Raw genomic sequence first — 243,793 nt, forward strand, 5'->3', positions numbered from 1 at the left:
GAGTAAGATTTACAATAAACTTTTTACTCAACTTTTCTCGCACAGTTAGCTCCAGTTCTTCATGTCAAGGAGACTGATTCTGAAATTCTCATGTTTTAGGTTCTCATGGTGCAACTGATCTAAATAATTTTGAAGAATGTCTTTGCAGAATTTTTGTTTTCACAATAATTTATTATCTCACTTTTTACTTTATCACACTTTCTATGGACAATGTCTTCTTGAAAGGAGGATATAAGATGAACATCAACAAAAGCAAAACGAGGATAATGGAATGCAGTCAAATTAAATCGGGTGATGCTGAGGGAATTAGATTAGGAAATTAGACACTTAAAGTAGTAAAGGAGATTTGCTATTTAGGAAGTAAAATAACTGATGATGGTCGAAGTAGAGAGGATATAAAATGTAGACTGGCAATGGCAAGGAAATCGTTTCTGAAGAAGAGAAATTTGTTAACATCGAGTATAGATTTAAGTGTCAGGAAGTCGTTTCTGAAAGTATTTGTATGGAGTGTAGCCTTGTATGGAAGTGAAACATGGACGGTAACTAGTTTGGACAAGAAGAGAATAAAAGCTTTCGAAATGTGATGCTACAGAAGAATGCTGAAGATTAGATGGGTAGATCACATAACTAATGAGGAGATATTGAATAGGATTGGGGAGAAGAGAAGTTTGTGGCACAACGTGACTAGAAGAAGGGATCGGTTGGTAGGACATGTTCTGAGGCATAAACGGATCACCAATTTAGCATTGGAGGGCAGCGTGGAGAGTAAAAATCGTAGAGGGAGACCAAGTGATGAATACACTAAGCAGATTTAGAAGGATGTAGGCTGCAGTACGTACTGGGAGATGATGCAGCTTGCACAGGATAGAGTAGCATGGAGAGCTGCATCAAACCAGTCTCAGGACTGAAGACCACAACAACAACACTTTCTATTGCATTTTTACGTTAAGAAAGCCGAAGTTGCATTGTTAGCCCAAAATACAAAAATACGTCCGATCACATCAGACGGATGCTTACTACTGCTTCACTCTACGTTAATAACATTATTCCAAATGATTTACAATTTTTCTTGACAAATGAATTTCTATTAGTTTAGATTAGTATTTCATAAATGAATCCAAAAATAAACATAATACACAGTACTAAATTGCGTAATTAATAATAGAAATTTTAAGTGTTGCAAATATTTGGTAATTTCAAATGTTTCTATACATTCAGAGCTAGTACATATCGATTGTAACAACGAAAATAAAGTAATTCCCTTTCATAAATTATATCTTGAAATATAACATATTGTGAATAAATTATATGAAGCTTTTCAGGGAAATAAAATACTGACCATTAAAATTGCTACACCAAGAAGAAATGCAGATGATAAACGGGTATTCATTGGACAAATATGTTATTGATATATACTATCTGATTACATTTTCACGCAATTTGGATGCATAGATCCTGAGAAATCAGTACCCAGGACAACCAGCTCTGACCATAATACGCCTGGGCATTGAGTGAAACAGCTCTTGGATGGTGTGTACAGATACAGCTTCCCATTCAGCTTCAACACGATACCACAGCTCATCAAGAGTAGTGACTGTCGTATTGTGATGAGCCAGTTGCTCGGCCACCACTGACCAGACGTTTTCAATTGGTGAGAGATCTGGAGAATGTGCTGACCAGGGCAGCAGTCGAACATTTTCTGTATCCAGAAAGGCCCGTACAGGACCTGCAACATGTGGTCGTGCATTGTCCTGCTGAAATGAAGGATAGATCCATCTGAAACGTAACGTCCACTGTTCAAAGTGCCGTCAATGCGAACAAGATGTGACCGAGACGTGTAACCAATGACACCCTATACCATCACGCTTGTTGATACGCCAGTATGGCGATGACGAACGCACGCTTCCAATGTGCGTTCACCGCGATGCCTCCAAACACGGATGCGATCATCATGATGCTGTAAACAGAACCTGGATTCATCCGAAAAAATGACGTTTTGCTATTCGTGCACCCAGGTTCGTCGTTGAGTACACCATCACAGGCGCTCCTGTCTGTGATGCAGCGTCAATGGTAACCGCAGCCATGGTCTCCGAGCAGATAGTCCATGCTGCTGCAAACGTCGTCGAACTGTTCGTGCAGATGGTTGTCGTCTTGCAAACGGTCCCCATCTGTTGACTCAGGGATCGAGACGTAGCTGTACGACCTGTTACAGCCACACGGATAAGATGCCTGTCATCTCGACTGCTAGTGATACGAGGCCTTTGGGATCCAGTATGGCGTTCCGTATTACCCTCCTGAACATACTGATTCCATATTCTGCTAACAGTCATTGGATCTCGACCAACGCGAGCAGCAATGTCTCGATACGATAAACCGCAACCGCGATAGGCAACAATCCGACCTTTATCAAAGTCGGAAACTTGATGGTACGTATTTCTCCTCCTGACAGGAGGCATCACAACAACGTTTCACCAGGCAACGCCGTTCAACTGCTGTTTGTGTATGAGAAATCGGTTGGAAACTTTCCCCATGTTAGGACGTTGTAGGTGTCGCCACCGACGCCAGCCTTGTGTGAATGCTCTGAAAATCTAATCGTTTGCATATCACAGCATCTGCTACGTGTCGGCTAATTTCGCGTCTGTAGCAAGTCAGCTTCGTGGTGTAGCAATTTTAATGGCCAGTAATGTAGATAAAATTGACCTGCCCAAAGCTCGAAAAATATTTCTGGTATAGACTACAACTATTGAGGAAAAGTAATGCTAGATGAGGATGTCCCTTTACAGACTGCAGGGCAGGAAGGGAAGATTGGAAGCCTTGTAGAGAATGGCAGAGATTGTACTCGTATATCCAATAAGTAATTGATGACGTTGGGTGTCATTGCAACTCTGAGATAAAGAGAATGACACAGGTGAGAAAACTGTGTAGAACCCCATCGAACATGGGAAACCTAAGAAGACTGAGGAACTGCACAAAGAAATTAATCCTTGCGATACCTGAACAGTAATTCGTTGGCCGAGACACGTGTCGAAGTCATGTTCTTTGTGTGGTTGCATCCACTGTAGCTGAGATGTTTGCAGACAGTAGTTAGACAGTCGCGCAGGTAGAAAAGCAGTGAGACATCGATGGGCTGCGGAATTCAGTGCGTACGACGTGCGCAGCAGCCATAGGGCCATACCGGAGCCAGCCGGCGGAGATTGGGCGTTCTGGGAAAGAGCGTGGCGACTGCCCACGAACAATGGCGCGGGCGTTGTGGGGGTGTGGGGGCCTACGCTCGCTCTATCTGATGCCCGGCTGGTCACGCGGGCACATCGTCCATCCACGCAGTTCTGTCCGCCCACGTTACGTAACTGCTCTAAGGAGAGCGAATGCAGAACACAGCAGTCCGTCTGAGACTAAACTCAGATGTCGCTTTCTTCGGAATTCTCAGCGTCCCTCTTCTTGAGGTAGCCTGTTATACAGGGACTAGGCAAAATAATGTGAACTTGGGAATGGTTTATTAATAAGGGGTCGGACACCCATCTCCCGTAATACAGTTGGGATTCTTTTTGGAATACTGGCAGATAATGGTTGTATACTTATAGTCTCCAGTGGAATGTTATGCCACTCTTCGATCAGAACCACTTCTAACTCCTGTAGTGACGAGGGAGGCGGAAATCTGCTCCGGAGTCTGCGTACCAACACCGCCCACAAGGGTTCGATAATGTTCAAGTCCGGGGACTGTGTTGGCCAGGGAAGACGCTGCAGTTCAGCTGCATGCTCCTTATTTCACGACTGTGTGAATGGATGCATTATCTTCCTGAAATATGGTGTCATTGCTGGGGAACAACATTTGAATCATAGGATGCACCTGATCACCTAAAATGTTCACATAATGATTGACTGTAACATGGCCTCTGACAGTAATGATGGGACCAGCAGAATACCGTAATATGGATGCCCACACCATCATACTTCCACCTCCATGCTTAACCGTTGGACTCAAGCAGTCTGGATTGTATGCTTTTTTTGGCGTTCTCCGGACGTAAACCAGGCCTGATGTTGGTAATAACGAAAACGTTGACTCGTCGGTCCATATGACGTGCTTCCACTGATCAGCCGTCCAGGATAAATGCTCCTGACACCACGTTTTACGCTTCTTTGCGTTTGTTGCCGCCACTAATGGTTTTGGTACAGCTGCTCGTCCATGAATATTCGCTTTATGGAATTCTCGGCGGTCAGTGTCGATAGATTTAGGATCTCAAAGATGGCTGTTGAGCTCCGCAATTACATTTGCCGCCGTAGTTTTGATAAAATTCGTATTAGCGTACGACGATCACTGTCATTTAGTTTTGATGATGTCTTTCCATGTTTTTTTTGTAGGCTGTCATGACTGTCGAAACAGTTGCTCTTGACACATTCAGCAAGTTGGCTGTCTTGGTTACTGACGCTACAGCTATCGTGCCGCCGTAGTTTTGATACAATTCGTATTAGCGTACGACGACCACTGTCATTTAGTTTTAATGATGTCTTTCCATGTTTTTTTGTAGGCTGTCATGACTGTTGAGACAGTTGTTCTTGACACATTCAGTAAGTTGGCTGTCTTGGTTACTGACGCTACAGCTATCGTGCCCTCACAACCCGCCGTCTTTGGAACTTTGTTACGTCTTCCATTGCACGTCGATCTCGGCCACTGAATGCAGATACAGCCGGCCGCTGTGACCAAGCGGTTCTAGGCGCTTCAGTCCGGAACCGCGCGACTGGTACGGTCGCAGGTTCGAATCCTGCCTCGAGCATGGATGTGTGTGCTGTCCTTAGGTTAGTTAGGTTTAAGTAGTTCTAAGTTCTAGGGGACTGACGACCTGATATGTTAAGTACCATAGTGCTCAGAGCCATTTTTTGAATGTAAATACGAAGTGTGCACTACTCGTAAACAACCTGCACTGATGCCTAGTCCGTACTGGACATTCACAGTCCATCGCTACATGTGCCTTACCTACGTTGTTGACCGTCAAACACAACCATCCCATTACTGCCACTATTCCCATTTTTTTGCCTATCCTCTGTAGGTGGACTTCTCTGTTAGTGGCAATTGCCAGGTGTGCAGCTGGTGCTTTAGACCACAGGTACATATGCAAGGGGTTGGACAAAAATACGGAAACACCGAGAGAAATTTATGCTCGAACATAAGTTCAGATGCCAGCCAGCGGGTTGTGCTGTTATACTTCACCACGAACGGCCCCTGTGCAGTGCCCTCAATACCCTGCAAGTGTCAGTTTTGGTCGTAACTGTGTTCTACGAGGGTCGTTCCGATAGTAATGCCTCCTATTTTTATTCATGGAAGCTACAGGAGATACATAAACCACAACAGGGCGGCTAAATAGAGCAATATTTCAGCTACGAACTTTCATTTTTCCACATAGTCACCACCATTAGATACACACTTTTGCCAACGATGAACCAGAGCCTGCATACCTCACTCGTACAAATCGGAACCAGCGGAGAATAACAACTTTCTTACAGCTCTGACAACAGCTTTCGAGTCTTGGAAATGTTCGCCACATAGTCCATCTTACAGAGGCCCAAAGAGATGTAAGTCTGAAGGCGCTAAATCGGGACTGTACGGTGGATGTGGTAAGGCAGTCCAGTGGAATTTTGCAATGAGTTGTGTGGTCGCAAAACTGGTGTAGAGCCTGGAGTTATCATGTTGGAGGTGAAAGTTGGACTTCTTCTCTGGCCTTACCATGGAAATGATAACAGATAACTGATAAATATTAAGACTTGTTACGAATTCTGACAACGCATTTCTAACAAATAGAATAATGGGAACCAATAAATTAATAATCCTCAGTTAAATCCTTGTCAGAAACTACAAATTGTTTGACTACATACTGCAATCGGTACAGTACCTCAGATACTCTTCTGCACATTATTTTTTTAAGTATATATTTTTCTCGTGTACATACCGTGTCTAATTACAAGAGAGTGGAGTGTAATTATTGTTCGACAATACCGTAATTAACATCAAAGTATGATACAACATTAAATCTTATTAAACGAAAAGGCGGACACAGTAAGTAGGTGTTCTGGACCGTTTTGTTAATGCGAGTTGCCTACATCAGGGCAGGTATGCACTCAGGGACAAACAATTGTTCTCCTTTGATTGACAGGTACTTAACCTATTGTTCTCGTTTGATTGGCAGGTCCTTAACCTATTGTTGTGTTAAGTGGTTTGCTGGCCAGAGTGGCCGAGCGGTTCTACGCCCTTCAGTCTGGAACTGCGTGACTGCCATGGGCACAGGTTCGAATGCTGTCTTGGGCATGGATGTGTGTGATGTCCTTGGGTTAGTTAGGTTTAAGTAGTTCTAGGGGACTGATGACTCAGAACTATTTTTAAGTGGTTTTCCAAGTAAATGCACTTAATCCATCGTTCTCGACCCCACCCACTCCCCTGTCCCCTCAAGAAGGGGGTGCTGGGCCATTTTGTTAGTGTGGGTTGCCTAGAAGCAGGGGCAGATATGCACTCAGGGGCGAACATATTGTTCTCCTTTGATTGATAGGTACTTAACCTATTGTCCTGTTAAGTGGTTTTTCCATCTCTCCACCCTTAACCTATTGTTTCCCCACCCCTACCCCTCCCCCTCAAACGCCCCTCTCCCCTCGCTACTAGAGGCACACTGTCATGTCTGAGTTATTGGAATAGGCCCTGTCACTACTATCAATTTGATTGACTACTTAATTAAGTTGATCAATTAATTAACCTCTGCTCGTCTGGTAAATCCCCCTCCCCTCCCTCCCTCTCCCCCCCCCCACCAGGAAAATGGCGGGAAAAAGACTCAGTTGAATGGTCATTTGGAGGGAAATCGGTTGCTGTGTATGGAATATTGTTTTAGAGGATTAAAGGCAGCATGTGGAAAGGGTATACTGTTTATTTACAAATAATTCATTTTTGGTATGTTGGATTTCTATTGCTCATGATTGTAGGCTGTCTGGAAACATGTACATCTTGCAACAAGCAATTACATGGGGGCAAAGACGTTGCATAACCTAATGTTCAGCACTGTACTCTGGGTGTCTAAACCTTTTGTCGGCACTTAACCTATTGTTCTGTTAAGAGTTTATCAGTGTCACCATACTTAAACTGTTGTACCGTCTCTGATATGACATTAAGCAATAAATTATATCCTCCCATCATTTTCTGGTACAGTTTTCGAATTTCACATGCTTTTGAACACTATTTCTGGCACATTCTTCTTTTTCACCCATCCCTTAAACTATTGTACTGTGTTTTACATAAAAATTATTCAAATTAACTTAATGCTCTGCACTTAACCTGCTCTTCTGCTCCACGTCACCCACTCACACACACCATCCCCTTAACTATTGTACTGCTAACACCATGTCGATATTAAAAAAGTTATGCAAATTAATTAAATCGATATTCTTCACATGTATTGGATAGTTTTTTCTTTAATTTGCGGCATCCTATTTGTCTTAGAATATCATTGGTCTGCATGAGGCCCTTACAAGTTGGGTCTGCTTCAAGAGATTGAGAAGGTCCAAAGAAGAATGGCAACATTCATGAATGGTTCATTTAACCATCATGAGAGCATTACAAATCTAATTGAAAGTTTGAAGTGGGGGCACACTTGCAGATAGACAACGCGCTAAACGAAAGGGGCTGCTCACTAAATTCCAAAATCCTATATTTGCCGAGGATGTAGAGCATATATTATTACCACCAACTTCCATAACGCACAATGACCACCAGTCAAAGATAACCTAAGTTCATACTGAAGCTCATACTGAAACGTTCAGACAGTCGTTTTTCCCTCGAATGAACCGCGAGTGGAACAGCAGGAGAGAAATATGACTTTGGCGCAAATTGTGGCCTTCACCACACACCGCTTGGTGTCTAGCAGAGTATATATGTAGATGTAGATGGAGCATAGTTAAAACAAAAGATCGCTAATGATAAAAAACACATCCCACCACTCAATGCCCGATGCTGACGCAGGAGTCTGGGTGCACTGACGCTCCCAGCGAAGCTACGACGCGACAGTTCGGGCCCCCTCTTTCATACTTTACACTTGAGAAATTCTTACCAAAATATGTGTTCACCTGGGTACCATTGCTGGTGCGATGACGCATAGCTACGGTTTGGTTCACAGCCTAGAGATTTCACAATGCTTCCCAGAATAGTTAAGGGCACATTCCTCACGGGACAACCTGCCTGTCAGTGAATTTACCCGTCGAACTACCGGTCTGGGAGCACCATCCACCATTGTTTTCTGCAGACAAGACTTTCAGAGGCAAAATTATTTTGCACAGATCACTACATTGCACTGACAGTTAAACACTGCAAAAGTTGTCTACAGATCATCAAATACATACAAAACTCACAAAAATATTCACCAGTGTAACTACAATTAAATATTACGATTGCTACTACAGTCTGACAGCGATCGATGTACAGGTGATGTATCCTCTTAACGGCTCTGCTTCTGGAACGAATCTCAGTATCTATAGCACCCATAATTTTCCACCTAGAAAATCTCATACCCTCGCGGTTATCGATGTGCTGAATCTAAACGTCCCTCACAACAGGAATCACAGTCATTTTCTTTAGTCATTCCACAACATAAACCACAGTAACTTAACAATGCAATATATACACATATTATGGTCTGCCTACACTCACACTGGCTTTACATCACTATGCTCCTCAGTCCTAGGGAAGCACCGTCAACCTTTTCATTCTTTCTACAGACGTGACATTCAGCGGCAATAAATTATTTCACACTGATAGCCATATTGCACCGACTACTAAACCTCGCAAAGTCCCATACATATCGTCAAATACGGAAAGACTCTCACTCAGCTATACTGCTCTCCCACTGAGGACAGGAGCTTGAACATTATAACATGAAACTGATCTGCAACTCAGCAATATATCACAGGGTGCCGTGTCGCTGTAGTAAACATACAATTCATATCCTTCGCCATACAAAATCACCCCATTTATATCAGAAATCCGTCAGAGGATCGAAGTAACTCTCATCAGAATTTATGTGCTAAGAGTGGCTCGTCCGCCCCCTCTCCCCCCCCCCCCCCCCCCCCCAAATCGGTATAACAAACGCTTTATTGTTTCTGGTCCGGACCTGCCTACTTGTTTGCGATTCTACACCCATCTCCAGACTCTGGGATTACAAGAGCATATCTAATTTCGCATGTTTTCCCACACAGCAGTATCCTATCGATCGCTTAAGCAACATAATTGCGAAGATATAATTGGGAATTATTTCCATACAAACCTGAAACTTTAGCTACGTGGAGCGTGCTCTACACCACAGAGTAACTAGAAACAAACAGACGAAAAATGATATTTCCACCCTCAAATACCGATCTCAGTGATGTAAAAGATTCGAAATTATGCCTATATTTTACAAGGTCAACTAAGGTGTTTCTCATGTCTAGAGAACCGGCAAACGTGTCTTCGACATGCTAGATGCACACCCCACAATCGATCTTGTCTCAATTGAATAAAGGCGCTAAATGTGCAGAAGCAGTCAGCCAAACAGTTTACATGGGAGGGAATAATGATCCATCGCAAATGGACCTCTATATTCGTTCTCAAATTTCCACGCAATCACGAAAGCTATCCAACACATACACGTATGAGTTGGCTATTCGGTAGTCTAGAGGACAACACTTAAATTCATCTACATTCTTACAGTCCAATAGACCACTTCATTCTGACAGCTCCTACGGTTAAAGGGAAACGTGAATCACCCACGCACAGGTCACCGGCGCTGCAGGCCAAGCACGCAGAAGTAGAATCAATCATCCTAAGAAATCGGTCACATATATATTTCATCCTTGTATTTACAACTAAATGTTACGATCGCCATCTCAGTTGAACGACATTCGACAATGAGCGAGGTATCGGAAATTCGCCCTGTTGACGGCAATGACTCTGCAAATAGAAATGTCAATACCATTCTTCTGACTTGCCATCCTCTTCCCTTTGCTATCACAGTACTAGTCTTCAAATCCATACCTTCCTTATGAATGGACATAGTCATTTCATTTGCATATGTCGGAACACAAATACATACCTTGTAACACTGATGCTCAAGGCGAACGTATCACGCACCCCCCACTACTAAGTATAATACCTCATCAATAACTGATTACCTACATACAAAATAATACTGAGAGAAAATCAGCGATGGGTGGTCATGTTTCATAAGTTTTAATTGTGAGTGATACCACTGTGTCTTGCAAAGAGAGCTGTAATTGGCCAGATGTTAAAAAAACGCGATCGCAAAAGCTACTGTACGTTACTGTATTAGTTCTACAGTTACACACAAGTATCCATGTTAAAAGCTTTGCTGGCTTTATGAATCGAGGTACACATTACCTCTGAATGAGGCGGTTTTTTGCCCAGACGTACACTGTGGAGGCGATCGGAGGAGCATATAGTATCAGACCAACACGTCGCTGACAGTGTCGTCTCGTAATAAATAAAATTACTCAATTTAGAAAGTTAGTCGGCCAAGGAACGTGGTATTAAACGAGTATTTGCGAATCCCTCACGCCACTGCAGTAAGATATTTCAACAGTACTTGTAATGTAATCTGTATCGATCCCATGTCAGAGGTTCGGTGACATATCCACTGAGCTATAGGCGATGGTTGATTGAGAAGGATCACAAACAGTAGTAGATGGTGTGCTGATTGAGACTGTAAGAAAATGTACACTAACTTTCCAGATGTCTAGTGTTGCCATATCCGGTAGAAATGATGTCCATTATTTGGAATCAAGTCTTTCCATTCAAGCAGATACGTGCCCTGCATCACAACAACTAATGTATCATATTTCTGGCACTCTCATATCTCGAAACGAGACACCTTTCACATGTAGAAACAGAATGACCTCAGTTAGTGCAACAGGATCGTGTTTTAACCATCTGGTGGAAATGCATGCATTGTGGTGTGCCTCCAAACCAGATACAGATAGTACTGTCTGAAGCAGATCCGCATCCATTCACATCTATCAGTCCAAGATGCTATCATCGTTATTCTGTACCATCCAACAGAGAAAAATTACGAACTATAAAAGCTCCACATACTTCATCCAATGTAGAACTCATCTAGATGCCATTGCAGATGCAATGACGCATAACTGCGATATGGATCCAGCGCAGAGAGAGGTGCGATGCCTCCCCAAATAACATTCCTAACGGAACACCTTGTCCATCACTGAATTTACCTCAAACTGCAGCTGCTGCCGCCTGTGTGGGACGATCCTATTAAATACACTCGTATTGATCCACTGCAGAGGCCACTCTAAAGTTTCATCACCTGTACTCTAGGCGAATGATCGTATACCACAGACTATACTGCAACTCTCAAGAGATGCTCCCTGTGATCCTGTGTCGTCGTCTGAAACATTGTTTGCTAACACGCTTTTGTACTCTGCCAAACGTTTTCTTTTTCTGCCACAACTTCGAGAGCTGTGTCAGGTTCTAAACTGACATTAAGACATTCTGATCCTTTAAACAGTGACGGAATAGAGGATGGCTCTGCGTTCACTTTCGTCTGATTCCTCAAATTGCACCCATGTACACGATCACTGTTTCAGTGCTAGCAACCCCCTGAAGGTGTCACCCATCCACAAAACTCATTCCCCGACTCAAACAAGCGCTGTCAGTCAATCATTATGTGATAACCAACACAATGCCAATGCACAGATGGGATGGAAAAGACATTGCCGATAATAATAAGCATCACAGTTGATATTGCGAACAATTTTAGCAATTTTACAGTAATTTCAACACCAACCAATGGTGTAACAGCATGTTTCCCCAATTTCAGTATTATAGCTAAACCGCCCCTTCTTTACATGACATAGCCTGCGTTCTACTCATATACATCTATGTGTTCTGTACGTCGTTTAAAGCACTGTCTACTTGCGATCGCTAACGGTAAACCTGTCGGTTATCAAAGGATTCCATGTCGTGTGTGAGGAAACGTGACACATTCCCCTAAACGAACTTAGATTTATGCGATGTACTCCAACCCCCCTGTCGCATCTTGGATGTAAAATCGAGACTTCAGCGTCATAACTAAGTAAGCGATAGGTGCTTGTGAGGCAGTGCAATCCCCATGTACACATTTGATTGACATTTGTGCTGTGTACAGAGTTAGTGGCGGAAGGACTTGAAATTTTCACATGTCGGACGCTGCTGCCATGCGTTTATTTGTTTCCATGTAAGAGATATTCGCCGTTACTAACGATCATTTAATATATGGCTGATACTGGTATAGTATAATTTCGGTACCGTGATCGGATGTGAACAGTGTGCGCTATACATCTCCGGATAGCTGTAGTGTACTCGTATCACACATAGCCAATGTTTCAAGGAAGTACTTTTTTTCGTTTTACACTTCGATAATATAGTTCATCATAGAGCAACCGTACAGAAGGATGTATGTCTTGTGCTTAAAATATATTTCTTACATTTGAATGTTAACAACGCTACATTCCATACCACTGATAGGTTGGAAATGCAAGGAATCTAACTTATAGCCTGTTTTAAGAGCAGAACATTGCAGCTTTAGGAGTGCATGTGTTTATGTTTTCTCTTACCAATACCTTCCAAGTACCGATCCTAGACTCTAGAACAATAGCTTGGTTGATTTACATAAAAATGAGTCGAACTCCATCTGTATGGAGCCCCATCATGCATAAAAGTCATTCGTTTCTAAGTCTTCTTAACTGTCTGCTATTGCATCACGACGCCTTGAAATCTGTTACTATACATCGATAAGGAGTGCTAAGCTCCTCAACATGGGCGCATCTCGATAAATCTCGTGCACTTGGATGGGTGATGACTCGGAAAGCTCTATTCATTCACGAGATGTGGAGTGTAGCGGTATAGTTCTGATCGGTTGCAGATTAATTCGGTAACGGTACTGCAGGGCAGGTTGGTCAACGACAGTGTCATGAGGGTCTTTCACTCTCTAATTTTACCCTAAGTCAACCAGAATGCTCTGTGACTCTAATACGCAGAGAGATAGATCGTAAATTACGAGGTGCATTTAAGTTCTAAATCCTCCGATTTTTTTTCCTCCGGACTGGAAAGAGATAGAAACATGCGCATTGTTTTAAAATAAGGCCGCATTCATTGTCAATACGTCCCAGAGATGGCAGCACCGTACGGCAGATGGAATTTTACCGCCAGCGGCGAGAATGAGAACTGTTTTAAATACTTAAAATGGCGACGTTTTCCTTACTTGAACAGCGTGCAATCATTCGTTTTCTGAATTTGCGTGGTGTGAAACCAATTGAAATTCATCGACAGTTGAAGGAGACATGTGGTGATGGAGTTATGGATGTGTCGAAAGTGCGTTCGTGGGTGCGTCAGTTAAATGAAGGTAGAACATCGTGTGACAACAAACCAAAACATCCTCGGGCTCGCACAAGCCAGTCTGACGACATGATCGAGAAAGTGGAGAGAATTGTTTTGGGGGATCGCCGAATGACTGTTGAACAGATCGCCTCCAGAGTTGGCATTTCTGTGGGTTCTGTGCACACAATCCTGCATGACGACCTGAAAGTGCGAAAAGTGTCATCCAGTTGGGTGCCACGAACGCTGACGGACGACCACATGGCTGCCCGTGTGGCATGTTGCCAAGCAATGTTGACGCACAACGACAGCATGAATAGGACTTTCTTTTCGTCGGTTGTGACAATGGATGCGACGTGGATGCCATTTTTCAATCCAGAAACAAAGCGCCAGTCAGCTCAATGGAAGCACACAGATTCACCACCACCAAAAAAAATTCGGTTAACCGCCAGTGCCGAAGAAATGATGGTGTCCATGTTCTGGGACAGCGAGGGCGTAATCCTTACCCATTGCGTTCCAAAGGGCACTACGGAAACAGGTGCATCCTACGAAAATGTTTTGAAGAACAAATTCCTTCCTGCACTGCAACAAAAACAGCGTGTGCTGTTTCACCAAGAGAACGCACCCGCACATCGAGCTAACGTTACGCAACAGTTTCTTCGTGATAACAACTTTGAAGTGATTCCCGATGCTCCCTACTCACCTAACCTGGCTCCTAGTGACTTTTGGCTTTTTCCAACAATGACAGACACTCTCCGTGGCCGCACAGTCACCAGCCGTGCTGCTATTGCCTCAGCGATTTTCCAGTGGTGAAAAGAGACTCCTAAAGAAGCCTTCGCCGCTGCCATTGAATCACGGCGTCAGCGTTCTGAAAAATGTGTACGTGTGCAGGGGGCTTACGTCGAGAAGTAACGCCAGTTTCATCGATTTCGGGTGAGTAGTTAATTATAAAAAAAAAATCGGAGGCCTTAGAACTTGAATGCACCTCGTAAGAACTGTGCTCGAGGTGCTAGAAATATGTATAGCGCTGTCTGGTATACTTTGATGATTTATATGCTCGAGAATTAACACTAAGTGGACGTACTGGACAGTCTTCTATCTCCACTCGCAATGATGCTCGCAAAGTAGAGAAGGGGCGGTTTAGCTATGATACTGAAAATAGGGAGACATGCTGTCACATCATTGGCTGGTGTTGAAATTACTGTAAAATTGCTAAAATTGTTCGCACTATCAACTGTGATGCTTCTTATTACAGTTTTGTGGATGGGAGACACCTTCTGGGGATTGCTAGCACTGAAACAGTGATTGTGTACATGGGTGCAATATAAGGAATCAGACGAAAGGGAACGCAGAACCATCCTCTATTCCGTCACTGATAAATGTAGAGGTTGTCAATCACTTTCGGACATCAGTTTGGAAACTCTCCACAATGCAGTCAAACTCTTCTAGTTTCCTTATGCAGTAACTGTCATTTAACATCGTCCAGTGTGTGGCGTGTTATGGTAGCCGCCGTAACATCATGATTTACACTGTGCGATGACCAGTTTCCTACGAGAGGCTGTGGATCAGACTGTCTTAATGTCAGTTTAGAACCTGACACAGGTCGCGAAGTTGAGGCAGAAAAAGAAAACGTTTGGCAGAGTACAAAAGCGTGTTAGCAAACAATGTTTCAGACAACGACACAGGATCACAGGGAGCATCTCTTGAGAGTTACAGTATAGTCTGTGGTATACGATCATTCGTCTAGAGTACAGGTGATGAAACTTTAGAGTGGCCTCTGCAGTGGATCAATACGAGTGTATTTAATAGGATCGTCCCACACAGGCGGCAGCAGCTGCAGTTTGAGGTAAATTCAGTGATGGACAAGGTGTTCCGTTAGGAATGTTATTTGGGGAGGCATCGCACCTCTCTCTGCGCTGGATCCATATCGCAGTTATGCGTCATTGCATCTGCAATGGCATCTAGATGAGTTCTACATTGGATGAAGTATGTGGAGCTTTTATAGTTCGTAATTTTTCTCTGTTGGATGGTACAGAATAACGATGATAGCATCTTGGACTGATAGATGTGAATGGATGCGGATCTGCTTCAGACAGTACTATCTGTATCTGGTTTGGAGGCACACCACAATGCATGCATTTCCACCAGATGGTTAAAACACGATCCTGTTGCACTAACTGAGGTCATTCTGTTTCTACATGTGAAAGGTGTCTCGTTTCGAGATATGAGAGTGCCAGAAATATGATACATTAGTTGTTGTGATGCAGGGCACGTATCTGCTTGAATGGAAAGACTTGATTCCAAATAATGGACATCATTTCTACCGGATATGGCAACACTAGCCATCTGGAAAGCTAGTGTACATTTTCTTAAAATCTCAATCTCACACCATCTACTACTGTTTGTGATCCTTCTCAATCAACCATCGCCTATAGCTCAGTGGATATGTCACCGAACCTTTGACATGGGATTGATACAGATTACATTACAAGTACTGTAGAAATATCTTACTGCAGTGGCGTGAGGGATTCGCAAATACTCTTTTAATACCGCGTTTCTTGGCTGAATAACTTTCTAAATTGAGTAATTTTATTTATTACGAGGCGACACTGTCAGCGACGTGTTGGTCTGATACTATATACTCCTGCGATCGCCGCCACAGTATATGTCTGCGCAAAAAGCCACCTCATTCACAGATAATGTGAACCTCGATTTATTAAGTAGTACTATCACTCACAAGAAAAACTTTTGAGACGTGACCAACCATCGCTGATTTTCTCTCAGTATTATTTTGTATTGTATGTATTCAGTTATTGATGAAGTGTTATACGTGGTAATTGGTGTAAATTACAGGGGTTATTTCGAATCTGTTACATCACCGAGATCGGTATTCGCAGGTGTATATATCATTTTTTTTTTTTTTTTTTGTCTCGAGAATGAGATTTTCACTCTGCAGCGGAGTGTACTGGCAGAAGTAAAGCCGTGAGGACGGGACGTGAGTCGTGCTTTGGTAGCTCAGCTGCTGGATCACTTGCCCGCGAAAGGCAAAGTCTCAGTCTGGCACACAGTTTTAATCTGTCAGGAAGTTTCATTTTTCGTCTGTTTGTTTCTAGTTACTCTGTGGTCTAGAGTACCCACCACCTAGATAAAGTTTTGGGTTTGTTTAGAAATAATTCCCAGTCTCTATCTTTGAAATTATGTTGTGTGAGCGATCGGAGGATACTGCTGTGTGTGATCCATGTGAAATTAGATGTGTTCTTGTAATCACAGAGTCTCGAGAGGGGTGTAGAAACGTGAGCAAGCAGACAGGTCCAGACCAGAAAAAGTAATACGTTTGTACCGAGTGGAGGAAACTAGCCTACCTCTGCACGTCAGTTCTGAGAGTGATTTCGATCCACTGACGGCTTTCTAATGGTCAAATGGCTCTAAGCCATGCGACTTAACATCTGAGATCATCAGTCTCCTAGAACTTAGAACTACTTAAACCTAACTAACCTAAGGATATCACTCACATCCATCCCCAAGGCAGGATTTGAACCTGCGACCATAGTGATGCGGTTCCATACTGAAGCGCCTAGAACCGCTCGGCCACACCAGTTGGCCCTTTCTGATGAAAAAGGGGTGATTTTGTATGGTGGAGAATATCATTGACACGGTACATGGTGTTGGAGATCGGTTCCATGCTCCAGTATCAAGCTCTTGTCCTCAGTAGGAGAGCTGTGTAATTGAGTAAGAGTCTTTCCGTATTTGACGATATATATGGCACTTTACGAGGTTTAGCTGTCAGTGAAATATGCGTTCGGTGTAAAATAGTTTACTGCCGCTGAATGTCACATTTGTAGAAAGAAAGAAGATGTGGACGATGCTTCCCTAGGACTGAGGAGCATAGTGATGTAAAGCCGGTGTGAGTGTAGGCAGACCATAATATGTGTATATATTGCATTGTTAAGTCACTGTGGTTTATGTTGTGGAATGACTAAAGAAAATGACTGTGATTCCTATTGTGAGGGACGTTTAGATTCAGCACATCGATAACCGCGAGGGTATGAGATTTTTAGGTGAAAATTGTGAGCGCTATAGATACTGAGATTCATTCCAGAAGCACAGCTGTTAAGAGGATACATTACCTGTACATCAAACGGTGTCAGACTGTAACAGCAACCGTAATATTTAATTTTAGTTACAATGGCAAACATTCTTGTGAGTCTTGTATGTATTTGATGATCTGTAGACAACTTTTGCTGTGTTTAACTGTCAGTGCAATGTAGTGATCTGTGCAAAATAATTTTGCCTCTGAAAGTCTTGTCTGCAGAAAACAATGGTGGATGGTGCTCCCAGACCGGTAGTTCGACGGGTAAATTCACTGACAGGCAGGTTGTCCCGTGAGGAATGTGCCCTTAACTATTCTGGGAAGCATTGTGAAATCTCTAGGCTGTGAACCAAACCGTAGCTATGCGTCATCGCACCAGCAATGGTACCCAGGTGAACACATATTTTGGTAAGAATTTCTCAAGTGTAAAGTATGAAAGAGGGGGCCCGAACTGTCGCGTCGTAGCTTCGCTGGGAGCGTCAGTGCACCCAGACTCCTGCGTCAGCATCGGGCATTGAGTGGTGGGATGTGTTTTTTATCATTAGCGATCTTTTGTTTTAACTATGCTCCATCTACATCTACATATATACTCTGCTAGACACCAAGCGGTGTGTGGTGAAGGCCACAATTTGCGCCAAAGTCATATTTCTCTCCTGCTGTTCCACTCGCGGTTCATTCGAGGGAAAAACGACTGTCTGAACGTTTCAGTATGAGCTTCAGTATGAACTTAGGTTATCTTTGACTGGTGGTCATTGTGCGTTATGGAAGTTGGTGGTAATAATATATGCTCTACATCCTCGGCAAATATAGGATTTTGGAATTTAGTGAGCAGCCCCTTTCGTTTAGCGCGTTGTCTATCTGCAAGTGTGCCCCCACTTCAAACTTTCAATTAGATTTGTAATGCTCTCATGATGGTTAAATGAACCATTCATGAATGTTGCCATTCTTCTTTGGACCTTCTCAATCTCTTGAAGCAGACCCAACTTGTAAGGGCCTCATGCAGACCAATGATATTCTAAGACAAATAGGATGCCGCAAATTAAAGAAAAAACTATCCAATACATGTGAAGAATATCGATTTAAGTAATATGCATAATTTTTTTTAATATCGACATGGTGTTAGCAGTACAATTGTTAAGGGGATGGTGTGTGTGAGTGGGTGATGTGGAGCAGAAGAGCAGGTTAAGTACAGACCATTAAGTTAATTTGAATAATTTTTATGTAAAACACAGTACAATAGTTTAAGGGATGGGTGACAAAGAAGAATGTGCCATAAATGGTGTTCAAAAGCATGTGAAATTCGAAAAATGTACCAGAAAATGGTGGGAGGATATAACTTATTGATTAATGTCATATCAGTGACGGTACAACACTTTACGTATGGTGACACTGATAACCTCTTAACAGAACAATAGGTTAAGTGCCGACAAAAGCCCAAGCATTAGGTTTAGACACCCAGAGTACAGTGCTGAACATTAGGTTATGCAACGTGTTTGTCCCCATGTAAGTGCTTGTTGCAAAATGTACATGTTTCCCGACTGCCTACAATCATGAGCAAGAGAAATCCAACCTACTAAAAATGAATTTTTTGTAAATAAACAGTATACCCTTTCCATATGCTGCCTTTAATCCTCTAAAACAATATTCCATACACAGCAACCGATTTCCCTCCAAATGACCAATCAACTGAGTCTTTTTCCCGCCATTTTCCTGGTGGGGGGAGAGGGAGGGAGGGGAGGGCGATTTACCAGTTGAGCAGAGGTTAATTAATTGATCAACTTAATTAAGTAGTCCCATAAATTGATAGTAGTGATTGTGCTCCCTGCCGCCGTTGGGTAAGCAGCTGCAGCAGCATGTCGTATAACCCTAGCTTACTTATTTGTTAGATAGTTTAATTAATTTCTTTGCGTGTTTTTGGGTACTTGCATTGTTTAATTTATATATTTTGGGCGTATTATAGTATTTGACAGTTGTATCATCGCGCTTTAGTGTTTACTTCGTAGATTCTTATTTAAATTGCGTGTTCGTTTCGTATAGGAGGTGCAATTTCGAGTTTTAGTTACTGTAATCGTAAATTCAGCAGATTGTAGCGCAGTCGTTAGGCATTTGTACAGGTTAGTTGATACATTCTTTGCGTGTTTCGCTTGTGTTATCTAGGCACGGACTCGTGTTTCAGTAACTGTTGTTCAACATCGATTAGAAAGGACAGGGACTGCGATTGCTGTGTTCGGATGAGGGCTGACTTGGCATCCCTTCGCTCACAGCTGCAATCGGCGCTGACTTCGGTCGCGCAGCTTGAGGCTGTTGCCAATGGGCACCACTGTGGGGAGCCGGACTTGGGTATCACGGGGATGTCAACCTCGTCCTGTCTGTCCCCAGATCGGTCTGCCGCTGTGGTTGCCCCAGTAGCTGCCCGCAGTGGGGCTGAGCCCTCGCCTGTGGTTGATTGGGAGGTCTTTCCAAGGCGTGGCAGGCAGCGAAAGGCGTCCCCGGAGGCTGATCAGAAAGCCTCCCCGGTGCGTCTGACATACTGGTTTCAGGCACTGTCTCTGGCTGAGCCAGATGCAGCTCCCTGCCCTGTTTCAGAGGATCATTCTCAGCCTTCAAGGTCCGGGCAATCGCAGAGGGTGGGCTTACTGGTAGTTGGGAGCTCCAATGTTAGGCGCGTAATGGGGCCCCTTAGGGATACGGCGGCTAAGGAGGGGAAGAAATCCAGTGTGCACTCCGTGTGCATTCCTGATGTGGAAAGGGTCCTTCCGGATGCCATGAAGACCACAGGGTGCAGCCAGCTGCAGGTGGTGGAACATGTCGGCACTAATTACGTGTGTCGCTTTGGATCTGAGGAAATTCTCTCTGGATTCCAGCGGCTATCTGATTTGGTGAAGGCTGCCGGTCTTGCTTACGAGATGAAGGCAGAGCTCACCATCTGCAGCATCGTTGACAGAACCGACTGCTGACCTTTGGTGCAGAGCCGGGTGGAGGGTCTGAATCAGAGGCTCAGACGGTTTTGCGACCGTATTGGCTGCAGATTCCTTGACTTGCGCCATAGGGTGGTGGGGTTTCGGGTTCCGCTGAATAGGTCAGGAGTTCACTACACTCAGCTGGCGGCTACACGAGTAGCGGAGGCTGTGTGGCGTGGACTGGGCGGTTTTTTAGGTTAGAAGGCCTCGGGAAAGTGCGGGATGGGCTGCAATGTCAAAGGGTGCTTGGCAATTACAGGACTTGCTTGGATCAAGGAACAGTCGGAATTATAGTTGTAAATTGTTGTAGTTGCGCTGGAAAAGTCCCTGAGCTTCAAGCGCTAATAGGAAGCACAGAAGCTGATATCGTTATAGGTACAGAAAGCTGGGTAAAGCCTGAAATAAATTCTGCAGAAATTTTTACGAAGTCTCAGACGGTGTTCAAGAAAGATAGATTAGGCAGAATTGGTGGTGGAGTGTTTGTGTCTGTCAGTAGTGGTTTATCTTGTAGTGAAGTCGAAGTAGATACTCCGTGCGAATTGGTATGGGTGGAGGTTATACTTAACAGCCGAATTAAGTTAATAATTGGCTCCTTCTACCGACCCCCAGACTCCCATGATACAGTTGCGGAACAGTTCAGAGAAAGTTTGAGTCTCGTAACAAATAAATACCCCATTCATACGGTTATAGTTGGTGGGGACTTCAACCTACCCTCGGTATTTTGGCAAAAATACTTGTTCAAAACCGGTGGTAGGCAGAAAACGTCATCCGAGATTGTCCTAAATGCTTTCTCCGAAAATTATTTCGAGCAGTTAGTCCACGAACCCACGCGAATTGTAAATGGTTGCGAAAACACACTTGACCTCTTAGCCACAAACAATCCAGAGCATCATGACTGATACAGGGATTAGTGATCACAAGGTCGTTGTAGCTAGGCTCAATACCATTTCTTCCAAATCCATCAGAAACAAACGCAAAATAATTTTATTTAAAAAAGCGAATAAAGTGCCACTAGAAGCCTTCCTAAAAGATAATTTCCATTCCTTCCGAACTGACTATGCGAATGTAGACGAGATGTGGCTCAAATTCAAAGATATAGTAGCAACAGCAATTGAGATATTCATACCTCATAAATTGGTAAGAGATGGAACGGATCCCCCGTGGTACACAAAGAAGGTCCGAACGCCGTTGCAGAGGCAACGGAAAAAGCATGCGAAGTTCAGAAGAACGCAAAATCCCGAAGATGGGATAAAATTTACAGACGCGCGAAATTTGGCACGTACTTCGATGCGAGATGCCTTTAATAGGTTCCACAACGAAACATTGTCTCGAAATTTGGTAGAAAATCCGAAGAAATTCTGGTCGTATGTAAAGTACACAAGCGGCAAGACGCAGTCAATACCTTCGCTGCGCAGTGCCGATGGTACTGTTATCGACGACTGTTCCGCTAAAGCGGAGTTATTGAACGCAGTTTTCCGAAATTCCTTCACCAGGGAAGACGAATGGAATATTCCAGAATTTGAAACACGAACATCTGCTAGCATGAGTTTCTTAGAAGTAGATACCTTACGGGTTGCAAAGCAACTCAAATCGCTTGATACGGGCAAGTCTTCAGGTCCAGATTGTATACCGATTAGGTTCCTTTCAGATTACGCTGATACTATAGCTCCCTACTTAGCACTCATATACAACCGAACGCTCACCGATAGATCTGTACCTACGGACTGGAAAATTGCGCAGGTCGCACCAGTGTTCAAGAAGGGTAGTAGGAGTAATCCATTTAACTATAGACCTATATCATTGACGTCGGTTTGCAGTAGTGTTTTGGAGCATATACTGTATTCAAACATTATGAATCACCTCGAAGGGAACGATCTATTGACACGTAATCAGCATGGCTTCAGAAAACATCGCTCTTGTGCAACGCAGCTAGCTCTTTATTCGCACGAAGTAATGGCCGCTATCGACAGAGGATCTCAAGTTGATTCTGTATTTCTAGATTTCCGCAAAGCTTTTGACACCGTTCCTCACAAGCGACTTCTAATCAAGCTGCGGAGCTATGGGGTATCGTCTCAGTTGTGCGACTGGATTCGTGATTTCCTGTCAGGAAGGTCGCAGTTCATAGTAATAGACGGCAAATCATCGAGTAAAACTGAAGTGATATCAGGTTTTACCCAGGGAAGCGTCCTGATACCTCTGCTGTTCCTGATCTTTATAAATGACATGGGTGACAATCTGAGCAGTTCTCTTAGATTGTTCGCAGATGATGCTGTAATTTACCGTCTAGTAAGGTCATCCGAAGACCAGTATCAGTTACAAAGCGATTTAGAAAAGATTGCTGTATGGTGTGTCAGGTGGCAGTTGGCGCTAAATAACGAAAAGAGTGAGATGATCCACGTGAGTTCCAAAAGAAATCCGTTGGAATTCTATTACTCGATAAATAGTACAATTCTCAAGGCTGTCAATTCAACTAAGTACCTGGGTGTTAAAATTACGAACAACTTCAGTTGGAAGGACCACATAGATAATATTGTCGGGAAGGCGAGCCAAAGGTTGCGTTTCATTGGCAGGACACTTAGAAGATGCAACAAGTCCACTAAAGAGACAGCTTACACTACACTCGTTCGTCCTCTGTTAGAATATTGCTGCGCGGTGTGGGATCCTTACAAGGTGGGATTGATGGAGGACATCGAAAGGGTGCAAAAAAGGGCAGCTCGTTTTGTATTATCACATTATAGGGGAGAGAGTGTGGCAGATATGATACACGAGTTGGGATGGAAGTCATTACAGCATAGACGTTTTTCGTCGCGGCGAGACCTTTTTACGAAATTTCAGTCACCAACTTTCTCTTCTGAATGCGAAAATATTTTGTTGAGCCCAACCTACATAGGTAGGAATGATCATCAAAATAAAATAAGAGAAATCAGAGTTCGAACAGAAAGGTTTAGGTGTTCGTTTTTCCCGCTCGCTGTTCAGGAGTGGAATAGTAGAGAGATAGTATGATTGTGGTTCGATGAACCCTCTGCCAAGCACTTAAATGTGAATTGCAGAGTAGTCATGTAGATGTAGATGTAGTGACAGGGCCTATTCCAATAACTCAGACATGACAGTGTGCCTCTGGTAACGAGGGGGGTTGGGGCTTTGGGGGGGAGGGGAAGGATGCGGGGGAACAATAGGTTAAGGGTGGAGACATGGAAAACCACTTAACAGGACAATAGGTGAAGCACCTGTCACTCGAAGGAGAACAATATGTTCGCCCCTGAGTGCATACCTGCCCCTGCTTGTAGGCAACCCACACTAACAAAATGGCCCAGCACCCGCTGCCTGAGGGGGGAGGGGAGTGGGAGGGGTGGGGGAAGAACAGTGTAGTCACATGGAAAACCACTTAACAGAACAATAGGTTAAGGACCTGCCAATCAAAGGAGAACAATAGGTTAAGTAGCTGTCAATCAAAGGAGAACAATATTTTTCCCCTGAGTCATACTTACCCCTGATGTAGACAACCCGCACTAACAAATGGCCCAGGACATAGCTTTTCCCTCTGCTACAGTACAAACTTACAATCTTTGCAAGGACAGTAGTGGCACACGTACGACACTACCAGAGGTATCAGAAAGATTTTCACTTATAACTTAATGTCTCAGTCGTGTTCGGACCAGGGTTCCGTACCTCAAAATGATTATTTACCTATCTCTATCATCCCTGCAAGTTTGTAATATCATCATGGAATCACCCTATGTATATTAGTGTTATCAGAAGTAATGTAGGCTATGGAGATGATGTTATGCTTTATTTGTTACTCAAACAGTTACAAAAAACAAACACTCTTCTCAGTTTACGTCTGTTCAACTCCACAGCTACCAGACAATGGTAACCTTCTTTTCTAATTTGTGAAACTTGAGAACGAGTCCACAGTAGAGATACACACTGCGTAGTAAGGAGAGTGAAGCACCCAGGAAGGGAAGAGGAAAGGAAATGAAACTTGTTGAATTGAGAGAGTAAGTGATGTTATTTCTTTGGTTACGAAATCTAGTGAAATTTATAAAGAACTTGGCAGTAGAGTCCACTTATCGATATGACATTGTACCCCATATGGCCTGGATGTATGCAGTGATTCGATTGAGAAAGATACCGTAAACATGTTCCGTCCTCTCGTGATGCAAGATAAGCCACAACTGTTGTAACTTGGAGGCCAACTTGATGTCCTGTACATCGGCACTGCGATGGAATTGACATCCAAGCTGGTACCAAACATGTTCTACCAAGAATAGATCTGAGAATTCTATTGGCCATAGGAGTAACTCAGCATCACATAGACATTGCATAGGTACACGTGCTCTGTCTGAACAAGATACCCTGTTGAAAAATTGCACCAAGACTATCCCATGAGAGGTAACACATGAGGATGCAGACTGCGCGTGAATTACTACTGAGCCATTAGAGATCCCTCAACCCCTACCAGCCATTACCTAAAGTCATATCCGATGGCCCCCCCACATCTCCAAGCAAGGAGTAGCATTACTGTGTCTCTCCAAAATGTTTGAAGAACGTAAGCACCTTCTCTCCTCTCCACCTCCCCCACCCCCCACCAAGTCACCATCATCGTCATATTCGCCCACAATGGTCATCCATGGTAGTGCATAACAGTAATTCATCACTGAACAATGTAACGCCATTCATTAGCAGTCTATGCTTCCCAGTCATTGCACCAGTACAGACACAGCCATTTCTCTTGTGGTGTTCATGGCAGCCTACACATGGGACGATAATTCTCTAGTCCAGCTCCTGCCAGGCTCCAACCAATGAGGCATGGAGTCCATTACTGTGGTATCGTCCAAAGATCATAGTGTCACACCACAATAGGCAACGCAATCTGCAACTATGACTTGGAGAGGCTGAGGAAGACACGCTCTCTCCCTCAGCAACCTCACATGGAAGTCAAAAAAGAGTCGAGCATGGAAGCACATAGCCCCAGTTCGTGAACTCAGGTGATGCAATCAACATCAACTGTGTACACCTAAAGAGTTATTCAAGTTTCAGATGGTAATGTAATTTTGTAAATCTTGAACATTGTTCTTCAAGAGAAGAGTTTGTCAACTGGTGCATCAAGTGATACTTTAATAGCCAGGTCTGTTGTACGAGGGTTGTCCAGAAAGTAACGCACCACATCTTTTTTCTTCAACAATTCTTTATTGAACATAATGGGAATTACACACTCACCAAATAATGATGTTTTATCTCTACATCCTATATTTCCACTTAATCTCCATCCCACTGTATGGCCTTCCTCCAGTGCAAAACAAGGTCGTGTATGCCCTGTCGTTACCAATCCTTGTCCTGGTGTCAGAGCCAGTGCTTCACTGTGTGAATCACCTCCTCATCGTCCACAAAATGTCTTCCACGAATGGCATTCTTTAATGGCCTAAACAAGTGGAAGTATGAGGGGGCAATATCAGGTGTGTCAGGTGTGACAGCCGTAGATGGTCTCCCTAACCACTTCAAATCATGGAGCTTCGCTGAACCTCTTTCTGACGATGTCACCCTCTGCTCCCAGCGATTAATTGTACTTCTGTCGACAGACGATGCTCCACAGACTTTGCACAAGCGTTTGTGAATATTCCCCACAGTTTCTTTCTCTGCAGTGAGACATTCAATGACGGCATACTGCTTGTAACGGACATCATCTACAGACGCCATTTTGAAACTGTCCTGCAGCTACACTATCTGTGAGGAACGACTGAAATTTGGCGCGCTCCCTCAGGAGACTTCAGATAATACATACGTAACGTTTCGCATTCGTAGCTTTGTTCTCGGCTGAGAAAAAGAATGCGCTGCATTACTTTCTGGGCCACCCTCGTAAATTATCGACAACTCCTGTGGCAAAGGATTGTATCAAGTTAAGGAAATCTCTTTATTGATTGGTGTAATAAAGTGAACTAGTATTTCAAATGTTATAATTCCAATAAGGCATCTCCCAGAACAAAGAACCCAAAATTTTGGCTGGACGATTTTAGCTTCGTCTGGTCATTACTTGATCTCACATGGCAGGCACGGATGCAAAGGAGTTGCAGTGTGCTTCATCCGCAATACGGTAATCCTCCCTTGTGGTGGTCGGACGTGGTCGAGTGGAAGAGGAAGGGGGCTGGTTCGGAATGGCGGAACCACCACCACTAACCAATGATGACTGTGCTCATACGTACTAGTCTTTCATACATACGTAAGTGACAAAATTATTTGTGATTGCACACAGTAGTTATATGACATCTATTTTTTTATTTCCGCACTATTTTTGAATGATATCAGTCTGATGAATGTACAACGTGTGTGAGAAACATAATGAGACTGACTGGTAGTGCTGCGTTGTTCAGCTTGAGCAGACCAGTGTGTTCATCCTTTCCAGGTGCTCAGTCCGAGTTTCAGCTCCATACAGCCATCACGTGATTTTTTAGAGTGCCATCAGTGAAGCTGTATTTTTGTTGTTTGTTTCGAAAATGGAACGGCGGACTTTAGAGCAACTTTATGTCATCCAGTTTTGTGTTAAACTTGGCGAATCCGCTAGTGGACCTTTGAAAACGTTGAAAGAGGCTTATGGGAAACCTTCCTTATCAATATCGCAACTTTTTCGCTGAACCAAATCATTCTTGTAAGGCCGAGAACATGTTGAAGATGAATCTCGCACAGGAAACCTTCATTTACTAAAACTAACGAAAATGTCGAACGAGTTCGTGCTCTTGTAAGAGCAGGCCAACTTTTAACAGTAAGGATAATGGGTGATCTGTTAAAGACTTTCACTGTATATCAGATTTTGACCAAAGCTTTGCACATGCAAAAGGTTTGTGCCAAAATGGTGCCGAAAATCCTCAAAACTGAGCAGAATGACAATCGAAAGAACATGTGTGTTGACCTTCTTGAAAGGATTGCCAATGACCATGAATGGTTCACTCAAATGATCGCAGGTGACGAATACTGGGCTATTGAGTAAGATCCTGAGACAAAGTGGCAAAGTGAGGAGTGGCACACTACATCTCTCTGATTGAAAAAAGCTCGAATGAGCAAATGAAAGCTCAAAACCATGCTGGTTTGTATTTTTGACAGTTGGAGATATAGCGCATAAACAATTTGTTCCTTCAGAATGAACTGTCAACCTACTGTGTTTCAAAGATGTCCTTGAAAGGCTCAGAAAAAGGATGAATCGAGTGAGACCGGTCATTGCAGACAAGTGGATGCTGCATCACGAAAACGCCCCATGTCAAACACCAACTTCCATCACGGAATTTTTGATCTCAAAAGGCTTTCCTGTTGTTCCACAGTCCTCTTATTCACCTGATCTGAGTTCCTGTGATTTATTTTTTCTCCCAGAATTAAGAAATATCTTAAAAGTACGTCATTTTGGGACTCTGGAGAACGACTCCACCGGTGTATAGCTGCCTAAGGAAACTACTTTGGAGGAGACAGTATTGTTGTTTGAAAAAAACAATTGGTTGCTAAAAAATCAATCTCATTCATATTCTCTCTCTCTCTCTCTCTCTCTCTCTCTCTCTCTCTCTCTCTCTCTCTCTCTCACACACACACACACACACACGCACGCACCTCGTATATGAAAACTCAATGCCTAAGCCAAATGAGGTCAGTCCACTGAGTGCACATTTTTTTGCAGGCCCCCAAAGACGACAATGAGACATCCAGCCCTTATCTAGGCGAGAATTTGGCGACGATATGTATGACACCACTCCCCACAATTTGTTGCAGAGCTGGCCTCTGACTGTGAACAAACTAGTACACTATTGACCATTACAATTGCTACACCAAGAAGAAATGCAGATGATAAATGGGTATTCATTCGACAAATATATTATACTGGAACTGACATGTGACTATATTTTCAAGCGATTTGGGTGCATAGATCCTGAGAAATCAGTTCCCAAAACAACCATCTCTGGCCGTAATAACGACCTTGATACACCTTCGCATTGAGTCAAACAGGGTTTGGATGGCATGTACAGGTACAGCTGCCCATGCAGCTACAACACGATACCACAGTTCATCAAGAGTAGTGACACATATTGTGATGAGCCAGTTATTCGGCCACCATTGACCAGACGTTTTCAATTGATGAGAGATCTGGAGAATGTGCTGGCCAGGGCAGCAATCGAACATTTTCTGTATCCAGAAAGGCCAGAACAGGACCTGAAACGTGCGGTCATGCATTATCCTGCTGAAGTGTAGGGTTTCACAGGGATCGAATGAAGGGTAGAGCCACAGGTGGTAACACATCTGAAACGTAACGTCCACTGTTCAAAGCGCCGTCAATGCGAGCAAGAGGTGACCGAGACATGTAACCAGTGGCACCCCATACCATCACGCTGGGTGAACGCCAGTATGGCGATGGCGAATACACGCTTCCAATATGCGTTCACCGCGATGTCGCCGAGCACAGATGCAACCATCATGATGCCATAACCAGAGCCTGGATTCATCGGAAAAAATGACGTTTTGCCAGTCATGCACCCAGGTTCGTTGTTGAGTACACCATTGCAGGTGCTCCTGTCTGTGATTCAGCATCAAGGTTTGTGGGTTTTAAGGGAGAGGGTAAGGAGTCATTCCAATCCCGGGAGCGGAAAGACTTACCTTAGGGGGAAAAAAGGACAGGTATACACTCGAGCACACACATCCACACACACACATATCCATCCGCACATACACAGACACAACCAGACATTTGTAAACGCAAAGAGTTTGGGCAGAGATGTCAGTCAAGCCGGAAGTACAGAGGCAAAGATGTTGTTGAAAGACAGGTGAGGTATAAGCGGCTGCAACTTGAAATTAGAGGAGGTTGAGGCCTGTTGGATATTGAGAAGAGAGGATATACTGAAGGGCAAGTTCCCATCTCCGGAGTTCTGACAGGTTGGTGTTAGTGGGAAGTATCCAGATAACCCAGACAGTGTAACACTGTGCCAAGATGTGCTGCCTGTGCACCAAGCCACAGGGTGATCCTCATTACCAACAAACACTGTCTGCCTGTGTCCATTCACGTGAATGGACAGTTTGTTGCTGGTCATTCCCACATAGAAAGCTTCACAGTGTAGGCATGTCAGTTGGTAAATCACATGGGTGCTTTCACACGTGGCTCTGCCTTTGATCGTGTACACCTTCCGGGTTACAGGACTGGAGTAGGTGGTGGTGGTTGGGTGCATGGGACAGGTTTTACACTGGGGGCGGTTACAATGGTAGGAGCCAGAGGGTAGGGAAGGTGGTTTGGGTATTTCATAGGCATGAACTAAGAGGTTACGAAGGTTAGGTAGATAGCGGAAAGACACTCTTGGTGGAGTGGGGAGGATTTCATGAAGGATGGATCTCATCTCAGGGAAGAATTTGAGGAAGTCGTATCCCTGCTGGAGAGCCACATTCAGAGTCTGATCCCGTCCCGGAAAGTATCCTGTCACAAGTGGGGCACTTTTGTGGTTCTTCTGTGAGAGGTTCTGGGTTTGAGGGGATGAGGAAGTGGCTCTGGTTACTTGCTTCTGTACCAGGTCGGGAGGGTAGTTGCGGGATGAAAAAGCTGTTTTCAGGTTGTTGATGTAATGGTTCAGGGATTCCGGACTGGACCAGATTCGTTTGACATGAAGACCTAGGCTGTAGGGAAGGGACCATTTGATGTGAAATGGGTGGCAGCTGTCATAATGGAGGTACTGTTGCTTGTTGGTGGGTTTGATGTGGACAGACGTGTGAAGCTGACCATTGGACAGATGGTCAACGTCAAGGAAAGTGGCATGGGATTTGGAGTAGGACCAGGTGAGTCTGATGGAACCAAAGGAGTTGAGGTTGGAGAGGAAATTTTGGAGTTCTTCTTCACTGTGAGTTCAGATCATGAAGATGTCATCAATAAATCTGTACCAAACTTTGGGTTGGCAGGCCTGGGTAACCAAGAAGGCTTCCTCTAAGCAACCCATGATTAGGTTCTGGGGGTAACAGATTGGGTAAGGATTCCAGGCATTCGAGAAAGTGGTTGGTGTCTTTGATGAAGGATGGGAGACTGCATGTAATGGGTTGAAGGTGTTGATCTACGTAGGCTCCTCTGCCCAATCGTCCAACAGCTGAAAGTCCCATCAGTGCAATAATTAGGAAACCAGCCCTCTTTTTCTTCATACTCTTTTCTGCTTTAGGATACTTCTAACTGCCAACACCAATGATTGGGTGCAATGTTTTAAAACCCTTCCATTCTCTCATTGTGATGAGTGGTTCTTGTGATTCATCAGAAATTAACCCCAACACACAAAATACAAAATTTTGAAAAAATCCTTGCCAGTCTTAAAATTCTCAAACCATGGGCTTTTTGCAACTCTGGACATTACCACAGACAGCTCTAAAAAGGGAGGACTGTCTGGGCTTATCCCACATGCATGGTGAGCCTAGTTGTAATACACAGGTGCAGAAATGTTCTGCACAGAAGTTTGTGGAGTTCTTGAACTACTGTCTCCATAATTACTCAAAAAAGTACATTTTTTGAAGCTCAGATTGATATTACTTCATTTTTATATGAGCCAAACTCCCAGTAGCAGCCAATGCCATATGCAGTCATAATCATTCTGTTGTTTTGCTAGGACTACCATGGTATAAACAGAGTGTAACTAAATTCCCCTTACAGGCTTTGAAAACAGGTTCCTTGCACCAAAGCAATAAAATAATGTCAAGTAAACATGGCCTCTAAAATGCATATCATGTTGTATCCTGGGAGACATGGGCACTTGTTCAACTTTGATACTGTGAAACACATCTCTTCTACTACAAGCTCTTTGCTTTCCATGTTTTGGGAGGAGGTAGTATGGACCAAAACTAGAAAAAAGTGTCCAGTAAACATGGGTTCCAAAATGCATACCTTAAGTGCTATGACCACTTGTTTAGTAGAAGAGACATATTTCATAATAGCAAAGATGAGCAAATCCTCATTAATGAATCTTTTTTCCCTTGTTTTGGTCCATACAACCTCCCGCCAAAATACATAAAGCAAAGAGGCTGCTGCGAAAGAGATGTGATTCACAGTATGCATCAAAGATAAACAAGTGCTTGTAGCTGTCAAGATATGTATTTTAGAGCCCATTTACTAGACTTTTTTCCTGTTTTGGTGTAAGAAATCTGTCCTCAAAGTCTGTCAAGGGAATTTAGTTACAAAATTGTGCATTTCAGAGCCTGATTCTTCAATTTTGGTACCTTTGCTTGGGCTATGTGTACCGAATAACACGTTTAATAATATTTTTTGTATTTGCTGCTGTTTGTATTTTTTATTCATGCATCTGTGGTGTTGTTTCTTCCTATGTACATGAGTCATACACAGTATTTCAGCACACATTTGTACCTTTTAAGTTTTTAAGAATAACCTGTATTGTGTACCTGGTTAAATTTATAAGCAAATGTGGTTGTTCTCTGCTGATCTCACATTTCCTCTATCTCAATATCTCCATGATTGTTAATGAAATCAGCAATAGTATGTCATTGTCATTGTTATTATTATTATTATTATTCTTTTCTTTTGCCTCCATCCATATTATCGAGTGTATGTGAAAGCCATTTGAAACTTTCAGTTACAAGTTTAAATGTTTCTGATGAGAATGATCTCATCCCAGTTGTCCTAATTTTAGCATTCACAATTTCTGCGGAATAACTTTTGATGCCTAGACAACTTTTTTGTTTTATTGACATGTTTTTGCATACTAAATAGGTTTTGAGAAGGTATACAATTTATATATGCTCTGATTAGTAGTGGTGATGAGTTTTACTTTTTATTTAACTGTTCTAACTAAGAACTAAGTCAATTGACCATACGGGCTTTGTACAACTCATCTTTGATAGGTCTTGCCTTAATAAACCTGTCTAATTTTATTAATATTTTGTTAAGACAGTAGGATTTTGTGAGTGATGCACTGATCCAGAATGACAAGACACTGCTCGTTAATAAACACTTCTGATACATTCAAAGTGTACACTATGCAGTGTCACTAGGTAACAAAAGAACATGCCAAACAGGATATATAGAGCTTATAAAAGACAAAATATATCTTGCTGTAACAATCAATTGCTGCTTGTTATTTCCCAATCAAATTTCAGATCACTTCCCCCTCCCCCATTCCCCATCCCTCCCTTTTCTTTTGAAACAGCTCTAAAGAAGCCCCAGGAATGTAGTAGTAGTAGTAGTAGTAGTAGTAGTAGCTTTATTCATCCACATATCTCTTTTTACAAGGATATTGGACATGTCAGAGTGTTTACAAGTTTAGAGCAACTTTTAAAAAGGTAATTTATATACACATACATTAACAGACTTATAGTTAGAGAGAATCATTAGATTTACTCCTGGTATACAATATTTTTTTTTTACAAATAACTAATGCAATACCACACTGTCCACTCATATCTCACTATCAGTCACTGCACACACTGTTTGTTACTATCCTTGAAAACTGAGTCATCATCTCTCTATAATGAGTGAGATGTTGAGTGCAGAAAGAGGATGAGGTGTTAGTATTGTGCTATGCATAGCTTGAGGGTAAGTGCGGAACTGCTTCAAGGGGTGAAGGATCATGCATTTATATAAGAAAAAAAACACAGTTTGAATCAAGACATGACCTCAGTACAGTACGTGAAGACAAACACTTTGAAAATCAGCTACTGAATTAAGAGGGCTTGACACCACCAAGAAAATAATCATTTTCTGTGTGTATAGATCTCTCAGTGGTATTGTGAACACTTTTTTCAATAAATTAACAGAAGTTCTGGGTAAAGTCACAAGTACAAAGGTCAACATAATTCTGTGTGGGGACATTAACATCAATACTAACACTAAAAATGAATCCAGCAGCACCCTCATAAATATCGTTCAAAGTTTTAACATGTCACTACTGGTCAATAGTGCAACAAGCGTTAATACAATGACTACATCAATAATTGACCATGTGGCCACAAATATGGGCAGGGAAATTGTGATGTAGCTGTAAAAGATCTCAGACTATCAGACCATCTCTGTCAAATAACAACAGTAAAATAAGGCATCAAATCATTCCCTAAATTCTCTAAATTCCCTACATTATTTAAATTGAGCTCTGTTCAGACATATCCAAAAGTATAGATGTCTGTATCAACATCTCACAAAAATAGATGGATAACAGCAGGTATAAACAAGTCCTCCCAAACACTTAACTACCTCAGTTACATGAAAAAGAGTTGCAAAGATCCAGAATTCTTAAATTTCTATCATAGATACAAAAATATCTATAGGAAGGTGCTGATTGTTGCAAAAAACCCATTTAATGACAAAATAATATATAAAGTAGAGAATAAAAGCAAAGCAGTCTGGGATGTTATGAAAAAGGAAACGGGGAAAGGCAAACAAACAGAATAACACACTGCTAAGAGAGGGGATAAGGTAATAAACAGTCCACAACACTTAGCAAACTATGTAAAAAGCAGTTTTCAAGTATTTCAGAGAAGTTACAGCAAAAATTCCCCAAAACAAATATAACACCTGTAAATAATGTTGCAGTAAATACAATGATGCTACTTCCAACCACAGAGATTGAAGTCAATAAAACTGTTTAAAAACTAAAAATAAAAAGTCAGTAGGCTTAGATGAAGTACCAATGTATGTACTGAAACAATGCATAGAGATTATACAAGGCCCCTTAACAAACATAATAAATGAATCCTTCACATCAGGGACATTTCCAGAGCAGTTAAAACAGGCAAGAGTTGTTTCATTGCTTAAGAAAGGTAATGCAGAAGACATAAAGAATTACTGGCCCACTTCCCTGTTGTCACCATTCTCAAAAATAATAGTAGCAATTATGAAAGACAGATTAGTGAATTACCTGAATAAATACAATCTTTTAAGCAAATCACAGTTTGGTTTCCGAAGTGGCTAAAATACAGTCAGCCATAGTAGACTTTACAAAAGTTATACTTGATGTTCTTGACAAAGATGAGTGTGCCACAGGTTGGATCTTTCTATGGCCTTTGATACAGTCAACTACAAGATTCTATTGAATAAGTTAGAAGCATTAGGAATAAGAGGGGTAGCTAATTACTGGTTTCTATCATACCTAGCAGATAGGGTAGAGAGAGAGAAGAGATAACACATACCAGTACATCAAATAGATCCAAACATTTAGTAAAACACTTATCAGAACCAATATACATTAATACAGGAGTTTTGCAACGTAGCATATTAGCACCAATACTATTCCTGATATACATCAATGACTTTCCCAATAGTATTACTCATGGTGAAAAATTCTCTTTGCTGATGACAGCAATATGAGAAAACAAGAGGACTCCTTGCAGAGAAAGCTAATGAAACTCTCAAGGAACTTTACTACTGGTCAATAAGCAATAAAGTGACATTGAACATAAAGGAAACTAATACCATGAATTTCAGTTTGAAGAGAGAAAATGACCATGTTAAATTAAATGTAGATGGCACGTCCACAGAATGTGTAACAAATATAAAATTTCTAGGAATGAATATTGATTCTCAGTTGAAGTGGTGTGAACACACAAAGGTACTTGCAAATAGAATGTCATCAGCATGTTATGCCCTCAGAATCCTAACATCAGTGTGTAACATGCAGTGTCTTCAGTTTCATACTATTCATATGTACACTCAATTCTTAGCCATGGCATTCTTTTTTGGGGAACAAATGTAGAAAATATGAATGCTATTTTCAAATTCCAGAAAAGAGTCATAAAAATAGTAATCAAGCTCACTGTAAAGATCTGTTCGAAACACTGGGGATTTTAACTGCTCCATGTGAATACATTTACCAGTGAGTTGTACACATCAAAAATAACATTGGTGATTACTGCACAAACATATCTGTCTGTGGCTGTGGAACAAGAGCTAGACTCCACTTACACTTACCATGAAAAAATAAACATAAAACTCAAAACAGCATTTTCTACCAAGGAATAAAACTGTATAATTAATTACCAAAAGAGAGTAAAGAAATTGAAAAAATACACTTATTTAAAAAGGCATCTAATAAGTACCTGTAATACAATACATTTTATATAATGAAGGATTACTTAGGTAAAACAGAGTAGGATTTTGATAAAAAATGTTATACAAATAAATAATAATAATGATTATAAAACATCTAACATTCCACATAACACCTTCACACTATGATTTTTCCTTCTTTTTTTCCTTTTCTAGAAAAACTTGGGGAACTGGTGCTTGAGCTTCCATCCATGAGCGAGCGTTCACTGCCCATTCAAAAAATTTTTTAATGTATGCAATGCTCTTTGTATTATGGCATAAGATCCAGTGTATGGTTGTGTATGGTGGACAGAATAATCTCGCAGTCAAACATGAGTAAAATTGAACGGATCCCTCAGGATGAACACCAATTTGTCATCACGAAGCTCTGGCACATTCAGGGACAGCAGACACAGAGTCTCGCACAATAGTTTCCCAAACTCAGAAATTCAGAAATACTTGTTGCTGGTGTAATCTGTGTGGTACTGTCTTTAATAAGTTCAGTATGCAGTCTCAAATGTTCCCCACAGACCAACTAGGCCACTGTGTGTCCTACGTCTTCTTTCAGAACCATGCTTAAACCCATCAGGATGAAAAGCAAGGCATCCATCCACTTTTCACATCTGCACATCAACAGTGCCTTCATGCCTTGGTGCAGTCATTCCACCATTCCGGTACTTGCATAGTGTAAACTGCTCATGCAAATGTGTGAGCAACCACCTAATCTGAGCAACTCACCAAACAATGATGCTTCAAATAGCCTGCCTCAATTGGTGGTAATCATTTGTGGAGACCCAAATCATGAAATCCTGTCATTAAGCATCGTTTTTGCCACTGCAACTGTGATAATGTCTCCAGTGAGGTACACATCAGGCTACCTTGTGAGAAGATCTACAACTGTGAGCAAGTAACAATAATTGTCTGAATATGGCAATAGCCCTACCAACTCCACATGAATATGCAAGAACTGTGCTGCAGATGTAACAATGATGCCTCTAGGCACTGACACATACCTGCCTACTTTGCATCATTGACACTGTTGAGCCCAACTTCTGCAATCCTTCTTTACCTTGTGCTAAATCACTTGCATTGCCAATAACCACATTGTGGCATGTACTCCCAGATGAGAAAAGTTATGAAATGCATCAAAGACTAAATGCCAAAAATGTTTGGGGACGAACACTCGAACCATATTACGAGATTTGTCACACCACAAATATATACCCAATTCTGGGGCATACACCTATGCTACCTCCAGGATGGATTATTCTTGTTGCTGCAGGAAATAAAACTCAGGGTCCAGCTCTTGGGGCTTAGCAATACTATCCCACTGCATAGATTTTATGTTTGCACAGCATCTGGACAGAAAGTCTGTGATCGTGATCCTGCTTATGCTAACGTGAAGTGTCCATTGTAAACTGTGACGTAAACTCTGCATGTCTCCATTGTCTAAGAAAGCTGTTCGAGATTCCTTTTGTGAAGCATGTCATTTGAGAAGCATGGTCATTGCAGACGGAGATCCGCACCGGAAATGACTGTGGAGAAGCCCTCGGATGCTGGCTTGCCAGGTACATTTAGTCTGCGGCCTCGAGCACGACTCCAGTTCACAACTGGCAGTGGAGGGTGAAGCTTTGACAATGCCAGTCACTAGTGCTGGCGAAACATCAGTAAAATCGTCAGATGAAAGTCGGCTGAAGACAGAAGCCAATAGGCAGTTTGTCAACAAGTGGCCATGAACACCTTAACAATTTTGTGATTTCACACAGTTAGCTGGAAACGACTCCAAAAGACTGTTTGTCATGGACAGGTTAACTGAAACCAAATTCTTGGTGGACACAGGGTATGATCTCTGCGTGCTCCTGCATCACAGTTTCAACACAGATGATTCTGCTAGAGCACAACTTTTGACAACAGCTAATGACTCTTTTATTCAAACATAAGAAGGAGACAGTAGAATTCAGACCTCAGTTTGGACAGGAAGTTCCGGTGGATCTTTACAGTCATGAATGTTATTGAACCTTTAATAGGGGCAGTTTTCCTTCACGGCTTTCTGCTAGCAGCAGATTTCCACAGTGGGAAATACTATCAATAGCAACAGCAGAACCAACATGGTGTAACCAGAACATTAACAGTGTCATATAAGAATTTCCAGAAACTGAGTCAGCAGGAAAGGCAAGCTCCTTGGGCAAACACAATACTATGCTTTTCATTTGAACATTGCCTGAACTACTGTTAGTGGTGTAATGCCCAAGAAATATGCTGCTGCACAAGAATACATTAACATGAAGATCCATAAGGTTGTGATTTAATTGGAAATACTAACATTATTAGAAAAAATTGTGACTTACATGATCACAACACTAGATTAAAAAGTAACTTCCATTTACTACCAACCAATACTAGTTTGTATCAGAAAGTTACAAGTTACATGGCAATTAAATTATGTAATAAGTTGCCAAATGTAAATATACACTGAAGAGCCAAAGAAACAGATACATCTACCTAAAATCGTGTCGAGCCCCCGCAAGCATGCAGAAGTGCAGCAACATGACATGACATGGACTCAACTAATATCTGAAGTAGTGCTGGAGGGAACTGATACCATGATGAATCCTGCAGGGCTGTCCATAAATCTGTAAGAGTACGAGGGGGTGGAGGTCTCTTCTGAACAGCATGTTGCGTGGCATCCTAGATATTCTCAATAATGTTCATGTCTATGGAGTTTGGTGGCCAGTGGAAGTGTTTAAACTCAGAAGAGTGTTCCTTGAGACACTCTGTAGCAACTCTGAATGTGTGGGGGTATCGAATTGTCCTGCTGGAATTGCCCAAGTCCGTCGGAATGCACAGTGGACATGAGCGGATGCAGGTGATCAGACAAAATGCTTACTTATGTGTCACCCGTCAGAGTCATATCTAGACATATCAGGGGTCCCATATCATTCCAACTGCACATACCCCACACAGCCTCCACCAGCTTGAATAGTCCCCTGCTGACATGCAGGGTCCATGGATTCATAAGGTTGTCTCCATCTCCATACACATCCATCTGCTCGATCCAATTTGAAATGAGACTCATCTGATCAGGCAACATGTTTCCAGTCATCAACAGTCCAATGTCAATATTGATGTTTCCAGGTGAGGCATAAAGCTCTGTGTCATTCAGTCATCAAGGGTACACAAGCGGGCCTTCAGCTCTGAAAGCACATACTGATTATGTTTTGTTGAATGGTTCACATGCTGACACTTGTTGATGACCCAGCATTGAAGTCTGTAGCAATCTGTGGAGGGGTCTTCTGTCACATTGAATAAGTCTCTTCAGTTGTTGTTGGTCCTGTTCTTGCAGGATCCCGTTTCAGCTACAGCGATGTCAGAGATTTGACAGTTTAAAGGATTTCTGATGTTCATGGTACACTCATGAAATGGTCATACGGGAAACTCTCCACTTCATCACTTCCTCGGAGATACTGTGCCCCGTCACTCGTGTGCTGTCTATAACATCATGTTCAAACTCACTTAAATCTTGAAAACCTGCCATTTTAGCAGCAGTAACCAATCTAACAACTGCACCAGACACTTGTGTTATAAATGTGTTGCCGACCACAGCACCATATTCTGCCTGTTTACATATCTCTGTGTTTGAATATGCATGCCTATACCAGTTTTTTGGCACTTTAGTGTATGTACTAAATATTATTGCTGTTGAAAGTTCTGTTAGAGAACATCTTTATTGCCACTGCTTTTATCCAGCAAGTGAATACCTGGACTGCAATAAATGTATATAAGTGTAACTTTTATATTAAAAACAAAGATTCCAAGACTTACCAACCGGGAAAGCGCCGGTATACAGGCACAGTAAAATAACACACAAACACACATACAAAATTTTTAGCTTTCGCAACCGACGGTTGCTTCTTTAGGAAAGAGGGAAGGAGAGGGAAAGACGAAAGGATGTGGGTTTTAAGGGAGTGGGTAAGGAGTCATTCCAATCCCGGGAGTGGAAAGACTTACCCTAGGGGGAAAAAAAGGACAGGTGTACACTCACACACACACACATATCCATTCGCACATACACAGACACAAGCAGACAGCATAATGTCTGCTTACATACACAGACACAAGCAGACAGCATAATGTCTGCTTGTGTCTGTGTATGTGCGGATGGATATGTGTGTGTGTGCGAGTGTACACCTGTCCTTTTTTTCCCCACATCCTTTCGTCTTTCCCTCTCCTTCCCTCTTTCCTGAAGAAGCAACCGTCAGTTGCGAAAGCTAAAAATTTTGTGTGTGTGTTTGTGTGTTATTTTATTGTGCCTGTCTACCAGCGCTTTCCCGCTTGGTAAGTCTTGCAATCTTTGTTTTTAATATATTTTTCCCATGTGGAAGTTTCTTTCTATTTTATTTAACTGTAACTTTTGTAACATATAACATGTAGTACTAACCCCGAATACTGTCCACTGTGATAAACAAAGTTAAGCCAAATATCATCTTGTATATCACACTACTCATGATCAAAAGACTAAATAAATAAATGGCACCTTCAGACAGTCAGTGAGCCTTTCCATTATGCATGCTGCCAAAGTGGAACAATAAATGGTGTTTGTGCAGCAACTACAGAGTTCAGATTCCAGAACTCTGTCAGATGTAACGGATTTCAACAATACTGCTGCAAAAATCTGAAGATTCAGCATCATCACTTGTGAAAAGTCCTATTCATAAATACTGGTTGTGCCTGCAGATATTAAAAAGACAGCCATCACTTCCGTGTTTAGCTCGTTCGAGTACCAGTTCATGCAGTACAGTTTGAAAAATATGGCACAAACATGGCAGCGTTTTATTCACCAGGTCCTAAAAGGCATTGATTTTGTGTTTTGTTACATGGAAAATATTCTAGGTTTTCAGTCACTAGAGCAGCAAGTGAACCATCTCATACAGCGTTTCTGATTGCTGTGCCAATAAGGGGCTGTCATCAACAAAGAAAAACGCATCTTGGGGAAAAAGCAATGTGATCTTTCTCAGTACTGACATGTCAGCAGGGACCATAGCTCCAGTGTGTGAGAAGGTGGAAAACATTTGCAAAGTAATGATATATCATAGGCATCTGCAGCAAGCATTTCCTCAATTATTACAGAAGGTACCTGCCAAAAATACTCAAACTTCATGCACCCCTCACAGACCTGTTGAAAGGAAAATGTAAGGCTAGCAGGAGAAAAGTGGAGTCAAGAACCACTCATGGCGTTCAACTCAATTAAGGAATATGCAGCTCAGGCAGTGGTACTCACACATTCATGGCATTACACATCATTGGCATTAATGGTGGACAGTTGGAACTGCCTTGTAGCAACTTGTGCATGGAGCCTCGCAGCTCTTAGCATTTTTCTCATAAATGCTTACAACAGCACAATGAAAATGAGGCACAATATAGAGGGAGTTGTACAGTAAATTCCCTGCAATACAAAATTTCTGAAACTCAGTGGAAGGAAAGCATCTCAATATCTACACAGACAATGTTCCACTTACAGCCTTCTTTTCTAAATTCTCTGCACATGGCTCACAAGGCACTGTAGACAAGTTAATGCCTTTCTCAAATCTACATAGACCACATCAGCAGCTGCAGAAACATAGTTGCTGATTTTTTTCTCACGTTTTTGTTCAAGCATGAGGGCCATTCCATGGTATAACATTCTGGAACAACCATAGAATGACAATGACCTACATTTTATGCTTGAGCAGCAGCAGTCCAGTCTCAGCTTGTCACAGGTACATGTGCAAACTGCAAGTTTCATTGTGGAGTGATACATCACACAACCTACTGCTCGTTTCTTCTTTTTCTTCTGTAGTGGTCAATCGAAGGATTGGTTTGCAACAGCTACAATGGCAGCTTGTCTCCATTCTGTGCGTCTTTCAGCTGTTCTTTTCATTTCTTTATAGGTGTTAGATTCCACATCTTTCACGATTTGATCCATGTACCTCAGTCGTGGTCTTCCTCTTGGTCTTTTTCCCTCGACACATTCCTCTATGATTGTGTTCAGGAGTCCTTTATGTCTTAATAGATGGTCTGTAAATTACACTCTTCTTTTAACAACGAAACTCCAGAAGCTTCTCTTCTCATCTGCTCCTTCCAGAAACACTTTGTTTGTGCCCTTGTCAATACATTTTATTTTGAACATGCGTCTGTAGCACCACATTTCAAAAGAATTTAGCTTCTGGTCTTCCTCTGTCCCGAGAGTCCATGTTTCACACCCATAGCATGCCACACTCCACACATATGATTTCAAAAATCTTTTCCTGATTTCAAGGCTGATGCTCTTAGATGTTAAGATGTTTTTCTTCTTGTTAAAAGCAGCCTTTGCTTGAGCAATTCTACTTCTCACTTCTGCCTTGCTCCTTCCATCCCTGGTAATATTACTGCCCAGATAAGTAAATTTATCAACTTGTTCAAGCAGTTCATTGCCTACATGAACTTGGACTTTTACTTGATCTTTTTTGTCGCATGCCATTACTTTTGTTTTTGCTTTATTAATTCTCATATTATATTCTTCCCCCATAACTTTATCCATTCCATTCAGTAGGACTACAAGATCTCCTTCACTTTCAGCCAGGGCAGCTATATCATCGGCATATCTTATCATATCTATTTGTTGGCCATGAATTACTACACATGTCTGTGAATTTTCCCTTACTTTTTCAGTGCCTCTTCAATGTATACAGGGGATAGTGCGCAACCTTGCCGGACACCTTTCCGTATCTGCACCTCTTCTTGTTTTATCCGTCCATGGATAACTGCTGTCTCGTTTTTGTACAGGTTCCATATCATTTTTCTATCTTTATAGTCTATTCTTACTTTTTTGAGTACCTCAAACATCTTATCCCATTTAGCATTATCAAAGGCTTTCTCTACATCTACGAAAGCTATGTAAGTTGTCAGGTTCTTATCTAGTCAGTTCTCTATTATTAGTTTTAGAGCAAATATTGCTTCTCTGGTTCCTCTACCTTTCCGGAATCCAAACTGGTCTTCAGAGAGTGTAACTTCGACTTTTTGTTCTATGTATTTTAGGATAATTGAGGTTACTATTTTAGAGGCGCGAGTAACTAGGCTGAGCGTCCTATAATTTTCAGATGTTGTAGCATTTGTCTTCTTTGGAATGGGGATTATAATGTTTTTCTCAAAGTCTGTAGGAATTTTACCCTGCTTGTACATGTTGAAAACAAAATTACACAATTCCTGATTCAGTTTTGCTCCTCCAGATTTCAGAAGTTCGGCTGGGATATTGTCTATACCAGGTGACTTGTTGTTTTTCAATTTTTTCAGAGCTAGTTAGAACTCTTCCTTTAATATAGGTTCACCTATGTGGTGTGCATCTACTTCTGTTTCTTCTTCCATGATGTTTTCAGACAGTTCTGGTCCACTGTATGTACAGTTTTCCTATACATTGTTTCCATCTTCTTGCAACTTCATCATCGCCATCCAACATATTGCCATCTTCATCCATCACTGCCCTACATTTGTTTCTTCTGTCTCCAAAGCAATGTTTCACACATTTATATGCCTTGTCAATATTTCCCTTTCTCATGTTGTCCTCAACTGAAATACAGAGATCATCAAGGTACTTTTCCCTTGCTTGTTTTGCCTCTCTGTTGATTCTGTTCTTCAGACTCTTCTATTTCTCTTGGCCTTCGTCCTTCGCAGAACTTTTTAATTTCCTTATTTCTTCCATCATATTTAGTAAGTCATTAGTGATCCATTCCTTCCTTTTCTCTGTCCTTTCTTTTCCTATTATTTCTTCTGCTGCTTCTAAAATACCAGTTTTTATTTTTTCCCAGCTGCTTTGGATGTCATTGCAGCCCTCTGTATTTGTTTTCTTGTCTGTTTCTAGTTGATATTGCTTCAGTGTATTTTCATTTTTCAGGTTTGTCAAATCCCATTTACATGTACTTCTTTTTTTTAATGTTCTTGAATTTTAGTTCAGTCGTCATCATAACGATCATAATGAGTATGTGGTCACTTTCCACATCACAGCCTGGATATGATCTACTGTTCTTAACTTGGTTTTTAAATCTTTGCTTCACTAATATAAAGTCAATTTGATATCTGTTAATGTCACCAGGCATTTTCCAAGTATATTTTCTTCTTGGATGATAATTAAAGAAGGTATCTGTAATGCAAAGTTTATTTGTTTGGCAGAATTCTACAAGTTTATCCCTTCTTTCATTTCTTAATCCTAATCCAAACTTCTCTGCCACATCCTCTTCTTTACCTTCCCCAACAATGGCATTCATATCTCCCATGATGACAAGGTTTTCCGCTCCTTTAATTCTGCCAATTACTTCTTCAAGGTGGTCATACATCATGTCGATTTCATCATCCTTCTGCCTTGTAGTTGGCATGTATACTTGGATTATGATTGTGTCTCTTGGTTTGGTTTCCAGTCTGACATAAATTATCCTCTCACTATGTTGAACAAATCTTTTTACTCTTAACCCCATCCATTTATTGAGGATAATTCCCACTCCTGCAATCCCAGGATTGTCTTGTGCTGTTCCAGTGGGTGTGATTCTGTAATCCCCTGACCAAAAGTCGCCAGCATTTGGCCATCTCATTTCCAAGAATTCCAGTACATCAATATCCATTCGTTTCATTTCCATTTTCAAGTTTTCCAGTTCACCACATTTAAGAAGTGAGTTGACGTTCCATGTTGCTATCCTACTTACATTAATGCTTTTGGATTTCGGTATCTCTTTAGTTGTCCCCGCCCGCAGATCCGAATGGGGGACTATTTCACCTCCGGAGAATTTAACCAAAGAGCTTTCCATCATAAGCTGTTGATACTTGGGATACCCGCCCGGGTCTTTAATGGAGTGGTTTCCCGTTGCCTTCTCCATTCTATGCCATTGGCCACCTTGTGGCTCCTCCGCCTTTAGGAGGAGCTTCCCACCCAAAGGGCAAGAGATTGCCCTTCCTTCTAGTAGCTCATCCACCCTCCTAGAAGGCTGTTGGCACTTGATAAAAGGTAATCTCCTTATCTTGGGAGATATTCGGCTCAGTAGAAGTATAGGTTGGAAATGAAACACCCCTAGCTGGCCGAGGGTGGCCAAATAGGAAAGATAAAAGCGAGGAGCCTGGCATAAGTAAGTGGAAGCAATGCCAGGACTCAGCTCGGGACCCCGTGGTCGCCAGCCACATACTCACTGGGTGTGAGTCTCTGGGGAGTGATTCCAATACTGAGGTTTTGAGACCTTCCACAATTTAGAACACCCAGAGCTGAGGGATACTGTCAAATTGATAACAAAAAGTAGTTTGACTGGGCATTAAGAAAGACTGCCAAAAATTGGCTCAAGCTTGCACCAGATGCCAACAGTACAGGATTGGCTGGCCCTTACTGGTGCCCCTTAGCACCAAAAGCATGCCTACAGTGCAATTTAAGCATGTTCGTGTTGACATGGTGAGACCTTAGTAATGTACCAGATCAGTGTAGTTATTTTGTAACAGTGGTTGATAGATTTTCATGCTGGTCCAAGGCCTCTCCGATCACTGATATGGCTGAAGAAACAGTGGCCAGAACTTTTGTAAATCACTTGATCACAAGATTCTGGGTACCTCAGATGATAATAACAGTTCAGATCCTCACTGTTCTGCCAGTTGCTATGATTACGTGGCTACTCACGTATCAGAGCAACAAGCTGCCATCCCACTAGCCATGGGATAGTGGAGAGTCTCCACAGGACCTTGAAGGTGACCATTATGTGCAGAGGACAGCAGTGGACCAAAGATTTACCCCCAGTGCTACAGACACAGCAGTGCAATTAGTGTTTGGAGAGCACCAGAAATTTCTGGCTGAAATCATGTCTGACAGACGAAGACTTCTGCCTACTGAGGAAACCACAAGAGAATGTGAACAGCTTCTCCAATGATGCATGAACCAAATTCAACCTTCAGCTCCAAAAACCACTATTTTTAGGGCCACCTTACACAGGACTGTATAAACGTGGAGCAAACACATTTAAGATAGCAAGCAATGATCGGGGAAAAATGGCCTGCATTGAAAGACTGAAGCTGTCGCACGTAGAGGGGAACTTGATGGATCGGAGGCACGGATCACACCACCTACTCCATCAGGCTCTAACTTCAGCCCATCTCCTCCAATTGTACATGAGGAGGCCTCAGAGTATGTGATGCAAGACTCACTAGTGCATAAGAAACACCATCTACAAACACCTCAACCACCACAATCAGTGGTCACAAGAGCAGGAATAGGAATAAAACATCAGTCCCCTAAAATCCTCACTGCTCACAGGGTTACAAACAAGAAGGAGATGAGTGTTGATGTAGCAACCTCAGAATCAACCAATCAGTCCCAAAGAAACAAAAGACAAATTGTTAGTGATATTTTTCTATGTTGTGCTCTTTGTACTTTCTGGGTTGTAATGTGCTTTTCCTTGTTGTAAGAAGCTTCATGTAGTGTAACGTAAAGTACAATAAATGTATATCTAAAAATAAAGATGCTGTAACTTACCAAATGAAAGCATTGGTATGTTGATAGGAGACAATAAAAAAATACACAAATACACACACAAATTTCAAGCTTTCGCAACCCACGGTTGCTTAATCAGGAAAGAGGCAAGGAGAGGGAAAGACGAAAGGATGTGGGTTTTAAGGGACAAGGTAAGGAGTCATTCCAATCCCAGGAGTGGAAAGACTTACCTTAGGGGAAAAAAAGGGACAGGTATACACTAGCACACACACACACACATATCCCACATATTGGATATGTGTATGCCTGCGAGTGTATACCTGTCCCTTTTTCCCCCTTGAATGAATACAAATATGAGATTTGAAGACAAGGAGAGTAAGGTAGACTGGAATAGCCAGCATATAAACAAAGCTTTGAACTTTTATGTTGTTGTTGTTGTCTTCAGTCCTGACACTGGTTTGATGCAGCTCTCCATGCTACTCTATCCTGTGCAAGCTGCTTCATCTCCCAGTACCTACTGCAACCTACATCCTTCTGAATCTGCTTAGTGTACTCATCTCTCGGTCTCCCTCTACGATTTTTACCCTCCACGCTGCCCTCCAATGCTAAATTTGTGATCCCTTGATGCCTCAAAACATGTCCTACCAACCGATCCCTTCTTCTAGTCAAGTTGTGCCACAAACTTCTCTTCTCCCCAATCCTATTCAATACCTCCTCATTAGTTACGTGATCTATCCACCTTATCTTCAGTATTCTTCTGTAGCACCACATTTCGAAAGCTTCTATTCTCTTCTTGTCCAAACTAGTTATCGTCCATGTTTCACTTCCATACATGGCTACACTCCAAACAAATACTTTCAGAAACGACTTCCTGATACATAAATCTATATTCGATGTTAACAAATTTCTCTTCTTCAGAAACGCTTTCCTTGCCATTGCCAGTCTACATTTTATATCCTCTCTACTTCGACCATCATCAGTTATTTTACTTCCTAAATAGCAAAACTCCTTTACTACTTTAAGTGTCTCATTTCCTAATCTAATTCCCTCAGCATCACCCGATTTAATTTGACTACATTCCATTATCCTCGTTTTGCTTTTGTTAATGTTCATCTTATATCCTCCTTTCAAGACACTGTCCATTCCGTTCAACTGCTCTTCCAAGTCCTTTGCCGTCTCTGACAGAATTACAATGTCATCGGCGAACCTCAAAGTTTTTACTTCGACTCCATGAATTTTAATACCTACTCCAAATTTTTCTTTTGTTTCCTTTACTGCTTGCTCAATATACAGATTGAATAACATCGGGGAGAGGCTACAACCCTGTCTCACTCCTTTCCCAACCACTGCTTCCCTTTCATGCCCCTCGACTCTTATTACTGCCATCTGGTTTCTGTACAAATTATAAATAGCCTTTCGCTCCCTGTATTTTACCCCTGCCACCTTTAGAATTTGAAAAAGAGTATTCCAGTCTACATTGTCAAAAGCTTTCTCTAAGTCTACAAATGCTAGAAAGGTAGGTTTGCCTTTTCTTAATCTTTCTTCTAAGATAAGTCGTAAGGTCAGTATTGCCTCACGTGTTCCAACATTTCGACGGAATCCAAACTGATCCTCCCCGAGGTCTGCATCTACCAGTTTTTCCATTCGTCTGTAAAGAATTCGCGTTAGTATTTTGCAGCCGTGGCTTATTAAACTGATAGTTCGGTAATTTTCACATCTGTCAGCACCTGCTTTCTTTGGGATTGGAATTATTATATTCTTCTTGAAGTCTGAGGGTATTTCGCCTGTCTCATACATCTTGCTCACCAGCTGGTAGAGTTTTGTCATGACTGGCTCTCCCAAGGCCGTCAGTAGTTCTAATGGAATGTTGTCTACTCCGGGGGCCTTGTTTCCACTCAGGTCTTTCAGTGCTCTGTCAAACTCTTCACGCAGTATCGTATCTCCCATTTCGTCTTCATCTACATCCTCTTCTATTTCCATAATATTGTCCTCAAGTACATCGCCCTTGTATAAACCTTCTATATACTCCTTCCACCTTTCTGCCTTCCCTTCTTTGCTTAGAACTGGGCTGCCATCTGAGCTCTTGATATTCATACACGTGGTTCTCTTCTCTCCAAAGGTCTCTTTAATTTTCCTGTAGGCAGTATCTATCTTACCCCTAGTGAGATAAGCTTCTACATCCTTACATTTGTCCTCTAGCCATCCCTGTTTAGCCATTTTGCATTTCCTATCGATCTCATTTTTGAGACGTTTGTATTCCTTTCTGCCTGCTTCATTTACTGCATTTTTATATTTTCTCCTTTCATCAATTAAATTCAATATTTCTTCTGTTACCCAAGGATTTCTAGCAGCCCTCGTCTTTGTACCTACTTTATCCTCTGCTGCCTTCACTACTACATCCCTCAGAGCTACCCATTCTCCTTCTACTGTATTTCTTTCCCCTATTCCTGTCAATTGTTCCCTTATGCTCTCTCTGAAACTCTGTACAACCTCTGGTTCTTTCAGTTTATCCAGGTCCCATCTCCTTAATTTCTCACATTTTTGCAGTTTCTTCAGTTTTAATCTACAGGTCATAACCAATAGATTGTGGTCAGAGTCCACATCTGCCCCTGGAAATGTCTTACAACTTAAAACCTGGTTCCTAAATCTCTGTCTTACCATTATATAATCTATCTGATACCTTTTAGTATCTCCAGGGTTCTTCCATGTATACAACCTTCTTTCATGATTCTTAAACCAAGTGTTAGCTATGATTAAGTTGTGCTCTGTGCAAAATTCTACTAGGCGGCTTCCTCTTTCATTTCTTAGCCCCAATCCATATTCACCTACTATGTTTCCTTCTCTCCCTTTTCCTACACTCGAATTCCAGTCACCCATTACTATTAAATTTTCGTCTCTCTTCACTATCTGAATAATTTCTTTTATTTCATCGTACATTTCTTCAATTTCTTCATCATCTGCAGAGCTAGTTGGCATATAAACTTGTACTACTGTAGTAGGTGTGGGCTTCGTATCTATCTTGGCCACAATAATGCGTTCACTATGCTGTTTGTAGTAGCTTACTCGCATTCCTATTTTCCTATTCATTATTAAACCTACTCCTGCATTACCCCTATTTGATTTTGTGTTTATAACCCTGTAGTCACCTGACCAGAAGTCTTGTTCCTCCTGCCACCGAACTTCACTAATTCCCACTATATCTAACTTTAACCTATCCATTTCCCTTTTTAAATTTTCTAACCTACCTGCCCGATTAAGGGATCTGACATTCCACGCTCCGATCCGTAGAACGCCAGTTTTCTTTCTCCTGATAACGACATCCTCCTGAGTAGTCCCCTCCCGGAGATCCGAATGGGGGACTATTTTACCTCCGGAATATTTTGCCCAAGAGGATGCCATCATCATTTAATCATACAGTAAAGCTGCATGTCCTCGGGAAAAATTACGGCTGTAGTTTCCCCTTGCTTTCAGCCGTTCGCAGTACCAGCACAGCAAGGCCGTTTTGGTTAATGTTGCAAGGCCAGATCAGTCAATCATCCAGACTGTTGCCCCTGCAACTACTGAAAAGGCTGCTGCCCCTCTTCCGGAACCACACGTTTGTCTGGCCTCTCAACAGATACCCCTCCGTTGTGGTTGCACCTACGGTACGGCCATCTGTATCGCTGAGGCACGCAAGCCTCCCCACCAACGGCAAGGTCCAACTTTTATATCTTAAGGAAATTGAGAAAACTGTGTTGTTACAAACTAATCACATAGGATTGCCCCGATTAAGAGTGATGTAGTCAGGATAGAGCCTGAGCAACTATGATGAAGGATTTGTGTAGTTTGTATGACCATGCTCTGATTTCTGAGTGAAATAACTGACTGTTAGAAGTAATTCAAAGTCATTTACTAGTTTATGACAGTCACATGTTTCAATGAGGATATGAAAGGAGGGCATTCCTTGTGATCAATGAAACTTAATGTTGTAATAAAATTACCCTTAGTGGAAATATAAACATTCACACTTACTCTTGGTGAACAAAGTGATTACCAATTTAAAAAGTGATTGGTTTAAGGTATCAGAATATAATTATTTTGTTGGGGACAGAAGGGAAATGAAATTTGGCCTCAAGAGACCTTAATGTAGAAATAGTAACAATTTATCAAATGGTCATAGTTTTCAGATACTCTAACTGGTCATATAAGCTGTTTTACACAACATCTTTCATCTTAGTGGAGGGAGGGTGGTTCGAGGTATGTAGTGGTAAATATTGTTATTTAATATAGCAACATGTCGCCCTTCTTCCTACTGTATCATTGAAAGATGTTTGTGGAGAATTATGATTTTTAATTAATAGTGTAAAAAGGGCAGCCCACTGTGCCTGCATTTTTTGGATTTATGTGTGGACATGGAGGAAGAAATGTGAGCACAGTGCATCAATAACATACAAAAAAGTGTGAATGCTTTTATTTGCAACGATGAAGTAATTTATACACTGCATTCGTGCTCTGGGGATGTTATGGACTACAGTGGAGAAGTGGTGTGATGACAACTGTCTAGTCTCAGAACAATCTCTTACTAACTATCTATTGTTTGATTAATTATCATGTCCAGACCCACTACAAGCGTGTTGTAAATGAATGATCTGTTCACTCAATGCTTTATTAGTTTATGAGAAAACTGAAATACAGAAGAGACCTTTGAAGAATGGATACGTGATTTTGTAGCTAGTTCCTAGAGAACACAAGTTCTCTTACAGCTCTTAACCCTATGCATATGGAGACAAAGTTCCATGGTACAATTAGTGGCACTGCATAGAAGGGCCATAGCCTCAAGAGTCGACTACATGATCACTGTAAGAAGATTTTCAGTGTAACTGGTATTACAAACAGAATCAGGGTGACAGATCACTTCATAAAGTAGGTGCACTCACCAATGCAAATACAAAACTGAGCCACCATACTATTGCAAAGTCGCATCACCTACAATGATAGTTGCCAGAAAATAATTGTCCACATTTTAAATTTCAATCAAGTAGCATTATTTTTGTTCGAGAGTCATGGTGCACAGGACAAATGTTGTACACTCTTCTCTCTTCTTCAAAACATTTTGGAGAATGTCTTCAACTGTTTGAAATGTTGCTCCATTTTGGTTTGTGACAACAACATTGACGTGTTATGGTGTAACATCCATGAGTTAACAATGCATGCTCATGACTGACTGTTCGAATATGTGTCTGTTGTCTACAGCTGATAGTTCAAGCTGTTGCCACAGTTACTGCCCTGACTTCACTTATACACCAGGAGTAAAATCAATCTCAGAATATTTTGGACAGACAGTGTAGTTCAGCATGTCACATGACTAAAATGTCTTCAGACCATCTACTATCCATCAGCATGACAGTATAGAGTTAGATGAGCTTTTCAGGGCATATGGTAAACAGGTTGTGACAACATGAAGTAATTGTGTCACACTGGGATTCCAACTTCCATGATCACTGACATTTCCACTTATTATTTTTGAAAAATTTTAATCAAGCCTAGAGGCAGGCTAAGATGGCCTAAGGTGAGCAAGAAATCCAGGTGCAAGTTAAAGTCCAGTGTAAATCTGGATATACTGCAACATATTTCTTTTATGAAACAAAGGATGATTCTACAGGGTATTAATTTGTGACTGAGTTGAGGAATTCTTTGTGGGGAGAGAACAGCATGTTATCTTGGATGGAGAGTCATCACTAGAAGTGGATATGTGTTAGGACCCTTGTTGTTCATGTTGAATATTAATGACCTGTTATACAATGTTAATGGTATCTGCAGACATTTTGCAGATGGTACAGTCACCTGTAATAAAGTAATGGTACTGGCTGAAACTAAGATGCAGAAATATTCAGTCAGATCTTGATAATGTTCCAAAGAGATGCAAAGGTTGGCAACTCGTTTTAAATGTTCAAAAATTTAGAACTGAGTACTTCACTAAAACTAGAATTCTATGACTATAGCATAAACACATACAACTAGAGTCAGCTGACTCATACAGATTCCTATGGGTAACTATTTGCAGAGATATGAAAGGGAATGATCACTTAGGTTCAATCGTAGGTAAGGCAGGATACTATGAAAATGCATTAAATCAAAAAGGGCCTGCTTTCAAATCATTTGTGTGTCCCATCTTAGAATACTGCTTTAGCGTGTGGGACACATACCATATTGGACTGACAGAAGATCTTGAACCCTTACAAAGAAGGCCAGCACAAATGCTCACAGGTTCATTTGATTTAAGGGATAGCATCACAGAAGTGTTGAAAAATTTGAATTTGCAAACACTTGAATATAGACACAAATTATCCCATGAATGTCTGTTTACAAAATTTCAACAATCAATATTAATTGAAAAATAAATAGGTGTTCTTCAGCCCTCTTCATATCACTCCAGCAAGCATCTTAAAGACCAGAGACTAATAACAGTACGCACACAGGCATATAAGTAGTCATTCTTCTCACACTACATGCAGATGGAATGAGAAGAAGTCCTAACATGTGCTATCATTCTAAGTATCCACTGCCTTGGAATTCATAGTGGTTTGCAGAGCCTATATGTGGATGCTAATATAGATACAGTGGTCATCACACCAAATGTAGGCCTCTGCTCACCATACATTGAAATGACAAAAGTCACAAGATACCTCATGATATCATGTCAGACCTCCTTTTGCCCAGCATAGTGCAGCAGCTTGACATGGTATGAAGTCAACAAGTTGTTGGAAGTCACCAGAATACAAATACAACCAGTGGCAGTAGGTGTTGCTGAGGCATAACTTGCCTCTTTGGTCACTACATGCCTTCCCCAACTCCAGAAAGCATCATCTTCCAGTGGAACTGCATCAGTTTTTCCTCACAACTGGCTGAGTTACATCAACTCTTCAGCATTACACCTGCCTTTTGCATTGCCCTTCAGGAAACCTGGGGCTGCTATAAAAAAATGTACTGACTGTGAAAGACTGTCCACTGGAGTTCGTATCTATGTCCTTACCTTTGTAGGTAGCGAGCCTGTGCCCCTTCAAACACCTTTCAGAACTGTGGCTGTCAGGGTGCAGACAATGCAGGAAATTACCAGATGTAACATCTACCTCCCCCAGATGGTGAAGCGCCACCCGATGTATTGGCTGCATTAATTTCCCAACTCCCTCCACCTTTTCTGTTTCTGGATGATTTAAATGCCCATAACCCTTTGTGGAATAGAAACAAGGTTACGGGCCATGGCAGAGATGTTGAGGACCTACTAACTTAACTTGACTGCTGCCTCCTAAATACAGGTGCCCCCAAAAAATTTCAGTGTAGCACATGGCACGTAGTTGGCCATTGATCTCTCGGTCTGCAGTCCTGACCTTCTCCCGTCTATCCACTGGAGAGCTCACAATGAGTTGTGTGGTAGTGACCACTTTCCACTCTTCCTGTCCCCTCTGCCTGTGTCCCTCATCTGAACGCTTGCCCAGATGGACTCTTTCCAAAGCTGACTGGGATGCTTTCACTTCCGCTACCACCATTGCATGGCAACATAGATGATGTGATCCACACCATCACTACTACCATTGTTGCTGCAGCTGAGTTGGCAGTCCCTTGTTCCTCAGGTTGCCCTCATCAGAAGTCAGTGCTTTGGTGGTTGCCGGAAATTGCTGCGGCCATTAGAGACCATAAGCAGGCCCTCCAACATCATAAATGCCACCTCATTGCCTTCAAACGGCTCCATGCCCAGGTCCACATACTCATCGAATCACAGAAGCAGGAGTGCTGGGAATGCTATGTCTTCACCCTTGGAATACGAACCTCTCCTTCCTTGGTTTGGACTAAGCTCCAATGCCTTTACAGCTATCAGACCCCTGCAAGTGTACCTCAAATTTCTACACGTGGACCTGTATCTGCCAACCCAGAAGTAATCACAAAGCGTCTTGCTGAGCATGATGCTTGCACCTCTGCATCTGAGAATTACTGCCCAGCCTTTCATCTCCTCAAACAGTGGATGGAATGACCACACCTATCTTTTGCTCCACGCCACCCTGAGGCATATAGTTCTCCCTTCACTGAGTGGGAATTTTTCAGTGCCCTTGTTGACTGTCCTGATATATCACCTGGCCCAGACCACATCCATTCCCAAATGCTTAAACATCTGTCAGCAGATTACCAGTGCCACCTCCATGCCATCTTCAACCACATCTGCAGCGATGGCAAATGCCCATCGCAAATGGTGGGAAAGTATCCAGTTCCAGTGCTAAAGCCCAATGAAAACCTGCTGGATGTGGATAGCTATCATCCTCTCAGCCTCATCAATGTTCTGTGTAAGCTGCTTGAAAGTATGGTGAGCCGGCAGTTGTGTTGGCTCATTGAGTGTTGCCCCCCCCCCCCCCCCCCCCTGCAGGCCTCTGTCCTAAGTGTCCCACTCTTGCCATCAGTGGTCTCGTACAAGCAGTAGGGTCCTCAGTATCTCCCCTCCTCTATGCTCCTCACCTATTGGTATGGCTGAATGCTGGCTGCAGGGAGCCACACAGAAGCCACAGTCATGGGCCCTCACTCACGGCTTTCAATTTTCAACCACCAAGACTTGCGTCATGCACTTCTGTCATCGTTGTACTGTCCACCTCCATCTAGAACTTTACCTCAATGACCAACTGCTTGATATAGGGAAGACTTAATGCTTTTTGGGCTTGATCTTCAATGCCCGCTTAACTTGGCTTGCCCCACCTTCATCAGCTTAAGGACAAGTGCTAGTGGCATCTTAATATTATTCGAAGCCTGAGCCACTCCAACTGGGGTGCTTATTGACCTACACTGATGAAGCTGTACAAAGCCCTCGTATAGTCTCATATTGACTATGGGAGCCTGATGTATAGTTCAATATCATCTTCCGCGCTGCATCCACTGGACCCTATCCACCACCATTGAGTTCGACTTGCGATGGGAGCTTTCTGATTGAGCCCAGTGAATAGCCTCCTCATGGAAGTTGACATTCCTCCATTGCTGCTCTGGCAACAACTAATGCTTGCAAATTATACTGCCTATGTCATAGTTCACATTGCCATCCAAATTACTTTCTCCTTTTTCCTAACACGGTGGTCCATTTCCTGCAATGGCGGCCCATAACTGGGAATCCCCTTGCTGTCCAAGTCCACTTTCCCTCTACCATCTTTACTACAGGTCCACTTATACTCCTCCATGGTCCGCACCTTGGCCACAGCTTTGTCTGGATCTATCGCAAGGTCCTAAAAGCTCAGTTCCACCTGAGGCTCTCTGCCAGCATTTTTTGCCTCTTCTCAGCTAGTTCCAGGCCTCAGAAATACTCTACACCCATGGATAAATGGTTGACGGTCTTGTTGGGGACATACTAAACAGCGCTCCTTGCTGGATGGCAGCAGTGTTTTCACTGCAGTGTTGGAAGCCAACTATCGTGTTCTTGATCATATCCACTCCTGTGCTGACGAGCCCTTCGTCATCTGTAGTGACTCCTTAAGCAGACTAAGAGCTCTTGGCCAGTACTGCCCTTGCCATCCTTTGGTAATTACTATCCAGGAGTCTGTTTACACCCTCGGCAACAGTGGACATTCAGTGATCTTCGTTTGGACCCCAGACATGTTGGGATAGTGGGCAATGAACTTGCTGACAGCGTGGCCAAACAAGCTACTGGTAAACCAACTCTGGAGATCAGCCTGCCAGAGACTGATCTCTGTTCAGTCTACTGCCACAAAATTTTCGTGATCTGGGATACTGAATGGTGCACCCCAGTACACTGAATAAAGTCCATGTTATCAAGAAAATGAATGTGTGGTGGTCATCCATGCGAGCCACTTGCAGGGACTCTGTTGTCCTTTGCCGGCTCTACATCAGCCGTACTTGGATAACACATGGTCACCTCAGGTTACCTCCCGTTCAGAAGTAGTATTCAATGAACTGTGAATGTAGCCCGACCAACAGGCATTACATGCATTGATCAAAAATGATAGTGCATTGAGAATGGTTAGTTTCTAGCTGAAATCTAGATCTGCCGATAAAATTTCAAAAGGACGACTGATAGCCAAAATCTATTATTGACATGGTCACCTTCTCCATCACGAGGACCCACCTCAGTGTCACTGTGGCTCCCATATGACAGTCATCCACATCTTGTTGGACTGCCCAATTTTAGCCACTCTGCAGTGGACTTTTAACTTTTCCAGCACCCTACCTACGGTGTTCAGCGACAATGCCTCAAAGGCTGATATAGTTCTACATTTTATTCGTGAGGGTGTTTTTTATCGTACAATCTAAGGGTAGGTACATGGCCTTCTCTACCACGCCTCCGCCCTCTCTCCATTTTATTGCTTCCTCCTTCTTTCTTTGCCTTGGCATTCGTATTTTCCCTATGTGTGTTCATCTAATCTTCTCTTTTAGGTTGGAGATTTAAGTGTGTGGCTGGCTCATCCTTTTTTATTCTTGTGATCAGCCAGCCCAGGGCATCTGCTAAATGATTTTAATACATTCCTCTACTTTTCCTTTTAGTGTACATTTTCTCCTTTAGGTTCACTTCTTTCGTTTTCTCTTTTGGTGTGGTTCTCTGTTAGTTTCACGTCCTTTTACCTTCCCCAACTCCTTTAGGAAAATTGTTTCACCTTGAGACTTGTTTGCATGAGGAAAATGGGACTGATGCTCCTGTAATTTGGTAGTTTTATACCCCAAACCACCAAACCAGAAATATTGAGCCATGCTGCTTCTATCCATAATTGCAAAAGTGTTGCCAGTGCAGGATTTAGTGCAAGAAACCACCTCTCGATTATGTGCATTAACTGTTCAATGGGATTCATGTCACGTGATCTGGGTGGTCAAATTGTCCAGAACAATTGTGGCTCAGTGGCAATTCCATCATTATTTGGGAACATCAAGCCCATGGAGGGTTGCAAATGGTATCCAAGTAGATGAACATGACCATTTCTAATTAATTATCAGTTCTGTTAGACCAAAGGACACAATCCACACCATTGCGGAGATTCCACCAGCTTGTACAGTGCCTCGTTGACAACTTGGGCCATGGCTTTGTGGTGTCTGCACACTCTGGAACCCTGCACTCAGCTCTTCTAAACTAAAATCAAAACTCACTTGACCAGGCCATGATTTTTCATTCATCTAGAATCCAACCAATATGGTCACAAACTCAGGAGAGCTGCTGCAGGTGATATGCTATTAGCAAAGGCACTCACATCAGTCGTCTGCTACCATATCCCATTAATGCCAAATGTCACTGCACTCTCCTAATGGATACACTGATTTTATGTCCTACATTAATTACTACAGTTATTTCACGGAGTGTTGCTTGTCTGTTAGACTGACAACTCTACGGGAATGCTGCTGTTCTCGGTCATTAAGTGAAAGCTGTTGATCAGCGTTGTCAGTGGTGAGAGGTAATGTCTGAAATCTGGTATTCTTGGTGCACTCTTGACACTTTAAATCCCAGAATATTGAATTTGCTAACGATTTCCAAAATGGAATGTCCCATGCATCCAGCTCCAGCAACTGCTGTTCCAAGTTCAAAGTCTATTGATTACCATTGTGTGGCCATAATCATGTTGGAAACAGTTTCACATGAATCACATGAGTACAAATGACAGCCAATGCACTGACTTTTTTTTACCTGGTTTATGAGATACTACCACTACCTGTATATACACATATCACTATTCAGTGACTTTTACGAGGTGCTATCCAAAATTTTCAGGACTGGTGCTGCCATCTGTTGAAAACCTTACCTTTGCACTAATGGTCACCATCACCCTCAAAGTAGTTCCCATCCACACATCCACACTAGTCCCAGCACTTCTGACACTAGTCAAACGTTTTCTGGCAGACCTGTTCTTTGAGGGTGTTTATGACTGCCAGCAATGCTTCTTGAATCCTCTCTAGAATGTCGAACCGACGGCCTTTCAACTTTAGTTTCAGTTTTGGGAATAGAGTGAAGTCGCAAGGTGCCAAATCTGGCAAGTACAGTGGATAGGATACAACCGTAAGGACGTGTGACACAGCACGTTGTTGTGATGCAGCAGCCAGTTCCCTTGATGCCAAAGTTCGGGCCATCGTCATCACATGTTTTCGTGGAGCCGTCGCAAAATGTCACTGTAGTATGCTGAATTCACTGTTTGTTTGGGTGGGACGAATTCTTTGTGCACAATTCCCTTGGTATCAAAGAAAACTATGATCATGCTCTTCACCTGTCTTGTGTTTTTGGGTCTTGGAGAGCTTGGGCTCTTCCACTGGGACGATTGTTGCTTTGTCTCTCGGTCATAACCGTAAATCCAGCTCTCGTCGACAGTGATAACCCATGATAAGAAGGGTGGATCATCAGATGCGGTCTGATGAAGGTTCATGCACACTTCGCAGACCCTTCGTAAAATCACCACACACCAAACACAGAGTATTACAGAAATCCCTGTGGACATGCAACATGTCCTTCCAACTGAATGACACTCTGCACACTGACTCATCAGATAAGCATCTCTCGCCACCTAGCAGTGCAAAGATCTATTACTCCTACTTTCCAGATGGCAACACCAGTCTCAAAAATTTTGGATTCCACCTCATATTACCTTAGTGTTTGTCACAGGGCATAAGAAAAAGATGGTCATTAGAAAACCACCGTGGAATGCTAGAACCTTGGAGAAAGGTCACCTGGTCAGCTGAGTCACAGTACATGTTAGTTTGGGCTAATGGTGGTGTGTGAGCACATTGAATGCTGCAAAATACTGCAAGGCATTCCACTTGTCAGTCTAGAGGAATTTTTGTGTGTGGACGCTGACACAGTTGCTGTTGTCTCTCACTAGCAAATGATACAGGAACTTACTGTCCAGTCACAGTTTGCCTACACCTCCACCTTCTACTCCTCCTCCTCTCCCCTCCACCACAGGCCACCTGAGTTTTTAGCAAGGCAATACACACACCAGCTTATCATTCCCAGATTATGTCGGAAACACTTAACATACTTTAGGGTGCACTTGTTACCTCCAAGCTTACCTGTGTTCAATCCAATTGAGCACATCTGGGAGGGCATCCATTGATGTGAGGGCCTTGGACTAAACTCCAACCAATTATCATTAGATGGGTTTAGTATTTGGTTATGATTCTACCACCTCAGCAAACGGTGATATGATTAAAGATTACATCCTACTTCAGTATTGCCATACATTCCAGCAACTACCTACTTTGTGCTGTATGTACTCCAGTATTTATAGTTGGATTTCATTTCTTAGCTAATGGCATGATGCTTGTTAATAGTTATGATCTGTTATGCATTTGATTAATGGTGTCACGCTGTAAGTATACAATAGGTCATGGATAATGATTAGTTTATTATATTTATTTTTGTAATTACTCGCCGTGCCTAATTTTTTTTCCCTTCCTTCTGGTATGCTGATACTGAGAATAGTCTGTTTCTGACTGAAATTGGTCGTTTAATAAAATGGCAATACAGCTGCATGCAACCCATGATTTTCAAAAAAATTCTAGAATCTGTAAATCATTGAATACTCAAAATAATGTAAAAAAGGATAATTTTAGGTAGTCACTTCGGTACAGATGTGTGATGGACAATACATAGGAACACTTAGAAACATAATAAAATCAGCTCTTGCACTTTTTTTGAGTGATATTGGTTCAAATCCCCTCTGTCTGGGGCAGCTGGATGGGGAGCAGTGAAGTTCTGGGAGATCTCTCTCTCTTTGCATTGTTAAGTAGTGCAATATTTTTGTAAGAGGGTAGATTACTTTCATAAATTTGTTAAATTCACGAAGAGCCTAACAGGATGGAAAGTATTTATCTATAGGAGACAATTTTCTGTAAAGAGGACGCAGACAAATCAAGCAATATTCTTATCTCTTGGAGCAACAAGGCCATTTTTAAGGGGACAAACGATGAAATCATTGTGTAGGAAAGAGAGGGGAGTAATGTCACATAATCCGCATTAAAAGGAACTGGTGATATATCAGGAACAGAGGCCGTTTATCTATGTGGCATGTGTTATGGGATTCATGGCGTCAGGTGCCTAGCAGCTATACTGCACAGTTTCTTGGGGAGAAAATAAGCCATTACCACAAATAAACTAAAAACAATAATAGTATTATGAGACTGTGGGCTACAGCAAATAATAGATCACTGTCAAAATTTTGTGTGTTTCTGAATGCTTCAAGAATACATTTGTTGTACAACGGTACATCATAAATTATCCAGACTTTTCATAAAACTCTTAATTTACTCTGATTTACACATTACTTTTCAAAGTAGTCTCCCTTCTTTGAAATGCCCTCAGTCCAGTGATCCACAAGCCAAAAAGGTTTCTGGTTGGTTGCAAAGCCACTGATGCACCACCTCTATGTCTGAGAAAATAGATGTCCTTGCAAAGTGCCTTTCATTGATGCAACAAATAAAGGTCTGATGGACCAAGATCTGAACTTCCAGGAAGATGTTCCGACAGCTCAAAACCCAATTTCTGGAGGGTTTCAGTATGAGCGTTACTGTGTGACAAAGAAACTCTCCATGACAAAAGATCTCTGTTTGCTGCGAATTGCTGCTTCATGTTCCTTAGGCAACAATGCACAGTAATAGTCTTTGTTGAGGGTTTTCCCCTTCTCCATGTAATCTTCCAGTATAGGCCCTTTCGTGTCCCAAAACACAATTAGCATAACCAAACACGCTTATGCCGCACACTTGAATTTGTTCTTCACTCCATACTCTGGAGTTTTGATTCTGTCTCATAGTGATGAGCCATTTCATCACACGTCACTAATCCTTGAAAAAATGACTCACCACCTCTTTCGTAGTGGTTGTGTAAGCGATGACAGCTCTCGGGATGTTTGAGTTTGTGTTCTTCAGTGAGTTGTCAATGGCACCCATCACGAGCAAAGTTTACGGAAGCTATGTTTATAATGGGTGACGGTATCTGCAGAACCATAACTGATGTTCAGTGCAGATGCTACACAATCAATAGCAACCTACCTATTTGTCAAAACCATCAATTGAGCTTGCTCCATTATGTCTGCCATTGTGGGCATTGACAGGCACCCTGTTGTGCATCAAAATTGTCCAGGCAGTTTTGAACTTCTCAATTCACTTGACCACAGCAATGTACTGTCCCAATACTACACTAACAGTCTACAATGAATTTCAGCCAGTTTCACTGCTTCTGGCCCAAGAAATAGTATCACTGTCCTTTTTTCTTCCTTTGTGCAAACCACTAGTGGAGTGGGCATGTTTACACTGCCACTGCTGGCTCACTACTATTCTGATGAAGGTCAAGAAAGGCACACATCACCACATTAGTACCAACTGTAAACACACATTCGCAGAACACAGCATAACTACTGCCAAAGCATTTCTTTAAGGAAGCCAAGATAATTTTTGACCTACCCTAGTAGTTCAACTTTATTAAACCATAAAGGTTACTAGTTTAGACACACTGAGTCATCATTTTCAAATGCAATGACAAACCTGGAAAAATGCATTAATAATTTATTGTTTTAGTGACTGTGACTTGACAACCATTTGTGAAGTCAAATAAATATTTTAAATTTTATTCGGTCACACTCCTCATTGACAATTATGTCTAAATACAAAATTTATTAAACCACATTTTACATACTAAAATCGGTACAGCCTCTGGTCTCCATCAAATTACTATGTACTTGTGCCACCATATTGTTGGGAAAAAATGTTTGCTTTACATTATTGCTAAAAATCATTTGTTGGCATACTCTCACACCAAACATGGCAGACCCCTAGCCAAAACAGATAGACAAGAACTTCAGATTAAGATTAATTATAATTTATCTAACATAGTTTTGTTTTTTCGTTGCTGTTTTTCATTCCTTTCACTAATTTTGTGTTTATTCAGTGTGCCTGAGCTTCTCCTATGTTTCAATGCATTTTTGTACAGTTTTAATACATGCTTTAGTGTTTAACTTACTCATATGCACTCGCCCACCCATTCTCTCCTGACATATGTTCTCGCACTCCCTCTGCTAAGCAAGATATAGATCAGACTTTCACAAGCAATTTGCCATGGCATTTTACTGTGTGGCATAGTACTATTAATTATGATGCAGAACTTTGTAATTTTCACATGTATAAACTTTATAACATGTATCATTACTTTTCAACATGAACTGCAATCCAGTTCAAGACAATCTACACAAAATAGTGCATGCAATGGTGGACAACTGCCTGTTCTGCTTGTTGCTAGTTTGAGTGATGGTAAATGCTTGTAATGTGGTTATCTTTGTCTTCCCACTTTGTGAAAACAAGTAAGAACCCCTGGTGATTTGTCAGTTTTAGAGTATCCACAGCTAGACATTACCTTCACATTTTACTGTATAGGAAACCTACAATTCATTAGTGCTAGCCACTGCGTCTCCTCCCACAACACACACACACACACACACACACACACACACACACGTACACACACACACACACACGTACACACACACACACACACGTACACACACACACACACACACACACACACACACACACACACACACACACACACACACTTGAAAAGAATTCGAACATGTCCCATGATACAAACCTGTGAAAATGTATGGTACAGAGCAAACACGAATTTGTCAACATTTACCTTTCATGCAAGTAAGAACAAGTCCATTACAACCAATAGGAGGTACTGATTCGAGACGTGTTTTCCACTCCCGTCATGGTCAGAAGTATCCGTGCAGAGCACCAGTTTGTGCTTCTGTGCCCCATCATAATAATATATTATTATTATTATTATTATTATTATTATTACGTCAATGTGGTAGCAAGGCAGTAAAATAGATGAAGAACGAATTTTTAAGAAAATTGCAAACAAAGGGTAGCAGAAGGAAGAAGAATGATGCAGAACATTAACATGGCCGCATGTAGACGCACGTAATTCAAAGCTATGAAAAGTTACAGTTGTGTGGTCAAGAAGGGCGACTGTGACAGTTGAAAAAACAACACTAAACAAATGAATTTCAAGCCTACAACTCTCAATCAAGTCTTTACGAATAGCATCGATGCACTGAAGAAAGAAAACCAGGGCCTACGATTCAAACAAAAACCAAGTGAAGAGGGCAAGACAAATGTGATAAACCATCCGAGTGGATAATAGTGTCGCATAAAGGTAGTTCTTTATCCACGAACATGTCAAAAAAATCTGCAAAAACAGCTACATTCTTTTTTTTTCTGGAAAAAAAACGAAATATTATGTTCTGCAAAGAGTGTTACTTAACATTAATATCTACATCTACAATCCACAAGCCACCCGACGGTGTGTGGTGGAGGGTATCCTGAGTACCTTTACCGGTTCTCCCTTCTATTCCAGTCTCGTATTGTTCTAATCTCTCTGATTTTATCCTCATGGTCTCTTCGCGAGATATATGTAGGAGGGAGCAATATACTGCTTGACTCTTCGGGAGCGTCTCTTCCACTGGAGTTTATCTATTATCGCCGTAACGCTTTCGCAATTACTAAATGATCCTGTAACGAAGCGCGCTGCTCTCCGTTGGATCTTTTCTATCTCTTCTATCAACTCTATCTGGTATGGATCCCACACTGCTGAGCAGTGTTCAAGCAGTGGGCGAACAAGCGTACTGTAACCTACTCCCTTTATTTTCGGATTGCGTTTCCTTAGGATTGTTCCAATGAATCTCAGTTTGGCATCTGCTTTACCGACGATCAACTTTATATGATCATTCTATTTTAAATCACTCCTAATGCGTACTCCCAGATAATTTATGGAATTAACTGCTTCCAGTTGCTGACCTATTTTGTAGCTACATAATAAGGGATCTATCTTTCTATGTATTCGCAGCACATTGCACTTGTCTACATTGAGATTCAATTGCCATTCCCTGCACCATGCGTCAATTCGCTGCAGATCCCCCTGCATTTCAGCACAATTTTACATTGTTACAACCTCTCGATACGCCACAGCATCATCTGCAGAAAGCCTCAGTGAACTTCCGATGTCATCCACAAGGTCATTAATGTATATTGTGAATAGCAACAGTCCTACGAGACTCCCCTGCGGCACACCTGAAATCACTCTTACTTTGGAAGTCTTCTCTCCACTGAGAATGACATGCTGCATTCTGTTATCTAGGAACTCTTCAATCGAATCACACAAATGGTCTGATAGCTCACATGCTGTTACTTTGTTCATGAAACGACTGTGGGGAACTGTATCGAACGCCTTGCGGAAGTCAAGAAACACATCTACCTGTGAACCCGTGTCTATGGCCCTCTGAGTCTTGTGGACGAATAGCGCGAGCAGGGTTTCACACGACCGTCTTTTTCAAAACCCATGCTGAGTCCTACAGAGTAGATTTCTCGTCTCCAGAAAAGTCATTATACTTAAACATAATATGTGTTCCAAAATTCTACAACTGATCGACATTAGAGAAATAGGTCTATAGTTCTGCACATCTGTTCGACATCCCTTCTTGAAGACGGGGAATGACCTGTGCCCTTTTCCAATCCTTTGGAACGCTACGCTCTTCTAGAGACCAACGGTACACCGCTGCAAGAAGGGGGGAAAGTTCCTTCGCGTACTCTGTGTAAAATCGAGCTGGTATCCCATCAGGTCAAGCGGCCTTTCCTGTTTTGAGTGATTTTAATGTTTCTCTATCCCTCTGTCGTCTATTTCAATATCTACCATTTTGTCATCTGTGCAACAATCTAGAGAAGAAACTACAGTGCAGTCTACCTCTGCGAAACAGCTTTGCAAAAAGACATTTGATATTTCGGCCTTTAGTCTGTCATCCTCTGTTTCGGTACCATTTTGGTCACAGAGTGTCTGGACATTTTGTTTTGATCCACCTACCGCTTTGACATCTGCCGATATTATTGGTTGTGTTTATAGGAACTATTGATTTATTACCAATTCTTCTGGGCAAGTATTTCAAATGAAAAAACTTTATATGAATTTATTGTTTAAAATACAACATTACAAGATATGCAAAATTCATTTTATAAAGGTAAACCCCTTTTACTTTAGTCTGTTGCGTTTTTCATTGATTATTTCTGTTGCCTTGGAGAAAACCCACTCCTCAGGAAATGAAGTCTCTCTACAGCACAAATATTTAGGTCATTACACACAATATACTATTAGATTTTTTCCACTATTGTAACACACAAGCATGCTTGTCTGTTACACTTTTCAAAACATTGACGTAAGGCAATTACAGAATCATAGGCTGATTTAACAACGCCAATGTTGATTGAGCAAAAAAGTTGACCATCCAATTTCAAACTAGTAGCACTGCTCCTGGATTCTTTTGTTCCAGTTATTATTCTTGGTGTAGATGCAACAATAGCAGCATACTCTTTCCGAAGTAATGGCGCAGCATCTGTCTGTCTCTTGATATGTCCTGAAATCAAGTTTCTTAAATCTAGGATCTACTAATGTCGCAAGTATATTAACAGTCCTGTATTAAATGGTCTCAGTCTTTCTTTGATTTAATCAAGGAATCCAGAACTCTTTTCGCTTCATTTGTTACTAAGGTGCTTTCCCAGAGCTGGGTGAAATAATGGGACGTTTGGGTGTGCCAATAAAAGGATGATATACATCAAAAATATGTGTGAAGACATAATGGATTATTACTGGGCAGTTACCTTACTGCAATGAGAGGTATATAGTTCCTACAGTTGAAGGATCCCATTGAATTTGAGGCTTACTCCAAACTCGTTAGAATAAACTTAACAGATTAACAGTTCTAATAATTAACAATTTTAGAGATTGAATGACAAGTATCTGAGAGTTTTAAGTAAACCATGGTGCAAGGGACTTACGTGACTAATAAAGTCGCACAGTAAAAAGAAGGTGCAAGCTGTTCTAAGCATGTGACTCTTAGTTGATGGTTAAATCTTAATATTATAAAGAAACAGCAAACTTACCTTCATGTGCTGTCGTGTATCCTGGAAATTACATGAAAAATTTTGTTTTGACAACAAAGGAGTAACCACATCTTTAAGCATAGCTGGGGAAGCTTCCTTTGCAATTTTGTACACTATTCACACAATGAATAAGAGGAGTGTTTGTTAAGTGATACAAGGACGCTTATACCTTTTATGGATATGTCAAATATATGTGCGGATGGGTGGGTGTGTGTGTGTGTGTGTTAATTAGAATCAGCTAACCTTGAGTACTGGCACTTGTAATCTGAGATATAATGAAAAAGATGGTTAAAATGAACTTACCTGAAGGGATACAAATGAATTGTGTTCAGGATTCATAGCTTTATTTATTTGAAGTTGAAAGAAATAAATATCCAATAGACATAACAGAGTAATGTTTAACGTGTAATTCTATGAAGAGTTTGCAGGAATTTTATTTTCAGTATGTTACTTATGTTACACGGTTAGGGCATAGTGAAGTGATGTGTTGCACAAAGTTTGTACTACCAACAAATGATGGTTGCCAAACACACAAATTAATTCTTATTAGCAGCTTTAGTGAGTTTGGATAAGCATATTGGGCAGGAAATATGTATTGTTTACAAGTGTGATGGACGCAGAATTTCTGCAAGAAGTGACAGTGCTGCAGTTTGTTCCTGCTTTGTAGCACCAGCTCGTTTGCGATTAATCCACGCAGCTGGGCCCCTGCCTCAGACACATTGCAGTCCATGGAGTAGTGCACTTCATGACAATGGACCATGTTATGATATGATGAAAGAGTCAGTTCAGCTCTAGAGAGAGTAGACACTGAACCATCTACAAATTTGTAATACTCTACGTAACTGACAAAATCTGAACTGCAGGCAGTTGTATATGGGAGGTTCAAGAATTTGTGTGTGTTAGAAGAACAGATTTACATCTTCAAAACTGATGTCTTTAATTTGGTAGCCTGTGAACATAGATAAGCACGACTTCCCTCTCCAACACAGGTCAACCTACAGGGAGACTAAGTCCATGAAAGGAAAAAGAAAAGAATACATTGAGAGGGAGATCATGTTGTGGTCCTCAGTCCTGAGACTGGTTTGATCCAGCTCTCCATGCTACTCTATCCTGTGCAAGCTGCTTCATCTCCCAGTACCTACTGCAACATACATCCTTCTGAATCTGCTTAGTGTATTCATCTCTTGGTCTCCCTCTACGATTTTTACCCTCCACGCTGCCCTCCAATACTAAATTGGTGATCCCTTGATGACTCAGAATATGTCCTACCAACCGATCCCTTCTTCTGGTCAAGTTATGCCACAAACTTCTCTTCTCCCCAATCCTAGTCAATACTTCCTCATTAGTTATGTGATCTACCCATCTAATCTTCAGCATTCTTCTGTAGCACCACATTTTGAAAGCTTCTATTCTCTTCTTGTCCAAACTATTTATCGTCCATGTTTCACTTCCACATGTGGCTACACTCCATACAAATACTTTAAGAAATGACTTCCTGACACGTAAATCTATACTCGATGTTAACGAATTTCTCTTCTTCAGCAACGCTTTCCTTGCCACTGCCAGTCTACATTTTATATCCTCTCTACTTCGACCATCATCAGTTATTTTGCTCCCCAAATAGCAAAACTCCTTTAATACTTTAAGTGTCTCATTTCCTAATCTAATTCCCTCAGCATCACTCGACTTAATTCGACTACATTCCATTATCCTCGTTTTGCTTTTCTTGATGTTCATCTTATATCCTTCTTTCGAGACACTATCCATCCCGTTCAACTGCTCTTCCAAGTCCTTTACTGTCTCTGACAGAATTACGATGTCATCAGCGAACCTCAAAGTTTTTATTTCTTCTCCATGGATTTTAGTACCTACTCCGAATATTTCTTCTGTTTCCTTCACTGCTTGCTCAATATACAGACTGAATAACATCAGGGAGAGACTACAAACCTGTCTCACTCCCTTCCCAACCACTACTTCCCTTTCATGCCCCTCGACTTTTATGACTGCCATCTGGTTTCTGTACAAATTGTAAATAGCCTTTCGCTCCCTGTATTTTACCCCTGCCTCCTTCAGAATTTGAAAGAGAGTATTCCAGTGAACATTGTCAAAAGCTTTCTCTAAGTCTACAATTGCTAGAAACGTAGGTTTGCCTTTCCTTAATCTAGCTTCTAAGATAAGTCGTAGGGTCAGTATTGCCTCACATGTTCCAACATTTCTACGGAATCCAAACTGATCTTCCCCGAGGCTGGCTTCTACTAGTTTTTCCATTCGTCGGTAAAGAATTAGCGTTAGTATTTTGTAGCTGTGACTTATTAAACTGATAGTTCGGTAATTTTCACATCTGTCAATACCTGCTTTCTTTGGGATTGGTATTATTATATTCTTCTTGAAGTCTGAGGGAATTTCGCCTGTCTCATACATCTTGTTCACCAGATGGTAGAGTTTTGTCAGGACTGGCTCTCCCAAGGCCGTCAGTAGTTCCAATGGAATGTTGTCTACTCCGGGGGCCTTGTTTCGACTCAGGTCTTTCAGTGCTCTGTCAAACTCTACACACAGTATCGTATCTCCCATTTCATCTTCATCTACATCCTCTTCCATTTCCATAATATTGTCCTCAAGTACATCGCCCTTGTATAGACCCTCTATATACTCCTTCCACCTTTCTGCTTTCCCTTCTTTGCTTAGAACTGGGTTTCCACCTGAGCTCTTTATGTTCATACAAGTGGTTCTCTTAGCTCCAAAGGTCTCTTTAATTTTCCTGTAGGCAGTATCTATCTTACCCCTAGTGAGATAAGCTTCTACATCTCATTTTTGAGACATCTGTATTCCTTTTTGCCTACTTCATTTACTGCATTTTTATATTTTCTCCTTTCATCAATTAAATTCATTATTTCTTCTGTTACCCAAGAATTTCTATTAGCCCTCGTCTTTTTACCTACTTGATCCTCTGCTGCCTTCACTACTACATCCCTCAAAGCTACCCATTCTTCTTCTACTGTATTTCTTTCCCCCATTCCTGTCAATTGCTCCCTTATGCTCTCCCTGAAACTCTGTACAACCTCTGGTTCTTTTAGTTTATCCAGGTCCCACCACCTTACATTCCCACCTTTTTTGCAGTTTTAATCTACAGGTCATAACCAATAGGTTGTGGTCAGAGTCCACATCTGCTCCTGGAAATATCTTGCAATTTAAAACCTAGTTCCTAAATCTCTGTCTTACCATTATATAATCTACCTGAAACCTGTCAGTATCTCGAGGCTTCTTCCACGTATACAGCCTTCTTTTATGATTCTTGAACCAAGTGTTAGAGGGAGATATAAAGATCAGTAATTACCAATCCATACACATCAGTGTCGGCTCTATTACACGAAGCCCCCTCTGAATGTTTAGCACATACAGCAGGAATTATCATACAGGATAATGAGAAAACAGTCTACAAAGAAGGCTGCTTACAAAACACCTGCATGTCCCATCTCAGAATGTTGCTGAAGTGTGTGGTATTCACACCACATTCAACTTCCAGGAATACTGAATGTGGACGAAGAAGGGCAGTGCAAATGGTCACGGGTGTAACACAAAGTAGTCACAGAAATGCTGAAAAACATTGTCACACATCTGAAGATAAACTCCAATCATCTCACAAACACCTAATTAATTAATAATTTCTAGAGCCAGGCTTAAGTTTGGAATCTAATAATTATATTTCAGCTCCATACATATCAGTCTCATAAGGACCACAAAAACACGTGGTACAATGCTAAGTAACCTCTGCCATGCACCTCACAGTGGTCTGCTAAGTATGAGTTTGTATGTAGATGAAGACAGACCTGGTTAAATGTAGCTGGGCAAAGGCACTGGACTGTTAGAAGAAGAGGAGCCCAGACCACCAAGACAACGAAGCTCTATCAAGCCAAGAGTTGCAGTTTCTGTGAATTAAGGAATGCCTTCTCTTTCTCATAGCCTAACAAAAGTGGCGCAAGGGATGAGGACATCCTAGTTTCAATAGCTGTACCTCTGTTTGTCTGTTGACCATCAAAGGTTAAGAAGTTATGAGTGATGAAGTTCGCTAGTGTGAAAAGGAAGACGACTGCGGAAGTGTTTTCAGTGCATACTGGGAGAGGATTTTGAAGGTTCAAAGCCACCTGAATGTGAGATAGTAGTTACATCTATAGTAAGAATGCAAGATTTGAGATAAAAAAGCAGTCAGAAAGGAACAGAGATTCTCCAGCAATTGGCTGGGATCATTGCTATATGAATGAAGGTTTGGGCTGATAGATGCTGGGCTACAACCAAAGCTTAAATTGGTTGGAACCTGTATGCCCAAAATCACTATTCAGAGTGGTTGGGGGCTTGAATCTGTAGGACAGTACGGATTGTTACCATTGGCTATTTTTTGTTGAAAAACAGTAGAAATGCAATGATCATGTAGGATGCAAAAGTCTTTTAAGGTTGTCACAAGGGAATGTGATGGACCTAGTATTTACTGCAGTTCATTAAGGGTAATCAGAATGGTGTCAGGAAAGACATACACAACCTCTGTGCATCATCAGTCATATACCAGTTGTAGAACTACTGTCCACTGGGCGAGTGAGGATAAAATTTTATAGGTAAATTTTGTTTTATGGGCCATGGTCCAAGACATAATTCCCTACCTGTTTCATCTTCCAATGCTAGAGATAGCATCAGAGGCTTTAATGAGTCAGAAAGCAGTTAGAGTCTCAAACGAACTCAGTGAGACAAACTGTTTACATACATAACTATGCCACAGTCGGTTTGCGGCATAATCAGACCACTACCTAAGATCGTAGCATTGTGCTGACGTATATTATGGACGTTATGGTAGGTACAAAGACCCATAACTTGTCTAATTTCAATCCTTTATTGATGTTAGAGTAGATTTTCTGCTTCTGAATTCCTTTGGCCTCTCTGTACATCTTAACACAGAAATGATTAGATCTTAATAAAACCACATCAGAGTAAGTAATTTACTGGTTCCCTAGTCCAGTGCATCATCTGCTGCTGACTAAACCATATTCCTCCTATCTCAGTTGCTTGTGTTTCTTCCACTTACAAAAATTGTCACTGGCAGAGCACTCAGAAAACAAGGTATTGAGACAGTGTTTAAACCAATATTAAACCAGTATTAATATTTGAATACTGCGAAGGACCTAAGCCTGCCACTTGCCTTAGCAGGAGTATATATAGAACTCCTTTGCAGTTGTAATCAGGCGTCATAGGAATTGCAAAATGAAGAATTAACATTTACCTTAAGGAATGCATGAGTAACTGTTGTCTAGACAATATAGATAAATCAGTACTTACAGATCATGCACTGGAACCATACATTCAGACAAGAGCTCAGAAATGTGAACAATTATTGCATTTTGGTTATGCACTTCTTCAATCGAAGAGGTCCTTAACCCATTTGCTCCTACAACTTTACCACTAGATAAATTTCTATGCCACAACAGAAGCTAAAATGTGCCTGAGAATTGATTCCATTTATTGAATACTGTCATCAGTTAATGGGAGTTTTAGGGAGCATTAAAATTAGAAAATATGGAAGAAATTTATTTGTAAACAATCCTTTTACTTATGATATAGCAGACAATGTACATATCCTTCACATACAAATGTAGTGCATAAACATAGTGACCTCAGTAGAAATCATTTTTAACACTCAAATGTTAACAGATGTCCAGCAACAGTAACAATGGTGCATGTAAAATTCCTACTTTAATATCTATACCATCAAGATAACAGTGCACACAGCAGGAAGAAACTCTTAAGTTAACACTTCTCAATTATAAAAATATAAAAAATATCCATCTCACTTCAAAGAGTGCTCAGATCCTCTCAGTACGTATTTTGTACACCTCATCACTGACTAAAATGACAGATCAGCAATAAATTACTCCTAAGCCAAACATAAAATGCCACCACCTTCATGAATCACTAAAGTACTTATAAATATTCGATTAGTACCACTTCCATTCTATTTCCTTTAATTAGGAACAGATTGTTGTGATAGCATTCCGACCTGGAAGTGAAAATAAGCTGAGAAACGGCAGTACAAGCAAAGAAACAATTTCAACAGCTGTCAGCCCAGTGCATAATACGAGTTATCTATATAATGAACCACAATTTTTTTTTTCACAAAATGAATGTGAGTTATTAATATACAGTAATAAGGCATTGTGTGTGTGTGAAACCCATTTTATGTTCAGATGTATGCACATACACAAATATTACGTTTCTCAATAAGGGCACTATCATTTTTTCTATTGCATAATCTGATTTTGGTAAAGTCAGTGCTGTAAGATACTAAGATACCCTTTTACTTTTACAAATGAGACTCCTCTTTTAATAATAAACATCAACATCATTCACCCACAGCATTAAATTCTCTAAAACTTTGAAAATCTGATTACCACCCTTCTTCGTTTAATACCAATTTCATTTCTAAATATAATGCACACAACAAAATCTAAATATACATAAAAGAAACTGAGATTTCATGTAAAACTGAGGTTTCATTTAAAACTGAGGTTTCATTTAAAACTGAGGTTTCATTTAAAACTGAGGTTTCATTTAAAACTGAGGTTTCATTTAAAACTGAGGTTTCATTTAAAACTGAGGTTTCATTTAAAACTGAGATTTCATTTAAAACTGAGATTTCATTTAAAACTGAGATTTCATTTAAAACAGATTTCATTTAAAATGTAAAAGCAATTGCTTTCTATTAAACCAGTTAAGTACAAGGTAACCAAAAACTTAAATACAGAAATAAACTGTAAACAGACAGATTTACAGGGAACTGCTGCACTTCTTCCCTACTCCAAACAATATATTGAACTTTCATGCTACCAGTCATTTGTCTGATTAACTGAAATTACAGAATCCTTTTGGGGGGGGGGGGGGGGGGGAGAACTGGTAAGGATAGACATGTTACACTATGGATTGCACTGTACATGAAAAAGATGATCTGATAGTTTCAGTTATCTGCAACATCAAATATTGCACACTTCAAAATCAAACCCGAAGTATTCGTGTTTGTAACAGAACCTTAAGATGTGTTCATGTGATGTATTACATTTCTTGAAAAATATCTGACATAACTGTTTTCCTGGCATATTTCATTTAACCATAGTTAGCCACAAGGATGGAATCCTGTTTCAGATGCACTACAAGAAAAATATAAAATGAAGGACTAAAATGCCTCCCACAAAACATACATGTCCATAAAAAAGAAAAGCTTCAGATTTATCAAAAATATATAATAGTTAATGGATGTAAGCAGCATTCAAAAAGATATACAGGATGTAATAAACATCTATGTGACTAGTTCTGATTAAACAAAACAGCACAAAAATATGTTTCTCCTTAGCCAATATGGCTCAGAACAATTGCAATGTTGTATGTTATACACATTGATACACTTTTAAGCATTGTATGTAAATACTCTATGAACCACACATTAAACATTCATCCTTGTTGGCTAATGAACAAACCATTGCACTCATATTGTACGCTTCATCGCTGTTGTTCTGCACCTTTGGGGTGGAATGGCCATTTGTTGAGGTGCTAACATTGCGTGATAATTTACTCTTATCGACTGTGAACTGGATTGCTTGAGCCGCAGGCTTAGTACGAAGATAGTACATTCCCGTCTTCAGCCCCTAAGGAACAGACACAAAAAGAAGAAATTTAACCATTATAAGAACAATAAAAACAAATGTAAGAATTACTGTAATGTTTTGCTTTCCTTAACTGTAATGGGACACAAGCAATAGCTCCCACATGTATCTACATGTACGGTTACTTCTTGTAACTTTTCTTTCTTCGTAAGACAAGTAAGTTATCTTGTTTCACTGTAGGCCAATGAATCTACTGTCCCTATACATCAAAGGTGTCTACTTCCATTAATACTCTTATTCTTTGTTATATCATTAAATCAAAATAAATGCAATGCTTCGAACTGCTGTAAAATATTCTGTTTGTGGGCCAGGGAGTAGAGTTATTACTACATTTCAGAGAACAATGTTAATTAACTGAATACCATCAGTTTAATATAACTTACATAATGTAAGCAGAGCATAGAAGATGAGTGGATGATACTGCTACTTTAAAGTAGGACTAACAAGGTGTGTTTTGAGTGTCTGTGGAGTGTGTAGTAAGACAAAAATTAGTTGATGAAGGTATACAATTCAAATGGAGGAGCCATACCTGGAGAAAAGTTTCAAACAGCGGTCCACACTTCACACGAAAAATAAAATTTCATGCAATGTAAACCAATGTAAACAAAATGGTTGCATTCTTGTTTATTCCACCTCAATCATGAGAAAACACATCTGCTGCATCAAACAAAAACTGGACACCTAGCAATGTCACTGTTATATCACTGTGACAATAAAGTGCACTAATAATACTGTACTCAATTTGGTCATGGTAACTTGCGTTTGTAGACTAAAACAAGGTGTCTGGCTTATCATTCATTTCCGTAATTTATTTCATATTTTCTCGTTCTGACATTACAGACTCTAACACCAAAAGTGTGTATGTATCAATGTAATCCTTAGATATTCTCTAATTAGATATTCTCTAATTAGATATTAAATATTAAAATAACTTTATAGCAGTATTCAAAAACTTTTTATGTATGAACAGAATATTATTTACTGCTAACCAATCAGTCATTACGTCCATTATGTCAGTATATAAGTTGCTTCTGTCATTTAGGCCGGTCGGATATTTTGTGACATTTCAGCTTGCATTTGAGAATGGCTATACAGCCGAAAACATGACTGCGTGAAATAAATTAATAGTTATTTACAGTTTCATGGTGGGAATTTCTTTCAAAACTGTTGTGTATGTAGCAGGAATGCTGCAAGTCTGCAAACTCGTGTACCTGCTCTAATTTCCACTTTCACCTGACAACAGACAGGCGACGAGTGGCCTGCAGCGGAGACTCATGAGTCAAGTCTTATGTGCACATGGAGATGGCATGTTCAGAGATGTCATAAGACTGGCTGACTAGGTTAAAGCGAGTACACAGAGCTCATTTCTGATCCTTACATTATGTCCCTGTTGGTGGGATGTAAGTACAGTTACTCCAACAACATAAGTTTTTCACTTTCAAAACACATACACATGTCAGTAGTGTTTCACATCTAAGAATTATATCTTTTCTGGAGTTTTTATAAATAAGTTAGAAGCTTTTCATGAAAGTGAAGTTTCACTTTGGATTCATCTCAGTAACTGAAGTGTTCTTCCATAGTTACTCTCCATAAACCTCCTATCTTACATATATTCATAGCTGTAACAATCAGTATCGCTGTAATACTCAGCTTTTGTTGGGAACCACAGTAATAACTTTTTTGCTCCACATTTGTTGATATTGTCCACGAACTGTCAGTGATGTGACTGAGTGGACATCCTAATGAAATACTTATCACTTGATTTTAAGATAACTATCTGGTGGGAAATTTTTTTCTTTCACACCTTACAGTATGATTTCTTTGCTCAATAGAAGGCTGAGTTTCCTTTCATTATTCATCTTAGTTACTGTGCTGCATCCAGTTAAGAAAATATTGAATGAAATTTTACTTGTTTTGCAGAGGTGGTTCGTTTTAGGGCACTGACTGCTGCATATGAAACGTAGATAAAATTTTGTAGCACTTCATAAACGATTTAAGATATTTGAACAAGTTTTTGGCAAATGACAGCACACAAAGAAATGCGTATATTATATTGCCGTCTAATACTTTAAACTTTTTCATTGATTGAGATGTGGATGCAACTATAATTTTTTTCAATGGAAAGTTTTATTTGTCTGAACAGCATTTAATATCTCGTCAAAAAGGAATACTCTGGGATTACACACATTAATGTTTATGATCATCTATGTAGGACACTCAGCTACAATCGGAACCTGTTTGTCGTTGCGTTACAATGTGTAGTTGCTAAGTAACTTAATCACTTAAACCCTCTATGCTATTAGGCCATACTAGATGCATAGACATTTCTCATAACATTTCCTCTCTGACAGAGAGACTTCTTCAAGGGCAAAATGGCGAACTACAATCAGAACTCGAGGGAGTGCGGAATATATAAGTAGTGTTGATTATTGCTCGTAATGCCAACATTCTTATGCTGCAATGTCGACATCCAAATTTTATCTTATTTAATACCTTTCTCCTTTCTGTTAAATTTATTATGGCGTTTATAAGTCTCAATAGCCTCTTTATACATATGAGCATGATAATGCGATGTTTCGATATGACACTTGTCTTGGTGAATTTTATTTCAATATCACCCTCCTAATAAACATGTTCCAGTACGGCCAATTAATGCACATGTCCCAGGCAGCAATTCCTCTTGTGTTCAACGTGACGGGTGCTAGCGCTACTTTCTGTGGTACCAATATAAACCAGTCCACAACTACAAAGAATGTTATGTCAACCAAGTGCAATCGAAGGGTGTCATATGTCTTTTGCTGATCTTTTATGTTTCTGGTGGGTTTGAAGATAGTTTCCACACCATACTTGCTGAACACAACAATTCTTCTATGGAGGTGTCAGATTGCTTTTTTTTTTTTTTTTTTTTTTAAAATTCTGATTCCTCTGCACCACCACGACAATGTGCCATTTTCTCAATCAAAAACCAATAAGATGAAAACACCAACACAAGTAAGATCACACGAGCAAATGCACACAGGACAAACAATGGAAAGTAGCCGAGTACTCAGGGCAGAAATGCAACTACGAGAACACTATCTGGTCGCTAAGTGCCTCGTGCATTAATGCGCCTGGAACGTACAGACTCGAGCGGCTGACCACATTAATCTACCGGGAGCATAAAGGTGGCAGCAAGGAAGTGGATGTACACATGTCTAGGGCACCTGACGAAAGAATCAAAGGTGTGAGCATACATATTCAGGGCACCCGGGGATAACAGCAACCACACATTAACAAAGTCAGTCAAAAGGTTAAATGGTAGAGTTAAAACAAGTGACCACGTCAGGATTCGGTCCCACACCCTTTCAGATACCAGCCACACACCCTATCACTAGATCACCACACCAGATGCAAATCAGATTGCACTTCCTGTGTCTTCTGCTCTAAGTTATAGCAACTGTTCGTTAAGTGGCAATAGCATTGTTTTCACAACTTGAGTTGAAATCACCATAATTCAGAAAATTTGTACGAAATATTTATAAATTATACACAAAAGCCTTCCTTGGAAGTGAGTGTGCCTATTTAACTAAATTAGATCAAAATCCCTCAGCAGTTCCTGAGATTAGCCTGCACATACCATCTGAAGCAAACAACTTATTTCAGTGTGTGTGTGTGTGTGTGTGTGTGTGTGTGTGTGTGTGTGTTATATTAGTTAATACCTCTTTGTCACACACATTTTCCAAGCTATTGGCAGGCTGTATTTTATGTCCTATCCAGCCGCTGTCAACCATTTTGCTTTCCAAATAGCAAAACCCATCTACTACTATGAGTGCCTAATATCCTAATCTAATCCCCTCAGTTGAGTTAACGACTACATTCCATTACTTTTACTTTTATTGCTGATCTTATTACCAATTTTCAACTCATTCCATTCTGTTCAACATCCAAATCCTTTGCTGTCCGACAGAATTACAATGTTGTCAGCAAACCACACTGTTTATTTCCTATCCCTGAACTTTAATTTCCTTTGCAAATTTCTCTTTGATTTCCTTTGCTGCTTCCTAAATGTACAGTTTGAATACCACCAGGTGTAGGCCAAAAACCTGTTTCATTCCCCTTTCAACTACTGCTTCCCTTTAATGTCCAGGCTCTGGTTCATGTTCTGGTTCTGTACAACTTGCAGGTAACAGTTCCCTCACTTTACACCCACTACCTTCAGAATTTCGAAGAAGGTCTACCAACAAACTTTGGCAAAAGCTGTCTCTCAATCTGCATATGCCACAAATATAGAGTCAATATTGCCTCACATGTTACTTTATTTCCTTGAAGCCCTACTGATCTGTGAGGTCTGCTTCTAGAGGTCTTTCTATTCTTCGGTCAATAAACTGTGAAAGTATTTTGCACCCATGATTTATTAGGCTAATGGTTTGGTAATATTCACACCTATCAGCACCTGCCTTCTTTGGATTGGGAATTATTACGAGTCTTCTTGACATCTAAGGGTTTTTCATCTCACATCTTGCACCCTGTGGAATGGCTTGGTCAGGGTTGGCTCTCCCAAGACTTAATGATTCTGAGGATGTGTTGTAGGCAACATGGGTCTTGTTTAGATTTAGGCCTCGCAGTGCTCAATGAAATTCTTGTAACAGTTTTAACGTGACCCTCTATTTTCATATACTACTACTTCCCTTCCTATAAATTTGTCTTCAAATTCATTTCTCTTTTATAGCCCTAAAATAAATTCCCCCCATCTTTCTGCTTTCCCTTCTTTGCCTAGTACTAGCTTGCTATCTGAACTCTTGATATTCATTCAGAGATTTCTCTTTCCTCAAAAGGTTTATTTTTTTCCTGTCGGCAGCTTCCATGTTTACTCTAGTAACGCATGCTTCCACAATGTCACATCTGTCCTCTAGCCATTCCTGCTTAACCAATTTTTCACCTATCATTCCTTAGATGTCTTTATTCCCTTTTGCACTATTTTCTTACCTTCTATTTTTATCAATTAATTTTACTATCTCCAGTGCAATCCAAGGCTGCTTCTAGGCCTCATCTTTTTACCAATTTTATCATCTGCTGCCTTAACCATTTAATATGTCAAAGCTGCCCAATAGTCTTCTATTGTATTCCTTTTCTGTGTCCACCTACTCTTCCCTCCAAATACGTGAAAAACTACATCGTAATTTCCTACTTTTTTTTTTTTTTTTTTTTTTTTTGCAGTTTATTCAGTTTTAAATATCAGTTCATAACCAGTCAATCAGGGTCAGAATATATACTTGCAACTGGAAATGTATTACAGTTTTAAGTTTGATTTTGAAATCGTTACATAAACTTCGTGTCTTCACATCTCTCTCAATTCCAGGTCTCTTCCCACTACACAACCCTTTTTCATGATTCTCATACTAAAGGTTACTGTCAATTTGCTACAGTAATGCATTCACTTTAGTGTTCATATTAATTTATCTGCATTCCTATTTTCTTATTCATTATCAGACCTACACCTCCATTACCCCTATTTGATTTTGTATTTATAATCCTGTACTCATCTGACTAGAGGGCTTTTCTTCCTGTCACTACACTACACTAATTTCCATTGAACTTGAACCTACCCATTCCTTTTTTAAATAATTTAATCTTTCTTCCCGATTAAAAGGGTGCAACTTTCCTCACTCTGGCACGTACAAAGCCTTGTGGGTTGCACCTTAGGTACAGGTCAGCAAGGCAAATCGTCTAAGCATAAAATACTTTTACAGCTTGTTGATATACTTTACACTAACCATAGTAACAGATCTATGATAATAGAGCTGAATGCGTTTACTTGACAAATCATAATTCTTGTAACATCAAGTACACTTTCTTATTTTGTAAAAACAAAAATTCTACACCAATTAACAGTAAACTGATTTTCAACATTAGCTTTTCCTTGCCCTCTTTCTTTTACAGTTGGTTGCAGAAACTATTTAAAAAAAAGTGTCAAAATATTCTGGAAAGAAACTAGTGCATTATTGTGCTGACAAAGCAAGTAATGCTATGGAGGAACTATAATGTAATTACCATTCTCCATGCGTAGAAATGCATTGATGTGAGCTTTCCATAATTTGGTTCAGCAATATGTATGTTGAGAGACTGGCTCTGATCAATGAAAGCTCCTCTATCAGCTGCCATCTTGATAATAGTTTTTTGAGGTATCTCCCACACAGTTTTGTACAGTGCCTTCAGGTCATCAGGAATGCCAGCAATGTTCTGCAAACAAACCACATTTAATTAAGAAAGTCCAAATTTTGGTTTACTGTAGAGTGCAATCTTAGATACTTGCCTGTATTGATCCACCACTTGCTATTATTTCATTCTTCATATCATCATTCCACAGACCACAGTCAGTCAAGTCCCTCAAGAGGTGTTGATTTACAACCTGCAACATACAATAATTGAAATGAAATTAAAATGGATTAAGGAAAGTTGCATAACTTTACAAGATCAGTTGTGCAAGAAATAGATTTTAGAAGTGTAACATGATTTCTGTTATCACTGTGTAATTGTCATAAAATCTTGGTAATTCACCTTTTACATATCAACATGAAAAGTTGACAGTGTATTACTTCAACAACTTAAACATTACAAGTATTAGTAACTGAACCGACATGTATCTAGCCGTCAATTATTTTTAACAGCAGTTGATATTTAGTCCACAACAGTCTGCTTGTGCAATTTTTTGAAATTGAGTAAGTTTTTCTGTTAAGATTTACAGTGTGAAAATAAGCCCTGAAGCTTTCACAGCGTCAATGGAAAATGTCTTCTTAATTCATAAGATGCAGGGTTCATTCATTACATAACTACTATACTTTTGCATTTTGGTACAAATCTACACTATGTTTTTCCAGAGAGCATGCCTGACTATAAGATTACGTAAACAGATTGCACACTTTTTAAATATAGAATTATGTGGCAATCACATTGTCACCTGTTAATGATTGAACTTTGGCTGTTACTGATGTACCAATAATGACTGGTTAGTTAATAGCCTGAAGGTGTAAGAAATTATCACTGTGGCCTTGCAGAACAAAACTTTATTCGCATATGCTGAAAGAATGAGGAGGTGCACTGGAATTAGCAAATACAGATAAGATAAATACTCAATCTCACGTTGATAAATGTACTAAAAAAAAATTTTTTTTTTTAGTTGATGTAACTACAAGAGAATAATAGGAGTAGAAAATAACAACACAACTATTGTTTCTCAAAACAATATCTACACTCCGTGGTGGCTGTGAAATATTCAATGCTGGTTGCAGTGCCCCTGGTGGTTAGCATGGAAAGACAACTGACAAGCAGAGCACCATCCAGGTAATGCGCAGGGAAGCACACACGCCGTCCCGATCTCGTTGTGCGAGGTGATGGTGGTAGGAGGTGGTTCTGTGAGCATCGGGAAGGGGCTCTGCAGCAGTTGGAGGCAGTTCTGCGACAGAGGTAGGTGACACCAGTGCTTGAGCAGGAAGTTGTGGCTGTGGACAGTTTTAAGCAGGATCCTCATGCGGAACGTTAGATGGTTTCGCGGAACGTAAGCTGGTTTCGCGGGCATTCTCCCCAGCATCTGCCTGTATGAGAAACAGAGCACTCAGCTACGAAACCTAGAAATCGACAGCCCGTTGATGCCATCAACCAACAGTGCATTCCTGACGTCGGGCAGCATGTTCTTGTGCGCCAACAGATCGACATCGTTGACAAGCTTGGTGACGCCTGTGATGGAGTCCCACATGAATGCTTTGTGTTGTCCCAGGTCCAATTTCATGTGCTGGGTGCCATAGATTTTGATGGACAAATTATTGGCAGCAGACAGGTAGAATAATGCTGTGGTTCTACAACAATGTACTAGTCTCCAGGAAGAATACACAAATCCGAGCCAGTATCCACTAGATATTTGTAGCCTACTAGATATTTGTAGCCTATCTTCATGTCATTGACAGAGGCATTGGAATGATGATTTCAAACCGGAGACAGCATCTGACATGTAATGACCATTGGTGTTGAAGTACGTGCAAGAAGATGTACACTTATATGGCCAGTTTCCAAATTTATGATGGTACCAACAGGAGGGGGGTTGTTTTTGTCCTGTAGAGGAAGAGGTAGTTGAGGAACAGCTTCCGAACCTCCTGCGGCACCAGTGCAGGTCGGAACTGTTGTCTTGTCAAGAGATTAACTCCTCAACTCATTTGGTGAGACGGTCGAATTTCACTGCCAGATTATCATGATAAACATATGTGACTCTTGCCGGCAGTAGGCCCAAATGTGTTGCTGCCAGTGTACTAGTCAAAGCTGCAGACAGCATGGATTGTGTTAGGTTGTTTAACACTGCCGGCGCACCACTGCATGCTGTTACTCACATACTAATGGCAACCTGGCCTGCAGCACCCAATATATGGGCAGCCAAGTTGGCCAGTGCTTCCAAGGGCCTGTCAGTCTGCAATGCTATATTGGCTTGTATGTGTGGCAGCAGACAATGACTCCACAATGTACGCAGCAGGCTACCAGGCGCAGTACCAATGTCGACCTTGCCATGCATGCGCTACAAAAACTGCAAAGTTATGCGGTCTCCCATGACTTCTTGAGGTAACACCTGTCATATACATTCATCTTCCGTTGTGGAAACTCATCATATCAGCTATGTATTCAATCTCTATAAGTTGACTGCTGATGGTGCAGTGATAACATCTTGTACTTCTGCAGTGTAAAGATGGTATAAATGACTGACAACCAGTACAAATTTTGAGGAGTCCAAAGTAACACCATCACAGAGGAATCTGGCTTCAACCTGCACAAACCAAAGAGCCAGATTGTGCGGCCATAAATGGGGTCAGCAGAGCGAGAGTCTCGTGACTTGGAATTATTTCTCTTGACAATTCTGGAAAGTACAGGGTGTAAACGCGGACAAGGAAAAAAATTCCTTGTATATCCTGTTTAAAAAATATACTTTTTCCTGGGAGAAAATACACTTTTTCGTGCTAAGTGATAGTAGGTTTTCTGTAGATTTTTCCTTTGGAGCTATAAGACTTATCAATCCTTTGAATGGTTATCATTTTATACACTGGCATAGAGCTACGTGGAAAGGGAGGAAAAGAAGCAGGAGGAGGAGAGAAGTTTTGGAAAGACCTTTGATGTGCACCAACATAAATGCTGTATATTTTTGTATTACGAAAGTATAAATTCAAATTTCACCAAACACAGCGCGTTAATTTCTGCAGCATTGAAATCGAGATTGCAATGTCCTCTTGTAAGCCAGTCATATCTCATACCACGTAATATTGCCAATCGATGACAGCAGATATTCAGAGCATATGACATGTGTTAATAGTCATCCAATAGCAAGATCATTGTTACGTAGCACGAACACACAGAGGAAAAGTTAATGGTTTACATTAATATACAGAGTATAGCTACGAGAAAAGCTGAGCTTTCACATATAATATTGGTGTCTAAGATTAATAAGCTACAAGAGAAGCTAAGCTTTTGATCTTTTTTTTGTGTGTTATACTTTAAGATACATGGAAGTATTACACAGTCTTCATCCTAAGGCCTTTGACATATTTTTGCTGTTTGCAGACTCTTGTGCATGGATGGTATTTTGTTGTTGTAAATGGAGTATTTCCTTTGCTACTCAAGTTTTATTTTTTTGCCCTCGCGTTTATATTTTATTGCTGCACTATCATACTCCACTAGCAGGATACAGTAACATTCTTTGCTAGAGAATACATTCTTACCAATCAAAATTACAAAACGTTAACTGAAAGCTAAAACAATGAAAAATTCTTGGAATTACAAAAAATTCCCCGGTTTTTCCCGGATAAAAAAACTCCCCTGGATTTTCCCGGTTGTCCCAGGTCAGTGGCACACAAGAGTTAAATACAAATCAGCTAAACACACAATCTTACATAGATAAATCTATCTACGATACAACGAGAGAAGTAAATAGTGTGTTCATGAAATAGAGTGCTGTGAAATGCTGGAATGGGAACAGGGAAGGGGCTGATTGGTGAGGACAATAACCAACGAAGGTTGAGGCCAGGGTGATTATGGAACGTAGAATGTATTGCTGGGAGAGTTAGTTCCTGTGCAATTCAGAAAAGCTGGTGTTGGTGTCTTTCCCACATATAATGCAGAAACCACTGTGCTGCATTCTATGTGGGCATGACAACCAACAAGCTATCTGTCCACATGAATGGCCACGTACAAACTGTGACCAAGAAACAACTGAACCACCCTGTTGCTGAGCACGCTGCCCAACACATTCTTCTTTTCAGTGACTGCTTCACAGCCCGTGCCACATGGATCCTTCCCACCAACACCAGCTTTTCTGAACTGCCCATGTGGGAACTCTCCCTGCAATATGTCCTATGTTCCTATAATCCTTCTGGCCTCAACCTTCCTTAGTCATTGACCTTACTTATCAGCCCATTCCCTGTCCCCTTTCTAGCACTACACAGCACACTGTTCCACAACCACTTTTTACTTCTCTCCTTTTCCAATATTACCCCCCCCCCCCCCCCCACCCACCCATCTCTTGCCCACTCACCATCTAACCACCTGGCTGCCCTCCCCTCTCTCCATCTCGTTCCTGCATGCTCCCCAGCAGCACTTTACCACTCCCAGCACCACTTTACCACTCCCACTGCAACTCTGCTATCTCTCCCCCCCCCCCCTTCTCAGCCCCAGCCTCCTCCTATCATGCATTGCTACTCAGTGTGGCTTCAGCTGGCAGAGACTGTGGCCATGTGTGTGTGTGTATTTTATTTTTGACGGAGGTTTTGCTGCCTATCTGTGACTCAGCATCTCCGCTGTATGGTGAGTAGCAACTATCCTTTTCATAATATTCTTACATTTCTTCCTGGATTTTCCATTGTTTAGTTATGAACAGCTGTTGAAGGAGGTGGAATTTAGAAAGAAGTACGCCTCATCAATGGTAAAGGACAACATCAATACATGGCAGTTGGAATGGAATACAAGGCTCATTACACAGAAAATGCATGTTAGTACTTAGCAATCAGTTCCAGAAGTGCATGCAGCTACAAAAAAAGGAGTTTGTGTGGAACCAACAGATTGTAGCAACCATCAAATACTGCATCAATCAATATCAGCACAGCAGGAGATGACCACCACCTTCTCTCCACAGCAGTAACTGATTGCACGACTTAGAGATAACACTGTTTACAAAGCTTTGTGAACATTCAGGGTTGCCACCAGTTTCACCAAGTGGAATTCCCTGGTATTTCCCTGATTTTCAGAGGAGTTTCAGCACTGACACTTCCTTGTAGATTAAAACTTTGTGCCAGGCTGAGACTCGAGGTACAGGTGGAATTAAAGCTGTGAGGATGGGGTATGAATCATGCTTGGGTAGCCCAGTTGGTAGAGCACTTGCCCATGAAAGGCAAATGTCCTGAGTTCAAGTCTCGGCCTAGCAAACAGTTTTAATCTGCCAGTAAGTTTCATATCAGTACACACTCCGTTGCACAGTGAAAATTTCATTCAAGTTTTAGCGTTTTTCCCATACAAATTTTGAGATCTTAAGGTTAAGTAAAGACATAAGGTGTCAAAAAATGTAAGGCCTTCTGTAAGTACTACCATCAACATCTTTTGTACTGAACTTTTTAGAGATAGAAAGCAAGCCAAATCATACGTATGTTTCATTAAAACCACTGAAGTTATTTTATTTCAATAAAGTGCAACATATTTGGCGACAAAAATATGTATTTCCTTGGAGTCGCAAGACAGTTTTAAAATCCCGTCACTGATTTCGTGAATAACATCAGTGAAAAGTATGCCTGCCGCACTGTACAATGTACTTGCAGTGAGACAGTTGCAATTCTTGAAATCCATCACCCATGGCCTCTGACCTGCCGAGGTGCACTGCAGTCCGGAGTCCACTGATAAACCATGAATATCTGCAACATTACACCACACACCAACAGACCTGGCCTGCAGGCAGATCGGTAAGACTAAATCCGATGGGCAGGGCCTGCACATTAGTGGGAAATTATGGTCTTCAGATTGGCAGGCCTGATCCGTTAAGACATACCCACAAAAATGGCCTGCAGTTTTGGCCCGTAAGTCCACTCATGTGGCCAGCTATTCACAGGTCACACACACCACACTGATGAAATGAGACTGCAGTGATCAATCCATGCAATAGATAACTTGCACCAATACTCTGAGAATCAATACTAATCAGGACAGGTAGTAACTCACCGTATGATTGCTGAGCTGCAGTCAGGCACACAGGAAAGACAATCACACTCTCATAACTAAATTTTTGGCCATAGCCTTTGTCAGAAAACGAGAGGACATACACATTCATACAATCACTCAGACAACTCGTGCACACACGACCACTGTCTCTGGCCGCTGTGTCAACAGTCTCTGAGAATCAGATCCAAACAAACCACTCTTCACACTTTCCTAGTGGCAAGAAGCGATGACAATGCTAACTGCAAGGTGAGGTGAGTGGTACAAAGGGAAGCAGCAGTAAGAATGAGGGAGCAGGGAAACTGCACACCTACCAGTGACGATGCGCGACATCTCACTAAACAAACCATTTCGTCTACTGAGACAAAAATGAGATTTTTCCAGTTTTTTTTCTTTCAAATTTCCCTGATGGTTTCCCAATTTTCTAGACACATTTGAAATTCCCTGACTTTCAGAACTTGTGGCAACCCTGACATCATTACCTTGACACAAACAATCCAACTGGCTCAGACCTATTTAGCTACTAAAAGCCAACACTGCAGACAGAAACTGTGGCATGTATGTCACTGTTTACATTTAATGTGTCAGGTATATATTTAGTCAGCAGATGTTCATCATAATCCTGCACTCATCTGAGGTTTTGACATAAATTGTGTCAAGGGGAATTTATCAGTTACATACTCTGTCCTCCTCTGATTCTATGCCAGCACATTCAGAGGATTTGGTTGCAGCACATGAGAGCTTCACAGAATACAGACTTAAGCCCAGGATCATGTAGTTTTGTAATCCTGATCATTAAAGTATGGCAGTGTGGTTTCAGTTGCCTGAGACTGCAGTTTTGTGTGTGTGTGTGTGTGTGTGTGTGTGTGTGTGTGTGTGTGTGTGTGTGTGTGTGTGTGTGTGTGTGTTTGTTTTATTGACGAAAGCCTTAATGTCCGAAAGCTCTAATTGTGAGTCTTTTTGGTGTGCCTATCTGCAACTCAGCATCTCTGCTATATGGCGAGTAGCAACTGTCCTCCTCATAATATCGATCATTAAGCCCACACACAGGACGGAACTGATCTGTGACAACAATTTCAGAGGTTGTTCACAGGTATTTTGGATGGATGGATGGAGAGAGAGATGTATGGAAGGATGGATTGATGAGGTAAAGGGGGACCAAACCACGAGGTCATTGGTCTGTTAATCCCTTGTATGTTAATCCGGGAATGGTCTCCAGAGAGACAAAAGACAAATCCTAATGGATTCTACTATGTCCGAGAATCAATAAAGCCAAAATACCAAAGCATGCAGAAGTGAGAGAGGGGTAAAAGAATGAAGGTGGTAGAGTTCTCCCACCCATAGAGCACCTCGAGGTCCCTGGGACATGTTATGTGACTGGAGAAGCACCCTCTGCATCTGACTGGAGCTTCCACACACTCCATTACCACAAGAAAGCTAACTAAGTGGACAAGGTAAAATCTCAAGAAGAGAACAATGGTGAGTCTCAACCAATGACAGATGTAAATTAAAAAGAAAAATTAAAAAGCTGGGAAGGGCAGAAGCCAGTTGCGCCACTGAACAAGAGCAGCCGTGAGCCACTTGGGTCGGAGCAGGTGACAAGACACCTTTCCAATCCCTCGAGCTGCTGATGAGGTCACAAAGAAGGTACTGGTTAGTCGCAACCAATGGGTGTCGATGGTAGCATTGGTCAACAGCCTGAAGACTACTCAGGGAGTCACTGCTGATTAAGAACATCTCATCAATGCAAGAATGGACGTGGCTGACGGTTTGAACTATGCTCACCAATTCTAGAGTGAATACACTGCATTCATTTGGCAAGGAATGTAGTTCACTGTGCCCTGCATGTGTGGAGGCAAAATCAGCTTGTCTGTCAACCGTGGAGCCATCAGAGTAAACTACGTCCAAACTAAGAAATGCATCAAGCACAGCCAGGGAAAGTTGGTAAAAGACAATGGGATCAAGTCATTCAGTTTGAAGGATACGTCATTGCAGATCTGAGAACAGAGTACACACCATGGGATGTACATGACTGTTTCTTAATAAGATGCAACAATGATGGCAGCTTGAAATCAGAGCAAGGAGCCTGTATGTAAACTGTGAGCGTGATTCCAGACCTTGGCCTCTGTTATGGGAGGTGGATCTCACCATTATGAAAAAGGTTACAGCAGTTCAGATGCTCATTGGAGCAGGGAGAAAGTATCACACAGATGAACAGCAGTGTTGGCATCTGATCTGTAGGATGGGACCCCAGCCTCTGCAAGTAGGATGTTCACAGAGCTGTTCTAACAGACACCTGTTGCAAGTCTGATCCCACAATGGTGTATTTGGTTCAGCATCTGACAAACTAAATGTGACGTCAACCCATGTGTCAGACTCCAGTAATCAAGATGGAACAGGATCAGAGTTTGCGGAGCAGAAAGATTGTAGAGCAATCTGCACCCCAGATGATGTTACTGAGGCACAAGGGTATTAAGGGTATTAAGTTGTAACTAGCACATTTGATAAAGTTGGTAAAGATGAGGAAGGCAGATCAAAAGAGCACTGAAGACCAGTCCGAAAGAGTGGTAAGGCCCCACTGCACTGAGCAATTGGTAGTCAAGGTAGTGTTCTGGTTGGGGATGGAGTAAGATGGCGATGGAAACGCATGACGCATGTCTTGGCGACAGAAAACCAGAGCCCATGGGCACCCTGCAGTAAGCATTCAGCAACACCCACAATTCAGGAGCAATAGTAAATGCAAAAATCATCAGCATACAGGAAGGGTAGTGCTGTAGAGCCCACAGCTGGGCTAGACTGTTGAAAGCCACTAGTAAAAGGGACACCCTCAATACTGAGTCATGCGGTACCCCATTCTCTTTTATATGTGGGGTACTGTGGGAAACACCATCTTGAATGTACAGTGTAACAAGAAGTTCTCGACAAAAAACAGCGACAAGGTTTTCATAAAGGGCAAAGCTGACCACATAGACTCCAGGCAGATCAAATTTTCAGCAGTGGATCAACCTCAGTGAAAACTGCCAGATACACCTGTGGGGAACGGGTGTCCTCAGAGGTGTCTAATCTTTGCCCAAACCTTAGCGATTGGTACTATTTCCAATGGTAACAACATACCATTCCCAGTACTCTTGTTTGTTTTATGAAGTGAAGGACGACCTGAGCACAAGGCCATTTAAAGGCAATGAGGTGCTCCATCAACAGATGTCGTTTATGGCACTGAAGAGTCCCTCTGAGATCTCTAATAGCCACAGCAATTTTAAAGGTCCAACAAGTCTTCTGACAGATGTCCTGAGGAGCAGGGGACCTCTAAGTAAGCTGCTGATGGAGTGGCTGCAGTTGCACTCTGGACAGCCTCACAGATACCTCCCCACCTTGTGGGATGCTAATAGCAATGCTAGAGGCAAAGGCATCTCAATCAGCTTTGTTGAGAGCCTTCTGGGGTGGACACCCAGGCAAGTGACATCAAGGGAGGGCCAAAACAATCTGGCAATGATCACTTGGGTTAATATAACAATGAAAACAACTTTTGACAAAATAATTTGATTTGGTACATAAAAAATCAACTCGCCAAGTGCAGCAGAACACACACCTGAAACAGGGTTGTAATTAGGCAAGCTTTCGGAGCCACATGAATATCCACAGCCTCCAGTGTCATATTGAGTGGCACATGTTCACTGTAGACAGAGTCCAGAACATACACGCAAACAACACCCAACATAGTCAGCACCGTTTTTAAAATAGCCCTGATAGCCATGATGGGTAGGTCCGCATTGGTGGGAACAGCGTTTCCTGGAGGGCGATGCAACTCGGGAAACACATAAGTGACAACGTATCTCAGCCAGTTGGTGGGGGTGTGGGGGAGCGGTGAGGTTGGAATGCACGAAAGGACCCAGGAGGCAGGTCACGCCTCATGGCCACCTGCTGCCACTGGAATCAAGAAATGGCACTAATACACAATGGCTCTGAACCACAGATCACCAGATTCCTGGAAAGGGAGCGTCCCAAGGGACCCATTCCTGGGAAGGGTGCATCCCAAGGGACCCATTCCTGGGAAGGGTGCATCCCAAGGGATCCCTTCCTGGTAAGATATGCTGGAGAGAGCATTGCTGTTTTGGTCGGGGGATGGGGAAAGCAGTAGGATGAGGGTCCCCAACCACCAGAGGACCAGGTGTGGGAGAAGCAAGAGAGGCGGGCCCCCAACAACCAGGAGAGTGGATCTAGTCAAGTGGCCTCAAGGACCTGGTGTACAGGACACAGACGGCAAGGCTAGAGTCGTTAAGAGGATGATGTCATAGCTGCAGCATATCATCATACATGTAGGATGTAGAGAAATCAATATCTTACTTGGCAGAGTCAGGAGTCTTGTATTCTTGGACTTACTTTCCTCTTCTCTTTGGAAGACACTGCAGTCCAGTGAACCGGGGAGTAGCGCTCCTTGCAGCTGATACAGATAGGGGTCAAGGCCCAAGGAGCATTCGAGTGCAACAGATGTCCACGATCCCTACATTGCCATGGGTGGAGCTTGTGTAGTAGGCATTTTTGCTACTAGCCGTGTATAGCACAAGTCACTGTCAGTTCAGTGCCACCTATGATGTCTATCTGGCTTGTTCCGTTCATATGCAGTGATTGTTTTTGCTAGCACTGTTTGGTTCTTGTTTCGTTTATGATGGCAAGTTTAAGTCAACAAAATGCAGCTGTGAAATTTTGTTTTCTACTTGGTAAAAATATTGCTGAAATTGCTTTAATGTTGAAGACAGCTTACTAAGATGACACTACAGGGAAAACTCAAGTTTACGAGTGGTTTGATCAATTTAAAAATGGTGACATTTCAACTGATGACAAATCTCGTTCTGGACATCTACCAACTACCCAAATCGATGAAAATATTGAAAAAATTGCATAGCTTGCACTCACAGTTCCGACAGACAACTGATGAACTGTTACAGATTAGTGGATTATCTCGGGAGCTCGGTTCAACAAATTTTAACGGAATATTTGTTCATTGGGTTCTGACTAATAACCGAAAGGCACATCAAGTTGAAACATGTCATACTTTGAAGCAACAGCTTGAAACTGATCCAGATTTTTTTGTCATAGGTCATTACTGGTAATGAGTCATGGTGCTGTGGTTGGGACCCAGAAACAAAGCAACAGTCAATGCAATGGAAAATGTCATCATCCTGTACCAAAAACAATGCTGATTTGCTTTCCTGATGCCAAGGGCATAGTTTATTCAAAGTTTGTTCCTCCAGGTCAGACCGCCAATTAAATCTTTTATTTGGCAGTTTGAAGCAGATTGCGTGACAGTGGGAAAAAAAGAAAAAGAAGGAAGAAAGAGAGAAACAGTGGGGCATACTGGAGATTGGCTCTTCCACTACGACAGCGCACCTGCACATGCATCCATCCCTGTTAAGATAGCTTTTGGCTGAAAATGGCATGGTTCCACTGCTCCACGCACTTACTTGCCTGACCTGGCTCCATGCAACTTTATCTTACTTCTACACATGGAAAGTGTCATGAAAGGACACTAATCTTACAGTGAAGAAGTACGGTGGGGGTGGGGGGGGGGGGGGGGGGGGGGGGGGGGGGGGGGAGAGAACATGTATTACAAACAGATCTTTAAAAATTGTACACGCTAAACACGTCTGTCATACCTGAAATTCTCCAGACAAAACACGACGTGTATAGATATTGCTGGTATATGGCTCAAACGACTCATTGTTTCCAAGAATTTGGGCAGTTGATGCAGTTGGCATAGGTGCCAACAAGAGAGAGTTGCGGACACCATGGGCTGCAATTTTTTCCTTGAGAGCAGCCCAATTCCAAAGTGATGTAGGTTTAACGTCCCACATATCATACTGCAAAATCTGTAAAGAACAATAACCAAAACTTTAGTATTCACAGTTGCAAACACAAGCTCTAATACTCTGATGGACAAAATACATACTTTTAATATGACTTCTGAGTATGTGATGTTACAAGTAACATTTCCGATGTTGTTACAAGTAACATTCCACATTCTCAGCGACTTTGCAATGGAGGGTACTAATTTTACCGAACTGAAAATTCCATTGATAAAACTAAAATTATAAGACAGAATCAATGGTCCGTTCTTACCTACAGGAGGCAAACAGAGACATAAAATTAAAAGTGATGACACGTCCTAGCTTTCAGAGATATTATTTCCTTCCATGACAGAAGTAATAGGGACAGGTTGAGGCAGAATACAAAGGAAGTGTGGGTCACTTTGACACACGATTGGAGGGTGGGGGTTAACAATAAATGGGACTAGAAGAAGAAATAGTTTGAAATATTTCTTCTACAATTTTACCTATTTATCCCTTCAGATGCACTCTGGACTTCAAACCTTCACTATCACTGTAAGTTACACAGTGAAGCTTAAAAAACTAGTATCTAAAAAATGTAGAAACTAGGAAGATAACTGTACAATAATTTAACACCAACACAGCTCAGGTAAGGCAAGTGTCATTTGTGGAGTCAACCACAGCTATTTCAAATAACTCATGCCAGTGTTCATCTAAAATAATGAAGGAAAACATAAATCTGGCTGCTTCTCCTGAAAGTTCAGTGACCTAGTTTCATTATGAAATAGCCCTATTCATTGTCAAAAGAGAGTACATGCAACTAACACATACTGATTTAATTTCAATGTCTTTAAAATACACTCTACAGTCACTATGTGTGACCTAAGCAGTGAGAACATGCTGAAATTAGAAAGAATGTTAATCACAAAGAGCTCTCACGCAATTCTATTGTCATCCCCCCCCCCCCCCCCCCCGACCCCAATTTTTATTTGGTTGACAAACAGCTATTTAAAGTCCAACTTTTTAGTGGGCACCACAATTTAAATAGAAAAAAAAAAAATAACTGGCTGTTTTATCGTGATCTCACACTTACCCCTTTGCTGACAGGACTTCCTTCGTAAGTCTCATAAGCACCCAAGGTCTCTGCCAGTTCACAGCTTGCTTCTAGAGCTCCATAGTAGATAGTTTCAAATATCTGGATATTTAACTTCTGAGCCTCTTCACTCTCAAAAGGATATCTCATTAGAATAAATGCATCTGCAAGGCCCTGAACACCAATACCAATAGGACGATGCCGCATGTTTGACGTCCTTGCCTGAAATGAAAGTATCAAGAATTATCCGATGCACCATTATCTTAACTCACTGTCTCATCGTATTTAATACATACATGCCTCAAATTCAAAATCTGTTTCCTTTCTTCACAGAACTGTGTGAAGTACACCCTTCACAACTACATGCTTACTTGATAGAATATTAGCAACAGGACTTGAAATTCAGATTAATCAACTTACCTCTGGTACAGGATAAAAATTGACTTCAATTATTTTATTTAAATTTTTGGTCACAATTTTTGAGACTTCTTTCAGCTTGTCAAAATCATACGTCTTATCAGGTTTCACGAACATATTGACAGCTATGGATGCAAGGTTACATACAGCAATCTGAAAATACGTGGTGCATATAGTTAATTTCCAGCATCAGCCTACGATGAGACCTATGAAATAATTATGAAACCACAATATTTACCTCTGTTGGTGATGTGTACTCAATAATCTCCGTACACAGGTTGCTGGATTTAATTGTACCCAGATTTTGTTGATTAGACTTTCGGTTGCAGGCATCCTTGTACAACATGTAAGGTGTCCCCGTTTCCACTTGTGACTCTATAATAGCATACCACAATTGCTGAGCCCTCACTTTGCGTACATATCTTCCTTCAGCCTCATATCTGTAAGTTATATTAGATGGTATGTTAAAAATGTCACGAAGAAATAGCAACACTTTGCTAAATTTAACAGTTGGGGGGGGGGGGGCACACTTTGTAAATGTGTAATTCCATGAGTCCATTTCCTTTGAGAAGAATACAAATTTACATAGTAAAACTACGAATTAATGAATCTGCTTTTAACAAATATTTCCAACCATCCCAGCGAAACTCTCATAAGAACAATGTTACTTCTCCGCGCTCTTGATGAACCCCACTTTGAGAAAAAAATCCACTTTTAAGGAACAATCCTGAAACATTTTGCAAACTGACATACAGTTTTCATTTAAATCCTAACGTGTTCAAATGAGTTTCTAATTTCTTTCCATTTCACACAGGTTATGTGATGCAAAAATGATAATAGAGCAAATCAGTCGACGTACCTACATCGTAGTCAATAACTCAACTTCCCTTGTAGCAATATCAGCACAGGCATTAAAATGAAATCAATTTCTATGTGGCTCAAGTCTCGTGATCTTATGTTGCCTTACTTTGTCTATGAAGCGAGAAACGTGTAATTGTATGTTCATTGAAGTGGTGAGTTATCAGTTTTACTTTTGTGAAGTTCTGGGCTGCAAACACAGGAAACTTACAATTCAGTAAACGCTGGCAATTGTCTGCGATATTGATCACAATCTCTGGCGATTCCGAAACATGAAGATGCTATTAACACAATACACTGAGTTAAATTGTTCCACAAAGGCAGGCTGTGGTATATCATCACCTAAATGTGGATTAATTACAATGCTGAGTCACTCCTCCTGTGTATTCTGATAATACCCCCTTTTATGGACAACCCCTATTTAACGAAAAAATATTTGGTTAACCAGAGTCATTAAACCACGGTTTTATTGTATTTGTTGAAATATTATGATAAAGGGTTAGTAAATCTTTTCAACTCTGCAACTGGTTGGCCACTATTTACAATTCTATAAAGTTTTTACATGCTGCGTTACTGAAGGCAGCCCTGTATAAAATTCTAAAATTTGGAGGCTAATAGCAAGATTAAAGGAGATATGGTTAAATGTTGCACTGATGTGGTCACTGGAGATGAAACAAAAGCTTGAATTCCATAAGGACAGATACGGAAATCAGCCACATCTGTTTCAAAAGAATCGTCCAGATACGCAGCTTAATTCAATACCCCATAGACAACCTAAACTTTGATGGCTAGGGAATGCCCTAAGCACCACTCCACTGGAATGTAAAGCCTGTATCTTAATCATTTCATCACCATATTTGGTAAAATGTTAGTGAGAAGTTAGTTACTCAGGATGGAATAACAAATGTTAAATTAAGAACTGCATTATTTAACACACAGCTGTATATGTAGGTGTTATTACGTACTATAGATTTCGGTCTAGGATCACACAATCATTGGGGAACCAAAGATCGTCTGATCCTAGACCGAAATCGATGGTCTCTAATAAAATATACTGATACAGCTGTGTATTGCAAAAAGCAGTTCGTAACATTCATTAATGCTGTACATCAACATCTCCATAAAATACTTCTGCAATAAATGTTAATATACGTCAGTACTCTGTGAACCACTGAATACAGGGCAAAGATATTTCCAACTGTATCAGATACAAATACTTCTTCCAGTTCCATCAGTGTAACTTCAAGCCATCTGCCGGTTCAGCTTTTTCAATGTCCCTATGATGCTCTTCCACTGGCCATTCAATCCGCTCTGCTTTGTGATCACAGAACTATTGCCTTTTCAAAATAACTGCTTCAGCACTTCTGCTTTATCTGATAACGAAGTTGACACCAACCCATGGCTGGTTTCATTGCTTTACTGGGCATGGTCCAATTGGGTGTGGAATGACCCTACTTTTCTCAGACATTTGAACTGACTTATTCAGCAAAGTACAGGGGAGGGAAACTCGGTTTAACATGGTTTATGAACCATGGTGCCACTGGTATTTTTCACATTAACAAACACAGCCACAAGCAAAACAAGAGTTAACTGAGCAGTGAACCTCTTCCAATGACTACTAGCTGCGTACCAATATTCCCAAGCATGCAATATCAATAGCACATAAACGGCAGTGCATAATCTGTAAATAAAGAAGTAGGCAAGAAATGCTAATTTATAGACGTGGCACACAGTATGGATAGTAACAAAAAAGAATGTGTTAGAGGTTAAACATACACTGATGTACATAGATATACAACTCCACAAAGACCTAAACAAAGTTCACCACAAATAAAATTCACCTTACCATCAGAACATGACAAAAAGCTAAGTTTCAAAGACATCATAATACACAGACACATAAGCAACAGCAATTTTCAATATTCAGAAAACACACACACACACACACACACACACACACACACACACACACACACACAAAAAGGAACCATCTCCTTACCCACAACAAAGCTAGTTTCAGACAGGTGCTACACAGACTGAATGAAGTACCCCCTCAATGGCAACAACTACGAAAATGAGCTACAAATAAGCAAACAGTTGTTGAAAATCAATACAAAAACAAACATTACAGACCAAAAAAGTAAAACAAAAATGATGCACCCAACACAGTGCTGTAAACAGATGAGCACCTAAGCACAACCACTAGCACACAGGAGAAAAATACACAGGAAAAAAAAAGATCTAAAAAAGAAGCATCCACAACTAATGGCACCTACAAAAACAGCTCACAGAATAAGTAACATATTCCAAAAACAAGGTTTGAAAATCATCTACAGAACAGACAACTCTATCCAAAAGAAACTGAGGGCAACTAATACAAAGAAACAACATAACTGGAATCTACCACTAACATATAAAAACACCAACTCAATTTACATTGGACAAAAAGTAGAAATTCTGTCGTCATATACACTGAACACAGAGGGGCACTTGAAAGTAATGGCAGTCATTCCGCATTTGTTGATCACCAAACAGACCAACAGAGATAAACACAGACTTAAAAATTCTTAAACACAGCAATATCGCTCCACAAAAACTTACAAGAGAAGAAATTTACCATATACAAAAAGCCAAAGTAAGAAGTAATGAGTGAATACACAGCACTATGCAACAGAACTGTAAGTTGCAGACAGGATCAATTAAAAGAAACTTACACAAAGTTTTCACCCAACTCTGGAAGATCAAGCCATAAAGCACATTCTGGCCCGAGCTGCCATAGTTGGTGGTCATGTGTGCTTGTCTGTGTGTACAAACTGTGCGTTATTTCTCTGTTTCTTTTTTGCAGATGAAGGCTGTTGCCAAAAGCTTTGTGTAAGTGTCTTAACTGTGCCTGTCTGCAACTTAAGGGGCCTTCTTTAAGGTAAGTAGCAATCCATCTCTTCCTACATTGTTTATATATTATTTGACAACCACCAGCTACACGAAACAGTTATTCCAAATTATTCACTGAATACGGGTTTTTGGGACATCAGCTGCAACAGATATAGATGTATTAACCAATAGCGACATATTAAAATTTGTGCTGGATCGTGACTTGAACCTGAACGTTCCAATTATTGCAAGCAGTCAACTTAACGACTTTGGCTATCTGTGCACACTTCACAGCCCACCCCAAACCTCCATATGTCTCAGTCCACATCCTTATATCTCAGTCATATGCACGCCTCCCTTTAAGCTCGCAACATTTCTTGCCTTCCACTTAGCGAGATGAACATAAAGAACGTAAGAACATGGGCTGTGACATAGGCACCTTTGGATCAGGTTATGAAGCAGGCAGAGAATAGCCTAACTGTTTAAGACGTCCACTCACAATAAACAGGAAACTCAGATTCAAGTTCCAGCCGCCACAAGTTTTCATATGTCAAAATTGAACAACACATCTGCACCCACGGTAAGTGCAGTCATGAAATTCACATTCATAAGTAATTTGGAAAAATATTTTAACAGCTACTGATTGTCAAATTATAAGTTTCATGAGCCGAGACTAGGCATAGAATGAGAAATAGGGTGTTGTGGTTGGCAGGAGAGCCAACACCGTGTTACTAGAGGAGGTCGAAAGGCACACGATTTAGCTCACGCAGGCTGGCGTGAGGTCTGGAACAGGACAAGTAAATCAGAATTTAGAAACAACGGACGTAGCTGGTGGAATACTTAACTTTAATCCATTAATGGTGAACGTCGCTCTTGACATTACATGATTCACAGTATCAATAGTAACAGATAATGGCGCCTTGCTAGGTCGTAGCAAATAACGTAGCTGAAGGCTATGCTAACTATCGTCTCGGCAAATGAGAGCGTATTTTGTTGGTGAACCATCGCTAGCAAAGTTGGTTGTACAACTGGGGCGAGTGCTAGGAAGTCTCTCTAGACCTGCCGTGTGACGGCACTCGGTCTGCAATCACTGATAGTGGCGACACGCGGGTCCGACGTATACTAACGGATCGGGGCCGATTTAAAGGCTACCACCTAGCAAGTGTGGTGTCTGGCGGTGACACCACAGAGTACTGATGCCTTGCGGTGGTCTCATTCTCCCAAAGCAGGAATGAATCAATTAACCTTGCCAACTTAAGGCCGCGTCCTAGGTTAGCAACAGAAGTGATCGACAATGCGCGATATGTAGGTATGTGACACTCTCCAGCTACAGGTGGCAGCATCAGGTGGTATGTCCTAGTGTCCTGCGTGCGGGCAATAAACTCCTGCTACAGTGTAGTTGCTAGAGCCAACCATTTGTGTCTATCAAATGGTGCCCATAAATTGCAGAATATTGTAGCTCAAAAGTAAGGCAATAAAATTAGCTTTCGTCTACATCTACATGATTACTCTGCTATTCACAATAAAGTGCCTAGCAGAGGCTTCAACGAACCACCTTCAAGCTGTCTCTCTAACGTTCCACTCTTGAACGGCACGCGGGAAAAACGAGCAATTAAATTTTTTTGTGCAAGCCCCGATTACTCTTATTTTTTTCGTAATGTCATTTCTCCCTATGTAGGTGGGTGCCTACAGAATGTTTTCGCAATCTGAGGAGAAAACTGGTGATTGAAATTTCATAAGATCCCGTTGCAACGAAAAACACCTTTGTTTTAATGATTGCCACTCCAATTCACGTATCATGTCTGTGACACTATCTCCCCTATTTTGCGATAATACAAAACCAGCTGCCCTTCTTTGCACGTTTTCAATGTCATCCGCCAGTTCCACCTCATGCGGATCCCACACTGCACACCAATACTCCAGAATAGGGTGGACAATCGTGGTGTAAGCAGTCTCTTTAGTAGACCTGTTGCACCTTCTAAGTGTTCTGCCAATGAATCGCCGTCTTTGGTTTGCTCTACCCACAATATTATTTATGTGATCATTCCAATTTAGGTTATTTGTAATTGTAATCCGTAAGTATTTAGTTGAATTTACAGCCTTATCACATAATCGAAATTTAGCCAATTTATTTTACTAGCTCACATGTGGATAACTTCACATTTTTCCTTATTCAGGGTCGATTGCCACTTTTCGCACCATACAGATACCTTATCTAAACCATTTTGCAAGTCGTTTTGACCACCTGATGACTTAACAAGACGTTAAATGACAGTATCATCTGCAGGCAATCTAAGACAGCTACTCAGATTGTCATTAATATAGATCAGGAACAATAGAGGGCATATAAAACTTCCTTGGGGAACGCCGGATATTGCTTGTTTTACTCAATGACTTTCCGTCTGTTACTACGAACTGTGACCGTTCTGACAGGAAATCACAAATCCAGTCGCACAACTGAGGTGATACTCTGCAGGCACACAGTTTGGTTAGAAGACTGCTTGTGAGAAACGGTGTCGAAAGCCTTCTCGAAATCTAAAAATATGGAATCAATTTGACATCCCCTGTCGACAGCTTTACTTAGGAAAATATGGCAATAAGGAGTGCTTTCCATGAAATTTATGGAGGGAAAGATCTTCATGGAGAATTTCATAATTATATCATCTATGAAGATCCCTACACAAATTCTTTAGTTATACACAATGAGCAGGGATACATTCGACTATTTCATTAATGAATTGAATTCTTGTATGACCAAAAACTTTCACCAGCCAATATGTGCAGGAGAATGATTGACCAATGTAACTACAGAAAAATGAATGACTTTCCCACAAGGTGTCTGCTGTGCAACAGTAGCATCTTTGTCCAGTAATGTGAATCATCATGGGTCCGGGATCAGCACAGGCTACACTATAACCGACTCAACTACAGTCCTATCAACTGTTCTGTGTACTAAGTTTTATTACACTCTTTATACTGCATCTCAAAGTATATCTTATGGTCTTGCTAAAGTACTCGATCTGAAACAGTGTATACACATCTATCCCAGTATATCTCTTATTCCTAATTAAACACATTGAACAACCATGAAATTTTACTGATATCTGATTGCTGGAAATTTAATTTATTGGTAATCGAAGTTAATGTCAAGTGTTTTGATTAATCTAAATAGTCTGCGTAAATAAAGCATACAAAATTTTTGGAAAAAAAGTCAAACACTTAGTGAAATGCTTTGTCTAAAAGTATGATATGAAATTGAGAAAAAAGTCCTGATGCCCTCATTTGCTGTGTACGATTTCAAGCATAATTCAAAGCCACATAAAACATTTCTCTATTCTGTTTCTTTCCTTTAGACATAGCATTTCATAAAATATTTGGTTGATTTCTTTCATTCTTTTATTGAAGTTTTATTCAGAAAGTAAGATCTGACTGAAACCTCATTCACCTTCCTAGCGTCTTCTATTCTCGAAATGTCCTCAATTTAGTACGAGATTCGAATGAAGCCTTTTTGACAATTAAATATCACACCAGTGCACAACTATGATGGAAAAAAAAAATTTAAAAATTAGTTCTTTATTGAGCAAAGATACCAAAAATTAAATTTTCTCATTGTACTGCTTCTAAAAACCTGATAAGTATTTCATAGCATTCGGCATGACAACTCCAATGTTTTGGCAAGAAAACTCATTGCTGTCACTCTTACTGTCACTGTCATGCATGCAGCAGCGACAATATTCAAATGTCCCAAGTTATTGCCGAGGACAGGCAGCCCCACCGGTGTCATTCACCTAGGATATTTCCATAACTAACTGATTGTTCTGTTGCCTGAAGTTGTCGCATGCTGTTGACCGCTGCTATCGCTTACGTAGGATACCGCCTAAAGGAAGGCACACGTAAGACTACAATATAAGGACGTGGACTGTGACATTAGGATGTTGAGTCGTGAAGCATTCAAAGATAGCCACCTATCACAATAAGTGGCAAATCCATGACTCCCGGCCCACACAATTGGATCTTGCAGCTGGTCTCCTGAAATTCACATTCAGCAAATAATTTGGTCTAAAATAACCATCAGAAGATCAAAACACACACACACACACACACACACACACACACACACACACACACACACACACCGCAGAACAGGTGAACATCACACAAACAATGAAACGGTGCATGTTCAGAAGTTCTAGTCAACCACACTGTAGACATGTGAAAAAATGCCATCTTCAAAAAGTAGCTACACACATTAACATGCACTCACCCTTCCCTACCTATTCCACAAAGCCTATTAACAATCAGCATGTACTTTAACAGATTTCTCTAAAACTAGGAGTTACAAAAAACCACTAGTCAAAGGATAAAACAGCAAATTAGTATCTACAACAAAAAACAATGACTGGTCACTAATTTAAAAAATCAACAGTTTCGAATTAGACCTAAAATTTGGCTAATTATATATCAAAGCAATGGAGAACACTTATTAACTGCAGATGATATACTAGAAGGCAATAATTATTTCTACAAATAACAGAGTGCCACGTGAACATCAATATGTAATACTATTGTATATATTTATCCTGTAAATATTTCTGTCAGTACTTTTATTAAGACATTAAGTATTATAATGCATACATTCTTTATATGTTATTTAACAGAGAATAAATGGACAAACTGATGGCAGAGAAACTTGTCAGAAACCTGTTTCAGTACTTAAACAAGAAAAATTGTGTTTGATTAAGGCACAACATTTCCTTTTATATATTTATGTAATTGTTTCTCAGAGTAGCATGTGCAATCTACATCCTCAATTATTTTCTAGATGTTTATCCAATCTATCTTCCTCTACAGTTTTCACCTTCCAAAACTCCCTCTAGTACCATAGAAGTTATTCCATGAAGTTGTAGCAGATTTACTACCATCCTGTGCATTCTTCTGATCAGTGTTTTCCATGTAATGCTTTCCTCACTGATTCTCTGGAAGAACACCTCATTCCTTACCATATCAAGTCCACCTAGTTTTCAATGTTCTTTTGCAGCACCAAATCTCAAATGCTTCAATTTTCTTCTTTCCCAGTTTTCTCACTGTCCATGTTTCACTAACTTACAATTTTGTCCTCCTTCCTTCTCATCCCATACAGTAAATGTGCCCTGACCCGCGATTCAGGGAGACTTTCCCAAAATCTACTCCTTTTTCTAGACCTCTCCAGTTCTTTTCTTCACCCCTCTTGCTGACAGGAGCTACTGGCTCCTAAAACTTGCCTATCATAACAGTATTATGTGTGTGTTCTGTCGCCACTTGGTGAGTAGACTTTTATCTATGTTTGGTAATGATTTGCCAGCAATGCCCTTTTTGCCAGTGCTAGTCTGCTTTTTAGCTCATCCTCGCTCTGTCCATCACGCGTTATTTTGTTGTCTATGTAGCAGGATTCCTTAACTTCATCTACTTCATGATCAACTATTATGATACGTTTTTCGTTGTTCACATTTCATATTCTGTACTTGTCCATTCCATTTATCAGATCTTGTAATACTCCTCCACTTTCTCCGGTGTATTTACCTTTCCTCATATAGGCATTCTATTTACAATGTTGAGCACATTCAAATTACTTGAACATTTGAAATACACTAACAACAAATGATGTTATCTTACTATTCCAATTACTTTATCATCTTTTGGGAAAGGTTTTCATTAACCAGTACATCACTGACAGATTAAAATGTATGAGGGTAATCCAAAAAGTAAGGTTTCCTATTTTTTTTATAAGTGCATAGACCTGTTTATTTCTACAATGGTTTACATCAGTTTACAGCTTGAACATTTACCTATTTTTTGACATAATCACCATTTCTGTCTATGTATTTTTGTAGACGCTGTGGCAGTTTTGGTATGCCCATGTCATACCAGCTCGCTGTCATGCTGTTCAGAAAGTTATGAATCTCTTCTTTCACCTTGTCACCGGAGCTGAATCGCTTTCAGGCCAAATGTTCTTTTAACCTAGGGAACAGGGTGGGTGGGTGGGTGATTATGTTCCACTGCAACTCTTGCAGGAGAGCAACAGTTTGCTGAGCCATCTGCGGGCGAGCGTTGTCATGGAGAATGTGTACGCCCTTGCTCAAAATTCCTTTTCTCTGATTCTCAATTGCTCATTTGAGTTTTTCCAGTCTCACAGTACCTTTCAGTATTAATTGTGGTCCCAGTGGGCATAAAGTCTATCAACAATACCCCTTTCCGATCCCAAAAAACGGTTGTCATAACTTTACCAGGAGATTGTGTTCGTTTGAATTTCCGCGGCTTTGGCGAAGAAGGATGCCGCCACTGGCACGATTGTTGCTCGCTCTCAGGTGTAACGTGATATGCCCAGGTTTCGTCACCCATGACAATTGAGTCCAGAAAGTTGTCCTGTTCGTCTGCAAGGCAGTGAAGAAATGCGCAGAAAGCATCAACTCATTGCTGCATGTGGCCCTCAGTCAGCATGCGTGGCACCTATCTTGCGCACACCTTGTGGTAGTTCAAAGTTTCCGTTAAAATTCTGTGAGCAGTGCTTCAGGAACCAACATGCAGAGATCATCCTGGGTGATCCGCCAATCTCCACACATGCTTTGCTCAACCTTCAACACTGTCTCCTCAGAAATTGACAGACTCCTGCTCCGTTGCTCGGCGTGAATTTCGGTCCGACCAGCTGAAAACTCTCTACACCACTTACGAACATTTTTGACATCCATGCATGACTCACCATACACTTTCGTAAATTGGTGATAGATTTCAATCAGTGCAGTGCCCTTTGCGTTCAAAAACCAAATAACTGCGTGCAATTCGCACTTGGTGGTAACATCCAACGGGAGCTCCATTCTCAACGGCTGCTAAGCCAAGACTGAGCACCTCAGTGTGGCGTGTGCATGTTTACACACAGTGCACGAAGCACTCTTCATAACAGTGTGACCAACTGCCACACAGAGTTTTGTACTTGTAAAAAAAAAAAAAAAAAAAAAAAAAGGAGACCTTACTTTTGGGACTACCCATGTAGAAAGCAAGCTCATAAACCAATACTGAGTTACTCTGGAACAAGACTCAAAGCAATGCAACACTGAATTTTAGTGTATTACGTGCTGAGCCTAAGATTTCATAAGCAGAGAAATACTGCTGTAATCCATGAACCACTACAGTGAAATTCCATAACATTCTTTATCACAATGTGTGTTCTTCCAGACAAGTTAACAGTCTTGTTCCATCTCAGAAAGAGTGTCTCGTGATGACAAAGATGATAAAATGAGATCATATTTTTAGTTTGCCACACATGTTAATTCCAGATCAATGTAATTTATGCATTAAGAGTTAGATTTCCCTTTTAGAGTTTTTCATCCAGTGAAAGTTGGAACCAATGGAAACATACTGGTGTTCCATTCGCAGACACCTAGGAATTTTTCTTTTTAGACAAGGCTCTACCATTTTTGTAAAGCCACATATTAAATTTCTTAAATAAATATGTACTTTGAATGGCTGACAAGCATCTAAAATAAAATAAAAAAGACTTGCATTATGGTAGAAGCAACATGATATTTATTTTATCTTTCAGTTGTGTGCAACAGAAAAAAATCTTTACTATAATAATTGGAATTTTAGAATGGAAACAGTACAGAAAACTGAGGGAGAGCAACCAACTCGCCTGTAGTTAAACTGATACATACAGACTTTTCTCTCACGTATACTCTTAACAGCACAACCACTTTTGAAACTATTACTAATTTTACACTGTAAGTACGCCATATGTTATTCTGCATGTGTGTGCCTCAAAAGCTAGCCGAAATTCCTCTGCTTTTAAGCCCTCTTTACACTGAAGCAAACCCAAGCCAACATGCAACAGTGAATGAGAAGTCTCTTGGTGTAACAACTATTTGTGTGTGCACAGACAGCATTCAGTCATACACTAGGAGGGGCTTTTGAAAATTCTGTGCAAAAATAAAAACTACTTACGTGTTTGGGGTAAACCTTTTTTATTTTTCGACACAGTTGATGCCTTCCGAAAAATAGGAATTGGCCAAATCTGCAAAATATCTATTAGATGCTGAAATCACCTCCTCATTTGAATAAAATCTTTGTCCCACCAGCCATTTCTTCAAATTGAGGAACAAATAGTAGTCCGAGGGACCCAAGTCCGAAGAATAGGGGGGGATGTGAAATGAGTTGGAATCCTATTTCCATTAACTTTGCGACCACAACTGATGAGGTGTGTGCTGGTGCATTGTCGTGATGGAAAAGGACTTTTTTGTGGTCCAATCGCCGGCGTCTTTCTTGCAGCTCGGTTTTCGAACGGTCCAATAACGATGAATAATATGCACCTGTAATAGTTTTACCCTTTTCCAGATAGTCAATGAGGATTATCCCTTGTTGTTGTTGTTGTTGTTGTTGTTGTCGTGGTGGTGGTGGTCTTCAGTCCTGAGACTGGTTTGATGCAACTCTCCATGCTACTCTATCCTGTGCAAGCTTCTTCATCCCCAGTACTTACTGCAACCTACATCCTTCTGAATCTGCTTACTGTATTCATCTCTTTGTCTCACTCAATGATTTTTACCCTCCACGCTGCCCTCCAATGCTAAATTTGTGATCCCTTGATGCCCCAGAACATGTCCTACCAACCGATCCCTTCTTCTAGTCAAGTTGTGCCACAAACTTCTCTTCTCCCTAATCCAATTCAATACCTCCTCATTAGTTGTGTGATCTACCCATCTAATCTTCAGCATTCTTCTGTAGCACCACATTTCGAAAGCTTCTATTCTCTTCTTGGCCAAACTATTTATCATCCAATCTTACAGTAAAGCTGCATGCCCTCGGGAAAAATTACGGCTGTAGTTTCCCCTTGCTTTCAGCCATTCGCAGTACCAGCACAGCAAGGCCGTTTTTGTTAGTGTTACAAGGCCAGATCAGTCAATCATCCAGACTGTTGCCCCTGCAACTACTGAAAAAGCTGCTGCCCCTCTTCAGGAACCACACGTTTGTCTGGCCTCTCAACAGATACTCCTCCATTGTGGTTGTACGTACGGTATCCTAAAAGTTTATCGCCATAACCTTTCCGGCCGAAGGAATGGTCTTCGCCTTTTTTGGTGCAGATTCTCACTTGGTAACCCATTGTTTAAATTGCTGTTTGGTCTCAGGAGTATAGTAATGTATTCATATTTCATTCACAATGACGAAATGACGCTTAAAGCCCTGTGGATTCTTCCTGAACAGCTGCAAACAATCCTTGCAACACTTCACACGATTCCATTTTTGGTCAAGCACGCGCAATCGCGGAACCAATCTTGCGCGTAGTTTTCTCAGGTCCAAATGTTTATGCAAAATATTATGTACCCATTCATTTGAAATACCCACAGCACTAGTAATCTCACACACCTTATCTCTTCTGTCATCCATCTCCATATCGTGGATTTTATCAATGATGTCTGAAGTCTTAACCTCCACAAGGCGTCCAGATGGTTCGGCATCACTTGTGCCCATACGGCCACTCCAAAAATTTTGAAAACACTTATAAACTGTTCTAATTGGAGGTGCAGAGTCACTGTAATGTTTATCAAGCTTCTCTTTAGTCTCCTGAGGTGTTTTGCTTATATGAAGTAATGTTTAATCACCACACAAAATTCTTTTTCATCCATTTTTTTACGATCACTACTTCCTAGACACACACAAATGCTAGTGGGTTTTCTGGCAAACCATCAAAGGAAGTTTGAATCCTCTCCACTTCACTGTAGCAATGCAGAAAGCTTTTCTCTACTTCGGTTGTTGACAGGATTTCCATGAGCAATGGGATGGTCTGAAGAGAGTGCAATGTTGCTGATAGAAAAGTATACATGTATGTGTTTCTAGGTTCCAAGAGATCTACAGCGGAAGTGCTGAAGCAAAACAAAAATATGATTGGTCAAAATCTGCAAAACACTTAGAAATGCCCTACTGGAGATGTGAGAAAGATGATGATATTATTAGATGCTTGCATCAGGCATGAATGGAGTGAATAAGTTGAATTTTTTTTATTGAAAAGGAGAAAAACAATAAATTTCCTTGAAAGCAAAGAAGTGAAAATATATATCTAGTATGAAAAAAAAGAAAAAAATAAAGGAGAGAGAGAGAAGAGAGAGAGACTTATCATTCTGAATCACCTGAATCACACTATCTGTCCCCTAACAAACTACAGTTAAAGCTGATTTTATCAAGTAACCTATGTGACTGGTTGCATATATATTTCACATTTTCATTAACTATATTTTATTTACACTATCTTTCTTAGATCACTGCAGACATCAGAAACTATCTGGTATAAATCAGTTACTGAAATGCGTATATGTTCGCAGTTGCTAATAACCTGAGTGTAAGTGCTAGCCTCTGTTTATATTATGTCAGTTGTCAGTAATTAGTATTCTGCTTTCAAATTTCCACATCCATTGTAAAGTGAAGACAGCAAAAAGCACCACATGAAATATGTACATTGTTTTGGGCTAATGTTAGGGACAGCTGGAGTTGCAATTCAGAGTGAAGTACACTGCCTCCATTTATTACATGTGTACGTACAGACTGTACAATTACAGTCTTCCTTTCCTACACCAATAGGTACATTTCTGTTTGCCATCAGAACTGTAATACAGTGTATAAAGTATAATTTAAGCAACTTTATTGCAATAATGTTAGCACTAATAAACAATACAGTCTCTCACTTTCTTTTCCGTTAGCTCCAGTGTAAATTCTTATGGGCAGGTACAAGTCAATGACACTGCACACTACCAAATACTCTGTACATTGTTAGCAGATGCAGATTTGTTTCTGCATATGCAAATTTGCTTCTGTCTGTTCTGGTGTAAAGGGAGCTTTAGAAGCACATGCACCAATGCACCCTGTCTACTACAGGTAATTAATAAGCTTTGCTCTTTCTTTATTGGAGGAGAGTGGACCAAAATAGTGGTGGCACCGAAAACTGGCTTTGAAGAGAAACAGAAGCACATATGTTCAAATCTAAAAGAAGTCTATAATTTTCAACATGCTTGGTATACTCACTTTGTATAGAGTTTTTCAAATTCTTCACCCCAACAATCTTCGAGACCAGGACAGTTGTGGGGACACATTAAACTCCATTCTTCATTGGCCTCCACACGACGCATAAATATATCTGGGATCCACAAAGCATAAAACAAGTCACGAGCACGAACTTCCTCTTTACCAGTGTTCTTTTTCAGGTCCAGGAATTCAAAGACGTCTGCATGCCATGGCTCCAGGTAGATTGCAAATGCTCCAGGTCTCTGTAAGTAGTGAACCAAAGGATGTACAGTCATATTATTTGCCATGACTGGTTATTTATTCACGTAGAAACAGATCAGGACAGACATTATAATTTTTTGTAATCTCAGTTACAGTAAATGGCATTTCAGGGGCATATTTCTTCTTAACTATCTCATTTGCAGCAATCTGCACATTTAAGAAATTTGTAAATATATGATCAAAAATTATGTGTCCTTTTATAGCAGTTCACCCCAATTCACGTTAACTTCCAGAAAGAGTTAAATCAATAATGGACTGTGTAAATTAACAAATCAAATTTCCTCAAAGTTCCAATGCCAAAATGGGGTGCACCATTACTTGCAGACATTAGTGACAGTCAATACTAGAGCTTAATTCTGAACCCTTATCCATTTTATAAGGAACAAATGTGGATAAAATGACAAACCATTATCACGTAGTGAACCACACTCATGCTGATCTGCACAATCAATCTCTCACAAGTCTTGGTACAACGGAGAAAAGCAAAAGGTCCTACACATGGAATTAAAACACAAGTGAAACCACAGAAGAGCCGAATGAAAGACATGGGGAAATGTGACAGCTGACCACTTACAAAAAAACATGGGCGAACCAGACGCCCTGTTAAGAACACCTACCTAAAATTTTAAGTAACAAGACAGATCACAAAACCATAAAACTCTAAATTGCTTTATTAATCTCCTAAAACTAAAAATCACATTCTATGCCAGTTTTATTTAAAAATTCAGATGTTCTCACGCACAAGGGAAAATTTGTTTGCTCGGTCTGCTTGTAGCATTTAATTAGAGTAAGAACTATAATCTTTCAATGGTAACATCCATTGTCTTTTGTCAGGAGCAGCTGCCTGTTGTAATTGATGATGATTTGTGAGCCTACACCTTTGTGACATCACACTGCCAAGAAGAGTGAACAAATTTTATACCGTGATGCCATATTGAGAGACTTAATTTTCATGTGAGCTAGCATGCAAGTATTTGCTTTAAGAAAAAATAATAAAAGAATCAAGAAGAATATTGCACACAGCAGTTTTCCTTAAATAAATGGTGTGAAAATACTTTTCTTTTAACATATACATGTTTTTCCTTTATAGCACTTCTAAGCAAAGAAAGGATGTGGGCAAATTAAATTAAATTATTGTGGTTAAATTTACAGCTCAATGCATACCTTATTACCGCCCTGGTCCACATATCTGGATGTATTGTTATATACACGCAGCATAGGAACCAAGCCATTGGACGTGCCATTGGTTCCAGCAATGTAGCTTCCAGCAGCTCGTATGCAATGTACACTAAGACCAATACCTCCCGCCGATTTGGAAATCATTGCACACTGCTTCAAAGTATCATAAATACCTTCAATGCTGTCCTCCTTCATGCACAGCAGAAAACAGCTGCAAAAATACATTTTCAATTATTCTGTCAGCAGATCCTTTTTTCCTCCAGTTTATATTACACATTATACTCCGTACACTTTTTCCTCTCAAATATGCTGTACTCAACACATTTTACACATAAAAAAGAAAGCAGAAGAATGAAAAAGAAAATGAATTACACATTGAAAGTCGGTGCCTCCAGGATGAAGCCACTTCGCAGTTAAAGGTGTTTACAGATAAAAATTGAAGCACTGAGTTTCAAAACAAAAAATATTTTTCTTTCACCATGGGCAAAAGAAAGAATAGGTAATCTCATATAAAGGAACTCACTCTGCTTTACTTCACGTATCAAAATTTTGTGCACGTTGTCTCATTTGTTTACATACTCCGAGGTGACAGAAGTCATGGAATACCTCCTCATATTGTGCTGGACACCTTTCGCTCGGTGTAGTGCAGCACCTCGACGTGGAATGGACTCAACATGTCATTGGAAGCCCCTGCTGAGATACTGAACCATGCTGCCTCTATAACCATCAATAATTGTGAAACTGCTGCTGGTGCAGTATTTTGTGCACGAGCTGACCTCTCGATTATGTTGTATAAATGTTCATGGGATTCAGCCCGGGCTATCTGGGTGGCCAAACAATTCCCTCAAATTTTCCAGAATGTTCTTCAAACCAACCACAAACAACCGTCATCATTGTTTGGGAACATGAAGTCCATGATTGGTTGCAAATGGTTCCCAAACAGCGGAACATACCCATTTCTAGTCAATGATCAGTTCAGCTGGTACAGAGGACCCACCATTCCCTGTAAACAAAGCCTACATCACAACGGAGCCACCACCACCTCGCACAGTGGCTTGTTGACAACTTGGATCCACAGCTTCATGGGCTGCGGCACACTAACCTATCATCAGCTCTTACGAACCAATATCCGGACTCTTGACGAGGCCATGGTTTTCCTATCATCTAGGGTTCAACCAATATGCTCACAAGCCCAGAAAAGGCACTGCAGGTAAAACTGTGCTGTTAGCAAAGGCACTGGCTTCTGTCATAGGTAATTAACACCAAATTTCGCTGTACTGTCCTAACGGATATGTTCGTTGTATGCCCCACATTGATTTCTGCAGCTATTTCACACGGTGTTGCTTATCTGTTAGCAGCCACTACTCTACGCATATGCCACTGCTCTTGGTTGTTAAGCAAAGATCCTTGACCACTGCGATGTCCATGGTGGGAGTTAACATCCGAAATTTGCTATTATCAGCACACTCTTCATACTGTGGACCTGGGAACACTGATTTCCCTACTGATTTTAAAAATGAAATGTCTCATGTATCTAGCTCCAATAACTGCTGTTCCGAGTTTTAAGTCTGTCAGTTCCTGTGTGTAGCCATAATCACATTAGAAACCTTTTCACATGAATCATCTGACTATAAATAACAGCTCTGCCAATGCAATGCCCTTTTATATCACGTGTAAACGATACTACCGCCATCTGTATATGTTCACACCACTGTCCCACAACTTGCCACACTAGTGCATAGCGCACTCAGTAATGTGTTGAAAGTAATTTCAAATGGCAGGACTAATAAATATGAGAGAATTTCCAGCCACTACTTACCTTAGCAGACAATATTAAGCACTGCCAATACACATACATTAAAGTACAAGTGATAATGTTATCTTAACTTTTGTAACTATTAGTTCCTTCTTTGGGAAGAAGAGATGGATAGAGTGGGGAATATTGAAAAGGAAAAGCAGGTTTCTCAGATCACAGCGATGCAAGGGATGCATCCGCAATGAGGACGAAGATACACAGACGTTCCGTCAATTGCGAAACTAAATAAGCATGGAAAGCATCTGCCTTTAAGACCCTGACTAAAAAATGCTGATATAATGACAGAATTTTTTGTTGGCAATGAAAGCCGAAAGCAAAATAATATTCACGACTTAAAACTGTAAGTTAATGGAGTTATTTATTTCAAGTATCAGCTTGAACTAAATTTCTGAACATTCTTCATCTACATTTCAAGCTTCTATTATAGTATTCTTCATAGTTGGAAGACTAAAGCACCTACTAACGTCTGTGAAGTACTTGTTACTGTAATTCATGTAATTTTATAGTTTAATGATAAATTACTATAACAATACTTACCTTGATAACTGGGGTCTAGGAGTACCAGCTCCGAAGAGTGTAGGTGAAGCGTGTGTGAAGTATCTTTCAGATAACAGATTATATGTTTGTATGGCAGCATCTATGTCCTCACCATGTATGCCAAGAGATACACGCATCAACATATGTTGTGGCCGTTCAACAACTTTTCCATCAATGCGTAGCAAATATGAACGTTCTAGTGTCTAAACATAGAGATTTTAAATAATTAACAATAAGAATGATCTTACGTATTGCCAGTGTGGTGCTGCATAATGTTCACACGAATATGCTGCCAGACAGTAGGGCCTTAGAGGCATGTTGAACACTGTCTGGAACTTAAACACTCCCTGGATTGCAGTGCTACAAAAATCCTGGCTCAGAGGCGAGGGTTATGTAGTAGCATAATTACAGAGTCAGTTGAGATTCAGCTGTCTTAATGGACATGCCAGCTATAATCAGAGAAAGATACATGATCTTGGCTTAAATTCAACAAGTGTCTCAAGAAACTCAACTCAGGTCACAAACCAGGAATTCAGACACTGACACAACCAGAACACCATGAATGGTTCAGGTAGGCAAGAGTGACATGTGGAAAGCCACGGCCATGGAAAGGAGATGGGAGAGGTAATCAGCAGTTATAAAAGGAAGGGCAATCCCCCATGACTTCAGAATGCTCAATGATAAGCTAGACAGAACTACTGTCCCAGGAACAACAATCTGGCAACACACCATGAGAACATTATGCAATTCACAGTAAAAATTACAACATTTACAAAAACACACAAGGAATTTAACATAGACCTTTACTATAGTCTACAAACAAGTAACACATATGGGAAATGTCAGCACTGAGACACTAGTGCTTGGTAAGAAAGCTTACTTCTACTTATGATTCCACACTTTCTTTCCTTGTTTGCATTCCTTCATTGTGGACCTGGAACACTTTTCTCTTACAGTACAGGTATCGCCTCTGAAACATTGCTCCACTTCCATTCTTTATACTTCCTTTCTTTCACAACTCTTAAGTGTATTATTTATTTGCTGGTGACCAGCCTGCTCTTGTATCAATATTTCCCCTTGACTGCACCTTTCACAGCCAAGTTAACTGCTTCAGGATACCACAGCACATATCCCACTAACGTTCCTTCTGTTGTGCGTCTTTCAAACACTTCAGTCCTCACATACCCTCTCCATTAGTGCTTCACTTTGTATCTCATCTGTGAAATTGATTCTTGAAATTCTTTGGTAAACTTACATGATTTAATTCATTTGGCCCTTATGGGGACATAGGGCACCCAGGATAACTTGCCATCCATGTTTGTCTTTATCCATTTCTCACAGTTCCACCCAGGTCTTGCCATCTCCTTGCTTCCCCATTCACTACTCTCTTCCATGTATCACTAAGATCAGCCTCTCTTCCTTGTTCCTTGGAGATACCATTCCAATGCCTTCCTCCCAACTGCTCTGTCTGGCTTTCTCAATGTGTGCTCTGGCCACCTCCACTTTCTCTCGCATTCTGTTGTTCTACAGGAATCTGGTTCGTTTTTCTTGAGAGAGCTTTGTTCCACATTTTTCCTGGGCACAGGATATTCATTATGTGCTGGAGACACGTATTTATGAAACTCGTGTAACTATGATGTTCTGTTCTTGTCTACTTACCAACTTTCACTGGCATACAGATGGACTGGACTGCCTTCACACTTCTATTAAAATTACAGATTTTAGTTTTTTCACATCACTATCCAGATACATGAATGAATTGATAATCTCTCCCTCCTGCTCCCCTACACACAGCGACACTTCCACGTTCCCAGAATTTACTCTCACTTCCTTTGTTTGACTTATATATCTTCAATTCAGCAGTCTCTGCTTCTTTTTTTCAGTGAATTCATGGATTCCTCGTCTCCTGCCTGTTGTGACTCGTCTCACAACGAAGTCATAGACCAGCAGAAAGTGTTTTGTAACAAAATATAAAACTTTAATAGTTGTACATGTTACATACAACTGCATGTACAAAGTACAGAACACCTTCTTCTAAATTGAAGAAACAAAGGACAAAAATAAAATATACACAGCTCATTTAATTCACTGCTCACACATGAAATTGAACAAAAATTATGTGGAGTGCTCAAAACACACACACACACACACACACACACACACACACACACACACACACAATAACAGCAAAATGAAAAAGGCAATTCATGAAAGAAGTAACACTGAAAGGACACGGGGATGACTGAGCACTTTACTGAAACAAGAAACTACAGAAACTTTGCAACACAAATTCAGATGCATTGAAGCCAAATTTTTCATCCTTAGCATTTATAAACTGTGTCACTGACAGAGGCAACATGACAACCTTTCTGCCTGCCTCTGTATATGACCCTATTACCCATCACTGTAGTATTATTCCTTTGGTGTACTGCTGATACTGGTGTGGAGGCAGTCGCCAAGTCATTTGTAGCAGACAGAAGTTTGATTGTGATTTAACACTTTCTCCTGATGAAATAAGTTATTTTTGACCGGAATTAAATCTACACATAATTGTAATTTTTTTAATTTCGAACCAAGTGAATATTAGATGCAAATCATAGTGCCATGTTACTTCTCTTACCTAAACTGAAACAATTCACAATCAACTTGATCATTCCACTGAGCATCTCCATTTTATGTTACAGATAGTACAAGTTGAAAGGATGTGATTATCATGGTACACCTGCAACACTTCCAATACTACATGCATTTCATACTGTGCGGTCCTTTGGTTACAATATGAACACTGTTCCTTTATGTTTACCTACTATGTATCCCCTATTGGTAGATCATCATCATCATCATGTCTGGAACATAAGCCTCCCCATCAACTCCTGTTTTCCCACCACCTTTCAGTGTTCACACTGGTCCAGTTCTCGCATCCTTTCTCAATACACTCCTCCACATCTTAAAGCCATCTGTCCCTTGGTTTTCCCCTTGGTCATTTCCTTTGTGTATCTATTTAGTGTATCTTCTTGGGAATCCCCTCACTATCCTGTCTCCTGAAGTGCCTATACCGTTGTTGCCTTGATGTGTGTATCTTACTCTGCAAGGGTTTCTCTTTCCACTATTTCCCTTACTCTTTCATTGCTCTTACTATCTCTCCTCATTACTCCTATCCTACTTCTGAGGAACTTCATTTGTAGCTCAATAATCACTACATTACACTGGTATAATTAAGTGGTTACCTACATCTGTGACACAAACATCCCTGTTACAATACATCTTTTCTTCCTTTTTTTTTTGTTAATGTGTGATGGGAGCCAGTTGAATACCTGTGTAACAGAGTACTCTGAGGCAAAGCCTACAAGAAAATAGTCCATCTCTGTAGCTGAGTGCTCAGCACAGATGAATGCCTGTTAAGGGCCAGGGTTCGATTTTGGCTGGGTAGAAGATTTTCTCCATTCAGATTGGGTGTTGTGTTATCATCACTAAAACATGCATGTTACCGAAGTGGGGCCAAATAAGAAGACTTGCACCAGGCATTGGAATACCCACCCACATGCACATCACACAAGAAATTTATTTTTGTGTCTTTTACTGTGACAGTGTAGGTCACACTTCAGCTGAATGGGGGTGGGGGGGGGGGGGGGACTGTCTGGTGCAAAGTGCACAGGGATTAGAAAACAACATCATAAGGCTGTCAGGTCCAGCACTGGGAGGCTGTGGGAACGGGGGAGGTGGGGGTTATAGTGAACAGAAAAGTATAGGAACAGAGAGAGGACGCCAGGTGTGAGGTGGTGATAGGACAGGGGATAGAAAATGTTGGCTGGAAGTGAGGGGACAGTAGGTTATTGTATGTTGGGGCAGGGATAATGTCAGGAATGCAGAATGTGTTGTAACAATAACTCCATCTGTGCAATTCAGAAAGGTTGGTCATGGATGGGAGGATCTAGACACCCCAGAGTGTGAAGCAGCCACTGAAATACTGCATGTTATATTCAGCTTTATGTTGTGCCACAGGGTGGTCCACTCTGCTCTTGGGCACAGTTTGGTGGTGGTCATTCAATATGGTGGACAGCTGGTTGATAGCCACACCAATATAAAAAGCCATACAATGATTGTGACACAGCCAGTATATAACACGGCTGTTTTCACAGGTGACCCAGCCTCGAAAGGGGTAGGCTCAGCCTGTGACAGCACTGGGATAGTAAGTGCTGGGTGGGTGGACTGAGCAAGTCTTACACCTGGGTCACCCCCAGAGAAATTATCCATGTGGCAAGGGGGGTGGGATTGGGAATGACATAAGGGTGGACTAGGATTTTGTGGAGGTTGAATGGCAGGAGGGGTGGTAAGGATCTTGGATAGGATGTTCCCTCATTTCAGAGCATGATGATAGGCAATCAAAGCCCGAGCGAAGAATGTAGTTCATTCGTTCCAGTCCAGGTTGGTATTGGGCAGCAAAGGGGCACTCAGTGTATGTGGGAATATGGCATAGGATTGTGGATTGGTCGGGGGAGGGGAGTGCCTCTGTGAAGACCCTTGTCAGACATTCAGCATAATGGGCAAGAGTGTTCTTTTCACTGCATATATGCTGTCCCAGCATGGTATGGCTGCATGGAAGGGATTTTTTGGTGTGGAATGGATGGCAGCTGCCAAAATGCTGGTACTTTCAGTGTTTGATGTGTTCCATGTGGGAAACACCAAGGAAAGTGGCATACTAGGTTGAGAAGCAGCTGGAGGGGATGGGAAAGAAGCTGTTGGGGCTGTGAAGGAATGAGGATAGGGTATCTTGGCCCCGAGTTAGATTCATGAAGACATCATCAATGAACCTGAACTGGAAGAGGGGAAAAGATGTACAATGATTGTGACAGCTAACATACGGCATAGTAGTTTTTACAGGTGGCCCATCCTCAAAGGGTTAGGGGTTTTGGGGGGGCTAGAAAGGTTTCATCTAGATGATCCATAAACAAGATGGCTTATGAGGATGTCTTGTGGGTGCCGATGGCAGTGCTGTGGATTTGTTGGTTGGTTTAAAAGAGGGGGCAGGGACAGAACTGCTAGGTCATCAGTCCCTCGTACCGATTAAAATAATTCCACAAGGGTGGGAGTAAAATAATCAAGACACACAAAATACAGCTGGAAGAAAGGAGAAAACCACAAGAATGACAGAAGGACAACAAAGACTAAAATGGACAAAACTGGACAAGAAAACCATAGATGCAAGAAACAGGTAAAAGGGATGAAAACAAGAGAGTAGCCACTCTGCAGCACATTAAAAAGCACTAGGATGTAGAACACAAAGAGACAAAGGACATGCGCTAAAACTTAGATTGAATGATAAAACCAACACATGTATAAAACATAAAACTAAATTAGCCTATGAGGCGTTGTCAGTTAGTATTAATGGTAACAATGGTAACTGAAGATTCCATCGCAGAGCAGCCAAAGAAGGCCAGGTCAACAGGATATGTGCCACTGTCAGCCGGGTGCCGCACGGACACTGACGTGAGTCGTCATGGCACAGGAGGGTAGCCGTGTGTCACCCAAGTGTGGCCAGTACGGAGCCGACAGAGAATCACAGAGTCCCTGCAACAGGCCCACATGGAGGTCTTCCACACAGTCAAAGTCTCCTTAATAGCACGCACTTTGTCGTGCGCACTGACGTTATGCCATTCCATCCCCCAAAGTGAAAAAACCTTGCGGCGTAATACTGAATGCAGGTCAGTTTCAGAGATGCCCATCTCCAGAAGCGGTTTCTGTGTAGCCTGTTCGGCCAGCTTGTCGCTGGGGTTCTCACGTGACCTAAACACCACTGAACGACTGGACCGTTCCAGTGCATAGATGGACTCCTGGATGGTCACTACCAAACAATGAGGAGGGTAGCACTGGTCGATAGCTTGTAGGCTGCTAAAGGAATCAGTACGCACAAGAAATGGCTCTGAAGGGCATGAATGGATGTGCTCAAGAGCATGATATATAGCCACCATCTAGGCGGTCGAAAAAATCACAGCATTTCCACTGGAGGATGACGTTTAGGCACAAAGCGCATAAGGAGGTAGGTTATGCCTCAGGGTCACCTGCTGCCACCAATTTGAGTATTTCTACCCATTCCTATGGTGAATGAGGCATCAGTGAGATCTAGGTCCTCAGGAGATGCTAAGATCTCCACATCACCCTCAGATGCAGAATTGGTAGGGAGTGGTGGTGCTGGGGCCACCAGAGGGTCCTGTTTCTTAGCAGACTATTACTTAGCCTCTTGGTAAGTCAATAAGTCCAAGGTCTTGTACTCCATAATTTTTGGCTCTTTTCGGAGTTCTGGGTAGTCTGACAAGCACAGGGAGTGGTGCTTTCCACAGTTGATTCAAGTGGGAGGAGGCCCACGTGAAATATCTGACTGCCGTGGATGTCCGCAGTCTCGAATTGTGGCACTGGAAGTGCAGCGGGAAGACGTGACCAAACTTCCAGCACTTAAAGTGCAGCATAGGGGGAGGGACGTATGGTTTAACGTCACAGCGCTAAACCATAACCTTGACCTTTTCAGGCAATGAATCACCCTCAAAGGCCAAGATGAAGGTGCCGGTAGCAAACCTTTTGTCTTTGGGTCCCCTGTAAACACGCCGGATGAAATGATCAAATCGTCGTTCTAATTTGGCATGGAGCTTGTTGTCGGACTGCAAAAGGAGATTGTGATTGGGTACGCGATGGCCCCCACCACAACAGGCTGGCTACTGTGCTGGATATTGGGTGCAGAGAAATCCAATATTGTCATGGAGGTGAAAGAGGGCAAGAGAGAATGGAAAAAGATGACATACCCTGGGGAGTGTCCTCACCCAAATAGCTGAATTGCAGGTGGAGATGCAAAGCCATGATAAGAGATTCAGGAGACAGAATCTAATGGCACTATGGACAAATTGTACACCACTTAAAGCGTCCTTCCCTATATGGCCCACACTTCTGCAGAGTTTGGAAAGTGGCAGTTGAAACCAGAAAATGAGACCTGAACGTATAGGACCGAAAAGTGAGAGACTCGTTTCAGTCGCCTATTATGACAGGCAGGAACACCTCAGGCCTATTCTAATCCCCGGACTTGCAAGGGGGGAGAGAATTTGGCAAATGATAAGCTGCACTAACAATCAACTTGGTCATGTAGTGGTGTATTGCACGCAGATGAGGCCATTGATATAGTGTGGCTCGGATGTTAGAGTGTATGCGGTTTTAACCGACCCCCCCCCCCCCCCTCCACTAAACATTTTCCGCCCTCTGTCCTATCACCTCCTCCTAACTGACATCCCTCATCCTCATTGTGAATCGCTCTCTGCCAGCGAACTCACAGGTATTTTCCTCTCCTTTTCTGCTCACCATTCACCACCCTCCCTCCACCTTTTACCCACAGCCTCAAGCCGCACCTGGCAGCCTTGCTTGCCACCTTTTAGTCCATGCGTGCTCCGCCTGACAGCTTTCTTCTATCCCCACCCGCACCCTCTACTTTCCCCAACTCACTTCAGACTGCTGCTTTAGTTCAACTCAACAGCTGAGACAGCAGTCATTATGCGAGGGGTGTGTGATTCTGTGAATGTGTGTGTGCATTTTCCACTCTTGTCTGAAGAAAGCTTTGGCCAAAATCTTCAGTGTGCAACAGTCTTCTCAGTAATCAGATCTAGACTCAACCTCTTGCCTTATGCTCAGAGTTACAATCCACACCATATGATGCAGGGTGCAAAAGAGACTATTATCCAGTGGAACATGACTAACAATTCAGACAAAAACCACCTTCAGTCAACTTCCCTGCATGTCTACATTCTTAGGTTAAACAGAGTCATTTCCAGCAACTACGCAGTGGTTTACCAGTAAGTGCACTTCTCACCTAAAACCACAGTTATGATACACCACCACAATTCTACAAAAATTGTGAGAGACTATGTACGTGCAAGCTACGGAAAGTAAAGAACCTAAAGATCGATTACCAATGTGCGAAACCCTTCTGTAATGAAAGTAAAAGTTATAAGGAGGTCATTTACACATATTTCTTTGAGTGAGGTGGAAAAGGCAATAAAATGGTAAGCTATGACAAAGCTGCAAAGGAAAGGGATGAAAATAAGAAAGAAGCTAAAATAAGCAAAAGAAGAAAGAAGCTAAAATAAGCAAAAGAAGAAAGAAGCTAAAATAAGCAAAAGAAGAAAGAAGCTAAAATAAGCAAAAGAAGAAAGAAGCTAAAATAAGCAAAAGAAGAAAGAAGCTAAAATAAGCAAAAGAAGAAAGAAGCTAAAATAAGCAAAAGAAGAAAGAAGCTAAAATAAGCAAAAGAAGAAAGAAGCTAAAATAAGCAAAAGAAGAAATAAGCTAAAATAAGCAAAAGAAGAAATAAGCTAAAATAAGCAAAAGAAGAAATAAGCAAAATAAGCAAAAGAAGCAAAATAAGCAAAAGAAGCAAAATAAGCAAAAGAAGAAAGAAGCAAAAGAAGAAAGAAGCAAAAGAAGAAAGAAGCCTAAGGCATTGAAACAATAACTACGTATACATATTAAAGCTAAAGTGTAAGAACCATTCAAAGTGCGAAAACTAACATTGCTGTTGTAAGGGGAAAAAATCTGCAGATACTTTATAAAAATTTAAATACTAGCAATAAGAAATTCCCGAAGTTTAGTGGCACTTAAGATCAAATTACCAGGTATCAACATCAAAGAGCAGCCACAAGCAAGTTACAGCTGAAAGCTGTAACCAAATAAACAATTCCAATTACTTACTTATCCCCATGACACTAAGCAAAGTTTAAATACAATACTTGCTAACGAGATTATTTTTAGAGGCATTACCTTGAATCCAAAGTAGTTGTAACTGAAATCTCTATCATAAATTATTGCAGAATTAAGCCTGTCTGCATTTTTCATAATGACATTGTGGTGGAATTCTGATATAAGTGGACTTTTCCTTTTTGTCACAGGATTGACCATATTATACAAATCATCCATTACATCTGTGGGAAGAAATGTCATAAGCGAATCAAGAGAAGTTAAAATGTTAACATAAGGAACTTAAACAATATACTGTAATTATTTATATAATTTCATAGTGTTTTAAGGAACACACCAAGCATTCTAATGTGTTCCAATACATTTAAATTTTGTCCCTGAAACATCAGTAGTAAGTTTACAGAGCATAACAAATAAGATCTTTACTCTAGTCAGGCAGAAACAGTTACACACAACATATGATCTACAACCACCTAACTTTTCTTATTTATTACTTACAAACCATTAAAACCATTTAATATAATTACAAATATCCCAACAGTGAGAAATGAAAGGGCAAGCTCCAAATACACATTATTTAAGTTTGAGATGACTACAGCACGCATCAATTATAAGTCTGTTCAAACTTACTTTAGGATTGACAGCTACGGCAGAAGCAGTAGAGAGAGACCACATGGGCTGCGGAGCACATATTTCACCAATACCCCGAGACCTGTAGCCACAGCAGGCACTCACAGACAGTTGCCAAGCCTTCACCCCCCCCCATCGTCGTCACAACACTAACACTTCCCTCATGCACTTTGCTGGAGTTTTAGACAGCTTGCTGTTCTGTGTGTTCGCTGCACCCTGAGATTTTGTTTCTTATAGTCTTTACTGTTTGTAGAAGTTTTTATTTTATTTGTCATTACTGTTATATGTTGTGTGGTTCTCAGCAGTAGCAGAAGAAAATTAATCATAAGTTATAAGCGGTTAAGTTTGACATCATTCTCTCAGCCAGTGGGTTGCTTTATGAGGTAAGAGGAGAAAAATGGTTTGCACAATACGCGATTGCTTCGAGACTAAAAAACTTAATAGTGGCCCGATGCCATCTATTAACTATGTGATCGATAGAACTTCTCCAAATTTGGATAAATAAAAAACCCCTATTCCCAAGAAACACTGAAGCTTGAAACTCGGGGGAAAAGTGTTGTTATGTGGGTAAGTGGATTACCAATATAGATTAATAAGACGTGATTTGTCATGTTTAAAATTATTATCATAGAAAGGATCATCTGACACACAGCAGGTTAGTCATCCTTAAGTAGTCAGGTGCTTTTCAAGGCACTCACACATACCATTTTCATTGTTTTGCATGGCACAGGATTTCATTTGGACATTTCTGTCACTGTTTAGTGTAAAGGGAAGGGAACACTAGCTGCAATGCACTGCCGACTTAAGGCAGATCCGACACATGAATACCGATAAAATTTTATGAACAGGGTGTATACATGGACATGGGGAAAAAAAAAAATTCCCAGATTTCCCGGTTAACAACACACTTTCTCCAGGGTGAAAATGCACTTTTTCCGTGATAAGTGATAGTATACTTTTCCTCGGAACTATAAAAGTTATCAAGTCTACTGGGAGTTCCAGTTCCACAAAGAGGAACAAATATTGGTTTGTGGTTTAAATTCAGAACTTTCCATATGCACAAATTTTAGTATGTACATGGTTCACACAAGCAGTAGAAGCTCCTAGAATTGTTTCACTGATTGCAAAACACATCACAAACTGCTTGACTGAAGTATTCTTTAATATCATTTAAGTAGTGCCAGGTATCCATAGCAGAATGCGCACATTGTTTTAGTGTCAGACAAATTTGTCACAAAAAATTATGTCTGATGTAAAATGGCTGAACAGACTGCCCGTGTGATAATAGACTCTATAAACCTAACCGCACAGAGAATAATCCAGTGTTTTCCATTAATAAAGGAAGTAATACTGTTGTATGTAGTTTTGTCGCAAAACTGAAGGGAAGTAATACTATTGTATGTAGTTTTGTCGCAAAACTGAAGTGATTATTTTCTGGTAACTAGAGACACTGACAAAAAACAATGAAACATTTGTGACAACTGAATGAGGGGACTGGTCTTTTGTGTTGACCATGAAGTAACTAATTAATGCTGTTCCTGCTCTATGGTTGACATGTTCTTTTATGTACCCTTGTCGGGCCAATAAATTAATTGTCTTTGTAAACAGTACAATTCTGCTTATGGCCTGAATTTTTCTAATCCACCAAACCAAAACAGCAAATGTCATTGGAAACTGTACACAATCAGCCAATTAGCTAATGCCAACATCTTATTATTCCCAGTATTCAATGGTCATAGCCAACATCAGCACTGCGGGAAAATTTAACTGTTTCTTTAATTGTAATATAGAGCAGTCTGCTTCTGAGCACCTCCCCATCACCAGTCTTTATACATGCTCATGACTAGCAGCTCATGACTAGCAATATGCTCCCATTTTTCAGCCAGCAATTGTCCACAGTGAACAAAGACAGTCACAAAATTTCCAGGATGACTGAGGCAGGTGGTTGTAACCTGATTCATTTTAGCAGTAATACTAAATTTATCTTAGACACTTATAACTATTTTAAGAAACCATTCCATAGTGTGACAAAAGATTTTTTTTTTTTTACCACTGAAAGCCTTCTTAGTTTCTTTGTGTAGGTTTGAAACTGCAATTCTTGCTGCCAGTACAGCATAATCAGGATGTCTGGTTGTCATTGTGGCGGCAGTTTCTGCTGCAAGATTGTCCAGTTCCACTGTTGTCACACCAGAGTATAGACCACTGATAACTTTCAGAGTGATCGCTGGCTGTAACAGTAAGATACTTCTGTATTAGCTGCGGTAAACTTCAAAACAATGACAAATAATTCTTGTAATGCATATCAGAAAGATTATTTACACAACACAATTGCATGAGAGATGATGATAAATGCTTTGCTAATATTGCACCACTTGCAAAACAGGAAGTTTATCTTCAATGAAAATTTTTTAGTTATTACACTGTTGGAAATACGTTGCTGTCTGAGGAGCAACTGTGCTTTGCTCACAAATGGGGATTGCATGGTTTCTTTTGCTATTACAATGTGTATAACAATGGCCTTACCCCAAAGGTGACTTTACTATATAGTTGGCAAATAATGGTTAAATAAGTGTATCTATATATTCAGGGAGGTTAATGTTCTGCCCTCTTAGAATTCATATACAATGGTATACTCTAAGCACATATTACAGCCAATAAAGCTAAGCTCTTTAGTAAAGAACCTTATACAATTGCTTGATTACTTTAGGCCTTATCTTCTAAATATTTTATTATATACAAGCATTTTTAAGCAGTATCACCTATCACACGCATGTTACAAGTAGTTGTATCTACATATACATCATACTCTGCAAGTCACCTAATGGTGTGTGGCGGAGGGTGCTTTTTGTACCACTAACTAAGCCCTCCAACCCTGTTCTACTCGCAAATAGCGCAAGGGAAGGATGACTGTTGGTAAACCTCTGTATTGCCCCTAATTTCTCGAATTTTCTCCTCGTGGTCATTATGCAAGACATATGTCGGGGGAAGTAATATGTTGTCCGACTCTTCCCAGAAAGTGCTCTCTCGAAATTTCAATAGTAAATTTCTCCAAGATGCAAAACACCTCCCTTGTAATGTTTGCCAGTGGAGTTTGCTGACCATCTCCATTACAGTCTCGTGCCGACTAAACAATTCCATCAAGACACATGCCACTCTTCGTTGCACCTTTTCTGGTAGGGATCTCAGATAGATGAACAGTACTCAAAAATGGGTCAAACAAGTGCCTTATAAGCCACTTCCTTCGTGGATGAGTACATTTCCTTAAGATTCTTCCTGTGGGTCTGAGTCCGGCATCTGTTTTTCCCACTATTTGTTTTACATAGACGTTCTACTTAAGGTCACACTGCGTAAGTATTTTACGGCAGACACTGTTTCCAGCAGTTTGTCATCATCAATAGTGTAGCTACACACCGCATCATCTGCAAACAGCCTTATAAAGCACCTGATGCTTTCTACTAGTTATTTATATATATTGTAAACAGTAACGATCCTGTCACATTTCCTTGGGGTACTCCTGTCGATATTGTTCCGTTAAGAGCGACTTGTTATGTTCTGTCTGAAGGAAGTCTTTAACCCAGTCACAGCTCTGATACTCGATAAGCTTTTATTTTTTTCACTAAACGGCAGTGCATGTTGGTTTCAAATGCTTTCCTGAAGTCAAGCAACATAGCATCAACCTAGGGGCCATTGTATATGGCACTACGGATCTCGTGGAGGAACAGAGTGAGCCGAGTTTTGCAGGATCTCTGTCTGCTGAATCCATGTAGATTTTTATAGCGGGGAACATCATAGTTCTTGAACAGAAAACATGCTTCATAATTCTACAACAGATTAATGTCAACAATATAGGTCTATAATTGTGTGCATCTGTCCTATAGCTCTTCTTAAAAATGGGAATGACCTGCGCTTTCTTTCACTTGCTAGGTACCCTTCGTTGCTCAAGCAATCTATGAAAAACAACTGCTATAAGGGGAGCAAGTTGTTTTGCATAATATTTGTAGAATTTTATGGGTATCTCATCCAGTCCTGACACCTTTCCAGTGCTAAGCAATTTTAGCTTTTTTCCTATTCCGCAATGTGTTATCTCAATATCTGCTATTCTGACACTCGTATGACAATTTAAAGGAGGGACCGTGTTACGATCTTCCACAGTGAAACAATTTTGGAAAACCGAATTCATTAATTCACCCTTCTCTCTGTCATCTTTCGTTTCGGTGCCAGTATGGTCACCGACTGAATGAATAGGTGATTTTGACCCACTTATTTTACATACAAGCAAAATCTCTTGGGGGTTTTTACTCCAATCAAGTGACAAAGTTTTACTTTCAAAGTCAAGGTTGGTTTGTTTTGTTTTGCTTTAGGGAGCAAAAACAACTGGGATCGTACGCACCCAAGTCAAAACTATAGAACACGAAGACAGAAGTTAAAAAACGACTATACGTCATCCCCAATTGACAGATTAGAAGACAGTGAAAAACAGGGACACGGAGAAATGGCTAAAAAGACACCATATAGAAATGGAGGTCCAAGGGCATAAATTAAATGGCCTTTGGTAGACAGAAAGTAAAACACGGTCGACAGCCCATGCATAATTTGCCAAAATTGCCGATAACTCAGATGGCAAACCCTAGTGGAACGTAAACAGTTTAAAAATATAGGCATTTCATTGGTAAGTGGTGGACAGTTAAAACTTGGGCGCAAAGTGTACAAAGTGGTGGGGTAGTGCCTCTTATCAAATGATGATGGCTGAAAAGGCAGTGCCCAATACGCAACCTGGTTAAAATCACTTCCTCACAGCAGAACGGCTGAGAGAAGCTCATCCAAGCCTCTGGTAGAGGCTTAATAAGCTGGATCTTATTCCTGTGAAGGGAGGACCAGTGGCAATGCAAAAGGGACACCACCTCCTGATAGACGGCAACACAGAGATCCTTGGAAGGAATACAGGAATGCGTGGACTGAGGCATGATGGATGACTGCAGCCTTGGCAGCAGCGTCAGCAGCCTCCTTTCCTGGCAGATTAACTTGACCAGGAACCCATGTAAACATCACAGTGGCTCCACCAAGAGTGAGCAATTGACAGTTTGAAACTTCCTGGCAGATTAAAACTGTGTGCCCGACCGAGACTCGAACTCGGGACCTTTGCCTTTCGCGGGCAAGTGCTCTACCAACTGAGCTACCGAAGCACGACTCACGTCCGGTACTCACAGCTTTACTTCTGCCAGTATCCGTCTCCTACCTTCCAAACTTTACAGAAGCTCTTCTGCGAAACTTGCAGAACTAGCACTCCTGAAAGAAAGGATACTGCGGAGACATGGCTTAGCCACAGCCTGGCCAGGAAGTTTCATATCAGCGCACACTCCGCTGCAGAGTGAAAATCTCATTCTGGAAACATCCCCCAGGCTGTGGCTAAGCCATGTCTCCGCAGTATCCTTTCTTTCAGGAGTGCTAGTTCTGCAAGTTTCGCAGAAGAGCTTCTGTAAAGTTTGGAAGGTAGGAGACGGATACTGGCAGAAGTAAAGCTGTGAGTACCGGACGTGAGTCGTGCTTCGGTAGCTCAGTTGGTAGAGCACTTGCCCGCGAAAGGCAAAGGTCCCGAGTTCGAGTCTCGGTCGGGCACACAGTTTTAATCTGCCAGGAAGTTTCATATCAGCGCACACTCCGCTGCAGAGTGAAAATCTCATTCTGGAAACATCCCCCAGGCTGTGGCTAAGCCATGTCTCCGCAGTATCCTTTCTTTCAGGAGTGCTAGTTCTGCAAGTTTCGCAGAAGAGCTTCTGTAAAGTTTGGAAGGTAGGAGACGGATACTGGCAGAAGTAAAGCTGTGAGTACCGGACGTGAGTCGTGCTTCGGTAGCTCAGTTGGTAGAGCACTTGCCCGCGAAAGGCAAAGGTCCCGAGTTCGAGTCTCGGTCGGGCACACAGTTTTAATCTGCCAGGAAGTTTCATATCAGCGCACACTCCGCTGCAGAGTGAAAATCTAATTCTGGAAACATCCCCCAGGCTGTGGCTAAGCCATGTCTCCGCAGTATCCTTTCTTTCTGGAGTGCTAGTTCTGCAAGTTTCGCAGAAGAGCTTCTGTAAAGTTTGGAAGGTAGGAGACGGATACTGGCAGAAGTAAAGCTGTGAGTACCGGACGTGAGTCGTGCTTCGGTAGCTCAGTTGGTAGAGCACTTGCCCGCGAAAGGCAAAGGTCCCGAGTTCGAGTCTCGGTCGGGCACACAGTTTTAATCTGCCAGGAAGTTTCATATCAGCGCACACTCCGCTGCAGAGTGAAAATCTCATTCTGGAAAGTGACAGTTTTCCTGGACCTGTTGCACTAGGGGCGAGCGCTGTACATCGCACATAGACTTTCAAGGGTGCTGAGTGAATCGGGGCAGAGGACAATTGAAAAGTCTGTGTCGTCGGATGTACTCCGTGGCCTGATACAGGGTGAAGAGCTCAGATGTAAATACTGAGCAGTGTGCCAGAGGTCCGTATCAAAAGACATGGGCCCCATTGATTAAGGCACACCCGACACCAGTCAGTCCAAGAGCCATCAGTGTACACAAAGGTACTATCGCGAAGTTCCATGCGAAGGTCGTGAAACTGAAGGCAATAGAGCGAGGCCAAAGTTAACATGGGCCACTTAACAAAGCCAAGGTGCTGAAGGGTTCACACTGACCGGGGAAGTGGCAGGTAGTGTGAATGTAAGCCGACATAGCAAGTGCCGAAAGCAGACTCCAGGAGGTAACAGAGAAAAGGGACATGCCCCATACTGGCGTTCAAAGGAATCATCAAAGAAGGAGGCATAGGATGGGTGGCCACACAGGGCAGACAATCAGCATGTGTGACTGCTGAGGTAGTGTTTTTTTTTTTTAGCTCCCGGTCACAAATGTTACTGCACTAACAGCATAGAAAAACGCAAGGGAACAACACCAGAAAGTACTTACAAAGACACAGATAAACACAATAAAAGAGATCTCTTTGGACAAGTCTGTCAATGTAATAAAACTAAGGACACGAGCAGCTACTCGAGCGTCATCAACTAAAAGTTCCTGTAAGGTAGACGGCAGACACAGGACAACACGAGAGTGAATAAAACGGGGACAGGACAATAAAACATGGCGCACCGTCAATGGATGACCACAGGGGCACTGCAGGGCCAGGTCACCGGATAACAGGTAGAGGTGGCTAAATCGGCAAGGCCCAATCCGCAACCTGGCCAAAATGACCTCTCGTCGGGAAGGGCGTGAGGACGTCGTCCAAGCCGTCAGGACCGGTTTGATGGCCCTAAGCTATTTTCATGGAGAGAGGACCAAGCCTCATGACACAATGATGAAACGCGCCAACAAGTTGATGGGAAAGGAAGCCGTCCGAGGCAGGAGGACAGCAGCCTTGGCTGCAGCATCAGCAGCTTTGTTCCCAGGCACACCCACGTGGCCAGGAATTTAAAAAAATTTAAAAAACCACGGGCGCCGGTATCAGCTAGCGACTGAAGGGACCATTGACTTCACTGCACGAGAGGGTGGTCCAAATATGGGTCACGGAGACTGAATGGCGCTCAAAGAATCAGATCAGATCAGATGGCATAGGGAAAATGACAATGGCGGCGGGTACACTGAACAGCCGGATAGAGAGCAAAAAGCTCAGCTGTAAAGCTTTAACACTGGTCAATGAGCCGGTATTGAAAGGTATCATCCCAATGACAAAGGCACATCCGACACCAGGAGTAATCTGGGGCCATCTGTGTAAATAAAGACATTATCAGCGAGCCTCAAACGAAGTTCGACAAACCTCGAGTGGTATATTGAATCCGCGGTCCTCTCCTTTTGGAGCGAACTGAGTTCAAGGTGCATGCAAACCTGAGTCTGGAGCCAAGGTGGCGTCAAGCTCTCACCCACTCGAAAAGTCGTAGAGAGGGTAAAATCAAGTTGCTGAAGCAGGCGACGAAAGCGAACTCCAGGAGGTAACAGGGCAGAGACATACAGGCCGTATTGGCGGTTTAGAGAGTCGTCAAAGGAGGAGGTGGTCAGGCATTGACATCAGTCAGCAGGCGTGCCAACAAAGCAACATATTGCACCGGTAGTTTAGTGGTAATGTGGCAGCTTCAGCATACAGACTCTCAACAGGGCTGGTGTAGATGCTCCAGTCGCCAGACGTAGCCCCCGATGGTAGATAAAGAGTTTAGACAGCGTAAGATGGACAGCCAGACAGAAGAGTAGACAAAGCTCCCATAAACCAGCTTTGATCGGACAATGGACCGATATAAGCGAAGCAGGACCATTTGATCTGCCCCCCCATGACATACCGCTGAGAACATGGAGGACATTTAGGGAACGGGTACAACGAGCAGCCAAGTAAGACATGTGGAGACCAGTAAAATTTCCTGTCAAATGTAAGACCCAAAAATTTTGTTGTCTCCACGAATGGGAGAGCAACGGGACCAAGATGTAAGGATGGTGGAAGAAACTGTTTGTAATGCCAGAAGTTCATACATACTGTTTCCTCACCAGAAAAACGGAAACCGTTAGCGACACTCCAGGAATATAGACAGTTCTAGACAACACTCCAGGAGACATGCTCTCTGAGCACTGCAGTAAAGTTGTCCACGAAAAGGGAGCCTGAAACGTTAGCTGGAAGGAAATCCATTGTTGGATTGATAGCTATGGCAAAAAGGGCCACACTCAAAACGGAGCCCTGGGGCACTCCATTCTCCTGGCGAAAGGCATCTGACAAAACAGAGCCCACACATACCCTGAACATTCGATCCAATAAAAGTGTATTATTAAAAAAAGGGAGGCGCCCGTGAAGGCCCCAAGTGCGCATGGTGTGGAGAATGCCCACCCTCCAACAGGCGTCGTACGCCTTCTCCAAACCGAATAACACAGCCACCATCTTGCGCTTATGCAAAAAGTTGTTCATAATAAAGGTCGACAAGGTAACTAGGTGGTCAACAGCAGAGCGGCGCCTACAAAAGCCACACTGGACATTGTTAAGGAGGCGTCGAGATTCAAGGAGCCAAACCAATCAAGATTTTACCATGCACTCCATCACCTTGCAGACACAGCTGGTAAGGGAGATGGGGTGATAACTGGAAGGAAGGCGTTTGTCCTTTCCTGGTCTGGGTATGGGAACAACAATTGCTTCACATGAGCATGTGGGAATATGACCTTCAGTCCAGATGCAATTATAGGTGTGAAGAAGAAAGCCTTTACCTGCAGGAGAAAGGTTCATCAGCATCTGAATATGGATACCATCAGGCCCCAGAACAGAGGATCGGGACTGGGCGAGTCCACTTTTGTGTTCCCACACGGTGAAGGTGGCATTGAAACTTTCATGATTCAAAGACTGGAAAGAATGTGGCCATGCCTCCTCTGCTTGAGGGGAGGAAGGCAAGGTGGTAATGGGCAGAGCTCAAAACCTCCACAAAAAAGTGGCCGAAGGCATTTGAGACATCCTCAGGATCCACAAAGCTTTCATTCGCTACAGTCAGGCCAAAAATCGGGAGTGGACCCTGGTGCCAGATAGCCAGCACAGACCACCCCACACAACCGAAGGAGGAGTAAAACCTTTAAATGATTCGGTGAAAGCCACCCAGCAAGCCTTTTTGCTTTCTTTGATAGCACAACGACATTGTGCACGGAGTCGTTTGTAACTGATACAGTTTGCCATCGTATGGTGGCGTTGGAAGGTGCGTAAAGCACGTCGCCAAGCATGAACAGCGTCGCTGCATGCTGTAGTCCACCAGGGGATTGGGACTCGACATGGAGAAGAGGAAGTACGAGGGATGGAATATTCAGCAGCAGTGAGGATAACGTCCATGAGGTACGTGACCTGACTATCGCAGCTGGAGAAGTTTTGATCATGGAAGGTCGCCAGGGAGGTGAAAAGCCCCTAGTCGGCTTTGGAGATCTTCCAGCTAGTGGAACATGGAGAAGGCGTGTGATGCAGGAGATGGATTACACAGGGGAAATGGTCGCTCAAGTATGTGTCAGACAGAACATTCCACTCGAACCAACATGCAACTTGGATAGTGGATATTGAGAGGTCCAAGTGGGAATAGGTATGCGTTGTATCTGAAAGGAAGGTAGGCACACTGGTATTTAAGTGGGCTAGATTGAGGTGGTTGAAAAGGTCTGCCAAGAGGGAGCCTCTTGGGCAGGATGCTGGAGAGCCCCAAAGGGGATGGTGGGCATTCAAGTCTCCAATCAACAAAAATGGTGTAGGAAGCTGAGCAATCAGGTGTATCATGTCTGCCCTAATAAAGGTAGGCGATGATGGAGTGTAAACAGTACAAATGGAAAATGTGAAAGTGGGAAGAGTAATGCGGATGGCAACTTCCTCAGACAGTGAAAGGCCAGATGATCGGCTACCAGCGGTGCAGCCTGGGGAAACTGAAGATGGCCGGGGACGGCAACCGCTGGGTGCCGCAGGAGAAGAAACGCACCTCGGCGGAGATGGAGAACTTTTTATTCTATGAGCCTTCTTTGAAGAATTACGTTTCCTCGAAAGAGCAGTTGATGGCTGTGAAGTTTGTGTACGCAAGAAATCTTCATGTGTCGGTCCTTTTTAGAAGGTCTGAGCATCTGATTTAGAGGTCCTCGTCTTAGCAGTAGCAGATGATAATGTTGGAGCCTTAGTGTTGGTTGGAGGAAGAGGAGACCTTGATCGGGCGATCTTAGCACTGGCCGATCTGATGACCGAATCGCTAAATGTTAGATCGCATGTCTGTGTAGCTACCTCCCTGGCAGGCCAAGGAGAGGCGAGAACGGTACTGTATTTACCTGCCGGAAGCACAGTGGGCTTTCTGCTATTGAATAACTTCCGAGCAGCCGAGGTCGACACCCTCTCTTTCACTCGAATTTCCTGTATACTTTTCTCATCTTTGAGGCGGGCCAGTCACGAGAGGAGTCAGCATGGTCACCCATACAGTTGATGCAACGACGGGTCGGAGGTGGACAGTCACACTCATGGGCGTCCCTGCCACAGGTAACGCATTTAGCCACACTTGAACAAGACTGCCCTGTATGGTTAAACCGCTGACATTGGTAACACCTTGTAGGACTGGGTACATACGGCCGAACAGAAATGAGCTCATAGCCCGCTTTAATTCGTGAAAGCAATTGCACATTGTCGAACCTTTTCATGACCCGATGGACGGCCGTCACTCCATGATCAGAGAGGAAAGACAATCTCCTCATCAGTTAGTCCGTCGAGTGACCCGGTATACATCATTACGCCATGCGACGAATTCAAGGTGCAGTGAGCCTCCAGCTGTACAGGAAATGGATGTAAGAGAGGGGCTGGAAGGCACTCGTGTCTCCAACAGCAAGGTACTGTTGCGCAACCAAGTACAAGATTTCAATGGTCCTGCAATCGCATCTACACACTTCTGAATGACAAAACTGTTGACTGTTGAGAAATCGTGACCATCAGATCTTGTGACAACAAGAAACTTCGGTGCTGATGGTAGAATTTTCAGAACAGGATTTTGATCTAGCTTTCTTTTTTGGCAGAAGACAGGGAAGAAGAAGAAGAAGAAGAAGAAGAAGAAGAAAAATCCATTGTGGACGAATTCCCCATGATTGCCAGCATCTCCGATGGCGCACTCCTTCCTCGTGGGAGCCCTCTCAGAAGGCACTCCCGCCTTAGGTGTCCTCCTGAGAAACGGACGGGGGACCAATCTGCACGTTTGGAAGGTAACAGCTCAGGCCATCATCCCTGGGTCTGGCCTTTACCAGGTGGTATGTGCGTGCCTTACTTGTCTACCCAGGGCAGGGAACTACGCGTTACCCCGTCACCGGCTATGCGTGCGAACGCGTGGGTCAGCCTTCAGACACACACAGGGAGGAAAGGAAAGAGGAAAGAGAGAGAGAGAGAGAGAGGGATAGAAGAACGAATATCAAACGCCAAAGTGGAGAATAAGACACGGAAAAGACAAGGAGAATAGGGCAAGGAGAATGAGGCAGAGATAGAAGTAAGGGCATGAAAGCAAGGAGAAGACTGAACATAGGGAAAGACCAATAGAGGAAGAAAGCGTGAGGATGGAGAAAAACAAAGGAAACAGGATCCTGGAGTTTTCTAACGTCCGTCTCCGGGCGAAGGCTCGATACATTACTCCCAAGAAGAGGGAGTGCGAAGGGGTGGTGAGGGGGGAGGGGGAGGATTGGGGATGAGGAGGGATGGGGAAGGGGGGTAGGGCAGCCCAGAAAGGAAGGAGAACTGCACTGGTTGGGGGCCCGTGCTCACCACACACGTATCCACAAAAGAGTTGTGGACCCCTTGGGGAGAGGGGGTGGGGGGGGGGGGCTGCTGAGGAGAAAGTCACAGTGTTAAGACAGTGGTAGCTCAGCAGCGAGACTCTCAATCGGACTAGCAGAAAAGGTGCCAGTGACCAAACGGATGCCATGTTGGCGGATAGTGTTGAGACAGCGTAAGAGGAACGGACATGCATACGCAAAAAACAAAGCACTAATAGTCAAGTTTCGAATAGGCAAGGGACTGGTACAAACAGAGGAGGATGGTTTCCTCAGCACCCCAGGAAATACCATTAAGGACACATAGGACATAGAGGAACCACGTACAGTGGGCTGTCAGGTAAGACACACAGGAGGACCAAGAGAGTTTCCTATCCAGCACGAGCCCAAGAATTTCGTAGTTTGAATGAATGGTAGGGCAACAGGCCAAAGATGTAAAGATGGTGAGAGAAACCATTTGTGCCATCCAAAATTCATACACACGGTTTTGTCAGTAGGAAAACAAAAGCTACTGTCGATGCTCCAGGAGTAAAGATGATCAAGAGATCACTGGGGACGCTGCTCAGTGAGACAGCTATGTCGAGAACTGCAATAAATGGCAAAATCATCAGCAATAAGGGAGCTGGAGATGCCCTGGTGGAGACAGGCCATTATAGTGTTAATAGCGATAGCAAAGAGGATTATGCTCAGGATAGAAACCCAAAACACACCGTTTTCCTCTATAAAGGTGCCTAACAAGGCAGAACCCACACGCACCTTGAAAAATTGGTCTTTTAAAAATTCCTGAAGGAAACTGGGCAGGCGGCCATGGAAGCCCTATGTGTAAAGAGTATGGACGAGATGTGTTTTCCAGCAGATGTAGCAGGCCTTCTCCAAACCTAAAAACGTGGCCACAGTCTGGGATTTCTGCAGAAAACCATTCATGACATGGGTGGACAAAGTAACGAGATTGTCAACTGCAGAATGACGCACTCTAAATCCACACTGTGCAGACGTTAGTAAATTGTGAGATTCAAGCCACTTTATCAACTGGACACAAATCACACATTACATCACTTCGCAAACACCGCTGTTGATAGAGAAAGGAGGGGGGGGGGGCAGTAGCTAGAAGGAAGGTTTTTGTCCTTACTGTGTTTAGGTTTGGGTATGGTGGTGGTTTCACACCAATGTCAGGGAAATGAGCCCTCTGGCTAGATGTGGTTGCACATGTTAAGCAGAAAGTGCTTGCCCGCAAGAGAAAGGTGCAGCAAAATCTGAGTGTTGGCAGCGTCTGGCCCTAGGGCAGGGGGATCAGGATGAACTGAAAGCATGATCTAGCTCCTCATAGTGTACACAGCAATGTAGCATTCACGATTCTGAGAAGAGAAGGATACCGCCGGGGTCTCCTCCGCTCGTTTCCAATGGAGGTAGGCAGGGTGATAGAGGGTATAGCTCAAAATCTCCACAAAATGGCGGCCCAGGGTGTTGGAGATAGCAATAGGGTCCACGATAACACCGTCTTCTACTGTCAGGATAGAAATTGGCCCAGAGAGCCGTAGGAAGTTGGCCTACACAACGTAGGAAGGGGTGGAAGTGGTAAAAGAACTAGTGAATGAAACCCAACTAGATTTTTTGCTATCCTGTAAACGCGACGACACTTTGCATGCATATGTTTATAATGAATGCAGTTTGCCACCGGAGGATGACAAAAACGTGGAGAGTGCGCCTCCATGCACAAATTGCGTCGCAACAAGCCTCAGTCCACCAAAACGGCCATGAGGATGTAATTTCGTTTCCTGTAGGCAGAGTAAAAGGGGACAGTGATGCTAAAAGCAGCCATAAATCATCTTTGTGGGACCGGAGGCCGCGAACATCCCATTTCGAGGAGAGTCATGGTAAGGAAAAGATGAAGGGGTATCACCTCGGCGGCTGCCGAGCGACAACCTGTGAGGAGTCGCTGCTACAGGGCACAGATGCCTGCTCTTTGGGGTTCGTACAAGCATCGGCTTGCTTGTGCTGTCAGTCAATGGAGTCCAATGCTGAGAAATGGTTGGTGGTGCACACTGGCGACACGGAGGCCAGCCAGGCTAAGGTATCACAAGACACCACCATGTAAGAGGATCTTCACGTCAGCAACGGAGAAGAATGTTTGCCTTTAGTGAACATCTTCGAGCCTTTCTGGTTAACAGAGGAAGACTCAGGCACTGTTTGGCTGGAGGGACGTAGGAAGTCTTCACGGGGATACTCCTTTTATCCTTTCTGGACTACCGGTTGTGTAGCTGGTGGTTACGCCCCTTGAGGCGAGAGAGTGATGGCTTGTTGCAAAGCTGAACGGGAGGATGGTGATGCTACCTTGACATTGGGCAGTTTCACAATCTCTAAGCAGAATTTGAGGTCGCATGTCAGCGTGGCAGTGTCCTTCATGGAGCGAGGGGTAACAAGAACAGAACTATCTATAAGTGCCAGACACGAGCACACGGGGTTTGCAACTAAGCAATAACTTGCATCTCTTGGACAGCCCACTCATCAAGATACATGGGCAATCCCGAGAGGAGGTGGCATGGCTGCCATTGCAGTTGATACAGCGGGGAGAAGGAAGCAGACAATCACCCTCGTGCATCCCTACCACAGGTTACACATTTGGCAGGGTGTTTACAAGATGTTCTAGTGTGGTTGAAACAATGGCATAGGTAGAAGCACGTCAGGTTCAGGATGTATGGTCGGACTGTGATAATTTCATAGCCTGCTTTGATCTTGGATGGAAGCACTACTCTATCAAAGGTGAGAAAAAGAGCGCAGGTGGGCACTAAGGAGGAATCTACCTTTTGCATCACAAAATGGACGACAATGACATCCTGATCAGAGAGGTAAGATTGGATTTTGGCCTCGGTTATACCGTCAAGCAGCCTGGTAGCCAAGCATGAACCCACCAAAGAGTGGCAAGCCCCCTGGGGCGTGTCTCACACTTGGGAACACACAGTTTTGTCTTGTCTGTTAGTTATGCTAGTTGTGCTATGTTAGCTCCGAACACATTGCCTTTATTCACTTGAACTTCCTGCATGTGAAACCACTATCTGCAATAACTATAATAATTAATGTCCTAAATGATAACCCCAAGCCAACACACAAATTAATGATTTATATTCTTAGTGATACCCCACAAGATGTTAGATGTGACACTTCATTCATAAGCCACAGATCTGCAGGCACAGTCCAAATGTATTTTAGATAATTACGGATATGATATTTGTTAATTGTGATTATTTTGCTGAATGCACACGTAACTAAATGACAGATATTCATGTTATTTATTTTACTTTACTGGCTTGTCACAAATGTACGATATATTCATGTTTTATGGTGTTTCAGTACTGCTTGCCGTACAACTGAATGTTTAAATATGAATACTAACATGAACAAATCCATCAAATGTGGCTCTGTAATAGTGTGTGTGTGTGTGTGTGTGTGTGTGTGTGTGTGTGTGTGTGTGTGTTTCCTCTTTTCTCCTTCCATCAATTAAAATTTTCAGTAATTATTCATGCCATACTGTGCCAAGCCACTTCATTTTTTCCATGTTCTTTACAAGCACTTTTTCTCATTTATTCATTGCAGAACCACTTTGTCCCTTGGACGAACAATTCATGTGATCCTTAACAGCCTCATCTGTCACTACATTGACAGGGCTTCTACATGTTTCATTTCTTTCTTTCAAAACAATGTGTGTTGTATATAACCCATCACCAATATTAAAAGAGTTTAACCAATTTTTAAAAATATAATTCAACTGGATGGCTAAAAAAAATCACCAGTCAGCATTCGAAGAACACACATATAAAAAAAAGGTTTTACTTATGCAATGTTTCAGAGCCATGGCTCCTTCCTCTGGCAGAAGCGTTGAAAATTCCAATGAAGAGGTGTGAAGGAAAAGGACTGGAGAAGTTTAGGACAGATTACAGTTAAAACAGCATGCATGAGTTAATAAGAGTGAAAATCTAAGTGCACTGTATGCAACAGAGATGAGAGGGAGACAGAGAGAAAAAAAAATAGACAAGTCATAAAATGAAAGATGTGGAAAACTAAAACAAAGTGATGAAAGGATCAGTTACTGTGAAGATACATTGATATGGAAGAAGTTAACGTAAATTAAGGCCAAGTGAGTGGCGAGAACCAAGGGGATGTTGTAGCGCTAGTTCCCACCTGCAGAGTTCAGAGAAACTGGTGTCTGGAGGAAGAATGCTGATGGCATGTGTGGTGAAACAGGCACCGAGGTCATGACTGTCACGCTGTAGAGCATGCTCAGCTACAGGATATTGTGTGTTTCCCGTATACACCCCCTGCCTATCCCAATTCACCCCAACTGATAACTTGGTGGTAGTCGTGCCAATGTAAAAGGCTGAAAACATTGTTTACACAACAGACAGTATATGACTGGTCATTTCCAAGGTGGCTCTCCCTTTCATATTATGTGTTTTGTCAGTTACAAGGCTGGAATAGGTGGTTGTAGGAGGGTTCATTGGCCTTGTCTTGCAGTGGGGACGTTCACTGGATTAGGAGCCACAGGGCACAGAGATGGGTGCAGAAGAAGCATAGGGTCGGACAAGGATAATGCAAAGATTGGGGAAGGCGAAAGAAGTCGTCTTTCTTCTGGCAACCTTACAATTACAAAGGTTTATTTGACAAAATAGAAGAATGGCGCAGAGGAAAGGCTACTAACAGAAAAGAAGGCCTGTCAGTCTAGATACTGGGTGAAGGTGAACATAAGGACTGGACTGGATCTGACCAATTCTCTCTTGACATTTCTTTCTTTCGATTTTCATTGTATTCTACACGATGGAGTGACCCTTGGCCCCTTTTCTCGAAGTAGCTTTTTTTGTGAAAAAGATTCTGGGTATTCCTTACTAAAAGTGGCAAGCCCGTAGATGAGTCTCAATTTAGTCATTGTGACATATGTAACTTTGTTATCTGGAAAACTTTCGGGACAAATACAGTGGCTGAGTAACCTATGAAGTATTTTTTGTGATTGTGTTATACAGCTTTTGTGAATTGTGGGAATGATATTACATAACACTTTATGCTGTTGTTCAATTTATACGAAGGAAGATCAGAAAGTAACACAAAATAATTTAATTACAGAGAAATTTAACAGATAACAAAACAAAAAATAAATCACAAATGAACTTGCGTCTTTTACCTACTTACCAACATAGTCACAAACTTTCTCAACACAATCCCAATTTCAAAATGTCTTGTTTGTATAAGGCAATGAAAAGTTATTCTAGGTGTTGTGCACAAAATCTTAGACAGAATGGATCTCATTTCAGGGCATGATTTTAGGAAGACATGGCCTTGTTGAAGTAGCTGATTAATATGATATATTCAAAACCAGGATAATACTGAGTGACAAGTGGCGTGTCCAACACCAGTAAACAGTCTTACTCATTTGCAGGCAAAAGTCATGATCACTGTAATTTAAGTGAATTAATTTCTCCTTTCAGCCAGTTTGAAAATGTAATTTCACTGAAGGTGGAAAAAAATATCCACTTAACTTTGAGAAGTCATGACCAACTTTTCAGCAAATAAGATTTTTTGCTGATGCCTAAAGTGCAACCGTGGAAAAGGAATTCCTCATGTCCATTTCACTGTACATACAGGGTGTCTACTTGGACAAGAAAAAAATATTCCAGGATTTTCCCCAGATTTCCCAGTTAAAAGCAATTTCTCCCAGATGAAATTACGTATAAAGCGGGTGAAAATACATCTGTGTTAAGCAACACTATACTTTCCCTTTTGAATCGTGAAGGTCTTATACTGGCGGAGGACGTCCCAGCACTTTAGGAAACGAAATCCAGGAAAAACAATGCGCTTGAAAAGATGATTGATGCAAGACAATATGGATAGTGTTTATTTTCATATTACGAAAATGTATACACAAATTCCACAAATTACAGCACAGTAGCTTCCAAAGCTCTAAGATAGAGATTGTGTTGTGCGATGCACTTTTGTCAGCCAGTCATACCTCATGTCACGTGATTTTACTAGCGAATGACAGCAGTTATTCAAAGCACGAGGCCTACGAGAAGGAATTTATTTTAAATTTTGTTGCACGAACAGTAATCAGTAAGACCTCATAATAACAGATTCCAGTACAAGATGTAAGTCTCATTAGTATGCAAACACCCGGTTGCGAGTTAACAGATTTAGAAACACATTTTGCCCACTGAGTTAAGGGAACAAGCGAGCTCAGGCCGTTCTTCGTGAGGTACGCACCGCGGCCTGTCTTTCTCGTGGGGCCTCGTTCAGTGCATAAGACACGTTATGTATTCAGCCACTAGCAGCATCATTGTTAAGTAGCACGACCACATGAAGACGAAAGGTTAATGGGTTAAAGTAATGTAAGTACAGTATATCTTCACGAAAAGCTGAACTTTCATATTGGGCATTAACAATGTTTTGCTATTTCTTCTCTGAGGGCATGGTTAGGTAGGAGCCTAAGAATGCTTCGGAAACTAAACTTCAGTGTTTAATGTATTTCATACATATACTTTCATATTATGCAAACATGCAGTTCAAATGCAGATGTGACCAAAGCTCTTTCCAAAACGTTTTTTCCTGGATTTCGTTTCCTAATGTGCCTGGAAGTATAAAACCCCTAACCTTTCCATAAACGATTCTCCAATAACAATTTATTTAGTTTTTATCTCGTGATCATTGCTGCAGCGATTTAGGAGAACCTTTACATAGTGAAGTTTACACTTAGCTGTAGTCGGTGTCATGGTTTCTCGAAGAGTGATGCAACAACTTTTACACTGTTTTTATTCGAAACTCTGAATATACTGTGCAACATTTAAACACCCACTGACTTAAGGCTGCGAGTACTCATAGCAAGGTCTAGGGATCTTAGAGGGCATTTTGCGTTCTGCCTGACTGGGACTGGAGTGGCAATAAAGGATGGGACAGAATAGGAGCAGTCACCACAGCGTCAGCTGGTCAATGCAAAGTGATTCAGTGACTGGATGAAGTGGGAAGACACATTGCTGTGAGCTGAGATGGTGAGGTGAGGTGACGTGAGGTGAGGCGAGGCGAGGCAACCAAGCCAGCAATTGATCGCACAAAAGACGAGCCATCGCTTTCAGCGGCTAACATCGTTACATGCCTGCTCAAAATCCCAATACCATGAAATGCCATAATAATACAGCCGCTGTTACTGTGATTAAAAACAAATAAAACAATTGCCGTTTATACATCAAATGCCAAAAAATATAACTTGGTATGTGTAAAGAGAAAACAATGTCGAGACAGTATTACAGGAAAATACTAGCTGGCAGATAAATGGTAAACAAAAACATTAAGTAAATTGGTCAATAATTAAGGAAAAAAAAGTCTGGAGCAAGAGTCTTTAAATACGAGTTTATTCAGCCAAGTAGCATGTTCCTCACATGATCATCAACTACTGTGTAGGTACCACATTTCGGGTTGTTTTCGTGCTCTATCTTTGCAACAACCATTTGTAAATACAGAAGCAGTTACTAGAGTGCAGTCCACAACATCGGATCACACAAAACTTCAAGGGCAAACCGTTCCGATTCCATGGTCCAAATATAAAGAGCTACTCTGGAATGGAAATCCTTAAATAGGTTTTACAAGGCATGTGCAAACTGAATTATCATCCAGAGTGTTTCCTTTACTGTGGACTTGATTAGCAGAAAAATATGGAGAGGGGGCCTGCAAGTACATCAAAGAATAGCAAGAAAACATAACGTGAAGACAATAACAGCTGAACAGCATTTACTACGTTTCTAGGTACGGAAGTATACATAAAAGGCGACATTATCAATATACTGGATGTCAAGTAAAACCATATTTTAAAATTAAGCGGGTAAATCATTCCTCTACAAGTAAATCAACATGTGCGCTTGTACAGAATCTAGGCTTTAAATTAAAATCGGTATATGTACAACATGAGGTATACCAAGCCCTAAAGCACTCTGGAAATTTTACATATAGCAAAGTGCCTCAGCTGTAAAGTAACCGGGAGGCCAAGTCGTTCGTAACCGGCAGACGCCTTTAACTTAGAAATTGTGGATGGGAGACAAGGGCAAGTAATCAATAGAAGCTGAGAGAGAGAGAAGTGCTGTACTGTACATGTAAAATTAGCTAGAAACTTGCAATAGATTACTGGAGTAAGACTGGTTGATAAGACTTGTCATTCATAGTTTCTTAAAGGGTCAACAAACACAGCGCTACTAATAGTATCACAATTAATGCTGATTGTTGCCTGGCAGAGACAGTGTTGTCAAACGTGCCTCGCTCACATTTCAAATCACACAGTCTGTCAGTAGTCAGTGTGCTCAGTTCACCTGTTGAATTCAATTCTGTGCATGTGCAGGGCAAAGTTTTATAAACTGACAAGGTAGATAACACTCATTGTGTCATATTTCATTATGCGTAATAACAAGGTGCAGCCTTATTTACATCCATCGTTCCTCTTCCTCCAATAAAGGTTGTTGGTGGACAATCACTGCGACTGCGCCATGTTGATTGGTTTTCAAGATAGCTGGCTTTCAGATCCAGTATTCAAGGACTGGTTGGTGAAAGTACCCACAGAGCTTTACAGTGCTAAATGTGGATTATGTCCAAGGACCCTCATTAACATCCCTAATATGGGAAGATCGGCTCTTACAAGTCACATGACAAAATCCAAGAAGCACGTCGCAAAAGCTGCTGCCATGAGAAGCACAGCAAGTTTGTACGGCGGCGATCACTTCAATCCAGCAGACAGATTCTACTTCCACTACTACATCTGCGAATTCAGCTGGGTCAACAACAGTGGCGTTGGCCGCTGGAATTGTTTCGCCTCCGCAGAAGGATGTCACTGCAATGTCAAAACCCGGGTTAACTGAGAGGAATTGATTTGGTAAAGGCGAAAATATTGTGTTGTTTGGAGTGCATCGTTTCACACAAGTCACTGCGTAGTTCTTTGAACAAAGTGTTACTTTTCCCTGCAATGTTCCCCGACAGTGAATTGGCCAAGAGCATGCGTTTACAAAAGTACAAAATCGGTTAGATCGTGCATCCGTAACTTCGCATCGGCTTTTCCAGGCAGTTTGACGGCAGCTAAGCTACTCGAGTCCTTGAAGAAAAAAATTCCCGGCGAAGCAATGAGAAACTTTTACAGGTATCGATGGATGTCCCTAATGTCAACTTTGCGTTATTAAGGGAACTTAAAATTTTTTTGAAAGAAATTGAGGGAGGAGACACAGTTTTATTGGAAATTGGAACGTGTGGGCTTCACGTTGTTCACGGCGCCTTGAAGTCCGCAATTCAGGAAACACAGTGGATGATAATTCAGTTTTTATGTGCCTTGTACAATCTTTAAGGATGTCCCTGCCAGAAGAGCTCTGTATATTTTGACAACAGAATTGGAACTGTGTCCCTTAAAGTTTTGTGCGATCCGATGGCTGGAGAATGTAGAAGTTGCTGAGCGAGCTCTAGTAATGCTTCCGTTTCTGCGAATATTTGTTGCAAAGCTGGAAGATAAAAACAAACCAAAATGTGCTAGCTACAGAGTAGTGGAGGATCACCTAAAGGACAAGCTACTCGATCCGGAAATTGCCTTTTTCAAGACTCTTGCTGGGGACTTGAAACCTTTCCTAAAGGATTTCCAATTCGATTGGCCGCTAGCACCGTCCCTGCACTCTGCATTGACAGAGATAATGGAGACAACAATGACGGTTTGTCCAGCCGATGAAGATCTCGCCATCAGTTAATTTGGACAAAGAATCCAATCTTTTGGGTGAGAACCATGTCAAGATTGGGTTCAGCATCAAGAATGAGTTCAGAAAGTGTAAGTCTCTCACAGCCCTTGAAATCACTAAGTTCCGAATCGAATGCAGAGAGGAATGATCAAGCTCATGTCAAAGTTGATGGAGAAATCTCCTCTACGCTTTAGCTTGACAAAAGCTGTAAGATGCTTTGATCCCACAATAGTGTGCAGGGAGGCTTGTCCCAAACTATTTAATTACTTTCTACAGATTTTGGTGGAGAGCAATTGAATGGACAGTGAATGTGCCGATGAAGCAGAAGCGGAATAAGCTTCTGATGTAAAGAAGAACTGCAAAACAAAATTCGAAACATTCAACAAAAAGGAACAACGGCTGGATGAGTTCTGGATGAAATGTCTCAAGAACCAGAAAGCAAATTGCCACGAGCTGCAGAAGGCAATGGAAATTGCACTCACTTTGTCGCACAGTCAAGCAGCTGCGAAGCGAGAATTCTCGGTGAACAAAGAGTGCCTTTTCGAGAATATGAGGAAATAATCTGTAGTGAGCAGACGACTGGTGTACAAAGAAGTCAAGACACATGGCAGTGTCCAAGGAGAGCCTACAACAAAGTCAATTATACACTCTGTAAGAAACTCACAAGATCAATATGCTGAAGACCTCAAAAATCCAACCAACAAGTCATCCAGGAAAAAGGATCATCTGACTAAAAGAAAGATTGTTGATGCATAAATAAGGCAGCTTAAAGAGAAAAAGGCAAAACTTGAGGGGGGCCATTCAAAACACTCAGAGCGAGAATATATTATAGAACGAATCAATGATCTCGCACACAGCTCCGAGTGAGTTATTCTCCAAAGTCTATTACTAAATTATAGTATTTGTTGTTAAACATGGTACTTCCTTCTAAATTATTTGTTGTATTGTCTCATAATAATTGAAATGTTTCTTTAATAGAATGTTTTTAAAACAAATGAATATGATAGTGTTATTTATTTTAAACTGCTAACTCCCATAGATGTTTTCAATATACATTTCAAACAATAACTTTCGTGATTAAAAAATATTTGAAAAATAAACCTAATTTAAGAAATTAAGTATTAAAATAAAGAGCAGAGGTAAAATTTAGCAACACGAAATCTAAAAAGGAAAAAAATCTCTTATTATTCTAAAACGAAAGGAAGTAATCAAAGGTCTTTAACGACAGTTAAACTGCAAGCTTTTGTATTTAAATAAAAACAATAATAAAATCAGAAAAATTAAGGAACGGAAGAGGTAAAAGACATATTTGTCTTTACTGAAGGCAAATTTTAGAGCAGGGAATATAGTAGCTGCGCTTGACACAGGTTTGCGCTCTAAAACTGGACTAATTTCGTACGAGAGCAAGGTACGGATGTCCCACTACCTGTCGCTTGACCGGTGCTGTCTTCTGTTGCCCATTCATAGTATTAGTTAGAAAGAAGTAGTAGCGAATGTTACAGCTGTTCAGAGACAGAGGCAATTCACCGACAAAAAGAGTAGATACGAAGCGAACTGGTATTCCTCTGCATGCCAGAACACTTTATTTTTTCTATACTATAGAGACTTGTGACATTGCTCAGTAACATGTTATGCACTTTTTTGAAGGTCAATTATACTTTCTTCCATTCATTGCATAATTTTTTATCTATGAAAGAACAACATTAAATATGAAAACTAACTTGAAGCTTTACCTTCTTTTAGCCTGTGTTACACCTTAAGTCATATCAAATACATATGTGCCGGTAAAATTTTAAATGGTGGCATAAATGACTTATATTCTGGGGCTGAATTTTTTCAAATGGATGATCCTCAATGTGTAACGTTTTGAATGAGAGTTATAATGCCCTGTGATTTAAGAAATTCACTGCACATTCTCACACGTAACATAAATCATGTTGTGTGGAAATTTACTTTGAAAGTAACTCTTCTCCTCTTCTCAAGCCACTATTCGTAATATTTTACAGTGATTTGTTACAAATGCAAATAATTGTGATGTCACACACATCGAATGCATGTTAGTTGTTAAGGACATACAGCATAATCTTTGACCTAAAGCCTTTTGACACTTTTTGGTTTTGGCAAACTGGTCTGTGCATTGTCTAAATTACCCATTTTCTATGCAACTAAACTTTTATTTTGGTGTTCTCTGATTTATGTGTCATTGCTGCAGTGTTATTTAGCAGTAGTAGGCTAAAGTTCTTTTTAGGCGTATGAAATCTTACACATCAAAACTACAAAAATTTAACTGAAATCTAAAACAATGAAAAATTCCTGGGTTTTTCCCGGATCTCCCAGGCCGTATAACCCTGTAATAGGTATTTACACTTCTGTGTGTGTTTTAAACTCATAAAAACCTCAGAGCTGTTACTGAGGAAAACAAATTCAGCAGTGAATTTCAAAGATGTAAAATAATTTATGGCCAATGCAAATTCAATTACGACATGAGAACAGGATTCCTAGACAAAAATATATTGTTCTACACTATAGAAAACAACAGAATACCACTTACTGGATCCACAAAACCCATGTTCAATCCATAGCACAGTTTCTGTATTCTGGATGTGATCTTGTCAAAATGGACTTCCTCTTTCCTTCCGTCTGTAAAACACCACAAAATTATAGATTAAGAAAAAACTTGATGCTGGGCCTAAGCCACAAAATGAGAGGTGAGCACTGTGCCTTGCGTGATACAAAACCCTTTCTACCATCCACCCTACTCAAGCTGATGCCCCACCCACCACTCTAAAAAAGGAGGACTAAAAGAAGATTATACCAAACTTGAATGATAAACAACTGCTCTCTGATTTTTCAATAGCTCTTCATTGTGCAGTTCACAGTATTGTATGGTATCTTGTTAACTGATTTTCATACTATCTGACTAAAAGATTGCAGAGTGCTATAAATAAGCAACTAAGGAAGTTCAGGCCTACAGCTTTGCCCTCAGAGTTAACTGCGTAGGCTTCCAATGCCCAAAAGCAACAAATGACCAGTGCTGCAATGGGCAAATGAATGACTCTTGGTGGACTCAAATATATAAAGTATGCCTAATAATTTCACACATTTCCCCTTCATGCCATAGGCCTACTATAAAGCATGTTGCATACATGTTAGGACCTAACACAGAGACTCATTTCTGACAGTTTACACTGAGCAGTACAGAATACAATTTCCTAACTTGATGATTTTTACCACCAAAGGATACAACATGTGAATTAATTGGAGCTACAAATAGGACTTTACTTGAAAGTAACATATGTCTGATAATACACTAAAAATCTGGCATCACAACCTAGGCCTACAGTCCAAAAAATATACATAAATAAAAAAAAAAAAATAAAAAATCAGTTTCAGTTCTCGTTCCTGTTTGTGCATGTATGGATTGACATGCCACATCATTACATCACCGGATGAAGCTACTACTCAGCATTGGTAGGTTATGCTGAACATAAAATGTGTCTTCAACTTCTGAATTATGTGGTCACACCCCACTTCTGCATTATGTGGTCACACCCATCACCAACTGACATTTCAAGAAAGGTTTGGAGCTTGAGGTACTGATCATCTCAAAAGTTAAATCCATTTGCTATAAATGGTTCAAATGGCTCTGAGCACTATGGGACTTAACATTGGTGGTCATCAGTCCCCTAGAACTTAGAACTACTTAAACCTAACTAACCTAAGGACATTACACACTTCCATGCCCAGGGCAGGATTTGAACCTGTGACTAGTAATCGCGCGGTTCTGGACTGAAGCGGCTAGAACCGCTCAGCTGCCGCGGCCGGCCCATTTGCTATATTTCAGCAAAACTTAGTTACTTATTGCCACCCTCCTTTGGAGAATAATGGGTACCACTATTCTCCATGCATATGACATGTTGCCCATCAGACACACCTGAGATATGGTTGGTCACCCACCAGTTCATCGCAATTCTCCAGCAACCTGTTGATCCTTTGTGACTACTACTTCAAATCACCTGGAGGCAGATTTTGCCAATAAATATCGAGAGACACTGACTCTTTGGCACAACAGTTAAATAGAATGTGGCACAGGGACTCCAAACCATGCCAAGTTCTTAGCATCAGCAAGGATGTACAGATCTAATACTAATATTTCTGAATGATCATGTACATAATTTGTGGTGTGATTGTTACATAAATTAGAGTTGTTGTTATGTCCATGGTGGGTTTGCATTTCCAAAAAAACCTACTTTGTAATGGTTTAATCATCCCTCTAACAATCCAACACACAAAGATACAGCACTTTATTATTGACAACCGTGACTTTAACAATGTACAGCAGGGCTGTGTCATGTAATTTGGTGCAAGTTGTGTGCTTGTATTCAGGAAGTGTGGGGGGGGGGGGGGGGGGGGGGCAGACCTTGAGCAATTTTTAAGTATAGGCCCTATCTCTGCTACTTGCTGCACCCAAGTGAATTGGTTAGAAAAGCTTAACCTATATGCAACTGGAGTTTTAATAGGTGACCTTATAAGAAAAGCATCTTTTCCGTTTGTTTCCAGTTCTCCAATTTAATTAGTAGTGCTACATAATGATAAAAAAATTGTGGCATATAATTAAGTCCCCCAGTTCACTGCCACCTCATTATCTGTTGTTTGTGACCTAAGTCTGGGAAAAGTAACGCGAATCCAACAGTAAAAGATTAGAAACATTTTTAAGTTAGGTTAACACTTAAATTTACTTAGACACTGGAAACTTCAAATCTTCACAGTAACTTAAACAGCCACAGTTAATGCGAAACTTTGGAAACACACTGTTACTACTCCTCCTACAATAAATGTAAGTAACACAGTTACTTTGATTTCACACTTAAACTGCGAGTACCAACTCTACCTGCAAGTCAATGTCTCATAGTACTTCTACACTTATACTTACTCAAGTTCGCTTTGTCAGTAACGTTAAAGCACCATCATTTCACAAATTAAATAATATTAACCAACTGGCTACGAAAAAACAGCTTAAGAAACATCCAACACCACTGAAAAATTTCCCGTCTTCCCTCATCCTCTACCTAATTAGTTACCAATGGTTCAAAGTTGTCTAAGATTGCTTAAAAGCCAGGTAATTTTAATATTAATTGATGAGCAAGGCCGTTAGTGCAACTTCTCAACGTACCCCACACTATCTTTGAGTCAGGTAAAGTACGTTATGATTTTAGATGGTCTAATCTTACTGGTTCACGACAGACCAGATTCCTGAAATCAACGCTCCAACAGTTGTTTATTCGCTACCAGTCAACGAAGATGAGTAAATAAACGACCCTACATACGTGCCACTATGACTACTAACAAATATGAATAAGTGTTCTACATCGTATGTGCTCTTCCAATGATACCTTAGAATTATGTATTTTAAATCTATGTGGAGTGCATCTTCTTGTAAAACAAGATTTAAAAAAAATTATGATAGTAATCCTTTAAAACTACACAGTGACGAATTCACAGTCATTGATATTCGTAAAAATAACACACAAATCCGAATTATTTTGCTGCTTATGTAATTTTATTTGTGTATTTAAGAGCTTACCTCTCTTCAAAACAAACATTTTACCAGATCCTTCAACAACCATCTCAGAAAAACCTACGTTTGCCGCTTATACGCCTAACGTACACAACTACCCGCCACGGTGTATTTCGATGCAAAGCGCGGGTAAAATAGTAGTCAGGTGAGCCAACGGGTACAATTAAATTTCCCAGGCTTGTCGTATTTGCTTGTTGTTCGAAAATTTAAGAAGAATTATGTAACGCATCATTTTAATCGTCAAGAAGTTTTTGAAGTTTAAGGAATTCCAGCACAGTGTGCATCACAACCGATACCCGGGTAAGTACAACATATTTATTTTCGACAACGAACGAGAGAACAATGATAAGACAATAGTGCTACGACAAACGGCGGCGGATCAAAGAGTTTGCACTCTGCAGTAAGCAAATGTTAAGACCAGCAGAAGTCGGTCGTAGAGTTAAGAAAATTAAGTATACAGATGTCAGATAAAGAAAGTCAAGAAAATGAACTTTCTGCGTTGGAAAGCATATATAATGCAGAAGAAATTAAAATTATAGAAGACAGTGGTAAATCTGGCGGACAATTCTATGCGTACCCAGATATTTCATCTGATTTTAAAATCATTTATCGTGACCTAAGGAAAGAAGGTACTGTGATGCAATGTCTGCTGCTAGTCTAAAATAATTGTTATGGTATGCTGTGAAACTCAACTGTTTTGCAGATAATGAAGTCACCGAAGTTAGTATCAGGTACTTGCCACCATTGGTTTTATACTTCAGCTTACCTCCCGATTACCCATCAACGAATCCACCGGATTTCACATTATCGTGCAAATGGTTGAGAAAGATAGAGGTATGTAGTACGTCTTGCATGTATAAATAATTACAAAACAAATGCAGGAAAGAACTTCAGTACTTCGCATGAAACCAACACAACTGTTCACACTATGTTCAATTTTTTTATGATGCCTGCATCTCTATCGCTAGGAAAGCAGTTATACTGTAATTAACCTGGGTCTCCACAGTTTAAAATCAGTTGTACAGAGTGGAGAAAAATTTTCTTTTGATTGTGCTCAAGTAGGTTGGGTTACTGTTTAATGCACAAAAGTAGTTTGCCTGTAAAGTAATACTGTTATGTTGAATTAATATACATACATTATGTTGCTAGTCACTTACTAAAAGTGATCTAGAGCAGCGTAATACAAATAAGTTCATTACAGAGTCGTAGTTGATAGACTTAGTCATTATAGTCACAATTAATTGAAATCTTGTGCATGTGTGCACTTGTAAGTAAAATCTTCTATAACAGTAATGAAAAACTAGTTTGTAAACATATTTACTTCCTCCTCTGCAGACATACATTATTGGATGAGCCAACCCATGAGCATGTAACACAAACTTGGAGCCACTTAGCTGTGTCAAATATATTCATCAGCACTTTGAGACGAATAGTCATATCCATACCTCAGCAATGGTCAAAATGACATTTACTACCTGCTAACAAAGGCGCCAGTGGCTCAGGAAGGAGTGCAATATGAATCAACAATTTTTTTCGAAAATTTAGCCAATAACATAAAATGTGTGACAGGTAGCAAAGCATGTTTCAAATCTAACCTGAAATCATTTCTTTTACTCCTATTTCATAGATGAATTTTCATTTTAAACCTGTTAGCCTGTAAAAAAACTAGTTTTTAACTGTAGTTGCATGTGGTGGTCTGAAAAATAGTAAACTCACTCATACTACATTATTTCAGAAGAAATCTTTGAAATGAGCGTACAAACATGTAACTAACTTAAGAAACTGCCAGCATCAAATTTTGATCATCACTGACATTGCATATCTCACTTGGTATTGTTTATGTTGCAATCCTTATACTTAAAATTTGTCATTTTCATAGTAAATTGGCATGGTGTGGAGCTGAAAATCAGATACCAGAAAGATCTTCACATTCTTAAATGTATTGTTAAATAAAGCTGGGGAGTTCAGAGGTATCACCTCCTGTGGTTTTACAAGGCATTTGTTTGATCACAGCTTCAATAAAGATGAATTTTATGTGGTTCTACAAGGCAGGCAGATCTAGTCAAACCATATTGATACCTAGCGAATTTGTTGGGGCTGGTGAGTAAACCTTCACCTAGATGGCCTTTCCTCATGGTGAGACTTGCTCTAAAGATCTTTCACTCCTGTAATTTAGTACAATAAGGTCATTTAATCATGTTTTGAGCAGTTTCTCAGAAAAAAGGTAGTATGCAAACCAACTGGGATTAGAGCATGAGAATGACTTGTGAAATTAGTCAGTAACTGAGGTTAACGGAAGCGTCAGATTCCACCAGACTCCTTTGACTCCATGACGTAAGGGTGTTGTAGTGTGTGACATCATTACAGCGCGGAGTTTGAGTTGGTTGTTTGTAGATGTCGTCTTGTTGTGTTTGATGGTGTTGTGTGTTTGTTTGTTTGGTATGACTGGCCGAAATTTGTTGGTGGTAAGTAATTGTTTTTTCCGTCTATTTTTCTCGAGTTATAATGTTTTGTGTATTGAATGTGTTATAATTTACATACGGATATCTAAGTTTTTAATTTTTGAGGTGTTGTGGTTTTTTTGTAGGTGTTGGTTTTTTTCGTATCAGTAATTATAGTTGACCTTTATAGGTCAAAGGAAATAACTGATTCCAATTTTCTTATTTTTGTATGTAGTTATAGTTGTTTTGGCACCATCAACTGTGGTCTAGGGAAATGTCTGGTTCCAATTCCAGTAGTTTTTGCTGTAGGTGTTGGTTTTTTGGTATCGTCAGCTGCAGTTGATGATTTTAGGGAAGTGTCTGATGCCTGTAGATTTTGTAAAATTATTATTTTTTTTGTTTTATATTTTTTCATCATTTTGTATGTTTTGGGATCGTGATGTCTTCCCCCCCCCCCCCCCCCCCCCCTAAACCCCCAATTTTCCGTGGTTGTCCCATTAATTTTATTTTATTTTTGGAGGCAGATGTTATTGTCATATTTATACGTATTTGTGTGTTTGTTGCCGTGTTTATGTAGTGATATCGTAGGCGCCATATTGGAGATGCGTAGAATAGCCATTTCCACCATATTGATGACGTCATGGGTCATAGCAGACGGGTTGGATTGGACACTTCCATATTCCCAGTAAACTGTTGATATTCCTTGTTAGGGCTGGAGTGGATCACCATGAAAACCAATTCAACGGCTCAGTCTTATTGTGGAAAAGACAAACCTCATGAAACAGCATACTCCTCTTGTTTTAAACTGTGGTTGTAGTTAACATAATGAATTTGCTATTTCATCAACTGAACAGTCAGAAATTCACTAAGTGAGCTCATGAATTTTGTAAGTTCACAGAAGCAAGGATGAGCTCTAAATTACTGCAGTACACCAATTTTTTATGTTATACAATTGCAGTCTCTACCTGTTCTCTCACTGTAAGTCTCCTAATCTCGACCTCAGTGCTGCTCCCCAGCATTCCTTTTTCTGTGTGACCCGTGTGGTGGAGGGTATCAAATGCAGCAGCAGGTGGTCTCCTGAGTGCAGCCATTGTGACACCCTGACCTTGGTGAAGACCAATGTAGGCTGAGATCCAAACTCAGTAACCACTCCATTATAAGCAGGTTGGAGTGTTATCATGTACACTTGACAGTGCAAAAGTTTTCCACTGAAATTTTGATTCCTTTGCATTTTATGCAAGAGTCAGTAATACCAGAGTGTACAGTACTGTGGAAAAGGGACTTAAAGTTGAGAGATGGCACCAAGTGTGGAAGAGCAGTATGAAATACATGAATATTGCAGAACTTGGTAGAGTGACTTCATAGTTTGGTGATGGACTCAAGAGGCTCATAAGCAGGCATATGACAGTAGGATTTGGATTTAACACCTCTTTGTCAAATTCAAAGGTCATCTACTTCAGTGACCACCAGCATCCTTTTAGGAGGGGTATCTTCGAGATGTATTGTCCTTGCCATTATTAGTGTGAAGTTGTTAGGCATGTGTCTGTGTACTGATGTCTACCACGTAGTTACTATGTGACCTTGTAATTGTGATCATCTGATTGTATGTGGAAAGGCTCTCTAGTACAGAATGATCTCGAATACATATGTTGTAAGTGGTGTATGCATTTGTATGTCCTATCCCCCCACTCATACAGTACAAACATACAGTCAAAGTCTGCTTGATCAAAATTGATATTTGAAATTACTCCACAAAATAAACTTCAGAATGTCGTTGTCTCTTCATGTCATGGCTATGAAACCAATAAAGTACAGGGTGTATCAAAAAGAATCAACCAATTCGCCACATCTATATTTCTGAAAGTAATAAACTTTTGCAATCAATTTTGTTTTCTGATGAACGGGAAATTCAAAAAGTTTTTTTTTTTTTTTTTTTTTTTTTCATACCTTTCATAGGTGTTAAAATATGCCTCCCTTGAGATACACGGCTTACGTCAGTGTGGTATTCAGATTGTTCCCACACTGCAGCGAGCATGTCTTGAGTTCCAGCTTCTACAGCTGCTGTTATGCGATCTCTCAGTTCATTTACCATTGTTGGCAACAGAGACATGTAAAAGTCTTTTAACTCCCACAAAAATAAAATCAAACAATGGAAAATAGAGGATGGGATGTAACAGTATTAGAGAAGGAAAGTCGCTACTCTCCATAGTGCAATAGGCACAACAGAAAGGTTCACACAAGTATAGAAAAAATGGTTCAAATGGCTTTGAGGACTATGGGACTTAACTTCTGAGGTCATCAATCCCCTAGAACTTAGAACTACTTAAATCTAACTTACCTAAGGACATCACACACATTCATGCCCGAGGCAGGATTCAAAACTGCGACCATAGCAGTCGGGCGGTTCCAGACTAGCGCCTAGAACCACTTGGCCACTTCGGCCGGCTACATACACGTACAAGTTCACAAAGCGCGCGCGCGCACGCACGCACGCACGCACGCACGCACGCACGCACGCACGCACGCACACACACACACACACACACACACACACACACACACACACACACACACACAAATAAAGTTAACAGGGGGTGGTTTGGAGGCAGTGGGGGTGTATTTCGGTTGGATAGGGGAATGAACTGAGTTAGGCAAGGTTTAATATTGGTCTTCAGTTGGGTCTGATTGGTCGGGTCAGTGGTGAAAGTGTTTCCCCTGTAGGGACCAGGGGAAAGAGAGAAGGCCTTTAACTAGTCCTGTATGATTGAATTTGGGAGTGGGGCAAAAGGTGAGGCCATTGGAAAGGACTGATATTTCTGTGGGACGGTGGCTTCTGGTGGAAAGGTTCATGACTATGTTGTGGGTATGTTTAGGTTCAGGGTTCTGTGTGGTAGTGGGAGGGAGTTCTGGAGGGTGGGGTAAGTGTAGTAAGTCTGCGAGGCAGGGTTTGTCAACTGTGAGGCTGTGTGGGGCAGTTTGGAGATTGTTGTAGAGGTGGTGGACAGTGGTATTCAGAGGCAGGAATAGGAAATGAGCAGGATGGAGAGCTTTTTGAGGTGGTGGTGTGCATGTTGCTAGGAGAATTTTGCAGATGGATAGAAGGTACTGCAAGGAGGATTGGGCTTGGTTGATGTGGTTTTGCAAGACTATGTTGGCAGAATCTGAACATGTGGAGGTCATTGTGGAAGGAGGGGTGGCAACCAGAGACAGGTAATTTGATGGTAAGGCCATTAGAAGGGATTTCATGAGCCAAGCAACAACGCAGGAGCAGTACGTGGGACTGGGATCTGGCTAGGGTTAAGGAAACTTTTCTGTATTGATGCAGATGGAAGGAGCAAGGATCCATGGTGGCGCAAAAAAAAAAAAAAATAAAAAAATAAAAAAAAAATAATAATGGAATTGCGTGTGAAAAATACGGAAAGGAGTAAATGAATGCACTAGGGAAAAAAACGAAATCTGAGGAAGACGATGATAGTGGAAGGTGAAAACTCACGAAAATTGGCAAGAAGTCACAAGGATCAAAGAAGCAAATTAGTAATAATTAATAAATATACATCCTCCTACCACCACCTACTCCAGTCCGGTCACTAACATCACCTATCTCATTAAAGGGAGGGCTACCTGTGAAACCAGTCATGTGATTCACAAGTTAAGCTGCAACCACTGTGTTGCATTCTATGTAGGCGTCACAGCCAACAAGCTGTCTGTCCACAAGAATGAACACCGACAAACTGTGGCCAAAAAACAAGTGGACCATCCTGTTGCTGAACACGCTGCCAAACATGATATCCCTCATCTCAATGACTGTTTCACAGCGTGTGCCATATGGATCCTTCCCACCAACATCAGCTTTCCTGAATTGCGCAGGTGGGAACTTACCCTGCAATACATCCTACATTCCCCTAACTCTCCTGGCCTCAACCTTCATTAGTCACTGTCCTCGCCTATCCAGCCCCCTCCCTGTTCCCATTCCAGCACTACACAGCCATCGTTTCACTGCCACACCCAGTCTTTTCATTTCTTTTAATTTCTCTCCTTTCTGCTACTTACCCCCGCCCTCCCCAACTTCTCTCCTGCCCTCTGTCTACACTGTGCCATCCCGACCATACTATCACTCCCCATCCCAGCCTCCTCCTTACCCCAACCAGTCACCACTCTCATCATGCACAACTGCTATATGGTGAGTAGCAACTTTCCCTCTCTAATACCCCCACAAAAGTAATCAGATTCAGTCAGTTCCGGTGACCTTGGAGGTTAGTAATGTTAGTAATGCACCCTCCGCCACACACCGTCAGGTGGCTTGCGGAGTATGGATGTAGATGTAGAAGGCTGAATCATTTGGTCCAGTGCGACCAATCCATCGTTCAGTAGTCCTTTGATTTAAAAATTCCTGCACTTTCAGATATCAGTGTGATGGTGCCCCATCTTCTTGGTAAATGAAGTCGTTCGAATCAGTTTCCAACTGTGGGAAAGTTCTCAACCATATCAAGATATTTGCTTCCTGTAACAGTGTTCTCCACAAAGAAAAATGGACGATATATCTTTTCGCATGAAATTGCCCAAAAAACATTAAATTTTGGAGAGTCCTCTCATGTTGTATTACAACTTCATGTGGTTGTGCCGTATCCCATATTCTCACATTGATGATTCACCTTTCCATTTAAATGGAAGGTTGCCTCGTCACTAAACACTAAGTGTGGAAGGAAACTGTTATACTCCCTCTTGCCCAGAATGAAATTACACAACTCCACAAATTGTTGTTCATCACTTTCATAAAGAGCTTGCAGTAGCTGAATTTTGTATGGTTTCATGTGTAAACATCGATGCAACACACGCCACATGACCTCGGGGCATGTTGAGCTGTCGAGCTTCACGTTGAACAAGATTTCTGCAGACTCATTGTGAAAACTACGGCGGGTGTGTTTGACGTCTGTGTCAGACACCAGGGGACGGCCCGGCAATTTGCCTTTACACAAACAACTTGTTTCTCGCAATTGTTCATGCCATCATCTAATGCTCTGTACTGTAAGAGGACCCACACTATACATAGTATGAAAGTTACGATGAAGAGTTATTACTGACCTGCACTGTGCAAAATGTAGAAAACAAAATGGTTTGTTGGCCTGACTCCATTTTTACTAGAACTGCAGTTGGCGCGCACTACTGCTGCAAGCAGGAACCATGTAAACTCGAGAGTTTGCTCTTCTCAACAGTAAGTTGTTCATGTGTGTATCTCAAATAATATAAAAGTTATGATTTTTCTAAAATTGGATGATTCTTTTTGATATACCCTGTACACATCAACAAAGTACGTAATCTTCAGGAGGTTAATGTAAACTGTATAGTAAGTCATCTCACCACACACCAGTAATTACATACACTGCCAAGATTTGTTCACCAAGAAGACCATCAGTCTGAATCAATTATCTGCTCCCTCATATATGCAAACCACAAATCACATATTTGTTTTAGGTCAGCCAGTCTCTGAAACTTCAGGGATTCCTGTAATGTTCTGTTATTTCTTTTCGTTTATAATAATTATAATACAGTGTGCATGAAACTGCGGAGATCATCGTAGTGCAGTGACAAACTGCTATGTAGGCAGATTTGACTGAGTGGAAAACTTTTGAACTGAACCTTTAGCTTCAGCTCTTCCTCATAATAAAGTGTACACACCCCTGTTTTGCTGTAAAGTCACATTACCTAATACAGTTGGGTGAAATGGGTAAAAATATTATTTTCACAAACATTTTTTGATTGAATATAATTTCAGTCTTCATTTAATGATCCATAAACAGCATACACTGGACTTCAACTTGACAGTGGTTAGCAATTCCATCAAACTAGCAATTCTTTTCTAATAGTGCACTTCAATCTCCTGAAATTCAGTACACATCTTCCTATGACAGATTTACACCATGCTGATCAAAATTTAATATCTTGATACACAAATTATCCTTTCAGAGAATTGATTGCACTGATGAATGCCTATCTCATTGTATTAACTCTGACTGTTCGTAGTGCGCTGCATTTCCATCTGCCTGTCATGCTCACTCACTGGCTACATTATATCCAACTCGTCACTTCCTACCTTTCAACAGAAGAAAATACGATTCAGACATTTATAAAATTTGTAAAATAACCATACGCAATAAAGTAGACAGGTAAGTAATGAATCCCATTTTCGGCTACCTCCTCCCAGGCATTTAGTATAACATTCCAAAATTGATTGCAGGTGCTCATTGTGAGGTGAGGCAACTTCTCTCGCAAGTATGATTCTTTTCTGCAATATACTACAATACCATAGCTGGCATTTGTCTCCTGCAAACAGATCAGTCCCATTTGATACAGTCACTCTGAAGGGATCACAATGTTAACCCTAGCATGAGTATACTGGGTACTCAAATCAACCATCTATCTTGTGCCCCCACCTGAGGTATTCCTGCCTGTCGTAAGAGGCGACTAAAAGGAGTTTCACACGGTTTGGCCTTTATGTGATGGTCCCCTGTATGGTTTGACCTCCATTCTTCAAAATTTTCCCGAAGAGTGAGCCAATTGGGGAAGGGTGCCTTAAATGATGCATTGTATCCATTGTGCATTGATATCTTTAGCCCACTTTCTCATTGTCGCATTTCAGTCCCGCTCATGCTCCGTCTCTTGGGCGAGGACACCTTCCTGGGTGCGTTTTCCACCATGCATTATGCAGTGTCGCTTTCTGTGTCGATGATGACCATAGACTTCTTTGCACCTGATATCCAGCAGGGTAGCCAGTCCATTGTGGTGGGTCCACCATGTACCCTGTTAGTTGTAGCCCCCTGACCACACAGGTATCGCTCTGCTGATACCTGCGCCGTTAACTCCCCACATATGCCAAGGGGTAGATGCCCATCCCCCTGCGGCATTGGGACTCCCGGAAATGGCCATCCTGACAGGTGGGCTTTGCTGCGGCTGGGTGGTGCCCGTGGGGAGGGCCCCTGATTGGATTGTGTGACATCACGGTGGATGGCATGCAATGCAGCATAGTACATCATCTCTTGCTGGTGGTGAAACACCAGCAGTCTCTAAGCATTCACGAGCTCAATTCGTCGCTCACAAGGGAACCTCCCCATCGCACCCCCCTCAAATTTACTTATAATTGAGCACAGTGTATAGGCCTTGAAAAACTAACACAGATCAATCGAGAAAACAGGAAGAAGTTGTGTGGAACTATGAAAAAAATAAGCAAAATATACAAACTGAGTAGTTCATGTGCAACATAGGCAACATCGATGATGTGAGGACAGGAGTGCCATGGTCCCGTGGTTAGCATGTGGAGCTGCGGAGCGAGAGGTCCTTGGTTCAAATCTTCCCTCGAGTGGAAAGTTTACTTACTTTATTTTTGCAAAGTTGTGATCTGTCTGTTCGTTCATTGACGTCTCTGTTCACTGTAATAAGTTTAGTGTCTGTGTTTTGTGACCGCACCGCAAAACCGTACGATTAGTAGATGAAAGGACGTGCCTTTCCAATGGGAACCGAAAACATTTGATCCAGGAAAACACATCTGATATATTTTATACGACACTGGTGACGACATGTGCGTCATATGACAGGAATATGTTGTCGACCCACCTAACTTGCACACTTGGCTAATAGGTAAAAAGATTCTTCTACCTTGCCCGATTTAGGTTTTCTTGTGGATGTGATAATCACTCCCAAAAGTGATGAAAACATAAGAGTATGTCACATAAACTGCAACAAATGAATGCAACAGTTTCACAGTCACACAGTTTTCTCTGTGCTCTGTCAAAACATATGTTTATAACATTTTCAAATTTTTCCGTGTGTAGACCGTCAAATCCTGCATATGTCCAAGCAAATCTGAACATGTCCTGGAATTTTGGAGAGCGAAGTTGATTATGTGTGAGTGCCTGAACTCTGATCATTGTCTGAAAATAAAAATTTAAACTTGTCACTCGAGGAACAACTTGAACCAAGGACCTCTCGTTTCACAGCTGCTCACACTAACCACGGGACCACGACGCTCTTGAGCTCACGTCATCCTTGATGTGGCCTATGTTGCCCATGGACTAATCAGTTTGTATATTTTGCTTATTTTTTCATAGTTCCACACAACTTCTTCCTGTTTTCTCGATTAACCTGTGTTCAGTTTTTCAAGGCCTATTCACTGTGCCAACTTAAAACTAAATCTGAGGGGGGTGTGATGGGGAGGTTCCCTTGTCAGAAGTACGACCCCAAATCGTTCCCCTCCCTGGCCGCACCATAGGAAGAATGTCAGGCTAAGGATGGCAGTGGATCTTATTTGCCCTGGTACCTTGTATATTCAAGAGCTGATGGGGAATCTTTCATGATGACGAAGCTTCAGTTTTTTGTTGAACATTTAGAGGACAAGTTTGGGTAGATGGAGGGATTGTCCAGAATGAGATCTGGGTCATTCTTGATCAAAACAGCGCCCTCTGCCCAGTCACAGGCGTTACTCACTTGTGACAAGCTGGGGGGGGGGGGGGGGGGGTCTGTAACCATCACACGACAAAAGAGCTTAAATATGGTCCAGGGTATCATATTTCACAGGGACCTTCTTTTGCACTCTGACGCTGAGCTGCGCGCCAATTTAGAACGGCGAGGTGTGAATTTTGTTCGACGTGTCCACTGGAGTTAAAGGGATAATTGGGTTGCCATCGGTGCCTTCATCTTGGTCTTCGAGGGTGATACATTACCTGAGAAGGTCAAGTTGATGGTCTACTGCTGTGATGTAAAACCCTATATCCCTCCCCAAATACAGTGCTTTAAATGTGGGAACTTCGGTCATATGTCTTCCCGCTGTACTTCCAGTGTGACATATTGAGATTGTGGATGCCTATCACATCCCAATACTCCATGTGCCCCATTCACATCTGTGTCAACTGTGGAGGGCACCATTCACCGTACTCGCCAGACTGCAGGATTCTCCTACAGTAAGAAAGGAAAACCATGGAGTAAAAGACCCTGGACCGACTGACCTACACTGAGGCAGAGAGGAAATTTGAACACTTACTTCCTGTACGCATGACATTGTCTTAAGTCGCCGCTACAACAGTTCTAGTCCCATCAGCTCTGCCAACCAGTCACCTCTCAGAGCCAGAAGACTACACCTGGTCCTTTGATGCTGGGGGGCACTACACTGCACCACCTACTTCAAGAGCAACACCCGCCACCCCACCCCCAAACCATCAGGGACGTTCGTCCCGACTTCTAAGCCAGAGAAGTGTACAACTTCTTCAGCTGGTCTTGCTAGGAAGGGGTCCCTCAGGTCACTCCCTTCTCAGGTTTCTTCTAGTGGGAAAGATGACACCTGCCAGTGACTGAAGAACCCAAAAGTGGCTTGTCACAGGGCTTCATGCTCATCCTCAGTCCTGGAGACAGAATCAGTTGTGCCCTCCCAGCCAGAGAAACCCAAGGATCAGGGAGAGAAATCCAAAAAGAAGATCCCCAAGACAAAGGGAAGTGCGGTTGCAACCAAACCACCCGCTACCTCCAAGCTCTGCGTCTGCGGATGAGGTGGAGATACTGGCGTGTGCTGAGGACCTGGATCTCTCCAGACCCTCAGACTAAATGGATATAGACTGCTTAGGCAAAAAGTCGGTGGCAGCTGGTGACCCTGAGTCGTAAACTGCCTCATTGAATCTTCCATGCCTTCCCAGTCTCACAATGACATCATCCTCCAGTGGAATTGAGGCGGTTTTTTCCACCGACTGGCTGAGCTATGGCAACTGTTAAGCTGACACCTGCTTTCTGCATTGCCCTCTAGGAAACCTGGTTCCCGACAGTGCGGACCTCTGCCCTTCGCGGCTATAAGGGATACTACAGGAACCATAGTGACTGTAATCAACTGTCGAGTGGAGTTCGTGTTTATGTCCTAAATTCAGTCTGTAGTGAACCTGTGCCCCCTTGAAACCCCTCTTGAAGCTGTGGCTGTCAGAATGACGACGACGCAGGAAATAACTGTTTGCAATGTATATCTTCCTCCAGGTGGTGTAGTATCCCTGAATATATTAACTCCACTGATTGATCAACTCCCTAAACCTTTCCTACTTCTGGGGGATTTTAATGCCTATAACCCTTTGTGGGGTGGCACTGTGCTTACTGGCCAAGGCAGAGATGTCGAAACTGTACGGTCTCAGTTCGACCTCTGTGTCTTAAAGTCTGGGGCCGCAACACATTTCAGTGTGGCTCGAGGTAGTTACTTGGTCATTGATTTATCAATTTGAAGCCCGGGACTTCTCCCATCTATCCACTGGAGAGCACATGAGAGCCTGTGTGGTAGTGACCACTTCCCCATCTTCTGTCACTGCCCTGTCGTCAAGCCCACGGATGGGCTTTAAACAAGGTGGACTGGGAAACTTACACGTCTGCTGTCACTGTTGAATCTCCCCCATACGGGAACATCAATGTGATGGTTGAACAGGTACTCCAACAATCATTTCTGTGGCAGAAAACACGATCCCTCGCTCTTTAGGGTGCCTCCGGTGAAAGACAGTCCCTTGCTGGTCGCCAGAAGTCGCTGAAGCAATTAAGGAGCATCAGCAAGCTCTACAGTGGCATAAGCAGCACCCATCCCTGGAGCACTTTGTAGCCTTTAAATGGCTCAGTGCTTCCATTCAACGGATCAAACGACGGAAGCAGGAGTGTTGGGAGAGATATGTCTCAACCATTGGGTGCCATACATCACCTTCCCAAGTCTGGGCAGAGATCAAATGTGTTTTCAGGTACCAGACCCCAACAGGTGTTCCCGGTGTTAACATAAACGCCACGTTATCTACTGACGCAAACGTGATGGCCAATCACCTTGCTGAGCACTATGCTCGAGCCTCAGCGTCGAAGAATTACCCCCAGCCTTTTGCACTCTCAAACAAAGGTGTGAAGGGAAAGTCCTCTTTCTTTAATACACGCCACAGTGAATTCTATAACGCCCCATTTACACAGTTGGAGCTCCTCAGTGACATTGCACATTGCCCTGAAACAGTTCCTGGACCAGATCAGATTCACAGTCAGATGATTAAAGATCTCTCATCTGACAAGTGACACCTCTTCGTCATCTTCAACTGAATCTGGTGCGATGGCGTCTTTCCATCGCAATGTTGGGAAAACACCATCATTCCGGTGCTCAAACCCGGTAAAAACACACTTGATGTGGATAGCTATCAGCCCATCAGCTTCACCAACGTTCTTTATAAGCTGCTGGAACTTATGGTGTGTCAGTGGTTGGGTTGGATCCTGAAGTCATGTGGCCTATTGGCTTCTTGTGATGGCAGCTTCTGCCAGGGGCGCTCTACCACTGATAATCTTACATAAGTGGGATCTCAGAGGCCCACTCCTGATTTTTTATCCAGAATTTCCTTTTGCTTCATTCTTTCTGTGTCCAAGTTGGTGCCTCCCATAGACAACCCCCCCCCCCCCCCCCCCCCCATGTATCCAGGAGTTGGGGTCCCACTGGGCTCTGTGTTGAATGTCTATTTTTAGTGGCCATTAATGGTGTAGCAGCAGCTGTAGGGCCGTCCATCTCACCTTCTCTGTATGCAGACAACTTCCACATTTCATATTGCTCCATCTGTACTGGTGTTGCTGAACGGCACCTGCAGGGAGCCATCCACAAGGCGCAATTGTGGGCTGTAGCCCACAGTTTCCAGTTTTCTGCTGCAAAGTCGTGTGTTACGTACTTATGTTGGGGTTGTACCATTCATCCAGAACCAGAACTTTACCTTAATGATCCACTTGCTGTAGTGGAGACACATAGATTCTCAGGACTGGTTTTCGATGCCTGATTGACTTGGCTTAGTCACTGTCGTCAGCTTAAGTGGAAGTGCTAGCAGCACCTCAACGCCCTCTGCTGCCTCAGCAACACCAACTGGGGGGCAGATCACTCTATGTTGCTGCATCTCTACAGAGCACTTGTCTAAACACACCTTGACTATGGTAGTGTGGTGTATGGCTCGTCAGTGCCCTCAGTGTTGCATTTACTCGGCCCTATGCACCACTGTGGGGTTCGACTAGCGACAGGAGCGTTAGGATGAGTCTGGTGACCAGCATTCTGGTGGGGCTGGGGTCCCTCCATTGCAGATCAGATGTGCACCACTACTCGCAATTTACACAGCACACATACGTAGTTCTCCTGAGCATCTGATTTACCGCCTCCTTTTCCCACCCGCGTAAGTCCATCTCCCGCATCAGAGGCCCAGGTTGGGGCTAACTGCTGCGGTTCGTATGCGGTCCGTTCACTTACGCCTGCATAGTGTATGCCTCGGCCGCAGCGTTGTCTGGACCCTTCACATGGCCCTAAGGACTCCATTAACCCTACAGCTCTCTGCTGTCACGTCATCTTTATTCTTGACGTGTTCTGAGGCTCTGAAGTCGTTTACATCGACGGCTCGATGGTTAGTCACATTGGCTTTGCCTACATTCCCAGTGGCCATATTGAACAGCATTCCATACCCGATGGTTGCAGTGTATTCACTGCAGAGCTGCTGGCCATTTTTCGTGCACTTCAGTATCTCTGTTCATGCCCTAGGGAGTCTTTCCTTTTATGTACTGACTCCTTAAGCAGCCTGAAAACTATCAACCATTGCTTCCCTCATCATCCTTTGATAGCGTCCATCCAGGAGTCCATCTATGCCTTGGAATGGTCCAGTCATTCAGTGGCGTTCGTCTGGACCTCTGGTCACATCAGAATCCCACGAAATGAACTTGCTGACAGACTGGCCAAACAGGCTGCACGGAAACCACTTTTGGAGATCGGCATCCCCAAAACTGACCTGCATTCGTTATTATGCCGCAAGGCTTTTCAGCTCTCGGAGACAGAATGGCAAAACCTCAGTACGCACAACAAACTGCGAGCTATTATGGGGACCTTGAATGTGTGGAAGTCCTCTAAGGGGGACTCTCACAGGGACTCCGTGGTTATCTGCCGGCTCCGCATTGGCCATGCCTGGGCAACCTACGAAACCACCTCCACTGTGAAGACCCACCTCAGTGTCGGTGGGGCACTCGGTTGACAGTGGCCCATATTCTTCTGCTATGTCCTTCTTTGGCTACCCTGCGACTTCATCTTCTGTTGCAAGACTCATTACCATTCATTTTAGCAGACAACGCCTCATCGGCTGATTTAGTTTTACGTTTCATCTGTGAGGGTGGGTTTTATCATTCGATCTGAGTTTTAGCATATGTACTTTGTCCCTCTGTGTCCTACACCCTAGTGCTTTTAGGGTGGAGGTTTTAATGTGTTACAGGGTGACTGGCTTTTTCTTTCTATTTTTGTTGTCAGCCAGCCACTGTAATCTGCTTCCTTGTTTTACTCTCTTCTAACTGTTTCTTGCATCTCTGTTGTTTTCTTATCTTCTTATGTTCCATTTAGTGTTCGTTGCCTTTCCTTCGTTCTTGTGGTCTTCCCTTTTTGTGTTTTATGTCTCTGTTTTATACTCACACTTGTGGCATTGTTTATTAGGAACAAGGGACGATGACCTCGTAGTTTTGTCCCTTCCACCCCTCTTTTAAACCAACCATCTATCCTGCGAAGCATCTGAAGCCCACAAGAATAAATTCAGCCCCCAACTGTTAAAAGACACTAGGTCACTGTGAGGTGACTCAGGTGGAAACAGATATGATACAGCTATACACTCATACTGGACTACCATGTGTTGTGGAATATACTGATTCATGATGAATTACATACCACTAGTCACTATAAATATATTCCTCAGCAAACGCTAGTAGGTGGAGTCGATATTGATCACTGAGCCACGTTTCCTTTGTAATCCAGCAGAACCCTGCTCACAGAACCATGAAATGCAGTGGAATGTTTGAAATGCATAGCATTTAAAATGTTTTTGTTTTGTGATTCAGTTCGAAGCTTGGTTTGATGCAGCTCTCTGTGCTACTCTATCATGTGCAACCCTCATCTTCAAATAACTATGGCAACCTGTTTCCTTTTGCTTACTGTATTCATCTCTTTGTTGCCCTGTATCCTTTTGAATTACATCACTGTATTCACCTCTTTGTCTCCATGTAAGATTTTTTACGCCCCCCCCCCCCCTTCCACACACACATATAAACATAAACATACATAGTCTCCCATGCAGTACAAGAAAGTGTCCTATCAGCTGATCCCTTCTTTTAGTCAAAATTCTTTTCTCCCCAATTTTATTCAGTACCTCCTCATTAGTCATTTGATATACACATCTGACCGTCAGCATTCTTCTGTAGCATCGCATTTCCATGCTTCTCTTTTTGTCTAAACTATATATAATCCATGTTTCACTTCCATACATGACTACACTCTAGACAAGTACCTTCAGAAAAGGTGTCCAAACATTTAAATCTACATCCAATGTTAACAAATTCCTCTTTATCAAAAACACTTTTTGCCATTTCTAGTCCATGTTTTATATCCTCTCTACTTCTGACCTCACCAGTTATTTTGCTGCCCAAATAACAAAATTCATCTACCAGAACAACTGCAACAACAAATGTTCATTTCCTAGTCAGATTCCTACAGCAGCCCCTGATTAAATGAGTTACATTCCATTATCCTTGGTTTGCTTTTGTTGATATTCATCTCATGTCCTCCTTTCAAGATACTGTCCATTCCATTCATCTACTCTTCCAGGTCCTATGCTGTGTCTTGATTGAATTAAAATGTCATTGGCAAACCTCAAAATTTTTATTTCTTCTTTCTCAACTTTAATTCTGATTCTAAATTTTTCTTTGGTTTCCTTTACTGCTTGCTTAATGCACAGATTGAATTACACCAGGGATAGGCTACAATGTTGTCTTACTCCCTTCTCGACCACTACTTCCCTTTCAAGGACCTCAACTCATAACTGCTGTCTGATCTCTGTACAAGTTGTAAATCGCCCTTCGCTTTATGTATTTTACTCCTTGCTAACTTCAGAATTTCAAAGAGAGTATTCCAGTCAACGCTCTCAAAAGCCTTCTTGAAGTCTACAAATGCTATAATCATAGGTTTACCTTTAGTTAACCTATCTTCTAAGTGAAGTCATAGGGTCAGTATTGCTTTGTGTGTTTCTTCATTTCTGTGGAATCCAAACTGATCTTCTCTGGGCCGGCTTCTACCAATTTTTCCATCCTTCTGTAAAGAATCCATATTAATGTTTTGCAGCCATGACTTATTAAAGTAATAATTCGGTAATATTCACATTTGTTTGCACTTGCTATCTTCAGAATTTGTCTTGAAGTCTGAGGCTATTTCTCTTGTCTCATACATCTTGCTCATCAGATCGAATAGTTATGTCATGGCTGGGTCTCCCAAGGCTACCAGTAGCTCTGATGGAATGTCTAAACTCAAGGGGCCTTGTTTCAGCATAGTTCATTCAATGATGTGTTAAATTCTTCTTGCAGTATCATATCTCCCATCTCATCTTCATCTGCATGCTCTTCTAGTTCTGTAAATTGCCTTCAAATTAATCTCCCTTGTATAGACCCTCTATGTACTGCTTCCACCATTCAGCTTTACCTTCTTTGTGTAGCCCTGTTTTTCCATCTGAGCTCTTTAATATTCATGCAGCTCCTTATCTTTTCTCCATTAAGTGTCATTAATTTTCCTGTTGGCAGTATTTATCTCTCCCCTAGTGATGTATGCCTCTAAATCCTTACATTTGTCCTCTGGCCACTCCTGCTTAGCCATTTTACATATTCTGTCAGTCTCATTTTTTAGACATTTGTGTTCCCTTTCACCTGCTTCATTGTCTGCATTTTTATATATTCCCTTTTCATGAATAAAATTCAATATCTCCTTCAATATTCGAGGATTTCTACCGAGCCTTGTCTTTTTACTTAGTTTATCCTCTATTGCCTTCACTATTTCGTCTTTCAGAGTTAGCTATGTGTGTTCTGCTATCGTGCTCCCCCAGAAAGCATAAACAACCTCTTATTCTTTCAACTTATCCAGGTCCTATCTTCTTGATTTCCTATCTACAGTGTATAACACAGTAAACTGTGGTCAGTCCACACTGCACTTGAAAATGTCTTGCAACTTAAAATCTGGTTTCGAAATCTTTGCTTTAACATTAGATGATGAGTCTGATACCCTCCATTGTTTCCAGGTCTCTTCCACATACACAACTTCCTTCATGATTCTCAAACCAGGTGTTAGTGATAATTAAATTATGCTCTTTGTAAAATTCTACCAGGTGACTTTCTCCTTCATTCCATTTCCTCCAGTCTGAAGTGACCTGTTATTGTTTCCTTCTTTTTGCTACTATCAAATTACAATCCCCCATAATTAAATTTTCATCTCCCATATCTATGTGGACAATTACTTATATCTCATCATACATGTTCAATATCTTCATCTGCAGACCTTGTTGGCATATAAAATTGCACTGCTGTGGTGCGTGTGGGCTTCATGTCTTACTCAGCTACAATAATGCATTCAATATGCTGTTCATATCAACTTACCCACATTCCTATTTTGTTACTCATTGTTAAACCTACTTCTCCATTACCCCTATTTGAGTTTGTATTTGTAACCCTATATTCACCTGACCAGAAGTTCTGTTCCTCCTTCCACCAAACTTTGCTAATTCCCACTATATCTAACTTATCCATATCTCATTTTAAATTTTCTAAGCCTTCTGCCCAATTAATGGATCTAACATTCCACACTCTGACTCGTAGGACCCCAGTTTTGTTTCTGCTGATAGCAACATGCTCCTTGTAAAGCGAGCTCAATCATCCACACTGTTGTGTCTGAAATTATTGAAGAGGCTGCTGCCCCTCTTTGGGAGCCACATGTTTGTCTGGCTTCTCAATAGATACCCGACCATTTTGGTTGCATCTTTGGTACAGGTATCTGTATCATCGAGGCAAGCAAGCCTCCCTTTCACCATCAAGGTTCATTGGGGGAGGGGGGGGGGGTTGGGGTTAAAAGGGTATGTTGCTATTATGTGTTTATAAGTTCATTATCTGGGAATTCCTACACACCTACTGGATTCTCCCGCATCACAATGTTGTTTTGTCTATTACTGCGCTGTGTTCTGAAAAATACTGCAATGTGCCCCTACCTCCGCTGCCACCAAATTTCCTTCCTCCACAAAAGCAAGGACAGTCACAAATAGCTTATTAACAATTTCTGGCTCATGAATAAAGTGGCTGGACTCTAAGCAAGGTGGTGCGTGTATTTGACATTGATTAATGTTATTGGCTGTTATAGAACAAATGACACAGTGACAATTTGCTGCATTAGAGTGCCAGTCACTGTAGCTGAATGCTGCCACCACTTGCAGATATAACATCGAACATGATAGTTTACTCCAGGAGGACATTCCCATTTGGGTAAGGTGATAGTACAAAGAAATTGAGCAGTTTAGCCCCTATAAATGCATTTGTACAGGATTTAGGTAACTAGGACATAGTTACCAAAAGAAAAAAAAGAAAAAGAAAAGAAATGGATGTCAACAGTTATCACTTTCAAACACTTTATTAGTTCAACATAGAGAGTTGGTGCAGCAATTAGAGCGATACTTTCCAACCTGGAAATCGTGGGTTCAGCACCGCTACCCAGTCTTTTAGCGAAATGCTCCTGAGTAGTCGCTGCCATGAAGTACTAAATTAGCAGCTACGAGCTGGTAGCCACAGTGTGGTATCATGTTGGTCAGAATAACATAAGCATGGAACCTTAAGAGACGAGGCTAGCTGCACACAGTGGAAAAGTGCACCATGGAGTGGTAATCACAGTAGCAGGTGGGTCAGTGACACTGAACCAGGACAAGTCTCTTGTTATGGGTTTCCTGACTGGGTGTCAGGTTTTAGTTAAACAAGCATACCTCGGATTGATATAACTATGTCTGAACTTTGAAGCAGAGGCATTCCCGTTGCTGGGATCCAGCAGCACAACCATCACTATGCCAGGGCCATGCCACTGGTCGCTGGTGACTTTACTGACAGGCTTTCCCTTGGCCTGAGCTGGTACAGGCTAAGCCCTTGGGTGCTATTCTTGTGTAACCTGTCAATGTTGGTATTTGTGGCCTCTCTGGTTGAATTGGCATCTGGTTTTCTGAAATAGATACGAACATACATTTGCTGGCAAACTAGCTAATTAGTACAGAAAAGCTGGGGAGTCTTAGCTGGGTGGAGGGTTTTCCCCCTCTTCTTTGTACACCTTACAAGATGTTTCCAGTCACTGAGAGTGAAGATGGCACATGCTTTGATTTCACCACCACTCTGAACAGAAAGACAAAGGTGCTTTGTCAGCAGCAGGCATTGGTTCGAGAACAGTCTGTGCCTGTTGCCGCAAGCACAGAGTGCCTCGCAGGATTTAATACCACAACACCATCAACCTGCTGTTCATAGCTGCTGCCATCTGCACTGAGTTCCCCGTATGACTGAGTACCTCAATGCTAGCATTCGTCGGACTCCTGCCAGAGGACAGTGAGTTGAATGCCGTGCACAGCAGACACGACACGCCATCACGGTGAATGCGTGTGGGGCCAAGGGGCCACTGAAGACACGATTGCCATTGGAGAAGCTGCATCCCACTGACATCGTGGGCATGGCCGATAGAGGCCGCTGGCTGTTCACAGGCCTGCCATTAGCAGTGCAGGTGCCTACACAGCATACCTTCACCAGGGTGGCAGCTACCACCCACACATCAGCACAAGCCAGGCTCAATAGTGAGACGTGTTCTGCCTTGCCAAGCCATGACAAAGCCTGTACCGATGCTGAATAACACATTGTTTATTGTCAGCATTATTTCCTCTGGGCCGTCTTGTCTGTCGCCTTCACCACTTGAATCATGGAGCGCAAGTCCACTCTTCAGAGTGGTATCGGAAGTGGACTCCAATGTTGCCTCAGTCAGCAGCAGAGGGGGTGACCCCTCCCGCAGTGCAACATCAGAACCACAGCTTATAGTATCATTGTTTGGAATGGCTGAGATAATAGAAGGGTTACTTTCATAAAATTGGAGAAAGCAGTGGATTTGTACAGTATAAGGACAGTTCTAGAGATAAGTGATTAGAACCTGTGTGTTAAACACAGTGTGTTATCCTTGGACATTCTGCCTCTTGTGCCGAGTCTGTAGCATTTGTTTGCTTTATGTGTAATTGTTCTGGGCACATGGCTAGAGAGTATAGTGTGTCCAGGTGACGCATGATTAGGCAAAATAAATGGGTTGGTAGAGCAGGTAGCCACAGTGTGTTCTGCCTGGGTTATTGTTGGATTATTATTTCTGTGTTAGATTATTAATTTTTAATCTTGAGAATGAGTAATGGTGAAGCAATAGCAAAATTAGACACACAAAGTGTCATAAGAGAGGAAGCTGTACAGTCAGTGGCAAATCTGGTGGCTCAGTTACGGTTGGATAAGTTGGTTTTGGAAAATAAACTAGTAAAGAAAATTGAGGAGATATTGGTTAGTCAGACTTTAAGAAGGATCTGGCTGTTGAAAACCTTTTCTCTCCCTTTTTTGTATTTAATCTGAGTATGTGTTAGCACATGTGTGAAATCATCGGTAAACATAGAGGTTTTATCAGATAAGCAATTATTTACAGGTAGCAGGGTTACATTTCACAGGAGAAATGAAGTAGTTTGTATGCTGCACAGAGCAGAGACTTTTGATCAGTACAGGTGGGATTAGAAAAAAAGATAAAGGAAGCAGAACAGTGCACAGTTTTTCTGTGAACAGTGCAGTGTGGTTTCTGAAATGCATAATGAAACAGTTGAAGACTGCATATAGACTTAGGAAACTTAATGTACAGAATTAAGACAGATTAAGGATGTAACCAAAGTTTTGGTACAGGAAGCAGAGCAACATGTGCTTAACACTTTTCTAAGAGGTACATCACTAGAGATATCTAGAAGAGATTGCACTGGAATGCCTAAAGATCTCCACACAACAGTTAGATTAGCATTGGGGATTGAGGGAATTGATACTTCAGCAGTGTCAGGGATTGGAGGAACATGTTTGTGTCAAATGTAAAATGTTTTGTGGATTTACAGGGCATGTGCAGAGGCAATTTTACCAACCACAGAGGGGTTTAGTGGTAGTGTAGACTCCCAACAATCTAATAGGACTAATGATAGGAATGGTCCAGGGAAGGGAATGTATGTGTTAAAAAGTGCCTGTTAAACTTAAGGAGGAACCTCAGAGGCCCAGGAAGCAGTTCCCAGTAAAGATAAATGCAGTAAAAATAAATGCAGATGCAGAATGTGCCACAGTGGGCGTCAAAGGTGGTAGGGAATATGAAGTTTTATTGGTCACAGGTGTCATGTCCTCAAGAGAGTTTTTTGGTAGGAGGCTTTGGAACCCAACACATTACAAATTACAAGTTGCATGGAATAGGGGTTGGTGATATACTACTACTTGGGTTGGCAATAATGAATTTTTCAAGTTAGGCAGTGGAAGTGGTCTGTCATGTAAGTAAGGGCCAGAGCATCATCCTAATGTTAGACTATCTGCGTCAATATCATGCCATAATCAATCTTCTGTGATGTGTAGTGGAGTTCTGTGAGAACACATTCCAACTAGGGGAAGTTGTTCGTGTTAAGTTGTGAGCAGTGTCATATTTACAGGACTATCCAGTTAAACTGCCAACAGTGCCATTAAGACTTAGTTTGCATGATTGTGCAGGAGCATAGGCAACGACTGAGGGAAGTATTCAAGAGGGGGACGGGAAATCCATTACACACTAAGTACTGACAAATGTTGTTTTGCATTAGAAGTAAACTATTGAGGCCATGTAATTAGTTGGGTGGTGTAAGAACTGATTCTAGATTAGTGCAACCAGTGAAATATTTTCCGGTATAAGGCAAAACTGAGGAGTTAGAATCTTTTCTAGGTCTCATAAATTATTGTAGAATATTTGTTAAAGAGCTTGTGGATATTGCACAACCACTCGCAGTTGTGGAAAAAGGATGTTAAGTTCATGTGGTCGAAGGAATGTTAGGGAGTGTTTGTCGAATTAAAGAAGGTGTTAACACTGAGTTCAGTGTTGGTGTTTCTGGAGTTTCGGAAGAACTTTAAATAGTTGTGCGACACATCGCACCATGCTTTAGGGTATGTCTTAAGCCAGGAGGTTGATGTTCAAGAACATCCTGTTGCCTTTGCATCAAGACAGTGAACAGAGCATAGAAAAACTATTCTACAACAGAAAGACAGGTGTTTAGCTTGGTGTATGGAGTAACGTATTTCCAGTGTTACCCTTATGTAAGGAAGTTCAAGGTAGTGGCAGACCATACAGCTTTGAAATGATTACTAGGTTTGAAGGATCGATCCTGTACACAGACAAGATGGGCATTAAAACTGAGTTAATTTGAGTACAAAGTAACCCACAAATCAGGGAAGGAACACTGAAGTGTGAGCAGGTTAAGCAGGAAAATAGCAGTAGTACAGGAATTGGGTCCGACCTTGCTGAATTGCAAACAGCACAGAGCATTGACTAGGAGTGTAAACAGTGTACAGTTTAAAATACATGATGGGTTATTGTGTAGAGAAACAAATTTAGGACCACAAGTGACTTGAGATATCCCCATAGGAAATAATCAAGGAAATTTAAGTCAGGCGACCTCGCAGGCCATGCAATAGGGCCTCCCCTTCCAATCCAGAGACCAGGAAATACAGCATTGAGATGGTTGCGGATGTCTACACTGAAGTGAGACGGTGCACCGTCATGTTGTATCCACATCCTCTCACGAATATACAAGGGTACAGTATCCAACAACTCAGTTAGAACTTTTTGCATGAACTTATTAAAGTACAGATGGCCAGGTAGAAGATATGGCCCATTGAGGTTGTTGCCTACAATGCAAGCCCAGATATTCACAGCAAAATCCACTTGATGGTGATGACTTCTACAGCGTGAGGGTTTTTCTCATCCCACATGACTAGTGCTGCAGTTCAAAATAGCATCACAATCAAATGAGGCCTTGTCAGTAAGCAGCACTATTTGGAGAAAATCTGGTCAATCAATCCATTGTTGGAGCAACCACTGATACAATGTGACTCTTGGTGCAAAGTCAGTCACAAGCATTGCATGAACTCGTGGGTGATATGGGTGTAACTGTTGTTCTTGTAGTACTTGCCACATGCTAGTATGTGCAGCACTCACTTCATGTGCAATACAACGAGTACTTGTAGTGGGGTCTGCTGCAACACGTTCCAGCACCTCCTCTTTAAAATTAGGTGTGTAAATGGTCCTCACTTTACCAGGTCTCTCACTTCTTCTTTCCAATGACCCAGTCTCCCGCATTTGTCGATCAAGAGAAATAAACACTTGTCATGATGGATGATGCCTGTTAGGTAATCGTTCCCTGTACAGTCTCTCAGCAGCGAGATTATTGAAACGTGCTTCCCCATACACAATGTGCATGTCCGCGAGTTCTGCGAAACAGTACTGTTACTGCTCCATCGTATTGTACTATATGTCTCTGAATAGCACTGAGTAATGAATGGGTCTGTCATTGATTCATAGCATGTTCTGTCATGGGACAATGTGAATGAGGTCCAACGGAGCCCCTTATTGCCAAGTAAAGTAATCAAAACTTGCATCATGACTTCCTAATAATCAGGCTCATTCTTATTGTTTCCTCACAGGAAATAATGTACATATAAATAAACATCACAGTATGTGTAAACCTGTTCACATATTTGTTGTAAATAAGCTGGAAAACAGTACTGATAGACAAAGTGGTTGACAAATTTACTTCCATATCTTTTTAAGCTGGCTTCTCTGAATCCAGTACCCTACCTCAAATTGTTCAGCGGAGCATTCTCATGTCCCTTTACATTTTTGTACAGTCTTATGGAAACACCCTCTATATTTATACTTCGTAGTGAGTGCGTTTAACTGTAAAGTGCAAACTAGGTCAGGATTGTCGATATTCAAGGTGGTGTATGGTAAGACGATGGTGTCGCCATTCGACATGATCAGACAAAGTAGGCAGGAATAGAGTGTCAGTCCAAAAACTTGCAGGAACTGTGAGGGAACTCAGGAAGAAGGTCCCGCAAGCAAAGACAAAGGCATTGGAGAAGCAAGAAGAGGCAATAAAGCAAGTGGAAACTTACCTCAGTACAAAGTAGGCCAATGGGTGATGTTGTCGAGTTCATATACTGTGAATGGGAAAACAAAAAAATTGCAACACAGTACCAGGGACCATACCAAGTAGCTGAAACCACATCACCAGTAATTGTAGGGCTACAGTTGTGAAAGAGGTCAGCAGTTGTGCATGTTGGGCTTCTATGATCATTCAGGGTGAGCCAGAAGCAATTCCATGAGGCGTGTTGATGAAATTGACGGAGGAGGCAAGTAAGAGGAAGTGAAAAGATGAGCAATGGGAAGGAGAGGCCTGTATACCTCAGGCTTGGTTGAGACTGAGGAAGTAATTGATATGTATTGTGTTTTTTTTTTTATTTTGGTATATTGTATAGATAATCAAAGTTACTTCAGGCAAGGTTGCATGTTTGTGTTAAGATAGGAATTATCTTCACTGTGATAAGACATGCTGTTTGGAGACAGCAGGCTTCTGAGTGGAGGGTTGGTGATAATAGTCTTTGCCCTGAGGTTTGTATGCAGAGGGAGGTGAGAAAAGAATGCGAGTTTTGACAGTGGTGATCATCTTTGCCAGGGATGGAGTGGAGGTGTTCCAAGATCATCACCTGGATGGAGGAGCTCTCTTCTCCAGTTAGCAAATGTAATATTATCAAGCCACAGATGGTCATTGGGTTTAGTATTTAATGTATGGGAATAGCAAAATAAGACAAGGAGGCTAGAGTAGATATTCACAGGCATGCAGTAATTAGCTAATAGTAACAGAGTACTTTAGGGAGATGTTGAAGGAACACAGAAGTTGCTTTGGCCATATTCGTGGTTGAAGCAGGAGATGCAGGAAGTGATAGGGATGGTGCTACATGAGTCGAGGAGGGTAAGAAGGGTGTGGATAGCTGCTGGAAATATTGAAAACCAAGTTTGGGACAGCAAAGACAGGTAATGTGAGCAAATGAACAAAATAGAAGCTGCATGGAGGTTACCAGAGATAAACAAAGCAGTTATGGGTAGCATTCAGCAAAGGTTGTGAACTTTGAGAGCAACCTGTTGAACAACACATGGGTGCTTAGATCGCTTACTAAGGAAACTCAGCCAGCACTCTGAACTCGAATTTTGAGGCAGTTCAAGCTTGAATGCAAGTGTTTAGATGCAAGAATATTGCAGTCCCTGGGGGATAGTATCTGGGGCGTAGAGTTGGTACCCAGTCATTTAGCAAAAGTAATGAGAAGTTGTGAGAAAGCCATCTGGTATCTGTAGTGACGCGGCAAGTGAGTCAGAGTAACAGACATGGGGGAGGACTGAGAGACGAGGCTAGCCACACTCAGCAGAAAAGTGCACCATGCAGCGGTAGAAACTGTAGCAGGTGGTTCAGCGTCACCACACCAGGGCAAATATCTTTTTATGTGCAGTGTGACTAGGTGCCAGGTTTTAATGAAATGAATGCACCTCAGACCAACATAAATATGTTTGAATTTTGAGGCAGAGCATTCCTTATGCCGGAGTCCTCTACCACCACCACCACCACCACCACCACACCAGAGTTGTACCAGACAACAGGGCGACTGGGCATTGTCAGCAGCAGGCATGGATTCAAGACCAGGCTGTGCTTGTTGCTGCAAGCAGAGTTCGCCATAGGACGTAGTGCCTCTGTGCCAGCCGCCATCTGACTCCTGCCCGAGTGCAGCGAGTCAAAACCTGCACACAACATTCTCCGTGTGACATAGTGGTGAACGCTTGGGAGGGCAAGGGCCACTCCAGGTATCATCGCCAGTATTAAAAATAGTGTGCTCCTTATGTCATAGCTGTGGTCTACAGAGGCCACTGGCCAGCCATCACTAGTGCAGGCTGCCTCCGCAGCATCCTCTGACTAGGGTGGAAGATGCTGCAAGTACGCAAGTGCCAGCCAGAGTAATCAGTCTGAGGCGTGTTCTGGCTCACTGAGCTACAGCGAAGCATGTACTGAAGTCGAATAAAGTGTTCTTTACAATCAATAGTGTTTCCATTGGACCCTCTGGCACTTGGTTGCTAATTAATAGAATATAATAAAAGTGAAGATTAACTTTGTTTGATGTTTTAATGGCAGCATAATACACTGGTGTGCAAAACTTCAGGATGAAAGGAATTTTCAGACAATGGCTCACTGATAAGTAACATAGCTCAGTTAGCTCAGTGAAACTTAGTCATTGTTGTTGGTGGTGGTGGTGGTGGTGGTGGTGGTGGTGGTGGTGGTGGTGTGCTTCAGCCCAGAGACTGGTTTGATGCAGCTCACCATGCTACTCTGCCCTGTGCAAGTTTCTTCATCTCCAAGTACCTACTGCAACCTACATCACTGCAACCTACGTCCTTCTGAATCTGCTTTCTGTATTCATATCTTCATCTCCCTCTACAATTTTTACCCCCCGCACTGCCCTCTAGTACTAAATTGGTGATCCCTTGATGCCTCAGACTGTCCTACAAAACGATCTCTTCTTCTAGTCAAGTTGGGCCACAAATTCCTGTTCTCCTCAATTCTATTCAATACTTACTCATTAGTTATGTGATCTACCCATCTAATCTTCAGCATTCTTCTGTAGCACCACATTTCGAAAGTTTCTATTCTGTTCTTGTCTAAACTATTTGTTGTCCATGTTTCCCTGCCCTACATGGCTACACTCCATACAAATACTTTCAGAAAAGGCGTCCCGACACTTAAATCTATACTCGATGTTAACAAATTTCTCTTCTTCAGGAACACTTTCATTGCCATTGCCGGTCTACATTTTATATCCTCTCTACTTCAACCATCATCAGTTATTTTGCTCCCCAAATAGTAAAAGTCATCTACTACTTTAAGCATATCATTTCCTAATCTAATTCCCTCAGCATCTCCTGCTTTCATTTGACTACATTCCATTATCCTCGTTTTGCTTTTGTTGGTGGTTCATATTATATCCTCCTTTCAAGACACTGTCCATTCCATTCAACTGCTGTTCCAGGTCCTTTGCTGTCTCTGACAGAATTACAATGTCATCAGCAAACCTCATAGTTTTTATTTCTCTTCTCCATGGATTTTAATTCCTACTCGAAATTTTTCTTTTGTTTCCTTTACTGCTTGCTCAATATACAGATTGAATAACATCGGGGATAGGCTTACACCCCTGTCTCACTCCCTTCCCAACCACTGCTTCCCTTTCATGCCCCTCAATTCTTATAACTGCCATCTGTTTTCTGTGCAAATTGTAAATAGCCTTTTGCTCCCTGTATTTGACCCATGCCACCTTCAGAATTTGAGAGAGACTATTCCAGTCAACATTGTGAAAAGGTTTCTCTAAGTCTACAAATGCTAGATATGTAGGTTTGCCTTTCCTTAATCTGTCTTCTAAGATAAGTCGTAGAGTCAGTATTGCCTCACGTGTTCTCACATTGCTACGGAATCCAAATTGATCTTCCCTGAGATTGACTTCTACCAGTTTTTCCATTCGTCTGTAAAGAATTCGTGTCACTGTTTTGCAGCCGTGACTTATTAAGCTGATAGTTTGGTAATTTTCACACCTGTCAACACCTGCTTTCTTTGGGATTGGAATTATTATATTCTTCTTGAAGTCTGAGGGAATTTCGCCTTTCTCATACATCTTACTCACAAGATGGTACAGCTTTGTCAGGATTGGCTGTCCCAAGGCTATCAGTAGTTCTAATGGAATGTTGTCTACTCCCGGGGCCTTGTTTCGACTATGTCTTGCAGTGTTCTGTCAAACTCTTCATGCAGTATCATATCTCCCACTTCATCTTCATCCTCTTCCATTTCCATAATATTGCCCTCAAGTACATCACCCTTGTATAGACCCTCTATATACTCCTTCCATCTTTCTGCTTTCCCTTCTTTGCTTAGAAATGGTTTTTCATCTGAGCTCTTGAACTTCATACAAGTGGCTCTCTTTTCTCCAAAGGTGTCTTTACTTTTTCTGTAGGCAGTATCTATCTTACCCCTAGTGATATATGCCTCTACGTCCTTACTTTTGTCCTCTAGCCATCCCTGCTTAGTCATTTTGCAGTGCCTATCAATCTCATTTTTGAGATGTTTGTATTCCTCCTTGCCTGCTTCATTTACTGCATTTTCATATTTTCTCATTTAATCAATTAAATTCAGTATTTCTTCTGTTGCCCAGGTATTTCTACCAGCCCTCGTCTTTTTACCTATTTGATCCTCTGCTTCCTTCACTGTTTCATCTCTCATTCTTCTTCTATTGTATTTCTTTCCCCTTATCTTGTCAGTTGTTCACTAATGCTCTCTCTGAAGCACTCTACAACCTCTGGTTCTTTCAATTTGTCCAGTTCCCAACTCCTTAAATTATCACTTTTTCGCAGTTTTAATCTACAGTTCGTAACTAATAGATCGTGGTAAAAGTCCACATATGCTCCTGGAAAAGTCTTACAATTTATAACCTGTTTCCTAAATCTCTCTTACCATTATATAATCCATTTGAAACCTCCAGTGTCTCCACGCCTCTTCCACATATACGACCTTATTTCATGATTCTTAAACCTAGTGTTCGCTATGATTAAGTTATGCTCCGTGCAGAATTCTACCAGTCAGCTTCCTCTTTCATTCCTTAACCCCATTCCATATTCACCTACTACTTTTCCTTCTCTTCTTTTCCTACTAATTCCAGTCCTCCATGACTATTAAATTTTTGTCTCCATTACCAGTCTGAATAATTTCTTTTATCTTATCATACATTTCTTCCATCTCTTCGTCATCTGCTTGCTAGTTAGCATATAAACTTGTACTACTGTCGTAGGCATGGGCTTCGTATCTATCTTGGGTACAATAATGTGTTCACTTTGCTGTTCGTAGTAGCTTACCCATGCTCCTATTTTTTATTCGTTATTAAACCTACTCCTGCATTACCCCTATTTGATTTTCTATTTAGAACTCCTTATTCACCTGACCAGAAGTGCAGGCGCACTTGAACTGTAACAGCAATTCCTCTTAACACACTATCCAATACTTGATGTGGCGTGTGTCTTGTTAAATGTGTTTGTCAAATATTGTGTTTTTAGTGTGTTTGTGAGAAATTTTGATTGGTGGCAGATTTTACAAGGTAAGAGACATTGATATTGTCTTATGTTTCACTGTGCATGTCTATTGAAAGAGAGTTTGATTAAAATTTATCTCCCTGTATCATGAGTTTCCAAAACCATGGATATTGAAATAAAGAAAAAAGAACAAAATATCACTGGCAATTACCAAAATGGTAGAGGTGTTGCATCCTTCCCAGCCATATATAACTCAGGAAGTGGTTAAGAAGAAGATAAATTTTGAACACACGATATAAAAGTGAGAGTGAGAAAGAAAAAAAGTTGTTGAAGTTCTCCAGACCTTCCACAGACAGTGTATATATTCCCATGTTATGATATTTTAATGAATTGTCATTAGAGGACAAAGTAGAAGAGATTTTTTTCTTACTTGTGTAATCTTTTTCTGTGTGAGGGCAAAAAGTAACTCAGTTTTTAAAAGTTTAACTGTCCATTAGGAGAAAGTTGATGTAAATATCAGGTTCTGCGTGTTTATTTCTTGTAGCACATTTTCATGGATACATTTTTGTGACCAGCATCTTGTTTTGTTTTTCTTTATACACAGTGCTAAAGTCAATGCAAGTATTACTTTGCATTGGTAGCCATTCCCACTACAGCCAGAGTACTGCACAATGTGAATAATGTCAGTTTCAGAAGTGAAGTCAAGTTGACACTTTGCTGGCATGTGTACAGGCTTGTTTGACAAGCCTGTGAGCAGAAACAAGTGAATCTGACAAACAAGTATGATCATGTATGGGCTGTTTTACCATCATCCTACTTGGCAGTCTGCACAGTTCTCTGGTAATCACACCTTACCTACAAACTTTACCATCCCTTCTGTAGGAACTGTACCAGCCCCTTACATCCTGAGGAGAAATCTGTATGCTCATTCGCACATATGTTCGTGGTGGATGGGTGCGTCTTCGTACAGCGGTAGCCCTGTGGGCTTAGTAACCTCTGATTCATCCTGTGTAGTATTTACGTGCCTTCTCCAGACGGGAAGATAATGTATCCAAAGACGATCAACCAACAAAGCAACTCCCCCCCTCACCCGGAACTATTCCTCATGGTCAGGCACTTCAGTGGGGAAGTAAAAAGCACCTTGGAGGATGTCCTCTGATAGAACTACTACTGTCTGATTTTAGCCTGTGTTATCTCAATGATGGAATCTCTGCACATTTTAGTGCAGCTTTGGCACTTTCCCAACCATCAATCTGACATGTACTCTTCTAGTCTTGTTACCTCAGTGCATTGGTCTATGCACAGTAATGCCTATGACAATGTTTCAGTGGTTCTGTTGCTTCCATAGACAGTTCCCAGAAGGACTGAGCAAAGTCGAGGGTGGTCTGTGTCCAGGCCAGACCCCATGGTGTGTACTCAGACCATAGCTCCAGCTAAACCTATTCCAAGAGTCTAAAATCTGTCACTCCCATATTGTTTTCAGACATATCATTCGTTCAGTTATATGAGAATACCAAGGCACTGAAATCGTGTTTAGTGATAGCTCTAAAAATGCAAAAGAGACAGGATATTCTTTCACGCATGCTGTAAATAGTGGTCATCACATCTTTCTTGTGGTGCCCAATTTTGACGGAAAGCATCAGTTTGTTTCCTTTTACAAACAATTATTTTTAAAGCAATTTATTTGTTTGGTGCAGTATTGGTTTTGTCGATACATATTAATAGGCACACTAAAACAGAGTAACCAGTCTTCCAGCAAGGACAACTGTGCCGTCACCCACACTGGCTGCTACCACCTTGAGGCAGTGCTGCTCAGTTGTTGCGGGAGCACTGGTTATTCTTAGTGTTATACTGTCCCTGATAATAAATATTCATAAAATGACTTGCTTGACATGGCTCTATTGAACAGGCACATGAAATTCAACTTTAATAACAAATTTATTTGTAACGAAAAACAAACCAGTGCTTTCTGTCATCGCTGGGTGTTAGATGAAACACATAATGGGCCATATTCATTTGAGGTGATGCAAACTACACATTGAAAAATGAAATTGCAAATGTCTGCTGAAACATCAGAGAAAAAGCTCCCTCCGTCCCTCCCTCTCTAGTACCAGTATTTAAAAGTTTTATTCTTAAGTTTAAATGTGAGGCAGACTATGAGACATTTGTAACTGACCCTTTAATTATGTTTCATTTAGTAATATGAATATTAGATACTGTAAACACTTTATTATATGCATTAGTGCTGATAATCTTAAGTGTGTGTGTGTGTGTGTGTGTGTGTGTGTGTGTGTGTGTGTGTGTGTGTGTAAAAAGGGGGAGGGGGGTGTTTTAAAGTATCACTGGACATTTTGATAGCGTGTAAACATGCTTCTCATTAATAAATTTTGACCAAATACCTTATAATTTTGTTTCAGATTTCAAAATTGTGTAGGAAATTAGATGATATATGGGAAGAAAACAAAGGCATGGAAATACTTTTCCTTTGGACTCAGTTTCTGAAAGAGGAAGCACTGAAATTTCTAGGCCATGAAGAAAAGCTAGATCTGAGTGCAATGTACACTTTCAACCAGAAGTTCATTGCCAATCATCGAACAGAGAGCATTCAGAACGTTATTTTTGATCCAAGCAGTAATGAAAACAAACATGGAAACAAAAGTCTCAGGAATATATTTTTGACTACAGATGGGAAAGACAAGAAGCTAGGCCACAACACTCGTGGTCGGGGTTACTCAAGCAGAGGAAGAAGAGGATATAGAACTAACTGGAAATCCCAAAGAAACTGGGAAAATCGTTACACCTACACTCCACCGCCACCTAGTGAAAGTGATACAGGTAAGTTTTCTTGAGGACTGTTTCACATGTATAAAGTGATTGTGAATGTTAGTTACAATATGGGATGAATAGGTAGCTACTCATCACATAAAGAAGGCATTAGGTCACAAACAAGCACAGTGAAAAAGAATGCTAGAAATGTTCAGCTTTCAGACACACACACACACACACACACACACACACACACACACACACACACACACACTCTCTCTCCGGGTGATAAGGGGACAACAGTGGCCATTTGTGTGTGAGCTGTGAGTGTGTGTGCTTCTGTTTCAGAAATTCTTTTTCATTGTGTCTGTCGGCAACTCAAACCCTTTTATGTGGGTCATAGCAACTTGTCCTTTCCCTACTGTTGTCATTCTTTCCAGGACTTTCCATTGTGAATGTTAGCTGATACACAACTTTTGTTACGTAAAACAACCTGACACTAAGGGATTTTTGTAAACGCAGAAAAATTTAGTTGCATCGTAGACTGTGGGTGTAAGAAGTATTAAAGACAATTGTAACCTTACATAGTAGATTATTTTCAATCTACAGAAGTGTGAAACAGCAGAAAAAAAATTACTAAAAATGTAGAAAAGGATTTGTAGAAAATAGCAGTAACAGATGAACGAAAGCAGACATAAGAAACACTGGATTTTGGATAAGTTTTTTTGCACAGCAAGAGAAAGGAAAATGTTGCAGGAAATAAGACTATTTCGGAAATAGGTAGGATGTGTAATCAGTGGCCTTAGTATAAGGAAGCTTCAGTTATGAAGTTACTATTGTTGTTGAATTTTGGCCACTCACAGGAACAGAAACATTAGATACAGAACATTGCCCTAAAATACTAAGAAACAGTCGTACAGATAACAAATCTTACATAGCCATGAAATTTTATAATTTTGATCACTAGTGATTTGTTCTACCTATTCTTCCGAAAGAAAATAATCTTATTATATTCAGAACATTGGAGAAACGTGCCACGTGCCTTTCGCCCCCCCCCCCCCCTCTCCCCACCCCCTTCCCCGGTAGCTCCTAGTGCCATAATGGCAGGAGTAACATGGCTGTGCATCTCGAAAAACATTGAAAGAATGGACCCTGACCCCGAGTCACTGATGGTCATCTGGGGAAGTGCAGAACCATATCCACTGAACACAATGTGATGCCATTAATCAGCGGTCTGTGCTTCCTCCCTCAAGGTGCCACTCCAACAAAGCCATTTATGCTGTGTTAGCAGCAGCATGTGCATGAGATACTTATTCCCTTGTCTGGCTGCTGTTAGTCTCTGACCAGTGGTGCAGGATGACTCATCAAGTTGCAGTGAATCCATTGCTTGTTCTTGGATGCCAGGCACAGATGTTAAGAGGTTAGTGTGGTGCTTGATATACAGTATGGCTATCCTCCCTTGTGACGGTCAGACCTGACAACTTTGACTATGTGTATGCCCGTCCTCACATTCGAGTGCAGTCCAATGTTGACACAATTACATCTGAATGCCTCAAAAAATAAGGATATTGCATGATTCGACCAGACAGCCAAATGGAGACCTGAAATGGGGCTCCTTTCATACTATTAATAGGTGTTACCACAGTCTCACACAAGTATATGGTATCTCTGTGTCCTTCACAAGTAATGCTGTGCACAACCTGTATATACCTGACCAGGCCTGGTAAGAACACACAACACTAATACACTCCAGTGGTAATTTTACCTTTTACAGAGATTTGCGATTTTAATCATTTCCAGACCCACCAATGCCAAGTGTGATTACTAAGTTACATTGACACTTTACTGTATCTTCTGGGTGCTTCACTGTTTTGTCAGGCAATGTAGTTATACAGGTTATTAACATTTAATTTCAATTCTATGTATGCTCCTGCCATTTGGAATTTTCACTACCATAACTGTAAAATGTCTTCAGTTTGCAACCTTCTGGCCTTATATAATAAAATAAGCATTAATTTATATTGAGTTGTTTAGCAATTTTAGTATTTATAAAACTGGCAGGTACTAAAGAAGATAACGCAGGGATAAGACAGAAGAAAATTGAAACTAAAGAAAACATTCTGGAAAAGTCATCTGAAATGCCAGCAACTGCTCCACAAGCAAATGGCATAGCATTCACTTCAAGGCAAAGCAGAACAGGAGACCCACGTGCTGTTCTCGACATCAGTCCGTTCACTTCAGTTGTTAGAGTGATTGTGGACTACAATAAAATCAGAGATGAAGAAGTTTTCAAACGCAATTTCTACACTTGCAAGATCTGTTTCCAGGTATGTTGTGCATGTATATGAATGTGACAATTGTTTGGCTTAAATGTCAAGTATAATATCCTATATAAATGCAAAATATGAGAGACAAATGAGTAAGATGTCGCCAATCGATCCACAGTAAGAAGAAAGCACTTAGGTTATTGAAACGAGCAATTGCAGTGTGGATATTGACATGAGTAGTGGAAACAAATACAGAGTAATTGTTGCATATGTTATATACTCCAAGTTACTGTCTCTTTATTCCTTACATTATTTATAACTGTTCTTCTGTACACATAGGAATGTCCTTTTCTCATTTTGTTATCAGTGAAAAAATTATTTCTACATCTGCTATAGTGGTGTGCACGTAATAAGGTGGGTGATAGAGCAACGTGCAGCAGCAAGGGCCATATTGCCACATGGCAGTCGAGCAGGTAGCTTCATTCCAATATATATTGTCCTGTTGCCATGCACTTCGACTTGAGTGTAGAACATTTACCTTAGATTTTCACATCAGTTTATGTCTGATGAAGATGCCAGGCTGCTGTAGTGTCTTATTATAGATGGCATATAGCATATGCATAAACTATTATGTTAACAAGCAACAGCAGTAGTTGTCTGAGCACTTTAACCCAATGTTGCTAGTTACCAGGTTAGGCTATGGGTGGAGTGCTTGATGTGGGACAAAGACAGAATGCTCAGGTGAGGCCCCAAAATATTCTCCATCCATCTCTGTCTCTGTGGAGAATACATCATGCAGCTACCTTCTTACAGGCATACCACTATAATATTGTGTGTGTGTGTGTGTGTGTGTGTGTGTGTGTGTGTGTGTGTGTGTGTGTGTGTGTGTGTGTGTGTCAATACTTTTACATCAGAAGTTGCTGAATGGGTATTTGCAAAATACCACCACCCCTGGATTAAAAATGGAAAGTCTAGGATGGAATAATAACAATCTTATGAGAAGGATATATTGCAGCTCGTCATGCAAAGGAGACGAGTGACAGTCAGCCACAGTGAAAACACTGTAATGCAGCTAAGCTTTCGGCCAAACGACCACCTGCTGAAGTAGAAAACCACACACACACACACACACACACACACACACACACACACACACAAGCAAAACTCGCACACATATGTCCACTTTCTGTGTCTGTACTATAGACTGCAATTGTCTGATGGGAGAAGCAATCCAACATTTGAGGATGAATTGGTGGGAAGGAGAGCAGGAGAGAAGAGGAAAAGGGCTGTTGGGTGCATGTGTGGAATAAAAGGCTTTGTAGTGCTCGAGTGGGAGCAGGGAAATGGATAAGGAGGGGAAGGACGGGGATTAACTAAGGTTGGGGCAAGACGTTTATGGGGATGTATTATATGTTGCAGGCAGGGTAGGAAGGAAGGCTATGAAGCAGCCATTGAATGAAGCATGTTTTTTGGACAGCATGTTCAACAACTGAGTGGTGCGACTGTCTTGTGGGCACAGTTTGTCTGTGGCAATTTGTACGGACAGACAGCTTGATAGTTGTAGAAAGCAGCTCAGTAGTTGCACCTGAGTTTGTAGATCACTTGACTGCTTTCACAGCCACATAACTGTCAGTGCATGCTCCTACAATCAGCACTACACATTCCCTCACCCCTACCCTGCCATCCCTCCCACTTGCTGCCCCATTCCACCTAATTAACCCCATCACCTAAACCAGATTGTTTCTCCCATCAGGCACACATACTCAACAAAGACAGAGATAAATAATTCTTGTTTTAAAACCCTAGTTAGTAAAAAGAGTAATGCGGCAATGTCAGTTGTTTTTAATCTGGCACACTATTTAACAAAAATTCACTGCACATTGTTAGCTAAAGATAGTAACTACTGCGGAAGAAGGCACATTAAATCATATGGTATTAGAAAACCTTTAATATGACCATAAATACATGTGGATGTGTGTGTCCAATGGTAATCACAGTTCTCGTGTGTTCAGTTGATGTCAGTCGTTATTGCAAATACTCTGAGTACAAAAGCTTTTTTCATATTCCAACAATCAAACAGGTCTCTTCTCCCCATACTCACAAACGCCTGTTATTGAAACATAACTTTACATTCAGAAAGAACTATCAGTGCTGGCCTTGTATACAATGTGCTGTGATTTATGTGCAAGAACAGATACCTAAGTAGGTAAATGTTAAAAGCTCCGAGTTTCAATCCTTGATGTGATTGTGGAATTTTTTCAGTCTCTTATCACATTTTTCTCTAGTGGCATTGATTTGTCTCTGAAAAATGCCAAGTTGCACCATGGTTCAGACTTCACATTATACTATAGGAATCCATGCAACTAGCTGGATCAGTCAATTCGAAGATTTGAGGAGTGTAAGGGCATACCAACTCCAATGGGACTGAGGCTATCTCTAACGCACCATCAGCAGCCTCTGCAGAACCCATTGTAACCCGTTCTGGACGGCATGTCCGTTTCAACAGAAAGTGCCGTTACCACTAAGGGGGGAGTGGTGATGTGCAGTGTAATGCTGTGTGTGCAAGTGATTGCTATTTGTAATTATTATCTCTGGCACAGTCTCTGACTTATGTTTCTTCATTTGTTTTCATGCTGGTCTGTTATATAATTTTCTAGTAAAGGAGTCGTATGAGTTACGGTGTGTTTTTATGTTGCAATTAAGTAAATACAACTATTCCCACAACAGGACCATGCCTAGGAGGCTTACCCTCACCACTGGAAGGATAGCTTCTCCCATCATGTGCTATTGCTTGCAGTGTGGCCTCAGCAGCCAGAGGCAGTGGTCATGTGTGTATGAGTTGTGTTTGCGTGAATGTATATGTAGTCTAATTTGGAAGAAGGCCGTTTGGCCAAAAGCTTACTTGTTAAACAGTCTTTTTGTCGTGCCTGTCTGCAACTATACATCTCCACGATACGGTGAGTAGCAGTGCATTATGTACCTTATTTCACCAAGATTTTCTGTGATTCCAAGTGCAAATGTGGGTGAACTAAGTTGTTTTGGAAGTTCCGAAATGTATTTTTTCCATTTTAAATTCTCATCAATATGGATCCATAAGAATTTTGAAGTTTCCACCCTACCAATCGTTTATGTCCGGCTTAAATGACAAATAACTTACTCAAAATAACAACATTATGAAAAGGGGAGTTCTACTCAGTATATAGCAATGATGGTGATTAGCAACATTCCTTTTCATTATGTTGTTACATTCCATCCTGGATTTTCCGTTGTCTGATTACACAAAATAACAAGTCCAACATTCCTTTTTAAGGAACCGCTGCTATCTGTTCCTTCCCCTCACTGTGATGTTTTTAATAATATTTTTGAAATTATATACTGTAATTGGTTACTGTATCACTAATTTTACAAAATATTGACTCTGTTGATTACCATTTCAAAAACTTTACAAAACTTCATAGAACTTCATAGATGGCATGGCTTTTTAACGAGGTGGTCAGTGAAGAAAGAACTTTCTTAAAGCCTTGTTTACAAATACTTAAGACTCCTATTGTGAGAAATTTTTTTTATGTTTACCTTAAATTACTTAAGTGCACTATCGATCAGTGGCCATGGTGTTACCGCATGGTTAACTTTTGCAGTAGTGCTATATCAATAAGAAATTTCAATTGTGATCATTGTAGTATTGCATTGATGATTGAAAATTCTTGACAGGCTTCTATACTGCTTCTCTGCAACACCAGCATACGAGGGTTGTTTGAAAAGTTCATGGAACAGGAAAAAAAGTACTTTCATCACTGAAACTTTTTATTTTTCAATGTAGACTCCTTGTGGATTAATGCACTTGGTCCAACGATGTTCCAGTGCCTTGATCCCATCTCGAAAATGAGTTTCCTCCAGGCCTGCAAAATAGTTGTCAACTCCGGCTATCAGTTCTTTGTTTGAAATGAATCTTCATCCACCAAGAAAAATTTTCAGTTTTGGGAAGAGATGGAAGTCTGGTGGAGCCATATCAGGTGAACAAGGCGGGTGTGGCAACAACTCATATCTTAGTTTGTGTAATTTTGCCATAGCAACGACACGTGTGTGGGCGCACATTGTCTTGATGGAAGAAGCTTTCTTCCTTGTTAAACCTGGCCTTTTTTGTGTGTCTTTTCTTGCAATTTGTCCAGGAGGTTAGCATAGTATTCTCCAGTAATTGTCTGCCATGTAGGGAGATAATCTACACACAGAAGCCCCTTTTCATCCCAGAACACTGATGCCATGACCTTTCCCGCCAAAGGAATTATCTATGCTTTCTTCGGGGGCAGAGAATCAGCAGTTTTCCACTGCTTTGACTTTTGTTTTGTCTCTGGGGTATAATAGTGCACCAAAGTTTCATCTGTGGTCATAAACCAGTGCAAAAAATCTTGTTCATTCCTCCTAAAATGGCCAAACATTGGTCCGATATGTCCATTCTCAAGGGTTTTTGATCCAGCGTCAAGAGTCGTGACATCCATCTTGCAGATAATTTCTTCATTTCTAATTCTTCAGTTAAAATGAGATATACCCTTTCAGATGACATCTGGCAACTGTGAGCAGTTTCACGCACTTTCAGTCGGCCATGTTCCATGACCATTTTGTGCACTTTTGCAATGATTTCTGGAGTAGTGACTCATCTTGGCTGACCACTGCACGGATCATCATCTAAGTTCTGCCCACCCAATTTAAATTCATTTGTCCATGTGGCAACAGTTGAATATGAAGTAGCATTCCCCCCCCCCCCCCCCCTCCAGTGTATTCTGGAAATCGGCATGAATGTCCTTTGCATTCATACCTTTCTTTATGAAGTACTTAATTACCACTCAAATCTTGGTCCCCCCCCTCCCGCCAATCACTGCGCAGGAACAACAACAGAACCACATCAATGCCACAGCTCTCTTCCAAGAGCACTGACATGTCACCTATTTACAGACAACAGTCCAGTGAATATCACGTGAACAACTTGTGCTAGCATTGACTTCTCATGGTGATTCCGAGAACTTTTCAAACCACCCCCATAGAAATAAGTAATACTAAAAACTTTGTATGAGAGTTGAAGATACCAAAAGATGTTAGTTTAAGGAAAAGAAGAAAACTTGTGGATACTGTGTAGCAAAAATAATTTTTGTTGTGGTCAGCTTGTGTGGTGTCATGTGCAGATGACTGGATGATGATGATAATCCACTATTCAACATGCTAAATAATACAAGTTATGGATACAATATTACTGGAACATACCAACACACATTTGCTCTACATGGATGATCTAAAACTAGTGGCAGCAACAAAACAACTACTCAACCAATTACTAAAGATAACAGAAGTATTCAGCAATGATATAAATATGGCTTTTAGAACAGACAAATGTAAGAAAAATAGCATAGTCAAGGGAAAACACACTAAACAAGAAGATTACATGTTGGATAACCACAGCGACTGCATAGAAGCGATGGAAAAAACAGTTGCCTCTAAATATCTAGGATACAGACAAAAAATAGGAATAGATAATACAAATATTAAAGAAGAACTAAAAGAAAAATGTAGACAAAGACTAACAAAAATACTGAAAACAGTATTGACAGCAAGAAACAAGACAAAAGCTATAAATACCTATGCTATACCAATATTGACCTACTCATTTGTAGTAGTGAAATGGAGTAACACAGACCTAGAAGCACTCAATACACTTACACGGTCACAATGCCACAAATATAGAATACATCACATACATTCAGCAACAGAAAGATTCACATTAAGCAGAAAGGAAGGAGGAAGGGGATTTATCGACATAAAAAACCTACATTATGGACAGGTAGACAATTTAAGAAAATTCTTTATAGAACGAGCAGAAACTAACAAAATACACAAAGCAATCACTCATACAAATACGTCGGCTACACCACTGCAATTTCATAACCACTTCTACAACCCTTTAGATCACATAACATCAACAGATACGAAGAAAGTAAATTGGAAAAAGAAGACATTACATGGCAAGCACGCGTATCATCTAAGACAGCCACACATTGATCAAGACGCATCCAACACATGGCTAAGAAAAGGCAATATATACAGCGAGACGGAAGGATTCATGATTGCAATACAGGATCAAACAATAAACACCAGATATTACAGCAAGTATATTATTAAAGATCCCAATACCACAACAGATAAATGCAGACTTTGCAAACAACAAATAGAAACAGTAGATCACATCACAAGCGGATGTACAATACTAGCAAATACAGAATACCCTAGAAGACATGACAATGTAGCAAAAATAATACAACAACAACTTGCCATACAACATAAACTAATAAAACAACACATTCCCACATAAAAGTATGCACCACAAAATGTACTGGAGAATGATGAATACAACTTACACTGGAACGGAACCATTATAACAGATAAAACACCATCACACAACAAACCTGACATCATACTCACCAATAAAAAGAAGAAATTAACACAACTAATCGAAATATCCATACCCAATACAACAAATATACAGAAGAAAACAGGAGAAAAAATTGAAAAATACATCCAACTGGCTGAGGAAGTCAAGGACATGTGGCATCAGGATAAAGTTGACATTATACCAATTACACTATCAACTACAGGAGTCATACCACACAATATCCACCAGTACATCAACGCAATACAGCTACATCCAAACTTATATTACAAACAAAGATTCCAAGACTTACCAAGCGGGAAAGTGCCGGTAGACAGGCACAATGTGTGTGTGTGTGTGTGTGTGTGTGTGTGTGTGTGTGTGTGTGTGTGTGCGTGTGCGTGTGCGCGCGCGCATATACCTATCCTTTTTTTCCCCCTAAGGTAAGTCTTTCCGCTCCCGGGATTGGAATGACTCCTTACCCTCTCCCTTAAAACCCACATCCTTTCATCTTTCCTTTTCTTTCCCTCTTTCCTGACGAAGCAGCCGCCGGTTGCGAAAGCTCGAAATTTTGTGTGTGTGTTTGTGTGTTATTTTATTGTGCCTGTGTACCGGCGCTTTCCCGCTTGGTAAGTCTTGGAATCTTTGTTTTTAATATATTTTTCCCATGTGGAAGTTTCTTTCTATTTTATTTACATCCAAACTTATATATATACAACTACAGAAATCTGTAATTATTGTTACATGTTCAATTACCCGAAAGTTCCTAAATGCAATGTAACATATTCCGTACAGTTAAAAGGAAGTCATGCTTGATCAAGGTCCGTGTCACTTTCAATTTTTAACCAGACATAACATCTGAGAAAGGAAAGAAATAATAATAATAATAATAATGCCAGTCAGTCATTTGTGAAATAACACTTTAGGATGTATACAGGGTGTGATTCAAAAAGTTTCAAGACGTAACTCAGAACTAGAAATTTATTGGACATTTAAGTACAGCGGACTAAAATTCTTCAAAATATGATCCTTCAGCATCAACACAGCACTGCCAGCGCATCTTCCACTCTTCATAGCCCTTCAGGAAGGCCTCGGGCATCATGCTGTCAAGGGCTCTCATTGAAGCCTGCTTGATGGCATCAATGGAGTCGAATCTCTTCACTTTTAGGCCAGTCTTGATTCGGGGGAAGAGGAAAAAGTCACTTGGAGCCAAGTCGGGGCTGTAGGGTGGCTGCAGCAGTGTTGTCACATTGAACTTGACCAAAACATTGGCAGCGACGCGCGACATGTGAGCGGGTGTGTTGTCGTGGTGGAGAATCTAATCGCCCTTGATCGCCGGGTGGATGCGGTGAACTCAATCCCTCAAGCAGCGCAGCACTCTAATGTAAAAGCCACCTGTGACAGTCTGGCCACGAGCAACAAACTCCTTGTGAATCATTCCCTTACCATAAAAAAAACAGCATGCACTTCACACATGACGTACTCAAGCGAGCTGTTTTAGGCTTCAGTGAAGAAGCATTGTGCTGTTCTACGCTTTGACGCTTCGACTCAGGATCGTACTTGTAGACCCAGGTCTCATCACCAGTAACCACTTTCCGTAGAAGGTTCGGATCAACATTAAACCGTTGGAGCATTTCCTGATTAACAGTCGGGTGCCGTTTCTTCTGATCTACCGACAAAACTTTTGGCACCATTTGGCCCAAACTTTTCGCATCATCAAATTCTCCGTCACAATCCTCCACACTCCACACTCTGAGTTCCAGTTCAATGGCAGTTAATCTAGTACTAAGTCGATGGTCATTGTTTGAAAGTTCCCGCACACTCTCCACATTTTGATCTGTTCGGCTTGATAATGGCCTCCCATAGCAGTCATCGTCTTCGACATTCCCATGGCCATCTTTGAAACGTTAACCATTGCATGGGACATGGCTTCTTCCTTAAAGGCCTCTTGAATCATACTGAGTGTCTCCGTGGCAGTTTTGTTCAGTCGCACACAAAACCTAATCGCATAACGCTGCTCCAAGTGATAGTCCATTTTCGCCTATCCCACTATTCGACTGAGGTCAATGACATGCACCCACACTGCAAGCGATGCACGCTCTCCAGGGTTCTGGAGGCAACTGCTGCAGCATCAGTTTGTTCCCTGAGACCCCCCCACTACTTCCCCCACCTGGCAGAACGCACGCGCTCCCCTACTCAGAAATGAACCAGTCTTGAAACTTCTGAATCACACCTTGTAGAGTGTGTTTCAAAGCCAGGTAGTCATAGAGAGAGAGCCACCAGTAGTCTTGTAGTGGAAGGCATAGGATCAGTGCACCTGAAGATTATGCAGTGGAGTGCTATTAAATGGTCATAAATGTGGGAGATCACAAGTGCGTACCGAAGAGTGTCATTGTGAATTTGTGATTTATTAGTCTCATAACATGTGTAATGTAAATTATTTACTTCAGTTACAGGAGACAAGTCAAAACCATTAACTCTAAATGCAGAGCAGTTGATGGGTGGCTAATAACAGATCCTAATCCTTGAATTCTTACGCAGAATATTAACATTTCTCACACAGAATCCACTACAGCATTTTCTAAAGTATCCAGCTTCTTGTTAACTACATTCTGACCATTAATTAGAGGTAACGTCAGTATAGTTTGCTAGTATTTCCATTGCATAAGCAAAATACTTAGATTAATTGAATAGGAAGTCGATATGCCTATTCCAGCTTAAGTTCTTGTCAGTGTTTAACCCAAGGAACTCAGTCAAGTGAGTTTCCTTGATAAGTTCATAATTATGCTGCATTTTAAGCTCGCGTGTTCGGTTTCAAAATGCTCCATATGGTTTTGGCAGTGTTTGATTTCAGTTCCTTTAACTGGCATTAGTTTTTTAGGATATCAAGTGTTCTCTCAATAGGGCTTGGAATTTTTTCTGCATCACCACCTCCAATTAAACCAGATTTGACAAGATGGCATGGCACATTGATGTGTTATCACAGTCTAATATATTGCTCTGCTGAAATATGCAATTTCTTTAGCACAAAGTGTATTTTCCGGTTCTGCACACTTGATGTGTTTGGTGGACACAATTACATTAAGTGAAACTTCTTGTGCTTTTTCTTACTGCAGTCGGAGCGAAACAGCAATTGTCAAAGGATTTTGAAACCATGAAGCGTAAACTTTCAGCAGTGGAAAGGTGTTCATGAAATTGAAGATTTGTTAAGTTTGTTTTGTGGTGGAAATATGTTACATTATGACTCTGAGCAGAATAAGAGCACAATGCTGGTGAATGCACAAGTGTTTCGGAGCACAGTGTTCATTGTACACTGTTGAAGATGGAGCTCCACAACAGACCACCCCTACGTGTTCACATGTTGACCCAGCAACCTCATCAATTATGATACGCAGTGGGCACGGGACCATCAGGATTCGACCGTCAATCAGTGGAAACCTGTTGACTCTTCAGTTGAATCACATTTTTGGTACACTAGGTCGATGGTTTTCCACAGACATTCTCATTGGCGTAAATGGTGGCTTGAAACGTGCAGCATGCGACAGATGCAGGCTGATGGGTGTAGTATTATGCTATGGGAGATATTCTCCCGCATTTGCATGGTACCTGTGGTTGTCTTCAAAGACACATTGACAGCTGCAATCAATCTGCATCCCTTAGTGATTGATGTCTTCCACGATGGTGATGTCATCTTTTAGCAGTATAATTGTCCATGCCTTGGAGCCAGAATCATGATATGTTGGTTTGAAGAGCACTTTAGTGAACTCGCGTTGATGTCTCTGCAGCCTGATGTAAATCCAACGGAACCTGTCTTGGTCACTATCGGGCACCATCACCATATTTGCTAATAAGTGGCCTGTTATTTATGTGAATTACGTGGCCTGTGTGCAGACATCTAATGCCACACACTGTCACAAACATACTGACAGTCACATACTTGATACGAAGAATCGGTGATGTATTTTGTTCCAAAGACAGACAAACATGCTGTTAAGCAGATGGCCATAATGTTTTGACTTATCAGTGTATACAATATTGATGTTACTCGAACAATCACGTGACATTTGATTTGGACAGTGCTAGTGCAAGGAATATGTGAAAAGCTTTGAACTACCTAGTACAACAATCTAATGTTCTGCATAAAATTTGACAGTTTTAAGAAACATGGGAGGAAATAGCACTAAAGTCTATCATCTTACTGGCTGTTATTGTATTTGAACAGGTTTTCAACGATAGTTTTCGTACTGAGAGACTATAATGATTTACTAAGTGATGTGCAAATGAGAAATTCGCTCGCTGTTTGCGTATTGGAATACTGGGTGAAAACATTACCCCCTTTCAGTCGGCTTTAGAATACGATGGTGACATAAAGATGAAAAAAAGTAAGCTTAACCCAGAATGACATGTCTAACAAGTGAAATAAGTCATACTAGATGGACTTGTTGTTCTCACGAGAATAAATTACGCTGCTAAGACCTATTGTGGAAATAGTACCAACAGACATTAGTGGATTGTGAGATGAGGAAATGTTCGAAAATTGGACTGAATCGTGATTACAATCATTTGTTTATGTATTAGTAGCTGTTCTTACATACAACTCGCTTCCTTGGTGATATTGCTGTGCATGTTTCACACTTGCTGAAGTACGCAGTTACAGAATGATTGGAGGGGAAACAGTGACACCAGCTTCACTAAAAACTAAATGAGTGGGGTGGGAGGTTTATGAGCAGACAGCAAATAACGTCATTTTACCAACCATGAGAATGTGTGCTGTGTACTTTGTCTTTTTAGGAACATCTACCACGTTTAAACTGCAATTTCCCTGAATCCATGTGTTGTTGGAATTGAATTGACTTTAAAATTGGACAGTAGTACGTATTCATTGCTGCAGGAGACAGTGAAAGTTTAAATGGGTGTCAGTGGTGTAGTTATGTATTTCATGCTGCAATGTTGTCGACGGTCACCGTGACATGTGAAAGGAACAAAAGGGTGTGCATGGTTCTACGCAGCCAAAGAGATCATCACTGCAAGCAGACAATAAGTTGGGAAGCAAGAGACACTGTCGAATACTCACATTGTCACAGAAGGGAAATTCCATAAATATTCAGATAGAACCAGCTGTGTTCTCAGGTCCCGCAGTAACCAAAACCTCAGAAATTGCAACATATGTGGTAGAAACAGACAAATATTTGTGACAATGAGGATATAAATTTCACAGCTGTGGTATTGGGATGATGATGATGATTAAAAATAGTGGTATCACAGATGACAGGGTTAGTAAGCGTAAAATTATAAAATAAATGGTCAGATTAATGTAAACCATTTAATTGATTTCTCCTGGTATTATCGAAACATAGGCAATCAATAAATGGCATAAATTTAGAATAGGTGCAATGTTAACATTTTACGCAGATTCTTTGTCAGTAAAATAATTTGTGATTGTGATTAGTCAGAATATGTTTAAAAAATTTTCTCAAGAAGCCTCTTGAAAAAAAGGTGCATGGCTAATACAGTAACATTTCCCACAGCCTTTATCAAAAAAATTTCAAAAGTGGGCAAGATGTTCAGCTTTGTGAAGAAGTCCAAAGGGATTTACTTTACACAGATACTCCACTGAAACACCATCTGCCTTTGTTACATTTATGAAGAAGTGTTTTAAACACTCTTACACTTACTGTTTATCGTTTTAAATGTGCTAAGGACCAAAAGTAATGTTTTCAGATATGACAAAAAAAATTGTGTGACATATGAATTAGCAACCATGTTTTAATGATATTAAACATTTTTGGTCATCCAGGAAAAATAAAGTATGCTAAAAGTCCAGAGAAAATTGCATCAGGTTGTCCAGAAACAGAAAAATAAAGATTTGAGAGCAGAAGGCGTCTCAAGCATTACGTTACTCCGTCTACACAGGCCATGTCCAACAGAGATATTGTGCTATAATAGTTGATGAACAATAACTAAATGTAAATGTCTCTACAAAGAACGAAACTTGTCTAGCTCGAAGGGGGAAACCAGATGGCGCTATTGTTGGCCTGCTAGTTGGCACTGCCATAGGTCAAACGGATATCAACTGCATTTTTTAAAAATAGGAACCCCCATTTTTTATTACATTTTCATGTAGTACGTAAAGAAATATGAATGTTTTAGTTGGAGCACACTTTTTTTGATAGATGGCGCTGTAATAGTCACAAACATATGGCTCACAATTTTAGATGAACAGTTGGTAACAGGTAGGTTTCTTAAACTAAAATACAGAACGTAGGTACGTTTGAACATTTTATTTCGGTTGTTCCAATGTGATACATGTACCTTTTGTGAACTTATCATTTCTGAGATCGCATGGTGTTACAGCATGATTACCTGTAAATACCATATTAATGCAATAAATGCTCAGTATGATGTCCGTCAACCTCAGTGCATTCGGCAATACCTGTAACCATGTTCTTCTCAACAGCGAGTAGTTCACCTTCCGTAATATTCACACATGCATTGACAATATGCTGACGCATGTTGTCAGGTGTTGTCGGTGGATCACAATAGCAAATATCCTTCAACTTTCCCCACTGAAAGAAATCTGGGGAAGTCTGGTCCGTTGAACATGTGGGTCATGGTATGGTGCTTTGACAACCAATCCACCTGTCATGAAATATGCTATTAAATACCGCTTCAATTGCACGTGAGCTATGTGCCGGACATCCATCATGATGGAAGTACATCGTCATTCTGTCATGCAGTGAAACATCTTATAGTAACATCTGTAGAACATTATGTAATAAATCAGCATACATTGCAACATTTAGATTGCCATTGATAAAATGGGGGCCAATTATCCTTCGTCCCATAATACCGCAACATACATTAACCCGCCAAGGTCGCTGATGTTCCACTTGTCGTAGCCATCGTGGATTTACCGTTGCCCAATAGTGCATATTATGCCTGTTTTCGTTACCACTGCTGGGGACTGATGCTTCGTCACTAAATAGTACGCATGCAAAAAATCTGTCATCGTTCCATAATTTCTCTTGTGCTCAGTGACAGAACTGTATACAACATTCAAAGTTGTCACCATGCAATTCCTGGTGGACAGAAATATGGTACAGGTGCAATCGATGTTGATGAAGCATTCTCAACACCGACGTTTTTGGGATTCCGATACTCGCGCAATTTGTCTGCTACTTATGTGCTGATTATACGTGACAGCAGCTAAAACACCTATTTGAGCATAATCATTTGTTGCAAGTCATGGTTGACATTTCACATGTGGCTGAACACTTCCTGTTTCCTTAAATAACGTAACTATCAGGCGAACGGTCCGGTCACTTGAATGTCATCGTCCAGGATACCAAGCAGCATACATAGCACATGCCCATTAGGCATTTTCATCACAATAGCCATACACCAACACGATATCGACCTTCTCTGCAATTGGTAAATGGTCCATTTTAAGACGAGTAATATATCACAAAGCAAATACCGTCCGCACTGGAGGAATGTTACGTGATACCACTTACTTATACGTTTGTGACTATTACAGCGCTATCTATCACAAAGTAAAAAAAGTGGTCCAACTGAAACGTCCATATTTCTTTACGTACTACATGAATATGTAATAAAAAATGGGAGTTCCTATTTTTAAAAAATGCAATTGATATCCATTTGACCTATGGCAGCGCCATCTAGCTGGCCAACCACAGTGCCATCTGGTTTCCTCCTTCAAGCTAGATGAGTTTTGTTCTTTGTAGTTTTTTCATTTGATGCTTATTTCACGAGAGATTTGGCCCGGTCACTATCAATGGACCACCCTGTATAACTACATGAAAGGAATTTAATTTATGAACAAACAGCAAGCAATTTCAGCTAAATGATTTTTTTTTTACTTGTAACAACAAATTTGCCATAACTGTTTATTCACAACTAAGTGCTGCTTATTACGGTAGTGTGGGCGTAAATCATAGTATTTCGTTGTTTAGTGCTTCAAATTTTCAAAGTGAAATGTATTTAGCTTCACACGAGAGTTCTGGCATCTGTTACACTACAATATTGCCATGATACCTGATCGTGTGGTGGTATTACCAATATCTAAGCTATGTTATAGCACCAGGATCTGAAATGTTTGGAGCCTCATGTCCACCAGTACCGTCAAAAATAACAGCTACTGATGAAACAATGTAAAATCAATGATGTAGCCCTTCTGAAAATGTAAGTGCTATGATGAAGTTCGAAATATAAAACATCCAAACATATCCACATACCTGTGGAAGATAGTACTGGTTCCACTCCTGAATTTATTTGTGCAGTTAAATCTACATCTACATCCATACTCCATACTGGCGGAGGGTACCCTGAGTACCTCTATCGTTTCTCCCTTCTATTCCAGTCTCGTATTACTCGTGGAAAGAAGGATTGTCGGTATGCTTCTGTGTGGGCTGCAATCTCTCTGATTTTATCCTCATGGTCTCTTCGCAAGATATACGTAGGAGGGAGGAATATACTGCTTGACTCTTCGGTGAAGGTATGTTCTCGAAGCTTTAACAAAAGCTCGTACCGAGCCACTGAGCGTCTCTCCTGCAGTCTTCCACTGGAGTTTATCTATCATCTCCGTATCGCTTTCGCAATTACTAAATACGAAGCGCGCTGCTCTCCGTTGGATCTTGTCTATCTCTTCTATCAACCCTATCTGGTACGGATCTGACACTGCTGAGCAGTATTCAAGCAGTGGGCGAACAAGCGTACTGTAACCTACTTCCTTTGTTTTCGGATTGCATTTCCTAAGGGATTCTTCCAATGAATCTTAGTCTGGCATCTGCTTTACCGACGATCAACTTTATATGATCATTCCATTTTAAATCACTCCCAGATAATTTATGGAATTAACTGCTTCCAATTGCTGACCTGCTATATTGTAGCTAAATGATAAGGGATCTTTCTTTCTATGTATTCGCAGCACATTACACTTATCTACATTGAGATTCAATTGCCATTCCCTGCACCATGCGTCAATTCGCTGCAGATCCTCCTGCATTTCAGTACAATTTTCCATTGTTACAACCTCTCGATTCACCACAGCATCATCTGCAAAAAGCCTCAGTGAACTTCCGATGTTATCCACAAGGTCATTTATGTATATTGTGAATAGCGACGGCCCTATGACACTCCCCTGAAATCACTCTTACCTCTGAAGACTTCTCTCCATTGAGAATGACATACTGCGTTCTGTTATCTAGGAACTCTTCAATCCAATCACACAATTGGTCTGATAGTCCATATGCTCTTACTTTGTTCATTAAACGACTGTGGGGAACTGTATCGAACGCCTTGCGGAAGTCAAGAAACACGGCATCTACCTGTGAACCCGTGTCTATGGCCCTCTGAGTCTCGTGGACGAATACCGCGAGCTGGGTTTCACGCGACCGTCTTTTTTCGAAACCCATGCTGATTCCTACATAGTAGATTTGTAGTCTCCAGAAAAGTCAGTATACTCGAACATAATACGTTTTCCAAAATTCTAGAACTCATCGAAGTTAGTGATATAGGTCTATAGCTCTGCACATCAGTTCGACGTCCCTTCTTGAAAACGGGGATCACCTGTGCCCTTTTCCAATCCTTTGGAATGCTATGCTCTTCCAGAGACCTGCAGTACACCGCTGCAAGAAGGGGGGCAAGTTCCTTCGCGTACTCTGTGTAAAATCGAACTGGTATCCCATCAGGTCTAGCGGCCTTTCCTCTTTTGAGTGATTTTAATGTTTCTCAATCCCTCTGTTGTCTATTTCGATATCTACCATTTTGTCTTCTGTACGACAATCTAGAGAAGGAATGACAGTGCAGTCTTCCTATGTGAAACGGCTTTGGAAAAAGACATTTATTATTTTGGCCTTTAGTCTGTCATCCTCTGTTTCAGCACCATTTTGGTCGTAGAGTGTCTGGACATTTTGTTTTGATCCACCTACCGCTTTGACATACAACCAAAATTTCTTAGGATTTTCTGCCAAATCAGTACATAGAACTTTACTTTCGAATTCATTGAACGGCTCTCGCATAGCCCTCCTCTCATTACATTTTGCTTCGCGTAATTGTTGTTTGTCTGCAAGGCTTTGGCTATGTTTATGTTTGCTGTGAAGTTCCCTTTTCTTCCGCAGCAGTTTTCTAACTTGGTTGTTGTACCATGGTGGCTCTTTTCCATCTCTTACAATCTTGCTTGGCACATACTCATCTAACACATATTGTACGATGGCTTTGAACTTTGTCCACTGATCCTCAACACTATCTGTACTTGAGACAAAACTTTTGTGTTGAGCCATCAGGTACTCTGTAATCTGCTTTTTGTCACTTTTGCTAAACAGAAAAATCTTCGTACCTATTTTAATATTTCTATTTACGGCTGAAATCATCGATGCCGTAACCGCTTTATGATCGTCAATTCCCTGTTCTGCATTAACTGTTTCAAATAGTTCGGGTCTGTTTGTCACCAGAAGGTCCAATATGTTTTCGCCACTGCTCAAGGTGGTTTTCAGATAAAGCACTTAAAAAAATTTCACTGTATTCTTTGTCCCTGCCACCCGTTATGAATGTTTGAGTCTCCCAGTCTATATCCTGCAGATTAAAATCTCCACCCAGAACTATAAACCGAGCGAGGTGACGCAGTGGTTAGCCCACTGGACTCGCATTCGGGAGGACGACGGTTCAATCCTGTCTCCAGCCATCCTGATTTAGGTTTTCCGTGATTTCCCTAAATCATTTCAGGCAGATGCCGGGATGGTTCCTTTGAAAGGGCATGGCCAATTTCCTTCCCTAACCCGAGCTTGCACTCCGTCTCTAATGACCTCGTTGTCGACGGGACGTTAAACACTAACCGCCACCACCACCACCACCACCACCACCACCACCACCACCACCACCACCACCAGAACTGTAACATGATGGGAAAATGTACTTGAAATATTTTCCAAATTATCCTTCAGGTGCTCAGCCACAACAGCTGCTGAGCCAGGGCACCTATAGAGACATCCAATTACTATGTCTGAGCCTGCTTTAACCGTGACCTTCACCCAAATTATTTCACATTTCGGATCTCCGTCAATTTCCTTCGATACTATTGCACTTCTTATCGCTATAAACACGCCTCCCCCTTCACTGTCCAACCTCTCTCTGCGGTATACATTCCAATCTGAGTTTAGGATGCTGCACAACTCTCACCATTTTTCTCCATATACAATGGAATGTATAGACAGTACAGTTGTGACCTAAAAATGCTGTAAGTACCCACAACACAACAAACAGTATGCAACTATTGCACATTAAACTGATGTAATTCCACATTGATTGTCAGTAGTATAAAATACTCGCATGGATGTAGCACATTTAGAGCGAATAAAATCACTTTTGAAAGAAATGGTATTTAACACATCTAGACCATTATAACTTTATAGCCTTTTTCTTTTCTTTCTTCTTCTTCTTTTTTCCTCCTCCCTTGTATTTATTTTTTTATTTATTTTCTTTATTAGCATCTTACATACTTAATAAAATGCCTATCTGTGTTCTACCTTAGTTCATTGTGGAGTTTCTTCTTCTGACACTAGATAATTTTATACCTTGAATTTTCCATTAGAATAGAGGACTGTGGTGTGTGTGTACAGTCACTACCAGACATCAAAAATGCAATTGCTAATACCCTTTGTGTATTTCTCATCTTGTCCAGAAATGAGGAACATCCTGCCCACCATCCTTTTCACTCCTCCCAGAGTGGTATTCTGCAACCCTTCAAATCTACACAATTTTGTGGTACATCATATCCACTCCCAACCCTCTTGCCACAGCAGTCCTATCCCTGTGTAAAAACCAATGTTTGCAATATGTTATAAGCATACTTTCTTATTTTTGAAGGATAAAGTGGGCGCACAGAGCACAAAGTTTGAGCCATGTGGTCATGTGTTTTGTCGCAATTGCATCTCCTCGTACCTTGAAGTCCGCATCAAAGAGGGCACTGTCCATCATATAGCCTGCCCTGAGGATAAATGCACCTCAGAAGCGACACCTGCACAGGTACGTTTTTTTATTTACGATTAGTAACATGTTATTTATTAAGCAGTTCAATGAGGATTTTAAATTGTGTTGTTTTACCTCTTACAATTGCTGATAATTTTGAAGTGTTAAATGCCTTTTTTAGTTATTGCTAGAAAGTTTTTCTACACTTAATGTCGTTTTCTTTCTTCATTGGGACATGAAATTATTCTGTTTTCCACAGGAATGCATTTTATTAAAGTTCCCTTTTTCTACTTCCTTAAGATTGGTACGGTATCAAGAGACTTGATTATGGCACATGGGCAAGAATGATAAAACCCTGGGAAATGCCTGTGTACTGTTGCTTAGTAAACTTGCTTACAAATTTCACTTCCATATTTTCACTGTATTCTAAAGGCAGTGCAGTTCTTCAGAAGTGTAGCAAATAGAGGGTACGAGCAGGGAGGGAGTATGTCATCAGTGCCCTAAAATGGAGGCCTTCCAAATGCAGGTAGAAAAAAACTCTCAATAGAAAGCCCAGGTCCATCAGGGGTTCTGCAAAACATTGATATTATTTTCAGCTTTAAATTTTCCTACTCCTAAGTCAAAGGACTTGATGGATCTCTGGGTGATAAAATTCACTGCAGCAAAAGGGTTAATCCAGCCTTTAAAGTAACGCTATGGAATGTTGGTTATTGCCATTGAACCAGAGAGAAATAAAACACTATGGAGCTGTGCAAAATTAACATTTTAATTGCTGCTGAGCAGAAGAGGGCTAGGGACTAAGAATACAGAGAGGTATTAAATTAGAGGTAAGGCTAATATAATGGTCATGGAAGAATAATTTAGCAAGTCTGAAAACAAAGAGGGGAAAGTACACTGTTAGACTACTATCTGCACCTACCTGAAAAAGAAAAGTGAAAACAAGCTCTATTAGGAATCCGTACAGCACACACAATTCTATTGATGGGAACAATTGTTTTAAAAAATAAAATAACTAATTTTATTTCAGACAAAAAATATAAGCAAATATACTTACTGTTGATGGATACAAAGTATTATTGACTACAAAATTGTCAATAAACAGTTAAAAGTATGGTGCAACCCACACCTCTATATAGAGACATTATCTGGCTCGAAAGAGCCAGGGTAAAATTCAAAATAATACGAATGAGAAGAGCTGAACAAAATACGTATGCTAAAAGACAAAGAAGGTATGCTCACTAGATTGCACAGACATACATATATATTGGCATATACCTTTGGAACAATTGCCACGTGTTTTTTATTGTTCAGTCATATAGGTTCCCATAAAGAGCTGGAATTGTGGACAGCCAACAATTAGCAAATCCCCTTTCCAAAAATTTAAGAGAAACCAGTTTTGTGTTAAGTATAGCATGAAACAGAACTCTTGACTGTGGAGCAGTAACGAAGAGGTAAATATCAATATCAGTGGTGCCAATGACACTGTTTTTTAACTGTGTTCAGGGCACATAACTCAGTTTCTTGTCCTTTGCTTTAGCTTGTCTGTAATTAAATATCATAATGACTTCAATGATTTGGTTGCTCATTTATTAGGGCAACAAATGATTTTTGATGTCCTTCACTGTCTAGTTTGGAAATTCTGGATGCACGAATTTCACACTTATTAGTTACTGACTGTATCTTCTCTAGTGTGGCTTTCTTGCATTTATGCAATTTGTTCCCTTACAGAATTTGTTACTGAAGGATTGGTGGCACAAGGGAGATGACTCATTTCTTGTTTGTTGCCTAAGCTTTTGAAATATAAATTCCAGTACTGGCATTATTGCAGCAGGATGCAAAAAATGAAATGCTTCTTTAAAATAATGAGAAATCAGAAAAGTAATTTATTAAATGAAAATGTTTTTGGTCAGTTACATTTCAGTTGCTAAAGCTCTTGAATTAGTATGTTCTCCAGCAGGAAACAAATTCTGCTAAATCTGACTCCCTCTAGCACTGTAGTTGGAAGACATGTTTTACGGTGCCTGGTACATGAAATTAGAAGTGTACAGGTAGATAGTGCCCTCAGTGAATTAGGAAATGCTCCTTTACCCACATGTTGAAGAAACAAAGCACAGTGAAATGAAATATCAAATTCATAATGAACACTGCAGAGCTACTGTATTCTGTATTAAGTCATTGAAGTTGGCAGTAGTGAGAAGTCTTTGCACTCACACTGTTTGCTTATTGATTTTCTCAACATTTTATGTGGATGTACAAGCATATTGTAATAAAACCAAACATTGTAGGAACAAAATATTGTAGATTTATGTGTAGACTCTTTAAAAGTTAAAAAAAAAAAACTTCCTTTCTTCATTTTAGGTGCAGGAACTTGTGAGCCGAGAATTATTTCAAAAATATGATTCTGTGCTTCTAAACGCTATGTTAGATTCAATGGAGGATGTAATTTATTGTCCGAGGTCCTTTTGCCAGTACCCAACAACACGTGATCCTGATGAGAAAATGGCGACATGCCCAGCTTGCAATTATGTTTTTTGTGTGTACTGCAAGATGGTCTACCACGGTGTTGAACCATGCCGTTATAAGTCAGGTATGTGTCATTTCTCACACACACTGTTGATGTATGAGATTTCATTTTTATACATAATTCATCAACTTTAAAGAAATAGAGCATGAATAAAGTACAGACATGTCTCATAATATAAGCATAGGAAACTATATTTTTTCTAAATAATTTTTATGCATGTAATGCTGCATTGCAGTAGTTCTGTACTTTACTGAGTAAGAAATAGTGTTTTGGATTTCACGTAATGTTAACACACATTTTACATGAAAGGTGTTGTGTTGTGTACCTGTTGTTAGTAATGAATGGCAACAATTACTTCCATTTCTTAAATGTGTTAGGGTCTTGAGTAAGATGAATGCAGAAGACACCCAAACCTTACATCTGTAATGGCCAGAATTGTTGTTTGGTTGTATGAAATCATGGATTGTCATGTTTCAGCAGTGCACTTGCAGATAGCAAACTTGTTTTAATTAGATTGTAGTGTGTAGACGTCTTTTAGGGCATATTTGTTTATTGCATGAGAGACAATGAATCTTCATGACTTACAGTGCCTCTGTGTAACCTCCTTTTCATCCGAGAAAGAGGTTGCTATAATCTTCCGTGCTGTATTTATACTTGTTTCATTTGGATTGTGAGGCTGAGTGCCATTCCTTGGTCATTATATTTCTGATCTATGCTAGTGGACACAGGTTTCAAACCCATTTCATGAAGAGAAACCTCACCTTGTTCAGCGCATCATAAAATTGACACGCATCACTATTTCAGTTCGGTATTCAACTGCCGGGGCACCAATTTTGAAGCTACTTTGTGAAATTAGAACACTTCCTGCACAATTTCATTTGCTGGACCACAATGGCTGTTTACAGTTGTTGAAATGTCATCCAGTATCACTTGGCATTACCTTTCGCAATATCTGTTATAGTTGCTGTGTCTTTCATAATCTCAACACATTGTACCTGAAGCTGATGAATAGCATAAGCCACAGATACTGCACTATTTGTGAACTTTCAGCCTCATTTCTAGACTTCATGGCTGCAACAAATGTGTATCACCATACTAGCTTTTCATTCTGGAATCACTGTACAGAAAGTAAGTTTCCAAATTTTGTAATTCCATGGTGCATATTGTAGCCATCTTAATATTATTTGTCTACCAGTGTTTGTACATACACACAGCTTCTATCACGATTACCAACTTACTTTTTCTTTTAATCGCGCTTTTACAGTTGTCATGTGACTCACACTTACAAATTTCTCCACGTGAAGTCCCAGTTTCTTAGTTAAGACTAAGACTGGTAACATTGCTTATATTTTTTTCCGCCTCTGGTATGCAAAAACTATTGTGATTTCTTAGCAAGTTTGCAAGTCATTATCAGATGAGCTGTTAAAAAAGAAAGGGGGGACAGTAAAATACTGGAAAATTAAATTACAAAATTATGTTAACTATAATGTTGCAGTAACTTATCAGTCCCTTTACATATGTAACGTTCCTGGTACCTAACAAAAGTGCACTGCCTCTTTTATTCCTTAAGTCATTGTTTGTCGCAGTTCTTCTCCACCAGCTGAGGGATGGAAGAATAGAGCAACCTGTATTATTACATATTATACATACATTCGACGTTTCCTGTTGTAAATGATGCACTATTTTTCCCACTTACTGTGTGGTTGTTTAATAGTTATGTGGCCAGGTGTTTTCAGTTGACATACATGAGTTACCTTGATTGATAAGCAGTTATGCTACTACGTATAAGACAAGACACTGTATGCAGATAACGGTAGCAGTTCAGTATCAGTGATAAACAACAAGGTACACAGTACTGTGGAGACTTCATTATCCAGATTACTTATTGTCAGGTCATTTGGATAATCAAAAATCTGGGTAACTGAATGATGAAGAAAAGCATTTTTTTTAATTATTAACTCTAGAAAGACAATGTACGTCATCCACATACGGTTATCTTTTGTGTATGTTGTCATATGGTTATCCTTCTACCATTAATACATAATGTCAAGGTGATCGTTCCTGTAAAAATCAGTAGTACAGAGTTTATTCCACAAGTTCATTTTTCAGTTTATTCATCACTTCTTGATTGATTTATTTATTTATTTACACATCTAGTTCCATAGGGCCAAATTGAGAAGCAAATCTCCAAGATCGTGGAATGTCCCAGTACATGAAATTACAACATAAAAGTAATAACAGATAAAATAAAAGGTTTATGAACCCAAAAAAGTCAAGCTGCAAGTTTAGTTAAACACAATCAACAATATAACATAGGAATCGGCTTAACTTTTCAAGGATCTCCTCAGCAGAATAGGAGTGACTCCAGTCTTCACTATCAAGTTCACAGATGTTCGTCATAATTGAATCTGTATTCTTCTTTAGATCACTTATCTCAGAAGTACCTATACCATACTTACTGGCTAATTTATGACCAGTTTCTTATAACTGAGGTTCACATAATTAAGTCTCCACTTACCATCATTACACTACTAAAACAACACAAGATTTTTTGCTTAATGTTGCATGCCACCTTATACAAGACAACAAATGGCTAACATTTTTTAAGTTCCAGAGCAAAGCTATCTCGCTTGTATAAAGGTGGTGTCAACATGAGGTGGGCATAAAGAATAACTTTTCACCCTTGAGAGCTGGTCAGAGGAAAACGTAACATTAGCGTTTCAGGTGCACCAGACGGCAGACCTCAGCAGAAATGTAGTGGAGCAGAGCAGCTTTTCAGTATCACATCACCTTCATTACGTGAGGAAAGAAACACTATCTCTAATGCATCAACACGTACCAAGAACTTCTACAAACCAGTCCTGTACTATAACAAACTCTTTAAGCAAGAGTGGCAGAGTGAAAACTGCTAGTACTTTCATAATAGCAAGAACTATGCGGTCATGACTTTCGGGTAAACATTATACTCTACTTCATTCCATAAATGCCCCTGCATTTTAGCTTATAAGGCAGTCAGTCACACGGATCGATGGTGTACATAATGTTTGCACTCTATTGCCTGATTGCACAAAAGTGACTTCTGGCCCAAGCCTGGTGTAGATTTCTTGCGCACTACTGAGTAACAACAGACACTACTGGGAGAGGTGGTTACTTCGCCATAATCACCGGTCACTGAGCTCCAAACCACAGCCTTCCACTGTCACCATTGGGTGGACTAAGGCATGTTTCCTATCATCCTGGATCAGAATACCAACATTCCTCTCACTGCTGTGGCACCGCAGTACAGTGCCAGAGCCACTTTAGACAGCAAACTGCTATAACAGCGGCTGGCCATGAATGAAGGATGCAGCGTCGACTACCTGGGCGGCCTGAAGGCCACTTACAATGTGAATCCTCAATGGGCTTTGACAGCTGAAGTCAAAAGTGAGTCTTGACACCAATAGCAGGCCACCAGCATCCTTCTGAGGAAAACTGGCAAGGAGTAAACAGGGAGAGTGCCTCCTGACACAGGACCATCCATACTTTCACCCTCCCAACTATTGCCTGTTAGCAGAATTGGTATCAGGAAGTGATTGTGCTTCTGACGCTTGCAGCATCGTCATCAGAAGTTTGTATGAACAGTGTCATACTGGAGCCACACCAGTGATAATAACTCATTGAAAAAGTCATTGCTCACACAAATATGTTTTGGATTGATCCTGTCCAGAATAAGACACAGTGAGCTATGAGCTATTTTTTGCAAAGCCTTGTGGACCCATAAATGTATCTAAATTTAAGGGGGAAATTTAAGGGGGGATTGTAGTGAAGTGTATTTAGTTCTGGAAGATTGTAAACTTTGTAATTTATCTGGGGACAGTGTGCCTTGTGATACATTTATTCCTGTAATATGTTTCACTTGTGGGAAGTATGGTTATGCAAAAGAGGACTGTGTTAAGTGTCATTGGATGTTGATGAATGAAGGAATAAGTGTTTTTGGTATTAATGATAGTGTATATTGTGTGTGGTGTATAAGGCTTACTGTAATAGAAAAGGAAATTGCGCAAAGCAGCTACTACAGCAGACACGGTATCAGCTCTGACGGAACAGGTTAAATTATTAAAGAAACAGAGCAAGCAAATGGTGCAGCTATTACATAATCAAATGGTAGATCATTCAAAATCAAATCCTAGTGAAATTAAATCAATACTGGCAGTACCTCCCTCACCCATGACTCCAGCAGTTGGAATTTTTATTTCTCTTTTTTCTGGCAAAACATCAGAGAACGTTGCTTTTCATTCAGGGCATGTTATCCGCAGCAAGCTTGTGCAACTGGCTTGAACAAGCATCATTGCTTATGGCCAAATTATGCTTGTCCGGTGAGGCTAAAACGTGTACTATGAGGTTTTGAGTAAGGTAACCACAGTCACAGAGTTGGTAAATGGCTTAAAGCAGTAGTACACAAAACAAAATAATGCTCATTTCTTTCGAGAACAGTAATTGTAGACAAATGCTAAAGATATTGTAGGAGCGTTTTGAGACTGGATATGCAAGTTGAATGTCCAAACTTAAGAGTTGACTAACAAACTGGACACTGATGCAATGTTATGGGGGGAGGGGGGGAGCGAGTACTGAGGATGGGGCGCTAGATGTGTTCCTATGGGGGGATTTCTACAGAATTTTCTCCAGGGTGAGAGTGGCAAATCCACAATTTGTACCAGCTGCCCTGTGTGTAGCCACTTATCTGCAAGAGATAGATAGTGCTGCTAAGTATTGGAATGGTCAGAAAATGTTTGTGTCAACCAGAGAATGTTACCACTGTGGAAGAAAGAATCATTTAAAAACACAATCACAATGTTTTGTTGGCAGATTGGTCATAAGGCACATGGGTATAAACCAAAGGAAAAGGGACTTGTTAAATAACAGTGGGAATCTTCCTTCCTTCGAGAAGCATTCCCATTAAATAGAAGTGCATTAAAAGTGAACACTGATTAGGTGTTGTATTAGAATCAACCTTTGACAACAGACAGTTGTATTTGATGGTAAATTACTTCTGTAGGGTACAACAGTGGCAATTGTTTCTATATTACAAGATGCACCCATTTCAAAGGTGGCATCAGATAAACTGTGTAAGTTTGCTCAGCATTTGGAGGCGGTATTTGAAAGGTTGGAAGAGGCTTGACTTAATGCTTAGTATTGATAAGTGTCTCTTTGCACCATCACAAGTGAACTATCTGGGGCATATAATTAGCACAGCTGGAATAAGGACAAATCAACATTTTACATCAGCAGTACATGACTTTCTGGTCCCTCAGGCGGTTAATTAATTACAGTCTTTCCTTGAATTAGCAAATTACTGCAGAAAAATCATGAAGAGATGTGTTGAAGTGACACAACCACTAACAAAACTATTGCAAAAAGATGTTATGTTTAGCTGGACACCTGAGTGTCAGACAGTGTTTCAAAATTTATAAGATGTATTAACTTCAGATCCAATTTCAATTTTTCCACATTTACAAAAGAATTCATATTGTGTTGTGATACATGTAGTATAGTTTTAGGAGTAATTTTTGGAAAAATCATTGATGGGAAAGAACACCCAATCACATATATCTCTCATCATTGTAATAAGGCCAAACAAAATTATTCTACCACTGAAAAGGAGATGTTGGTATTGATATATGGTATTTCTTATTTGTGATTTTATCTGTCACTTTGGTTAATCATGATGCAGCTTTAGAATGGCTACAATGGCAAAAATTCCATCAAGTCTTCTAACAAGATGTGATTTGGAACTAAGTGAATTTCAGTATGATGTAATCCATGAACTGGGTGTTAAAACACAAAAATGCTGATACACTTAGTAAAAAGATTGGGCATTGCAAGTCTCTGGATTTGACATCAGAGATCTGAAGAAAGTGCAATAAAAAAGACTGTCAGGTGTATTGCAAACGCATGCGCACCATTAACATGTACAAGCAAGCACACCTCACACGAACGCAACGATAAAGTTGCAATTACCAGGATAAACTTCAGTACTTCATATCAGTAGAATTAAACCATTTCAAGGGGGCCGCAGGTTCCTTTCCCCAAGTACCAGAGGAATTGCCATTACCTAGAACTAAGAAGCAAAAGAGTAAAGAAATACTGCAGAATAGGCTATAATGGTTGAGACCAAGGAATACATAGCCAGGGATGTAGAGACACATTGGTAATAATAGGATATTTTCTTTGTTTTCATTGGTTTATGTAGTGTACTTGGGAATATTGGTGTTTTTGTTGTATTCCCACCTTTTCTAAGGAGGGAAGTAGTACATATAAATTATGTCCTCAATGTGATGGTGAGGGTGACACTTAGATGGAGTTTACCAAATGTTATCATCTTGCTCATCATTAGAGCAGAAGGAATTGTCAACCAGTCTTTGTGGAATGAGGTTTTGTTTGCACAGCAGCCAGATAAAGTCCTCAAAAATCACAGATGGTTGTTGATACTGACCTTCAATATCTTGGAGGTTAGGAATGAAGTGAAAAGTTTGCAAGACACGTCAGAAGTGCGAAAGACGCCAAATGGGGGCAATATAATTATTAGCTTAAGTTTTGCTATTATAAGCTGAGAGAGCTGTTGCAGCAAGTAATGGGTAAAACATTCTCTAATACAGAGAAAGATAGGATGGCTGAATGTGGATGGTAAACTACTAAAAACCATATTTGACACTTCAGATAATGATATTTCATGTCTGAATAGTACAATTTTTAAAGTGCAAGAAGTAACAAGACACTAAAGGAACAATAGTGGGTTGGCATATGACACAAATTATGAGTCTGGAGTGAGGATTGTTAAATAAAACTAAAAAGAATGCATGGAAACAACAATTGAATTACTGCAATATTTTAATGATACAATTATTGCCATGAATAAGAATTTTAAGTGTAACATAGTCATCCGAAAATGTTACATAGGGTGGTAGGGATAGCTAGGCTAACAAGAGAATTAGCAAACAGTTTGTGACCATTGAATAAAATCAAAGATAATTAGAGAAGCTCCCAGAATGAAGTTGGGAAGGTAGGAGACGAGGTACTGGCAGAAGTAAAGCTGTGAGGACGGGGTGTGAGTCGTGCTTGAGTAGCTCAGTTGGTAGAGCACTTGCCCGCAAAAGGCATATGTCCCGAGTTCGAATCTCGGTCCATCACACAGATTTAATCTGCCAGAAAAGTTTCAATTAGAGAAGCTGTCCACCATCCTACATATAAACAATTAACCACTACACTGTTAACACCGGAAAGATTTTTGTAAGGATTATTTCAAGAGGAAAAAGGAATTTACCTCGTGTCTGTGGCATGATATTTCCATAAATGAGAGCAGCAAGTTTATAGAAGATAAATTTTGTGTGTGTGTGTGTGTGTGTGTGTGTGTGTGTGTGTGTGTGTGTGTGAGAGAGAGAATGTACAGGTCCCTGTAACTAGCTGTAAGTCATAATTTAAAATTTAAATGTTATAAGATTTGTGCATATCCATTTGCATGGAGTGTTGTTGACAGATGGATTAAATTCTTGGTTAATGAACTACTACGTGTATCTTAATAACTGAAAATGTGTGCAGTTCAATCAGTAGATCTCTTGGTAATTGTATTAATAAAACTATTATTATTTGTCCTGCATTAGTAGTTCAAACAGATAACCAATGTTGCGAAGCAAACCTACTTTAGGGAAATATGAATGAATGCACCCAATTGTAAGAAGGTGGCTATGAAGCCAGAAACACATTTTCAGTGGGCTGGAAATCATTGCATTTATACTGTGTAAAAGCCACAAATGGTAATACTGAACCATTACAAAAACGATACTTTTACAGGAATGACGAGTGGAATTTCAGATTAGTGGTATATTAATCAACGGAACAGAACGTGATATAGCGGGAGTATACTTTCACCTATGAACAACCACCATGCATACTACCGTAATTAGTAGTGTACAACCAACATTGTATTGGACAGAAAATCCATTCAGAATTTTACCTATTTAAGATGTTTCCTTTGTAAACTACACACCAGATGCTACCATACTGTAGGACATACACAGCTTAATTGGTGCAGAAAATTGGCAAATTGCTGTCGATCAAATGTTAAGACGTCTTCAGGGATATCACCATGGATGAAAGCAGAACACAGTTACCATTAGTGTTATGGACACTTGCATAATCACCATACTAGTGGTGATTTGTGCAGTGTATCTTTTCCTAAGATTCAAAATTATGCAAGCAGAGTTAGAAACCGCACATGAGATCCCCCTGAAGTGGGTTGTGCCAGAAACAAACACAGAAATTTAACAATCTTAAGTTGGTAAGGAATTTTGTAAGTAAAGAAATATTTTCTATTAAGATTTTGGTTTTTCCTAAAATTTGTGCCAAATTTTTTAAAGGAGAGGGATTGCAGGCCAGTCTCGTAGAAGGCAGCAGACTGTTAAAATTTTGAAAGTCTCAGAGTAAAGCTATCTCACTTAAATTACGGCAGTGTCAGTATGAGGGCAAGAAGAAGAATATTTCAGCACTGACAGTGGGTCAGGGGAAAACACAACATTGGCACTTCCGGTGAAACAAACAATGGACCTCGGCAGAAATATAGTGGTGTGGAGCAGCTAGGCAGGATCACGCCTACTTTGTAACGTGATGCAAGAAATACTATTACTAAAGCAACAGTTCACACAAAAAGTTTTTATAAACCGGTCATATACTATAACAAACTCATTAAGCATGCACAGTAGAGTGAGAACCCCTGGCTGATACCTTCATAACAGCTAGACCTATGCGGTCATGACAAGTGACATTGGGTAAACATTGGCCATGACTTTGCTCCATAAATACCCCAGTATTTTAGCTTGTAATGCAGTAGGTCAGACAGATCGATGATGTGAATAACATTCACATTCAATTCCGAGATTACTGTAACATGTTGTAGATTTAGTGCACGCTACTGAACGACGAGAACCACTACTGGAAAAGATGGGTACCTCGCTATGATCACCAGTCGCAGAGTTCAACATTAGTCCATCGCTGTAACAGGGGTGAACCTGGGGGTCTTCCCTATCATCCTGGATCGGAACATGAGTGTTTCTGATACTTCAGAGGATGATCGTACTATGCAGCTACACCTCAACTGTCGTCTCACTTCAGCAGATGAAGAAAAGCAGTGGTGAATGGGAGGCGACAGAGTTCTGTCCAGATTGGAATGAGTAAGTCCAACAGACGCATCGCCTTCACTGTATGGGCAGTGCCAGAGCCACGATAGTCAGTGAGCTGCCATTAAGCGGGCAGCAGGAACATAGGATGCAGCAGCAACTACCTCAAGCAGGCTGAAGGCCACTTAAGACACAAATCCTCAATAGGCGTCGACAGCCGATATCAACAGCAAGTTGAAAAACTGACTGAAACTTATGGAAATAAATAACTAATTCTGAAATTCTTTCACTGTGTCTACTGGTGGCAACAGGTCACCAGCCTCCTCCTGAGGAAAAAAGGACAAGGAGCAAACTGGGAGAGCGCCTCCTGATGTAAAACCATCTCTACTTCCGCCCTCCCAACAGTTGCCATCTTGCACTGACTGTAGTTGTACACATATTGTAGACTGAGTCACCTAAAACTGAAGATTTACAATGTTGTATCAGATTCCAAGGTAGGCCACCCTTTGACTATTGTGACAGATACGTGTGGGGGCTCAGACTCTGCTGACTCTAAGATCAGTGGTGTTATAACTTTGAATTCCCCTTCATACCTCTTCATAAATTATTGCTGCTGATCCGGCTACAATCCAATTCCCACATAACTGCAAAATTATTACAGTCTTCTGTAGTACTTCGGTGTCTTTTCAGGAATATTGAGGCTTTTCCTAGGATTTTCTTTCTTTATTAATTATGAACAGAATTTAATATAATTTTAGTCATGTAGTTGATTGTTCAGAGGCTGCAGTAACTGCACCATTATGACCAGCGTGCACGCCTCTCAACATACTTCCACATGTGGGCCACTTGTCATTACAATATCTGCTGACTAGCCAGACACAGGCATTAGTGGCTTGTCCTGTACATAACATGCGTTGCTTGTTTGCACTGAATGCAACCGGACCCAAAAGTATTTAAAAAATGATTGGATAGAAAATTGTGTGTAGTTGTGTATAGGTGTTGATGTGGTTTTGTAGTTTAATTTCATAGTATTTTACTTTCTCCCATTTTCTTTTTTTTTTTAACAGATTATCTGATGATGACTTGCTAAAAAGTCTAGACTCATGATGATACCTCCTCCTCCTCTCTCTCTCTCTCTCTCTCTCTCTCTCTCTCTCTCTCTCTCTCTCTCTCTCTCTCTCTCTCTCCCCAGTGTCTGAAATATGTAACTAAAAAAATTCCATTTTACAGACAGTCTGTTTTCCCCTAAGGCATTGCGCCTATTTTGAGTAGAGTTCCAATTCTTATCATATTTCATTTTAATGGCATTTATATTCTGGGTAAAAGAATTATGTTAAACAACATTTAGGTTATGTTTCGTTAAAAGATTGCAGCCAAAGCACATTTGGTAAAATGAACATTTTTGTGCACTACTCAATCTGAAACATATAAACTTTATATTCTGTTAAACAATTTGCCCTCTCACTTTGCACATAGATGAAAAAATGCGGCTTGTGGAGGAATATCGGTCAGCAGATGAGAAGCAAAAGGAAGTGCTGGAGCAGCGTTATGGTAGAAGGCAGTTACAATTACTGGTTGACAATACAATGTCAGAAGCATGGATTAGTAGCAACAGCAAGAACTGTCCTAATTGTAATGCTGCCATAGAGGTAAGAATAATTGAATTGTTGGCTAGAAGGTACATTTTCAATAATTTGTTCTGTATTATACTACTACATTTCTGTCTGTCACTTACCACTTCTTTCACCACTTGTCATGTTTGTTAATGTGAAAAATGCAAAGTTGCCCATAGTTCAGATGTTGGAGGAAGGCAATAGAATACCACCTCCAATAGAGCCATGCCTAGTAAAGCACTGTGTATTCAAATCAGGCTTCAGGTTCACTGTGGAAGCTTTACCTTTTTTATGTAAATTCAATGGATGGCACTGATTTTTGTAGAAGTCTCTTACAGTGACAAATAGTTCTCTTGTTCTGATGCTATTTTTAATGGTGTGAAACATAATTATGCATAAGTATTATGCCTGGTCAGCCTGTTAGTGACCTAAAATAATACCTCTAGTATTCTGGGTGTAAAATTCATAAAGAAGTTAGATGAACTTCTGATGTTAAGGTAATGAGCTCAACATCTCAATATGACAATTGCTGACAGTTGAAAGAGAAACTCTTCCAGTTAACTTTCTGATCCCTGTATTGGAATGAGTGAGTTTTTTAAAGGAAATGTAGCAATATTTTATAGAGCCTGGAGAAAACTGATATTAACTTAAAAATTCTTATGTAGAAGTATGAAGAATGAGCAGTGTGGCATGTCATTATAATGTGACATTTGGTACTATGGGGGCTTCATCTTGAAATACTCAATTTGCTATGGCATCTTGATTCATGGCATAATTTGACTTGTATTCCCAGTCACCCTCTCACCCATCCTTGGTTGTCATAACCATCTCTATCCCTTAGCCAGTTCTTGTTAGACACTTGCGTTCCACGGGTTGCAGTACTTCCCCATGCTACTCTACCCCCTTCCAATCACTGATGGTGATTGTTCATTTAATTACAAAGGCACAGAATTGCTGGATAGTTTTTACCTTCAGGGCAAGAAATTCTAGGACTGCCAGTAAACTCATTAGAAAGTAAAGAATTATTCCTAGCTTCCAGAACTATCTTTTCCTTCTTCAGGAAGGAAAGAGGGATAGGTTGGGGAGGTTGCAAAGACATGAGGTGGGTTCCTCTCAACTTGGGGTGAGCCTCTTTCTAACATTTCTCAATCTATCCCTCTGTTCTCCCTGTGAAAGGAATTAATAGCTCCAGAAGTTACTCCATCTTGGTTATGTGCCTATTGGAGACTCAGTATCTCAATGTTTCATCAAGTTGTTTCTGTTGCTCCTTAGGTAACATTTGTGTGTGTAAGAGCTAAACATTCCACATGGGAAAAATATATCTAAAAACAAAGATGATGTGACTTACCAAACGAAAGCGCTGGCAGGCTGATACACAAACACACAAAATTCAAGCTTTCGCAACCAACTGTTGCTTCATCAGGAAAGAGGGAAGGAAAGGGAAGATGAAAGGATGTGGGTTTTAAGGGAGAGGGTAAGGAGTCATTCCAATCCTGGGAGCGGAAAGACTTACCTTGGGGGGGGGGGGGGGGGGGAGGAAAGGACAGGTACACACTCGCGCGCATGCACACACTCATATCCATCCGCACATACACAGACACAAGCAGACATTTGTGTCTGTGTATGTGCGGATGGATATGTGTGCGCGCGCGCTTTTTTCCCTCTGAGGTAAGTCTTTCCACTCCCGGAATTGGAATGACTCCTTACCCTCTCCCTTAAAACCCACATCCTTTCGTCTTTCCCTCTCCTTCCCTCTTTCCTGACAAAGCAACTGTTGGTTGCGAAAGCTTGAAATTTAGTGTGTGTGTGTGTGTTCTTTTATTGTGTCTTTCTACGAGCACTTTCCCGTTTGGTATATATTCATTTTGTCAATCTACAAGTGCGTTTGGACATATTCTTGGTATTTCATCATTATTTGACTGCATTACTTTTTCCACACTTATCTCCCTCAGCTAATTCTCACATTTGGCCCCAAAAATCTGCCGAAACCTTCTCTCTCCTATTTTTTATGGCTTGCATTTCACATCTGTCTCCAGTTACTTTGGTAATTGATTGTGGATGCTGTATCAAAAATAGATGACAATACAGTACTTATGAATTGGATGCATCATGAAAAAATAAAAAAAATAGGGCTGTATCAACACAAGTCCAAAAGCGCGTAGTATTTTTGCATGCATGTGTGTTACTGATGAGTAAAAAACCTCACATAATGTCTTCAAAATGTCCATTTTCTGCCAGAACACATGATTTAGTTTACTGTCAATTGTCCTAATCATAATTTCATCCCTCATTGACGTGCAAGTCGCCAAAGTGGCGTCAAATCGAAAGACTTGTACCTGGCGAATGGTCTACCCAATGGGAGGCCCTAATTACACGTCGTTCACATTTTACTGTCTCAGTAAATTCTAGACACATTCAAATGAGCCTAGCGTAATTGGTATGGGCTTGTGGTTTCTCAACCTGTGTTAAAAAGTACGTCATTATTCACATAAGTTCGTAGACAATCACTATGACATAACCCGAGTAGAAAGAAGTCAAAGGAGTTTGACAGATAATTTTCAAAGCCAAGGAATTGGTCACATCTACCTATCCACTGACCATAGTACAATTGGATACTGTATTTAATAAACCACAAGGAAAATCAGCAGGTTCAGTTGCTAAAATATGTTAATATTTGAACATTTGCCTGTACAGAGTTATTACCACACACTTTCTGATGTTCTTACACATAATCACCAGTGAACCATGACAGACAATAGTTTTCCATATATATCTACAGTTGTCCTCTTTCTTAAGGTACAGTTTTCAATGCTGTTGGCTACCTGTTCCATGAAACCTACCGAGCGAGGTGGCGCAGTGGTTAGCACACTGGACTTGCATTTGGGAGGACAGCGGTTGAAACCTGCATCCAGCCATCCTGATTGACCTCGCTGTAAAGATGGGTGGTTACACTGTTCCAGCTGAGGCAGTGTAGTCATGTATATGCATATGTGTTTGTTTTTGTGAGGGTGGACATTGTTCAGCAGCACAATTTTAAAAGTGGCTGACAGCAGCAAGCGCAAATAAATTTTCAGTAAAAGGAATATACTGTCAGCAGGCTGCATAAATTTATTTACACTCATGTTCAGAAAAATTGAAAGACTTTGAACAACTAGAGATAAGACATTCTTATTCACAGGACATCTACAATAGTATGTTCTGAAGAAATGATTGGCATTTGGACCATATCGGCCTGCGGGTTCTAGGTCAATATCAGTATTGTGGCGCAAGTTACGTACCAGTAAAATGTGCCTGTGGCTCTCATTGTCACTGTAAACTGAAGATAACAGATCAGTGTGGCTTGACGTGAGCAGACGTGCAGGATGCCTCACAGATGTATGAATGAACTGTATCATCAAATCGGTGTGTTTGAAAGAGGATGCATTATTTGTGTGAGAGAATGACATATCCATCCGGGAAATTGCTGCTTGTGTGGGACAAAGTGTTTCGGCAGTGCAACAGGTGTTTGCTGAATGGTTCACAGAACACCGTAGAACACGACAAGATGGGTCAGGTCGCAGATCTGCATCCTCCTCGGCTCTGGGGCAACAGTGTAACACATCGTACACTATCAGTGGTGACAGTCCCTCGCCATTTATTACAGCAAGCGTTACATGCGTATTATCCCCTTCTCTTTCTACCTTTGACAAATGTGCAGAAACATGCTAGATGGCAATGGCATTTGGAATGACATTAATAGGGACAGGAATGGCATTAGATAGTGTTTTTGGATGAATGCAGGTTCTGGTTATTCGAAAATAATGGCTGTATTTTGGTTTGCCAAAGATGTGGAGCAGCATCACAGTGTTTGCATTTGCACAAGACATAAAGTGCCAACTCGAGGTCTTATCCTATGGGGGTGCAATTGCGTACAACCACAAATCACAGTTGGTGTATATCCAGCGTGCTGTAACCTGAGTGACCTTGTGACCAGCATCCTGTGACATGTAGCCATACCCTTTCTGCGCAGCACCCCACACGCCATTTTTCAGTGAGACAATGCATGACCACATGTTGCTGCACAAACAAATGCCTTCTTGGTGTCACAGAATGTCAGCCTTTTGCTCTGGCCTACCATATTACCAGACTTTTCATCAGTGAAGACATGTCAGATATGGTGAAACAATGGGAGTGGTGCTGTAACTGAATGCCAACCACCACAGATGAACTTTGGAACCAGGTGTATGTGACATGGATGGCTATACCACATAATGCCATTCACGCTCTATAAGTGTTGGTATGGAACAAGTTATCAGTGCCCATGGCAGTTACTGGTCCTATTAGGCAGCAGGACACGTGCCGAACCGAGGTGACTGAAATGGTAAACATTTCTGCAGAACTTACTAATGTAAATGTCCTGTGAATATGAACATCCTATCTCTAGGCATTAAAGGTATTCTGTTTTTCCTGAAGATGAGTGTAAAAGTTTGATCAGGTTTCAGTACCACTGAGGGTATCTCCTTCAGAAGGAAAGTTACCTATAATATTTTAAATATGTTACAAAATAAATGTCTAAAATACTTAATACTTCAGAACATTGAAATGGAGTATGTGTAATGAAACTGGTATTTGCGTAAATTACATGATGTTAAAATTGTAAACTAATGTGATGAGCTACGAAGCTAAAGTCAGATGGCAGAAAAAATATGGAATAAAGCCCTCCATGGATACAGTAAAAATCGTTAAACAGGTACTGCTTGTAAAAATAGCAGACATTAGACTCAACATGCGGTAACTAGTTGTGACGCCAGGTAAATGTAGTGTAGAGTGTGCCACTTACTTGATGCTGGTATAGTGATAAACCCCCCCCTGTGGGTTTGGGGGTAAGAATAGGCCCGCGGTATTCCTGCCTTTCGTAAGAGGCGACTAAAAGGAGTCTCAACCTTTTCGGCCTTATATGATGGTCCCCTTTTGGGTTTGACCTCCATTTTTCTAAATTGTTCTGTAGTGCGAGCCACTTGGGGAAGGGCGCCTTACATGGTGCACTGTATCTGTCGTGCATTGAGACCTTTAGCCGGCTTTCTCGTCGTTGCAATGGCGTCCCGCTCGTTTTCCATCTCTTGGGCGAGGATACGTCCCTGGGTCCGATTACCACGCTGCACTGTGCAGTGTTGCTTTTCGCTGCGACGACGACCTTATACATTTTTGCACCTAAGATCCAGCACGGTAGCCAGTCCGTTGTGGTGGGGCTGCCATGTACCCTGTTGGTTGTAGCCCCCTGACAACACAGGGATCGCTCTACTGATGCCTGCGCCGTTTACTCCCCATGTATGCCAAGGAGTAGATGCCCATCTCCCTGGGGCATCAGAACTCCCAGCAATGGCCATCCTGCCAGGTGGCTCTTGCTGTGGCTGGGTGGTGCCCATGGAGAGGGCCCTTGGTCGAAGTAGGTGGCATCAGGGCGGATGTCCCGCAATGAAGCATGTTACATCATCTCTTGCTGGTGGCTAGCCACCAGCAGTCTCTAAGCGTTCAAGGGCTCATTTTAAAGCTAACGTTTATGACCCCAAATCGTTCCCATCCCTGGCGACACAATGGGAGGAATGAAAGGCAATGAATGATAGTGACATGTATTCGCCCAGTTTTCTCGTCTGTACCAGAGCAGATGGGGAATCCTTTGTATCCATGAAGCCTCAGTTCTTTGTAGAGCATTTGGACGACAAGTTTGGGGAGGTGGAGGGCTTGTCTAAAATGCACTCTGGGTCAGTTTTGATAAAAACAGCATCCTCCACCCAGTCACGCAGGTTGCTTGCTTGTGACAAGTTGGGGGATGTTAACGTTACCATCACAACGTTACCATCACAACGTTACCATCACACCACATAAGAGTTTAAATATGGTCCAGGGTGTTATTTTCCATAGGGACCTACTTCTGCAGTCTGATGATGAGCTGCGCGCCAACTTAGAGCGTAGAGGTGTTCATTTCGTCCGGCGCGTTCATCGGGGTCAGAGAGACAGTCAGGTTGCTACCGGTGCCTTCATCTTGGCCTTCGAGGGTGATACATTACCGGAGAAGGTCAAGGTGATAGTCTACCGTTGTGACGTCTAGCCCTATATCCCTCCCCCGATGCGGTGCTTTAAGTGCTGGAAGTTCGGCCATATGTTTTCCCGCTGTACTTCCAGCCTCACATGTCGAGATTGCGGACGCCCATCTCATCCCGATACTCCATCTGCTCCGCCTCCCATCTGTGTCAACTGTGGAGAGCCTCATTCACCTTGCTCGCCAGACTGCAGAGTCTTACAGAAAGAATGCAAAATCATGGAATATAAGACCCTGGACTGACTGACTTACACTGAGGCTAAGCAGAAATTTGAAGGGCTACATCCTGTGTGCATGATGTCATCTTATGCCTCCACTGTCACTCCTGCGCCAGCTCCTTTACCTGCACCACAGACAGTCAGCTCTCAGCGTCAGAGGACCTCACCTGCCCCCTTGACGATGGGGGCCCCTTATCTTGCTGTTGCTCCCACACCGTCTACCTCAGGAGCAGCACCCACTAAGCCACTGGGGACACCAGTCCCCACTTCTAAGCCGGAGAAGCGTAAGTCTTCTTCGGCTTCTCTCGCTCGGAAGGGATCCCTTGGGTCACTACCTTCCCAGGTTCCTACCAGCGGCACAGCAGACACCAACCAGTGGCTGAAGAAGCCACAGGCCGCTGGTCGTCGAGCTTCGCGATCATCTTCTGTTCCGGAGACTGACTCCCATAAGCCCTATCAGCAACGGCAACCAAAGGAACAGCGAGACAAAACGACATTGAAGCCCCGTAAGACCAAGGCACTTGCAATGGATCCTACTCCACCACTACCTACAAGCTCTGCATCTGAGGATGAGGTGGAGATTCTTGCGTCCACTGAGGACCTCGATCTTGCCAGTCCCTCAGACGCAGTGGATAGCATTTGCACGGATGCCCCATTGGAGGCAGCAGGTGACCCAGCGGCGTAATCTGCCTTCCCAGTCCTGTCACGCCTTTCTCAGCCATGGACAACAGCATCCTCCAGTGGAACTGCAGCGGTTTCGTCCACCATCTAGCTGAGCTCCGCCAACTTATCAGCCTTCACCCTTTCCTCTGCAGGAAACTTGGTTTCTGGCAATGCGAACCCCCGCCCTCCGTGGCTGTCGGGGTTATTATAAGAACCGGGCAGTTTATGAAAGGGTGTCTGGTGGCGTCTGCATATATCCTGAACTCTCTTCACAGCGAGTCTGTCCCTCTCCAAACACCTTTAGAGGCTGTCGCTGTTCGGGTGTGGACGCCACAGGCTGTTACCATTTGCAGTCTTTACCTTCCACCGGATTGTGATGTCGCGCAGCATGTCCTGGTTGCTCTGATAGTCCAATTGCCGCCACCTTTCTTGTTACTGGGCGACTTTAACGCCCATAACCATCTGTGGGGTGGGGCAGTGGCACCAGGTCGAGGCGCCATCGTTGAGCATTTATTGGCGCAGCTCGATCTCTCGATATTAAATGATGGTGCCTTCACACACTTCAGTGTGGCGCATGGCACATACTCCGCCATTGACCTTTCCATCTGTAGCCCTAGCCTCTTACGATCTGTCCAATGGAGAGTGCATGACGACCTGTGTGGTAGTGACCACTTTCCGATCTTTCTGTCACTGCCACAGAGTCAATCTTCTGGGCACCCTAGCAGATGGGCTCTGAATAAGGCTGACTGGGACTTGTTCTCCTCCACTGCCGCTATTGAGCCTCTGTCTAACGATGACGTTGATGCAATGGTTCGATCGGTCACCACCGGCACCATTACTGCCGCCGAATCTACCATTCCCCGTTCTTCTGGGTCCCCTCGGCAGCGGACTGTGCCTTGATGGTTGCCTGAGATCGCTGAAGTGATTAAAGCTCGCCGGCAGGCGCTCCAGCGTCACAAGAGACATCCGTCAATTGAACACCTTATCGCCTTCAAACGGCTGCGTGCGCGAGCCCGCCGCATTATCCGCCAATGCGAGCAGGAGTGCTTGGAGCGGTATGTGTCCACCATTGGCCTCCATGTCACTCCATCGCAGGTCTGGGCCAAGATTCGACGCCTCTATGGCTATCGGACCCCTGTCAGCGTCCCTGCGCTCTCACTGAATGGAGCAGTTTGTACTGACTCCGACGTCATTGCAAACTGCTTGGCAGAGCACTTTGCCCTGAATTCCCTTTAGAGGTGGACAGCTACCGTCCCATTAGCCTCACCAACGTTCTTTCCAAGTTGCTTGAACGGATGGTGAGCCGGCGCTTGAATTGGGTGCTGGAGTCTCGGGGCCTTCTGGCTCCGTCTCAGGGGGGGTTCCGTAAAGGCCGCTCCGCCGCCAACAATCTGGTGAGCCTGGAGTCGGTCATCCATACTGCCTTTGCCCGCCGTCAGCATCTGGTCGCTGTCTTTTTCGACATGTGGAAGGCGTATGATACGACATGGCGTCATCACATCCTTTCTAAGCTTCATGGATGGAGTCTTCGGGGCCCTCTGCTGATATATATCCACAATTTTCTGTCGTATCATACCTTCCGCATGCACGTCGCGGCCTCATATAGTTCCTCCCAAGTCCAGGAGAACGGTGTGTCGCAGGGTTCTGTTCTAAGTGTCTATCTGTTTATAATGGCCATTAACGGGCTCACTGCGGCCGTGGGAAATTCTGTCTCCGCTTCCCTGTATGCCGACGACTTCTGCCTTTACTACAGCTCTATTGGCATTGCAGCTGCTGAACGTTAGCTACAGGGCGCAATCCGCAAGGTGCAGTTTTGGGCTGTAGCGCATGGTTTTCAGTTTTCGGCAGCCAAGACCTGCGTTATACATTTCTGCTGGCGACGCACTGTTCACCCGGAGCCGCGGCTTTATCTTAACGACGAGCTTCTTCCAGTGGTAGAGTCACATAGGTTTTTGGGGGTGGTTTTTGATGCCCAGTTGACTTGGCTGCCTCATATTCGGCAGCTTAAACAGGTGTGTTGGCGGCATCTAAATGCTATGCGATGCCTGAGCCACACCAGGTGGGGCGCTGACCGATCTACTCTCCTACGGCTTTACCAGGCATTAATCCAGTCTTGTCTGGACTATGGGAGTCTGGCTTATGGCTCAGCATCCCCATCTGCGTTGCGGGTGCTGGACCCAATACTACACAGCGGGATACAACTTTCCACTGGTGCCTTTCGGACCAAGCCCTGTGGACAGCATACTAGTGGAGGCAGGTGTCCCTCCCCTGCGGTTACGCCGCCAACGTTTGCTGGCCGCTTATGCTGCCCACGTTTTTACCTTGCTTGGGCATTCCAACTATCGTCTTCTGTTCCCGCAATCGGTCGTCCATCTGCCAGAACGTCGGCCTCGGTCAGGTTGTACGATCGCGGTCCGAGTCAAAGAGCTTCTTTCCGGGCTTAAGGTTCTCGCTGTTCCACCTCCTTTCTGGGCCACATTGCGTGTACCCCCAAGGTGTGTTCCTCGCCCTTGCCTTCGGCTCGACTTGCCACAGGACCCAAAGGACTCAGTCCCTCCGGAGGCCTTCCGATGCTGCTTTTACTCCATCCTGGCCAGGTATCAGGACCCTGGCGTTGTCTACACCGACCGTTCGTTGGTTGCTGGTCGTGTCGGCTATGCACTAACTCTAGGGGACCATTCTGAACAACGTTCGTTGCCGGCTGGCTGCAGTGTTTACACTGCTGAGCTGGTCGCCATCTTTCGTGCCCTAGAGTAAATCCGCTCCTTCTCAGGTGAGTCCTTCGTTATTTGTAGCGATTCTCTGAGCGGCTTATGAGCTCTCAACCAGTGTTTCCCTCGTTCTCGTCTGGTGATGGCTATCCAGGAGTCCCTGCATACTCTTGCGCGTTGCAGCCTCTCTGTGGTCTTCGTGTGGACCCCAGGCTATGTTGGGATACCCGGCAATAAGAATGTTGACCGCCTGGTGAAAGAGGCCACCAGTACACCATCTCTGGACATTGGCCTCCCGGAGACAGATTTGCGAGCGTTCCTACGCAGCAAAAGTCTGGACCTTTGGGACACTGAATGGCGCGCCCTGCCTTCAGGAAACAAACTTCGGGCCATCAAGGAGGCTACCAGTGTGTGGCGCTCCTCCTTGCGGGCCTCTCGCAAGGAGTCTGTTGTCCTCTGCCGGCTGCGCATTGGGCACACATGGCTGACGCACGGCCACCTCTTGCGACGTGAGGACCCCCCTTTATGTCGCTGTGGCTTCGTTTTGACAGTGGTCCACATTTTATTGGACTGTCCACTTTTATCTGTGCTCAGGCAGTCGTTTGCGCTGCCTGACACGCGCTCTGTTCTTTTATTAGATGACTCTGCCATGGTGGACTTGGTTTTGCGTTTTATTTGGGCAGGGGGTTTTTATCCTTTAATCTGAGTGTTTGTTTTATAGTGTTGATTCTGGCTTTTGGTCTCTAATTTTAAACTGAGTTTTTAATATGTTTTTGGTGGTTGGCTTTTCCTTTTTTTTCCCTCCATGATCAGCCAACCACCGTCACACTGTGTGTTTTAATTTGTTTTGTCTGGTCTCTGTCATTGTATTTCATGTCCTGTTTCGTCTGCTGTCTTTGCTGTTGTTCATTTTTTATTCTCTTTGGGTGGTTTTAGTTTTCTTTTTTGGAAAAAGGGACCGATGACCGTAGTAGTCTAGTCCCTTTAATCCCACAAACCAACCAACCATTGTGACAAAAATTCAGTGGCATGAAATACATGACTGTTACAGTAATACATAAGTATGCTATATATTTAGATGTTTTAAACAGAGTAAAATGTATGTAGTATAAAAAAATTCATAAAAGATAATAAAAGGAATAAAATAATTTTTATAAAAATGACAACAGTATGTAGCATAAAATAAATTAAGTGGTTAATTACAAATTCATGCGAAGAATAAAGAACTTACTGTAGCAGGATTTTATCAAGATGTTACAATAAGCAAAAAAGGAGAAAATACACTTTACATAGAATCTACAAAACAGAATGTAGTATACAGTGCCATCTGGTATGCTGTCAGTAACAAAGTATAGAGACCATATAGAAAAGGAAGAAATGATGTTTTGAAATGGAAGTACATGGAAATGTGAACCAAAACCTCATATAGTTGTGAGCAATGGCTTGAAGTGTTCAAGAAGTGTCTGTTTCGTAACTGTAGTTGCTTGTTTACAAGGCCACAATTATTGTTCATATTCATAAGGACCTGAAGTTCTTTCAAGACACGAAGTGTCTTCTCTCTATGTAGAATCATCAATTTTTCCACTCCTTTTGGTATGTGTCCCAATATTAAGAAATATTCCATGAAAGTAGAATTATGAACATTAGTACATTAGTACCCTTCTTCCCTAGCAAATGTTACGTATATCCTATGTCACAAGCTCTACCAGTCTGTCCAATGTTAAACACCGGGCACATATCCCAGTCAATGGATAATAATTCCACATCCCCCCCACCGCCACCCCTGACGGTATTAGTGGAGAAAACAGCTTTGCCTCCTTACTTCTTAACAGATGCTGAATCCTATGTATAATTTTATTCCATGTACTCCATTTAATTTTTAAAAAAGTATGAAGTATTTTAGATGTTTATTGTATAATATGTTTAAAACATTATATGTGACTTTCCTTCTGAAGAAGATAGCCTTAACGATGCTGAAAGCTGGTCACGGTTTTTATAAAAAATATATATTAGAAAGAAACTTCCCCATGGGAAAAATATATTAAAAACAAAGATTCCAAGACTTACCAAGCGGGAAAGCGCAGGCAGACAGGCACATGAACAAAACACACACACAGAATTACGAGCTTTCGCAACTGGCAGTTGCTTCGTCAGGAAAGAGGGAAGGAGAGGGAAAAATGAAAGGGTGTGTGTGTGTGTGTGTGTGTGTGTGTGTGTGTGTGTGTGTGTGTGTGCGAGTGTACACCTGTCCTTTTTTTCCCCTAAGGGAAGTCTTTCCGCTCCCGGGATTGGAATGACTCCTTACCCTCTCCCTTAAAACCCACATCCTTTCATTTTTCCCTCTCCTTCCCTCTTTCCTGACGAAGCAACTGCCAGTTGCGAAAGCTCGTAATTCTGTGTGTGTGTTTGTGTGTTTTGTTCATGTGCCTGTCTGCCGGCGCTTTCCCGCTTGGTAAGTCTTGGAATCTTTGTTTTTAATATATTTTTCCCATGTGGAAGTTTCTTTTTATTTTATTTACATCATCATATAAAATAGAGAGAAACTTCCACATGGGAAAAATATATTAAAAACAAAGATTCCAAGACCTACCAAGCGGGAAAGTGCCGGCAGACAGGCACAATGAACAACACACACACACACACACACACACACACACACACAGAATTACTAGCTATCGCAACTGATGGTTGCTTCTTCAGGAAGGAGAGGGGAAGACGAAAGGATGTGGGTTTTAAGAGAGAGGGTAAGGAGTCATCCCAATCCCGGGATCCCTGCCAACTCCAGAATTTGAGAGAGAGTATTCCAGTCAACATTGTCAAAAGCTTTCTCTAAGTCTACAAATGCTAGAAACGTAGCTTTGCCTTTCCTTAATATTTATTCTAAGATAAGTCGTAGAGTTAGTATTGCCTCATGTGTTCGAACGTTTCTATGTAATCCAAACTGATCTTCCCCGAGGTCGGCTTCTACCAGTTTTTCCATTCGTTTGTAAAGAATTCGTGTTAGTATTTTGCACCTGTGACTTATTACACTAATAGTTCGGTAATTTTCACATCTGTCAACACCTGCTTTCTTTGGGATTGGAATTATTATATTCTTCTTGAAGTCTGAGGGAATTTCGTCTTTCTCATACATCTTGCTCACCAGATCAAGCAGTATCATATCTCCCATTTCATCTACATCCTCTTCCATTTCCATAGTATTGTCCTCAAGAACATCGTCCTTGTATAGACCTTCTATATACTCCTTCCACCTTTCTACTTTCCCTTCTTTGCTTAGAGCTAGGTTTCCATGTGAGCTCTTGATATTCATGCAAGTTGTTCTCTTTTCTCCAAAGGTCTCTTTAATTTTCCTGTAGGCAGTATCTATCTTACCTCTACGTCCTACCTGCTTTGGCACTTCCTGTCAATCTCATTTTTGAGACATTTGTATTCCTTTTTGCCTGCTTCACTTACTGCATTTTTGTATTTTCTCCTTTCATCAATTGAATTCAGTGTCTCTTCTGTTACCCAAGGATTTCTACTAGCCCTCGTCTTTTTACCTACTTGATCCTCTGCTACCTTCACTATCTCATTCCTCAAACCTACCCAAAGCTCTTTTACTGTGTTTCTTTCCCCCATTCCTGTCAATTGTTCCCTTATGCTCTCCTTGAAACTCTGTACAACCTCTGGTTCTTTCAGTTTATCCCGGTCCCATCTCCTTAAATTCCCACCTTTTTGCAGTTTCTTCGGTTTTAATCTACAGTTCATAACCAATAGATTGTGGTCAGTCCACATCTGCCCCTGGAAATGTCTTACAATTTAAAACCTGGTTCCTAAATCTCTCTCTTACCATTATATAAATCTATCTGAAACCTGTCAGTATCTCCAGGGTTCTACCACATACACAACCTTCTTTCATGATTCTTGAACCAAGTGTTGTCTATGATTAAGTTATTTTCTGTGCAAAATTCTACCAGGCAGCTTCCTCTTTCATTTCTTAGCCCCAATCCATATTCATGTACTACGTTTCCTTCTCTTTCTTTTCCTACTCTCGAATTCCAGTCACCCATGACTATTAAATTTTCGTCTCCCTTCACTACCTGAATATTTTTTTTTATGTCATCATACATTTAATCAGTTTCTTCATAATCTGCAGAGCTAGTTGGCATATAAACTTGTGCTAATGTAGTAAGTGTGGGCTTCGTATCTATCTTAGCCACAGTAATGCGTTCACTATGCTGTTTGTAGTAGCTTACCCGCACTCCTATTTTTTTATTCATTATTGAACCTACTCCTGCATTACCCCTATTTGATTTTGTATTTATAGCCCTGTATTCACCTCCTGCTACCGAACTTCACTAATTCCCACTATATCTAACTTTAACCTATCCATTTCCATTTTTAAATTTTCTAACCTACCTGCCCGATTAAGGGATCTGACATTCCACGATCCGATCCGTAGAACGCCAGTTTTCTTTCTCCTGATAACAATGTCCTCCTGAGTAGTCCCCGCCCAGAGATCCGAATGGGGGACTATTTTACCTCTGGAATATTTTACCCAAGAGGACACCATCATTTAATCATACAGCAAAGGTGCATATAGGTAATGTGTCAGTTAATATCCTGTTAATTGTGATTCTTTCATTACTGATAAGTGGAACAATTTTGTAATTATAAATGAAAACCACTGAATTGTTTTAGTTCTGTAGTATACTGTTGAACTATGACAATTTTGTGCTTTGTATGTATAATTTTGTCAGTTAATGTCTGTTAACTCATGTTAATGTATTTTCATACTGCGTACTAACACATCGCATCTGCAGTTGTTGGTAGGAAATTTTACCTAAAGATGGATAATTAGGAGACAAGTTTATGATAGTTGCTAAATTCCTAGTTCTTTGTCATGTAGCGTATTACTGACAAAGCTGTGCACCCAATTAATATCTAACATTTCCTTCTGAATGATTCTCACAAAAGTTTTTCAGCTCTAGAGGTTTACATTGCCCTTTGGCTATTTGAATTTAACATAAATTTCTTTTTTAACTAAATTCAAAGAATAAACATAATTATGATGTCAAAATTTGACCATTGTTTTAAGAGAACAACTCTGTACATGATTGAATATGCATTTACACAAACGTTAAGCAACCCACAGTCATCTTTAATTTCATATATCTTTTTAGTACATGATTTTTTAGACTAAATTATGTGAGAACTGTGTACACCAAATTAGTGGTTGTTCACCTTGTAGATGAAATGTATAATATTCATTATATATATATATGCATTGTATACAGAAAATGTTAACATGTTTTGTGAATCACTGCTACTAACATTACAGAAATCAGATGGATGCAACAAAATGGTATGCTGGCGATGCAATACCTATTTCTGCTGGATTTGTAGTGCTCGTCTGAATCCACAGTGCCCTTACCTGCATTTTAGTAGCAGATCATCTAAGTGCTTTAATCTGCTGTTCCATGGAATAGAGCTTGATGCTGAAATGGATGAAGAAGAAGAAGAGGAAGATGAAGAGGAAGAATTTGGTGCCTTCATAGGTCTTGTTGCATAGCTGGAATCTGGTTCAAATGTCTGATGATTCTTGATTACGTTAAGGCAAATGTTCTTTCAGGGTTACAGGTCATAGACTATTAAACATTGTACAGTTAGCGTATTCTAAGATCATGTTCAGGTACAAGAGTGCTAACAGAATTATTACTGTAATATTTTGCTTAAAGTATCATCTGTCCCTGTTGCAGAAACAAATTATGTTGTGTATTTAAACACTTTGACTGTATCAGATAACACACAAGAATATATTTTTGATTTAATAATTTTATAGAAATGTTGGAAAATAATTGTTAGATAGTGAGCTGTACTTGGGTAGTAACAAGCTCTGTGCAACTAGGTATAGATCAAAGTCGAAGGTTCTGACTGTTTTCTTATGTCTCGCCAAGTTTCTAATACACTTATTGTTATTTTTGCTGTTATTATTTGTATACTATATTGTCATTACGGGTATTGAAACCAAGACTTTGGTGTTTCAAAATAAAAGTTCCTTTTAATTTTTTTTTTCAACCTCCCCTAGAAAATTCAAATGGGTAGCTTTCTCTTATACTTGGACAGGCATATGCAGCATATTTTGTTATGGAACTTGTATGTAAAAAATGTAAATATATAATTTGTTGGTCTATGTACAATAATGTTCGCCGTATATTTTTACTGTTTCCAAACACAGTGAAAAATTTCTTAAGCATCTGTTTTTAATTTAAACAACATTTAATTAGATAAAGTGAGGTTTACTGTTTTGTGGTCATCCAACAAGAATAATTTTGTCTCTTTAAAACTGTGTATATTTGTGAGTTTTTTTCCTTCCTTCCTTCCTTCCTTCCTTCCTTCCTTCTTTTTCTTTTCAGTGCTCCAAAGAGCAACACTTGTCAGCTCTGGCTTGTGTGAAAGACAAGTTATCATGACATTGTCTGTGAAAGTAAATTATATATTTGGAATCTGTTGTAGTAGTTTCACTTTTCATTGCAGTGGTCCAAAAGACCTAGAGTTTCAATTGTAAATTAATACTGCTTTTACAGATATGATATGTAAGTTATATAGAGACTTACTGTTAAATGTACTCAAGATCTGACAGCCATACTTCAAACTGTCATGTTGTCGTCCTGGAGGGAGGATGGTCAGCGTGTGATTGGCTGACCTCTTCTCACAGCTTTCTCTACTCTGTTGTTCCTGACTGGCGTGCTGGCACTAACTTTATTCCGTAACAATACTTGCGTGTTGTTTATGGCATGAACTAGAATAAAATGAGTTTAATAATGTACAAAGTGACACTTTTAATACAACAGTGGAGATTCTAGACAGTAAATGAATTTTATCCATAGTGGATTCTAAAGTGGACCTCAATACATCGTGACTGCCTGTGCTTGATAACTCTTCTGATTTTTAAGTACATTGGTAGACTTGCAATCTTACAGAGACCGTTCGTCATTTAATATCATTCCAACTACAGAGCTCTGTGAATGGCAGTAATATAGAATCTACTAACAGTGATTACTTTCTGAGTAGATGAAAGATTTGACAATCTATTGAGGACAAAAAAAAAGTCCTTTGTAAATACGGACCTAGCATCTTAAAATGCTTCCTGAAAGACTGTATAAAGCAGTCCCAGTCATTCATGACAAATGAAACAAACTTATAGAGGCAGTAGTGGGGACTGAAACAAGGAAATAAATCCAGTAAACATTGTCTACAAAATGCGTGCATTAAGTGTTACGAGCACTAATTCATTGTCACATTTGTGAAAGACAGTCTCTTGTACTTCAAGCTCTTTCCTACTGCGAACAGCCTTACATATTGTGAAACAGGTTGACTCATGAGCCATATTAAGTTCCTGTCAAATGGCGTGCTGCTAGGGGAGGTACCATTCCCACAAAGGCTGAAGACATGGTCCGTGCACGATGAGGAACCAGCCAGTTTTCTCCAAAATGTTTAAGGATACTTCACACTGACATCTAAGGAACAATGGGCTCCAGTACATTGCCTACCTTATATTCCTCTGTTCTTAATTCTAAGGATTTTTGTTCTACATATACATTTATACTCTGCAAGCCACCCAACGGTGTGTGGCGGAGGGCATTTCACTTTCCACTGTCATTACCTCCCTTTCCTGCTCCAGTTGCATATGGTTCGCGGGAAGGACGACTGCCGGAAAGCTTCCATGCGCACCCGAATCTCCATAATTTTACATTCGTGATCTCCTCAGGAGGTATAAGTAGGGGGACTCAATATATTAGATACCTCATCCAGAAACGCACCCTATCAAAACCTGGACAGCAAGGTACACAGCAATGCAGAGAACCTCTCTTGAAGAGTCTGCCACTTGAGTTTGCTTAACATCTCCGTAACGCTGCCACGCTTACCAAATAACGCTGTGACGAAATGTGCCGCTTTTCTTTGGATCTTATCTATCTCCTCTGTCAACCCGATCTGTAAGGATCCCACACAGATGAGCAATACTCAAGTATAGGTCGAACGAGTGTTTTGTAAGCCACGTCCTTTGTTGGACTACATTTTCTGAGGACTCTCCCAATGAACCTCAACCTGGTACCTGCCTTACCAACAATTAATTTTATATAATTCCACTTCAAATCGTTCTGCACGCATACTCCCAGATATTTTACAGAAGTAACTGTTACCAGTGTGTGTTCCGCTATCATATAATAATACAATAAAGGATCCTCCTTTCCATGGATTTGCAATACATTACATTTGTCTATGTTAAGGGTCAGTTGCCACTCCTTGCACCAAGTGCCTATCGCAGATCTTCCTGCATTTCGCTTATGGGGATACTTGAAATTTTTACAAGAACACGTCATCAGTTCTTGCCAGCACATCCAAAGCCAACATGGAAGTTTTCTAACAGTGGCAGCAAGCAGATTACGTAAGAAACTCTGCTGTTTCACAGTAAGCAGTAGTAAAGATGAAAATGTGGTCATAGCTCTTAAGGTATGCATTTTAGAGCTAATGTTTGCTAGACATTTTAACTTATTTCTGTACAAGGAATGTGTCTGTGATTGATGGAGTTTTTCTGGGATACTCTGTATATGTCCTTGGCCACCTCTAAGATTTGTACCCTTCACACTTTCTTCCCTCACCAAATTGAGAATTCTTTGATGCCTCAATATGTGTCCTATCAAGAGAGTTGGACCATAAATTTATTTTCTCCCCAATTCGTTTCAGCTTCTTTTCTCTTTTTGTCTGAATTGCCTATCATCAAAGTTTAAAACTGGTGGTAGTACCAGTTCTTTTAGGCATATTCACCCTATGGGATGAATTGACAGATACCTTGGTTGTAGAAGTCTGCATTTCGGCTGTTCAAGACATTCCCCATCATTGTGGAAATGTTTGTGCAGTAGCTTCTTCATCTGAGGAAAGAGAATATGGGAACACATTTAATAAGCCAAAGAAGCAGCATGTGTGTCTGTGTCCCGTGCTGGATGGACAGTATTATTGCCATGGAGCAAAAGCACCCGTCTAGGACAGCTTCTCACAGTGAGTCATCTTGCCTTTTTCGACAGTGGTGAATCCACCTGTTTCAACTTTTTGTTTTGTGTGTTTGCCTGGGTAAGGTCATCTGGGTTGGCCTGACACAGCTGCAACATTTCTGCTGCTGGCTTGGGTCGGCAGGGTTTTTGAATGTTAAAGAGCAGCTACAGAACTTAGTGGGTGGCAAAAAATTTTTCAAATTCAAAAGTTGTCCAAGGTACCCTTTGTTGCCATACTCTTCCAACTCAGAACGGATTTATTGCAGTGTTGTGTCCCTTAAAATGGAGAAAATGAACTATCACATGATACTCCAGTGTATTAGTTGGCTGTGCCATTTTTTGGCCCTGTTGGCTGCATGCTATGGATTCGCATTTTCACATATGAGTTTTTAGTTTTTAATCCAGTGCTTCCCTCTATGTACGTGAAATCAGCAATGCGTTAGCACGTCAGAGCGCATGACTTCTGTCACGTTTGTCGAGCCGTGAATTGTCGGTTCAGTTCAGGTCAGTAAAGACTTGAAGTTGCACTTTACAGGGCCTATATTTAAAATGTCAGTTAAAGGAAAGTACTTATTTCTAACGAGGGAAAGAAGTAGGTACTACGGTTTTATTCATTACAAATATAGGTAGAAGTTTTGGATCGTTGTGAGAAAGGTGAGTGAGTGTGTTGTTGGTATTCAGTCAGGTTGTAAACGCTCCAGGAATTTTTTAGAATTCGGGGAATTTTTCATTGTTTAAGTTTTCAGTTAAATTTTGGTTGTAAAAACCGATATTCTAAAAGAGGCATATTACCGTATCCCGCTACTGCAGAATAATACTGAAGCAATAAAACATGAACGAGAGAAAAAACGAAACTAAACTTCGCTTGCAAAGGAAATGCGCCACATACAACAAAACACAGTGCTGCGTCTGCCAATATTTAAATGTCAAAGGCTTTAGGGAGACTGCAGTGTTGTAATAACAATAAATTTCCTCCGATGAGCGTGGCGTCACAACTATTTACATTAGAATCTTTCGATCAGTTGCGGGAGGGCACATGCGCAGTTGCGTCACATATGAGTAGTACCTTTCCGGCATCTGGTACAGAAATGTGGCTCTTAGCTACATAAGAAGTAGTTGATAGCATTTGCGAATAACTACCGAAATCGACAGTCAGACTATCAAAGTGGAAATAAATGACAATCAGGAATAACAGATAAGAAAGAAAATGAAATTTTGGCCACATCGCTACACTGATAGGTGGCCGTGCGGTTCTGGCGCTGCAGTCCGGAACCGCGGGACTGCTACGGTCGCAGGTTCGAATCCTGCCTCGGGCATGGGTGTGTGTATGTCCTTAGATTAGTTAGGTTTAAGTAGTTCTAGAGGACTTAGGTCATAAGATGTTGAGTCCCATAGTACTCAGAGCCATTCTCTACACTAAGTGCCAAAACTAATAATACAGTCCCCGGCTAGCAGCCGCTTAAGTTCAATTCTGGCGTAACGCGGAAAACGCGTTGTACGAACATATAATAAAGACTAACCGAAGAATAAACGCAGATAACTAAACCGGTCATTGTGGCAGGGTTAGTGAAGTCAACCAGAGAATGAATCTAACATTGGGAGGAAGAGGTACAGAATTAGTAATGACAAGATTGTTAGAACGAGGAAGGAGAAGTAATTGGGGGGGGGGGGGGGGGGGGAGATGGTAGAATAAGACTTCCAAATTTATAGAAAGATTTCGTACTGCTACTTTTCGATCTCATGCTTGAGTAGCTGGAGCGTATGAATGAAATGTAAAACTGTTTCCTTTCGTAAGGCTTTTTGCTTTTAGTGGGCCTAACAGGCATTGAATATTGGCACTTTGTGAATCATATTCTGTCGTGCTATAAAAATGACGATTTGTGCAAAAAAAAAAAAAACAGATAATCCCATCCAGTATTAAGTACGAGGGTTCTTTTTTACCTTTAAAATTTTTTTAAAACAGAAGTCAGGCTGTCAAACGGGCCGACTGGGGAGCAGGGAGGCACCGTCGTAAATAAAGTTTGATGCCACCCATTACAAAACATGCACATTTGAGTTCCAAGGAGCGAAATACAGTGACGTGCGACAGAGGAATGCTGTGTAAAGAGGCGTGGCACTGCACTTTGGCACACTTAAGACCAAATAACTTGTCTTACGTTTTATGTATCAGAGTGTTCAGAAAGATGTATGTTACAAAATGCACATTTTTGAATATATATATATATATATATATATATATATATATATATTGGTGTCCAGTCTCAAACGCTTGGGGTGAGGTGTTCGGAAATGTAGACCCGGGACGGACGCGCAGAGCAGTCTTTGAGTTGTAGTGGGAAGCTGGGGATAGTGTCGACCTGGCCCTTGTTTACGGTTGGGGTTTCGTTTACTGCTCTCACGTCAAATGAAAGCAAAAAGGATGTCTGTGACCGGAAGGTATCAGGTGAATTAAAATAAATTCACATAATTACGTTTAGTTTCACATTTTATTTCCACCTTTCTGACAGTCGAGCATTAATCGCCTTGCAGAACAAGGTAGTGATTTTTGCCGTTTTGCTAAAGAAATTTTGCTTTTATTTTTTCCGCGGAGGCTGTCAATTTATTTGAAACGCTATTGGCTTGTTACAGCTGTTCGCTGCCTTTCAAGTGCACATTTTCATCTTATAGCACGTATGGCATTATGCCATAATAAAGCACCAAACATAATGTAGTATTGGTACTCCAAGAAAATTTACATTCTGAAAACCACACTGAGAAGCTTAATATCAGGTCGAGGCGTACTTCATTGGGAATCTGGACATGCGAAGGGACAGTATAAGCCGAATAATGGGTTTCAGTATCGTTCACTATATTCCGATGCTCTTGGAGTATCCTTTGTTTTATGACGTAAGGTAGATCGTTTAATGTTTTACACGTACGATCATACGGGACCCTATACCATCATAGCTGCGCAAGCACGGTGATGCCTGTTACCTGGCGCTCTCTGGCAACTGCTGAGACGAACCTATTTCTAACGGGTCACGGAAAAATATTGTGGTTTGAAAAGGGTTACGCCTAGTTTACACGACGACACTGGGTTGCACCACTCATTGCGTTGAATGAGTTGCACGCAAATGGTTTCATGACTAGGGCCCGGATTTTAATTACCTAAAAAAAAACTGAAATATGTAAGGATTTATGACCTAAAACTTACATAAATGTGACCTTAAAAAATAAAATCTTATTTACTAGAAGTTTATTTAATGCAGTCTTGTTTGTTTACTAAATTTTTTATTCACCATAAAGTGATACAAAATTCACTTCTCAAAATATTGTAAGTATAGTTCTTTCTGTAGGGTTTGAGGCTAATTTGCACCTATTTTTTGAATGTCTGAATGTTGTATTTTCTAAACACACAGTACAGTGAAAAGATCTATCAAAACAGTAAAAAAAAAAACATTTCACATTATCGTATGTCAATCTTCAGTATCTGCAAAGTTGCACTGGATCACAAGGTGCATTTTCAGGTTTTCCACTGTCAAATATCTACGGTTGTCGCCGAGGATAGTTTTGCACCCGGAAAAGCTGCTCTCCACTTCACAAGACGTCACTAAGGCAGCGATGTCACTGGAGTTCAGCTTTGTTTCAGTATCTTCAAATGTTGCGGCATTCCCTGAAGGACTGTCACTAATTTTGCACAGTGTAGAATATCCAGGATTCCGTTGGAGAACACTTTGCAATTTGGTTTTCACTTTGTCAGCCAGATGACCACGAGCTCGACCCAACTCACTCTTACACATGTTGCACAATACTCGGGGCCTTACATAGCTGAGTGCCAACAGCTTCCAGTGGGTTGAGGGATTTTGATATCACTGAAAAATTGGAGTTCATATATGCCAAGTTTCGAGACAATGTATGTAAAAACTTTTCACAATTTTGATAGCACTTGATTCATCGCTTTCAAGCTCACAGAAGACTGTCTTTATTAAGGTGTAGTTGGTGCAGTAATACCACATAGACTGTGGTAATACTCAGCAGCATTAAGCCAAGAACCCCATCGTGGAAGGACAGGTTTAGGTGGGAAGGACGTTGAAGGTGCTTGTTCCTTGAATTTCTGCGCTCGTAGCGGAGCCTTCACATAGATTTTCTTGCCGCAAGAAATTAATTTGTCCACGTCAGGTTAATTTTATCGCACCTCCTTGGCAACTCTGTGGAAGGCAAGTGGCGTACACCATATTGGGACAGAGAATCTGAAGCCTTTTAGCTGCTTTAGCCATATAGAAAGCACCATCTGTTACAAACAGCAAAACGTTCTCTCTTTTCACACCATGTGGCCACAATAGCTTCAGAGAGTTGTCAAACAGAATAGCAATCGTCGAGTTGTTTTCTCCATCGAGAGCTTCACACGTTAGTAGGAACGTATCTCCAGGGCCATCAACTTTTAGAACACTAACAACAATATTTGCAATATATCGCCCACTAATATCTGTAGTTTCATCTATCGACAGCCAGATCTTTTGCTCAGCAATAGTAATTCGTATTTTGTTGATCACATCATTGTAGAATACGGATAAATAGTTCTTTCCCAGTGTAGATTCATCTGGAACTACAAGTGTTGAGTACTTCTCCAAGAACCGTCTGAAGTGTGGATTCTTCAGCTTTTCCAATGGAATGTTACAGGACACCAACATCTCTCACAAATCCTTGCAGAATGATTGCACGGTTGACGATTGACCTGTCTGTTCAAATAACAGCGTTTGACTGCTGTTATTTTCAGCACTTAGTTTCACACAGCTGCTGTGTTTAGCAGTATTACAGTGTTGTTGCACATTAAAGTGCTTTTCTGCACAACTTCACACAGTATACAAAATATTATTTTCCATCAGTACTAAAGAACTTACTCCAGATTCTCGAACATATCCTCGCAACTTCACGCTGTTGGAGCACTTTGCTTTAGGTGTGGTGAACAAGGCAAAGGATGTATTCAAACTGGTTACAGGGAACACCTTGGCGACTGCGATGATTATTACGGCAGAAGCCGCCTTTGTTGTCTGTGAGACCGTATTGTCGACTGCGCAACAATGTTTTATGTTTGCGAAACGACTGCTGTGGTACACCGATTTTCTGCTACAGTCCTGAGAAATAAAGCTGTTACTAATGTATCTGTTTATCTTTCATAATAGCACGTTAAGTATTTTCTCGTGAGCAACATATTCATTTTCTTATTCGTGTGTCCCGTAAGATACGTGAAAAACGGTATATGCATTTTTGGCAATAGTTGACGGAAAGATGACATATTAAGTTAGCCGCAGTATGACCTATTACTAAAATTTGCTGAAATGTGACTTTATATGCACAATCAAAATACATTTTTCGACACTAAAATGTATATATTTGCGTATAAAATGGTCTAAAATCCACCCTATAGTTCAGAAAAAAATATGACTTGTCATTAAAATCCGGGCCCTATTCATGACCGTAGACACGACTTTAGACGATGACCGGTTTCAGTCCATAATGACAATCCTCAGATCTATCGTATACAAATATACAGGGTGGTCCATTGATCGTGACTGGGCCAAGTATGTCACGAAATAAGCGTCAAACGGAAAAACTACAAAGAACGAAACTTGTGTGGCTTGAAGGGGGAAACCAGATGGCGCTATGGTTTGCCTGCTAGATGGCGCTGCCAGAGGTCAAACGGATATCAAATGCGGTTTTTTTTTTTTTAAATAGGAACCCCCATTTTTTATTGCATACTCGTGTAGTACGTAAATAAATATGAATGTTTTAGTTAACCACTGTTTTCGCTTTGTGATAGATGGCGCTGCAATAGTCACAGACATATGGCTCACAGTTTTAGACGAACAGTTGGTAACAGGTAGGTTTTTTTTTAAATTAAAATACAGAACGTACGTATGTTTGAACATTTTATTTCGGTTGTTCCAGTGTGATACATTTACCTTTGCGAACTTATCATTTCTGAGAACGCATGCTGTTACAGTGTGATTTCCTGTAAATACCACATTATGCAATAAATGCTCAAAATGATGTCCGTCAACCTCAATGCGTTTGGAAATATGTGTAACGACATTCTCTTCAATAGCGAGTAGTTCGCTTCCGTAATGTCCGCACATGCATTGACAATGCGCTGACGCATGTTGTCAGGTGGTGTCGATGGACCGCGATAGCAAATATTCTTCAACTTTCCCCACCAAAAGAAATCCGGGGAAGTCAGATCCGTTGAACATGAAGGCCATGGTATGGTGCTTCAACAACCAATCCACCTGTCATGAAATATGCTATTCAATATCGCTTCAACCACACGCGAGCTATGCACCGGACATCCATCATGTTGGAAGTACATCGCCATTCTGTCATGCAGCGAAACATCTTGTAATACCATCGGTAGAACATTACGTAGGAGATCAACATACATTGCACCATTTACAGGGTGTTTCAAAAATGACCGGTATATCTGAAACGGCAGTACAAACTAAATGAGCAGCGATAGAAATACACCGTTTGTTGCAATATGCGTGGGACAACAGTACATTTTCAGGAAGACAGACTTTCGAAATTACAGTAGTTACAATTGTCAACAACAGATGGCGCTGCTGTCTGGGAAACTCTATAGTACAATATTTCCCACATATCCATCATGCGTAGCAATAATATGGCGTAGTCTCTGAATGAAATTACCCGAAACCTTTGACAACGTGTCTGGCGGAATGGCTTCACATGCAGATGAGATGTACTGCTTCAGCTGTTCAATTGTTTCTGGATTCTGGCGGTACACCTGGTCTTTCAAGTGTCCCCACAGAAAGAAGTCACAGGGGTTCAAGTCTGGCGAATAGGGAGGCCAATCCATGCCGCCTCCTGTATGTTTTGGATAGCCCAAAGCAATCACACGATCATCGAAATATTCATTCAGGAAATTAAAGACGTCGGCCGTGCGATGTGGCCGGGCACCATCTTGCATAAACCATGAGGTGTTCGCAATGTCGTCTAAGGCAGTTTGTACCGCCACAAATTCACGAAGAATGTCCAGGTAGCGTGATGCAGTAATCGTTTCGGATCTGAAAAATGGGCCAATGATTCCTTTGGAAGAAATGGCGGCCCAGACCAGTACTTTTTGAGGATGCAGGGACGATGGGACTGCAACATGGAGCTTTTTGGTTCCCCATATGCGCCAGTTCTGTTTATTGATGAAGACGTCCAGGTAAAAATAAGCTTCATCAGTAAACCAAATGCTGCCCACATGCATATCGCCGTCATCAATCCTGTGCACTATATCGTTAGCGAATGTCTCTCGTGCAGCAATGGTAGCGGCGCTGAGAAGTTGCCGCGTTTGAATTTTGTATGGATAGAGGTGTAAACTCTGGCGCACGAGACGATATGTGGACGTTGGCGTAATTTGGACCGCAGCTGCAACACGGCGAACAGAAACCCGAGGCCGCTGTTGGATCACCTGCTGCACTAGCTGCGCGTTGCCCTCTGTGGTTGCCGTACGTGGTCGCCCCACCTTTCCAGCACGTTCAATCATCACGTTCCCAGTCCATTGAAATTTTTCAAACAGATCCTTTATTGTATCGTTTTTCGGTCCTTTGGTTACATTAAACCTCCGTTGAAAACTTCGTCTTAGTTGCAACAACACTGTGTTCTAGGTGGTGGAATTCCAACACCAGAGAAATCCTCAGTTCTAAGGAATAAATCATGTAGTCCACTGCACACTTGCACGTTGTGAACAGCATACGCTTACAGCAGAAAGACGACGTACAGAATGGCGCACCCACAGACTGCGTTGTCTTCTATATCTTTCACATCACTTGCAGCGCCATCTGTTGTTGAAAATTGTAACTACTGTAATTTCGAAAGTTTGTCTGCCTGACAATGTACTGTTGTCCCAAGCATATTGCAACAAACAGTGTATTTCTATCGCTGCTCGTTTAGTTTTCATTGCCGTTTCAAATATACCAGTCATTTTTGAAACACCCTGTAGTTGCATCGATAAAATGGGGGGGCACTTACCCTTCCTCCCATAATGCCGCACCATACATTAACCCGCCAAGGTCGCTGATGTTCCACTTGTCGCAGCCATTGTGGATTTTCCGTTGCCCAATAGTGCATATTATGTCGGTTTACGTTTCCGCTGTAGCATTCTGAACACCGACGTTTTTGAGATTCCCGATTCTCGCGCAATTTGTCTGCTACTTATGTGCTGATTATCCGCGATAGCAGCTAAAACACCTACTTGGTTATCATCATTTGTTGAAGGTCGTGGTTGACGTTTCACATGTGGTTGAACACTTCCTGTCTCCTTAAATAACGTAACTATCCGGCGAACGGTCCAGACACTTGGATGATGTCATCAAGGATACTGAGCAGCATACATAGTACACGCCCATTGGGCATTTTGATCACAATAGCCATACTTCAACACGATATCGACCTTTTCCGCAATTGGTAAATGGTCCATTTTAACACGGGTAATGTATCACGAAGCAAATATCGTCTGCACTGGCGAAATGTTACGTGATACCACGTGCTTATAAGTTTGTGACTATTGCAGCACCATCTACCACAAAGCAAAAAAAGTGGTCCAATTAAAACATTCATATTTCTTTATGTACTACATGAATATGTAATAAAAAATGGGGGTTCCTGCTTAGAAAATAACGCAGATGATATCCATTTGACCTATGGCAGCGCCATCTAGCGGGCCAACCATAGCGCCATCTGTTTTCCCCCTTTAAGGAGGACGAGTTTCGTTCTTTGTACTTTTTTTTTGTTTGACGCTTATTTCGTGAGATATTTGGCCCGGTCATTATCAATGGACCACCCTGTATACACCTAGTGAGCAGTGTGTCTTTCAACATAATACAGCAGTACACACCACAATATACTATCATACAATCAGGGAAATGTTCAGATAAAATACAGTGAAACGTACCTTTTTTTACACCATGTCCTAAAGTGATAAGGCCATAATGGCATCGTTAAAACATATAAATATAATCAGCACAGCATCGTCACATAGATCTAAAATGAAGTGTAGATTAGGCCACATCGTCCACACAGTAATTATTGCAACTGGCTACTGAAGTACAATAGCTACCAGAAATATGTTTGCCTACATCCTCCCTAGAGTTCGCTACTGTGGGCTTATGCAAAAAACATAATCTGATAAAAACACATTAGGTAAAATACAAGTAGCAGACTTTTAAAATTGATAACTATTGTAGAAACCAATTGTGATACATTAAAAGTAGAATGCAGTTATCATATAAAATTGTTAAAAGAAAATATAGGAAGAGAATAGGACCGATCCTTATTATGGTGAAT

The 243,793-nt window shown here is 41.3% G+C and overlaps 2 protein-coding genes across 3 annotated transcripts; one reads left to right on the top strand and one right to left on the bottom strand.

Moving 5' to 3' along the window:
• Window positions 1-71,422: 71,422 nt before the first annotated feature.
• On the bottom strand, window positions 71,423-148,903 carry LOC126277880 (ribonucleoside-diphosphate reductase large subunit). Its single transcript, XM_049977410.1, has 14 exons — window positions 148,571-148,903; window positions 145,538-145,626; window positions 123,068-123,245; window positions 120,451-120,611; window positions 111,658-111,860; window positions 109,290-109,515; window positions 107,865-108,106; window positions 93,334-93,535; window positions 93,099-93,248; window positions 92,679-92,900; window positions 91,415-91,627; window positions 79,843-79,938; window positions 79,581-79,769; window positions 71,423-73,532 (listed from the first exon to the last, which is right to left on the bottom strand). The coding sequence occupies exons 1-14, from the start codon at window positions 148,611-148,613 to the stop codon at window positions 73,317-73,319; spliced, it is 2,430 nt and encodes an 809-aa protein (XP_049833367.1). The 5' UTR covers window positions 148,614-148,903; the 3' UTR covers window positions 71,423-73,316.
• An 18-nt stretch (window positions 148,904-148,921) lies between these two features.
• LOC126277881 (E3 ubiquitin-protein ligase RNF14-like) lies at window positions 148,922-231,762 on the top strand. Of its 2 annotated transcripts, XM_049977411.1 has the most exons (8): window positions 148,922-149,193; window positions 149,268-149,398; window positions 181,465-181,882; window positions 183,875-184,140; window positions 202,379-202,537; window positions 204,839-205,067; window positions 215,630-215,802; window positions 230,758-231,762. In XM_049977411.1, the coding sequence occupies exons 1-8, from the start codon at window positions 149,025-149,027 to the stop codon at window positions 230,986-230,988; spliced, it is 1,776 nt and encodes a 591-aa protein (XP_049833368.1). In that variant the 5' UTR covers window positions 148,922-149,024; the 3' UTR covers window positions 230,989-231,762. The 2 variants fall into 2 exon arrangements, with proteins under 2 accessions (XP_049833368.1, XP_049833369.1); XM_049977412.1 differs by lacking the exon at window positions 149,268-149,398 and having other exon boundaries at window positions 149,105-149,193.
• The last annotated feature ends 12,031 nt before the right edge of the window (window positions 231,763-243,793 follow it).

The sequence above is a fragment of the Schistocerca gregaria genome, chromosome 6 (genome assembly GCF_023897955.1).
Source record: "Schistocerca gregaria isolate iqSchGreg1 chromosome 6, iqSchGreg1.2, whole genome shotgun sequence".
NCBI classification, from domain to species: domain Eukaryota; kingdom Metazoa; phylum Arthropoda; class Insecta; order Orthoptera; family Acrididae; genus Schistocerca; species Schistocerca gregaria.

What these genes read in the sequence shown, in the direction of transcription:
- LOC126277881 (XM_049977411.1), top strand. Translation starts at nt 149,025, where the DNA reads ATGTCAGATAAAGAAAGTCAAGAAAATGAACTTTCTGCGTTGGAAAGC. An exon ending in AATGGTTGAGAAAGATAGAG is followed by an intron (nt 149,399 to 181,464) that starts GTATGTAGTACG and finishes ATTTTGTTTCAG; the next exon opens with ATTTCAAAATTGTGTAGGAA. An exon ending in ACCTAGTGAAAGTGATACAG is followed by an intron (nt 181,883 to 183,874) that starts GTAAGTTTTCTT and finishes TAAAACTGGCAG; the next exon opens with GTACTAAAGAAGATAACGCA.
- LOC126277880 (XM_049977410.1), bottom strand. Translation starts at nt 148,613, where the DNA reads ATGGTTGTTGAAGGATCTGGTAAAATGTTTGTTTTGAAGAGAG. An exon ending in ACAACTACTTTGGATTCAAG is followed by an intron (nt 111,861 to 120,450) that starts GTAATGCCTCTA and finishes CTCTATGTTTAG; the next exon opens with ACACTAGAACGTTCATATTT. An exon ending in AGTACACATCACCAACAGAG is followed by an intron (nt 93,249 to 93,333) that starts GTAAATATTGTG and finishes ACGTATTTTCAG; the next exon opens with ATTGCTGTATGTAACCTTGC.